General features: G+C 40.5%; 3 protein-coding genes across 6 annotated transcripts in view; all 3 read left to right on the forward strand.

The window, feature by feature from the left end:
* The first annotated feature begins 23,808 nt into the window (after nt 1–23,808).
* Nucleotides 23,809–101,076, forward strand: ngef (neuronal guanine nucleotide exchange factor). The gene is made up of 15 exons (XM_060833933.1): nt 23,809–24,001; nt 29,080–29,233; nt 40,259–40,562; nt 51,746–51,779; nt 53,147–53,427; nt 61,865–62,025; nt 62,917–63,069; nt 71,348–71,477; nt 77,078–77,152; nt 81,677–81,766; nt 82,948–83,111; nt 84,223–84,381; nt 88,762–88,841; nt 94,565–94,669; nt 100,877–101,076. The coding sequence occupies exons 1-15, from the start codon at nt 23,809–23,811 to the stop codon at nt 101,074–101,076; spliced, it is 2,283 nt and encodes a 760-aa protein (XP_060689916.1).
* A 17,823-nt stretch (nt 101,077–118,899) lies between these two features.
* Nucleotides 118,900–238,609, forward strand: efhd1 (EF-hand domain family, member D1). 4 transcript variants are annotated; one of them, XM_060834259.1, is made up of 4 exons: nt 118,900–119,232; nt 212,456–212,603; nt 234,056–234,190; nt 235,761–238,609. In XM_060834259.1, exons 1-4 carry the CDS (start codon nt 118,937–118,939, stop codon nt 235,890–235,892), a joined length of 711 nt encoding a protein of 236 aa, XP_060690242.1. In that variant the 5' UTR covers nt 118,900–118,936; the 3' UTR covers nt 235,893–238,609. The 4 variants fall into 4 exon arrangements, with proteins under 4 accessions (XP_060690242.1, XP_060690244.1, XP_060690245.1 ...); XM_060834262.1 differs by lacking the exon at nt 118,900–119,232 and adding an exon at nt 119,633–119,828; XM_060834263.1 differs by lacking the exon at nt 118,900–119,232 and adding an exon at nt 126,322–126,411.
* Nucleotides 238,610–278,351: 39,742 nt separating this feature from the next.
* The window catches only part of gigyf2 (GRB10 interacting GYF protein 2), a 220,117-nt gene continuing 210,110 nt past the window's right edge, over nt 278,352–288,358 (forward strand). The window contains exon 1 of the mRNA XM_060834883.1: nt 278,352–278,439. The gene's annotated coding sequence lies outside the window, so the exon portion shown is untranslated. The remainder of the gene's footprint in view (nt 278,440–288,358) is intronic.

A 288,358-nucleotide genomic window follows, 5' to 3' on the forward strand; every position in this document is an offset into this window, starting at 1 on the left:
TTTTGCAAAACATTGAATTAATGAGGTTTAAAATATAGCTTGAAGATGATTTTGTTTGCCATTACTGTAGTATGAGACTATGTGGTATGGTTATGAGATTAGTATTCATCATCATAGGAAGTAACGTCATAGGATCTTACTCTCATACCGCCTTGTGGCAAGATGAAGCGACTGTACGATGTTCCTTAAATAAAGTTAATGCTATTTGGAAATAATATTCTAAACAATGATAATGACCTGGTAATTATTATTATTGATTCGTGACAAAGTGGAAGTGTTTTATTTGTTCGTGTGACATGAAATCAACATATTGAATCACTCAAACTTGAATGAATTCTGGATCTTCAGCATCCACAGTTCCTCATTTTAGTTGTAGAACAAGAAGTTTACAATTGGTGCAAAGACCTAGCATACTGTGGGGTCTCAATTAGCTGTTACCAAAGGGAAAAAAACATAGTGAATAAAAATTGAAGGTAAAGTATTCCATCTAAAATAAGGATTCATGTTTGCCAGTGACATGTTCAGTGCTATTTTAAAGCCATCATATATGAGGCAGATTTGACTAAGGCAAGCAATCCATTCCTCTGTGACTTAAATGCTGCAAAAAAAGAAATCTGATGCAGTTATTGGTATGTAACTTTTGGCATTGAGCCTTGTGTACCAATTTCTGATGTGAAAGAGAGGGTAACCTAACAGGTTATTTTCATATCACATTTTGATGTGTGGACTAGTAAATGGAACAATTGCATGCTGCATTATGGGTAACTAAACTTCTTTAAAGGTCAAACTTCCCAGCTGGCATTTACACTTTCAGTAGTCATGGAGACAGCTATTTTTGTAGATATTGGCAGTACCAGCACCTAAAATGGAACAGACCTGAATGTACAGTTTACATGGGAAGATGCCACAGATTGCTTCAAATATCATCTCTGCCTTTCCTTTGCTTTTCAAATCCTCAAAAAAATAAAATTAATCTGGTAATGTTCAGATTTAAATTGTTGTGTTTTTAGGCTTAGTTTATGTCTTCCATTTGATGCTAAAGATGCAAGTCAATACTTTATTATCCTTGAGTTGCTTTTGAATTCAAGTATTTCAATGAGTTAACAGCATATCGGCAAAGCAAACAAACCATTCTGGACTTTAGTATTCAGAGGAGTTACACAGGTTTACAGAGCAACTGTTGAACCCAGGAAATGCTTGAAGACTGAAGTGCTTTCTGGAAATACTTGTCACCTTTAGCACTCAAGTTTAGTTAAAATGGCTGTCCATATTGGAAATGTTTTTGCACATGGAAAAGGTGACTTATTTAGAAAAAGGAGAATTTAAAAAAGTAAGTAACTTTCAAAACTATTCATTCTCTTACAAAGTCAGCATGACTTATTGAAATGTTGCCTGTAGTCAATTCTTTTGAATAACCCGATTTCCACAGGACTGAACTTTCGTATGATTTTTTCTTGAACTGTCATGCTAAAGGTCAACATACTGCTACTGCGCTACAGAGTGCAAGTTGGGACTGTAACTATATCTTAATTACTGCCTTTACTTTCTCAGAACTCAAACCTGAAAGCATGTTAAAGAAGTAGCTGTTAAACAGGTTTGAATATACGATAGGTGCTAATAAGGTGATAAATCACTACTCCTACTCTCGGTTTAATTGCATTTATCAAATGGAAACACAAAAATAGGTGTAAGCCATTCAGAACCTTGAAACTATTAAAACATTCAATTGAATCATGGTTCACCTTTCTTTAAGACATTTACCGCAGTTGGTTCGATGACCCTTAATACCAGTGCTGACTTTAAAAAAGAGATGATCAGTTTCTGTTTGAATTGATAGGGTAAAAGCAGCTTTTTGGAAGGAGAGAGTTTCAGATTTTGTTATCCTTTCATGGGTTCTGTGATTGTTTTTATGTTTTAAGTAAAATATTACTCTACTTCTGATTGCCTTTTCTACTTTTTTCTTTTGTTATCGTAATTGTTTTAAATGTTCAAGCAGCAATCTATTTAATTTACAATGTAGTGGAACATGTAAATTCAGCATTGATAGAGTAACAATAGCAGCTTTAAATTAATAGTGTCCCAAGGAACTTCGCAGCTGTAATTTAAAGTAAAATGTGGCTTGGAATTAGATAAGGAAATATTAGGCCAGATGACAAAAAACTTTATAAAAGAGAAAGGTTTTTGAGGATTGTTTTAAAGGAGGAAAGTGATATAAAGAGACGAAGTGAGGATACTTCAGAGTTTAGGGCCCTGACAGCTGACAATATGGCCAGAAACAGGAGTTGGTGTTATGGAAAGTTTCAAATAACATGTTTAATGGCTGCCATTGGCTAAAGTGAAAGTGACTTGCAGCACACGTAAAGATTACAGACAGCTAGCTTGTGCATTACGTGAAAATACATTTCCCTAAATATTCCCTATTTGATAAAAATAACAAAAGAAGAATTGAATTTACTCACATTCGGAGCCTCAAATTATCAAGTGCTTATGGTCAACAAAAAAACTTTATAATTCGTTAACAAAATTGTGAATTCTAGTCTGTCCTATTTCTTTTGTTGCTGCATGTCATAGAGTCATAGAGATGTACAGCATGGAAACAGACTCTTTGGGCCAACTCGTCCATGCTGACCAAATATCCTAATGTAATATAGTTCCATATGCCAGTACTTGGCCCATATCCCTCTAAACTCTTTCTATTCATATATCTGTCCAGATGCCTTTTAAATGCTGTAATTGTACCAGCCTCTACCACTTTCTCTGGCAGCACATTCCATACACACACCACCCTCTGTGTGAAAAAATTGTCCCTTCAGTCTCTTTTATTTCTTTCCCCTCTCATCCTAAACCTATGCCCTCTAGTTCTGGACTCCCATGCCTGAGGGAAAAGACCCTGTCTATTTATCCTATCCATGCCCATCATGATTTTATAAACCTTTACAAGGTCACCCCTTAGCCTCCGATGCACCAGAGAAAACAGCCCCAGACTATTCAGCCTCTCCCTGTGTGTTGGGGTATTAACTTAATTTGGCAGTGGGTTTGGATATAGCAGAAGAAGCACTGCAGAAGACAATGCACGTTTGGCCAAGACACAAGAGAGCATGGCAAGACTGGATGGTACAGAACAACATCAGTTATTCAAACATCAATTATCCAAATTTTGGACTATCCAAACAAGATCTCAAGGTCATGTAAAAGCATTATCCGTTATCCAAGCAATCAGTTATCCGAACAAAATACTCCCCACCTATCTCTTTTGGATAATTGAAGGTATTCTGTATTTAGAGCTGAAAATGTGTTGCTGGAAAAGTGCAGCAGGTCAGGCAGCATCCAAAGAGCAGGAGAATCGATGTTTCGGGCATGAGCCCTTCCTCAGGAATCATTCCTGAGTCAGTTACTGCAGTAAGGAAAATTGATATCTTAGAATCATTCCTGAGGAAGTGCTCATGCCCGAAACGTCGATTCTCCTGCTCTTTGGATGCTGCCTGACCTGCTGCGCTTTTCCAGCAACACATTTTCAGCTCTGATCTCCAGCATCTGCAGTCCTCACTTTCTCCTCGTTATTCTGTATTTAATTTACTACAAGGAATCTTAAGTCAGACCAGCTGGATTGAGGGTGTATCTTTGCTATCACAGACTTGAGGAAGGTACAGGATTGACAGTTTATAAATCCGGGCTATAGAACCATCCAGAAAGATGATGGGGGTCTGATGTAAAAAAGGAGGTGGTGTCCCAATATTGATCGAAGAGTCAGTTACTGCAGTAAGGAAAATTGATATCTTAGAAGCTTTCTCAAATGGCCAGTTTAAATATTATAACCCAGGATCTGGCTAAAGTGGACTGGGAGCAACTGCTTGTAGAAAAATACACATCACAGCAGTGAGCGTTATTCAAAGGGTTATTAATGAAAGTGAAGGGCCAACATGTTTCTGTAACGATGAAGGTTTCTCTGGGAACAAGAAGCCCAAAAAACCCTGGATGTAAAGAAACTTACAGTTTCGGACAAGGAAGAAGCTTGTGGCAGAAACACTGTGTTTAAAACACTGAATGCCCTCAAGAAATTTAGACAGTGCAAGGGATTACATGAATAAATTATAAAAGCGAAGAAGGGTCATAAAGAAACACTGACAGATAATACTAAGGAACATTCTGGAAGGAGTAGGATCCATTTGGGACCAAAGTAGCAATCTGTGTATGAAGCCTGAAGACATAGCTGATGTTTTAAATGAGTACTTTGCATCCATATTCACTGTAGAGAACAAAGGTTAAAAAATAATCAGGGGGGTTACTGTTGTATATTTGAATAAATCAGCATTGAGAAATAGCTGACCAAATATCCTAATGTAATATAGTTCCATATGCCAGTACTTGGCCCATATCCCTCTAAACTCTTTCTATTCATATATCTGTCCAGATGCCTTTTAAATGCTGTAATTGGGTGCTGTAACCACCCTATAGTGGTTTTAAAGGGCTTGAAAGTGAATAGATTCTCAGGCACAGGTAAGAAGTGTCCCAGGTTGCTGTGAATCACAAGAGATTGCAAGAATCTGACATTAATTTTCACTGACCCAGGATGGTCAGTCAAGCTGCCAACTCCTCTGACTTGTCTTTCAGGATGTACTTGAGGGTTGCCAGCTCCTAGGCAGATGCTGTATTGGTCTCAAACTCTTCACCAGGTCAACATTCAAGACTTGGTTGTAAAAAGAATTTTTGTAATCTTCTAGGAAATGAATGTCAAACAATGACTTTGTGTCCTTTAGAATGCTACAAATCTCTTCTGGTGCATGATAGATTATTAGCCCAAGCTTTAGCTGAGATCAGTGAATTTTGTTTAATGTCTACTATCTGTAACTCCATGTAGTCATTCTTCCCCTTGCATTGGGCTCTCACCTTCATTTGTCATAGAGTCATGGAGATGTACAGCACAGAAACAAACTCTTTGGTCCAACTGGTCCATGTCAACCAGATATCCGAACCTAATCTAGTCCCATTTGCAAGCACTTGGCCCATATCGTTCTAAACCCTTCCTATTCATATATCCATCCAGATGCCTTTTAGATGTTGCAATTGTACTAGCCTCCACCACTTCATTTGGCAGCTGTTTCCATACATGCACCACACTCTGTGTGAAAAAGTTGCCCTTAAAGTCCTTTTTAAAATCTTTCCCCTCTCATCTTAAATCTATGCCCTCAAGATCTGGGTTCCCTCATTCCAGGGAAAAGACCTTCTCTATTTACCCAACCATGCACTTCTTGATTTTATAAACCTCTATAAGGTCACGTCTCAGCCTCAAACAGTCCACAGAAAACAGCCTCAGCCTATTCAGCCTCTCCCTATAGTTCAAACCCTCCAATCCCAGCAAAATCCTTGTAAATCTTTTGAACCCTTTCAAGTTTCACAAAATCCTTCCAATAGGAGGGAGGCCAGAATTGCACACAATATTTCAAAAGTGGCCTAACCAATGTTGTGTACAGCCACAACATGACCTCTCAATTCCCATACACAATGTTTTGACCAATAAAGGAAAGCATACCAAACACCTTCTTTACTATTCTATCTACCTATGACTCCACTTTCAAGGAGCAATGAACCTTCACTCCAAGGTCTCTTTGTTCAGTAATGCTTGCCAGGACCTTACCATTAAGTATGTTATTCCTATCCTGATTTCCCTTTCCAAAATGCAGTACCTCACATTTATCTAAATTAAACTCCATTTGTCACTCTTCAGCCCATTGGCCCATCTGATCAAGATCCCATTGAACTCAGGTAACCTTCTTTGCTGTCCACTACACCTTTGTCCTGTTGGGTAGAGTACCATTCCATTGTTTGGCTCAATATTATTGTTGTGAGTTTCATTTTTGAGTTATAATCTTGAGCTACTTTACAGAGGCTTGCAAAGCTAATGTTGTTACATGTAACACTGCTATCTGGTCTGTCTAGCTGGTATTTCACATTCACTCAATACTCTCCTTCTACAATCTACATTCCATACGTCAGAATCCATTTATTGCCTTTAGGTTTGATGATGCCAACACATTTTGAGGTTATGAGTCATTCATTAGAATCACCATCTGGCCTCACTCCAACAGCCACCTTGATGGGTTTGCTTTGCTTATTTGCGGCTAAACGCTTGTGTACAAAGTGATGTGGCTTCCTGCAATTACAGCACTGCTTTTCCCCACTCGGGGCACTCTTTCTTTTCTTTTGTATGGTGTCCTCATAGTATTTACTGTGCATTCTAAACCCTGGATTTAACCTTTCTGTTGACCTTTTTTTTTTACAAATATTTCTTCCTTTTTATTCCAATATAATGTTCTCATTAGCTTCGGAATGTCTCTTGGCAGAATGTAAAATCTTGCCTGTTCTCCCATTAATATGCTATAACTGGTGATTGATAAGTGTTATGGTTTCTGAACATAGTGAAAGCTTTCTTCAGAGTACAAATCTCCTCTTTAAATGGATATATCCATGTAAAAGAATCTTTTATGTCTCAGTCAAATTTTATCTTTGATAAGAACATCTTACAATTATATTACAAAGCTTACAGGATTCAGTTAGATGTGTCACTCCTGTCGCATACTGATCAACATTTTCTCTCTGCTCTGATATTGTACATATTCCATTCAATATTAAATTTTGTGTTCAATTTATGTATACAAAGCTTTCAAAATTTCTCTCCTATTTAGGTTCTCTACTCCTAAGTGACATTTGTGCTGCATTAAAAGTTCCACCACATATTCCCCAGCACTAATAACAGGATTGCGAATCATATTTTCAAAGTTCCTTTATTTAGTTCTGTAGCTATTTCATAGTTTTACCACCGACAGTTAAAATAAAGTTCAATTCTGTACAATATCTCCTCCTTCCATTTGCAAAGCAGCCAAGTGTGGGAAATGCTGGCCTTTGTAATTCACTCAGCACCTCAAAGTTGCAAGGTGTATTGCAGTTTAATTCTTCATTTTACATTTTTAAAGTAGCCAGTTCTCTTATAAGTAAAAAGTGAGGTCTGCAGATGCTGGAGATCAGAGCTGAAAATGTGTTGCTGGTTAAAGCACAGCAGGTCAGGCCGCATCCAAGGAACAGGAAATTCGACGTTTCGGGCCAGAGCCCTTCATCAGGAATGTTCTCTTATAACACCATCAAGAAAGACAACCTCAGCTGCATTCTTTTGATATATTACGAATAGTGTTTAATGGCTGCAACAAAATGAAAACAATTTCCAGTTTGTGCATAATGAATATTTGCATTTCTTCAAACATAGATCAATTGTAATTGGTGAAGTTCAATAGTTCACTCATACAGTGCAACTATCTTGGAGGCTTGTGGGTTGGAGGAGATTATAGAGGTAGCAAAGTGCCAATAATTTGAAAAGATTTGAGAACAAATGAGAATGAGAATGTTAAAATCACGTAATTGCTTGACAGAGATTCAGTACAGAACAGCAGCAACAGTGCAGAAGGTCTTGGTAACTTCAAACATGAGCAGTAGAGTTTTGGACAAACCCAATTTTATGGAGAGTGGAATGTGGGAGAGCAGCCAGCAGTGCAGTGGAATAGTTAATAGAATCCCTACAGTCTGGAGCAGGCCATTTGGTTCATCAAGTCCCCTCCAAAAAGCATCCTACCCAGACCCACCCATGTAACCTATCCCCATAATCCTGCATATCCCCTAGCTAATCCACCTAGCCTGGACACAATGGGCAATTTAGCATGGCCAATTCACCTAATCTGTACATTTGTGGGAGGAAACCAGAGCACCCGGGGAAACCCATGCAGACATGGGGAGAATGTGCAAACTCCACACAGGCAGTCACCCAAGCATGGAATTGAACCTAGGTTCCTGGTGTTGGCAGGGAGCAGTGCTAACTACTGAGGCACTGTGCCACCTTATGTCACATTTAGAGGACAAAAATATGAATGAGTGTGTCAGCAGCAGATGCACAGAGATAGGCAAGGCGATCTTAATGATGGAATGAATATCATATTGTAAATTCATCTCAGGGTTAATGAGATATTGGGATAGAACTCAAAATGAGCGGGTACTGAATGCCTCAATAAACATTGGAGGATGTCAAGTGAGATTCAGAGGAAACAGCAGTCCTGATTAAGATGGAGTCCACCCTGTGCCAGGCAAAGAAGGAGAGAAGTTGAGGGGTACCAAATTTCTGGGGTAGGGAATTGGGAGGGAGAATTCCAAGAAGGAGAAGTGAAAGGAAATATGACAATCAAAATGAGGGTTTGAGCAGGAGCAAAGAAAAAAGTTAAAAAGAAAGAGTCACAGTGGAAATAAAGCGATGAGCATGGGTATGGAGCAGCAAGCAAATGATGCATGAGAATTAGCTTACAGAACTCTAGCTAAATTTAATTACTGCACATAAACAATAGGATACACAAAAACCAGAGGAAATAAGAAAAGAAGGGAATCTGGAGTTAAGGTCAGAGGTCCCATGGCAGGACAGAGACAAACTAGGCAGCACAAAGCATCCGCAAATTGTCGGTGAAACAATTGCAGTCCAGATGTAATTTGAGGGTGAAACATTGGAAAATGCACTGATGGAGGGATTTCTGTAGGAATGAAGATCCACTGGGTGTACAGAGCCAGTTACAGGACTAGAAATATGGTTGGGCAGTCTGCAGCCACCACAAGATACAAAAGCAACAAGAGGTTTGATCTTCAACTCAGGCAAGTATTGTCCAAAAAGAAAATGGAGGTTGAAATATCAGTATAATCAGTGGCCAGTCACAAACTCAGCAGGGGATTGAGTTCCTCAATCATGACAATAGTGGGTGAAACTGAGTAAAATGGTCAAAGTTATTTTAAATATCATAAAAGAACAACAAATCAGCAGCAGAAGTTGAACCTTAGCTAGTAGAAATATCTTTTTGATGTCTTTTGGACCATGATATGAAATAGACAGGAAGTGAAAATGGCCATGAAAATTTTTTAAAACGTAATTTACTGTTGGCCCAAGGAATTATATTTACAGGGCACTTTTAATCTTAATGTGCTTCATGTAAACATTTTTGAAAAAAAATTGACAGTCACTTGAGGAAAAGTCATGATGACCATAAGCTTGGAGATTTTAAGGAGTGTTTGACAGTAGAGAATGGAATAGATTAGCAGAGACAGGGTGAGTTTTCAAGAGCTTTGTAATTTCCGTCCTTCAAATTAAGGATAACTGTCAGGCTTTCAAGATATATGTGTCATCAGGTGACTCATGCCTTTGGGCAAAGAGGAAAATATACTGAAGAAGTTGGATGGGGTTCTCAAATCAGGGTTCTGCTCTCTCTCTCTCTCGCTCTCTCTCGCTCTCTCTCGCTCTCTCTCTCTCTCTCTCTCTCTCTCTCTTGCCACAAGTTGTTCCATGTGGCAGTGCTTCAACCAACAAACTACAACATAATATAGAGCTGAGAAAATAGGCATTTGCAAACATGGCCACCAGGAGGTCAGAACAAGAGAAATGGTGGCTATCGAAGAGGATATGGAGTTGGATGAAATTGTAAAGTTAGGGACTGGAGTGAGAAAATAAGGATGAGAATTTTAAATCCAAGAGATGACTTTACCAGTTGCCAGTGTAGTCAGTGGGCACAGTGAGGACTGGTGAACATGACTTGTTGCAAATTCAGACGTGGGCAGCAAAGGTTTGAGTGACCCCTGGTTTACAGAGGGTAGAATTTTGGAGACCAGCATGGAGTGTGCAGGGATAAGCAAGTCAATAAGTAACAAAGGCAAAATAAAAGTTTCAGCAGCAAATGAGCTGACACAGAATAAATCAGACAATGTTATGGAGGTGGATGTAAGTAATTGTGCAAATGTAAGGTTAGAAGTTTAAAGAGACAGAGTCATAGAGATCTACCGCATAGAAAAAAGACCCTTCAGACCATTACATCCACATCAATAAAATTAACCGCCTAACTGAGTAGAGTCGGTTGTTTCTTGATTATATGTTTTATTCAAATCTGCCTCTTGATTAAATTTTTAAAATTATAAGCCATAAGTACTAAGTTAGCCTGGAGCACTTTTTTTTAGAGCAAAAAGACAGTGCTATGTTTTTGGGTATGTAGATTGTTAAACTGCAAAGATTGCCTTTAGTAGCATGATGTGCTCTTCCTGTCAGGTGTGGGAGATTACAGACAGTTTCCATGTTACTGATGATTATGTCTGCAGGAAATGTCTTTGGTTGTGAATCCTATCAGATTGCATGGATCAGTTGGAGTGACAATTCGAGGCAATAAGGAATTTACAAGAGCTAGGGGGTGGATGGATATATGGCAGATATAGGAAAGGAGAAAAGCCGCAGATACAGACAGATGGATAGGTTAACTCCAGAAAGTGTAGGAGGGGTAGGCAAGTTCTGCAGGAGTGTCCTGTGGCTATCCCCATTTCAAACAAGCATGCTGTTTTGGAAAATGTAGGTGGGGATGGAGTCTTAGGGGAATATAGCATGAACAGCCAAGTTTCTGGTACTGAGAATGACTCTAATTTAATAAGGGGTACATCAAGTTCCAAGCGATCAATTGTGATGGGGGACTCTCTAGTCAGGGGCAGAGACAGACATTTCTGTAGCCAACAACAAGAAATCAGAAAGGTGTGTTACCTGCCTGGTGCTAAGATCAAAGATATCTCGGAGAGAGAATGGTTTAAAGAGGAGAGGGACCAGCAGGAGATTGTTGTACACATTAGAACTAAGGACATAGAAGGGGAAAAGGATGAGATTCTGAAGGGGGAATATAGAAAGTTAGGCAGGAATTTAAATATGAGGTCCTCGAGGGTAGTAATATTGTGAGTACTCCCAGTGCTACGAGCTTGTGAGGATAGGAAGAGGTGGATAAAACAGATGAATGCATGGTTGAAGAGCTGGTGCAAGGGTGAAGGGTTCACATTGTTAGATTATTGGAATCTCTTCTGGAGTACTAGTGACCGATACAAGAAGGACACATTGCACCTGAATTGGAAGGGGACTAATATTCTGGCAGGGAGATGTGCAAGAGCTGCTCAGGAGGATTTAAGCGGGGGATGGGGGGGGGGGGTGGGCGTGGCGGTGGGGGTGGCAGGGTACCCAGGAAGATAGTGAGGAAAGAGATTAATCTGAAACTATTACGGTTTGGAAAGAGAGCGAGTCAAACAGTCAAAGCAGAGAACTAAGGTAGGACTGATAAATAAAGCTGCATTTATTTCAATGCAAGGGGCCTAACAGGAAAGGCAGATGAACTCAGGGCATGGTTAGGAACATGGGACTGGGACATCATAGCAATTACAAAAACATGGCTCAGGGATGGGCAGGACAGGCAGTTTAATGCTTCAGGATACAAATGCTACAGGAAGGATAGAAAAGGATAGAAAGGTGGCGGGGGGGGGGGGGAGTGTGGGGGGGGGGAGTGGAAACAAGAGAGGAGGGGGAGTGGCGTTTTTGATAAGGGATAGCATTACAGCTGTGCTGAGGGAGGATATTCCTGGAAATACATCCAGGGAAGTTATTTGGGTGGAACTGAGAAATGAGAAAGGGATGATCACCTTATAGATTCCTGCCCCCACCCCTCTCCCTAAAAACAGTCAGTGGTAAATTGAGAAACAAATTTGTAATGATGTCTCAGTTATCGGTAAGAATAATAGGGCAGTTATGGTAGGGGATTTTAACTTTTCAAACATAGACTGGGACTGCCATAGTGTTAAATGGAGAGGAATTTGTTAAGTGCGTAAAGGAAAATATTCTGACTCAGTATGTGGATGTACCTACTAGAGAAGGTGCAAAACTTGACCCACTCTTGGGAAATAAGGCAGGGCAGATGACTGAGGTGTCAGTGGGAGGGCACATTGGGGCCAGCAACCATAATTCTATTTGTTTTCAAATAGTGATGGAAAAGGATAGACCCAATCTAAAAGTTGAAGTTCTAAATTGGAGGAAGGTCAATTTTGACAGTATAGGCAAGAACTTTCAAAACTTGATTGCGGGCAAATGTTTGCAGGTAAAGGGAAGGCAGGAAAATTGAACACCTTCAATAATGAGAGTCCAGAGACAGTATATTCCAGTTAGGCTGAAAGGCAAGGCTGATAGAGTCATAGTCATAGAGATGTACAGCACGGCAACAGACCCTTTGGTCCAACTCATCCATGCCACCCATATATCCCAACCCAATCTAGTCCCACCTGCCAGTACCCGGCTCATATCCCTCCAAACCCTTCCTATTCAAATACCCATCCAAATGCCACTTAAATGTTACAATTGTTACAATTATACCAGCCTCCACCACTTCCTCTGGCAGCTCATTCTATACACGTACCACCCTCTGCGTGAAAACGTTGCCCCTTAGGTCTCTTTTATATCTTTCCCCTTTCACCCTAAACCTATGCCTTCTAATTCTGGACTCACCGACCCCAGGGAAAAGACTTTGTCTATTTATCATATCCATGCCCCTCGTAATTTTGTAAACTTCTATATGGTCATCCCTCAGCCTCTGACACTCCAGGGAAAACAGCCTCAGTCTGTTCAGCTTCTCCCTATAGCTCAAATCCTCCAACTCTGGCAACATCCTTGTAAGTTTTTTCGGAACCCTTTCAGGTTTCACAACATCTTTCCGATAGGAAGGAGACCAGAATTACATGCAATATTCCAATAATGGCCTAATCAACATCCTAACAGCTGCAACATGACCTCCCAATTCCTATACTCAATATTTTGACCAATAAAGGAAAGCATACCAAATGTCTTCTTCACTATCCTATCTACCTGCGTCTCCACTTTCAAGGAGCTACGAACCTACACTCCAAGGTCTTTTTGTTCAGCAACACTCCATAGGACCTTACCATTAAGTGTATAAGTCCTGCTAAGATTTGCTTTCCGAAAATGCAGCACCTCGCATTTATCTGAATTAAACTCCATCTGCCACCTCTCAGCCCATTGGCCCATCTGGTCAAGATCCTGTTGTAATCTGAGGTCACACTCTTCGCTGTCCACTACACCTCCAATTTTGGTGTCAATTGCAAACTTACTAACTGTACCTCTTATGCCCGCATCCAAATCATTTACATAGATGACAAAAATAGAGGACACAACACCGATCCTGTGGCAGTCCACCACCTTTGAACCAGTTCTGTATCCAAATGGCTAGTTCTCCCTGTATTCCGTGTGTGAGACATGATTTCCCACACACAAAGCCATGTTGACTGTCCCTAATCAGTTCTTGCCTTTCCAAATACATGTAAATCCTGTCCCTCAGGATTCCCTCCAACAACTTGCCCACCACTGGTCTATAGTTCCCTGGCTTGTACTTACCCCCTTTCTTCAACAGTGGTACCACGTTAGCCAATCGCCAGTCGTTCGGCACCTCACCTGTGACTATCGATGACACAAATATCTCAGCGAGGGGCCCAGCAATCACTCCTCTAGCTTCCCACAGAGTTCTAGGGTACACCTGATCAGGTCCTGGGGACTTATCCACCTTTATGTGTTTCAAAACATCCAGCACTTCCTCCTCTGTAATATGGACATTTTGCAAGATGTCACTATCTATTTCCCTACGTCTATATCTTCCATATGCTTTTCCACAGTAAATACTGATGCAAAATGCTCGTTTAGTATCTCCCCCATTTTCTGCAGCTCCACACAAAAGCCGCCTTGCTGATCTTTGAGGGCCCTATTCTCTCCCTAGTTAGCCTTTTGTCCTTAACGTATTTGCAAAATCCCTTTGGATTCTCCTTAATTCTATTTGCCAAAGCTATCTCATGTCCCCGTTTGCCCTCCTTATTTCACTCTTAAGTATACTCCTATTGCCTTTGTACTCTTCTAAGGATTCACTCGATCTATCCTGTCTTTACCTTACATGTGCTTCCTTCTTTTTCTTAACCAATCCCTCAATTTCTTTAGCCATCAAGCATTCCCTACACCTACCAGCTTTTCCTTTCACCCTGACAGGAATATACTTTCTCTGGATTCTTGTTATCTCATTTCTGAAGACTCCCCATTTTCCAGCTGTCCCTTTACCTGTGAACATCTGCCTCCAATCAGTTTGCGAAAGCTCTTGCCTAATACAGTCATGATTGGCCTTTTTCCAATGTAGAACTTCAACTTTTAGACCTGGTCTATCCTTTTCCATCGTTATTTTAAATCTAATAGAATTATGGTCGCTGGCCCCAAAGTGCTCCCCCACTGACACCTCAGTCATCTGCCCTGCCTTATTTCCCAAGAGTAGGTCAAGTTTTGCACCTTCTCTAGTAGGTACATCCACATACTGAATCAGAAAATTTTCTTGTACACACTTAACAAATTCCTCTCCATCTAAACCTTTAACACTATGGCAGTCCCAGTCTATGTTTGGAAAGTTTAAATCCCATACCATAACTACTTATTATTCTTACCGATAGCTGAGATCTCCTTACAAATTTGTTTCTCAATTTCCCTCTGACTATTAGGGGGTCTATAACACAACCTCAATAAGGTGATCATCCCTTTCTTATTTCTCAATTCCACCCAAATAGCTTCCTTGGATGTATTTCTAGGAAAATCCTCCCTCAGCACAGCTTTAATGCTATCCCTTATCAAAAAAAGCCACTCCCCCTCCTCTCTTGCCTCCCTTTCTATCCTTCCTGTAGCATTTGTATCCTGGAACATTAAGCTGCCAGTCCTGCCCATCCCTGAGCCATGTTTCTGTAATTGCTATGATATCCCAGTCCTATGTTCCTAATCATGCCCTGAGTTCATCTGCCCACGTGAAAACATCCTGCACCCTCTCTGCGACATCCTTGATCCTGGCACCAGGGAAGGAACACACCATTCTGATATTTCGCTGCTGGCCACAGAAATGTCTGTCTGTACCTTGGACTGGAGAATCCCTAACACAATTGATCTCTTGGAAGCCGATGTACCCCTCGTTGCATTAGAGCCAGTCTCAAAATCAGAAACTTGGTTGTTTGTGCTACGTTCCCCTGAGAATCCATCGCCCCCTACATTTTCCAAAACAGCATATCTGTTTGAAATGGGTATAGCCACAAAAGACTCCTACACTAGCTGCCTACCTCTCCTCCTTTTCCTGGAGTTAATCCATCTCTGTGACTGTATCTGAGACTTTCCTCCCTTCCTATAGCTGCCATCCATCACACACTGTTGTTGTTGCAAATTCCTCATTGCTTCTAACTGTCTCTCCAACCGATCCATTCGATCTGATAAGATTTTCAACCAACAGCATTTTTGGCAGATATAATCTGCTGTAATCCTTAAACTCTCTTTAAACTCCCACATCTGACAAGAAGTACATACCACTGTACTAAAGGCCACTTTTTGCTCCTTCACAATCTACAGACCCAGAAAATAACACTGTATTATTCCTCTACAAAACACTGCCCCAGGTTAAATTAATAGTTATGACTTATATTTTAAGTTTAATCAAGAGTCTTTTCTCCAAAAACATCTAATCAAGAAAGAATCCACTCTATTCACTACTGCAGATTTTCTGTAGATCACACTTAAAACAACAATGCACATATCTGTTTCTGTGCTGTGAACTTCACCCAACAGTTCCTCCAAGATCAGTTGTGAATTTCACTGTTTGTTAATTTTCCCAGGCGCACTCCGATATCAGCAATACATGAATTCAAGCAGCAAAGGCAGTGTCAGTTCCTTTCTCTCTTTCTCTCCTGCACTGACCTGGTGTAGGGAATGCTGGATGACTAGAGAAATTGAGATTTTGGTTAAGTAAAGGTAGGAAGCATGTGTCAGGTATAGCCAGGAGAGATGAATCCTCAGAGAGTATAAAGGCAGCAAGAGTATACTTAAGATTGAAATCAGGAGGGCAAAAAGGAAACATGAGATAGATTTGGCAAATAGGGTTAAGGAGAATCCAAAGGAATTCAAAAAATACATTAACGACAAAAGGATAACTAAGGAGAGACCTTAGTTATCACCTCAAAGATCAGCAAGGCAGCCTATGTGTGGAACTGCAGGAGATGGGGCAGATACTAAATGAGTATTTTGCGTCAGTGTTTACCAGGGAGAAGGAATGAGATGTAGGGAATTAGATGGTGACATCTTGAAAAATATCCATTTTACAAAGGAAGAAGTGCTGGGTGTCTTAAAATGCATAAAAGTAGATAAATCTGCAGGACCTGATCAGGTGTACCCTCGAAATCTGAGGGAAGCTATGGAAGTGATTGCTGGGCCCCTTGCTGAGACATTTGTATCATCGATAGTCAAAGTTGAGTTGACAGAAGGTTAGCTAAAGTGGTGCCGCTATTTCAGAAAGCTGGTAAGGAAAAGCCTTTAATAAGGTGCCACACGGGAGGCTGCTGAGCAAGGTGAGGGCCCATGGTGTTCGAGGTGAGCTACTGGGATGGATTGAGGATTGGCTGACTGAGAGAAGGCAGAGAGTCGGGATAAAAGGTTCTTTTTTGGAATGGCAGCCGGTGACAAGCGGTGTCCCGCAGGGTTCAGTGTTGGGGCCGCAGCTGTTCACATTGTATATTAATGATCTGGATGAAGGGACTGGGGGCATTCTAGCGAAGTTTGCCGATGATACGAAGTTAGGTGGACAGGCAGGTAGTACTGAGGAAGTGGGGAGGCTGCAGAAGGATCTAGACAGTTTGGGAGAGTGGTCCAGGAAATGGCTGATGGAATTCAACATGAGCAAATGCGAGGTCTTGCACTTTGGCAAAAAGAATAAAAGCATAGACTACTTTCTAAACGGTGAGAAAATTCGTAAAGCCAAAGTACAAAGGGATCTGGGAGTGCTAGTCGAGGATTCTCTAAAGGTAAACATGCAGGTTGAGTCCGTGATTAAGAAAGCAAATGCAATGTTGTCACTTATCTCAAGAGGGTTGGAATATAAAAGCACTGTTGTGCTACTGCGACTTTATAAAGCCCTGGTTAGGCCCCATTTGGAGTACTGTGTCCAGTTTTGGTCCCCACACCTCAGGAAGGACATACTGGCACTGGAACGTGTCCAGTGGAGATTCACACGGATGATCCCTGGAATGGTTGGTCTAACATACGAGGAACGGCTGAGGATCCTGGGATTGTATTCATTGGAGTTTAGAAGATTAAGGGGAGATTTAATAGAAACTTACAAGATAATACATGGCTTGGAAAGGGTGGACGCTAGGAAATTTTTTCCGTTAGGCAAGGAGACTAGGACCCGTGGACAAGCCTTAAAATTAGAGGGGGTCAATTCAGAACAGAAATGTGGAGACATTTCTTCAGCCAGAGAGTGGTGGGCCTGTGGAATTCATTGCCGCAGAGTGCAGTGGAGGCCGGGACGCTAAATGTCTTCAAGGCAGAGATTGATAGATTCTTGATGTCACGAGGAATTAAGGGCTACGGGGAGAATGCGGGTAAGTGGAGTTGAAATGCCCATCAGCCATGATTGAATGGCGAAGTGGACTCGATGGGCCGAATGGCCTTACTTCCACTCCTATGTCTTATGGTCTTATGCTCTTATGGAGTGAATCCTTAGAAGAATATAAAGGCAGTAGGAGTATACTTAAGAGGGAAATCAGGAGGGTAAAAAAGGGACATGAGATAGCTTTAGCAATTAGAGTTAAGGAGAATCCAAAGGGTTTTTACAAACACATAAAGGAAAAATAGATAACTGGGAAGAGAATAGGGTCCCTCAAAGTTCAGCAAGGCGGCCTTTGTGTGGAGCCGCAGAAAATGGGGGAGATACTAAATGAGTATTTTGCATCAGTATTTACTGTGGAAAAGGATATGGAAAATATAGACTGTAGGGAAACAGATGGTGTCATCTTGCAAAATGTCCAGATTACAAAGGAGGAAGTGCTGGATGTCTTGAAACGGGTAAAGGTGGATAAATCCCGAGGACCTGATCAGGTGTATCATTGAACCCTGTGGGAAGCTAGAGAAGTGGTTGCTGGGCCTCTTGCTGAGATATTTGTATCATCGATAGTCACAGGTGATGTGCCGGAAGACTGGATGTTGGCTAACGTGGTGCCACTGTTTAAGAAGGGCGGTAAAGACCAGCCAGGGAACTATAGACCGGTGAGCCTGACGTCGGTGGTGGGCAAGTTGTTGGAGGGAACCCTGAGGGACAGGATTTACATGTATTTGGAATGGCAAGGACTGATTAAGGATAGTCAACATGACTTTGTGCTTGAGAAATCATGTCTAATGATCTTGATTGAGTTTTTTTAAGAAGTAACAAAGACGTTTGATGAAGGCAACACAGTGGATGTGATCTATATAGACACCAGTAAGGTATTTGACAAAGTTCTTCATGGTAGATTGCTTAGCAAGGTTAGATCACTTGGAATAGAGGGAGAACTAACTGTTTGGATACAGAACTGGCTCGAAGGTAGAAGACAGAGGGTGGTGTTGGAGGGTTGCTTTTTAGAGTGGAGGCCTGTGACCAGTGGGTGCCACAAGGATTGATGCTGAGTCCAATGCTTTTTGTCATTTATATAAATGATTCAGATGTGAACACAGGAGGTATAGTTTGTAAGTTTGCAGATGACACCAAAATTGGAGGTGTAGTAGACAGCGAAGAAGGTTACCTCAGAGTACAACAGGTTCTTGATCAGATGTCCCAATGGGCTGAGGATTGGCTGATGGAGTTTAATTTAGATATATATGAGGTGCTACATTTTGGAAAGGCAAATCATGGCAGGACTTATACACTTAATGGTAAGGTCCTGTGGAGTATTGCTGAATAAAGAGACCTTGGAGTGAAGGTTCATTGTTCCTGGAAAGTGGAGTTGCAGGTAGATAGGATAGTGAGGTAGGCATTTGGTTTTCTTTCCTTTATTGGTGAGAGCATTGAATGTGGGAGTTGGGAGGACATGTTGCAACTGTATAAGACATTGGTTAGGCCACTTTTGGAATATTATATGCAGTTCTGGTCTCTCGCCTATCAGAAGGATGTTGTGAACCTTGAAATGGTTCAGAAAAGATTTCAGCTGCAAATGTGAAGGGCTTATGCTCGAAACGTCGAATTCTCTATTCCTGAGATGCTGCCTAACCTGCTGTGCTTTGACCAGCAACACATTTGCAGCTGTGATCTCCAGCATCTGCAGACCTCATTTTTTACTTCAGAAAAGATTTATAAGGATGTCGCCAGAGTTGGAAGATTTGTGCTATAGGGATAGGCTAAATAGGCTGGGGTTGTTTTTCTTGGAGCGTCAGAGGCTGAGAGGTGATTTTATAGAGGTTTTCAAAATTATAAGGGGCATGGATAAGATAAATAGACAAGGTTTTTTCCCTGTGATGGGGGAATCCAGAACTAGAGGGCATCAGTTTAAGGTGGGAGGGGAAAAATTTAAAAGAGACCTAAGGGGAAACTTTTCCATGCAAAAGGCGGTACGTGTATGGAATGAGCTGCCAGAGGAACTGGTGGAGGCTGGTACAGTTACAGCATTTAATAGGCATCTGGAATGGTATATGAATAGGAAGGGTTTAGAGGGATATGGGCCAATTGCCGGCAAATGGGTGTAGGTTAGGATATCTGGTCGGCATGGATGAGTTGGACCCAAGTGTCTGTTTCTGTGCTGTACATCTCTATGAGTTTATGACTCTGTACCTATTCTAATCCCATTTTCGGCACTTGGCATTTAGCCTTGCATTCTTTGGCATTGCATGTGCACATATAAGTACGTCTTAAATGTTCTGAGAATTTCTGCCTCTAGCATCCTTACCAGCAGTGAGTTCCAGATTTCCACCACCCTCTGAGTGAAATTGTTTTTCCCACGTCTTCCTTTAAGTTAAACCTATTTCTCCTGCCCCCTTGTCTTGGAATCATATTTGACATTAAGATTGCAAGTGAGCTAGCTATTCTCAGACTGTTGCCATAGAGAGCTTCCAGTGGCTTAGAAAAGGAATTAAGAATGAGGACGGAAAACAATAGTCAGTCTTCCCAGCATTTAGCTGGAGGAAATTTCTGTTTATTGAGGACCCAGTGTCAGATGAACAGTCCGATATTTTGGAAACTGTAGTGGAATTAGGAGAGCTCCTGGTGAGGCAGGGAAAATTTACTCCATGCTTTGAGTGTTTCCAAGGGCAGTAAGTGGATACACTTGAAAGATGTACAAATAGCTCCTTGGAGGACACCAAAATCACCTCTCAGCCTCTGACGCTGCAAGAAAAACAACCCCAGCCTATTTAGCCTATCCCTATAGCACAAATCTTCCAACTCTGGCGACATCCTTATAAATCTTTTCTGAACCATTTCAAGGTTCACAACATCCTTCTGATAGGCGAGAGACCAGAACTGCATACAATATTCCAAAAGTGGCCTAACCAATGTCTTATACAGTTGCAACATGTCCTCCCAACTCCCACATTCAATGGTCTATAAAACTTGAACCAGAGTGGTTTCACTGTTGGACAACAAGGAATAGTCATTTGGAGGAAGATGGTGTGATGAACAAAGGCAGACCGGTCAAGAAGGATGAGGAGCTAAAAATGATCTTTGTCAGAGGATGTAATATGGGACTTTGTGAGCTGTTTCATACTGTGGCAGAGGCAGAAACCTAATTGGAAGGCTTGAAAGATTGAGTTCTGGGAAAGACGGGAATAAATTCAAGAGGTAATAATACACTCAAACACTTTGAAGACAAAAGTAACCAAGCAAGGATGCTGGGGTCAAGGATTGGTTTCTTGAGAGAAATGACGGTGGCAGATTAAAGAACAAAGGGGCTCATGAAAGGAGAGAACCGTTAACAATATTTGCTGATAGGGTTTCGGGTTGGGCAATAAGCAGTTTATTAGAAATAGGTTTGGGGGAACAGGATGTGGGTGTCTTGGACAAGATGATGTTTGAGGGCCTGTGGGGAGATAACAGAGAAATTAGAGAAAGTTTCAAGTTGGGGTCTAGAGGAGAGGGAGCTTTAGCTGAAGGGATATGGCAGGAGCAGTTAATTGGCTGGCCTTAGTCATAGTGCTAAAGAAGTTGTTGAGCCATAAATCTCTCACATCTATTGTTGGAGGTAAGGATGGAAGGGAAAGGACCTAAAGAAAATAGTTTGCACCCTGTTCTACTTGTTTCCCTGACCTCTCAGTTATCTGCTTATGCTCTCACAAGATCTATCAAAGCGGCTGGCTGTGCAACCTGTCTTTTAAGTCACAGAATAACGCAGCTACTGCTATGAAAAAAGAGGCATGGTTTGACTTCCCCTCCATTATACTGCATAATGAGGAATCTGTTGGATTTAAAGTACACTGTGCATTTCTGAAAGAGGTGCATTTGGAATTTCCTGCCAGAAATGTGAGTTCTTCCTTAATAATAAAATAAAGAGTGGAATAGCAATTTGCCTGTAATTGCCATTCCTTAGAAAAATCCAGCCTAATATGTCATGTGAAAGTCTGCATCTCTCTTAATTATCAGTTTTATTTTTAGTTTCCCAAATTATCTGTCACAACAGCAGTGCTGTGACCGTATTCATAAATAGGCCAAGGTGGCATCTAAAGCCCAAAGTAAATTGGATTTAGGAAAATAGGTTTTGATTTACTTAACTGAGATTCAGTCACATTTAAAACATGTTATCATTGCCACCACACAGCTAGGAGATTCCTGTGATTCTATATACCCCTTACACCACTCCTTTTCTTTACTTCATTTTTCTCTTAAAACATAATTGTTGAAATCTACCTCATTAAGCAAGGCTTTGGTCATCTTGCCTAATATTCCCTTATGCTGTTCAGGATCAGATGTTGTTTTACAATGTACCAGTGAAATATCTTGGAATATTTAATTATATTAGAGTTGCTAAGTATAACTTGTCAAATTGCTTACAAAATGCTAAAAGGGATAAGGAATTAGCAGAGAATTTGGGATTAGCCAAGGGTTATCAGGTCATTTTTCTTTCACCATTTTAATGAAAAATAGGCAGAGCAGAGGTAGAAGGTAGAAACTTGCCTGCCTTTCATTTCCTGTAATTATACTCAGAATAACTCTCTTGTCCTACTGCTGCAGCATGCCCGTTGATTCCTGCGAAGATTTGTCCTTAGGCCCTCTCCTCTTCATTATGTTCATGTTGCATTTGGTGACACTTCTGTATACATTTGGGCAGTTTTCATTAATGACCATTCAGCTCTCACTACTTACAGTCTCTTTACTGCTTCGGTGTTTAGCTCGAGGTGAATGTGGTTTCTAGCAGCATTAGGAAAACTCATCACGTTTGATCACTATCTGAACATTCATAACTTCGACACCAGTTTCATTTCCCTTTACCAAGGCACTGCCAGAAACCAAATTGTCCTTTCAGACTCCGTGTCCTTTCTGACATCAAATTCCCTTCATCCCAAAATACTTTTGCTTCCACCTTTGTAACACTGACCACCTTAATCACTGAAACCCTCATCCATATCTTCCTCAACTTTGACCCATTTTACATCCCTCTGCTTAATTGATGTCAACCCGATTTGCTTTCTTCCCACTGCTTCCAAATGTTAACCTGCATTTTTGAGCAGGTGAGCGGGACATCTACAGAAAGGAGATTGGAGCCTTGCTTGAAATATGTGGATTGGACTTGATCCATGATTTTAGCTGGAGGCCTGAATGGAGAAGTAAATGGCTTCTTCTTCAATTGTGGGCTAAAAAAAGACCCCAAGAGTAAAATTGCTAAGTGTAACTTTAAGGTAGTTCTTGTAAATAAGCTTTGAACCTTTGTGTCCTGAGCTGTAACTTTCCATCCTGAGAGTGACCACCTTACCACCACATTCAGGTGCTTTGGATTCATCTCCATTGGACCCACCCCTCTTTAAAATGCTAACCAGTTTATCCAATGTTTTTCTTGCCATTCTGCTATCCAATATTTTCAACAAATTGTAGCTGATCTAAAACACTGCTCCCTGTATTTTGTCCATCCAGGTCCATTTTTCCATCAACCCTATTCCCATTGACTTAAATATCGCCCTTTTAATTATAACATAGCTTCATTCCATCTTTGCATCCTCTTGCAGCCCTAAAAACAAACTTTTGCTTCCTGTTCCTTCCACTTCTTTGAAACTATTCTCACAAATCCCTCTTCAAGTAAGGCTTTTAGACACATAAGCCCCATATCCAGACATCAGTTTGTTGTCACCTCTGCCTGCCCATATGGAATTGGAAAACTTGGGCTCTTGGTTTTATTTTGGGTAATTAAATATCATCAGAATCTTTAACACAAACTCTGTATTTTGGTTAATCTATCATGATCAGGAGTGGGTGCAAGCAACAAACTTTCAATTTTGCACATTTCTTTCAGCATGGAAATCCTGAAAGAAGAACTGATCATACTGTTCTTAAATTTAAAAACTATGTATTTTTTAAACTGTATCATCTTTCCAGTCATTTATCAGAAGACCAGCAATGAGGCATGGTTTTAGCACATTAATTTGTGGTAAATTAGCTGATCATCTTAAATATATTGTAATAAATGGAGGCTGTTATAGCATTGCATTACATTGCTTGGCAAATGAACATGGCATGTAGAAAGAGAAGTTTTCTTAAAGGGACAGGCTAACTTAAATAAATCATTTCTGCCAAAGTTCTGTTATTTCAGAATGTTATCTGAAATGGACCAAAACAAGATAGAACCAGGTCTCTTGTTTGGTTTGGAACACATTCCCACCCACTGTACCCTCCTTTAGTAACAGTGCTATTAGTTGTCATGGTAACAAAGATGAATTCATGCCTGGTTACTGACAATATTTCAATAGCTCTCTCTTCATTTCAACAAAGATTAACTAACTACAGTACAGATGCCCTTGGAGTAGACGATTCAGAGATGCATGTTGGATTATAAATATAATCTTTCATTTCTCCCATTTACCAAGATTTCCCAGCATGGATTCAACAGGAATAATACAACAAGGAAGAATATCAGCATGAAGGGATGAAAGCAAGCAGTATAAACAGTGTGAAGCAGATTGGTGCAGTGAAAATGGATGATGCTCCTAGTGATAACAGGGAACTTGAACTCACTCAACATGACACTGACGACTCAGAACGAGAAGGAAAGAAGCATGTACCCATTCGCAGGAATTCTTTGTTTTACCGTTCCATGAGGAGGAAACGACATACCAAGGGTCAGTCTGAATCAGCACCAAGACAAACAGACAGTAAGTTACAATCAATAGAATGTACAGGGTCACAAAATAGTCAAATGACTTCACTGATGAAAAGCAATATTTAATGATTTCCACATTGTTACAAATGATTGTAACAATGTTGTTTTAAAAGAGAAATTCCCTCGATTTTCTTTCTATCTCTCCTGACTGATGTTGGGATAAGGATCCATGTAAAACCAGGTTGCCTTCTGCCACTTTGTCCAATTGCTTACTTCCCACATGTAAGTTTGGCAATGTATGTGCCAACAGGTAACTTATTACAGAGGACTCTACCAAGGAATTGGGGTTTTGAACCTCTTCTCTTTAGGCACCCATATATGCACAGATTTGTTTGAATGATACTAAAGAATGAGAACCCTCCCTGGTTTAAAGGTAGTATGTTCAATCAACTATTCCCCCAGTTGAGATTATGCAACCCAATGCCGACCAAGGATTGAATCTGGAATCTTTCTGGTCAATGGATGGCTAATTTGGCGGTTCTGACCAAATATCTGAGACACTAATGAACGATGATACAAATTATACTGTATCATCATTCATCAGTTTATGTCTTGGTATTTATATTGTTAAAGAGGCAGTCTCTCAGTGATTGATGAGTGATAATAACAGAAAGATCACTATCATTATTTTAGTTTTGATAAAATCCTGTGCAAATGGCAGTATGCAAGTAAGGTTTGTGAAAAGATTTGCTCCATTGCAATGCTGCACTGAGTAAACAAAAAAGACTTGACGATTTTTTTTATAATCATGGTGCCCCCTTAAGAATAATGAATGATCCAAAGTGCTCTTGCTTACAGTGAAATACTGTAAGCGCGCAGAGCTAGCAGTCAGTTTGCCCAGGCAACATCTCCAAAGCTTGTCATTCAGAATACAGAGTTCAGATCCTGTTACTCAGGTAGGAAGAGGGATTTACACAGTTTCTGTTTGTGTAACATATAAATAATGTTTTTGAGTCTTGATGCTTGGAATATTTAAAACAATTTGGCTCTTGAAGATTGATTGTTTTTTCGTTCAAAATCATTCACAGATTTGAGACTGATCTCTGATATGAAAATGCTACAATATAGTAAGAGTAATTTTTCAAAAGCTGCAGATAACTGCCAGTATAAATTGGTTAGATCAAATAAACTGTTCATGTGCTGTATGTCTTATATAATTTAACATCACATACAAAACAGTAATATGTAGGAGGAGTTTATACAATGCCCCAGTGATTTCACTAGCATCAGTGAATGTCCGGCACTATCTCACTCAAGTGACCATTCTATTTTTGGAACATGTTGTTAGCAGTTTGAGTACATGATGCATCAAGTCAGGTACCCCTTTGTTGACAAGCCTTAAGAAAGGGAGTCAACTACAGGTGAGGTCGGCTCACCAAGCAGAGATCAGTAATTCAAAACAGTCTGAGATTAATCTGGGACTCCCTGGTCAATAACAACAATGCAATAAATGTGCATTTACTTACTGAACAATTAGGAGAGCTAACTCATTCATTTAATAATGAGTAACTGATTTGTCTTATTTAGAAGATATTTGTAAATGTAACAGCGTAGCAGTGTGTTATGTGGGATTGAATTGATGGCATCGGCAAAGTGGAGATCAGTCTAAAAAAATTATGTAACACATTTTGCTTTACAATTTAAGCATCCACAAAATCATTGGACTTAAGGATTAAATTATTGTTCCTAAACTGTCAAGCTTCTTTTGTTCCCAAACAGCAAATTTTCAATGCCATATCCTTAGTTTCACACATCGTTCACCGAAGCAGAGATGTGATTATTGTTGGTGAGAATGTAATTGATGACAAGTTGTATTTCATATGCAGATTTTTAAAAATGTAATCATTACACAATGACTAAATAATAACATTCAAGTTAAATCTTTAAAAAAGGGAAATGATTCATTGAAATGATGATAGTAAGTAAAGTATAAAACTGAATAAACTATTATATGTCTGAGAAAATGTAACAGTTCTGTAGCTGTGTTGTTGTGAAATGGTGAGGTAATAAAGTGCATCTGTGAATAAAAGGCTAAATAATGGAGAAGGATGATGACAGGAAATAATACCAGTTTTGGGGAAAAAAAGCAAATGAAAACTTCTGAATGAAAAAAATCTCTAAAGGACTAAGTGCAAGCATTAGCTATTTATTACCAGCGCATCAATAACTTCTCTACTATTCTCTGCAATCCCTGGCTAACACTTACAAGCTCAAACTCAACTAATTGGTTTACAGACGATGAATTACAAAACTCAGAAGATTTGGGAAGATTCATTCTTTCTGCATTTTACCCCTGATTCAAAGCATTCTGCTTTGAACAAAGGAATGAAAAACAATCATGGGTGTTTCAGTTTGACATCCTGACTACAACCCCATCTATCCTATTGATCAGTGAAAAATCTTTATTGGGTTATTGCAACTCACTATTTCTAATGATTTCTTTTAAGGATTTCATTACATTATTGAAGAAAGTGTGTTCAGAGCTTTTCAGGAAATCATTGTTGATATCTCTTATTTTTAAGATAATAGTAATGGAAGGATTCCATACCACTAAGTCTTGGTACTAGAATTGGAGCAAATATATTTTGGTTTCAGTTGAGTTCAGCATGTGATAATAAATTGAAAGAGATATTTTCAGTGTTTGGATTTGTACAGGAAGCAAAAAGATTCCACAGTTTCATGACTCACCAGAAATAAAATTAACTTTGAGACTGATTGGTTATCACTGCAGAAAGCTGGAGGTGGACTTAAGTTGTGAGGAATGTGGTAATAATAGGAATGCAATCTGAGCTCTTGCAAATGAATAATCTTTGCATTATTAACATTGATTTATGTAAATAGGAAATTATTTCTATCACTTAAATTTCACAAATGGAAATATATTTCAAAACGTGTTTTCTCCCAGCAACAAGGGATTCAGTGGGTTTAAACCTGAATATATTTTTCCTTCCTTTTGCACATGCTCACACAAATCATTTTCCAGTCCACACTAATATAATGTATTGGTTCCATACTGGAACGCAATACTGTGTATGTCAATCACCATCCAGTATTTGACTTGAGTGCCCCACTATTACTGACATATGCCTTAACAGAGAGGCTATTTGATGAAGATAGCACATTCTGCTTAGGCTCAGGCCTACACTTATCTGGTATTTACAGATGGCCAAAAATGTTAATCATTAAAATATTTCTAAATTTTTGTAAATTATACAGATTCTGTATTTATTTCCTACATAAGACTATCGTTTTCAAATACCGTGTTGGGTATTGTCCACAAGAAGATGGTATCTATATGACAGAACATAGATTAATAACAGATCAATACAATATCAGATCATTTATTAATAATCTATCAATAGAAATTAGACTGTTGAGGGGTCTTATGGTACAATAGTAGTGTCCATAACTCTGGACCAGGAGGTCTAGGTTCAAGTCCTACCTACTTCAGAGATGTGTAGTAATATGTCTGAACTGATTGATTAGACACTATCAATAAATGGGAGTAAAGCAGAAAATCCAAATGAAAAGTTTAAGTCTTTAGGTCAGAAAAATCAATACTGAATTTGCATAAAATTGATTTATGGCACGCGCTCAAAAAAAATTTTAAAAAATGCAGTTTGAAAGACTTAGAACAGGTAGCTCTGGCATAATCTGAAAAGATGAGATAAACTAATCTATTCAAGTGCCCCATGGAACGTGAAAAAAATTATGAAAAGGTGAATGAGAATCAAACAGTCTGGAAAAGTCTATCATAGGAGAATGGGAATGGAAATGATAAATCCTTTTTTGTACCAGCACAATATTGAGACCAAAAAGCATGATCAATCTACTAAGTGCTGCCAGCATTTTATGTATTTGGCACAGTAACAAGATCACAGCTTTGGAAGGGCATAGGAAGAAAACAAGAAGGACTGGAAACTGAGAACATGAAAAGCCACACTAGGAAGATGAAGTCAATATTCTATGAGCATGAGAATGCACCACTACAGAATTGTGAAATGGAGGGAAAGATAAAAGCCTCGATAGAATGGAGAAGCAGTCATGATGTTGAACAGAAGAATTAAGAGGGCCAGAATGTGAGGTAGAATCAAGGCCTGAGGAAATGTTTAAACTGGTATCAGAACAGAACAATTTGGAAGCTTCTGTAGAATTTGCACTTCTAAAATGAGATTATACTCTGGGGGCTAAGAAGCATAAGTGACATTCTATTATGAATGCAAATGTTAAAGCATTAGTTGCAATGCAAGTTAATCTTGGTTATTTATCAAATTAGGATTTTATCATGTTTTGTAAGCTTTTGGCTAAATTATTTACAATTCAAGTGACCTTACAGGTGATCTTCTGAAAAGTGACAATTTCTATGTTATTATCAGATGGATATGCTTGATAATATATTACAGAAATATTAATAATGTATAATGTCTGAAGTTAACACTGGTACATGTATTTATTACATGTAATGCAGCATTCATGATTTTGAATCTTGAAGTCACTAAACTGAAGTCTAAATTTTTCAGTGGCATGAAACTGGATGCATTTTCTTCATATGTCAGTAAATAGAACAGTAACTTTTTAATTGCCCTTGCTACAAGTATGAACAAAATAATCACATTTAGTTGTGAATGTGTCCATATGGTAAAAATCAGAAACGAGTCACTGGATAACACATTCATAATGTGTTACACCAATTTCAAGTTACCTTTGATAAACCCTGAATTATAATTTAGAAAGATGTGATTTTAGAAATATCTATTGAAAGCATATATTTATCATTATTTATTTTTTGATGGATTCTAATGAATCTAAAAAATTACAAAGTTCTTAAAATTATCCAAATCTAATCCATTGTAAATATAAATTGATAATTTTCAACCAACTGTCTTGTCGCAATATAAAGTAAGCAAATTCCTTGGGTGGATGCCCTGATTGAAACTGCACATGTAACAGAAAATTTAGTCACCTAGCCTTGTGTTTTTGGATGGTGACTTATGTAATTTTTTTATGTTAAACTTTTTCTGTGTGTCATTTGCTTAGATAGCCACAAGACCATGAAAAGAGATGGCCTACAGGAAAGACCAAAAGAACTAGGACTTGCCCCCAAACTTTCTGATTCACTGCCTTGCTGGAAAATTCCCACTATCACCCCGCAGCATATGCAGAGATCTCCACTATTCAGCAACAACCTTGGGTAAGAGTATGAGTATACAACTCTAATCTGATATTTTTATGGAGCAAATGTAGGGAATTTCTGAAGTGGTTTTGACTTGTTTCAATTGATCGATTCTCCAGCAAGTCTTCCAACAGAAATTTTAACCTGAATTTAACTCAAGGTAGATATCAGACATGCAGCAGGAAGCCATCTTGCTTGTGAGAGACTTAGGCCTCCAGTCAGCTCCCAATAATGCTTGATAGGAACAGCTCTTTGCTGACGAGTAGGAAAAGAGTATTACATAGAACATAGAACAGTACAGCACAGAACAGGCCCTTCAGCCCACAATGTTGTGCTGACCATTGATCCTCATGTATGCACCCTCAAATTTCTGTGACCATATACATGTCCAACAGTCTCTTAAATGTCCCCAATGACCTTGCTTCCACAACTGCTGCTGGCAACGCATTCCATGCTCTCACAACTCTCTGTGTAAAGAACCCACCTCTGACATCCCCTCTATACTTTCCTCCAACCAGTTTAAAACTATGACCCCTCGTGTTAACAATTTCTGCCCAGGGAAATAGTCTCTGGCTATCGACTCTACTTATGCCTCTCATTATCTTGAATACCTCAATTCGATCCCCTCTCCTCCTCCTTTTCTCCAATGAAAGAATTCCAAACTCAGTCAACCTCTCTTCATAAGATAAGCCCTCCAGTCCAGGCAGCATCCTGGTAAACCTCCTCTGAACCCTCTCCAAAGCATCCACATTTTTCCTATAATAGGGCAACCAGAACTGGACGCAGTATTCCAAGTGCGGTCTAACCAAAGTTTTATAGAGCTGCAACAGGATCTCACGGCTCTTAAACTCAATCCCCCTGTTAGTGAAAACCAAAACACCATATGCTTTCTTAACAACCCTGTCCACTTGGGTGGGCATTTTAAGGGATTTATGTACCTGCACACCAAGATCCCTCTGTTCCTCCACACTGCCAAGATTCCTATCCTTAATCCTGTACTCAGCTTTCAAATTCAACCTTCTAAAATGCATCACCTCGCATTTATCCAGGTTGAACTCCATCTGCCACCTCTCAGCCCATCTCTGCATCCTGTCAATGTCCCACTGCAGCCTACAACAGCCCTCTATACTGTCAACGACACCTCCAACCTTTGTGTCGTCTGCAAACTTGCTGACCCATCCTTCAATCCCCTCATCCAAGTCATTACTAAAATTCAAAACAGTAGAGGCCCAAGGACAAAGCCCTGTGGAACACCATTCACCACTGACTTCCAGGCAAAATATTTTCCTTCTACTACCACTCACTGTCTTCTATTGGCCAGCCAATTCTGTATCCAGACAGCTAGGTTCCCCTGTATCCCATTCCTCCTGACATTCTGAATGAGCCTACCATGGGGAACTTTATCAAATGCCTTGCTAAAGTCCACATACACCACATCCACAGCTCGACCCTCATCAACTTTTCTAGTTACGTCCTTTGTGAGGCATGATCTGCCCCTCACAAAGCCGTGTTGACTGCATTTAATCAAGCCATGCACTTCCAGATGGTCATAAATCCTATCCCTCAGAATCCTTTCTAACACCTTTCAGATGACAGACGTGAGACTGACTATCTGTAATCGCCGGGGATTTCCCTATTTCCTTTCTTGAAGAGAGGAATTACACTTGCCTCTCTCCAGTCCACAGGTACGACTCCAGTGGAGAGCGAGGATGCAAAGATCTTCGCAAGTGGCGAAGCAATTGCAATTCTCGTTTCCCAAAGCAGCCGAGGACAAATCTGTCAAGCTATTAGGAAAAGAGTAAGAGTTGAATTGATTCTACAAGTTGTACAGCAGGGATTACAGTAATTTCGTAAATATATGTTGATGCAAATATTTTGTTTGAATATTCATACTAATATACCTGCCAATGATTGTGAGTTTTTGCTATCCAGTCTTGAGAAGGGCATTGTCTTAAAGGTTGAACTGATAAAAGAAACAAAGGTGGTTCTTGAGAGATTTTGTATTTTGTAAATTTTTTGAAACATTTATCTCATCTAGGTGAATCCATCTCATTTTATCTCAGGTACCAGTGAAAGTATTACCACTACAGGTGGGATTAAGGCTCCATTTCCTTGATGTCAGCCCAGACACCAGAAAAGCACTTACAATGGGGCAACGTTTCTATTGTCCTATAACTCTCTGGGTCAGACTGGCAATCAGGACCAAATTAAGGAAAACTTTTGTACCACAGCATCACACCCACTAGAAATTAAATTTAGATTGTCTAAACTCATTTTACATAAAGTTGCATCAAACGTACAGAAATAGACCACTTAACACAAAATATTCATGCTCATGTTAGTTTTCCACTGCAACCTCTACCCTCATTGAATCATATCAGCAAGCCCTTAATTTCAGTGCTTTCCAAACCTTTTCATGCCAGGACTCCATTTTGAGGCTTGGAATTGTTCTGACTCCCAAGCGGCAACTAAGAGTGAAGGGTTTGGGGCTGGTGAGAATGGGGGCCTGTTAGAGCAGACATACAAATTCGTCAGAGTCCACAGTGGCCATTACAGCCTCAGAACTCATGATCCCAAAATTTCAACTTGTTATCCCCACCTGGATTCCAAAACCCCAATTTGGGAAACCCTATCTCAATTTGCTGTCACTTATACTAGCTTAGCTTAAATGCCTCCAGCAACTTTTGTTTCTGTTTCTGACTTATAGCATTCGCAGTTCTTTCAGTTTTTTATAACACATCAGCAGTGTTGGTCTTAAATATTCTTTATGGTAGAGTTCTGCACCACAACATTGTCTCAAATTAAAAAATAAAGTTACTTCTGAATTTACTGTTTGATTTTTTTGGTGATGACCTTGAATGTGGTTCCCTCTAGATTTGCCCTTCCCCATAAGTGGATACACTCTTTGTTTACTCGATCAAAATCTTTCATAACTTTAATGATTTCCATTAGATAACCCTTCACCCTTCTCTGCACAAAAGAAGAAAGCCAGTCTGTTTATCCTGATAAATATAAGCTCACAGTTTTAGTACTGCCTTAACTATAAATCTTTATGCACTCTCCATAGTGCCCTTTTTTCAATATGATGACCAAAACTTTGCACAGTACTCCTAGTACAGTCTATGTAAAATTCAAGTTTAGCCTAACTTCTTTATTTTTCAATTCTATCTGTCTAGAAATAACTCCGAGTGATTGGTTTGCTTTTTAAAATAGCTTCATTGACCAAAGCTGCAATGTTTAGAAATTTGTGAGCTTCTGCATTCATTTTCATTTGCTCCTCTAATTTATTTGGATAATTATTTTCCAAGTAAAATGAGACCTTGATTTTTTTTAACCAGTGTGTAACCTCACACTTAGCTGTGTTGACGTTAGTTTGCCAATTGTCTGTCCATTCTACAAGTTTATTAATGTCATTCGTAATCTGTTCCAGCCCTCCTTAGTGTTGACTACCTTTCTCTATATGGAGCAATCTATGGGGTCATTTACCCTCCATATGGGATAAATTTAGGAATTGTACTTTTGATTGCAAATTCTATGTTGTTAATATAAATTGTGAAGAAGAGTACTGATGTTTTTGTGACCATGGTTACCATCTGTTATCACTTGATTTGCAACAATCCTTTCCCGACTCCCACTCTTTCTTTTTGTGGAGCAGCATTTAGCCATTCATTGTACAGGTTGTCCCTCATTCCAAATGTTCTGAGCTTTTTTATTGGTCTACTATTACGGAGCTTTATTGAAGATTGCTGGAAATCCATATTGACTCCATAATTGTTTTCTACCCTCACTTTTACCTCTTTAAAGAGTTCAATGGGTTTTCTCAAGCAGGCTTGCCCTTTCGAAACCCATGCTGACTGTTAATTGTTACAGTTTTGGTTTTGAGATGTTTCTGTACTTTCTCCATTCATGGTTGTTCTATTATCTTTCATACCATCAACGTTTAAGTGACTGATCTATAGTTTCTCATAGACATGTTCTAACTCCCTTCTCAAATATAGAAATTACATTACCTATCCGCCAGTCTTCTGACAGTACACTTTTTTTTCTAACGAATCATTAGGCATGTGTTATAGTGCCTCTGCTACGTCTACATTAGATTCTTTGAAAATTTATAAATGCAGTCTGTCCACTTTTCTCCTCTTTGAGATTGGTCATAGAGTAATAGAGATGTACAGCATGGAAACAGACCCTTCAGTTCAACCTGTCCACACCAACCAGATATCCCAACCCAATCTAGTCCCACCTGCCAGCTCCCGGCCCATATCCCTCCAAACCCTTCCTATGCATTTACCCATCCAAATGCCTCTTAAATGTGGCAATTGTATCAGCCTCCACCACTTCCTCCGGCATTTCATTCCATACATGTGCCACGCTCTGCGTGAAAACGTTGGCCCTTAGGTCTCTTATATCTTTCCCCTCTCACCCTAAAACTATGCCCTCTAGTTCTGGAGTCCCTGATCCCAGGGAAAAGACTTTGCCTATTTACCCTATCCATGTCCCTCAGAACTTTGTAAACCTCTATAAGGTCACCCTCAGCCTTCAATGCTCCAAGGAAAACAGCCCCAGCCTGTTCAGCCTCTCCTTATAGCTCAAATTCTCCAACCCTGACAACATCCTTGTAAATCTTTTCTGAACCCTTTCAAGTTTCACAACATCTTTCTGATAGGAAGGTGACCAGAATTGCATGCAATATTCCAACAGTGGCCTAACCAATGTCCTATACAGCCATAACATGACCTCCCAACTCCTATACTCAATACTCTAACCAATAAAGGAAAGCATACCAAATGTCTTCTTCACTATCCTATCTACCTGCGACTCCATTTTCAAGGAGCTATGAACCTGCACTTCTAGGTTTCTTTGTTCAGCAACACTCCCTAGGACTGTTCCATTGAGTGTATACGTCCTGCTAAGATTTGCTTTCCCAAAATGCAGCACCTCGCATTTATCTGAATTAAATTCTATCTGCCACTTCTCAGCCCATTGGCCCATCTGGTCCAGATCCTGTTGTAATCTGAGGTCACACTCTTCACTGCCCAATACACCTCCAATTTTGGTGTCATCTGCAAAGTTACTAACTATACATCTTACGCTCGCACCCAAATCATTTATGTAAATGACAAAAAGAAGAGGAACCAGCACCGATCCTTGTGGCACTCCACTGGTCACAGGCCTCCAGTCTGACAAACAACCCACCACCACCACACTTTGTCTTCTACCTTTGAGCCAGTTCTGTATCCAAATGGCTAGTTCTCCCTGTATTCCATGAGATCTAACCTTGCTAATCTCCCTTGGGGAACCTTGCCGAACGCCTTACTGAAGTCCATAAAGATCACATCTACTGCTTTGCCCTCATCAATCTTCTTTGTTACTTTCTCAAAATACTTAATCAAGTTTGTGAGACATGATTTCCCTCGTACAAAGCCACGTTGACTATCCTGAATCAGTCCTTGCCTTTCCAAATACATGTACATTCTGTCCCTCAGGATTCCCTCCAACAACTTGTCCATCACTGAGATCAGGCTCACTGGTCTATAGTTAGTTCCCTGGCTTGTCTTTACCGCCCTTCTTAAACAGTGGCACCACGTTTGCCAACCTCAAGTTTTCCGGCACCTCACCTGTGACTATTGATGAAACAAATATCTCAGCAAGAGGCTCAGCAATCACTTCTCTAGCTTCCCATAGGATTTTCGGGTACACCTGATCAGGTCTTGGGGATTTAACCACCTTTAACCGTTTCAAGTCATCCAGCACTTCCTCCTCTGTAGTTTGGACATTTTGCAAGATGTCACAATCTATTTCCCTACAGTCTATATCTTCCAAATCCTTTTCCACATTAAAGACTGATGCAAAATATTCATTTAGTATCTCCCCCATTTTCTGTGGCTCCACACAAAGGCCGCCTTTCTGATCTTTGAGGGGCCCTGTTCTCTCCCTAGTTACCCTTTTGTCCTTAATATATTTCCAAAAACCCTTTGGATTCTCCTTAATTCTATTTGCCAATGCTATCTCATGTCCCCTTTTTTCCCTCCTGATTTCCCTCTTAAGTATACTCCTACTGCCTTTATACTCTTCTAAGGATTCACTTGATCTATGCTGTCTATACCTGACATATGCTTCCTTCTTTTTCTTAACCAAACCCTCAATTTCTTTAGCCATCCAGCATTCCCTATACCTACCAGCCTTCCCTTTCATCCTGACAGGAATATACTTTCTCTGGATTCTTGTTATCTCATTTCTGAAGGCTTCCCATTTTCCAGCCATCCCTTTATCTGCGAACATCTGCCTCCAATCAGCTTTCGAAAGTTCTTCCTAATACCGTCAAAATTGGCCTTTCTCCAATTTAGAACTTCCACTTTTAGATCTGGTCCATCCTTTTCTATCACTATTTTAAAACGAATAGAATTGTGGTTGCTGGCTCCAAAGTGCTCCCCCACTGACACCTCAGTCACCTGCCCTGCCTTATTTCCCAAGAATGTTTTGCACCTTCTCTAGTAGGTACATACTGAATCAGAAAATTGTCTTGTACACACTTAACAAATTCCTCTCCATCTAAACCTTTAACATTGTGGCAGTCCCAGTCTATGTTTTGAAACTTAAAATCCCTGACCATAACTACCCTATTATTCTTACAGATAACTGAGATCTCCTTACAAGTTTGTTTCTCAATTTCCCTCTGACTATTAGGGGGTCTATAATACAGTCCCAATAAGGCGATCATCCCTTTCTTATTTCTCAGTTCCACCCAAATAACTTCCCAGGGTGTATTTCCAGGAATATCCTCCCTCAGCACAGCTGTAATGCTATCCCTTATCAAAAATGCCACTCCCCCTCCTCTCTTGCCTCCCTTTCTTTCCTTCCTGTAGCATTTGTATCCTGGAACATTCACCTGCCAGTCCTGCCCATTCCTGAGTGATGTTTCTGTAATTGCTATGATATCCCAGTCCCATGTTCCTAACCATGCTCTGAGTTCATCTGTCTTTCCTGTTAGGCCCCTTGCATTGAAATAAATGCAGTTTAATTTATTAGTCCTACCTTGTCCCTGCCTGCCCTGACTGTTTGACTCACTTCTGTTCTCACCTGTACCCATCTCAGATCGATCTCTTTCCTCACTATCTTCCTGAGTCCCACTCCCCCACCCCCACCATACTAGTTTAAATCCTCCCAAGCAGTTTTCCCAGCCAGAATATTAGTCCCCTTCCAATTTAGGTCCAATCCGTCCTTCTTGTACAGGTCACTTCTACCCCAAAAGAGATTCCAATGATCAGTTGATATGACCTGAATTTAATGGTGGTTATGATGATAAGACTGTCAACATTTGACATTTTTACCCTCTTGAAGCTAACCACAAATAAAGGAGTTTAGAGAATAATGTAGAAATCCAAAACTTGTCAGTGATTCCACACTTCTCAGGTTGAGGCCAACCCACCGTGCTCCCCCCAATCCCCTCCTTACAAGTTTTGTGAATTGCCAGATTTCACTATTGTGATAGAATACTAATATTTGATTAAAGTTTGTTTATATTGGTATCTTAATCTTGTATCTCCTTCAATTATATTCATTCATTTTGTTATTGAACAATTTAAATTAGAAATGAAGGCTCGCGTGCTTTTAGATTCTTGGTTTGCTATCTGTGAGAATACTTCAATTTGATTTGCTGGTTGTCCATTTTGTTGACATCATGACTGCAGTGTGCCACCAGATCCCCTTGACCTGGCCACAGATTAAAACTCATGTCATGAAAAGGGAAATCCATGCTACAGAGATCACTAAACTTTGGTGTGTAATTCTCCTTTAGGATGATAGTGAGCATCTTTGCATTGACCACCAAACCTATCACATAATCCTTCAATTTATATTTTGTATGCTGTAGTATAATTTTTCATCTCACCTTTCAATGTCATATTCAGCTTATCCACTTTCCTGGTAAATAATGAAGCAAAATAATGGTTTAATATTTCAATATTGCTGTTCAAATTATACATCTTGTACCAAAAGTGACAGCTTTAGGACTGTTCGTGAGTTTGCAAAATGTATAGCAAGACCATCCTTCTGGCCCTGAAAGTGTCTGGTCAACCTTAGATTATTCTGAAAAGGTGAGGCACTTTAAGTGTTTGAGCAGCAGGTGAAGTTAGCTGTTTCACCATAGTACAATGAAGGAACAACACAAGTGATGCATGCCACTAACAGAATGCTGCCATCTAACCTGGAAATCTATGAGGTGCTGAGAGCCATCAGCAACAGCAGAATAGTATTCAACTACAAACTGTTACCCCCATGGCCTGGTATCTCCATCACTCTACTATTGCCATTAAGTCAGGGTTCAACTCTGGTTTAAGGAAGAGTATTGGAATGATTGCCAGAAACAGCACCCGACATCCCTAAAAATGAGGTGTCCTGATGAAACTACGAAACAGGATTACTTGCATGTCAAACAGCATAAGCAGGAAGTAATAGGCAGAGCTAAATGACTTCACAACCAAAAGATCAGATCTAAACTCTGCAATCCTGCCACATCCAGTCATGAATGATGGTGGACAATTAAACAACTCACTGGAGCTGGAAGCCCAACAAGCATTGACATCATCAATAATAGGGAAGCCTAACTCTGTGCAAAAGATAAGACAAAAGCATTTTCAACAGTCTTTAGCCAGAAGTTTCTGAGTGGGTGATTCATCTTGTCCTCCTCCGGATGTCCTCAGTATCACAGATGTCAGTCTTCAGCCAAAGTGATTCACTCAAGAAACGGTGAAGGCACAGGATACGGCAAATATTGCGGGATATTGCCATGACAACATTCCAGCAATGGTAATGAAGACTTGCTGTGCCTTAAATCAAGCTGCTCTTGTATTGCTACAAACTGGCATCTATCTAAAAATATGGAAAACTGCCCAGTTATGTCCTTCAACAAAAAAAAGCAACAAATCCACCTCAACCAATTACCACCCCATTAGTCTGTTTTTGATCACTAGAAACGCAATGGAAAGGGTCGTCGACAGTGTCATCAAGCACCATTTGCTCAGCAACAACCTGCTCATTGACACTCAGTTTAGTTTCCATCAAGGTCACTCAGCTACTCATCTCACTACAGCCTTGCTTCAAACATAGATGAAAGAGCTGAATTTGAGAGATGAGGTAAGAGTGACAGCTCTTGACATCATGGCTACATTTAACTGAGCACCATGGAGCCTTGCAAAACAGGAATCAGAGGTAAACCTTTTTGCTGGTTGGAGTTCTACCTGACACATAGGAATATAGTTGTACTGGTTGGAGGTCGGTCATCTCTGTTCCACGGTAGTGTATTAGACCTAAAACTTCTTCAACAGTTTCATCAATGAATGTCCCTCCAACTTAAGGGGTAGGTATGGCACAATTATCCTGAACCCCAAGCTCTAATCTTCTGGGGATATTGATTCAACTTCCACATAGCAGATGGTGAAATTTAAATTCAATTTTTTAAAAAAGTTTAGAATTAAAACCTAGTCTAAAGGCAATTTTAATTGGAGTAAAACCTCATCTGGTTCATTAATGTCTGTTTGATAAAGAAACCTGCCATCCTTATCCAGTCTGACAAACATGTAATTCCAGTCCTACAACGATGTGGTTAAGGTGTAATTGCCCTCTGAAAGAGTCTAGCAAGCCATTTGTTTTCAGGGTAATTTGTGATGAGAAATAAAAACTGGTTTAGACAGCAATGCTCACATCCCATGAATGAATAATAAAACTAAAGATCAAAATTGAGATGGTTCTTGGCAATTGCACAATTTCAGTATCATTAGTCACTTCTCTGTCACTAAAGCAGTCTATTCCTAAATGCAACAAGACCTGAACAATATCCACATTTGACCTTATAATTGGTGAGTAACATTGTCCCAACACAAGTACCAAGCAGTAACCACCTCCCTGATGTTTGATGACGTTACTATCACTGAATTCTCCATTGTCAATAGGAGTTACCATTGACCACAATCTGAACTGAACTAGCAACATAAATACTGTGGCAATAGAAATGGCATAGAGGCTCAGATTTCTGTGGTGAGAAAAGCAGCCCATTTGATCAGTGCCATATCTGGAAGCATCCACTTCCTTTGCCACCAGTGCTCTGTTACAGCAATACGTAATATTTGTAGCATCTTTCAAACCTACAACCACTGCCACCTAGAAGGACACAATCAGCAAATTCATGGGGAAGCCCATCTCCTGCAAGTTCCCCGCCAATCTGCTTACCATCGAGACTAGGACACATATCGCTGGAGAATCCTACACAAAAGGGACTGCAGTGTTTCAGGAAGGCAGCTCACCACCACCACCACCTCAAGGAATGAGCAAAAAATGCTGGTCCGGCCAACACTGTTGATGACACTTTATATAATTTTACTGATTTTATTTAAAAAACACTTGATTTGCAGAACCATGAACACAGCCTATGGTTCTTGAAGTAACTGTTGCTCTGAATTGTCAAGATTCCATGTCCTTTAGTACTGTCTTGTACGGGTTGCCTCCTAATTGTTTGTAAGAATCACATTCTGTACCAATAATATCACTGCACTAAGATATTAATCTGTATATTAGGTTGTTAAAGCAGGCACTTATACCAGTCTCAGTGTCATTGCTAAATGTGAGGATGTGGTTGTAGGCTTGGCATGCTCTTACATCCTCTCACAGGTTTTAAAATCAGCCCATCATATCTGATGATATTGACTGCATAGTTATTGAACACAATCTACAATTTGTTCTCTCAACATTGGCCATAATGAGCTAACCTTCATATTGGAGAAGAATACATACTGTATAAGAACATGTGACTTAGGCTAATAGTGTGTGACACCTTTGGCAATAACCTGAATGGCTGGTAATGGTCTTCAGATATGGCCAAGTGAGTCTCTTTTGACATTGTTTTGACATCTACAGTTGCCATTTATTTTGGGTGTACTTAATGGTCCTGAATTTTAAACAGGAAACTGCTAGCTGGACTTATTAAAAACAAACTACTATTGTATTTTGCATATTGATGTGTAAAGAACACAAATCTTTTTGGCCTAGGTCATCGGTATCAAAGAACCTTGGACCTAAGCATTGGAATAGTGGTGAAATGACAATGTTGCCCAGTTACCATGGGTGTTTGCCAGTTTTGGAACTGCATGAGGTGCAAAAGGAAAATCACGTACAAAGACCTTATGACAATCAAAGTTGTAATTTGACATCAAGCCCTGAAAATTCTCGAAAGAAGGCATCTGGTTCCATTCCAACTCAGGGTAAAGTCACTGGTACAGAGACTCTGGCCAATGACCTTGGATCCTGTACTCTTGGCGAAGAAGTCCAGTCTCCAGAAAACACAGGGTTGAAGGTAACTTCAGTAATGAATACTTCAGAGGACAGCTCAAACAGGTAAGATATCTGCGAAACTAAGTAAACAATAATTTGGAGATGCCGATGTTGGACAGGGGTATACAAAGTTAAAAATCACGTAACACTTGGTTATAGTCCAACAGGTTTAATTGGCAGCAGTAGCTGCATGGTGGCTCAGTGGTTAGCACTGCTGCCTCACAGCACCAGGGTCCCAGGTTCAACTCAGGCAACTGTCTGTGTGGAGTTTGCACATTCTCCCTGTGCCTGCATGGGTTTCCTCCAGGTGCTCTGGTTTCCTCCCACAATACAAAGATGTGTAGGTCAGGTGAATTGGCCATGCGAAATTGCCCATAGTGTTTAGTGCATTAGTCAGATGGAAATGGGTCTGGGTGGGTTATTCTTCAGAGGGTCGGCTTCCACACTGTAGGGAATATAATCTAAACAATGCAATACTTTGGAAATATTTAACAGATTGAGCCTAACATAGCAAAATGCTGTCAGGAGTTGGGTTCAAATCCAGTTGAACATTAGGTTTAATGTGTTCTAAATACAGTTTACTTAGGTGGGTTCAACTCAATTTCTATTGAATGTGAAATCCACATGTGGAACTGTAAATATTTTTCTAAGTTTTCCATTTTATCCTAAAAATGGCAATCTCACTGGAAAATGCCACACAAATGACCTGGCAAGGTACACAAACATCTTCCATGGAAATGCAGAATTACATCTTATTCATGATGAATAAAAGGAAATGAATTTTAAAAACTCGAAGCATATTTTACAGGTGGCATTTTAAATAGGAAAAAATAATGTGTTAGAATACTATCCTTTCAAGTCTGGGAGATAAGAATTGGCCTTAAAAAGAAGATTGGATTCCCTGTTTGGGCACATTCAGTGATATTTGGCACTGGCTACAAATGCTGGTGAAGAGTTCAATCATTTCGCTTGAAGAAATTCAGGGCTGTAAGGTTCTTGAACTGAAGGGAACTCTGGGAATGGCATGCTTGTTGCCAGTGCCCAATGGGAGATCAACCCTCTGGACTTCCTTGTCTAATACCATAAGACACAGAAGTGAAATGGTATGGATGGTATCTACTCAATTCCCATCTAAGCATAGGTTGAGATCAATTTAACAATATAATAGTTCCAAACTGGATCTCTCTCGATGGCAGGCCCCGAAGCAGGTTTGTTTTGAAAACTGTGAAATGCACATTGATGCATTAAAGGTGTTCTTATGAAATCAAGGATAAAGAATTTGAAAAGAAAGATGAAATGGAAGGTTTGCTTTACGTTTGCCCATGCCAAATGTGTTTTAAAAGGAACATCTTGATATGGGGAGGGGGCAGCAGTGGGTAGGTATAGTGGGATGCTCTTCGGAGGGTCTGTATAGACTGGAATGGGCCGAAAGGCATCTTTCCAGACTGTGGGTATTCTATGATTCTATGATATTATATAAAAATTGTTAAATACACCAGAGTTGGCTTTTCTTAATTTAATGAGATATAATTTGTTATTTAACTAATGACGAGGTTAATGTTACCATTATTTGTGAGTAAATGGTACAGCAGCTTTCAGGCAAAGAGCATATGAATGGTTAAACATGAATGTCCAAAGTTACTAAAAAAGGTTGCATGGTTTGGCTGTTATCTTTTGTGAGAATTACATATTTCTGTCAGCCTTATTACTAATATGTGTTGACCAGTATGAAGCCACAATGAACTGACATACATAACAATGTAGCAATTGGTACTTGCAACCTAATCAATTTCTCTGGCACTTCAAATTGACCATTATAAAGTGTGAAATCTTGTTTGTTCTAGTTCTAATTATTGGAGATTTTAAAAAATGTCAGATTTAAAATTTCTTTTTTAAACTTTTTCCTTTAATTCACTTAATCTTAACCTTTTCCTTTCATTTCACTTTCCAGTTTGACATTAAGTTCACCCACTCTATTTTATACCTGCATCTTCATCTTTGCCCTTTTAATCTCACAATCCTTCAATCTGGTTGTTTAAAGAGATTGCCCTGTTTACTCGAGTCTCAAATGCCCTGATTTCCTTACTGTGACCTCAATACAGCAAATTCTGGCCTGGTGAGGAAAACTGTCAATTACAATGAAGAATGAGTATCTGTCGCTCTGACCATTTTAATTCTGTTCCAAAATTACAATATTCAGTTACTTGCTTTTACAAAGCAGTTGAACTAAACTTTTTGTTTAATCTCGAGATATACACAGAATATTGTGCGGACAGAGTAAACTATTCCTCCATGTGCAGGTCCAAATTCATTTTATTAATGTATGAACTCAAAGCAGAGTGAAATACCATACAAATTTCAATAATTTCTCATAATGCTGCTTTCTTTGTTAATGTTTGTAGGCAAGAATCAGCTGAGGAGACTTATATATGACTGAAGAATCTTTTGGTAAAATCATGAGGATGCTACTTTGATGCTACAAAGTAAATGAATGGGAATGAAGGGCACTAAGCACTGAAAGAGCAAAATAAATAGAAAACTAATCCATATGTGTACTTGCTGTTAATGGGTCACAAGTATTTGTTCAATGTAGGGAGATGAAATACTTCATAAATGTATCAATATGACAATGAAACTATTCCTGTGTAACTTAATCAATCATCTCTTCCTGTACCATTTTAGATTTCTTCTGGCAAGCTCACAGCAAAATGGAAATTCTCCAGCAAATGCTTCCATAACCAGATTTAAGAATGTGTGGCATTTCATTGAAAACATAGGTACTATGTTGTGAATGATTAATATATTTGAATGTTTAAAACTATTACTTCTAATATGATTTAAAGAGAAACATTTGTCATTAGTATCCTCTCAAAAATGAAAAGGTTCAAAATTATGATGAACCTGCACATCCCACTTGTTTTTTTTGCCTCATTGGTGTTGATCTTATGTGCATGTTTGTGAAACAGTTGCTGTCAGCTTGGGGGAGTTACTGAGCCTGACAACATGTGGGAGGTGAATTAACATTAGTACATAGTTATTAATCCAAGGTGCATCAGAAAGCTTCACTTCAACATTTTCTTTACGTTATTTGCTCAGTAATTGCATCAATATAATATTATTAAGACAATATTATTTCCATAAATATTTCTAGACTCAGGCCAGAAGATAAAAAGGCATGAAAACAATCAATGGCAACTGTTGTTTAATATTTTGGTTTATCCAATAGTGTCCTTTTTGAGGACATTTTGGGTCAATGTTAGTATTGTCAGTCTGAATTGGAAGGTCATGGGATATAAATAAATGCCTGGAAGTGCGGAACTTCAACATTGCTAAAAAGGAGACTAGAAGTTGAAGCTTTTTGTCTTACAATCTTTACATTATAATGAGTACTCTTTTTTTTATCTTTCTGTTGTTTTAATTGTGGACTGAAATGAGAAAATAATGGTTATATAAGAAGATTGCTGCTAGTTTTGAAAGCAAGTAATTTGACTCTCATTGCAAGCATGGTTTATACAGCTGTTTGTTCAAGCAGTAGTTCAAGTATAGTTTGCAGACAAACTGGTGCCATATGGTGTGTACAAATGGAGATTTGGTAGGCAAAATCAAGCAGATTGATTCTCTGGAATAATGATCAGCTATCGATGACAAAGGCCTTCTGCCTGCCAACAACTATGTGATCGGTTCTCATGTGACTGAACAGCTTGGGACTGTGAACAGAATATAGAGAAACTTATCAGATCTCCATCAGTTCAGGGACACATGCTGTACTCTGTAGTAAAAGCCACTTTAAGCCTGAACTAAACCAGATTTTCTTCCATTCAAGACTTGATGTAAGCTGTGATTATAATTAATATATCACAGACCTTTCATAAGTGAACCAGCCACCCTGTGTGTCTTGCAAACCAGTTGAAGTCTCTACAGAACTAGCACCATGAGGGCGCATTCTGACCAGTGCAACAGTCTCAGCAATTTTGCAAACAGGAACCATTGAATTGTCTTCCCTGTCTTTCCCTCCATTCATAATACCTAACTTTTTTTTTTCTGTGTGGGTTATAAGTCTTTCTAACATTCTTATTTATAAGGGTTTTAAAGTATTAAGTAGTTCAGTTATGTGATGATGGTTCATTGTAGTTTACCTGTAACTAGAATCTAATTGTCTGTAATAAATTGTAATTTTTGTCAAGTACAGAAACCTGGTCTCTGCTTTCTGTCAACCTGGGTCTAAACAAAACAGATAAATTGAGGAATTTTGTGAACTTTGTTCAAAAGTTTAAATCTTGTGATGACTCCAGGAATAGCAGGGCTTTGATTCCAGTGCATTCCCCCAGTGAGAACCCACAACGAGAGCTAGGGTGATGCAAAAACAGACTGTCTAGTCTGAATATTAAAATGAACGGTGAACTGTTCTGGTTGCATCTCCGTACAAATTATGGCACAACCAATCATCACCCTCTTCTCACTCCATATAAAATGGTGTCTGTTTTTTTTAATCAAATCTGTCTCTTGCATTCTAGTTCTGTATAAGAGGAAAATCTTCAACATTTAGTCACCTTTCAGCGATGTTTAAGGTCATGATTTCAAGTCCCATCCCAAATACTTGAGTACATAATCTAGGCTGACAGTCAAGTATAGTCACTAAAAAATAGATTATCAGGTCATTACCTATTTTTTCTTTATGACATATTATGCCTCACTGGGGTTCCACACTGAAGATCAAGCCTTGCTGTTCTTGGACTTGTCATAAAAATGAAAGATTTTAAATGTGTGCAGAGCTCCCCTGTCTTTTAGACCTGGGTGGACAGAAAGCACAGATATGTTTTCTTTGCCTGACAAGAATCAAGTTACTATTATTACAAAATTTAGACTTAAGCTGAGGATAAATAATTACGAACTGCAGGCATATAACTGCCAATTAAAACTATAACATCCTTATAAACTCTCCCTTACACATACAGACAGCCACAGGAAAAATACATGGCGATTATAGACAGTTGACAGGTTGGGAAAGCGGTTCTCAGTGGGCTCTGATCACAGGGTCTGCCAAGACTATTCTTATGTTGATCAGAACATTGCTTCTTGGTCTTCCTTCTGTGGATGCTTTCATTGGTTTGCAGGCTGACTGGCTTTCATACTTATAAAAGGTTTCTGACTTTTTGGTTAAAAAAAATAAGTCACAGATTAAAGCAACTGCTGGAGGGGAAATAATTGGTTTTCATTAGGCTTAAAGTGTTTGTTTTAACTGAGAGAACAGAGATAGTTCCTGAACCTGCCGAGATCAGATGGCTTCTCACTCTCTTGCCCACAGCCCGAAACTATTTGACTACCTGGAAACTGATCACATAGTTTTTGGAAGCTGAAAAGCCTTTGTCAATGATACCTGATCATTAACCCACAAACCAATTAGCTACTTGCTGCCGGCTGAATCTTCAAATGTACACAGCCCCTCAGATCTGGCTCGTTTGCAAACCATGTATTACTGTTTCCACCAGCAGATGTGTAAACAACATTTGCAGTCTGTGTCAGGTTACTTCCTCTCACAAAACAAAACTATTCTTTTCGTTTTTCAGTCCATGGTGAAAACTACAAGAAAATAAAAAGTCACCAGTCTTTACAGAGATCTTGCTGAACACCGATTGGTCTATGTATTTCCGAAAAAAGTGACTATGTATCAGACCTCCATTAATAGTTGTTGTGTACTTTGGGATGTCTTGAAATCATAAAAGGTGCAATAGAATTGCCAAGTCCTTGTTTTACTAGGCTAAATCATTTAAATGTTAAATTATTGCTTTGGTGCAGCCTACCCAGTCTGAGTTTCATATGGCTTTGTATTACATTGTACAGAGAAAAAGGCTTCCATTTCCATACATATAGTGCCCCAGATTTTATGATTGCATTGTGGCAAAACTGTCAGCATTTACCATCACTGCTCTGTGAAACTGCTTACAATCCCAAGGGGTGGCACAGTGGCTCAGCAGTTAGCACTGCTATCCTAATTGCACCAGGGACCTGGGCTTGAATCCTGCCTTGGGCGACTGTCTGTGCAGAGTTTGCATATTCTCCCTGTGTTTGTGTGGGTTTCCTCCCACAGTCCAAAAATGTGTAGGTATTCTGGTGAATTGGCAATGCTAAATTGCCCATAGTCTTAGGTGCATTAGTCAGGGTAAATATCGGGTAGAGGAATGAGTCTGGGTGGGTTACTCTTTGGAGGGTTGGTGTGGACTTGTTGAGCCAAAGAGCTTGTTTCCATAGGGAATCTAATCATAACCGTTGCTTCTGAACCTCCATAACTATATGTGGAAATCTCGAAATTAGCTTCTAGGAGACCAGAGGTTGTGCTTTTGCAGATGCAAGAAACACAGAATTCATTGATTTGATCTGAGATTCAACTTTTTGTGCAGTATTCATTCTGTAAATAAAGTTGAACCATTATGCCTGTTGAATGAGTCATAGCTGAGTTGTAAGGTACTAAGTTGTAATTACTTATTAACAACCTTTTGGCCTTGAAAAGCTAATTTTAGAAGTTTGAAGTGTCATGCCCTGCATTGTGTTTTTTTAAACCCATTGATGTTTAAAATGTGTTTTATTAAAAAAAACAGTGTTTTATGATATTTCAGTTTCTACATTAAACTCATGCTTGTTAACATTTTATGGTTCATGTACAACAACTCCCGATCCCTCTTCACAGCACCTTTTTTTGAATCACTCTCCATTTAAGTAATAACTAAAAAGCGAACAGTAATTGATGTTGTTTGCTGTCTGGAAATAAAAATGTAAGAGCTTAAGAAATAGGAGCAGGCGTAGGCCAAACAGCACTTCAAGCTTGCTGTGTCATTCAATGAGTTCCTGGCTGATCTGCTCAACTTTGAGATTGCCCACTAGTAAATGATCTTCTAAATACCTACCTTGACAAATCCCCTCGGAATCTTGCATGTACTCTTCTAAATTCTAGTGACTAATGGTCTAATCTCTTTAGCTGCTCTTGATAAGTCAATCCCTCTATCCCAGGAATCAGCCCAGGAAATCTCTTCTAAATGCCATCAATGCCAGTATAACATAGAGGGGGAATAGAGGAACCCCTACAGTGTGGAAATAAGCCATTTGGCCCAACAAGTCTACACTGGCCCATTCCCCTACCCTATTGCACTGCATTTCCCCTGACTAATACACCTGACCTACACATCCCTGAATACTATGGGCAATTTAGCATGGCCAATTCACCTACATTGCACATCTTCGGACTGTGGGAGGAAACCAGAGCACCTAGAGGAAATCCATGCAGACACAGTGAGAATGTGCAAACTCCGTGCAAACACCACACAAACAGTCACCCGAGCCTGGAATTGAACCCGGATCCCTGGTGCTGTGAGGCAGCTGTGCTAACCACTGAGCAACCATGCCGCCCATATCCTTTTTAAAATATGGAAACAAACTATACATAATGCTCCAGGTACTGTCTCACCAACATCGTATGTAGTTGTAACAAGACATTCCTAGTTTTAAACTCCAATCCTCTAGCAATAGAAGCTAAAATTTGATTTGCCTACTTAATTGCTTACAGCAACTGCATGCTTATACTTTCTACTTTATGCAGAAGAACATCCCGGTCCTTCTGCACAGCACCTTTATTTGAATCACTCTCCATTTAAATAATAGGCTGCCTTTTGTTTATTGCTACTGTCGGAGAAATTTGCCCAATAGGTTAGAGATCACAAAACACAGCTCGAAGTGAAATTGACAGTTTATTGCAAGTGGTAGATGAAGGGCTCTGGCCCGAAACGTCGAATTTCCTGTTCCTTGGATGCTGCCTAACCTGCTGTGCTTTAACCAGCAACACATTTTCAGCTATTGCAAGTGGTATCACTGGAGGAGAAAACAGACTGGCTGACACCAAACTGACAGTCTGCACAGAGAATTTGATTTCTCCTCCCAGAGCTGAAAATGTGTTGCTGGTTAAAGCACAGCAGGTTAGGCAGCATCTCAGGAATAGGGAATTCGGCGTTTTGAGCATAAGCCCTTCATCAGGAAGGGCTTATGCTCGAAACGCTGAATTCCCTATTCCTGAGATGCTGCCTAACCTGCTGTGCTTTAACCAGCAACACATTTTCAGCTCTGATCTCCAGCATCTGCAGACCTCATTTTTTACTCGAAGATTTCTCCTCCCAGAGTCTAGATTAGAATGGTGCTGGAAAAGCCCAGCAGTTCAGGCAGCATCCGAGGAGCAGTAAAATTGTCATTTCGGGCAAAAGCCCTTCATCAAGAATACAGGCAGAGAGCCTAAAGGGTGGAGTGATAAATGAGAGGTGGGTGGGGATGGGGAGAAATAAACATAGAGTACAATAGGTGAGTGGGGGAGGGGATGAAGGTGATAGGTCAGGGGGAGGGTGGAGTGGATAGGCGGAAAAGAAGATAGCCAGGTAGGACAAGTCATGGAGACAGTGCTGAGCTGCAAGTTTGGAACTGGGGTGAGGTGGGGGCAGGGGAAATGAGGAAACTGTTGAAGTCCACATTGATGCCCTGGGGTTGAAGTGTTCCGAGGTGGAAGATGAGGCGTTCTTCCTCCAGGCGTCTGGTGGTGAGGGAGTGGCAGTGAAGGAGGCCCAGGACCTCCATGCCCTCGGCAGAGTGGGAGGGGGAGTTGAAACGTTGGGCCACAGGGCGGTGTGGTTGATTGGTGCGGGTGCCCCGGAGATGTTCCCTAAAGTGCTCTGCTAGGAGGTGTTCAGTCTCCCCAATGTAGAAGAGACTGTATCGGGAGCAACGGATACAATAAATGATATTGGTGGATGTGCAGGTAAAACTTTGATGGATGTAGAAGGCTCCTTTAGGGCTTTGGATGGAGGTGAGGGAGGAGGTGTGGGTGCAGGTTTTGCAATTCCCGCGATGGCATCTTCCGCCTCGGAACACTTCAACCCCAGGGCATCAATGTGGACTTCAACAGTTTCCTCATTTCCCCTTCCCCCACCTCACCCCAGTTCCAAACTTCCAGCTCAGCACTGTCCCCATGACTTGTCTTACCTACCTGTCTTCTTTTCCACCTATCCACTCCACCCTCCTCCCTGACCTCTCACCTTCATCCCCTCCCTCACTCACCTATTATACTCTATACAACTTTCTCCCCACCCCTACCCTCCTCTTATTTATCTCTCCACCCTTCAGGCTCTCTGCCTGTATTCCTGATGATGGGCTTTTGCCCGAAACGTTGATCTTACTGCTCCTCGGATGCTGCCTGAACTGCTGTGCTTTTCCAGCACCACTCTAATCTAGACTCTGGTTTCCAGCATCTGTAGCCATTGTTTTTACCTCGTTGATTTTCTCCTCCCAGGGCTGAGGATGAGACCAGTTTTATATTAATGCTGCACAATGACACTGATTAAGAAATGGGAAAATACAATGTTTCTGAAAATAGAGTAATTTAGTTGCAAGGGTGCTAATTAGAAAACAGTTTATCGGATGAGTGTCCTGGTCCTTCCCACAATGCAACATCCTGACAGTATCATGGTTCCATTCATCTTCCCAGGTAGGTGTTAAAGTCTTTTCTGGGGTGACGAGGTGCTTCCATTATCCTGTGGTACCTATCTGTCTGTCCCACCCTTTGTGTGGCTTTGCTGTTGCTGGGTTGTGAAACTGCCCTGAGGGCTTTGAGTCTCTGTCATGTCCGTGGGAGTTTGAAAGCGTATTCCATTGTCTGCGTATCATCTGACCCAGTTCGTGAGCTGCTCGGGAATTCTGAGTGTCCTCGTACAATTTGGCCAATTTGCTTTTGTGGGCCAATCGTGGGTTAGCAAATCTTTTTCCACAGTTGCCAAAATATATGATCTAACACTTTCCTACATTAATCTCTATCATTGAAGGTGTTGCCCACTCATTAATCCTATCTATATCCTTTTGCTGATTCCTTTTGTCACCATCACAACATGCCTTCCCATCTATTTTTGTATCATTGGCAAATTTGAAGGAAATCTGATGTCCTCATCTGTCTGGACTACATGAAACTCCAGATCTGTAGCAATAGATCTTAGCTACGATGGTCCCTAATAAGTCAATCAGATCAAGAATAATATGGATGGTCCACAAATGCCAGCCTTGCTGGTGACATCCACATCTTAGGAATGAGGAAAGAAGGAACATAGATTTTATCTTTCGCCCCACACTAAGAAATTGAAAGCTAGACTTTGAAACCAATCAATTCTTATATAGGCTGACTCAGATGAAGACGTTTTGAGAATGTCTCACAATCACCTTACCCAGCTCCTCTGAAGGACATTCTCAGAGTAAAAAATGAGGTCTGCAGATGCTGGAGATCACAGCTGCAAATGTGTTGCTGGTCAAAGCACAGCAGGTTAGGCAGCATCTCAGGAATAGAGAATTCGACGTTTCGAGCATAAGCCCTTCATCAGGAATAAGAGAGAGAGAGCCAAGCCGGCTGAGATAAAAGGTAGGGAGGAGGGACTAGGGGGAGGGGCGATGGAGGTGGGATAGGTGGAAGGAGGTCAAGGTGAGGGTGATAGGCCGGAGTGGGGTGGGGGCGGAGAGGTCAGGAAGAGGATTGCAGGTTAGGAGGGCGGTGCTGAGTTGAGGGAACCGACTGAGACAAGGTGGGGGGAGGGGAAATGAGGAAGCTGGAGAAATCTGAATTCATACCTTGTGGTTGGAGGGTTCCCAGGCGGAAGATGAGGTGCTCCTCCTCCAGCCGTCGTGTAGTTGTGTTCTGCCGGTGGAGGAGTCCAAGGACCTGCATGTCCTCGGTGGAGTGGGAGGGGGAGTTAAAGTGTTGAGCCACGGGGTGATTGGGTTGGTTGGTTCGGGCGGCCCAGAGGTGTTCTCTGAAGCGTTCGCCCTGCCTGTTTTGCAAGATGTCAGTGCTTTGGTATTCAAAGGCAAAACTGTTGACCATTTCAGTATCTTACAACTTGAATATCCAAACCTACAGAGCACCGTTTGGTAACGCTGTCTACTTTGATTGGGAAGATTATGAGAGACCTCATCGCACGACCTAAGTTGAATGTAACTTTAAAGTGACAGAGGACTGACTTAACATTCTGCAATTACATCAGTAAGACGATGTGTTGACTTTGCATTTCATTATCGATTGGACTATAGAGTTTCCAGGGATGAATGAAATACTCCAAACACATCTTTGGGGAAATTTCTCAAAGTTATTTTCACAATGTTTATAAATTGATCTTTAATTCCTGGGAATTCAAGGACAACCCAGGATGGTGGAAAACCCTGATCAAAAGTTAGATTTCAGGCCTGAAGGCCCATAGATTGTGGGACCTAACAATAACCTGCTGGAGCCATCTGCTCCATCTTCAGTCAGAGCATTCAGTGTCAGAAAGAGGTTACACAATTTACATTTTCCCACAGATACCTACATGACTAGAAAAAGGTATTGGATGCCAGAGGGAACAAGCAGTTTCAAAAAAAAACCCTGTAATACTTGGAAGTGACAGTGGTAGTCACATCTGAGCTCGGTTTGGACCAATGTGTGGTATTTGGAAGTTTTACTGTTTTTATCCTTCTGGGTGCTGGTTTAGTTGGCAGCACCTCCTTGCCCCAGAAATCTTTTGACTATACCTGCGCTGAAATTGGTAATAAAAATTGTTTAATCTTCTTCAATGCGGGTACAGTGCATGACCTAAGCACAGATGGGCAATGTGGATTCCACATCTACCTCTCCTGTTAATCACCAAGCTAAAGTCACACTAATGTTTAGATTCAGATGTTCATGTCATAGTCCTATCTACTACAACAGTTGTACGATCCCACATCCAGCCCCGCCAAAAAAACTCCACTTCTCCAAGCAGAATGTCCACCCTAACTGTGCTCCATTACAAAGATATGTCCAGAGCAAAATCAGCACCCACCAAGTCTGGGTTACAGTCAGTTTGCATGGCACTGCCCCTGAGGTTGGAACAAATTATATTTGAAGACCTGAGAAGTTTTGGCTGTTCTTTGTTTGGAAACTAATTACTTGACCTCTCCTTTCTCCTTTGCCGGACATTCCACTAAATATATATCATAAATCATGGATGACCTACTTCAAAGTGTTTGCTAATGAGTCTGTGAAGTTGGATGCTGGGAATGACCTTAATGTCTGTTTGATTCTCATTCTTTGTGAGAACTAACTTGGAAGTCATTGATTCCATTCTTATGAAGGCAAAGGGTAACTGAGTCACTCTGCTTAGACAGATCTCAGCAGTTTGAAAACACATTCTCTCTAATCTGTCATTTAAATAGGTTTTTGTGTTCCAATATTGTCTTTGCTGTGCCTTTGTGGATTATGTTGCAAGAAAATTCAACCTTTGAAAATTGTCAGAATTATCTGGATAACTGTGCTGCTAATGAATATTGCAGAGTGTTTTAAGTTGAAGGAAGGATTAGGATGCTGATAGTACCACAGGCTGGCTCTGTTCATCTTGAAATGTTCATTATAACCATTTGTAGATAAAACAATCACAAGCTAATAACATAGATCTAAGAATTCTCCAACTGTTTCTCGTGATCTGATAAACTGCCTTGAACTGCAGGCTATTACCACATAGTGCTTGTACGCTTAGTTAATCTGATTCATCAACTGAAATATACCAATTTGTATTACCCTAGAACTTCTGTACCAGGAATATCGGGAAAAGAGCACCATTCAAGAAATTGAGACAAGACGGATGCAAGATTGCACTGAAAAAGACACGCCAGAGTTCACAAACAAAGCTGAGCCTCAGGAAGGAAAGACTGATGCTAATGCACCTGCTCAAATGATAACGCAGCCAGTAAAACTTAGTCAGAGAACAAATAATCTGGGCATGAAATTATGGCAGAATTTAGAAAAAGTGAGGAACAGCACAGTGCTGAGTACTCTCAGTCGCAAGGAAATTAAACTCCAGGAGGTAAGGCAGGAATAAAGGCAACGTCTGTGCAGTTTTACGTTTTATGTATTATTCATCCTAAAACCTTTGATTCTTCAAAATCAATGTCACTCATTCTGCAAACTGTTTCCATCAGTTAACTGTAACCACTTTTGCTCTCACAAGATTGCAAATGACAAGGAATAAAATCAGCCATTTAAAATTTTTCTTTCCCGCAATAACATCGGATTTCTGTGTTCACTAGAATTCCCAAAAACCAAAGAGAATTTGCTGGAATTCAACAAGAAGGAGATTAGGTTTTTGTTATGCCTGAAATGCAATCTATTGCTGATTAAAATGGTTCGAATTAGGAATTCAATAAGATTCTATCTTCTAGTGTTCTAAATTTTGAATGTTAATAGAGATAATGAGCCCAGTTTAGTTAAGTTCTAATTTTATACATGGTTTATGTTATACTCCTTGAAATTGCCATAGTGAATTTTAAGTATTTTATGAACTGAAGTTGTTTTGATACCCTAATGCACCATTCATTCATTATTGTAACATTGATCTTAATTTAAAATTACAAGAAATCTTTAATAATTTAAGCTAAGTTTTAATTTTATTTGCATACAATGAATTCTCACTTTAGTTTGTCAGCTAACATAGAGGAGAAATTCCTGCAGTTTTCTGTTTGTAATGAAGTTACAAACACATTCTTCAAGAATGAGTTTGCAATCTTGATGTCGATAGGAACTATTGTAAATCATCCTTCACATGACAGATAATAATAATCAGAAAGTAAATTTCTGTGGGGGTCTTGTGACTCTGTAGATACTGCTCCTGCTTCTGAGTCAGACTCTCCGTGTTTAAGCCCCTCTCTATGTTGTTGGTAATGAGAGGAGCACTCAGAAACAGTCTGATAAACAGCCTTCTAAACCTTCCAGCACTTTTGCACTATTCCCCAAAGGGAGATTTTTCAAAAATGCTTGCGTGACAACATCAAACAGACAGTTCAGTGGAGATTTTGACCACACTGTCCAGTTGCAGGGATTTCTAAACATTTGCCACTTTTTAATGTAGCAAAAAAAATTTAACATGCATGACAATAATTGAAAAATGTTACTATGAAAGAGCAGTATAACATAAAAGAGGAATTGACTTCCAAGCATGTCAAGTGTTCATGTTTTATGAAGATAGTTAATATTCACAACAGGTAGCTGAGGTGTGTTTGTTTTTCCAGATGATCAAAGAGGAATTAATATTTCTCAGTCTGTACATGGCTCACCAGGATAAGCCAATGTAAACCTGAGTGTAATCTTCCCATCCACTACCAGTTCACACCTCACAGATGATATCTTGTGCAGCAGATTTTTTTTTCTCAGCAGACTGGAGGTCTTGCTGTTAATACTGTGTGACTGGAAAACCCCAGCCATGGAGTGCAGCATAGTGGAATCTTCAAACGAAGCAACAACGTTAAGGAGACTTTCAAAGTGGTAATAAGGGCAATTTGGGAGAAGATGTGAGTACTTTCATTTACTGAATAGGGGAGAGAAGAAGAGGGTACACCTTTGAAATCAAGACAACAGAGGAAGCAGAAAATGTGCCTTTGTGAACTGGAGGTGAAAGAAAACTATTTTTAAAAATTGAACTAAAAATAAACTGCCTACTGTATCGCATTGTTCAAATTATGAAAACTTCCACAAACTGTTCTGACAATTAATATTTTGTAAAATTAATGTCCTTACTCATTGTTTAATTGAATATTCAGTGCAGCACTCAGGGGAGCAAGTCAGAAGCAGTGTCAGGGATATTACAAAATATGGTCAACATGCTGAAGCTACTAATGGGATCTACTTGCATGTGCCAAGCAGCAGATATGGTATGAAATGGGCAGAGCTAAGTGGTCACACTATCAACCAATACAACCTAAGCTTTGCAGTTCAGCCACATCCATTAGTGAATGGTAGCTAAGAACTGAACACCTAACAGTAGATTTGTCCCTTCCAAACAATATTGTTAGTGGACCAACTCCACATGGACTGCAACGGTTCACCAACACCTTCTCCAAGGCAAATTGAGATGGGCAATATATGTTAGACCAGTCAGTGAAACCCACACCCTACAAAGACATTTTGAAAAATAACCTTTTAGACTGCTGAAACTACAGGATCCAGATACACATTGAAGGTAAAATCACAGACATTTACTCAGTGAAGTATGTTATGACGATATGGATATACTTTAAGAGCGTTGAAAGCAGCAGAACTACTGGACACAGCACCAAATGTTCTCACTAAGGCAACAATGTAAAACTGGATCAAACGACTTGATTGATTCATTGCCTGGAGACGAAAATAAATTTGAATTCAGCCAATCAGTTTGAATTATACCCTGAAAAAAATACCAATTTCCAATCAAGTTTGAATTGAGTGTATTGACAATCTTAAAAGCCAATGGCACAATCCGATGCTATGGGGTATCAGAGCAGGGGAAAATTGAACAGTTTAGAGGAGAATTGCCAATACAACCTAAGCTTTGCAGTTCAGCCACATCCATTAGTGAATGGTAGCTAAGAACTGAACACCTAACAGTAGACTTGTCCCTTCCAAACAATATTGTTAGTGGACCAACTCCACATGGACTGCAACGGTTCACCAACACCTTCTCCAAGGCAAATTGAGATGGGCAATACATGTTAGCCAAGTCCAAGCATATAATAGACTGCTTAAAAAAAACTCTCTTAAAAGTGCCTTTTCGATCAGTAACCTGTGATGCAGAATTTCTTAACAAGGAGAAAAGAAAACAGGAAGATCCGAAGACAAGAACCTACAGCAGCCTGGTTTTGAGATAAGAAATGTTGTTTTGTAAATCTTAATTGGGAGTTTGATCAGACTAGTATTATAGAAGCGAAGGTAAAAGATAAGTTGGTGAAAGAAATTTCTGCATTTGTAACCATAAATGGGCAATATTAGTTTGAAGTGATGCCCTTTGGACTGAAGAATGCACCCACCACATTCCAATAACTCATGAACAGAGTTGTGGCTGGGTTAACAAACTGTGCAGTCTATTTGGACAATGTAGTGATCTTTAGTAAATTCTGGAAGGATCACCTGGTACAGTTGGCAGAGCTCTTTGAACAACTGCGAAAAGCAAAACTGGTGATAAACTTAAAACAAAACCGAATCCTCAAAAGCAGAAGTGATGTTCTTGGGAAGGTTGACCCCACAGAACGCAAAGACGAAGGCCATTGAGGACTTTCCATGACCAACCTTGAAGAAAGAGGTGCTTTGACTCTTAGGACTCAGCAGATTCTGTCAGAGGCCTGTTACAAACTTCAGCAATATAGTGGCACTGTTAACCGATTTGCTGAAGAAGAACACAAAGTTTCGGTGGACAGAACCACTCCAGGTGCATTCGACCATTTGAAATTGATATTAGCCACCAAACCAGGTTAAGCTATATCAAACTTTTCAAAACCTTTTAAAGTCGCCATCGGTGTTAATGGCATTGGAGTTGGAGCTGTACTCCTATAGGAAAATGAGGATGGCATTGAACTGCCAAATGGTTATTTTTCAAAGAAAATTAACATCCACCAGAGGAAATACTCCACAATCGAAAAGGAACTGTTGAGCTTGGTACTGGCCTTACAGCATTTTAATGTGTATGTTATGAACAAAGTGTCGGAGATGATTGTGTACACTGACCACAATCCGCTAACATTCTTAGAATGTTTTAAAGAGAAGAATATGAGACTATTTTGTTGGAGTCTTTTGTTACAGACTTTTAATTTTAAAATCATATATTGCAGGTTGGAAGAATGTAATTGCAGATGTGTTATCGCAGATTTAACTGAGAGAGATTAGATGAGATTTGCTTTTATTTAATGTTTTATGTATATATAGAGGTATACGGGAAGAAGTTCAGGGGAACTTATATGAAAGTTATCAGGATGTTAGGGTAATGTGTTTAAAAGGTAAAATAAAAATGAAGCCATCTTTTAGAGTCATAGAGTCATAGAGGTGTACAGCATGGAAACAGACCCTTTGGTCCAACCTGTCCATGCCGACCAGATATCCCAACCCAATCTAGTCCCACCTGCCAGCACCTGGCCCATATCCCTCCAAACCCTTCCTATTCATATACCCATCCAAATGCCTCTTAAATGTTGCAATTGTACCAGCCTCCACCACTTCCTGTGGCAGCTCATTCCATACACGTACCACTTTCTGCGTGAAAAAGTTGCCCCTGAGATCTCTTTTATATCTTTCCCCTCTCACCATAAACATATGCCCTCTAGTTCTGGACTCCCCAACTACAGGAAAAAGCATTTGCCTATTTACCCTATCCATGCCCCTCATAATTTTGTTAACCTCTATAATGTCACCCCTCAGCCTCTGTTGCTCCAGGGAAAACAATCCCAGCCTGTTCAGCCTTTCCCTATAGCTCAAATCCTCCAACCCTGGCAACGTCCTTGTAAATCTTTTCTGAACCCTTTCAAGTTTCACAACATCTTTCCAATAGGAAGGAGGCCAGAGTTGCACACAATATTCCAACAGTGACCGAACCAATGTCCTGTACAGCCGCAACATGACTTCCCAACTCCTGTACTCTGACCAATACTCTAACTAATAAAGGAAAGCATACCAAATGCCTTCTTAACTATCCTATCTACCTGCGACTCCACTTTCAAGGAGCTATGAACCTGCACTCCAATGTCTCTTTGTTCCGCAATACACCCTAGGACCTTACCATTAAATGTATAAGTCCTGCTAAGATTTGCTTTCCCAAAATGCAGCACCTCACATTTATCTGAATTAAACTCCATCTGCCACTTCTCAACCCATTGGCCCATCTGGTCAAGATCCTATTGTAATCTGAGGTAACCCTCTTTGCTGTCCACTACACCTTCAATTTTGATGTCATCTGCAAACTTACTAACTGTATCTCTTATACTCGCATCTAAATCATTTATGTAAATGACATAAAGTAGAGGACACAACACCAATCCTTGTGGCACTCCACTGGTCACAGGCCTCCATCTGAAAAACAACCCACCACCACCACCCTCTGTCTTCTACCTTTGAGCTAGTTCTGTATCCAAATGGCTAGTTCTTCCTGTATTCCATGAGATCTAACCTTGCTAATCAGTCTTCCATGGGGAACCTTGTCGAACACCTTACTGAAGTCCATATAGATCACATCTGCTGCTCTGCCCTCATCAGTCCTCTTTGTTACTTCTTCAAAAAACTCAATGAAATTTGTGAGACATGATTTCCCACGCACAAAGTCATGTTGACTATCCCTAATCAGTCCTTGCCTTTCTAAATACATGTACATCCTGTCCCTCAGGATTCCCTCCAACAACTTGCCCACCACCGACGTCAGGCTCACTGGTCTATAGTTCTCTGGCTTGTCTTTACCGCCCTCCTTAAACAGTGGCACCACGTTAGCTAACATCCAGTCTTCCGGCACATCACCTGTGACTATCGATGATCCAAATATCTCAGCAAGAGGCCCAGTAATCACTTCTCTAGCTTCCCACAGGGTCCAATGATACACCTGATCAGGTCCTGGGCATTTATCCACCTTTACCCATTTCAAGACATCCAGCACTTCCTCCTCTGTAATATGGACATTTTGCAAGATGACACCATCTGTTTCCCTACAGTCTATATCTTCCAAATCCTTTTCCACAGTAAATACTGATGCAAAATACTCATTTAGTATCTCCCCCATTTTCTGCGGTTCCACACAAAGGCCGCCTTGCTGATCTTTGAGGGCCCCATTCTCTTCCCAGTTACCTTTTTGTCCTTTATGTATTTGTAAAAACCCTTTGGATTCTCCTTAACTCTAATTGTTAAATCTATCTCATGTCCCTTTTTTGCCCTCCTGATTTCACTCTTAAGTATACTCCTACTGCCTTTATACTCTTCTAAGGATTCACTCGATCTATCCTGTCTATGCCTTACATATGCTTCCTTCTATTTCTTAACCAAACCCTCAATTTCTTTAGTCCTCCAGCATTCCCTATACCTACCAGCCTTTCCTTTCACCCTGACAGGAATATACTTTCTCTGGATTCTCGTTATCTCATTTCTGAAGGCTTCCCATTTTCCAGCTGTCCCTTTACCTGTGAACATCTGCCTCCAATCAGCTTTCGAAAGTTCTTGCCTAATACCGTCAAAATTGGCCTTTTAAATCTGGTCTATCCTTTTCCATCACTATTTTAAAATTAGTAGAATTATGGTCGCTGGCCCCAAAGTGCTCCCCCACTGACACCTCAGTCACCTGCCCTGCCTTATTTCCCAAGATTAGGTCATGTTTTGCACCTTCTCTAGTAGGTACATCCACATACTGAATCAGAAAATATTCTTGTTAGCATTTAACAAAATCCTCTCCATCTAAACCTTTAACTCTATGGCAGTCCCAGTCTATGTTTTGAAAGTTAAAATCCCCTACCATAACTACCCTATTATTCTTACAGATAACTGAGATCTCCTTACAAGTTTGTTTCTCAATTTCCCTCTGACTATTAGGGGGTCTATAATACAATCCCAATAAGGTGATCATCCCTTTCTTATTTCTCAGTTCCACCCAAATAACTTCCCTGGATGTATTTCTAGGAATATCCTCCCTCAGCACAGCTGTAATGCTATCCCCTATCAAAAATGCCACTCCGCCTCCTCCCTTGTATCCCTTTCTATCCTTCCTGTAGCATTTGTATCCTGGAACATTAAGCTGCCTGTCATGCCCATCCCTGAGCCATGTATCTGTAATTGCTATGACATCCTAGTCCTATGTTCCTAACCATGCCCTGAGGTTATCTGCCCTCCCTGTTAGGTCCCTTGCCTGGAAATAAATGCACTTTAATTTATTAGTCCTCCGTCGTACCTGCCTGCCCTGACTGTTTGACTCACTTCTGTTCTCAACTGTACCAATCTCAGATTGATCTCTTACCTCACTATCTCCCTGGGTCACCCCCACGCCCCCCGCACCACCCCCCCCTACACCCACCCCCACCCCCTCCACCCACCTTACTAGTTTAAATCCTCCCAAGTAGTTCTCGCAAATTTCCCTGCCAGTATATTAGTCCCCTTCCAATTTAGGTGCAAACCATCCTTCTTGTACAGGTCACTTCTATCCCAAAAGTGATTCCATTGATCCAAAAATGTGAATCCTTCTCCCATACACCAACTCCTCAGCCATGCATTCATCTGCTCTATCCTCCTATTCTTGCCCTCACTAGCTCGTAGCACTGAGAGTAATCCAGATATTACAACCCTTGAGGACCTCCTTTTTAAATTTCTGCCTAACTCTTTGTAATCTCCCTTCAGAATCTCAACCTTTTCCCTTCCTATATCATTGGTTCCAATGTGGACAATGACCTCTTGCTGGCCCCTCTCCTCCATGAGAACATTCTGCACCCTATCTGAGACACCTTTAATCCTGGCACAAGGGAAGCAACACACCATTCTGCTTTTTAACTGCTGGCCTCAGAAACTTCTGTTTGTACCTCTGACTACAGAATCCCCTAATACAACTGATTTCTTCGAAGCCAATGTACCCCTCATTACATTGGAGCCAGTCTCATGATGATTCATTTTTTCTTAAGGGGGGAGGTGTTGTGAAGATGTGGGTTTACTTTCAGAAAGTTAAAAGCAGCAGAACTTCCAGGCATGCACCAAGGGTTTTCAATAAGGCAACATTGTAACGCTGGGTCAAAAAAACTCGATTAGTTCGTTGCCTGGAGACAAAAACAAATTCGAATTCAGCCAATCAGTTTAAATTATACCCTCAAAAAAAAACAATTTCCAATCAAGTTTGAATTGAGTATATTGACAATCTTAAAAGCCAATGAAACAATCTGATGCTCATAAGACTGGGGGAAAACTGAACGATTGAGATGAGAACTGCCAAGTCCTAGCACGTAACAGATGGCTTAAAAATAACTCTCTTAAAAGTACCCTTTCGATCAATAATCTGTGACACAGAAATTCCTAACAAGGAGAAAAGAAGACACAGGAAGATCTGAAGACAAGAATCTATAGCAGCCTGGTTTTGAGATAAGAAGTGTTGTTTTGGAAATCTTAATTGGGAGTTTTATTGGACTATTATTATGGAAGGGAAGGTAAAAGATAGGTTAGAGAAAGAAATTGTAAATAGTGGTTAGTTAATTATTCTCTGTTACTCTTTAAGAAATAAAGGTTTTAATTTTTACTTTACATAGTTCTTGCCCACTCAAATACATACAGATTACTGCAAGAGATAAATCTTTTCTGTGTTGCTGGTTTTAAATTAAGTGGGAGAGTTTACCCCGTGTCATAACAAGTATTTTTGAAGTCAGTAAATGAGTGCAAGGTCGAAGCATTAAAAGGAGGGGTTGAGGCATGCTAAAGATTCATGTGACATACATATAAATCTCAAATGCTTTAAGGATATTGAAGTGTGAATTTTATTATTGAACATTTTTCTTCAGGCAATGTTTGAACTAGTCACCTCTGAAGCTTCTTATTACAAGAGTCTGGAGATCCTAGTTTTCCACTTCATGAAATCTGAACAGCTTAGTGAAGCACTCAGTCCTATTGAAAAGCATCACATTTTCTCCAACATCCTAGACATCAAAGCAGCCAGTGAAAGGTAAGCAAAAGAATGTGCATAAAACTGTAGATAATTGTTGCACCTTGAAAAAGTATCATGATTTCACCTTTTGGAAATCTTTCATTGTGCTTGGATTGATTTTTTAAATAGTTAATCCTGTTTAATTTTCAAACAATGTCAAAGTGAAGCAAAGAAGCTCTCCCTGTCATGTCTAATATTAATCTGTCACTGAAACGGATTATCTGGTGATTATCACAATGCTGCTGGTGGGAGATTGCTGTGCATAAATTAGTTTCAGTGTCTGCAACATTCCCAATAATGACTACACTTAAAAACATTTAATTGCTTGTAGAGCACTTTGGGATGTTCTGAGGTCATGAAAAGAGCTCAATGAGTCCTTATGTAAAGAGAACTAAATCTGAAATCGGAAACAGAACAAATATTGCTGGTGGAATTCAGAGGAGTCTGCTAGCATCCATGGAGAGAAAACAGAGTTAACATTTCAGGTCCAGTAGCCCTGCTTCAGAACATTCTGATAAAGGGCCACTGCATTCAACGCTAACTCTTTTCTCTCCACAGATGGTTCCAGACATGCTGAGCTTCTCCAGCAATTTCTGTTTTTGTTTCGGACTTCCAGTATCCATAGCCTTTCTGTTTCAGTTTAGATCTGTAATCTTACTGGTGTCTGCATTTTGTTTTATTTTTGTATTTTGCATACTTGTAGCAGGTGTGACTGCAGAAAAAAATTCTATGTAAACTGTTTGTTGACAGGCTTCTCCATCCTGCTGTTCTGAAGTATCACATATTAGAACAAAATAAAACCGACAAGTACCTGTAAACATTCAGTTTCTCCCTTTATGAGTCTTAACAGACTACACTGATCATTTTATCAATCAGTAGCAGTAATGTGTACATAACTTTTACTTTCAGATTCTTTCGGGACCTGGAACACCGCATAGAAGAAGACATTGTTATCTCAGATGTCTGTGACATTGTGTATGAACATACTGTTAACCACTTCAATGTCTACATTCCGTATGTGACAAACCAGAGCTATCAAGAGGCTGCCTACCGACGAGCAATGTATGTTTCATTAGCATTTCTGACCAGGACGGTAAAACCATCCTTGTTACAGTGTGTGCATGTTTGCCTATCACATGCTTGGGTAATTGTAAAACTGAACCTAATAATAGAAGCTGGGTCTCACCTTGATTCATAAAATGTACTGGTGTTAGCGATGTGGTAACATCGAGTGGGTAAATTTTGAAGAAACCTGCTTTTCTAAACACTCAAATGGTCCATCAGCATCTGTGAAGAGACAAAGGTAGGGTTGACATTTCAGGTATGATGACTCTGAACAAAAAGTAATAAGATCTAAAGCATTAAATCGTCCTTCCTCTCTTTGTGGATGTTATCTGTAGTGCATTTGGTAGTACACTTGCCTCTAAATGATAACATTCTGTGTTCAAAACCCACGCTAGGATTTGAGCACAAAATACAATGCTGATACTCCACTGCTGTGCTGAGAGAGTTGGAGGTGCTGTCTTGTGGATGCGATACTGAACTGAAGACCCTCTGCCATCTGAGGCAGATATAAAAGATCCCATGGCACTATTTCAGAGAGGGGAATTCTCCCTTGCCAATGTTCATCCCTCAATCAACATGATGACGAGAAAAAAATATGTCTAGTCACTATCACATTTTCTGTTTGTGGGAGCTAGCATTGTGCAAGTAGACTGATATACTTCCTGCAATTAAAGCAGTGACTACACTATGAGACTGTTCAACTGTAAGGCATTTAAGATGTTTGGAGATTATGTTGTGTGATATAAATACAAGTCTTTCTTTTCTTTGATAGGTACAAACAGATCTGCTGAATGTTTCCAACATTTTCTGTTTTTACTTCAAATTTCCAGCATCTGCAGTACTTTATTCCCCTTATTTTGTTGGATTTTTTGAACCATATTTCACATTCCTGTTGCACCTCGCGAAGAATGCATAATTTGTGAGAGTATTGATGGTGCTTCTTAGAGTGTGTACATTTCCATTTCCTTTAAATATTTTAAATTTTTTTATTGTTGGGACATTAATGTTGTTGACAGCACCAATATTTATTGCCTATCTCAGATTGTTGAGAAAAGTAACTGTGAGCTGCCTACTTGAAATAGCTTGTTCATTTTTGATAAGAGAGTTTCAGGATTTTGACACAGTAAGGATAAAGGAATGACAATATATTTTCATAGAATTATCATAGAATAGTTATAGTTTCAAGGCTGCCCATTCAGCCCATCATGTCCATGCCGACCCTCTAAGAGTATTCCACCCAGGCCCACCTACCTACCTAAAACCCTGCATTTCCCACGGCTAATTCACTTAGCCTGCACATCCCTGGTCACTACTGGCAACTTAGCATGGCCAATCCACCTAACCTCCACATCTTTGAACTGTGCGAAGTAACTGGACGACCTGTAGGAAACCCACGCAGAGGCAGGGAGAATGTGCAAACTCCACAAAGTCACCCAAGGGTGGAATTGAACTTCGGTCCCTGGCACTGTCAGGCAGCAGTGCTAACCACTGAGCCACCGTTTCAAGTGTTGATTCCGTGGGGATCTTGCAGATAATGGTGGTCCAAGTGCTTGCAGTCCAGTTCTTCTATGGAGATTCTGAATTTGGGTCATGGTGTTGAATGTGTTTTGAGTTCCTGAAATGCAGTTTTTAGATGGTAAATGCTGAAACCATGGTATGCCATTGCTATAGGGCGTGAAGGTTTAAGGTAGCCCATTTGATATTAATCAAGGCGTCTGATTTGTCATGGATGGTGTTGTGGTTCATGAAAGTTATTGGATCTGAACTTATCCAGACAAGTAGAGAGTAAACTACATACAAAAATTAAAATAAAGAACTCCAGATACTGAAAATGTAAAGCAAAACCAAGTGCTGGAGAAGCACAGCGCGTCTGGCAATATCTGTCAAGAGAAAACAGAACTAATGTTTTGATTACATGTTCATCAGTGTTCTGACTTGAAATGTTAACTCTGTTTTCTGACAGACCTGCGGTACTTTTCCAGAACTCTCTGCTTTTGTTTCAGTAAACTATATACTCATGACTTTTGCCTTAGAACAGAGAACATAGAACATTACAGGGCAGTAATGCCTTCAGCCCTCGATGTTGCAACAACCTGTGGAACCAATCTGAAGGCCATCTAACCTACACTATTCTATTTTCATCCATATGTTTATCCAATGAGCATTAAAATGCCCATAAAGTTGGCAAGTCTACTACTGTTGGAGGCAGGGCATTCCACACCCTTACTACTCTCTGAGTAAAGAAACTATCTCTGACATCTGTCCTATACCTATCATCCCTCAATTTAAAACTATGACCTCTCATGTTAGCCATCACCATCCAAGGAAAAAGGCTCTCACTGTCACCATATCTAACCCTCTGTTTATTTTATATGTCACAATTAAGTCACCTCTCAACCTTCTTCTCTCTAACGAAAACAGCCTCAAATCCCTCAGCCTTTCCTCATAAGACCTTCCCTCTATACCAGGCAACATCCTAGTAAATCTCCTCTGAACCCTTTCCAAAGCTTCAACATCCTTCCTAGAATGTTGTTGACTGTGAAAAGGCTTTGGGAAGTCAGGATCTAAATCACTTCCCACAAAATTGCCAATCTCTGACCGGCTCTTGTAAACATTGTTTATGTATGTCTGATCCTTAGCCCTAGTTTCTGGTCACTGATTACAACCAACAGTGGTGGTTCAGCAACAATAACGTAACTAAATATCAAGAAGTGGTGGTTAGATTCTGTCTCGTTGGAGATGGTTATTGCTTGGCACAATTGTTACTTGCCACTTATCAGTTCAAACTCAAATGTTTGTTTTCTCATTCATGGAATGTGGACACTGCTGGCTAGGCCAACGTTTATTGTGCAAGTCTTGCTGTATACCAACATCTGAGGAATTTTGAATGAAATCATCAATGAACAGCTTCATTTCTGTTCTTACGAAAGGAGAAGATCATGAACAAAGGACTGGATGGAGATGGTTAGATCTAGGATACTGCGCTGTGAGACTCCTGCAATAACATTTTGGGCTAAAAAGATTGACCAACAACAGCCATCTTCCTTTGTACTGGATATGAATCCACTGAGTGGAAAGCCTTTGCCCAGCTCCTGACTTTAGTTTTGGTAGGGCTATTATGTCTTGGAACCAAAAAGGATTGGTGGTCGTGAACTATCTCAATCAATCCTTACCCAGTACAATATACTGGCAGTGATGACGAATATCACAAGGTGCCAAAAGTTTTTATCTGGGAAAACAAGACATGATTGCCGTGGTGTGGATCTGATTTCTACCAGGACGCTAAAAAATAGAATAAAACAAAATTAGAAAGAAGTGAGTTTACTACTTTATGAGTATTACCACTTTGAGAAGACATAGACATCCAGTCAGCAGCTAAAGCACGATTATAAAGAGGAAGAGACAGCACCTGCCATGAAATCTGCAAAAAGACAAACTCAGCCCTCAAAAAGCAAAACTTAATTCAAAAGCCGGTAAGAAGCCTCAGAGACAAGAGTCTGGGCTCGATTAAGGGCAGCAAGTCAGTAATGAGGCCTGAGCAATGGAGGCTCTTTAAGGAGCAACTGAGAGTTCCAAGAGATAATGTCAGAGATCTTCAAAGAGAAAAGGAATGGGTTTAATGAAAAAGTGAAGGCTAAAGAGTGTGAAAGACAGTTCTCACTTCTCATAACAAAAGTGTTGTTATTAATCTGCACAAAGTACAGTGCAAAAAGCAGTGAAATGGCCAGGAAAGATGTTATGGAATCAGGAAAGCTTTCAGATTTATTTAAGTGGAAAACAAGCATATTGAAAGAAATCTATTAAGAGTCTAGTGGAAGAAGTAACATTGAGATCAATTAAGGATTTGAAAGCACTGGGATTCAGTAATTAAGTTGGAATTTTAGTAGCAAGATTTAAAAATGCTGCAGCCAGACATCTTTATTAAATTTGTGAAGAGAAAAGTGGCATTTGTATTACACAGTGAAAGGCAGGGAAGTATCCATTTTACCAGATAAGAAACAGAAAAACTCAATTTTAGTTGCAGATCATGGGAAACCCTGAAAAGAAGTGGGTAGCTATCATTTTAACCATTAGCAAGCCTGAAAACCCTGATTCATGTGGGACAACTACTCCGCACTACAAAGGTATAGATTTTTAAAAACTTGGCACCCTTAGATAACTGCAGAACAGCTGGCAATACAATTTAAATCTCTACTGAGGAATACAATACTGCATTACAGAAACACAGGGTTAAAAACCCTGGTATATAAAGGAAATATGACAACATTGCTGTGGTACAGAATCTAGCAATCTCTACAGTCTTTCAATTTAAAACAGAATCGGTGAATACAAGAATAGTAAGTTTAAAGCAACATCGAAATATCTTGACAGTAATCAGGTTAATCATCTAATTGAGAAAAAAATAGGAATGGGTATAATATTCCCTAGCAGATTGAAAGTCAGAGAATCACTATGCAGAACATAAGATTGAACTTCATGAATGTGACAGATATTAAAGTACAGCATTGCCTCAAAATTGAATTCTGAGACTGAAGCTGAGCACATTAATACTTTATTTCAGCGAGTTTGATTCCTGATGTTAGTAACAGGCAAAACATCAGAAATGACAGATACTTTTAAATGACAGAGATTAAAAGCTCCTAAACTCTTAAAAGCAATTTGATAATTACAAGAATTTAAGATCAAATAAATTCATGAACAAGTGAGTTTCATCAGAAGATTCTGTTGACAATTTAATTAAGGGCCTCTGCAGATTAATGGAAATATGTGAATATACAGCTTTGAAAGCAGAATTTATAAGAAAAGAAAACTTGTTCTTAGAACACCTGATGAAAGTTTGTCAAAATTCAAGGAAGATTTAACTTTGGAGAAAACTGTTCAAATTGTGCTGGAATCAGAAAGACTCATAGATAATTCCTGAGAGGACGGACAACACTATCTCAAGATGGAAACAAAATCTGTTCACATTATAAGATGTGGACAGTCTGAAGAGACATATGAAAAACTTTCACAGAGGACAAGCCAAACATCTGAATCTAAGAACCAGTGGCTGCATTGCCTCACAGGTATAAATAATATCCAGCATCACTGAGAAATGTTATATTTGTAAAACCATAGATCACCATCCTATTTCTGCATGTCCTCTGTAACAGTTTCAGAACAACAGAGTGGATGATGGTCCCAGACATAAAGGATCTACATGGTAGAACACCCATCATTGTTAGAAACAATACCAGCATTTGGTGAAATACCTTCATTGAAGAATATGCCCGAGGAAATGAGCTGATCCAGATGACTCAGAAACGGTAGAACATGTCTACGTCACTGGACGTCCTGTTGATTTTATGCTTGATACAGGAGCAAATATTGGTGTTCTATTAGACCTGTTATGCAGGTGGATGCAGAAGCAGACACTATAGCCTGTAGAGATGAAACTACCATAACAGAGGTGAAGTAGAAATGTAAGAAAGCTACAGGTTACTCTGTAACACAACATGTGTGAGAGTTGAAAATGTGTTCATTGTCTCCCATCAGCCAATTTGACTTTGAAGCCTGCACATGTCTTTACCTTAACTTCATCAGAAGAGATTAACAACCTCCAGACAACAACTGCTCCAGAATCAAACAGCTGTCAAAACACTGATCCAGGAACAATACTGTTATTGGCAACCATTCAAGTGGCTACCTGTAGAAGACTTCATTGGACTTTCCACCTTCATGGCAGAACCCAGACAGAAGAAAGAATGAAGTGCACTCAATTATCTTGGTATAAGACTGTTGTTTAACATTATCGATATAGAGAAAGTCACTGACTTCATAGCACTTATGGAAACATTCAATCTTCTTTCTTCTAAAACAGAGAGGTCAATGCCAGTGACCGAGATGGTACAGTGTGAGCAGCAATCTTTCAGAAACATGAATAAGAGTCTCTAAAATATTACTTCACCAGACAAACAACCACAACTAACAACTGAAAACATCCAGCCAGATCAATAACTCAAGAGAAATGAAGCATTTGGGACTTGGAATCAATTGAATCAATGTCCACAGTTCAGGACCACTATCAACAGGAAGAAGTTACCTGATTTGCACATCCAACATACTGGAATAAAATAAAGCCACCTCTATCAATTTAAAAGTAATTGCCTGATCCCAAAATCCAGAATGCTATAAGAAAGAAAGTGCTTTTTCAACAGAACACCATACTTCCTAAAAACAAATTGAGGAGATTCAAGGATCATCCAGATCAGTTAATTGACTGACAATATCTACATCATCCTCCAGAAATGATGTACAAGAGATAAAATATCCTCCAGTGGAGAAATGATCCACAGACCTGAACCATGGATAGCCTTCCTCAAGCAGGAGAAATGCCATTCTTCCCAACCCTAAAGAGAGTGTATTCTGAGAAAAGAGTGACATGTCCAGACTGCCCACATTTATGAAGTCAGAGACTTGGGAGGGAGATAACATAGTGGTAGATACAAAATAGTTGCATACACAATTTTTTAAATTAATTCATAGGCTGTGGGTGTCACTAGCTGGGTTGCCATTTTTTGCCCATCCCTAATTGTCCTTGAGAAGGTGTGATGAGTTGCCTTGTATGCATAACAGGTTAACAATAGGGGATTGGCCAGGGTGGCAGCGATGGTGGGGTTAACAAAGTAATAGTTCTGAGGGGATAATGTTCATGTTAAGTTGGCTCCATCCATATTACTGTTATTAGTGTTGCAAATAAGAAATACTACTCTTGTTTACGACATGAGCAGATGTATCTGCCCAGCTCCCCAGGGTCCTAGTAATTATGACTGACCAAATGTAGTTGTACTGACTGCTAGCATGCAATAAACCTTGGTATTTAATGAGAATGTCTCTTCTGTAGATACTCTATGGTGATGTGTCCTCTACAACTAACCATTAGGTCTAAGACAAGGCAAAGTGAAATGAGGCTTGGTGGCAGTGAACTACCTCAGACAACCTTTACTCAGTATGGTGGTAGAGAACTGGTACATACAACACTGGGAGAAGTGGCAAATACTATAAAGTACCAACGATGATCATTGAGTAACTATCACAGCACTCACTTAAAGTTGTAGTTCCATTCCTGAAACTCACTACTTTAAGTGAAATGACTTTAAATGAATTGTGTGTTCCCATAGTAATCAATGTTAAAGCTGGAGATAAGTTTTGCAGACCCTCCCTCTTCAGGGAAATAAGGTATTATAATCTGTAAGTTGAAATATATTATGTTTCTAATAATAGCTTTTAAACTAACATAAAATAAACAACTGTGTTTTGAACTAAGATGCATTTAAAAATATAGAAGAAAAATGTAACTTTTCACTTACGGGATAGGTATATCCTGCTTGCACTTTCAAAAACTTGAGATCCAGGGAAGTAAATTGAAGGAGAAAATGACCTCCTGTTCTGGTGGTTTTATTGGTGAGAATTCTAACACAAGAAATGTATCCAACAGAAATCACCTCCATCCCTCAGAAACAGCACCTTATTGCTTTGATGTGAGAGATGGGAGTTCGACTTTCGTACTACAAACAGCCATTTCGCAATACCTAGTTCCATTAGTCACAGTCCTAACTCCCCTGTTTTCCCAGTGGTAGCCATTTTTATATGATCTGCGCACACTTGTTTCTAGCTGCAAACACTGGACAGTGCTCAGATTCCTGATTCCTATTTGTTCTGTATCTGCCTAAGATCACAGAGGCTTTAATTGTTCTGCAGACCAGGTGTGAGAGAATTGCCACCGAGTCAAAGCTACTTCTGAGGCTGAATAGGGTGCCCTGTTTGTAATTCCATCCTTTATGACTTTGCAGAAAGGTAGGGGTATGAAATAGATGTCAGTGATATTACAGGGAACAATTCCAAATATTTTGTATATCTTCTGCTCACTCACAAAGAAGTTCAAATTCTTGATTCACATATTGCTCCTTATTGGGATGATGACCAAAGCTGCTATTGCTGGTGTTACCTATCTCCAAAATTCCCACTCTCACATTGGAATTCCAGCATTGGATTGGATTGGAGTGAGGACGCAAATCAGACAGTGGAGATAGGGAGATGTTAATGGGAAAAAGTGAATTTCCTGATACTTGATGAGGTTACAGGCTCCATTAATTGAACAATAATAAAGTCAAGCAATATTAAACAGGGATAACCTTAACTGAAGTCTACTGATATTGATGAGCAATTTTAGGTAATTGTTAAGAACTCTTGTGAAGAACTTTTGCCTTAAACAGTGGTCTTTTATTTCTCAAAGGGAAAATAATCTCCAGTTCCGTAACGTTATGGCTGAACTCGAGAAAGATCCCAAATGTAGAGGACTGCCATTTCCTTCATTTCTTATCCTGCCTTTTCAAAGGATAACGCGACTGAAACTCCTGGTACAGGTAACTACCTGAGATCACTTTGAATATCAGGCTAGCTATAATTTTCAGGAGACTGTTTCAACATCCATTTGTGTAATGATTATTATTTCATGCAATGAACATCATTGTGTGTGTATCTTGTGGTACATCAATAACACTTTACACCAAATTGCTGAGCTGTGTCAAGTATCTCAATGTCACCATACTAACCAGTTAAATGGAATTCCAGTTTATTTCACAGCCTTATTGAGCACTCCAAAAATTACTCAATAATGTGGGTGATGTTTATCTTGAACTTGTTCGTTGGAATTTTCTTTTCCAGTTGCAACTTCATGAGTCATAAGATATGGACAATATGTTGCTTGAGGTATTTTGTTTGGGTGACAGGTCTCAAGAGATATGAGCTAGATTTGCTAAGATCAAGTTTAAGAATGTAATTTGAAGGGGTAAATGTAGGGGAATGGGTCTGGGTGGATTGCGCTTCGGCGGGTCGGTGTGGACTTGTTGGGTCGAAGCGCCTGTTTCCACACTGTAAGGATGTATGTAAGTATCACAGAGGGTTTCACAGAGGCTTTGCCTCCAAGAGGTTTAGTGAAATCCATCACATAATTCGACGCTACTCACCTCATTGTGAGTGCAACATGTCTTTGTGATGTTGGCTTTGCAATATCTTGTACTTACCAGCAGCAGATGTTGTTGCCACTGTCAGGTTTTTTTTGGGTTTTCCTTTGCTGCTTCCAATTTTTATGCACAGCTGTACATTAGGTCAAACAGTTCCAGCCAGCAACAACCATTTACTGTCTGTGTAGTGGGAAGAAAAAAATAGAAAAGCTTCGAAGAGGTCATAGGTGACACAATAACATTTTGTTGTCAGTAGAATATGACATTCATTAACACATTAGCAGTTTAAATCAGCAACTCTCTGATCTACTGTTATTGTAAATGCAGCTACAAGAAAGAAGCTGCAGAGGCTATCCAGCTTTAGCATCTAGTCTACTAATGTTTCTACTGAACCCTTTCCCTAATGGCTATCATAGCAGAACATTTTGTCTTTGCTGAATGTGGAAGCAGGGCATGTTATAAAGCCGTCAAACAGTTGTTTAACCTATGGAGTACGGAAGAAAGAACAAACAAAAATCTTGCATTTGTTTCTGGGACTAATCAGAGCTTGATTGCCTTTGAAACAACAACAAATTTATCACAGCACCCAGTATCCCATCCACTGGGTGTGGACGTCAATTAAGTCTTGTCTCCTTTTTCAGCCTGATATTGCATCAATCTGTCATGGTGACCTTGATGTTCCTTCTGCTCAATGTCCTCATCTTCCTCCTCAGAACACTGCTGTCACTCTCCCAGCTCTATAGAGCCATCATATCCCTTTGGGCTGCTCCAGTTGTGTAAAGCAGAGCATAGATTGAGCATACTCTAGCTGGACTGTACTGCAAAGCCCCTCCATACTGATCCAAGCATTGGAATTTCATTTTCAGAAGGCCCATCCTCTGCTCCATCATGGCCCAGGTTGAAGAATGCATTGTATTGTATTTATGCTTGATTTCACTCAGAGCTTACATAAGGGTTGCAAACGGTAACTCTTGTTTCCTGAAGAAGGGCTTATGCCCAAAACATTGATTCCCCTGCTTCTTGGATGCTGTCTGACCTGCTGCGCTTTTCCAGCAACACATTTTTCAGCTCTGATCTCCAGCATCTGCAGTCCTCGCTTTCTCCTAGGTAACTCTTGTGCCCCAGTAACAATCCTTGAAAGGAATCCAGCTCTTTGAAGTGAAACAGGAGCCTGAGAGTTATCATGGCTGTAATCAACATGGCAGTTTCCAAGGTACCTGACTAAGACTACTGGCTGCAATGGTCACAGATGACTGGTAGATTGAGCAAAAGGAAACAATTTCTATGGATGAAGTAGGCCATGTTATGATATGGCACTCTCAACACAACATGCTTCTATTCTATAACATCCTGCTACTGGTGAAAGCCAGCTATGTTGACAAGGCCTACTGTCTGGGTTGAAACACTGACCTCGTCATAGAGAAATGAGATGTAGTTGAGTGCTCTATCACTGATCAGCTTTGATACGTTTGTGAGTTAAGGATTGAGAGATTGCACACAGGTTCCCAATGGATCCTTGAAAACAGCCATAAAAAATAAATGAGAGGAAAGATTTACAAGAATGTTTCCAGGGTTGAAGGGTTTGAGCTATAGGGAGAGGCTGAATAGATTGGGACTATTTTTCCTGGAGCATGAAGGGTGACCTTGTACAGGTTTATAAAATCATGAGGTTCACGGATAGGGTAAATAGACAAGGTCTTTTCCCCAGGGTAGCATAGTCCAAGACTAGAGGGCATAGGGTTAAGTCAAGAGGGCAAAGATTTAAAAGGGACACGTTTCACTCAGAGGGTGGTATGTGAATGGAATGAGATGCCACAGGAAGTGGTGGAGGCTGGTACAATTACAACATTTTAAATGCATCAGGATAGGTATATGAATAGGAAGGGTTTAGATAGATATAAGCCAAATGCTGGCAAATGGGACTAGATTTAATTCGGTTATCTGGTCAGCATGGACGAGTTGAACTGAAGGGTCTGTTTCCATGTTGTATAAGTCTACAAGTCTATGTCAGCTTGATGGCTATAGGGATTGAATGGTCAGCCATTTCTTGGCATCACAGGTCCATTTTAAGTAGGTGAGTTCTGTTGCAGTATCCTGGTAATGCTGTGCCTGGAGAAATGGCTTCTTGTACCTCCTTTACATCCTGAGGGGACCTGCAATGACTTTTTTACATGGGGACTGTTCAGCAGCTGCTGGTCCTGGGCTTACTGAAGCATCTGTTCTTACTCAGATTTTCTATGCATTTGTAACACGACTAACGCAGCAATGTTAACCTTTACTGTGACTAGTGGCCAGTGGTCGTGGTTCCAATCAACTTGTGTGTGGGAATATCAGCCACAAAACAGTAATGCAAGTACTTGCATTGCAGGCATATGACAAGTTAGCATTGTCCTCCATACAATGGGACATGGAAGGCTCTAACAAGGAGGTCCTTGACATGATAAACCCTATTCCATTGCTTGTGCACAAGCTATGTTGTACATTTAAGGGCAGTACGGTGGCTCAGTGGTTAGCGCTGCTGCCTCACAGTGCCAGGGACCCAGGTTTGATTCCTGCCTTGGCCTCTCTCTGTGTGGAGTTTGCATATTCTCCCCGTGTCTGCATGCCTGGGTGCTCCTATTCCCTGTCACAATCCAAAGGTATGCAATTTAGGTGAATTGGCTATGCTAAATTGCCCATAGTGTTAGGTGCACTAGTCAGGGATAAATATAGGGTAGGGGAATGGGTCTGGGTGGGTTACTCTTCGGAGGGTCGATATGGACTTGTTGGGCCGAAGGGCCTGTTGCTACACTGTAGGGAATCTAAAAGAAATGCAGTAGGAGATTGAAATTGTGGTGGGGTGCTCCCTGTTGACTCCATCAGGTTTGGGCTTCTACATACTCTCCATCTCATCTCTCCACTTTACCTTATAGGCTTCAGTCCCATTACACCAAACATCATGATGAAGTGCCCTCCCACCCTCATGAAGCCAGACTGTTGTTGATAGTCAATGACATACCACTTATTTTATAGTAATCAGTGCCCTCCAATGCTGTATCATCTTCCACACTTGTATGTAGAGTGTTCCCCTCCACATCCAGCAGTCCTCACAATTAACTGTTCTGATTTCACCAGCACAGCAGCAGATGTTGTTAAACCCTGCAGACTTTCAGTGAACAGAACCCCAGGACTATCTGTGGCCCACCCCGACTGACTTGGACCGACACCCTTGAATGACGAATGGCTTGACCACTAACTTCAACTCAGCAGCACCCCCAAACTGACTTAGTGCAACTGCCCGGACTGATTGCACTAAACCTGCAGGACTGATGATGGCCTTTTCCTCAAACTATAATGAGATAGAAGTCCTGGTCCTGAATGACTCAAACAACTGAATGAACTTGTTCAAGCCCCTGAACTGATTTGGACCAGGCCCTTGCTTGACTGTAGTGGGGTGCTCTGGCTGATGACACACCCTCTTGACTTCACTGAAGACCACCCTCCTTAGTCCTTTTGGGAAATGGCTATTTCAGGTTTTAATGAAGATCTGTAGCTCGGGTTGTGGTAGATGTTGTTGGCCGGTTTGCTGAGCTGGTTGATTTTCTTACAAACATTTTGTGTCCCTTCAGTGCTGTTTAGCTTCTGGATGAAACACTGTTGTTGGGATCTGCCCCGAATTCTGTCTGTTGTGACAGGTGATTCTACTTCTGGTTTTGCATTGTAGTAGTCTATAGATGGGGTCTATTTCAACTTGTTTGTTTATGGAACCAAGGATGAATACCAGACCTCCAGGAATTACCCAGCTTGGTTTTATTTAGCCGGTCCCAGTATCATGACACCATCCCAGTTGAACTGGTGTCCTTCAAGGACTTCATCTGGAGGCTATACAGCACTAAAGATGTCACCCAGAAGGGAGACGAAATATTTGCAAGAAAATCAACCAGCTCGGTGAACCAACCAGTGACTTCAACATGGTTATTTGATTGAAACATATTCAAGGTGTTTGCCATGTATGCTGCTGGCACACAGTGCAGCTGCGACGTTGACATAGCATGGTGCCGATTGGCAACATGTCCACCCACTCAACTGTTCAGCTCTGGCAAACGTGAGATTCTCTGGTTTTGTGTCTGCACTAAATGATAAGGCCTGACCAAAGTACCATGAGCCTGTAGTTCTGAATGAGATAGCAAAAAGGCAAGGCAAAGCAGAAATACTGTGAGCATCTAAGTAGGCACACAGTGAGTGAGCTGAGTAAGCTCAGAGAGCAAGCCCTGAGTCCTGAAATGCACCTTGTCCTGATGCCTGACCAGAGATGGCCTGGCAACATTATTGCACTGAAAGGAGTCAGTGAATTCCAAAGTACAGCATTAACACGGTGAAAAGTATTCTAACTGATTTGAAGATTTATTGTGATGAAGCCATGAGGCTGGCACATGTCTGATGCCACGCCCATGGACAGCAGATGGCAGGCATTCACCACCCATGGAGCATGCCCTGGGTTGTTGGAGATTACTGGACCACACGGAGGCCTGCAGAAAGTGTTTTGTTTTTTTCTGACAAAAACTCCATTTTTCCAATTTTGCCAATTGACTTACAATTTCCCGCGTCATTTGGGAGTGGGGAAATTCCACTCATTGTATCACATTTTGAAATGTGCCAAGCCACAGAATAAATTGCAATGTTTTTATTTGTTATGTAATTGAGATCATGCACTTAAACAGCCAAAATTTGATTCTCAGTTCACTCCACAATCACATTACATTACAAATTTTGCTTGAAGTAATCTCAGTCTTTCATGGTAGGTACCATGCTGTGTTGTGAGGTAATCAGTTCCCCTAGAATGCAAGGCTGATATGAGGATTCTTTAGTTAGTTTTTCCTGGCTCATCACTCTCACAGAGACCTGATAATCAAAGTGACTTCGGGTTAAGTAAAATACAAGGCAACCAAATGACTGTAGCTTATATTTATAAGAGATCCCTGCTATGTGAATTAAGACTTTCAATTCAATTCTGTCCACAGAATATCTTGAAAACAGCAGAAGAAGAGTCAAAGAGAGAAAGCACAGCTGTGAAGGCACATAAAGAACTTGAAAAGGTACAAGAGCAACATTCCCTTTGCCTATTTTTATTCCTTTCTGACATTTTGCCAATGTTTTGACTTTGGACAACTATACAGCATCAACTTGGCCACCCATTGTGCATTGTTTCTGCTTTTTATTTATATGGAATACAGCCCTTCTCTTTCCATTCCTTTTATCATGCATTTTTGCTATGCCTCCTATGCAAGGATTTAAAATTCTCAACTTTTACATTCTATATGTATGTTAAAAAAACAGATTAGCACAGATAAAAGTAAGAGAAGGAAATTACACTGCAATCAAAAACAATATCTGTCTTCACAGAAGAAGATGCAATAATTCCTTAGAAATGCTAGGGAAGCAAGAATGAAGGTATTTCACCAAATGCTGGGAAGTGAAAAAATAAATGCTGGAGAAATTAATGGGAAACAAAGCTAATAAATCCCGAGGACATCCCACTTTACTAAAAGGGGTGGACCATGGAAATAATTCATTCATTGGTTGTCATCTTCCAAAATTCTATAGATTCAGGAAGAGTCCTGGAGGGTGTCAAGTGTAGACCCTCTATTTAAAAAAGGGGGGAGAGAGAAAACTTAGTGTTACAGACAGATTAACCTGACATTTCCTTTTATTCATTGTGTGGATGTGAGTATCACTGGCTGGCCAGCATTTATTGCCCATCCCTAGTTGCCCTTGAGAAGGTGGTGCTGAGCTGCCTCTTGAACCACTGCAGTCCACCTGCTGTGGGTTGACTGACCCACAATGCTATGGTGGGGTAGGGTGGAGCAGGGAGTCCCAGGATTTTGACCCAGTGATAGCGAAGGCAATATATTTCCAAGTCAGGATGGAGTGGACATCTGTGCAGTGGAGGAAATGTTGGAGTCTATTATGTGTATTAACAAGATACTGAGAAAATGCCAAAAGGATCACACAAAGTTAATACTAATTTATGAAAAGGAAATGGTGTTTGATAAACACATAGTGACTTTGTAAGGGTATATTTAGTTGAATCGATAGGGGGGACAAGCAGAAGTGAGATACTTCAATTTCCTGAAAGTTTTTAGTAAAGTCCAACATTGAACCAAAGCACAAGGGATTGGTGATAATATACTGGCATGCATTGAGAATTGGTTAGCAGCCAGGAAATAAGAGTAAATGGGTCATTATCAGAGTGGAAGGCAGTGATGAGTTTTGGTACCACATGAATCCGTGCTTGGGCTTTAGCAGTTTACAAAATATACCATATATACTCAGTAATAATCAAAATTTTTGACTACTTTCTAAGGTTAAATTTATGGGGTTGACTATTACATAGATACTACTGTTAAGGGGCTGAAATTCATGCTCATTAAATTTAACGCCGTATCATTAGCAGAAGTCCAATTGATCTCTAACAAATAAAGAACAAAAGCACAACGAATTATAGTACTTCTGAAGACCTGGAGCGGACTGCAATGGCCAGCAAACTGGAAGGCCCAGAGTGGAGCGGGTTGATCGGCAGACTTACTCATAAATGTTAATCTGTTAACTGTGAAGAACCAGGGTTGACGTTTACATGGGATTATATGGAAAGTTTGAGATTTTTTGGCCAAAAATAAAAGGTTGACTTTTACATGAGATTGACTATTACTGGAGTAAATATAAATCACACAACACCAGGTTATGGTCCAACAGGTTTAATTGAAAGCACACTAGCTTTTGGAGTGATGCTCCTTCATCAGGTGAAGGAACGTCGCTCTGAAAGCTAGTGTGCTTCCAATTAAAGCTGTTGGACTATAACCTGGTGTTGTGTGATTTTTAACTTTGTACACCCCAGTCCAACACCGGCATCTCCAAATCATAGAGTAAATATGGTATTAACAATTTAGTTGAGGGAATCAACTGTAAGGTTTAAAGTTTTCTGATGATGGAAAACTAGGTGGGATTGTGAGTGACAAAGAGTATGTAACAGATTCATAAGGTGATTTAGACATGTTGAGTGAGTGGGCAAATGTGCAGCAGATGCAATGTGAGATTGCCCACTTAGGAAAATAAAATGGCAGAATATTATTTAAATGGTGATAGATGGGAAATGTTGATGTATGCAAAGACCTTGGTGTCCTTACATATCAAAGCAAGTAAGCAGATGCAGCAAGCAGGTAGGAAGGCAAATGAAATGTTGGCCTTCATTGCAAGAAGGTTTCAGTCCAGGTGCAAAGAAATGTATTGAACTTGGTGAGACCACACCTGAAACATTGTGTGCAGTTTTGCTGTCGTTACCTGTGAAGAGGTGTACTTGCCATCGAGAGAGTGTAGCAAGGGTTCACCAGACTAATTTCTGGGATGACAGATTTGTTGTATGGAGAGGAACTGGGTGAACTGGGCCTGTAGTCACTGGAGTTTAGAATAATGAGAGGCCATCTTCTTGAAACATAAAACATTCTAACAGATTGTATGCAGGGATGATATATCCTCTGGACAGAGATATAGAGAACAAGGGGTCCGTGTTCTCCGAGTATGTGGTCTGACAGTTTGGATTGGGTTTAATAGAAATTTCTTTGCTTAGAAGGTGGTGAACCAATGAATTTGCAACTGCAGAAGGTGGTGGAAGCTAAGTCACAGAATATAATTATGAAACAAATAGATATATTTCCAGAGGTTAAACATGTCAAAAGGTATGAGAGGACAGCAGGAGTATGGCATCGAGATAGAAGATTAGCCTTGGGTATGATAAATTATGGAGGAGGCTTGATGGGCTGAATGGCCTACTGCTGCTCCTATTTTCTATGATTCTGTGTATTAAGGAATGTACATATACTATTGTGATACACTAATATACAACAAAAGACTGTGACAATATGCAGTATATTGATAGACTTTCAATCAGGCCATTTTTGGAATCCCTCAGCAATAATTTGTTAACCTGTCTGATTTTATACAGTCAGCTTTGGTTATAATTTGGAGGCTTCCTTCCCATATTTCAGTTTCATGCTGAAAGCTCCTGGGCATGAGGAATGGGGAAAAGGTCCAAGAAAAGAATGAGAGGGCACAGAAAATTATATGCAAACAATACTTGAAGAGTCATCGATAAATTTACAGAGATACAATCCTTAAATATAAATGGCCGCATAGGAAAATAGGAAGATTGATGACCTGTAAAAGATGGATTATATCTATAGTAGTCATTAAATAGTTCAGAAATTGAGTGATGCTGAAAAAAGTCATATATTGTTGAAGCTTCTCATCTTGCACTCATTTGGATAATTTGCAAGAATTATCAAAGTAATAACTGAATATTAATATTCTGGAGTCATAGAGATGCATAGCACGGAAATAGACCCTTTGATCCAACCTGTCCATGCCAATCCAATATCCTAAATCAATCTCCTTCCATTTTCTAGCACTTGCCCCATATCCCTCCAAATCCTTCCAATTCATATTATTATCCTGATGCCTTTTAAATGTTGTAATTGTTCCAGCCTCCACCACTTCCCCTGGCAGCTCATTCCATACATGCACCACCCTCTGTGTGAGAAAGTTGCCCTTTAGGTCCCTTTAAATCTTGTATTAGAATAAAGTGTTGATTAGTTAGTAAATTAATTCTAACTAGTAGAAAATGTTAGGAGAAATTGAGGACTGCAGATGCTGCAGATCAGAGTCAAAGAGTGTGGTGTTGGAAAAGCACAGCCGGTCTGGCAGCATCCGAGGAGCTGGAGAATTGATATTTTAGGCATAAGCCCTTCATCAGGAATCAGTAGAAAATGTTGCCATGGAGATTGCACCAGTTAATGATGACTGCTAAGCTTTGCTTAAATTTTAAACACAGCAGGTTGACTCTGACTTGCCAATGTGTCTTTTCCAGCAATATCTTTAATGCAAATTTTAGCAGGTACTGAGCTTGCTTGGGTGACAAACACGTCTGGCAAACCTGTTGGCTGACACTTTAAATGCTCAGGCAGGAGATTGGTTAAGTCACAACACACGAATCCCTTGTTTAATAGCTTAATCACTGTTGGTGCAGAATGAGACTTAAAGCCATATCGTATACAGTGGAACAAAGAAATCAAGAAAAAACTTGTCCAAGTCCCATTGTCTTCACTTTCCACAAAAGAAATGGTAGAAATGAGCTAAAGATATACTTCACAACACATTTCTAGAATGCTTTACTCATTCTACACAAATTTGAGAATACACATACAATTTGGGAAACAACTCTGCTTAATTTTACATATTGTCTATGATGCTGCCACTGACATATTTGAATTACATTGGAGGACCAGTTCTTACTGGGCCAGCCAGAAAATTCCATCTTAAGAAACTGAGATGGCAGCAACTATAAACCTCACACAGATTGTTAATCTCCGGTACTGGTGGTGATATTTTCCAAGTCAAGTTTAGCATTTTAATATTGATAGCTCCATTATAAATATTTTTCTACACGTTCACAAATTAAACCAAACGACAGCAAACATTTACTTGGTATTTTTTAAACACAGCCCAAAGAAGATGTATTAATTTAAAAAAATCTATCTGTTGTTAGTAGAAATTTCTTCTTGTTCAAGGTTATCAAAGAATGTAGTGAACGTGTGAAAAAAATGGGCAGAACTGAGCAGCTGATCAGCTTTGAGAAGAAACTGGATTTTAAAGTCAAGGTATGAATGGGAAATAGTCTCTTGTTGATAAAAAGATTGAATATGTCTTGATCAGTAAGCCAGTGTACATAATCTTCAGAACAGAGTGCAATGAGTGTATTGAAAGAATAAACAAATTAAAATTGTACATAAAATGGAGACAAAATTCTTCTTTGTTCTCTATAAAAGGGGCAATATAAAATGTATGTTAATGGAATTCTCTAGTTATAACAAGACAGATTAGTGTGGGACAATGGTTTGCAGATAATCTATCATGTTCAGTGTGTTTTGGATACATTTAGGGAGTGGGCAAATGAATGATAGATGAAGTATAATGTGGATAAATATAGGCTTTTTCACTTTGGTGGCAAACTAGGAAGAAAAATTATTGCCTCAATAGATTGGGAAAGGGAGGGGTGCAAGGAGACCTGGGAGTCTTCGTACACCAGTCACTGAACGTAAGCATGCGCCATGCAGCAGGCAGTGAAAAAAGCAAATGGTGTGTTGGCCTTTATAGTGAAAGAATTTGGGTACAGAAGCGGGGATGTTCTGCTGTAAATGTACAGGGCCTTGGTGAGGCTACATGTGAAATGTTATGTGTAGTTTTGGTCTCTTTATCTGAGGAAGGATGATATGGAGGGAATGCAATAAATGTTTACTAGTCTGATTGCTGGGGTGGCAGAATGCCATAAGGAAAGAGACTGATCGCTTAGGACTTTATTCACTGAAGTTTATAAGAATCTGCAGAGATCTCATAGAAACCTATGAATTGCAATAGGACTAGATAGGGTAATCATGGGAAGACTGTTCCTGATAACCAGGGAGTCCAGAACATGGGGCATAGTCTAAGAATACAGGATAGTTCATTTAGAACTGAGATGAGGAGAAATTTTTCACCCAGAGACTTTTGAGCCTATAGAACTCTCTGCCATAGAAAGTGGTTGAGCACAAAATATTGAAAGTTTTCAAACAGGAGTTTAGCACAGTTCTTAGGGCTAAAAAGAGCAAAGAATAGGGCAGAGAATGAGGGAACAGAGTACAGAGTTGGATGATAAGCTATGAATGGTGGAAGGGCTGATAATCTAATTCTGCTCCTATTTTCTATGTTTATAGTAAGTACTCCTGATCATAATGAGATCAATAGACCATTTCTTTTATTATTACCAAAATTTGCATTTAACCAAAACCTGTTGTCTCCCCAGGCTGTACCAATCATCTCCCAATCTCGGTGGCTACTGAAGGAAGGTGAATTGGAGCAAATGTCAGGACAGAAAGCAACACGAACCTTTAGGAAGAAGAAATTATTCAAGCCAGTCTACCTGATTCTGTTCAATGACCTTTTCCTAATAACCAAGAAACATTCCTAGTGAGTCCTTGCAAATGCATCAGAAATATTGGCTTTGTGGACGGCATCAATTTGAATTATTGTACAATTATATATACATAGATAGCTTTAGGAAATGTACTTGCTATAAGAGGTGAACTTCCTGAACAAGCTTTTGTCCAAGAGTATTGCTTCATGTTTGAACATTTTGAAATCTGATTTTTGGCTACTTCATCATCAAGTATTTCTAGTTTCTGAAGGAATAGGTATCTGAAATATATTGACACAAAGATATATATGTAAGTATAAAATGGTTTGTTTGCAAGGTTTTTTTGGATAGATTCAGTAGAAATGCTTTTACTAGGAAGGTGGATGTTCAATGATTCTGACACTGGCCATTCACCTCATGGGTTCAGTTAAAGTCTCCTCTGCCTGATAGTTGTAACAGTGTCATATGAGATGAGTTTTGGATACTCTCAGTCCAGTTCCTAATTAAATTGGCCTTACGTACAAGTCAACAAACAATTCTGACTTCATCGTTAACTACCAATTTCACTCAGAGATCACAGCGTAGCTAGTATGTGAAATAAAAAGGCAGTAATGCAGGACAGTGGATGGTAGTCTTGCTGTATATTTTCTTTTGCAAGGCAGCTTCATTCTGCATCTAGCAGTTCAATATTTGATCTGAGAGTCCTGACTGAGGTTTTCTGAAAATGGAGAACTCTCCCTTCCTCAATGCAAACAGCCTTTGTCTTATGACCACAGACACAAGAGTAACATTAAAAATATTATCCTTATAATAAATGCAGTTTACACACTCTGATTGCCATCAATGTTTGAACTTCCTCATTGATCTTGTAAAATATTAGGGCAGAAACAAAGCTAAAAGATACTTTTTTTTCTTTCCTGCATTCCAGCAAGTAGGAAATTCACCAGAAAGTATATCTAGTAGTTCTCGAGGAAGGATATCTAGTTGACCATGAAATATCAAATGATGCAACATTGTTCAGGCCTCTAAATCACGTTACACAGGGACAGAATAGCATTGGCTCATACTAACAGGTCTAGACTTGTTTTAACCCAGAAATCCGGTTGAAATTCTTCCCAAGATATTTCATTGTGGTTCCTAACAGTGATGTTATTTTCTCTGTAGTGGTGACAGATATGAAGTGTTTGACTATGCACTCCGAGGTCTCCTCCGGGTCCAAGAACTGGAGGACCAGGGTCAGGCACTTGCAAATATATTCATGTTGAGACTTTTAGAGAACAACAATGATCGTGAGGTCCAATATATGTTGAAAGCAAAAACACAGTAAGTATCTCAATAGAGCTTTGCAGGAAATAAAATAGAACATTGCTGGAAAAGTACATTAGGGTTCATCAATTTCTATTGAAACCTCCAAATCTCCTCAATAGCTTAGAAAATTGATTTCATCAACTTCTGACCAGAAAGCTCCCATGCATGTTCTTGGTGCAGGTCTGTTAGCGTATGAAAAAAAGTTATTTAATAATTTGAATCAGAACCTCAGTTCAAACTGTCCTAACAAAGAATCTCCAGCCTGTATTCCCAATATTTTTAATCTTATTTGAAATTGTCAATACAGTATATGTAATTTTTATTTTTAAAAATCTCTGCCATGAGGTCCTCTAATTATTGGCAAACTTATAGGGTATCTAAAGCAGTGTGTAAGAGATTCTGGGCTGTATATCTTATTGCCTACAAGGCTAAATATTCTGTAGCTATGATTCTTTAACACTTCAGCCTGTGGGATGTGACATCCATCTGGCAAAACTAGTCTCTTTGCATATTTTTCATCCCTGGTTCTTCTTTGTGAATGTGATAAATATCTCTGGGAACAGCAGGGCTGGCTTTCATCTGACTTGATCATGAAAGACACCAGGACGAAAATAAATCAGGAGACAGTTATTCAGTAAAGCATTATGCAAATGATATTCTAATAATATACAAGATGGAAGATATTTAAAAGCTTCAGCTGTCAAAGCCCTTCTGAAATCTGTTTGATTTGAAATCCCCCAGTGGCCCCAACATTTCTGCCGTCAGAACCAAAGCCGTCATGTTAAATAGTGCAATAATGAACATACCACAATTTTTCCAATAATTCTTTAACTAAAATGTCATTGTCTCTAATCCAAAGCTGTACCAAAGATGGCAATGTGCATGTGTCTTGTTACAATCAGGTTAGGAAGGGTGAATCGACTTTCCTCTTTTTAACCCACTTAGTTGAATTAAAAGATTTTTCATTCTTTGCAGCATGCAGCAATATCTCACTTCAACTAACTGCAGTTTGCAAGTTCAGAATGAAGGAGCCAATTACAAGGTTTTCTTGTGTTAAAGAACAATAATTTTGGTACCAACTAACACCAAGAAAAATATTTAGCCATAACAAACAAATGCATGCATACTTGTAGTTATCTTGGAGTTCTTGATGAATGGATGTTTCTCTGAATTGTTTTTTTGCTGAATGTAGTCTTTTAAGAGGCTGAGGGCAAGACAGGGAGAAAGAGAGAGGGATTGTGTATTCCTGTATCTGGCTTCATTGCTTTATACAAGCTGGATAATCTGCAGGTGACTCCCATCCTGATGTGTGAAAAGTTCAGAAAGGCGTAAATCAAACTAGAGACAAAGGTCTGAGTGACTGATTTCAGTCATTTTGATGGCATGCTCATTTCAGTTCAGACAGGATCTTATTATTTAAGATTTCATGAACTGGTTCAACTTGTGGACATATCAGTAATGTGGTCAACTTAAGTTTGCACGTTTCCCTTTGTAAAATGATTTTAGTTTATGAATGGTCTCAGGTATTACAATGAGACAACGAAAAAATAGGGCCCCTCAAAGATCAGCAAGGTGGCCTTTGTGTGGAGCCGCAGGAGATGGAAGAGATACTAAACAGATATTTTGCATTAGTGCTTACTGTAGAAAAAGACATGGAAAATATAGAATGTAGGGAAATAGATGGTGACATCTTGCAAAATGTCCATATTACAGAGGAGGAAGTGCTGGATGTCTTGAAATGCATAAAGGTGGATAAATCCCCAGGTCCTGATCAGGTGTATCCTAGAACTCTGTGGGAAGCGATTGCTGGGCCTCTTGCTGAGATATTTGTATCATCAATAATCACAGGTGAGGTGCTGGAAGACTGGAGGTTGGCAAACATGGTGCCACTATTTAAGAAAGATGGTAAGGACAAGCCAGGGAACTATAGACCAGTGAGCTTGATGTCGGTGGTGGGCAAGTTGTTGGAGGGAATCCTGAGGGACAGGATGTACATGTATTTGGAAAGGCAAGGACTGATTAGGGATAGTCAACATGGTTTTGTGGTGGGAAATTATGTCTCACAAACTTGATTGAGATTTTTGAAGAAGTAACAAAGAAGATTGATGAGGGCCGAATGATAGATGTGATCTATATGGATTTCAGAAATGCGTTCGACAAGGTTCCCCATGGGAGACTGGTTAGCAAGGTTATATCTCATGGACCACATGCGGAACTAGCCATTTGGATACAGAACTGGCTCAAAGGTAGAAGACAGAGGATGTTGGTGGAGGGTTGTTTTTCAGATTCGAGGTCTGTGACCAGTGGAGTGCCACAAGGATTGGTGCTGGATTCACTACTTTTCGTCATTTATGTAAATGATTTGGGTGTGAAGTTAAGAGGTATAGTTAGTAAGTTTGCAGATGACACCAAAACTGGAGGTGTAGTGGACAACAAAGAAGATTACCTTGGATTACACTGGGATCTTGATCAGATAGGCCAATGGGCTGAGGAGTGGCAGGTAGAGTTTAATTTAGATAAATGCAAGGTGCTGCATTTTGGAAAAGCTAATCTTAACAGCACTTGTACACTTAATGGTAAGGTCCTCGGGAGTGTTGCTGAACAAAGAGACCTTGGAGTGCAGGCTCATAGCTCCTTAAAAGTGGAGTCGCAGGTAGATAGGATGGTGAAGAAGGCTTTTGGTATGCTTTCCTTTATTGGTCAGAGTATTCAGTACAGGAGTTGGGAGGTCATATTGCGGCTGTACAGGATATTGGTTAGGCCACTGTTGGAATATTGCATGCAATTCTGGTCTCCTTCCTATTGGAAGGATGTTGTGAAACTTGAAAAGGTTCAGAAAAGATTTACAAGGATGTTGTCAGGATTGGAGGATTTAAGCTATAGGGAGAGGTTGAATAGGCTTGGGGTTGTTTTCCCTGGAACGTTGAGGGCTGACCTTAATGAGGTTTATAAAATCATGAGGGGTACGGATAGGGTAAATAGACAAAGTCTTTTCCCTGGGTTGGGGGAGTCCAGAACTAGAGGGCATAGGTTTAGAGTGAGTGGGGAAAGGTATAAAAGACACCTAAGGGGGCAACATTTTCATGCAGAGGGTGGTGCGTGTGTGGAATCAACTGCCAGAGGATGTGGTGGAGGCTGGTACAGTTGCAACATTTAAGAGGCATTTGGATGGGTATGTGAATAGGAAGGGTTTGGAGGGATATGGGCCAGGTGCTGGCAGATGGGACTAGATTGAGTTGGGATATCTGGTCAGCATGGACGAGTTGGACCGAAGGGTCTGTTTCTTTGCTCTATGACTCTAAGTCTAATAGTTTGTAATGGAATCACCAGCAGCTGGTGGCAACAGTGAGGGAGAGTAGTTGGAGCAGTTGAATGGTCCCTCTCTCGGGGGGGAAAAGAAAAGGTAGTCTTTGATGAAAAGATAAAAATCAGTCAATACCAGGTTGTAGACCAACAGGTTTATTTGTAAGTACTAGGTCTAAGAGCGCTGCTCCTTCATCAGGTAACTAGTGGCCTCGTGGAATGAATGAGCAGTCAAATGATTCCTCAACCCTATGTAAAACCACATGCATCATTCCATATAAATGCTGTAAATACATCAGTGATTAAACTTAATTTTGCTTCATATTTATAATGACCATATGCCACTCAAGCTGTGACATCCTGCCCAGAACTCTAAAAGTTTTCAAGTATCTGAGAATTAGGCTGGTCTTTTGCCATCACTGCTTCTGAAGACACAACTGGTCAACATCAGGCCTTGCCAGAGTGTCACAAAAGCAGAGTTCCTATTTGTTCTAATTCTGCTCTCAAAAAAACTAAAACGGTGTCCAGTTTTGAATGTCTCCTCGACTGTCAGCTGAAGATAAATATTGAAGAGAATGATCTTAAAACTAAAGAATTACTGTATTAGGTATAAAATACTATTGCATTGTGTAACTCTCCAATCATACGTGACATCTTAGAGTCCTAATACTCAAAGTATCTTTAAAATACCCCCAAATTACAACTCATCAAAACAAATTGAAAATGACTGTGAATTAACTGTGTTATTTCTTCTTTGCATTTTTAGAAATGTGACTCAAACAATAAGTCACAGGGCTACCATGCTGACAATAAACCAATTTGGTTATGAGCTAAACCTTTACCTCCACTAAATTTCACTTTGTAATAAAGAAGTGTTGATAATGTCACTTTAAAGTGTACTAAACCAAACATAGAACAATACTCCATCCATGACTGAAGGAACCTTTTGGATTTCTATGCAAAACTTTTCTGTTGTTCTGATGAACTTGGAAAACTGACAGCTTGCATCCCCTCTGTGTTCTCCTCTGTGTTTTCCTGTGTTTTTCATGATTTATTTCACTGATATTAATCATCCACAAATCTACATTGTAGGAGTGATAAGAAACGCTGGGTCCATGCACTTGTCCCAAACCGAAGAACAAAGTATGTTTCTCCCAGCTCATTGCATTGGGGTAAGACTTTATGTCATAATTTATTCCTACCCAGATATCTAACTAACCTTGCTTTGGTTTTTGATCAGGAGTGAGTTTTTCTCTCAATTCTTATACTAATGTTTGATGATCAGGTGAATGGTAGCTCCTGATGTCCAGCTAGAACCAACCAAAAAGTAGAAGGAGCTTTACTGCACCAAAATTACAGTATATCTGACCCAGAACTAAGTGCCTATCTCACCTAGGTTTTTACAAGAACTGGCAATGATTTCACAATCATCATTGGACGTTTAATTCCAAATGTTAAAAAAAATTCAAATTCCAGCATGTATTGCGGTAACCTTTGAGTCTGAGTAGCCAAAGCATTATCTGGATCTCTGAATTAATAGTCCAGCAACTCTGACAACTTTCTGACAATGGTACTGAAGACTTGTTTTCCAGACCATACCATACCATGCGCCTAGCCAAGCTGTTCTAGAATGGCTACAACACTGGCATTTACCCAGCAATGTGAAAAATTCTCCAGGTCTATCCTGGAAACAAAATGCAGGATAAAATCAATACAGCCTCATTATCTACTTTGGTCATCTGTAAAGCAATGAGCAAGTTCTTCAACAGTGCTATCAAGCTTGCTTAATGATAACGGGCTCACTAAAGTTCAGCATGAGTTCTGTCAGGAGCATTCATTGTCTGGGCTCATTGCAGTCTTGATTCAAACATAAACAAAAAGCTCAACTCCAGAATTAAGGTGAGAGTGACTGCCTTTGACATGGAATTTGACCAGGTATGACATCAAGGTACCTAATGAAACTAGAGTCAATGGGAATTAGGAGGAAAGTTGGACATGTACCAAAGGAAGATGGCTGTAATTGTTGGAGGTCAGTCATCTCAGCTTCAGGACATCACTACAATAATTATTCAGAGTAGTGTCATCTTCAGATGCTTCATCAATGACCTTCTTTCCATCATAAGGCCAGAAATAGGGATGTTGGCTGATGATTGTACAATGTTCAACACTTTCCATGACTTCATATACTGAACAGTCCAGATAATATCAAGCTCTGGCTGTTAAGTGACAAGTAACATTTATCCCACAAAAGTACAGGCAATGAACATCAACAAGGGAGAATCTGACCATTGACATTCAAAGATATTCCCAAAGCTAAATCCTCCACTATCAACAGCGTGGGTGTTACCATTGACAAGAAACTGAACTTGACTAACCACATAAATACCATGGCCTCAAGAGCAATCAGAAGCTATGAATTTGTAGCAAGTAATTTATCTCTTCATTACCCAAAACCTGTCCATCATCTACAATGCACATGTTTGGAGTATGACGAAATACTCTCTGCACACTTAGATGAGTGCAACTCCAACAATACATGAGAAACTTGAAACCATCCGGGACAAAGCAGCTTGCACAACCACAAACATTCATGTCTCCACAGTAGCAGCAGTCTATTCTAACTAAAAAATGCACTGTAAAAATTCCCCTCAGCTCCTTTGGTCTTCTTCCTATTGGAAGGAAACTTGAAAAGATTCAGAAAAGATTCACAAGGATGTTGCCAGGGTTGAAGAGTTTGAGCTATAGGGAGAGGCTAAACAGGCTGGGGTTGTTTTCCCTGGAGCATTGGAGGCTCAGGGGTGACCTAATAGAGGTTTACAAAATTATGCAGGCCATGAATAGGATAAATGAACAAAGTCTTTTTCCTGGGCTGGGGGAGTCCAGAATTAGAGAGCATTGGTTTAGGGTGAGAGGGTAAAGATATAAAAGAGACCAAAGGGGCAACTTTTTCATGCAGAGGGTGGTATGTATATGGAATGAGCTGCCAAAGAAAGTGTGGAGGCTGGTACAATTGCAACATTTAAAAGACATTTGGATGGGTATATGAATAGGAAGGGTTTAGAAGGATATGGGCCAAGTGCTGGCAGGTGTGACTAGATTGGGTTGGGATATCTGGTCAGCATGGACGGGTTGGACCGAAGGTTCTGTTTCCATGCTGTATATCTCTATGACTCTATGACCGCGACCAACTAGAGCCACAAGGGCAATAAATACATGGTAACATCACCACTTGCCAGTTCCCCACCAAGCTAATCATCACCCTGACTGGGAAATATATCACGCTTCCTTCAATGTTGCTGATTTAAAAAGCAGGAACTCCCTACCTAAAAGCACTATGATCGTACCTACCTCAAATGGACAGCAGCAGTTCAAGAAGGCAGTTAACTAGCCACCACTTTCTCAAGAACAACTATATATGGGCAACCAATGTTGGCCTAGCCAGCAAAATCCATATCCCATGAATGAATCGAACAAAAGGTGGTCTATAGCATATACTGCACAACTCCCTGTTGACATTAGCAACTTAAAACAACTCCAGAGATATTTACACACTTATCAGTGCATCAGGAGACAGTACAAATTAAACAGCAACTAACCTGAAAGTATTGGGATAGTCACAGTGACAAGAGTATAGAGGAGGTGGATTTCTCAAAATATATCCAAGGGAACTTTTTGTCAAACTAGGGATGATGCTGAGCTGGATCTGGTCCTGGGGAAAGAAGCCAGGCAAGTGTTCGATGTGGCAATGGGGGACCATTTCAGCGATAGCTACCATAACACAGTACAGTTCAAATTTGTTCTGAACACGGAGAAAGATGGCATGTAAAAGATGGTTTGGACTGAGGGAAGGCAGATTTTATTAAAATAGAGCAGAATCTGGCCACAGTAGATGGGGAACAGCTCCTTGCGAGTCAGTCTACAGCAGTGGAGGCTCAGAAAGGAGCTGGGGAGAGTGCTGGTTCAAACATGTACCCTTTAGAGGGAATTGTAGGAGCAATAAGTCCAGAGAACCTTGGATGTGTCAGAAAATTCTGGACTGGATGAGGAAGGAGAGTAGTGCTTTGAGCAAGTCCAAAGGGAGCAATTCAGTTGTGGCCCGAGAGGAATACAGGAAGTGCAGGAGGGAACTTAAGAAGGCAATTAGAAAAGCCAAAAGGAGATATGAGAAAGGACTTGCAAACAGGATTAATGAGAATTCTAAGTTATTTTATAAACACCTTAAAGGGAAGAGGTTAATCAGGGAAAGTGTAGAGCCTCTTAGGAACTAAGGGAACAGCATGTGCATGAAACTGCAGGATATTGGAAGAGTGTTAAATGAATATTTCCTTTCAATGTTCAAGCTGGTGAAGATGTAAACAGATTATGGAATTCAGGAAAAGGGACTGTGAGAAACTTGCATGGTTTAACATAGGAGATGGGGAGGTATTGGAGGCTCTGTCAAGCTTAATAACAGACAAATCCCGGATGAATTGCATCCCTATCTGCTGTGGGAGGCCAGGCAGGAAATCGCAGGCGTCGACACAAATTTGCAGTTCCCCTGTGGCCACGGGGGCAGACTCACAGGACTGGAGGACGGCTAATGTGGTTGTACTTTTTAGGAAGGATAATAGAGGTGAATTAGGAAATTACAGACTCGTCAGTTTCATGTTGGTGGTCGGAAAACTATTGCAGAAAATTCTGAAGGAGTGAATTAATACCCACTTGGAAAGGCATGGGTTAATTAGGGATAGTCAGCATGGCTTTGTCAGAGGGAGATCATCCTAACAAATTTGTTAGAATTTTTTTTAAATGTGATCAAGTGTATGTATAAGGGAAATGCAATTTATATGGATTTTCGCAAAGCTTTTGACAGGGCACAATTGGGAGATTGGTTAGAGCACATGGAATTGAGGGAAACTTGGCGGGATTGATCAGAAACTGCCTTAGTAATAGGACACAAAGGGTACTTGTGGAAGTCTGTTTGAGTAACTGAAGGCCAGTGTTTAGTGGTGTACCACAAGGATCTTTATGGGGTCCCTTGTTATTTGTTACATACACAAATGACCTGGATGAAAACGTGAGGGGAATGATAAGCAAATTTGCAGACAACACCAAGATTGGTGGAGTCATTAACAGCAAAGAAGATAGTTGTAGGTCAGAGGTAGATACAGATGGGTTGACAGATGGTATTTAACCCTGATAAGTGCGAGGTGATGCACTTTGGAAGAAGAAACAAGATTACAGCGTGTTTTATGAATGACAGGATACTGGGTAGCTTAAAGGAACAGAAAGATCTTGGGTAATTATTCGCATATCCCTGAAGTTGGCAGAGAATGGGAATAGGATATTTAAGAATGGACACTTGCTTTCATCAGTCGTGGCATAGAGTACAAGAGCAAGAAGGTAATGTTCGAATTGTACAGAGCACTGGTCAGGCCACAGCTGGAGCACTGTGCAGTTTTGATCACCTCACTCTGGAAAGGATGTGATACGGCTAGAGGGGGTTCACCAAGATATTGCCTGCGATGGAGAAATTGAGCTATAAGGATCTATGAGGCACCTGCTGTGTGGAGGTTGCACATTCTCCCCATGTCTGCATGGGTTTTCTCCGGGTGCTCTGGTTTCCCCCCACAGTCCAAAGATGTGCAGGTCAGTTGAATTGGCCATGCTAAATTGCCCATAGGTTAGATGCGTTAGTCAGAGAGAAATGGGTCTGGGCGGATTACTCGTCGGAGGGTCGGTGTGGGCTTGCTGGGCCGAAGGGTCTGTTTCCACACAGTAGGGAATCTAACAGAAGGAGAGACTAGATAGATTTGTATGAGGAATGTGAGGGGAACATGATTGAGGTGCGTAAGATTATGAAGAGGATGAATAGAGAGCAGCTGTTCCACTTGGTGGAGGGGTCAATCACAAGAGGGCATAGTTTGGTAAGGGGCAGGAGATTCAGAGGGGATTTGGGGAAAAAAACATTTTCACTTGGGGAGGTAGTGAGAATCTAGAAAGCACTACTTGGGAAGATAATGGAGACTGGAAAACTTACAACCTTTAAAAAAAAATTTGGATTAGCACTTCAAATATCATAACATTCAACGATATAGGAAAATGCAGGAAATTAGGATTAGCGCACCTTTAGTGGTGGTTATTGTCGGTGCAGACTTGATGGGCCGAAGGGCCTTTTCAGCACTGTATGAATCTGTAAATCTACTGAATGATCCTTTAGATGGTGTTGCTGAACCTTAGGAAGCTGGACTAGCTCACAGCTTTGAAATACCATAGAATCAACTTTTGCCAACAAAATGAAATGAAAAGAAACTTGTGACAAACCTTAATGTGGTTCCTCCGGTCAAACACCACTACTACTGCCACTATGATATTATGTGAGTATTTCCCATATGTTGTTAGTCCTTTAACATATACCATGAAGACTGCATTCTTCTTCAGGCAGATATCTTACAGTTTATGAACAACAGTACATATTTATATTATTATAGGTTTGGCGGAATATAGGCCGGGTGCTGGCAGGTGGGACTAGATTGGGTTGGAATATCTGGTCGGCATGGATAGGTTGGAGTGAATGATCTATGTCCATGCTGTACATCTCTATGACTCTATGACTCTGCTTTGCACAGAGTCATACTAATATTACATGCATGATACATAACTGTAACATTGCACAAAGCTGACTGACTACATACAGAATTGTACTGTGACAGCTGAAGATGAGACAAGGGCATTTATACTGGAATATCATATTATGATATGATCTAACTATCTTAAAAGTATACTGCCTTTCGGGGATCGATGCAATGATGTGAAAAAACTTTAGTTGCCCAACAGCAGACCATTATGTTCAGTTGTAGATAAACCATTGCCATCGTTTGTTATAATCTTACTGGTGTTCTGTGATCTCTACTAGATTGTCCCCAAGTACAGTGTATTCAGAGGTATTCTGCACAGGAACCTGATGAGCTCTCCTTAGAAGCTGCTGACATCCTCAATGTTGTGGATTGCTCACAAGATGGTAAACATCACTTTTTGTTGCAAAGTAAATTTATAAATTTATAAATTTAAATAAGCAACTCATCTTAATCTTGTTTTACACAATCATTGCAAGTTTTATTCCTGCAGTGACAGGTTCTCTTTGTTTTTAATGCTGCAGATCACTGGGGAATCAAAAGAAAAAGAATGAAATTAGGTATTAGAGCACATTGGTTGGATGTTCAGTGGCAAATATCAACAAAATGCACAGATTGTCTGGAAGGAAATGACATCTGGTCGCATTTCCTTTTCATTGCGCCTCCAGAATATTCTTGTAATGATATTGCACAATGAAAATTGAACTGAGAGGAACAGTCCCCGCCAGGGGCTCGGTTGGTAGTTCTCTTGCCTCTGGATCAGAAGGTTGAGGGTTCAATGCAAAAACAAAGGCAGACACTTCAATGGAGGACTGTTGCAGATTCTGCCTTTTGAGATGAGCTGACAAACTGAGGTCCCATCTGACCTCTCAGGTGGATGTGTACTCACATGTGGTGCAATTTCAAGGAAGAGCAAGGGTTAATATTTGATGTGAGACCCAAAATGCCCATGGAGCTATCAGTTTTTGCTCATGACGTGGATGAATTGCACAGCTTTTCTAACAGGTGGTGTGCAGAGTTTCCGCAACATGTCAGAGTGCACAAAAGAAGTCAAGAAAGACCATTTCCATCTTCAGGCCTTAGTGGAAACTTCATTCAATATGTGAGATTATTGTCAGAGCTTACTCAGAGTAGCTGTAGCTGACCATAAAGCGGGATAGTGGGATGGGGGGGGGGTTCGATGGTGGTTAGCATAGCTGTTTCATGGTGGCACACAGTTTGCATAGCAGGAGGCCTTACAGGACTTTGTATATTTTGGAAGCAAGGAGGTGGGGTGGTAGCTGTGTGGTTCACCAAATGATTTCACGATCTCAACAATGGCCACTGTCTTTCATTGGCATCTGATGTTTGGAATGGTGCCATGCTATGAATATTGGTAATAGATTTAATGGTCTGACCTGATCAATATCAGGGTGCTATCCATTTCCTTTCGCGTGGAGAGGTTTACCTCATGTGCAACATCAGACTCTTTGACTCACTATTTGTATTTGTCAGGTCTTTTCGCATGCTGCCCAGGTGTCGTCATCCGGGTCAAAAAGTGTGGTGCTGGAAAAACACAGCTGGTCAGGCAGCATGCGAGGAGCAGAAGAGTCAACATTTTGAGCATAAGCTCTTCATCAGGAATCCTCGAAGCATCGACTATCCCTGGTCCTCAGGATGCTGCCTGACCAGCTGTGCTTTTCCAGCACCACACTTTTTGACTCTGATCTCCAGCATCTGCAGTCCACACTTTCTCCCTGTCATTATCCAGGACTGAATTGAGTCAAATTGATCACCAAGGAGCCAAGCTCCCACTCAAACAATTGGTAAACAATGGATTCACCTAAAATAGTTGGGTTAAGACTATTGCCACAATCAAACGAAAGCATTTTGGGAGGTGTGAAGGCTCCATGGTTGTGAGCAGGAGCATCCAGCTTAACAATGTATAACAAAGAATTTCGGCAAGTATCACACTTGGGTAAAACTCCAGCCCTCTGCCTTCTCTGCCTGTGACTGGTTGTTTACCAGGAAAGCAAAGACATTGTTTGTGCTAGTAACCAGTTATCGGTCAGCTGTTTTTTTTCACTTGTCTGCCCTGCCAGTTGGGCGAAATTTCTGATGCTTTTCCCAACAGCTTAAAAAGATGTTAGGGATGGGGTAGAGAGCGAGAGAGATAGCAGGGACAAATGGCAAGGGAATACTCAATTTTACTGTCACAGGCAGTACACTGCACACCCTGGGAATAGGAGCTCTGATATCATATATTTTTCACTGTCTCCTTGGTAAAGCAGAATTCCTACATGCTTCGCGCTAGTGGCAAACACAAGAACATGAGCATTTGGCTGTGAGCAGGCAACAATTTTATTTAATTAGGACCTTTAATGTAGGAATTTGACCCATGTTGCATCCCTGAAGGCATTGAAAAGCAAAATGTAACATTGAGCAGTATTGTGATATTTGGACAGATGATCAATAGATTGGTCAGTTGGGTTTTAAACAAGGAGAAGAGGATAGACAGAGAAGTTTTGAGCAGGAATTCAAGAACTTACAACTAAGGCAACTGAAGTACAGCAACTAATAGTGGATTGTTTAGATCTGGTGATATTCAAAGAACCAAAATGAGGTGGGTGTGGATAACGTGGAAGCTTGTTAGGTTGTAGGAGATTGCACAGGTAGTGAAGGATAATTGAGGTAATTTGGAAGGAAGGAAGAGGATCTTCAAATCCAGATGTTACTTGACAGAGAGCCAGGGTACGTCAGCAAAACGAGTGCAGTGAGAGAACAAGATTTTGTGTCAGTTAGGACATGAACAGCAGATTTTGAAGTGACTTCAAGTTAATTGAGACTGGCTCAAAGATCAGATGAAAGGCAAGTGGTGATGATGACAGAGTCTGTAGAGGCATATAGACAGGTTAATGGATTGGGCAGAAACTTGACAGATGGAACATAATGTGGGAAAATATGACGTTATTCATTCTGACAGGAGGAATAGAGAAGGTATACTTTATCTAAAAGGAGAAATATATAGAACAGAGGGATCTGGGAGTTCCCAAGCATTAATCACAAAAAGCTAAATCCAAGTTCAGTGGGTAATCAGAAAGGCAAATGCAATATTGGCCTTTATTTCAAGGGGATTGTAGAACAAAACTAGGGAAGTTTTGTTAATAGCATACAAGAATCTAGCCAGACCAAAGCTGGAATGCTAAGAACTGATTTGGGCCCCTTATCTAAGGAAAGGTGTACTGGACACAATTCAGAGAAGATTCAAGGGGCTGATACCATGTGTGGAGGGTCTGCCTTATCTGGCAATGCTGAGTGGATTGCACTTCAACTGACTGGAATTTAGAAGAATGAGAGATGACCTTATTGAAACATAACAAGATTCTTAGCAGGACTGAAAGGACTCAGATGCTGTAAATCAGGAACACAAACCAGAAGTTGCTGGAAAAGGTCAGCAGGTCTGGCAGCATCTGTGAAGAAAAATCAGAGTTAATGTTTCAGAGCCAGTGACCCTTTGATGTCAGGTGTTGCGTTCTGAATGCAATCTGATTGGTGAAACTATTCAGCATTAAGCAAAACACACTTTATTTTTCATATTGCTGTCAAAATACAGACAAAATAAAAGAAAATAATTGGCTTAACTGTAACTCTATCGAAATGCTTAACAAGATAATGGATATATTAATTACTACTTATTAACCGTTCCAATATAGTAACATCCCATAAACAGAGTCTTAGCAAAGGCATATTCAATAAAACAGATTGTCTCACATGCATTCTAACAGCAGGAAGAGAACCTCAGCTTTTAGCTATAACAGAGCGAGGAATATCTAGCTTCAAGATCCAGCTTCAAGAACCCAGCAAATGCAGAAAGCTAAAGCTATGAATCCTGGTTTTGTTTGAGCTTGACTCCACCTATTCAGGCTGCTTCTATTGTTCCAACTTTAAAAAAACCCCTCAAGGCCTCACAATCTCTTTACTTTATTGGCTTTGAGCCGATTACTTGTCACCTCTGTCTCAATCTTACTTCAGAAAAGAAGGGAGAAAATATACCTCTTAAAGCCATCGTATTGTCACAAATCCAAAACAGCACAGTGGCTCAGTGGTTAGTACTGCTACCTCACAGCACCCGGGGCCTGAGTTCAATTCCAGCCTCAGGTGCCTGTCTGTGTGGAGTTTGCACATTCTCCCTGTTTCTGCATGGGTTTCCTCCCACATTCCAAGTGGTAAATTGCCCATTGTATTTTGGGATGTATAGGTTAGGTGCATTAGTCAGGGGTAAATGTGGGGAATGGGTCTGGGTGGGTTACTCTTCTGAGGATCAGTGTGGTCTTTATGGGCCAAATGGCCTGTTTCCACACTGTGGAGATTCTGTAATAACAATAAAAAAAAACCATATAATCAAAAATCTCACCTATATATCTCTGTCACAAATAACAAGGTTACATTGGACGACGAAGCCCCTTTCTTCCAGCTATTATAAGGCTTCAAATGATGGCATGTGGAGTATGCCAGATTCTAACCAGAAGTGCAGCACCTAACATTTTGGATAAGGATAAACAGCAGTGTTCTCCTGAATGACCATATAAGGATCTTCAGGCCTGCTTTGGGTTTCTACTCAGTGCCCAAAGAATCTGAGATTAGTTAATTTTCTCACATTTCTCAACAGGGAAAAGTGACATGGCAACTAAATAAATTAGGTTAAAAATTTCTGAAAATAGGAAACAATCAAATGACATTTAACTTATATGGAATTTAGTAATATAGTTTATGAAGTCTCTACTTGAAATCGGGTCAGATTGGATTGGATATGCTAGCTGAGATCTCCTGCCATTGCATTGTGTTATGATGTGGTATCAAAGATCTGGGAGTAATTTCTTAGCAACCAGCCATCGATAATAACCCAGACCTATTCTGCCCTCACAATCTGTCAGCGGGGGGCTCTTTACCTTCAGCAGTGTATTAGTACCTAATAAAGTGAAATCTATGTTAGCTCCTGTAAGAGGAGAACAAGATTGGCTAACATATACTGAAAGATTCAACAGACATTTGTTTGCAGCTTCTGCTGTCTATGTATATTGCAATCAGAGGACAGCATGCTTCCCTGCACACGTCATGCAGCAAGTGGACTCAGCAAGATCGAACTGAGAGTTTGCTAGCTGTGAGACATAACTCAACAGTGCAGATACATTCTAAGCTTCATCCTTTTGTAATAAAAGAGTTTTAAACAGCATGTCAATTGTTTATTAGAAAAGGTCAGTGCTTTGAAAATTCAGTCAGCGTTCGATAAAACTCATTAGAGAGGAACTTCCAATTTGCCTACTCTTGCTTCTCCCAATAATTAAAGAGATTCTTGTTCCTGCAAATCAAAGTGGGAAGTGTTGCACGTGAGGCATTTGCACATATGGTATTCCCACTGATGGTATGGTATTATTGTTAGAGATGAATCAATGACAATGAAGAGGAGAGAACAATGCACAAGAGCAAGTGTGATACTTGGGGAAAGAAAAGGAGTGACATTAGCTGCAACCATTTATGGTATAGGAAGAATGAGAATGCTGCTGCACAAAGGAAGATGCCACCTTGAACTGGTTTGGGGTTGGGAAGTATAACAGTATGAATTGAGGGTGAATGGTGTAGCAGCGTAGAAAGGGTAATGGTAGTGTGAAGTAAGGGAGAAAAGGGTGCCAGTTTTAAACATAGGATGCACCAAGAGTACCATGTTGAGTTAATTTGGAAGCAGACAAATTTCAAGTTCAGGTGAGGGGAGTGACAAGAAGAAAGCCAATCTGAATTACGGTAGGAGTGACAGTAGGAAAAAGGGCACGGGTCATCTTGAAATGATGAGCACTTGATAAGGTGCAATGTCTCCATGTATCAGTGATTGAAGAGATTGGATATCTGTATTCCTGATGAAGGGCTTTTGCCCGAAACGTCAATTTTACTGCTCCTCGGATGCTGCCTGAACTGCTATGCTTTTCCAGCACCACTCTAATCTAGATTCTGGTTTCCAGTATCTGCAGTCATTGTTTTTACTGAGATTGGATATCTACTCCATGCTAATTCATGTTCAAATAGTTCATATATAACAATGCATTGGACCCAAGGTCTTTCTTAGTATTTGTAAATTTGAATTATTTTCATGCATTATATGTTATATTCAATGACTGTGTTGTTAGGAAACCAAATGGTACAGTGATTGATGTCCTGAAATGTTGGTACCATATATAAATGCATTTGCCTGATATTTTTCCTTTGCTTTTTAATAGAAGATTTTCTTTTGGATTTGTGTATGTTAAATTTTATTCAAACACCATGTAAAAACAAAAGGAATGCATTCTTCATCTGTCTATACTTTATGATCTCTAAGTAATTGATCAAATATCAAAAGTGAGCAGAAATTAATTCTTTATCTGCCTCTCTGCTCTATAAGTCATCCAACAGATATCAAAAGTGGAAAGAGTCCACTGCCCAGGAATAACATTTCTGATTTGAAAGAAAATTACATTTATTAATACATAATTTAAAAGTAAATAAAATATTTATGAAGGGTGTATAATACAGTAGATGGTGATTACATGAGAGAGTCATGTTTGATAACTGTTATCTTTCAGGCTGGATATTAGGAGATCGTTTGCATGATGGAGAGAAAGGTTGGTTTCCCACCCCAGTAGTTGAGGAGATCAAAAATCCACAACTCCGAGCCCAAAACAGAAAAGAATGTTACCGAATCTATAAGGCAGAGGAAAGCCATGGAAGTAAGAACAAGGAAGGAAGAAAATTTACCAACAGGAATGTGATCCATCAGCGGTGATAGAATTTTGACCTGCTTGGATTTTTGACAGGTTTTGAAACTCCCATCGTTCTGCATGGCAGTGTTAACTGTGAAATTTTATCAGAAAATTGTGATATATCAACTTTTTATTTAATTCACAGAACACTACATTTTTAAAAGTTACTTCATTTGCACAATAAACACATGACTGAATTGAATGGTTTTTAACTGCAGAATGCACTAAATACACTGGCGGGAGATCATACTGACTTTTTTTTAACTGACAACAGTTCATTCCCAATAAAGTATATTGGCAGCTAGGTTAATAATATACTTGAATTGAACAAGTTTTGCTATACTTGGATAATGTTTGAATTGAAAGGGTTCAGAGGATGAATTCTAATATGAAGTATGAAAAGCTCCAAACAGAAACTCTATCTTGAAGAATCCAGGAAGAATTACACTCCATATTGTGGTTAAATGCTGTAAATCTCCATGTAAATGGTGTGGGGCTCCTGTGAAGATAAATAGATCTCCTCACCAGCACAATAGCTTTCTTGTAAAAGCCCACAACAATTGATCAATTACTTTTATAATATACTTAACCAAAAGGGTCTTGAGAAAAAAGTTCATATAAAAACATTGAAATATGTAGAATTCAGACAGCAATACTTAAAATTCCTAATCTTGACCCAGGGATTACTAGAGGTATTTTATCTCCTAAACAACAAATCAAGGCATTTTGCTATTCACAGCAAAGCATTTCTTGATGACCAAGATACATCAAAGACTCCTATCACATCAAAAATTAAATCTGAAACAAAATTTATAAAATTTCAGAGTAAACAGCTTTTTTTAAAGATGAAAAATGAAGGGAACTTGATGGTAAAAGATCTATTTTTATTAACTTTTAATTTGAAGTTAAAGCTTATTTTGTCAAAATGACCCATCTCAATTGATGAAATTTGGAAGTTTTTGTATAAAGCTACTCAACCGAAATGAACCATTAAAAGGCAAAAGTATTTTCTTCAGCCCATGCTACAGTTTCTTTTCCCTCATTAGCAATTCCATTCCCTCTCCTTGAACACTATCAGGTTGAACCACATTGATTGCAATCGTGAATATAGCTGATATCTCCTCCATGATCAAAACTATTTAATTCCACCCCTGTAACTTGGCCTGTCTCAACTTTGCCTCAGTCAGCCTCTTGCTGAAACCCCCGTCCAAGTCTTCAATATTAGACTCAACTTCTTTAAAAATAAAAACGTCAAAGTTAAATGTTTAAAAATATGCCCAAAGGTCTGCTGCCCTATCTTAACCCAAGTCCCGTTCGCCAATTACTTCTAATGTACATATATTTAAACTCCTTATTCTGATCCTTAAACTTTCTGACAGTTGATGTACTTTCCCTTTTCAAGGTAATTATTTGACAGGATTGATGTTGCTTATACTTAACCCGTAGCGTCAGTGAAACAGTGCATTAAGAAAAGGAGTTGTTACATCAATTTGTCAGTAAGTTGATTTCAGGATTTAAACTTTTTTCAGCATTAACTTAGCCATCAGAATTTTATTCGCACTAACTTAGGTTGGAGATGTACTTTCGCTCTTTCTTGTGTCAAAGTTATCAGCTGCATGGTAGTGTTATAAATATTTAGGGCAGATTTTCTGCTGGGTTTAACTAATAGCTTGAGTACCTAAAGGATTATCCACCCGTCAATGTTCTGTCTTACAAATGTGGACTTTATATTGTGCCATCACAGGCTGAGCTTTGAGAAAGTTTAAATGTGCAGCAGACCAGAAGGTTCTGAGTTAAGAAAAATTTGCATATATAAATATTGTGATTATGGATTAGTCATCAAGTGGCTCTTAAATATTCATGAGGCATATCAAAGAATGCTGAATAAAAGAACAGAAGTTAATGTTTTGCATTGTAAAACAGTTTCAGCAATTTGTGAAGAGTTTCATCCACCATGTGTTCCTTCATATTACACAAGGAATTTCTGTAATCTTATAAAGAGAACAATTAAAGTCACGTTATAATTGAGATGGTGTAGTTTTTATGGTTTTGCATTGATCAAATATGCAATTATATGTGTTCATTTGATATCCTGGTTTCTGCAGGATCTTATTATGCTTCACTGATAACCTGCCCATGATGTGCAGGATTATGCGCCTAATTTAAATGAAATCACACTGCAACTAGGCGCTATTTTAATGGTACAGTTCAGCCAGAAATCATCCTACATCCTCATTAATTTTCAAGAAGCTAGGATGGCATGTAAAGCATTTGAGGATGTGAATATTTATCAAGACCACCCCTGTCTTAGAGATTCATTTACAAGCAATGTTTCGATCATTGGTTGAGATAATTAAAACACATTTGGAAAGCTGACAGATACTTAGTCTCTCCAGTGGCTGCATGAACTTGTAGCAGGCACTGAGCAGGAAAAATTCCGGGAACATTAGCCAGTTGCCCTCAATCTCTGATGGCATGAAAATAGTAGCAGATGTGGATGGCAGATCAGTCATTGGTGAATATACTTTTCAAATCTACTTTCATGGAAAAGTATATATTTTAATCTGATTATTTAATTTTTAAATTTTTTAACCTGGAACAAGGAACATGTTCTCATCATTTTGTACAATTCCCACTCACAAATATAAAGCTAAATAAATTTCTTGAAATTAAAAATTTGCAGAAAACCTGGTAGGTTTAGTACTTGGAAGGGAAAAGTCAAGAGACAGTGAACACTTAGAATGGACCTGGGAATTTGGAACACTGCAAGATTTTACAAGAGCAGCTTCAGGTTCTGTGAGTACATAGGAGTCAGGGATATGGAAATAATTGGGGTATGGATGTGGAAGGAATAGGTAGAGTTCAGTGCTGGAATTTATCTGGAGTATGTGATACCTAAGTGATTATCAATCATGAATTTTTGATAACTTACAGAGGCTTGAGCTTGGAAGTACTTCAATGGATCTGCCACTGAAAACATTCAGATGATGTAAAGGGCTTTGAGAGCCTTTGTACCACATAAGAAGTCTTTAGGGGGCTGATAGTTGAAAGTTCTTAGTAGTGTTTGGGATATAAATAATAAAAGCTCTGTGATCTACAGCAGTGAGAAAGTGGGGTCCGGGAGCAATCGAAAATCCTGAGAACACTGGATGAGGGGAATTTAGGCAACACTGTTGGAAGGTAGAGATGGGATTTGGAAGCTCTTAGGAAGGAATGGGAAACCTTGAATAGGAGTAGAAGCAAACTGGTTTTCTTATTTTTCTTTATTCAATAATGGGTGCAGGTGTCAATAGCTAGACCAGAAGTTATTGTACATCCCTAGTATCCCTTGAATTGCTGTAGTGCATTTAGTCTAGGTACACCACAATGGTGTTAGGGAGAGAGTTATGGGACTTTGACCCAGCAACACTGAAAGAACTGTGATATATTTCCTAGTTAGGATGGTAAGTAGTTTCGAGGGGAATTTGCAGGTGAGATGTTCTCATGTATTTACGGCCCTTGTCCTTCTAGATGGTATTGGCTATGGGATTGACAGGTGCTGTTTAAAGAACATGGTGAATCTTTGCAGTCTATGCTTGTAAACTGCTGCTATAACTGAGTGTTGGTGATGGTGGGATTAAATGTTTGGAAAGGTAATGCCATTTGAATGAGCTACTTTTTCCTGAAAGGTGTCAAGTTTCTTGAGTGTTATAGCACTCATTCAGGCAAGTGTGGAGTATTCCATCACAATCCTGACTCATACCTTGTGGATGGTGGTCAGGCTTTGGGGCATCATGAGGTGAACTACTTACAGCAAAATTCATAGCCTCTGACCTGGTCAGAGTGTTTGTTTGGCTATAGTGTATATTTGGCTAGTCCAGTTCAGTTTCTGATCAATGGTAACCTCAAAAGTATTGATTATGGAGGATTCAGCAATGGTAATACCATTGAATATCAAAGGGTAACAGTTAGATCCTTTCTTGAAAATACTCACCATCTGGCAGTTGTGTGGCTCGAATGTTACTTGCCACTTATTCCTGCAATCCTGGCTTTTATCCAGACCTTGCTGCATTTGGATTTGGAATGCTTCAGTATCTGAGGAGATGTGATTGGTAACGAACATTGAACAATCACTAGCAAACATCCTCATTTCTGACTTTATGATGGAGGAAGGTCATTGATGAAGCAGCTGAAGAAGCTGTCCTGAATCTGAGATGATTGACCTCCAATAACCACAAACATCTCCTTATATGTTCGATATGACATCAACCAGTGGATAGTTTTCTCCCTGATTCCAGTTGCAAGATGTGGGAATTAAGAATAAAAAACTGCGACCCTTTGAAAATCAAAATCAGGAAGAACTAGCCAACTGGCTCAAAGGTAGAAGACAGAGGGTGGTGGTGGAGGGTTGTTTTTCAGACTGGAAGCCTGTGACCAGTGGAGTGCCACAAGGATCGGTGCTGGGCCCTCTACTTTTTGTCATTTATATAAATGATTTACATAAATTGTACAGGAGGTACAGTTAGTAAGTTTGCAGATGACACCAAAATTGGAGGTGTAGTGGACAGCGAAGAGGGTTACCTCAGATTACAACAGGATATTGACCAGATGGGCCAATGGACTGAGAAGTGGCAGATGAAGTTTAATTCAGATAAATGCGAGGTGCTGCATTTTGGGAAAGCAAATCTTAGCAGGACTTATACACTTAGTGATAAGATTTTAGGGAGTGTTGCTGAATAAAGAGACCTTGGAGCGCAGGTTCATAGCTCCTTGAAAGTGGAGTCGCAGGTAGATATGAAGAAGGCGTTTGGTGTGCTTTCCTTTATTGGTTAGAGTATTGAGTACAGGAGTTGGGAGGTCATATTGCGGCTATAAAGGACATTGGTTAGGCCACTGTTGGAATATTACATGCAATTCTGGTCTCCTTCCTATCGGAAAAATGTTGTGAAACTTGAAAGAGTTCAGAAAGGACTTACAAGGATGTTGCCAGGGTTGGAGGATCTGAGCTACAGGGAGAGGCTGAACAGGCTGGGGCTGTTTTCCCTGGACCGTCGGAGGCTGAGGTGTGACCTTATAGAGATTTACAAAATTATGAGGGGCATGGATAGGATAAATAGACAAAGTCTTTTCCCTGGGGTGGGGGAGTCCAGAACTAGAGGGCATAGGTTTAGGGTGAGAGGGAAAGATATAAAAGAGACCTAAGGGGCAACTTTTTCGTGCAGAGGGTGATACGTGTATGGATTGAGCTGCCAGAGGAAGTGGTGGAGGCTGGTATAATTGCAACATTTAAGAGGCGTTTGGATGGGTATATGAATAGGAAGGTTCGGAAGGATATGGGCCCGGTACTGGTAGGTGGGACTAGATTGGGTTGGGATATCTGGTTGGCATGGACGGGTTGGACTGAAGGGTTTGTTTCTGTGATGTACATCTCTATGACTCTTTGACTCTAAAAGGCTATGTGGTCGAATAAATGTCGGAATCTTAAATCTCAGTAAATACAACAGTTGAGTTTTTTTGATAAGATTAATGTTTTTCTTAAATGTTGTATTTATTTTATTTATAGGCTTACAGTGCAGTCAAATCAGGACCCTAGCAATATAGTCACAGCATTACATTACAATAGTAGTTGTTGCACTTAATAGTGGGAATGAAGACTTTATGAATGGTTAGTAATTGACTGATTTTCTGACAACTCACCAACTCCCAACTTCTTCACTAGTTGCTTGCCCAACATCCAGAGATTAAGTTAAATTGCCTCCAATTAAATATTGGAAAGACTCCTTCCTCCACGGTCACCTCTCACTCACTCCACCCAAAATTCCTCTTTCCTGGCCACAGCCCAAGTTTGAAACAGACAATTCACAGCTTTGCAGTCCTACTTGACTCCGAGCTGAGCTTCCAAAAACAATCGCTCCAAAAACAAGGTGTCACCGACCTGCGCCCCTGCTTCAATTCAGCTGATACAGTACTGGGGCTGCCATCCATGTTTTCTTTATGTCCAAATTTAATTATGCAAATGCTCTCCTGGCCTCCCACTTTTCACCCAGCACCTATTGTCACTGATCTCTACTGGTTTCAGGTCTAGAAATGAGAGCCAAGGGGATGGAGGCAGGGTTTTGGAGGGATCTTGTATGGATCACAGACCTATGTGGAAATCGGGCTGTAGAGGGAGCTGTTAGCTCCTTTCTGATCAAGGCCTGAGCAGCATGACCTGCTGACCCAATCATGTTACCATTGAGATAGCTTCAAAATCGAGGGCTGGAAGAAAGCAGCCCAGATGGCTCATAATGTGCTGTTTAAGGTCCTCAACTTTGAATTCTGAAGAGAGGCTGGATAGGCAGAGACTTTTTTCCCTGGAGCATAAGATGCTGAGGAATGGCCTTATAGAGGTTTATAAAATCGCAGAGGCATAGTTAAGGTGAATCGCCACAATCTTTTCCCTAGGGTAAGGGAGTCCTAAACCAGATGGCATAAGTTTAAGGTGATAGGGTAAAGATTTATAAGGGCTCTGAGAGGCAACTTTTTCACACAAAGGGTGATGCATCCATGGACCAAGCTGGCATGGGAAATGGTACAGGTCGGTACAATTACAACATTTAAAAGATATTTAGATTGCGACATGGACAGAGAAGGTTTAGAAGATTATGGGCCAAACAGACACAGATGGGATTGGTTCAACTTAAGAAACCTGATCAGCATGGATGCATCGGGCTGAAGGACCTGTCCCCATGCTGTATGACTGTATGACTATAACTCAGGTGATAGAGTGAAGGAGGGCTCCTCTAGCCCTCACCTCCTCTACATGAAATTGTTTACTGGTCAGGGCTTGGCTGATGGGTCATCGAAAGGCTACCTGGAAAATTTTATGGTTTTCCTTCCTTTGCCTGAAAAGCCATTGGCAGGGGACCGTCAGTTTCTTCCTCAAACTTTCCTGCCTGTCCATCTCTCTCTCTCTTCTCAAATCTTACCTCTTTGCCCTTGCTTTTGGTCAGCTATTCTGATATCTTCTTATGTGGCTCAGTCTATTGATTTCTGATTTTGCTCTTGTGAGGGATATTTTATTATATTAAAGAAGCTGTACAAATGCAAGTTGTTGTTGATTCAGTTCTCATTCTGCACTGTATTGGCCTTGTCTAGGTAGAAAAGGCATTATATTCAGCCCCAGCACCCCGGGATAGGGAATAAAAGGAGTAGTATTGTGGCCTTCCTAGGTCTATGATCCCTGTTGAAAGATGCAGCATTTACACGTTGGTTGTGGACAATACAAGGCACCACTCCTTGCACCATCTCATACAAAGCTGTTTCTGTCAGTTAAAAAATGCTGACCATTACTATATAAGTCAATAAGAAACACATAGAGTCATAGAGTCATACAGATGTACAGCATGGAAACAGACCCTTTGGTCCAACCCATTCATGCTGACCAGATATCCCAACCCAATCTAGTCCCACCTGCCAGCACCCGGCCCATATCCCTCCAAACCCTTCCTATTCATATGCCTATCCAGATGCCTCTTAAATGTTGCAATTGTATCAGCTTCCACCACAACCCTTGGCAGCTCATTCCATACACGTACCACCCTCTGCGTGAAAAAGTTGCCCCTTAGGTCTCTTTTGTATCTTTCCCCTCTCACCCTAAACCTATGCCCTCTAGTTCTGGACTCCCCCACCCCAGGGAAAAGACTTTGTCTACTTATCCTATCCATGCCTCTCATAATTTTGTAAATCTCTATAAGGTCACACCTCAGCCTCCGACGGTCCAGGGAAAACAGCCCCAGCCTGTTCAGCCTCTCCCTGTAGCTCAGATCCTCCAACCCTGGCAACAACCTTGTAAATAGTTTCTGAGCCCTTTCAAGTTTCACAACATCTTTCCGATAGGAAGGAGACCAGATTGCATGCAATATTCCAACAGTGGCCTAACCAATGTCCTGTACAGCCGCAACATGACCTCCCAACTCCTGTACTCTGACCAATAAAGGAAAGCACTCCAAACGCCTTCTTCACTATCCTATCTACCTGCGATTACACTTTCAAGGAGCTATGAACCTGCACTCCAAGGTCTATTTGTTCAGCAACAGTCCATAGGACATTACCATTAAGTGTACAAGTCCTGCTAAGGTTTGCTTTCCCAAAATGCAGCAACTCACATTTATCTGAATTAAACTCCATTTGCCACTTCTCAGCCCATTGGCCCATCTGGTCCAGATCCTGTTGTAATCTGAGGTAACCTTCTTCACTGTCCACTACACCTCCAATTTTTGTGTCATCTGCAAACTTACTAACTGTACCTCTTATGCTCGCATCCAAATCATTTATGTAAATGACAAAAAGTAGAGGGCCCAGCACCGATCCTTGTGGCACTCCACTGGTCATAGGCCTCTAGTCAGAAAAACAACCCTTCAACACCACCCACTGTCTTCTACCTTTAAGTCAGTTCTGTATCCAAATGGTTAGTTCTCCCTAGTATTCCATCAGATCTAACCTTGCTAATCAGTCTCCTATGGGGAACCTTGTAGAACACCTTACTGAAGTCCATATAGATCACATCTACTGCTCTGCCCCCGTCAATTTTCTTTGTTACTTCCTCAAAAACCTCAATCAAGTTTGTGAGGCATGATTTCCCATGAACAAAATCATGTTGACTATCCAGAATCAGTCCTTGCCTTTCCAAATACATATACATCCTGTCCCTTAGGATTCCCTCCAACAACTTGCCCACCATCGAGATCAGGCTCACCGGTCTATAGTTCCCTGGCTTGTCTTTACTGCCCTTCTTAAACAGTGGCACCATGTTTGCCAACATCCCGTCTCCCGGCACCTCACCTGTGACTATCAATGATACAAATATCTCAGCAAGCGGCCCAGCTATCACTTCTCCAGCTTCCCACAGAGTTATCGGGTACACCTGATCAGGTCCTGGGGAATTATCCACCTTTAATCGTTTCAAGACATCCAGCTCTTCCTCATCTGTAATCTTGTCATTTTGCAAGATGTCACCATCTATTTCCCTAATGTCTATATCTTCCATATGCTTTTCCACAGTAAATACTGATGCAAAATATTCATTTAGTATCTCCCCCATATCTATTAAACATGGGATATTCTACTGAGCAGTTGAAATCCTTGCTTGGGTTACAAGGGGAAAATGTAAGAAACAATCTAGAAAAGTGGGAATTGACCAAAATGTGGCACTTCCAAAATATTATCCCGATGAGTTATTTCCACGCTTTAAATATGTTCTTGTTGGTTGGGAAATTACAATAAAATCATTCTTTCAGTCTCCAAAAGAGGGCAACAGAACACCATTACAAAATATTTTAGCATTGTATTATCCATACGGAGAATGGTCACAGCAAAAGCTGACTGTTGCCAGTAAACCACATATAGATTTGCAGTTTTGCAACTGCAGTATTTCCTCTTACTTCAACCCTAAGTGGGCTTTGTACAGGTGTGACACTGAACTTGAAAATTTCACTTACTAAACGTAACATTAAAGGAAATTTACCCGCTAAGTAAGGTAATGTTTGGTGAAAAGCCTTTCTCTGGTATGAGAAGTCTTTATATCAGGTTTAATGGTGGAATATATAACACCAATCACAGAAACTGGTCACTGTCAGACTGAATTCGTCACAATTAAAAAGAAGTCAAAAGTCATCAAATATTAGCATGTCTTCTTCACTATCAAGAGTTTACAGATGAAGTATCCCTCTACATTGGCTGAAACATCAATATGGGACCTATTCAAGTTTGGATGCAGCTCAACAATGTGCCTCACTTGCACAAATAAATAAACAAATGCTTGCATTTCGATGGTATCTTTTCTGATTCCAGAATTCCAAAGTACTTCACATGTGATGAGGTGATTTTGAAGCTGAGTTAATGAATTTTACAATCCTCCTTTGGAAGTCCCCAGCATCACAGTTGCCAGTCTTCAGCCAATTCATTTGGCATTAAAAATGCCTGAAGGTTCTGGATACTGCAAAAGCTATGGGCCCTGAAAACATTCTGGCAATGGTACTGAAGACTTGTGCTCCAGAATTGGGCACACCTCTAACTAAACTGTTCTGGTCAGTAACTATGAAACCCATTACCTGTATTCCTGAGAAAGGTGGGCTTTAGATGCATGGGAGCATGACTATCTGCAAGTTCCCCTCCATTTGCACACTATCCTGACTTGGAAATATATGGGCAATCCTTCTCTATTGCTAAGTCAAAATCTTAGAACTCTCTCCTTAGCAGCACAGTGGGTGCAGCTACACCTCAAAGAATGTAGTGTTCAAGAAGGCAGGTCACGCACACCTTATATGGGGCAAATAAGGATGGTCAATAAATGCTGGACCCTGCAGTGACATCAATATCTCATGAATAAATAAAATGTATGAAATGAGGCTGGAATGTGGCACAGATAACAATTAAACAATTTAACCGAGGAATAAATATTAGTTAGAACTCAAGAGAGGTCCACTACTTTCCTTTAAGTAATGACATGGATTCCTTACATCCACTTGAGTGGGAAAATGGGGCCCCAGTTTTATATCTTACTTATATCATAATTCATGTGTTCGAGTCTCTAGAATAGTGGTGAAACCCAAGGCCTACAGACTCAGAGGCACAAATGGCATCACCGAGCCAATGCTGACAATGTTAATTGATTGACGCTCACTGTCAAAATTGTCCATTGAATAAGTTTTTGGCAGGAAATTAAGGTTTTCAGTGGAAGATAGAGAACAGTTCAACAGAAATTGTGAGATACAAAGTTTGGAATAAAAACTAGTGTCAAAGTATAGCACAGCTTGTGTCGGAGAAATCACACAGAGGTACCAGATTCCATTATCCAGATTTCCTATGGATCTGAAAGTGCTTACAATGGCAATGTTACAAAGTGGCAAGTAGTCTAGCTATTGCTGAATTACTTTGAGGAATCATGGCTAACTATAGCTAACTAATATGATGTGTCAGATATACAGTTAAAATTATAGATTTTTAGGGTTCAATAGTCCTTTGAATTCAAAATGTCACATGATCTCTGAAATGTCACTACTTAGAAAATACTCCTCAGAAAACACTCCTTATGTTCTTCGACTTTATCCACAAAATACTTTATGGATATTTTTAATCCCTTTCAATTTATTCACAGTGGCAGGAATTATAGACAGGGCTCATGATGAGCTCATTCTATCATTCTAATATGTGATGATATCTGCACTGAAGGATTGAAATTATGATCTAATCCCTACAAACCTATTAACAGATTGTCAGTAATGAACATAGATCAGCATAGATATTCTAAAAGGTGCAGAAAAAGTGCATTTGTGGGAGTGAATACAAAAAACATAATATCCTTGAGGGATTCAGAAGAGATTGAATTGTGAACACTCCAGTGACAGCTGATCCAGGTGATATTATTTTCAATTTTTTTGTAAATCATGGCACCATTCATTTTCTATAAAAGAAAAGTACTTTAAATGTTATTTGCATTAGATTGCTCTGTGTTATTGCATAGTGACATTCAATTTAATTGCATGATTTCACCCTTCCACTCATCTAATATTTGGAGTTTGTCTAAGCTCAGAGTAAAATCTAATACTCTAGCCTTCCAAGAATATAATAATATTCACAGGCAAAAGTAAACAGAATATAATATTAAAAAGCAGCAATTAATGAAAAGGGATTTTATGTGGATAGAAGACTGGTGGTTTATAATAATTTGACCTTAATGTTGTTTTTAGTGTGTAATGGAGTCAGTATAATCAGCAAAAAATAAAATTACAGGAATTAGCCTTTTGAATCTTTTGTCTTTTGCAATCAATGGTTTAAAGAGTTGGAATGTCTTAGATAACATGATACATGAAATCTTAAGTTTATTAAGGATGTTCACCTGTAGTTAGCTTTGACTTCAATAATTTGGGTAAGATCTAAAATATTTCACTACTAAGATGTCACTATCCAATGTTTTATGTATGAGCAATTTTTAAAATGTTCTCAAATAGTGTGTGTATTAAAGGGCAGATAGCTAGTATGGATTTCAATATTTGACAATCTGTCATTTTGTCCAACACAGAACTTTCATTGTCATTGATCCAATGTCCCAGTCCAGAAAGCATCTCCAGCAAGACTACACTCCCTAGGACCTTACCATTAAGTGTATAAGTCCTGCTCTGATTTGCTTTTCCAAAATGGAGCACCACACATTCATCTAAATTAAATTCCAGCTGCCACTCCACAACTCATTGGTCCATTTGATCAAGATCCTATTGCACTATGAGGTTCTTTGCTGTCCACCTCACCTCCAATTTTGGTGTCATCTGCAAACGTACTAACTATACCTCCTATGTTTACATGCAACTCATTTATACAAATGACAAAAAGCAGTGGACCCAACACCAATCTTTGTGGCACACCACTGGTCACAGGCCTCCATTCTGAAAAGCAACCCTCCACCACTACCCTCTGTCTTCTACCTTTGAGCCAGTTCTGTATCCAAATGGCTAGTTCTCCCTGTATTCCATGAAATCTAACCTTGCTAACCAGTTTACCATGAGGAACCTTCTCAAAGGTTTGTATAACTGAAGCCCATATAGATCACATCTACCACTCTGCCCTCACCAATCCTCTTCATTATTTCTTCAAAAAGCTCTATTAAGTTCATGAGACAGGATTTCCCACGCACAAAGCCATGTTGACTATGCCGAATCAGTCCCTGCTTTCCAAATACATGTAAATCCTGTCCCTTAGGATTCCTCCAACCTACTTGCTCACTACCAACGTCAGACCCACCGGTCTATAGTTCCCTGCCTTTTCCTTACCCTTTCTTAAGTAGTAACACCACATTAGCCAACCTCCAGTCTTCCTGCACCTCACCTGTGGCTATCTTGTTAAGCTTTGGAATGAAAGTAATATTTTTACAAGCTTTTAAAAAGGAATGTATGTTCAGAAACTAACGTTTGGTATTAACAATGCTACAGCTGTTGAAGTTTTAATTCCTTGTCCATGCCTGCATTAACTCTAGACTTGCTTATTTCCAGGAGCTGTAACTCCCGACTGCTATTCACCATAAAATATGGGGATGTGATGGTCTTGTAGTATTATCACTGAACTGTTAATCCAGATACCCAGTTAACATTCTGGGGATGATGGTTTGAATCCTGCCACAGCACATGGAATTTGAATTCAATGAAATAAAACATGGCATTAAAAGTCGAATGATGACCGTGAATCCCATTTTGATTGTTGAAAAACATTCTTTAGGGAGGGAAACTGCTGCCTTTAGTTTCAAAATTCAGTCCCACAGCTTAATCTTAACTGCTCTCTGGGCAATTAGGGATGGGCAATAAATGTTAACCTAGCCAGCAATGCCCTCATCCTGTGAATAAATTTAAAAAACTTACAATGTCTAAAATATACACAAAATAGATTAGAAGGATAACTCTACAATCTCACCCTGATAACAGAGAATTGTGCTCTAGGCAACATATGTTGCTGAAATAAAACTGTAATATTGTAGCCCTTATCCTCAGTCCATGTGATACATACACATTAGTCTCTGTTAGGATCATGGTGAGTAGAATTATGGCACAGAATACTGGCATTTAGATAAATGTTATAATCTTTCTCTGAGACATGCCACATACAATAATAGACAACATAGATAAATAGACAACCAAATCTGAGCATGCATGATACCAATCTTTTATGTGGCCAAGTCTGTTAGAAATGGATGATAAAAGATTGCGGTAAATGTATATCTATTTGCCTCAATTGATAGTACTCCTGTCTCTTTCCCCTGAAGATTAAGCCCTGTATGAAGTGTCAGCACGACTGTGACATTGGATGTACAACAGTCAATTTTTGCACAGTAAATTCCAAATGGGGGAAATGGTGACACAATGGTAATTTTCTTCACTCGGTAATCCCTTTATCTGCAGCATGTATTGCTCCTTCAAAGAATTCCAATGAATTGGTTCAATTGGAATTTCTTTTGTCTAAATCTTTCTGATTCTACCTGATTATTTTGGGTTTTCCCATGTGCCCAGTTACAACTTTCTTAATAATCAGTTCTAAACGTGAAAAACAACAAGCTAACTGGGCTGTAGTCTCCTATTTTCTGCTTCCCTCCCTACTTGAATGGAGTGATTATATTTCCTATTTTCCAACCTAATGGAACCGTTCCAAAATCTAATGTATTTTGGAAAATTGACACCAATGCATCTGCTACCTCATTAGCCAACTCTTTTGAGATCCTGGACCATCATGACTGGGACTTACTGAGCTGCAGTCTCGTTAAATTGTTCAGAGTAGATTCCCTAGTGATTATAATTTCACCAAATTCCTTTCTTCCTCCGACTTCCTGATTTATGGGTACACTACTGGGATTTTTGTTTTCTTTATTCATTCATAGCATGAGGGCATTGCTGGCTACGCAGTACTTGTTGCCCATCCCTAATTGCCCAGAGGGCAGTTAAGAGTGAAAACCATATTGCTGTGGGTCTGGAGTCACATGTAGGCCAGGTAAGGATGGCAGTTTCCTTCATTAAAGTATGCTGGTGGATTAGATGGATTTTTATAGAAATCATCAATGCATTTACGGTCACCATTAGACTCTTAATTCCAGATATTTATTGAATTCATATTCCACCATCCCCCATGGATGGATTTGAACCCAAGTCCCCAGAACATTATCTGGGTCTCTGGCTTAACAATCCAGTGACAATACCACTAGACCATTGCCTCATGTTTGAGGATCCTTTGGAGTGAAGTAAATACTAATCCAGATCCTGAGTTACTGTTCTCAGACAAGCAGCATGATGTCCCAGTTTTAAACATTTTATGGTAGCTTTATGTAGAGGTATAGCAATAATAAATACCATTAAATTCACTTTTCTAAGATCATGAAACAAGAATTGCCAGAAACTATCTTCTTGAAATAGTCTTCAAATTTCCACATAGATGTTATTAGCTGAGATCAATATACTCTTACATTATGAATGTGCAAGCTTACAAATCAGGAATAGAAGTAGGCTATTTGGCCTTTCGACTCTACTCTCCCATTCCATAAGACCATGGCTGGTCTGGCAGCACCTATGGAGAGTGAAACAAATTAAACGTTTTGAGTCCAATATTACTCCAAACAACTGTCATAAGCTCCAAAGTCCCACAACCCTCTGAAAGCAAAGTCTACCCCTTATCTCAGGCTTAAAAGGATGACTCTAATTTTAAAACAGTATTGCCTAATTCTACACTCACCCAAAACAGTAAACATTCTTTCCACATCCGTCTTGTCAAGCCTACTCAGAAACTTGCGACCTTTAACCAAAGCATCCCTCAATCTTCTGGGCTGTAGTGAAAACAAGGCGAATCTGTCCAGTCTTTCCCCAAGATACAAACTACAAGTATCAAGTAAATCTCCTCTGACCTGTCTCCATTGCATTTACATCCTTGCCTAAGTAAGGAGATCAAAATGCATACAGCAATCAAGACATGGGCATTGTGCACTATAACTGAAGCATATTACCCTGATTTTTATATTCAATTCCTGTCATCATAAAGATGAGCATCCCATTAGAAGTCCTGATTATGTGTTGTATTAATCTCTTGAGACTGAAGCACCAGAACACATACAGCCCTTTGTAACTTGGAATTCTGTAGTTGTTTTCTGTTTAAGAAATACTTTGATTTTTGTTTATTCTTCCCACCAAAGTGAACTACTCAACATTTTTCCATGTTGCACTCCATTTGGCCACACAACTAACCTAGCTAAATTGATCTGCATCTTTGTTATATCATCTTCAAAACATACTTTCCACCCTATTTTTGAGTAATCTGTGAATTTAGCCACCATGTCTTCAGTCCCCTCATTGAAGTCATTAATATAAATTGTAAAAAATTGAGGGACAAGCACAACCTCCTGTGGGCCTCCACTCATCAGATCCCATTAGCAATGAGATTGAAAGAAGTCCCATTTCAGCACAGTTGATTTTCTGTCGGAGAGCCAATGTTACTACATTATCCCTTATACCTTAAGGTCCTACGTTAGTGCAATAGTCTTTTATTTGGAAACTTATCAAATGCTTTCTTGAAATCCAAGTACAATACATCAATAGACTCCCCTTTATCCACAATACATGTTACTGCTCCAAAGATGTCAAGCTATTTGGAATACAGTTTCCTATTTTGTTTTTTTCTCCCTTATTAAGTAGAGGGATTATATTTCCTATCTTCCAGCATAATGGAAACTTTTCAGCATCGAGTTAATTTTCGAAAATTGACACCAATGCATCTAATTACCGCATTAGCCACCTCTGTCCAGACCCTTGGATGAGGAGACTTATCAACCCACAGGTCCAACCATTTTGTTCAATGCTACTATCCTCATGGTTATTATTTCACGAAATTCCTCCAATCTCCTGGTTTACAGTTACAACTGGGATGTTTTTAGTATCCTCTGTAGCAAACAGAAGTAAAACATTTATTTGCTGCAGCTCAAATAGTAGTGCCTCTAGTGTTGAGTTGGAAAGTTGTGGTTTCTAGTATCATCTGGGACAGGAACGCAAAACTCTGGACTGACAGTCTTGTGTAATTTTCAGTGAGAAGCTACCTTTTACATGATATTTTATGGGAAGGCACATCAGCACTGTTGGGTGGATTGCTCAATATTCATACTTCAATCAACATCATAAAACAAGTTATCCAGTCACTGCTATTGTGGGGCGTGCTGTGTTCCAATTGACTTTTGCATTTCCTGTTTTGCTGTAGTGACCACACATCAAAAGTAATTAATTGGCTGGAAGTTGCTTGGGGTTGTCTTGCCATTATGCAAGTTATTGATTGTTGTAAAAGCCTGCTGATTCAGTAAAGTCCTTTATGAAATGAACCATGCCAGTATGCCTGGTCTAGTTTACATGTGATCTAAACTCATAGCAATGCGGTCAGCTCTAAAATCCCTCTAACAAGACATTCAGTTCAAAGATAGCTAGTGACGGACAATGCATGCTGGCCTTCCAGTGACTCCCACATTCCATGAAAAAAATTAAGACAAAGTAGCTGGTTGGGAAGTTCACATTTTTTCTCCCTGATTAGCCCTGAAGAAGGAGTACACACTTTTCACCTCCTTATGTCTCTCCCCTTCTTAAAGCTATTGAGTTTTTCTTCACTTATGGTAAGGTCTTGTTATATGCTTTTGCTGGAATAACACCCTGAATTAAGCACGTTGGCTCCACTTAGCTCATTTAAAGCCTTTAATCCATTTAACTCATTAAAGTAAATTCATTTACTGTTGTTCTTGGGATCATGCTTTTCGAAAATGTGTTTTCTTTGCCTCACATATTGCCACAATCGTGACCCTTGAAAAGTGCTTTGAGATGGTTCCAAGACATAATATAAATGCTTCATTATCATGTAATTATTCCATTGTTTTGACACAAAAATGATTTACAACGGAAGTGTGTTTGTGTGGGGGGGGACCTTCTTGGAGGGGTTTCATGTTGTAGCTAAAATACCCACATGTTCTCACTTGAGGGGAGTCACCAGGTGTTTGGAACCCTGAGGGTGTGGGCCAATCCCTCAGGGGCGACTGAGAAGGTAAGCTGCCTTCTTGAGTCCATAACACCCCCTCATCGATCACAAAACAACTAAGTTCAGCGGAAATCCCTCACTCCTTCTTGAATACAACATCACATTTTCAACTTGCCCCCCACCTCCCCCTCAAAAAGAAAGGTCAAACTGACTGAGGACTGGGAGACTGAGGCGACTTCACATGAATCCTCTTACTGGTCTGTGAGCTGTCAATCAGAATGGTTCCACCCGCCCTAGCCCCAGGAGATAAAAAGGCAGCGGCGGCGGGCTGTTCAGCATCATTAAGTTTTGCAGCTTAGTGTTCTGTCACTTTTTAAACTCTCACGTGGAGACATGGCCACTGAGGAGCTAGCTAAGAAACTCCAGCGCCGGCTGATGCTGCAGATATCGGCAGAGGATGCAAACGGCGAAATGGTCGAGAACAACAATTATTTAGAGATTGGGGGAGGCACAGAAGGCCGACCGGTCAGAAGGAATACAGACACCGAGCTCTCCGTTATCCTGTCCAGGAGACTGGACATCAATGAAGGAACAAAGGAGCCCAAGCAGAATAAAGTGTTTAATCCTTACACCGAATTCAAGGAGTTCACCAGGAAACAGATCAAAGAGATGGAGAAGATGTTCAAGCTGTGAGTATGAGTGATCCCGTCAATTCTTATCTGATTTCTACAGCTAGTTCTGCCGTCAGTCCTCTCCTCTCTATACAGTGAGATCTGAAACTTCCTGATCAACACCCGGTCAAATTCTTCTAAGCGATTGTTTTAGAAATGATTATGTTTCTGGCTTTGGAAGTGTTGGTGAATTGAACATCGCCGATGTTTTATTTTGTTTTACGAAAGTGTTGCAAAATGATAACTTCTCCGAAAAGGGTGGCTGACGGTCCCGGTCCAGCGAGGCAGAGTATTCTGTTTACACAGGGAGACTGCAGGGGGCAATGCCCGTGTAATTGCGCTCAAACCCTCCAGAAGGGCGGAGAGATCAACACGGTTCGGACTCCCTCCCGTTCAGTTTGTATGTGTCACTCGGGGACAGTAGTGCGTTTGGGGCTGAGCGGATTGTCAGAAGGAAGCACCTGCCCTTTTCTGGGCAGGGATCAGGGAAGGACCTGGATCCGGATGGTACATAAAGGATCTGGAATTTTATCCGTTACGTGACCGGGATTCCTGGCCGAGAAGCTACTTTTGATCAGCTTTCTGCTCTGTTTTTATTAGTAGCGGCGTTCCTGGTGAGAAGCAAGGTGTTTAAGCCCGTTTTCTAGTGCTGCACTGAATTTCCCAGGGGTGAATGATGGAGAGTTGAAATCCTTTGAAAAGTAGGCAGCGAAACTCCTTCTGTCCCTGTGACATTTCGATTTTTAACAATCCCTCCGTAGTGCTACTTTTGCGATTCAGTGTAGGTAATCTAAAGTAGATCATAACAATAACGATTTTAAAAACTCTGGTCTCTCTGCACATCAGCATTTACACTGGGCGCACACAGCCCAGTCTCTCCTCTGTAAACTTAATGTTGTGAGAATTATAATTGCAGAAGTAACATTAATTTACCTATATCCCACAATGTTAATGCTGATCATACTTTATGTGAATCTATATTCTTGGGCATTATTTCAATCTACCAGCCCACATATAATAAAGTGAACACTATATTCAAAGTTGAGATAGGCAGGGTTATAAAAGTTTGCCTTCTCCGAATCTTATTTAGTCTAAATTATAGCATTTGGTCTCTGTCTGACAAATCTATCCGTTTCATGCTGGAGATTGTGTGTCTCTGCTTATGCAGAAAAGGTGAAGAGGAGATTTGATTGTGTTTGAAACCCTGTAGGTTTCCTATTCCCAATGGCTGGCAAGGTCAGTAACCTCAAGCTGAGATTTAAGCTGCTTGATCAATGACCAGAGGCATCATGAAGGACACTGGGTGGATTCTTATTGGTTGAAAATGTGTTGCTGGTTAAAGCACAGCAGGTCAGGCAGCATCCAAGGAATAGGAAATTCGACGTTTCGGGCATAAGCCTTTCATCAGGAGGGGCAGTCAGAACCATGTATGGATTGAGCTGCCAGAGGATGTGGTGGAGGCTAGTACAATTCAACATTTAAAAGGCATCTCGATGGGTATATGAATAGGAAGGGTTTGGAGGGATATGGGCCGGGTGCTGGCAGGTGAGACTAGATTGGGTTGAGATACCTGGTCGGCATGGACAGGTTGGACTGAAGCATCTGTTTCTGTGCTGTACATCTCTATGACTCTATGACCCTATAATATATTGCTGACAACATAGATATTATAGTCTAGTGAGAAGGGCTGAGGAACCGAATGTCAGGCAGGGCAACGCTCATCTTGTGTTTTTCTGCCCTATTAGAGGCTGTTTTGGCCCAGTCGAGAGGTAGGAATTAAAGGAGTTAAAAATGGGTGTTTACAGGGCGTTGAGATTGTGTTGGGCTTGGGGTGACTGACAGGAAATGAGTAAATTTGTGCAGGTAAAAGTAAAATTGGTAGAGCATGAGTCTCGGTAGGAGGTGGGTAAAGTAGAAAAAAATCTGAGGTATCTGAGAGAAGATGGTACGTTTGAGTTGGCAAAGTGGAGAAGGTAATGGACCTTAAACCTTAAATTTGAGAATTTAAAAGCAGTATTAACCATCACACCAGTTTTACCAACACCAGATTTTTTTGAAACCCTTCAAAGTTGCAATTGATGAAAGTGATTATAGGATTTAGAGAAGGTAATTGCTGTGCTTCCCTCCAAATGGCTGAGATGCAGTGACCCAAGTGGCAATTACATACCAGGCTGGCATGGTCTGGTGATGTGACCTCCACTGCTGGTCTTGGAGGGAAAGGGAGTGCTGCATCTGAACAAGATCACCAGATACGGTGGGGTGCCAGTCTGTTGTGCTATGTTTTTCCATAACGTATGCGGGTGCATTCTGGGATTCTGCTGAGTGACAATGTTCTGGGCATGGTGGATGGTAGTATCGGGCTGGAATCAGATATGACTGGATGGTGTAGGAGCTAATAAAATGAATAAGGTGAGAAAATGTGCTAGGACTCATGGCAGAAATCCTTCCAAAATCTCCCAGCAATTTGGACTTGGCCAAAAAAAATGTCAATTTGGATCATTGTTTTTACACAAGGAGTGGTACGGATTTGGAATCCACTATCTCTTATAGGAGGTGGTACAAATTCACTGGTATTGTTCACAATGAAAGGGGAGGGAATTTGCAGAAATTTTGGGAAAGATAGAAAGTCGCTCAATCGCTTTACAAAGAGTTTGTGCTGATTTGATTGACTACGAAGTCTTTTCCCTGGGTTGGGGGAGTCCAGATTTAGAGGCATATGTTTAGGGTGAGAAGGGAAAGATATAAAAGAGACCTAAGGGGCAATTTTTTCACACAGAGGGTGGTACGTGTATGGATTGAGCTGCCAGAGGAAGTGGTGGAGGCTAGTACTATTCAACATTTAAAAGGCATCTGGATGGGTATATGAATAGGAAGGGTTTGGAGGGATATGGGCCAGGTGCTGGCAGGTGAGACTAGATTGGGTTGAGATATCTGGTCGGCATGGACAGGTTGGACTGAAGCATCTGTTTCTGTGCTGTACATCTCTATGACTCTATGACCCTATAATATATTGCTGACAACATAGATATTATAGTCTAGTGATAATATTACTGGTAATCCTGAGTTGAGTTCAAAACTCAACAAAGTAGGGGCGTTTACATGCATCAGATAAATAAATAAAGATTGTTCATAAACACTTGTATTAATGACCATGTGGATTATCACAAAACCATCATTAACAGTTTTTCAGTGAAGGTAATCCGATATATATTTTTGATCTGGTGTAAGTGTGTGCTAAAAATGCAGATAATGTGTAAAACTCCAGACCCATAACAATGTAATTGACTGTTATATCCTTTCTGGAATGGCTCAGTGATATTATAGTCTAATAGCTTGTTCCCCGTTTATTGTTTGCTCAATAGCCATTAAAAATGATCAGTAACTGCTAGTCCTGCTAATGATGGCTACATCCTGGCAATGAATTTTTAAAAGAAAACTGCTGTTTTTTTAATGGGCCTGATTCATCTGATTACATTCTTCAGAAATGTTTTTTAATTCACTTGCAGGATGTGGCATTGCTGGTTGGCTAACACTTACTGCCTGTCCCTAATTGCCCTTGAAAAGGTGGGGGTGAGCTGCCTTATTGAACTACTGCAGTTCATTGGATGTGGGTTGACCCACAATGCCATGAGGGAGGGAATTCCAGGATTTTGACCCAGTAACAGTGAAGGAACGGCAATATATTTCCAAGTCAGCATGGTGAGTGGCTTGGAGGGGAACTTGAAGATGTTGGTGTTCCAATGTAGCAGCTAGTCTTGTCCGTCTGGATGAAGTGGATGTGGATTTGAAAAGTGCTCTCTGAGGATCTTTGGTAAATTTCTGAAGTGCCCACTGTTGTCACCGAGTGTTGGTGATGGAGGGAGAGGATGCTTGTGGACATAGGCATAAGCCGATGGGGAGGTGATGGCCAAGTAATATTATCACTAGACTATTAATCCAGAAATTTAGCTAACGTCCGGGGAACCTGGGTTCAAGTCCTGTTATGGCAGATGGTGGAATTTGAATTCAATATAAGAAATCTGCAGTTAAGAATCTACTGTTCAGGAAATCATTGTTGATTGTTAGTAAAAACCCACCTAGTTCACTAATGTCCTTCAGGGAAGGAAATCTGCCATCTTCACCTAGTCAGGCCTACATGTAACTCCAGACAGAGTTGTGGACTCTGAAATGGCCTAGCAAGCCTTTCAGTTGCACCTATTCTGACAAAATCTCAAAGAAATGCATGTTCGTAAACAAATATTTTGTTGGGGGACAAGTCGGGAGGGGGGTGGTACACAGGGTGGCAGGAGCAGTATGAAAGGAAAAAGCCAATCCATTTGTTTGATCAAATTAAAAACCTCCAACAATATTGTCTCTTTCTAATGGAATAACTAATATTCCAGTTCTGGAGAAACACTTCCTATTTTGAATCCAATCATGTATCCAAATGACAAATGTCTAGCTAGTAGGTAACTAATAGTAAATTTTTATATTTACAATATATGTATGCGAATCACTGAAACGTTAGCAACCTGCTTATTCTTTATGAAGATGTGAAGGCTCACATCTGGTGGGTGCTGGAAAATGGTACAATCAAATTGATTTTAACATCTTCTGATTCTTGATTTAACTGCATAAGGGATCGCCATTCACATTAGTTCAACGAGAAATGATATATAATGGAAGACCCCCTCATTGGTGCAAACTTTCAGTGTTTGATTTAGTGGATCTTGTCACAAATTGTAACTTGATGAGTTTTCCCTTATCTGTGGATTTTTCCAGATTTTCTCTTACATCCCAACACCCCCACCACCACCACTGCCCTCCCGAAATCTATTTTACTGCATCCTTGTGTCTATGTCCAGCCTTGTAAGTTCCTTATTATAAAGGGGATATCATGACTTCTGCAGTGAACAGCCCCAGCATCGGGATTTTGGCCTTCATTTTTGTTCTCTCAGTCCCCTTGGCCATGATGCCTTCCATTGACGACAACTCTCAGCACCCACATTCCACTTCCTCTATCTCTAGAAAAAGTTCTCCCAAGCCACCTATTTTGGCACTTCACTTTTTAAATCCCACTTCTAACCCTTAGCCCACCATTCTGCAGATAATCTTCGATCAACCCCATCTCTGCCTTTTTTGTCATTGAGAACAGATGTTTCCAGTTTCTCTTCAAGAATTATCAATAGGCATCTTAAACTCTTCAACCCATGCAGCAGGCAAGAGGAGCTCGTCATTCATTGCCACTTAAGATTGAGACCATTCATCCAAGTCTCTTTCTCACTTCACTTATTTTGTTGATGAGATGCTGTTGTTCCCTTGACATGTTTTTATTCTATTAAGCTGCTGACCATTGCAATTGGACCATTTTTCCTTTAATATTCTTGTCATTTCAAAAATAAAAGTTAGTCTTTTTAGATGGAAACTTATTTTCCATCTCTGACCTTGCAGCTTATTGCCCTGTGTCCAGTCTCATTCTTACTCACTTCATGTTTTAGCCTTTCAAAACCATGACATTTTAAATTTGTAACTCTTATTAGAATTTCGCCTCTGATTGTGTCCATGCCTTGAAACTGCACAGTTTTAGCAAAAGTCACAGCTCACTTTCTGTGACTCTGAGTGGCTACATTATCCCTTCTTGATCTCCACAATCTTTGATGTGGTCAATCACACCATCTCCCTCATACCTTGCCTCCATTTGTCCAGCTCAATGAAACTGTCCTGCTTAATTTCACTCTTCCTATTTCAATTAAATCCAAAGGATCTCTGGCAATGCCTTACTTTCCTCACTGGACATGAAGTTAGCTTCCTCGTATTAGAATGACATGGCTCTACCCCTCTGCACTACTTTGACTCCTCAATTGCCCTAACTGTATGTCTATTGTCTGATGGCACCATGAACCACAACTTTTTTCAGTGAAAAAGTAATTCCAAGAACTGGTAAAATTAAGAGCTTTGACGTAATTGAAATTTTGCAAGTTGCTGTGGCTTTAATGTAACTTAATTTGGAATTCCAACAGCATAGTCTTGATACTTGTGAAATTTATTTCATTTTATCTAATCTGGTTGTCTTCCACAAGATGTCTTTTTGCATCACAAAATTTCTTATCAGTATCTCTCTTGAAGGTTGAAGTCAGTGATTTTTCGAAATGTGCCTCATTGTTCTGGGCTTCACACGTCATGTCTGCTGAACAGTAATCTTGTTACCCATAGTAATCATGAATTGAACATTTGTACTTCAGTAACATGACTTGGTGTCATTTTCATATTAAACCAATGGGTATTCATAGGTTCACAAACGTCATATGGTAACAAGCAGTGATCTTCTTTTCAAGCAACCTAAATTCTTCAGTTTTTTAAATAGTTTTCCTACGGGAGGGAGCATAGCTACTTCTGAGACTTTCTTACAAAGAAAACCACAGCTCTCAACTCGTATTTAGCACATGAAATACGCTCTTGTAGCATGTTCCCAGCACCCTCTGTAAACATTCCATCTGCAACAGAAAACCAGTTTGAAGGTGAATTGTTTCCATTTGAGTGCAAAGTCTTTGTCTCTGCATCACAATGTCCTTGAAATGCATTCGGTAACCTATAAATATCACACAAAGATCCTCCGTTGTAAAACCAGTAACACTTGCTTCTTTCATTCAACCCATTTACTCTGATCTTATGCAAAGTTCCCTGGATTTATGTAATTTCACATATGGTTTTGATGATCTAAAGGGTGATCATTTTCTGATATTGTTTAAAAAGATATAAGCTACTGATGTTACTTTTCTAGTTTGTAGATGATTAAACTAATGAATTAATAAGAGATTTAGGTTGCTTTGAGACTGACGCATTATCCCATGCAAACCTTCTCACAATCATTTTCCAACCATTTTTTATACCATTTTCTATTTTTTTTTCTATCTTGTTGCAGTTTTATTAATTTCACCAAGTTCGTGCTGATAAAATCAGAAAAGAATTGCAGCATGCCAAATCAATGGGGACAGTACAGCTTTGAAAACCAGCACTTTATTTTTGAATTCATCAACTCTCCTGTTTTGTTTTATTTTCCTTGTGCTGTGCGAAAACAGTTCAATCAAAACATTATTACAGGGCGACCCTGTATCCCGTGGAATCGTGTTCTGTGGTTTCAGTTACTTGTGGTTTACCGCAGCCTGAACATATTACAGAGAACCTTCCAGAACCAGGAACCAGGGGGCCGCCGGGCAGGTAAATCTCCCATTTAAATGAATGGGTTTGCTCCTATCTGCAGTTTTGGGCTTCCGCGTCTTGGAATGTATCCCCTGTGGGTATAGGGTGGGAACTGCTGTACATTTTTATAAAAGAATCAGTGTGTTTTGCAATCTATCAGTTGTGGGAATTTGAATTGTACACAGTTCCCGCCTGTGACATTTTTTGTCTGTAACTTGGTATTCAACTATCTTGTGATAGTCCACAGCTAACTCACTGCCACTTGTAAAGCCTCATGTGAAAGGAAAAAGTATTGAAAATACACTGTATCCCAAAATTGGGTGTTTTGTTATTCATATATAAATGTTAATTCTTAGAATATATTAGATTTCTCTAGACTTAAAGTAGATAGGGAGTGGTTAATCCTGATAGTTAAAAAATAATGAAAGGGCATGAATTTAAAGAGATATGCAAATGAAACAAGGGTAATCTGAGAAACCTTTTACACAGCAAATAGCAAGGATATGGAACGCACTGCCTGGAAACGTGATGAAGGCAAGTTCGATTGAGGCTTTCAGGACGGTGTTGGATGATTATTGAGGTAGAAATGGTGGGCAGGATTATGGGGAAAAGGCAGAAAATTGACATGGTGTAATAGAACAACTAGTGCAAGCATGATGGGTCAAATGGCCACCACTTAGCCCTTAATGATTCGGTGATCTGACTTTGAAATGTCATTTTTGCGGAAGTGAGAAACTGCCTTGTATCTTGAGATCAAGGCATGCCATCTTGGGAGGGGATGTGGCATTGCCATATTCTGTGATACTAAAGGATGAAACCTGTGTTGTAAATTTTAGATTAGATTAGATTCCTTCCAGTGTGGAAACAGGCCCTTCGGCCCAACAAGTCCACACCGACCCTCTGAAGCGCAACTTACCCCTTACCTAACACTACGGGCAATTTAGCATGGCCAATTCACCTGACCTGCACATCTTTGGACTGTGGGAAACCGGAGCACCCGGAGGAAACCCACGCAGACACGGGGAGAACGTGCAAACTCCACACAGTCAGTCGCCTGAGTCGGGAATTGAACCCGGGTCTCTGGCGCTGTGAGGCAGCAGTGCTAAAAAGTGTATGATTGTTTGGTAATGAGGCTTGTTGTACTGTGCCTGCAATCAGGGTTGGGGAAAATTCTGTTTTTAATGTAAAAATTGATCAAACATGCATACAAATACTTGCAGCATCATATATTCTATCTCTAGATTCAACAAGTCTTTTGCTACCAGTCTTGTGACCCCAGCATTTTTTGATTTCTTCTTTTTTCAGGATTTTAACTTGAAACTGGCAGCTATATTGATTAATCTTGTTTAGCTCTTTCTTCAGTAATCAAGTAATGTAGAGCAAGGTCATGGAAAGGAGTTGGGAACAAACAATTCAAAAGCAATTCAAGCTTGTAAGATGGTATGCATGCTTTGGTTCATGGTATTTATATTTCTGGAGTCAGGTGTCCATGCCCTCCTGTTTACTAGGCTGCCACTCTTTATGGTACCTGGTGCATGACCCACCCTGTCTGACAGAGCTTTGTGTGGATACCCCTGTTTCCTACTAGTTGAATGTCACAAGACCAGAGGAGTGGCAGCGGAATGTGGAAGTTGATGTGAAACTGTGATCCCAGAAACCATTGAGGAACTCGAGGGGATTATGAAGGTTGGAGTACTTTAAAGCCCCTTGAGTCTCCATTGCACTGGTGGGAAGCAATCAAGCTGAGCAAGAGATTTCTCACCCTCAAAGGTGTTCAGGTGAGAGAAAGGCAAGTGGAATTGTCCCAACTACAGAAAAGCTTGCAGAAACTGCACTGTTGCTGATGATAGGGGTTTGTTCGCATGTGGATTTCCAATAGGTGAAGAACCTGCAAAGCTTCACAGAAAATAAACATCTCTATTGTGGATAAGAACCCAGTCATCTGTTGGAAGACCTCTCAGCATTGCTGTATGTGGCGCAAATCTCATCCTTGAGCCTATGCCACAGTGGTCATCTGAGCCATTATCTACATTATCTGGAGGTCAAAGGTGCAGGGATATCATGTTCAAGTCTGCGGATAGAGAGGCAAAGAATAAATCAAATGTCTCTCTATATGTGTAACCTAGAACTTTGTGGGAAGCTAGGGAAGGGATTACTGAGCCATTTGCTGAGGTATTTGTATCATTGCTAGCCACGGGTGTGGTGCCAGAAGACTGGAAGTTGACTAATGTGATGCTATTACATAAGGAAAAGCCAGGGAACTATAGACCGGTGAGCCTGACATCAGTGGTGGGCAAGCTGGTGGGGGTAATTCTGAAGGACAGGATTTACATATATATGGAAAGGCAAGGATTGATTAGGGATAGTCAACATGGCTTTGTGCATGGCAATTCATGTCTCACTAACTTGATTGATGTTTTTGAAGAAGTGACAAAGAGGATGGAAGAGGTCACAGCAGTAGACATCTGTATGGAATTCACGAAGGTGTTTGACAAGGTTCCACGTGGTAAATTGGTTATCAAGGTTAGATCGCATGGAACACAGAGAGAACTTGCTATTTGGATACAGAACAAGCTCGAAGGTACGAGACAGAAGGTGGTGGTGGAGGCTTGCTTTTTGGACTGGAGGCCTGTGACCAATGGTGAGCCACAAGGATCGGTGCTGGATCCTCTGCTTTTCATCATTTATATAAATGATTTGGATGTGAACATAGGAGGTATGGTTAGTAAGTTTGCAGGTGACACCTTGATGAGATGGACCAAAGAATTGCAGATGGAGTTTAATTTAGATAAATGGAAGGTGCTGCATTTTGGAAAGGCAAATAAGAACAGGATTTATATATTTAATGGTAAGGTCTTGGGGAGCGTTGCTGAACAAAAAGACCTTGGAGTGCAGATTCATAGTTCTTTGAAAGTGGAGTTGCAGATAAACAGGGTAGTGAAGAAGGTGTTTGGTATGCTTTTATTTTTTGGTCAGTACACTGAGTATGGGAGTTGGAAGGTCATGTTGCAGATGCACATTGGTTAGGCCAATTTTAGTATACTGTGTGCAATTCTGGTCTCCTTGCTTAAGGAAATATGTAATGAAACTTGAAAGGCTCAGAAAATATTTACAAAGATGTTGCTGGGTTTTGTGGATTTGGTCTATAGGGAGAGACTGAACAGGCTGGGGCTGTTTTCCCTGCTGTGTGAGAGGCTGATAGATGACCTTAAAAGTCTATAAAATCATAAGGGGCATGGGCAGGGTGAATAAGTCAAGGTCTATGTTCTATGTCTTTTGTCCAGGATAGAGGACTCCAAAAGTAGATGGCATAGGTTTAGGGTTGAGAGTGTAGTGCTGGAAAAGCACAGCAGATCAGGCAGCATCCGAGGAGCAGGAGAATTGATGTTGCGGGCATGAGCTTTCCATCAAGAAGGTTTATCATAGGTTATCATATCAACCTTCATCATACGTTTAGGGTGAGAGGGGAAAGATATAAAAGTAACTTAAGGGACAACTTTTTCCTGAAGATTGTGGTGTGTGTATGGAATGAGCTGCCAGAGGAAGTGGTGGAGGTTGGTACAATTACACCATTTAAAATGCATCTGGATGGGTATTTGAATAGGAAGGGTTTAGAGGGATATGGACCAAGTGTATGCAAATGGGACTAGATTTATTTAGGATATCTAGTTGGCATGCATACATTGGAGGAAGGATCTGTTTCCGTGCTGTACATTCTTATGACTCTATATCCTGATGTACATTTTTGTAGACATTTGGTACAGGAAAACCAACTGTCACCACATATTGAGGGTGTCTCTGCAGACTGGCAAATGACTTTGACAGAATGCCATCAGCAAAACTTTTAAACAGAAACCAAGATCTAGCTTGGCTTGTAGTGAGAAGAGCACTTCCTATCAGATCATTCATTCGTTCATGCTTCAACTCTCGGTGCCATTGTACACTGTCCTTGAGGTGGTTGTTGTGGTGAAGGGACACTTGCTTAGCTAGTCTGGAATGTGCCATTGCAAAGTAGGTTTGGACAGAGTCATCAGGTCATAGAGATATATAGCACTGAAACAGATCCTTCAGTCCAACTTGTCCATGCCAACAAGGTATCCTAAATTAATCTTGTCCCATCTGCTAGCATTCAGCCCATATCCCTCTAAACCCTTCATGCACCCATCCAGTTACCTTTTTAAATGTTGTAAATGTATCAGCCTCCACTACTTCCTCTGGCAACTTTTTTCGTTTATGCACTACCCAGAAAAAATTGCATCTTAGGTTCCTTTTTATATCTTTCCCCTCTGACCTTAAACCTACATCCTCTAATTTTGGACTCTCCCATCCCACGGAAAAGACCTTCCCTATTTAACCTATCCATGCCCCTCGTGATTTTATAAACCTGGATGAGGTCACCCCTCAGCCTCCAATGCTACAGGGAAAACAGCCCAGCCTATAGCTCCAACTCTGACAATGTCTTTGTAAATCTTTTCTGAACCCTTTCAAGTTTCACAACATCCTTCCCATACCAGGGAGACTAGAATTGCACACAGTATTCCATTAGATTGGTTACAGCCACAATATGACCTCCCAACTTCTCTACTTAATGCACTGAACAATAAAGGAAAGCATAACAATCGCCTTCTTCACTATCCTATCTACCTGTGACTCCACTATCAAGGATTTATGATCCTACATTCCAAGGCCTCTTGTTCAGCAACATTCCCCATGACCTTACCATTTAGTGTATAAGTCTCGCCCTGGTTTGCCTTTCCAGATGCAGTGATTTTTGTTTTGTTGTGAAGGTTAGTCCCGAGAAGCTCTAATGCATGCCTCTGCCCTGCAGGTGTTCCCAAATGGGGACACATTGAGACAATTAGCAACTAATGGCTGGAGGACATCCAACTTGGTGAAGGATGCTTGAAAGTCTTGCAGTGCTAAGAGTTGTTCTTGATTGTGTGTTGCAGACTGGCAACGTTTAGTGCAGCGGCTTTAAGGGCACAGTGGGAAAGGCTAGTGTTCAAGGTCTTTCAGCCATGTTCCAATTACACAATCTGAGGTGTGAGGCAATTTCCAGGAGCAAATTATGGAGGTAACTTCCCCCTCCCTGATATTGCACATTTTTTTATTGTAACCCCAGGGAGCAAGGTCCTTGTATAGGTTTTGATGGAAGAAGAAATACTGTTTCCAAAATAGTATATAAGTGAGATCTTCCATTTTGTTTCTGCAGATTGGACTCTAGCTCCTTAATTCAGATCCGAAGTTGCTTAAGCACTAATTACATGTGTGTTCACAGTCACTCATCTGGATGTCCTGCAGGGGCACCACATTATTCAAACAATTTTAATGTTTCATTTAGTTATTAAGCGATTCTGTATCTTATCATTACTCTTCTCATTTGAAGTCCCCCCACGTTTAACCATGGCTTGATATATTCCACTGTGTATCCTTAGTATTAGATGTCTACATGTTACACTATATTTGAGGCTGTTCCTGTTTTTGCTAGGTTGCTAATGTCTTGGGTTTTGGCATCCCTAATCTTCCTTCTCTTATAGTAAGTCTCTTTCAATCTATTCAGTTTTACAGACTTCTACTTGTATATTTTTGAGTTACTGTCTAGCTTCATGCTGAAATCCTGTTACATTACATCTCTCTCTCTGATTTGTTCTCTCATTACTGTGTTGATGTCACAGAGTAACATCATCTGTTACAACAGCATTATTTGCATACTCCATTATCCTACAGATGTGGGTGTCAGAGTTGCCTGGGTGTCAGAGAGGCAGCATGTGTTCATCTTTTTACCTTCTCCATTCTCCCAAAAAAACCCATCACATTCTTCTTGCTGTAATGCTGTGTCCAATATGCTGTGGGGTAAGACAATAAATTAAATGCATTACATGGAGAATTTTGGATCTCCATCATACCAGTAGTGGGTTGCACATCCTGAAGGGATTTTAACATTAATTATAGCTAGCTACCGAAGCTATATTATCCCCTTAATGTTGGCTTCAGTTTTTTTCCCTCATTGTGAGCCCAGGGTGCATGTTAAATATACAGGCTTCAGTAGAACAAGAAATATTATTTCCAAAAAAGATACGAATGGGATCTTCCATTTCATTAGAAGTCTTAAGTAAACAAATTTGGAAAAAATGATGCTGAGCACTACTTCCTTAAATGTGAGGCAATTACCCTTCACTTAAGACTATCTCGAAATATTCAATGATTTCCACCAGGCCAATGTCTGATTTACCACAGTGCAAGTAGGCTCTATTTCTGTCTCCAGTTTGGCCAATATCACCTGGAATCTAGCTCAATAATTCTTGAAATAGAATCTGAGTTACAATATTGACTGTAATTAGTAACTTTACTAATATATAAAGATCCTGAAATCAGTGTCGACTGACATTTATTGCCTCATCTTTGTTGGTAAAGGAGTAGCAAATGATTACTGTGCCTTTTATACAAATTCCATTTAATTTCGAGTCATAGAGTCAGGGATGTACAGCATGGAAACAGACCCTTCTGTCCAACCTGTCCATGCTGGCCAGATATCCCAACCCAATCTAGTCCCATCTGACAGCACCCGGCCCATATCCCTCCAAACACTTCCTATTCATATGCCCATCCAAATGCCTCTTAAATGTTGCAATTGTACCAGCCTCCAGCACTTGCTCTGGCAGCTCATTCCATACACGTACCATCCTCTGTGTGAAAAGGTTTCCCCTTAGGTGTCTTTTATATCTTTCCACCCTCACCCTAAACCTATGCCGTCTAGTTCTGGACTCCCCCACCCCAGGGAAAAGACTTTGCCTATTCACCCTATCCATGCCCCTCATAATTTTGTAAACCTCTACAAGGTCACTCCTCAGCCTCCGACGCTCCAGGGAAAACAGCCCCAGCCTGTTCAGCCTCTCCCGATAGCTCAAATCCTCCAACCCTGTCAACATCCATGGAAATCTTTTCTGAACCCTTTCAAGTTTCACAACATTTTTCTGATAGGAAGGAGACCAGAATTGCATGTAATATTCTAACAGTGGCCTAACCAATGTCTTGTACAGCTGCAACATGACCTCCCAACTCCTGTACTCAATACTCTGACCTTAAAGGAAAGCATACCAAACGCCTTCTTTGCTATCCTATCTACCTGTGACCTCCACTTTAAAGGAGCTATGAACCTGCACTCCAAGGTCTCTTTGTTCAGCAACACTCCCTAGGACCTTACTATTAAGTGTATAAGTCCTGCTAAGATTTGCTTTCCCAAAATGCAGCACCTCACATTTAACGAATTTAAATTTCATTTGTCACTTCTCAGCCCAATGGCCCATCTGGTCAAGATCCTGTTGTAATCTGAGATAACTTTCTTCGCTATCCACTACACCTCTAATTTTGGTGTCATCTGCAAACTTACTAACCGTTCCTCAGATGCACACATCCAAATCATTTATATAAATGGTGAAAGGTAAAGGACACAGCACTGATCCTTGTGGCACTCCACTCGTCACAGGCCTCCAGTCTGAAGAACAACCCTCTGTCTTCTACCTTTGAGCCAGTTCTGTGTCCAAATGGCTAGTTCTCCCTGTATTCCGTGAGATCTAGCCTTGCAAATCAGTCTCCCATGGGGAACCTTGTCGAACCCCTTACTGAAGTCCATGTAGATCACATCCAACCCTCTGCCCTCATCAATCCTCTTTGTTACTTCCTCAAAAAGCTCAATCAAGTTTGTGAGTCATGATTTCCCAAACACAAAGCCATGTTGACTAACCCTAATCAGTCCTTGCCTTTCCAAATGCATATACATCCTGTCTCTCAGGATTCCCTCCAACAACTTGCCCACCACCGACGTCAGGCTCACTGGTCTATAGTTCCCTGGCTCCAGTCTTCCGGCACCTCACGTGTGATTACTGATGATACAAATATCTCAGCAAGAGGCCCAGAAATCACTTCTCTAGCTTCTCAGAGTTCTAGGGTACACCTGATCAGGTCCTGGGGATATATCCACCTTTACAGGTTTCAAGACATCCAGAACTTCCTTCTCTGTCATGTGGACATTTTGCAAGGTGTCACCATTGATTTCCCTACAGTCTATATCTTCCATATCCTTTTCCACAGTAAATACTGATGCAAAATGCTCATTTAGTATCTCCCCCATTCTCTGTGGCTCCACACAAAGGCTGCCTTGCTGATCTTTGAGGGGCCCAATTCTCTCCCTAGTTATCCTTTTGTCCTTTATATATTTGTAAAAACTCTTTGGATTCTCCTTAACTCTATTTGCCAAAGCTATCTCGTGTCCCCTTTTTGCACTCCTGATTTCCCTCTTAAGTATACTCGTACTGCCTTTATACTCTTCTAAGGATTCACTCGATCTCTCCTCTCTATACCTGACTTATGCTTTCTTCTTTTTCTTAACCAAACCCTCAATTTCATTAGTCATCCAGCATTCCCTATACCTACCAGTCTTTCCTTTCACTCTGACAGGAATATACTTCCTTTGTATTCTTGTCATCTCATTTCTGAAGGCTTCCCATTTTCCAGCCATCCCATTACCTGTGAACATCTGCCCCCAATCAGCTTTCGAAAGTTCTTGCTTAATACTGTCAAAATTGGCCTTTCCCCAATTTACAACTTCAACTTTTAGATCTGGTCTATCCTTTTCCATCATTATTTTAAATCTAATAGAATTATGGTCGCTGGCCCCAAAATGCTCCCCCACTGACACGTCAGTCACCTGCCCTGCCTTACTTCCCAAGAGTAGATCAAGTTTTGCACCTTCTCTAGTAGGTACATCCACATACTGAATCAGAAAATTGTCTTGTACACACTTAACAAATCCCTCTCCATCTAAACCTTTAACACTATGGCAGTCCCAGTCTATGTTTGGAAAGTTAAAATCCCTGACCATAACCACCCTATTTTTCTCACAGATAACTGAAATCTCCTTACAAACTTGTTTCTCAATTTCCCTCTTACTATTAGGGGTCTATAATATAATCCCAGTAAGGTTATCATTCCTTTCTTATTTCTCAGTTCCATCCAAATAACTTCCCTGGATATATTTCTGGGAATATCCTCCCTCAGCACAGCTGTAATGCTATCTCATATCAAAAATGCCACCCACCCTCCTGTCTTGCCTCCCTTTCTATTCTTCTTGTAGCATTTGTATCCTGGAACATTACGTTGCCAGTCCTGCCATCCCTGAGCCATGTTTCTGTAATTGCTATGATATCCCAGTCCCATGTTCCTAACCATGCCCTGAGTTCATCTGCCTTCCCTGTTAGGCCCCTTGCATTGAAATAAATACAGTTTAATTAATTAAACCTACCTTGTCCCTGCCTGCCCTAACTGTTTGTTTGACTCACTTCTGTTCTCAACTGTTCCAGTCTCAGATTGATTGATCTCTTTCCTCACTATCTCCCTGTGTCCCACTCCCCCACCCCAAACTTACGAGTTTAAATTCTCCTGAGCAGCTCCAGCAAAATTTCCCCGCCAGTATGTTCGTCCCCTTCCAATTTTGGTGCAATCTGTCCTTCTTGTACAGGTCACAGCTACCTCAAAAGAGATTCCAATGATCGAAAAATCTGAATCATTCTCCCATACACCAGCTCCTCAGCCATGCATTCATCTGCTCTATCCTCCTATTCCAGCTCTCACTAGCTCGTAGCACCGGGAATAATCCAAATATTAGTACTCTTGAGGACCTCCTTTTTAAATTTCTGCCTAATTCTCTCTAATCTCCCTTCAGAATCTCAACCTTTTCCCCTTCATATGTCGTTGGTTCCAATGTGTACAATGACCTCTTGCTGGCCCCTCTCCCCCGTGAGAACATTCTGCACCCTCTCGGAGACATCCTTGATCTGGCACCATGGAAACAACACACCATTCTGCTTTTTCATTGCTGGCCACAGAAACATCTGTCTGTACCTCGGACTACAGAATTCCCTAACACAATTGATCTCTTGGAGCCCAATGTTTCCCTTGTTGCATATTAGCCAGTCTCAATACCAGAAACTTGGCTGTTCGTGCTACATTCCCCTGGGAATCCATCAGCCCCTACATTTTCCAAAACAGCATACCAGTTTGAAATGCAGAAACCCACTTTCACATGTGTGTGTGTGACAAGCTGGGGTCACTCAGCCTGATCAGTGTTCATACTCCAGTCAATCCTGCATTCATCATTCCCCTCTAAATCAATCATACCCATCTAGTCGCTTCATCCCCACTTTTCTGGTCCAGTTTCCCCTTTAAACGTATCTACATTATTCACTCCAATCACTTCCTGTAATAGCAATTTCACATAGAGACATAGAGTCATAGAGATGTACAGCACGGAAACAGACCCATAGGTCCAAACCGTTCATGCCGATCAGTTAACCCAATCCAATCTAGTCCCACCTGCCAGCACCTGGCCCATATCCCTCCAAACCCTTCCTATTCATATACCCATCCAGATGCCTCTTAAATGTTGCAATTGTACTAGCCTCCAGCACATCCTCTGGCAGCTCATTCCATACACGTACCACCCTCTGCATAAAAAAAGTTGCCCCGTAGGTCTCTTTTATATCTTTCCCCTCTCAACCTAAACCTATGCCTTCTAGTTCTGGACTCTCCCCACCCCAAGGAAAAGACTTTGTCTATTTACCCTATCCATGCCCCACATAATTTTGTAAACCTCTATAAGGTCACCCCTCAGCCTCCGACGCTCCAGGGAAAACAGCCCCAGCCTATTCAACTTCTTCCTTTGGTTCAAATCCTCCAACCCTGGCAACATCCTTGTAAATCTTTTCTGAACCCTTTCAAGTTTCACAACATCTTTCCAATACGAAGGAGACCAGAATTGCTCGCAATGTTCCAACAGTGGCCTAACCAATGTCCTGTACAGCCGCAATATGACCTCCCAACTCCTATACTCAATACTTTGACCAATAAAGGAAAGCATACCAAACGCCTTCTTCACTATCTGATCTACCTGTGACTCTACGTTCAAGGAGCTATGAACCTGTACTCCAAGGTCTCTTTGTTCAGCAACACTCCCTAGGATCTTACCATTAAGTGTACAAGTCCTGCTAAGATTTGCTTTCCCAAAATGCAGCACCTCGCATTTATCTGTATTAAACTCCATCTGCTACTTCTCAGCCCATTGGCCCATCTGATCAAGATCCTGCTGTAACCTGAGATAACCCTCTTTGCTGTCCACTACACCTCCAATTTTGGTGTCATTTGCAAACTTACCAACTATACATCTTATGGTCGCATCCAAATCATTTATGTAAATGACAAAAAGTAGTGGACCCAGCTCCTATCCTTGTGGCACTCCATTGGTCACAACCCTCCACCACCACAAAGTCTTCTACCTTTGAGCCAGTTCTATATCCAAATTGCTAGTTCTCTCTGTATTCCATAAGGTCTAACCTTGCAAATCAGTCTCCCACGGGGAACCTTGTGAAATTCCTTCCTGAAGTCCATATAGATCACGTCCACCGTTCTGCCCTCATCAATCCTCTTTGTTACTTCTTTAAAAAAACTCAAGTTTGTGAGACATGATTTCCCACACACAAAGCCATGTTGATTATCCCTAATCAGTCCTTGCCTTTCCAAATACATGTACATCCTGTCCCTCAGGATTCCCTCCAACAACTCGCCCACCATTGATGTTAGGCTCACCGGTCTATAGTTCCCTGGCTTGTCCTTACCACCTTTCTTAAACATCTCTGTTTCCGTTAGGTAACAAGATTTCTCCTGAATTCCCCACTGGGATTTCATGATTACTACCTTCTATTGATGATTTGTGGTTATGATCTTGCCCATAAAAGAAAATGTTCTCTTTCTATCCTCAATCATTAGCTTTTATTTTGAAAACCTTTCGGTCACTCCTTAGCTTTATTTTTTCAAGAGAAAAGGGACACAACCTGCCAATCCTTTACTGATACATATGCCCCGCATTTCTGGTTTCATCCTTGAGTGTTATTTGCATCCACTGTAATGCCTCTCTGCACTTGTTATCATAGATATGGTGACGAGAGCTTCACATTCTATTGTATCCAATGTTGATTTTGCTTTAGCGTAATGTGCCTCCTTTTGAATTCTAATTCCCCTCAAAACAAAGCCTAGTGATTGGTTTACTTTTTTTTGTGTGTGTAAATGATTCAAGGTATTGCATTGATCCATTTATTCCTTCACCCTCCCCCGCCTTAGACTTGCAACTTCAAAAAAGTTCAAAGTCTACCACGCTACATTTTTATCAAATGTACAACAACTGGAGAGAGACTGGTCTCCCTGCTGTACGAAGGATGTTGTGAAACTTGAAAGGGTTCAGAAAAGATTTACAAGGATGTTGCCAGGTTGGAGCGATTGAGCCAAAGGGAGAGCCTGAATAGACTGGGGCTGTTTTCCCTGGAGCGTCAAAGGCTGAGGGGTGACCTTATAGAGGTTTATAAGATCACACAGGGCATGGATAGGATCAATAGCCAAGGTCTTTTCCCTGGGGAGGGAGAGTCCAAAACTAGAGGGCATAGGTTTAAGGCGAGAGGGAAAAGATTTAATAAGGGACTTAAGGGGCAACCTTTTCACACAGAGTGGTGCATGTATGGAATGAGGTGCCAGAGGAAATGATGGAGGCTGGTACAATTAAAACATTTACAAGGCATCTGGATGGGTATATGAATAGGAAGGATCGAGAAGGATATGGACCAAACGCTGGCAAATGAGACTAGATTAGTTGAGAATATCTGGTTGGCATGGATGAATTGGACCAAAGGGACTGTTTTGTGATGTATAGTTGACTTTAGTTGTCTTACCCTGCAAGTATATTCAGGTTCTCCTGTAATTTGTTGTTGTTGCACTCCATATTGACTCCGTAAATAGTGGGGTGTGATTTCAAGGTGTTAACCAAGTGAGGTATCTCAAATTTCCAGGTAAATAACATCATCTTCATATCCAGCATTTACTTTACCTCCTAATTAAGCAAGATTTTCCTTCTTGAAGTTCATTTTGTTTATTTAGTATTCATTTTGCACTAGTACATGATCTTCTGTTTTGACCTGTATATTTTTACCAGTTGTGTTAAGCTGATTGGTCTATAATTCTGTGAGCATTTTCCATTTTTCTTCCTAACTATATCAATCTCTTTCACTACATGACCTCTTTCTAATGAATGATTAAATAGGAGTAGTAATACCTTTGATCGCTTCCAAAGATTCCTTTTAAAATGGTGATGCAATCTATTCAGTTCAAGACTTAATCTTGTTTGAGTTTAGACATTCAGTACATTCCTTTTATTAAAATTTAAATGCACTTACCTCATTACATCATTCAATATCATGTCTACTTGTTCCATTGTTCTGATAAGTGTTGAAGCAAAATTTAATATTTTTACCATGTCTCTTAGCTGCAGTATTACTCTCTCTCTCTTAATGGTGCTATACCCATTATATCCTACCCCTTTAACTGATATGCCTTTTAACTCATTTTATTTTGTATTATATTTCTTGATAATTTAATTGCTCCTCTTTGCCTTCTTAACTGTTCTATTGTCTAATCACATTCAATTCTTTCTTGTCTTGCACTCTGCGTATTTAATGACTGCTTTTCTAACCCTCAATTGCCCAGTGATGTCTTTGTTCATCTAGGGAGTCTGACTCAAGTTTAATCTGTTCTTTCCTTTTTAACTGAATATATTTTGCTAAATTTTTCTCATTAGCATTTTAGAATATTAGCATAAAACATCAATGTCATTTTTGTTTTCTCAAATTTACTCTCCACTCTTTTCTAATCAATAATTTTTGTTTGGTCATATTGGTATCCTTCTCTACAAAATCATTATGTGAGAGTGGGGATTAGAGGCATACAAGATTATCACTTTACCTTCTCAGCTGGTGTACCAATCTCCGTTAACATCTCACCCCCAAAGCTATTTTGGGGAATGCTGCGTCCAGATGGAAAGTCTTCCCATCTACAAGCAGTGGGTAGATAGTTAAGGCCAGGGTTCGGACATTGGCTGGAATTTTCCAACGGCTTGTGGGTCTCTCATCTTCAGATGCACAATAATTGCCTGGAGACGAAAATGGGGCACAGCCCCCCCCCCCCCCCCCGCATTGTGATTGAAGGTTGCTTCATCCTACTTGAGGATATTCCTCAACACAACAGTAGTCCAGCAACTGGGAACACATTTTGTTTTTCAGTGCAAATCTCTACAAAGTATCTCAAGCGACCACCCCTTGCTTGCAAAACCTCCTTCCACACTCATGAACCTCTGATGGCAAGTATGCCCTTTCAGCACAAATTCAAGGCAAATCAATTGTTGTTTGACTGATCCGAACATATTGCAAGGTTGTGGTCTACATTTAGACATCAAGATGTAGGGACCCAACTTAATATACATAATGCTAACCCTTTCTATCTACCTTTAAATTGCTGGCAGAGCTAGCCCCCATACTCCTGAGTTACTGATGGCTGTCTCTTTTCCATAAACCTAAACTCAAGTGAAAATTCATTACACTTCTTTGATCTGCTACAGTAGTCACAACATACGCAATTTTTAAGCAGAATCCATCTATGTCAGTCTTCCTAATGGACTGGAATCAATGGTAATCTCCAGTACAATGTTTTCTCCTTTTCAGCATCTCAGCCACTCAGGATAGATAATAGATCAGTATTCCTGCTTATTCACCAAATTGAAATCACAGCTGTTTAATGTAATGTTCTACTGATTTATGTTCATCTTGTATTTTAAACTAGTGTTGCCAGGAACATCATTTAATATTGAGGCAAATTTCCAGCCTTTTGGTAGAAGTTTGTTTTAATTTGAAATGCTTTTTCAAATTCAAATAATGATCAATATATTCTTTTTTGTCTACTGCTGTTCCTGTACTAATGCAATCTACTCATTTGCATTTATCTGACCATTTTTATTACAAATTCACAGGAAATCTGTTCATTCTAGGCAATGAGGATATGATCTTTTTAAAAGCTCTGAAGGAATGAGCCCAGTGACCTTTGTACTCTGTTCTTTCTGGTTAGAATACATCTTGCCTTTTACTGAAAATAAAGATGGCAGCACACAACCAAAGGCACATTTTCTCTTTCCACAAAGAAACTGTTTTGGTTCCTGCTGTTGCTGCTTGTGGAACTAATGCAACCAAAACCTTTTTGTCCCATGCCTGTAGTTGGGCCCTGGGGATATGCCATGGCATTAATTCTGCAAATGCTGTTTCATTTTGAATGCGCGCATTGATTTCCACATTTTCTTAAAAATCGCAGCTTCTGGGCAAGGCCGACTTGTGATGAAAGTAAAATTGAATGAAGGTTTCCTAAAACACCTTACAGCAGTCAGCAGTATATTGTGCATCAGTATTACTGCAAAGCATTGCTTTATGGTTGCTGAATATGATTAGCTATTAGATACTAATGCTGCTAAATTTAACAATGTATTATCTAGCCCGTTTTTGTCTCTCCTAAAAGCACTAATTCACTTAAAATTGCACATGTAACCACTTCCGTTCTCCACAATTAGCTGTATAATGCTTTTGAGAAAGAAGATAGAGTTCAGTCTAGTTGGTTTTTATTGAGATTTTTTGGAAGCATTTCTGCTACAAGGACCAGCAGGTCATCTTGCTGTACCTTACCAAACTCACCTTCTTAACTCCCTATTCCCCCCTTTTGGTGTTGCTCATGTTGGATTATCATTTTTTCCAGAACAATTTTCCAGTCAGTAGACATCCCAGGATTCACTGGCATCTCTTGTACCTGTTATTTTCTAAAACGCATTCTGCCTGAAGGTGAGCACTGTCAGTCTCAAGCAGTCCTGCTGACATTACCCCAAGATATAGCTGACAAGGGCAAATTGGTGCCCCTTTTCGTAGGCAGGAACCTGGTGGTGGGAATTCCTCTTCACACTGATACACCAGTGAAGGCCACGACTTGCTGGTCTGGTCCGATGTTGACACTAGAGCTAAAGCAATTTCAGTTGTAAGGGAGATATGCACAACACTGTAGGAAGAACGTCAATGATCTTCTCCACTGTCCAGTGCAAGTGCTACCGTATTACCTTCCGTATTACCGTATTACCTTCCTCTCTGCTACTCTACTCACCTCCTTCCGAGACGTGTGGTCTTTCGCTGTTACGATTACCTTCAATATCTTCTCTCTCTCTCTCTCGTGCTCTCTCTGTCTCACTGTTATTCCAACCCCCCAAAAGCACCAAACCTGCATACCCTCTGGGCTTCCTAGTAACTCACTCGGATCACCGTTCAGCTTGTGCCAGCCACTCTCATACCCCATAATACTGGCCCCTCTCATCCCAGCAGAAAAGCAGCCACTGTAGGGCAGAAAGACTCAAGAGAGGTGGGAGGCTGTCCTATCATGGACTCCTGGCCCCTTATGTGGAGAGCAGCTGACTGACTATTTCCTCACACCTTGACTGATATTCTAGGCTGCCCTTGTCGTACTGTAGCCAGGGCTTCGGGAGCTAAGGCTAGTGTCTTTACTTGACTGTCCCCTGCTGAACACTGTGACAAGCTTCCTGGTATCTGTGCCTGGTATCATTGGCTGAGTGGAGAAAGTGTAAAATGACATGGCAAGGATACTATGCACATCCAGGTCGGTTCCCAGTGAGTGAACTCTATGGCAGTAAGTGAAGAGCTTGGAGAAGCTGGCTGCTCCAGTCCCTGTCACTGAGCTCCCTGAATCCTTGCTGCAGCATTACAGTGATGGTTGCTGGTACAGTATTGAGGTCCAGAAGCATCTTCTAAGTGTTCAGAGATTTGCCACAGGGGTTCTTCCAGTGTCTGTGGACACATAGCTCCGATGACCATGGAGTGTGCCTCATAATGTTGGTACATTGTCCAACAAGGAGGTCCTCCAGAGCCAACGTTGAGCTGAATTTTCTAGGTACCTATTCTGAATTCCATACTTAGGCTTCTCAGTGCAAAGTTTGCTTGGCCAGGTTTGATGAGGTAGGATGCAAAATATTAATTAAATTCCCTACAGTGTGGAAACAGAACCTCCGGCCCAACCAGTCCTCCAAAAGGCCAATTCACCTGACCAGCACATTGTTGGACTGTGGGAGGAAACCAGAGCACCTGGAGGAAACCCATAAAGACACAGGGAGAATGTGTAAACTCCACACAGACAGTCATCCAAGGCTGGAATCGAACCTGGGACCCTGGTGCTGTGAGGCAGCTGAGCTAACCCCTGCGCCACTGTGTCGCCCCTGACAAGTCCACATTGACCTTCCGAAGAGTAACCCACCCAGACCCATTTCCCTCTGACTAATGCACCTAACACTATTGGCAATTTAGCAAGGCCAATTCACCTGACCTGCACATCTTTGTGACTGTGGGAGGAAACCAGAGCACCCGGAGGAAACCCACACAGACATGGGGACAATGTACAAACTCCACACAGACAGTTGCCCAAGACCAGAATTAAACCTAGGTCTCTGGTGTTGTGAGGTAGCCATGCTCACCACTGAGCCACCATGCCACTTAATGAGGTGAGTTGGGACATTGACAAGATGTATAAGAAGCAATGTCCCCCTAAATTGATGACTCACCATTTTTCAGTGAGAAATGTGCCATGCCACTTGTCAAAAGCATTAAAAAAATGCAATGAGATGTTCCTGGCATCAGTGTTCACTTGATTGGAGTTCACATCTGATTCTGCCACAAATCTTAAATCACCCATGTCATTCAGATCCCCAAAAGGTTCAATCTCAAACCATAATTGTGTGTTTAATCCATTGATGCCCATAAACAAATGCAAATGTATTATGAATCACTTCCCTTCTGTTTGGGCACAGCTTCATCTTCCTCCATTTTTTTCCCTGTTCTTGAATCCTATTTCATATGATAGCCATCTGATCCTTGAAATGACATTTGTAGTTCATGGAATTTGGCAGAGCTGAAAATGTGTTGCTGGAAAAGTGCAGCAGGTCAGGCAGCATCCAAGGCACAGGAAATTCGACGTTTCGGGCACAAGCCCTTCAACAGGAATCAGGCTTCGCTTATGCCCGAAACGTCGAATTTCCTGTGCCTTTGGATGCTGCCTGACCTGCTGCACTTTTCCAGCAACACATTTTCAGCTCTGATACTCCAGCATTTGCAGACCTCACTTTCTCCTCGATGGAATTTGGCATTCAACTCATCACACCCTAAGGCAATGATCTTTTCTCATAAAAGGGAGCCTTCCAATCCCAAAGGTGATGTTTTGTCAAATTGTGAATAATTCAGAGACTATTACATTTCAAAACTAATTTGTCATGTTTGAAGTGAGAAGGTTTTTCTGGATTATGTACAAAGTATTAATGTTTATGATGGAGAGCTTATTATTGTGTCTTTATGGAATAATTTTGTCCCATTCTGCAGAACATCCTGCAAATTAATTCTAAGGTGGGCAGTTTATTTTGATTGGTAAGCTACTCTCGGGTAATTCTGTGTATGTATTTATAATTGTATTGTACTTACTAAGTCCACATTTCAGTGCCATCTTCAGAATGGTGAATGTGGCACCTCAGACAAGTTCTATGTCATAAAAGCTAACTGTTAGATACAAGTCATGCATTAAGCAAAACTTTGATTATATTTAAAATTTTAAAAATCATAATAGTATCATTTAACATTTGAAAAATCTGAGATTACCATAATTTTGATTATTGATATAATCAACGGAATTCCTAATTTGCAAAATTCAGTTGTGATGTGATAAAGTCTAGCTCCTTCACTGAAGGATGCTAATTAATCCTTGTGATTTGTTTTTGTTCCAAAAATACCAGTAAAGCTGAATTGGCCAAATGCTGTCAAAGATTTTTTTGATGGGAAAGGAATTATGTGAGAGTGCAAGCCAATCATTTCGTAAAGGGAGAAGTGAGGTCATTTTATGTTGCACTCTTCAACACAGAAACACAAGAAACCAACTTTCAGAAGAAAAGACAAATTTTATTAAGCATAAGATCAGGATGCTGATTGGCACCTCCATGGCAACCAATCTTTTATCATCATTCCTCTTTGCTCCTTCTGTTTGCTTTTATTATACCTTGCCTGTGCCGAAATCATCTCTTCTTTAGAGGCAGCCCATTGTTCAGCTACTGTTTTTTTCCCAACAACCTATCACTGTCTCTTTATCACTCTTGCACGGTGCGCAAATTTCTAGGGCATTATTTAAGAGGCTAGTAACAGAGTGCTGTATTGCTATTTGGATTTTTGAGACTATTGCTAAATAATAAGAAGCACTCACTTTTTAAAAAGCTTTGTGATCCAGGGTATATTATCGCTAGGGGACTAACGCCAGACTTGTAACACACAGTTAAACTTAAGCTGTGTTGCAAAAACATTGGTATAGTTGAAGCTGGCAGTAGTGTCCATGCATTGGGCCAACGTGGAATTGTATGACTTGTTTCCTACAATGCATGGCAATGTAAACTCTTGGTCTCTGCATGTTAACACAATATTACTGCAGTCTGACCTGAACTCTGCCCACCACATTTAGTTGAACCATTTGTTTCTTGTCTGCTATGTTTTATTTCTGTGGATGAAATCTTTCAAGGCCCCATGTGACTGAACTAGATGAAGCATTCAGTTAGTGAAACAATCCCATCATTGTCCATTCTTTCTCCGGAAGGAGAAGAGCCTGGTACACTGGTGTTGACACTCAATGATATCAGTGGCTGCCACAAATCAAGTTTTCTTTCTCCTGAGTTAATAACTCATACAAGTATTTTGATCTTGTGAAACGATTCGCTGGGGATAGAGACATGTCCTAGATTTCTGAATTACTCGAGTGCTACAATCAAAATATTTTAGATATGATGACCTGATTGAAAAACCAATATTGTGAAAGTCCTATAACACCTAACTAGAACAAGTTGTCCTTGATGTATAATTGACAATTTACTATTGAATGTCCACTTTTTAAAAAGTCTAGCAAATGGTTTGGTTAAATACCAATATTCAACTCCTGTCCTTGGACCTCCTGTCTGAAATTGAAATGCACCTTAATACTAGGTAAAACAACTCTCACAAGAGGCCAAAGTAAATATGGTAGGCTTGATCTTGTGACTCTAAAGACCAGAAATCTTTTTATTTTTGTGTTTATTATCATGAACTGAATTGAGAAAGGGACTGTTTTTAAGAACAGGTATTGGGGGTATGGTTTGAAAGCAAGTAATTTGATACTAATTGTGCCCACTCTTTGTACAGTTGGGGGTTACAGCTATGTTTGCAGACCAACTGGACCTGAGGGACTGTGTGTTCGAGCTTTGCTTAACACTAAGAAGCTGATTGGTTTGTGGACTGTGGCCAGTTACTGAGTGACAGACGCCATCAGATCTCCACCAATCTCCCTCTTCTCTGCAGGAAGTCATTTGAATGTGAAGAAAACCAGTTTCTTTCCTTTTCTGGGGACTGTGACCTTTTCAATTAATAAGCCAGAGATCCTGTAAATGAACCAGCCACCTTGTGCCTCTTGTAACCTGGTGGAAACATCTGGAGAATAATAACCTGACCAGCATAAGGATCATCAGAATCTTTTCAACAGTTCCTATTAGCAATGTGCGTGTGTGTGTACACGGGGAATCTTTGAGTACCTTTAAAAACCTTTAATTTTGATATGACTCTAGGAAACGTGGGACTTGCTTTCCACACATTATCCCAATGAGTTATGCTGTTCCATATGTCCATAATTAAAATGTAACTAAACACATTAAAACTGAAGCTGAGAAGAGCAATTTTTAATAACTATCAAAAAACATTTGCTCAGATTTTGACCTTTGTTATTTGAGTTCCATTGACATTTCATGATGATTAAACGTTCGTAAAAGGGCTTTTATTGAAATCAGCAACACTTGCATATTTTCTTGGCTTGTAATGCATTTTGGTGTTTGCAAACCCATTCAGTGAAAATCTTGCATTATACTGCAACATTACATGTTCCATTAATGAGACCTTTAGTATCCAGTGTTGTTGAAGTGTTCAAGTGCATTCAAGTACCCGTCCTCATTTTTGAATAGTGCTCTTATATATTCAGAACAGAAAAAAAAACACTGGGAAATCTGTTCACAATTTTAAATAATAGTTTTCAAGGTGTTCTAAAGATACTGTCTCTATATCTGGAATGAGTATTATTACAACACATTGACCACGTCCAAGGGATTTCTAGAGTCATAGAGTCATACAGATGTACAACACGGAAACAGACCCTTTGATCCAATTTGTCCATGCCATTGAGATATCCCAACCCAATCTAGTCCCACCTGCCAGCACCCGGCCCATATCCCTCCAAACCCTTCCTATTCATATATCCATCCAAATGCCTCTTAAGTGTTACAATTGTACCAGCCTCCACCACTTCCTCTGGCAGCTCATTCCATACACGTACCACCCTCTTGGTTAAGAAAAAAAGGAAGCATATGTAAGGTATAGACAGGAGAGATTGAGTGAATCCTTATGAAGGAAGTAGGAGCACACTTAAGAGGGAAATCAGGAGGACAAAAAGGAGATATGAGATAGCTTTGGCAATTAGAATTAAGGAGAGTTCAAAGGGTTTTTGCAAATATGTTAAGGACAAAAGGGTAACTAGAGAGAAAATAAGGCCCCTCAAAGATCAGCAAGGCAGCCTTTGTGTGCAGCCACAGAAAATTGGGGAGATACTAAATGAGTATTTTGCATCAGTATTTACTGTGGAAAAGTACATGGAAGATATAGATTGTAGGGAAATAGATGGTGACACCTTGCAAAGTGTTCACGTTACAAAGGAGGAAGTGCTGGATGTCTTGAAATGCATAAAGGCAGATAAATCCCCAGGACCTGATCAGGTGTACCCCAGAACTCTGTGGGAAGCTAGAGAAGTGATTGCTGGGCCTCTTGCTGAAATATTTCTATCATTGATAGTCACAGGTGAGGTGCTGGAAGACTGGAGGTTGGCTAATGTGGTGCCAATGTTTAAGAAGGGTGGTAAAGACAAGCCAGGGAACTATAGACCAGTGAACCTGACTTCAGTGGTGGGCAAGTTATCGGAGAGAATCCTGAGGGACAGGATATACATGTATTTGGAAAGGCAAGGACTGATTAGGGATAGTCAATATGGCTTTGTGCGTGGGAAATCATGTCTCACAAACTTGATTGAGTTTTTTGAAGAAGTAACAAAAGGATTGAGGGCAGAGCAGTAGATGTGATCTATATGGACTTCAGTAAGGTGTTCGCCAAGGTTCCCCATGGGAGATTGGTTAGCAAGGTTAGATTTCACGGAATACAGGGAGAACTAGCCATTTGGATACAGACTGGCTCAAATGTAGAAGACAGAGGGTGGTTGTTTTTAGACTGGAGGCCTGTGACCGGTGGAGTGCCACAAGGATCAGTGCTGGGTCCTCTACTTTTTGTCATTTACATAAATGATTTGGATGTGAGCATAAGAGGTACAGTTAGTATGTTTGCAGATGACACCAAAATTGGAGGTGTACTGGACAGTGAAGAGGTTTACCTCAGATTACAACAGGATCTGGACCAGATGGGCTAATGGGCTGAGAAGTGGCAGATGGAGTTTAATTCAGATAAATGCGAGGTGCTGCATTTTGGGAAAGCAAATCTTAGCAGGACTTACACACTTCATGGTAAGGTCCTAGGGAGTGTTGGTGAACTAAGAGACCTTGGAGTGCAGGTTCATAGCTCCTTGAAAGTGGAGTCGCTGGTAGATAGGATAGTGAAGAAGGTGTTTGGTATGCTTTCGTTTATTGGTCAGAGTGCTGAGTACAGGAGTTGGGAGGTCATGTTGCAGCTGTACAGGACATTGGTTAGGCCACTGTTGGAATCCTGTTCTCCTTCCTATCGGAAAGATGTTGTGAAACCTGAAAGGATTCAGAAAAGAAACTGAGTGGTGACCTTATAGAAGTTTACAAAATTATGAGGAGCATGGTTAGGGTACATGGACAAAGTCTTTTCCCTCAGGTTGGGGAGTCCAGAATTAGAGGGCATAGGTTTAGGGTGAGAGGAGGAAGATATAAAAGAGACCCTTCTATTTTGTTTCTAATCATTTTTATGAATGAGGTTTTTTTTTCTCCTGTGTGAACCATGTTCAGATAGCTGCCATATTAGATTGCCAGACGTTTATTCTTAATATGAATTTCAAAGAGTGGTTATAGAGGGGGTGAGGCACAAAAATGATGTCAGGATATAGGCTGATCTCCCCAGCAACTAAGGCAAGTTTTCTCACCAACCTGCCTCTTCATCCACAATCTTCCCACACCACACCATGCCATGTAAAATCTGAGTGTTCCACAGCCACATCGGAAATAATGTGTTGGCGTTAGTGTTTTGGAGGTGGGCTCGTATTTTGGAAGCCAGCATGTTATTGTTTTCCCATTTTAAGTATGGCTCAAATAGAACAAACAGATTGATTTGGTCGACCCTTCTTTCCAGGACACAAATCACCATAGTCAACTGTGGTGAAACAACCTGGAGCAGAGTTGCAATTTTCATGTTGAGATGGTATGATGATGTATTATTGTCATTGCAACAGATTTTGGTTAAGACCTGAGGAGTGTCATACAAAAGCAAGGTGGAAGGGTTCAAGCTGTGGTTTTCTATCATCTGTCACTTTACAACTGTGCATTGCTCAACAAAGGTTGTGCAAGTTGAACATTGTAGCACTATTTGTGACGATTGCATTTGCAATCTAATTAATCTCTTTTTAGAGCAGATTGGCATTGTTTACTCTATAAATCTTCTGTCACTGTACTGCTGCCAACATGACCTAGTTACAAGTTTCAAGTGACTCAGCTCTTTGTATTGCATAGTAGCCAGCTGGGCAGCAGTGGTACGAGATGTTGGTTCACTGGAAGGTTTCCACAGTCATAACATTTGAATCAAACCCTGCGCAAGTTTGATGTTGTGTATATTAGTATTACAAGTGGTAGCAAGGTTTTGGCAGAGCATGTTTCCCTTGACTAACAACTGAATTAAAATGATTTATTATCTATAATGTTCAGATATTCCCAAATCGTTTGGTAGCTTTCAGACCTAAATTCTTCCACTTCCATTAAAACTGATGCCTCACCCGCATATAACTTTAGAAATATTAAAAGCTCTCTTGTTGATACTTGATACTTTGTCAGTGAAACCATGAACCTACTTGAAATACACCATCTCAAAAATACCTGGAACTGAAATCCTAAGCTTCTGTCAGAATTTTGTGAATCTTTGTGCATTCCTTATCTGATCCATAATCTCTAAACAGTGCTGACTTGTGTCATCATGATTGAATTAGGCTGGTGAATGAAGGATTGCTATTTGAGCATTGACACTTAACCACGTTAGTTGCACATCATGAAGTGAGACTTTGATATTTGAAATACAATAATGGTGATTTTTGAAATAGTGCCTCAAGTCTACACAAGAACCTTTTTGTTTCAGAATTGTTTTCTTGCTAGCAGCAAAAGATGTTTATAAAGTTGCTTGCATAATTGGGAGCTTTTCATCTTATAGATTTAATCTGAATATTTGCCTACAATCCAGAAGCACCATTTCTAATGAAAAGGAAGTAGAATGTAGCTATCTTGGACAAACTCATTATTTTGGTGGAAGGGGAGATGTGGGCAAGGAAGAAAGGAAGGTGATGTGAAAAAGATATCAAAATTGCATAATGGAATCTAAGATTTTTTTTGGACTCTTGTATATTTTAATTATTGGTCAACCACCATGTTTGGTAACCCAGGAGCTCAGTATTTGCAAACAATTCATATTTCAATTTTTACACCTTTCCTCAAACCTACATTCTATTTAGGGATGAGTTGAAATTGAATTAGACTTCTCTTTTATATATCTAGAAAACACACTTCCTTTTTATTAACGACCATTTGAATTCTGCATGACCACAAATTCTGCCTTCGAATTTGCTTATTACTTTGTTGATGTAGGTTACTGGAGATTTATAACCTAATATGTAGCTGTTACCACTTACCGTATTGCACTTTAGAATGCTATAAAAATTTTAAAAATAACTTCCTATGAATTATTGGGTTGCCAATGTCATGTTGCATTAATTGATCCGACTCTGTAAGCAATCCCTCTGTCTCCATGTGAGGCCACATTTGCATTAATTATTATACTCAGCTATGCAACTTTCCAGTAAATTACTATTATTGCGGTGTTTTCAATTTATGCTAAAACTTATTTAAAAATCTATTCCTATAAGAGTCACAATCAAATGTTGCTTTCCCATTTGAGCAACATTAAAGGAGATCGCCATTTTGCTTTAAGGATTTAGGGACAGGAGCAGGAATGTCTTGCCACCATTATACAAACAGTTGGTAAGGCCATACCTGGAATATCATGTACAGTTTTGGTCTCCGTATCTGAGGAAAGATGTTTTGCAGTAGAGGGAATGCAGCAATGTTTTACCAAGTTGATTTCTGGGATGGCAGGATTGACATATGAGGAGAGATTGAGTTAGTTAGGATTCTGTTTACTGGACTTTAGAAGAATGAGGGGGAGATCTCATTAAAAACCCACAAAATTCTAACATGGCTATATGGGGTGGATGTGGGAAGGTTGTTCCCAGTGATGGGGGAGTCCAAATCTAGTGTCATAGTTTACAGATAAGGGGCAAACCTTGTGGGACTGAGATGATTAATTTCTTCAGCAAAGAGTAGTTCGCCTATGGTTATTCACTACCACAGAAAGAGGTTAAGGTGAAAGAGTTAGATATAGTTTGTGTGAATAAAGGGGTCAAGGGATACAGGGGAGGGGAGACTGGGATTTGGATATTGAGCTTGATGATCAGCCATGATCATATTGAGTGGTGAAGCAGGCTCAAGGGGTAGAATGGCCTACTCTTGTATGCTTCTTCTGTGTTTCCATGATCTAACTGGTTATACTGCATGTCTCCTGATAGGATAGAATTGCAGTGATCATGCAGGTGATTCCGGTAGTTGTAGGAGGAGGTGTACATTGTTTTTATTTTAAAGGAGTCTGAAGTTTTCACTCCATAAATATCTTAAATATCTCTTGAGGCAGGTGTGGGGTGATGCAAGGCAAATTCCTGTGTGCTGCAGCAGGCCCATCACTGCCTGGAAGCAGAATGGCAGATTACACTCCAGCAGGTTGTTTCAAAGTCCACATTAATGCTCTGGGACTTCATCTCATTTGTAATAAAACAACAAAGCCCTCCAGTTCATGTTCCTCATGCTCCATCCATGTCAACTCTTACCACCTGATGGCACATCACACATGTCAATGAATGTCCTTCACACGGTCACTTCCAACCCCTATGCTAACTTTGTTTTGACTCCTGTCTACCAATTACCCCATCCCTATCCCACATGATCCTAAACAATGAATATTTTTAAAGGTCTTTGACTTTTTTTAAGATTTAGATTCTAGATTAACAAGTGAGGCTGGAGGGATAGAGAAGAAAGGAGAGTTGAGGCCATGATTTTTTCAAATGGCACAGCATACATCATCTCAACCTAACTCCCAAGATGTGCCCATGGTGGGTACTGGGTGAATTGACATGTGGAGTATATGGGCAAAGAGTGATGAGTTTGCGCTATATAGAAGTTGACTTCCAAGTTGATGGAGGAGCTATAGAGATCATGAAGATAGTGAGTGATTATGGAAGGGTGAGGGTCACAGGCCATTAGATTCAAGGAGCCAACAGGTGACCTTACAAACAACAAGCCATATCACTCAGCAGCTCCTGTGACTTCCTTCAGCCTGTTTTGGGGGATTTATCGGTGAAGGTTGAGAAATAAATGCTGGCCAATAAATCAGGAAAGCTCCAATATTCTTCACCTGTACAAAGGTATTAGAGTCATAGAGCCATAGAGATATACAGCATGGAAACAGACTCTTCAGTCCAACCCGTCCATGCTGACCAGATATCCCAATCTAGTCCACTTGCCAGCACCCAACCCATATCCCTCCAAACCCTTCCTATTCATATACCCATCCAAATGTCTTTTAAATGTTGCAATTGTACCAGCCTCCATCACTTCCTCTGGCAGTTCACTCCATACACATACCACCCTCTGCGTGAAAAAGTTGCTCCTTTGATCTTTTTTATATCTTTCCCCTCTCACCCTAAACCTATGCCCTCTAGTTCTGGACTCCCCGACCCCAGGGAAAAGACTTTGCCTATTTACCCTATCCATGCCCCTCAGAATTTTGTAAACCCCTATAAGGTCACCCCTCAGCCTCCGATGCTCCAGGGAAAACAGCCCCAGCTTGTTCAGCCTCTCCCTGTAGCTCAAATCCTCCAACCCTGGCAACATCCTTGTAAATCTTATCTTAACCCTTTCAAGTTTCACAACATCTTTCTGATAGGAAGGAGACCAGAATTGCACGCAATATTCCAAAAGTGGCCTAACCAGCGTCCTGTACAGCCACAACATGACCTCCCAACTCCTGTACTCAATACTCTGACTAATAAATGAAAGCATATCAAACACCTTCTTCACCATCCTATCTACCTGTGACTCCACTTTCAAGGAGCTATGAACCTGCACTCCAAGGTCTCTTTGTTCAGCAACATTCCCTAGGACCTTCCCATTAATTGTATACGTCCTGCTAAGATTTGCTTTCTCAAAATGCAGCACCTTGTATTCTCTTGTCGCAGCTACTTTCAGAGATGTACCATGCTGTTTGATATGTCATCTGTCAAATTCTCCTCTGCATTTTACTGAAGTTCCCAGCCTGGATTATATGCTCCACTCATTTTCAAATTAACCTTGAACCTACGGCTTTATGATAGGGAGGCAAGAGCATTCCCGTGAAGTTAAAGCTTCTGCTAAATACTTCTGCATATTGAGCTAAAAAAAAGTTGAACATTCTGATGTAACAAAGCAAATGGATGTACTCATCCTTCAACAAAACGTTGAGTATTATTTAACACTGTCCTCTTCGATCATGCTCGTCTTAGTATGAGGCCACTCTGGATACAATTGTGTTGAGGTAAGGTTTACCAATTCATTAGATCATCAAAACAAGGACAACAGACTGACACTTAACCAGACAGTAGCTGTTCCACTATTGAATATCCATCCCTCATTAGCTGGAGTGCTGTCTTCTCTTCTTTCTTCTCCTCTTCCAGCTTCCTCAACTGCTGAAAAGTAGCTCTTATTAACACTTTCCAAACCATAACCCATTGCATGAACTGGTTAGGTGTTGCCAGATTAGATTCTTAATATTTGCCCAGTTTTTGATCGGTTTCTTTAAAAGTAATGATCATCTACTGACGTCACCACTCACTACCCACAGATTAGCCTTAAGATACCTTTCATTAGAAGGGTTGTCCTTGCTCACATTAACTAACTTCACCCTATCATTTCATCGCATATTATAATTTGCCACTGAGATACCAAACATTTTATGACACGTTCCTTGCCTGTTTGTTTAGAAAGGGAATGTATGCTGTCATATTATCATGAATTATAGCTTGAGTTCATCGTCTCAGATCTTATTTAAATGATACAAATCCCTAATTAAATCAAACTCTGATCAAACCTGTAACTAGAATGGCACAGTGGTTAGTACTGCTGCCTCACAGCACCAGGGACCTGGCTCAATTCTAGCCTCAGGCAACTGTCTGTGTGGAGTTTGTATGTTCTCCATATGTCTGTGTGGGTTTCCTCTGGGTGCTCTGGTTTCCTCCCAAAGATGTGCAAGCTACGTAGATTGGCCATGCTAAATTGCCCATAGCGTCCAAGGATGTGTCGCCTAGGTGGATTAGCCATGAGAATGCAGGGTAATAGGGAAATGGTGGGTCTGGGTGGGATGTTCTTTGGAGGATTGGTGTGGATTCAATGGGCTGAATAGTCTGCTTCTGTGCTGGTGGGACTCTATGATTGTAAATGACTTGTTTGTTTTAGAGGCCACCTGCTTGATATGTTTTCTTCTGCCTAACTGTGGGGTTTGGAACATGTTACTTTGAAATAAAGAGTATAGTTGAAAAGTTACTAATAACTATACAACATAAAGCTAACACAGAATATTATTTAATTAATAATATCTCAAAATTGGTATGAAAGTTGTACAAGTACACAATAAACAATGTATAAGAGGTGAGATTCTCATACAATCGATATATAATTTTGATAGTAATGCTTACAAAATTAACCACACTTTATTACAAAAGTTAATTAGCACAAGTTTTTTTTCTAATTAAAACATTACAAACCTTTTTTAAAAAAGACGCAGCTGTTGCCTTTCCTTCCGCTGATACTAGATTCTTGATAATGACTTAAGAATATGAAAGAATCTAGCTCACCCATTTATCCCTAAGAGTTTGTCACTTCTTTTCAGTCTGTTTAATACCCTGTGACACATTCCTCTGTCAAGTGACACTAAATAATCACATGAAATTTTAACCAGTGCAGAACTTTAAAAAAAACAATTGCATCATATTTGGTTAATCAATTTAATATATTCCAAACTGAACAAATCATGAAATATTCTTTCTCCACAATACTACCCTTCCATTAAAATTTATGATCTCCCATCTATAATGAGATGAATGTCCTTGCCCTTAGAAGGAACACGATGGCCCTGAACTCTCACTGTATAATTTTCAAACGTTCCCACTTTCCAAATGCCTGTAAGACTTGCCTGCAAGGTCCTGCACCCAGCACATCCTCTCTAATGATATTGAAGTCAGCCTTTCCAGGTTTAGATACTTAACTTCTGCACTCTCTTTATCCCTTTCTATAAAGACTTAGAAACTTAGTGTTTTAGTCACTATCCCTAGGATGCTCACCCATTGAAACTTCAAACATTTGACCAGCTTCATTCCCTAGGATTAGGTCTAGCACTGTCCTACCTCTCATAGGACTATCTACACACTGGCACAAACAGGTCTCCTGATGCACTTTAAAAATTCAACCCTCGCTACTCTTTTCACACTAAGGTGATCCCAGTTAATGTTAGTAACGTCAATGTCCATACAACTACGACCCCATTTCTCTCACTCCATCTTCTGTACAAAAAAAAAATCGATTTCCTAGCTCCCATCAGTTTTGAAGAAGGGTCACTGGATCCAAAGTGCTAACTCTGACTTCTCTCCACAGATGCTGTCAGACCTGTGAAGATTTTCTTGCAATTTTTGTTTTTGTTCCTGTTTCTCTAACAGCTTTCTGTGAATTGTCTACCTATCTGCTCTTCTATCTCCCTCTGACTGTTGGGGGCCTGTTGTATAATCTCAGCAAAGTAAATACCACATTTTCAAAAAGAAAATCCCAGCTACATCCAAATGGCTTTGTTTTTAAGACCATTCGACAAGATCCTCCCTCATTGCTGCAGTGATGGTTTCCTTTAACAATAATGCAATGCCTCACCTCTCTTTCTTGCCCCACTCTCCATCGCACCTGAAACTTCTATACCCTGGAATGCTGAGCTGGCAGTCCTGTCCCTCCTTCAACCATGTCTGAGCAACAACAACATATTCGCCATTAATGTTGATCAGTGCTCTGATTTCATCTGCCTTACCAGTCAAGCTTGTTGCAATAAAATGGATACAATTTAACTTTTTAAATGTCCCATGTGCCTTATCATACCCATGTCTTCCTTGCCTACCGGACTGTCTTAACATTCCTTGTAAAGTTAGGACATCGTCCAGATCAAGATTTACTGTGTCTCCTCCCCTTGTCAGATCAGTCAAAACCTTCCATCCAAGCAAGCCTCCCAGCAAGGATATTGGACCCATTCTGGTTTAGGTGCATTCAGTCCAGCTGTACAGGTCCTGCCTACTTCAGAAGCTGCTCCAATCTAAAGCTTTCCCTCCTTCCCCATTCCTTTAGCCACACGTTCATCTGACCTATCTTCCTATCTCTATACTCAGTAGTACATGACGCTGAATGTAATCTGGACTTTACAATCATAATAGTTTTCCTGTCTAATCTACTACCAAACTCTCAACTTCTGCTGCAGGACTTTGTTTCTTTCTTTACCCATGTATATGCTCTTCATGTAACTTCCTTTAATTGTTTCACCTAAGGCATGTGAAGATGCCCCTATTCATTTAAATGTATAAATGTAAATTACAAAATAATTTTTTTTGAAAGGAAAGAAAGTATGAGCGTACAGACAGAACATTACAAATGAAAAATTGAATTAAGATTTACAGTGTAAAATATACTTCATGAATAATACAGTGGTTGATTTTATATTAGCAAGTTTCATGCAATGATTTTGAAGCACAATGAATTTTGTTGGGTGGGGGAGTTGTAAGGTTACAGAATGGAATAGAATTCATTTGAGGAAACTTTGAATACAATTAACAGTGATCTCATAAGATATTATTTTTCTTTTAAATGCTAATTTATTGGGATCAATAACAAGTTTGAAGTCCGCCAAAGGTGATAAGGCTATATAATGCACAAATTAAATCCACAGTGGAAGCATTGTACATTTATATTTGCCAGCACTGGAGCAAGTGTAGAGAGCCAACAGCAAAGGGAGTAAGCAATACATTAATTCCCTATTACCTTGAGACTGCTGATGGATATCACATGGAAGTATATAGAATGCTAAGTAGGTAGTTAAGAGAAACCCAACATGATGTTGTTTAAACTAGGATAGATTAAAACAGATTCTAAGTGCAAAATAATGAAAAGTAAAATTAAATTAATCAAAGGATAATCAGTTCCTAGAATAATATGCTAAGGAGAAAAGTTTGTGAAGTTTAGGGGACATTGAAAAACCAATTAGGTTTCATGCTGACACAGTTGATGTGCTTGCTGTTGAATTAGATTAGTCTCATACCTTCGCTCTTACTAAAAGCAGTGCTGAGTGTTTTGTCTATTTGCAATTGGTGGAATTTCTCACTATACTTAGCTGGCTACAATAAGAGGTGGTTTTATTAGCTTGTTAACATGGGGAAGGCAGGTTGCTGCAGAAATTGTAAACCAGACCCTGTTTCAGACTGGTTGGAATCCAAAAATGACTTTTAATTAATGTTCAGTGTTAGGTGGGGTGAAATGAAGTAGGTAATTGATTCAGTTCTGCTAGAAGAAGCATGAATATTTTGGCAATTGTACTAACGTTTGGATTCCTGTACATGTCTGTAAATCATATAGTTGGATTTAAAGAGATTTTACAGATTACTGCATGTAAAATGAGAAGCGTTGTGATTCAGCAATAACAAGCTATCAACTGTGCCACAGCTGATGAGAGTCCAGCTAACATTCCCAATATCTGGTGCAGAGCGATGTCTACAGCTTGGATTCAACTCACAACTGAGGTGTTCCTCAAGTAGTAGACATTTACTGCAAAAGTGGTCTGGAATTTCACTAGCCTCTACTAACCCCTACATATTGCTATTGTGACACCACCGGGCCTGTCATCCCTATTCAACTTTGTTTTAAGCTTTGCTGTTTTTTAGTTTTGTTAATCAAATAGCTTAGCTAGTTAAAATGTTGGATGTAATAAAGGTAATAATACTTTAATAATGATGATTGCCCCTTAGTTTACACTGTTGCCTTAAAACAGAAAAAGATCATTTTTACTTGCCAACTAACTTGTCTGGTTATGTAATTTCTTAGTTATTGTTTACTTTGGGCCATGGCTGCTCATATTTATCCCAGCCCCATTCTAGTTCCATTTGCCTTAATAACTGTTTCTTAACCATCAAGATACTGAGGCAATTTTTGCTGTTAGTGCAAGATTTTACCTGGCTGCTTTGCATGAGAATAAGTTGGCGTGGTTATTGCATGAAATGGGGATTGGACCATCAAGACTGCTCATTCCACTAACCAAATATATTTTATCTATGAGCATGTCTTTATCCAAAGCAGCTGCAAAACTTTGTTTGGTGCGAATGCTTATTTACAAAGAGTTTAATGTAAAATCAAAGTGCTCACAGGTTACTGAGGAATACTTTCAAATCTCTCTCTTCTATCCAAATAATTAGACTGAACAGTGTCCTGTAAGGACTGCAGAAAGATGTCATGAATATTGATATAATGTAAATGTTGCTGAAAGCTCGTGTGTACGTAGCATACTCCTTAAAAGAAGATGGAACGCTTACCCTGGGAGTAGACATATGCAGAGTGGGAGTCTAGGCATATGTTCTTCCCTCCATAGTTTTAAGGCCGTCATTTGCTGTGATGTAGTTTTCAAAATACCAAATGCATTTGAATGCTGAGGTAATAAAGAATAGAGAACAGTACTTCAATGATCTTGTAATGTGGGGGTGGAGTACATGTGGTGATAAGTATACATTTGCACAAATTAATCATGAGTTCTGTTGGTTACTCATCTATTTATCAATCTGCTTTGAATGTTCACTTTTGTCACATATCTTTGAGCTTCCAAACTGCTGACTAAATCGGTATAGTTGGCATAATAAATGTCATGGCACAGGATTTCCAGATTAATGTATTAATCTTTGAAAACTGAGTAAATTTACACTAGTTCCAGAGCTGAACTTTGCCCATTTTTTCACGAAAACAGTAAGTTGCAAGTTATGAATGCATTGTTTTTTTTCTCTTACCTTTGTGTTTGGGCACATGCTTTGATCATGTCAGTGGGCTTGCCCATTTGTTTTTGTAACTGAGGTAGGAATCCCACAATCTATTTAAAAACTATATATATATATTATATACATAAATTGTTCAAGCTATTAAAATGGGAGTCAAACTGGCATGGAGTTATTATATTGTCTTTTAATTTTCTTAAAGCTGCCCTGGGCTACAGGCTAATAAAACAATAAGGGCACTATTCAAAATCCCTCCTCCATAAGCAGATATGTGCATGACTTCCTTTGGATGTGAGCTCAATGAAACTGTGAACTATAGGCTTCCGTTCTTAACAGCATCTATAACAAAACCTGATACTCCTTTTTTTATGCCAGATACAAGCATTTCTGAACAGCTATGCTTTCCATCAGTGAGTTAAATTTGAGTTCAATATTTCATGCAGATATTTCAAAATGGGAAGACTTTGTACGTGGAGTATATTCTGAGAAATTCAGAACTCTGAAATGCATAAAATGTATCTACCTCCAATTGATTTTACAAAAAACAATACTATTGTGAAATGTGGCCATTGCTGGCAAGACCTGATGGACCTGTTGTCCATCCCTCATTGCCCTTGAGTATGTTGTAGTGTGTTATCTTCCTGCATCACTGTAGTTCAGCTGGTATAGGAATAGTCTCAGTGCTAATCGGGAAGGAGTTCCAGGATTTTGATGGAGTGACATGGGAGAAACAGCAATCTAGCTCCAAGTTAGGTTGGTTTGTGGCTTGGAGGAGATCTTACAGGCACTCACATGTTTTTGCTATCCGTGTCCTTCAGGCTATATAGGGGATATACATTTGGAAAATGTTATCAAAGGAGGCTTGCTGCAATGCATCTTGCTTCAGTACACACAGCTCAAAGACCATTTGTGGTGGAGAGGGTGAATGTTTGTCGTGATAAAAAGGATGCTGATCAAGTGGGTTGTTTTGTCCTGAGTGGTGTCAAGTTTCTTGAATGTTATTGAAGCTGCAGTTGTCCAAGCAACTTGCACATTTCTAGCACATTGCTGACTTAGGCTCTTACTTGATAGACAGGTTTGGAGCTGATATGATTTATTCATTGCAGAATCCCGGCTCCAACTTCCACTTGTAACCAGGTATTTATGTTGCTGGTCCAATTTTACAAGCGTGTCATAACCTAAACTTACAGACAAGTGTATTCTGCAACAGTGGTCAGTGTAGCTGAGCCAAAAATCTACTACCGTAAGCTTTTATAAATAAACCCCCTGATGGTGTACATAATAATTCATGAGTACAATTTATTGATTCTTATTAATGTGATTTAGGACTCTGTACTGGCTGAAAGTACTACTTGGTCTCTAAATTCAGCCTTGGACATGTGGGAACTGAAGCCCTAATTTTAAGTGTTAAATCTGAGAGCTCTAAATATCTCAATAAATAGTGTGCGCAAAAACCAAGGTACAGATTCTAAATTGAGGTGAGTATTTTAGGTCAGCTGTATCTTCAAGTACTGGCAGTCCATAAAATCATAAGACCATAGATATAGGAGAGAATTAGGCCAGTGTAGTTTGTCCATGTGATGCAAGTCAAAATCTGATATTCAATGACTGCTGTGGTTAGTGTCCCATACACTCCTAGATGGCTTCAAAAGAAGGTGTAGTGCCACTGAACATCAATGTAACACATTAAGACCTTGTAATGCAAAAGGATTGGGCTGAATTTCACTAGAAATTGACTAACTGTCAATTTTAGCAAGATTTCATGGAGGGTTTCTCTGTGAGCCCGAACAAGTTTTCTTCTGCTACTCTTCACTACTCACCTCCTTAGCTATCCACCATGCCTTCTGTGGGACAATGCTCACACCATTACTTCTCACTAATGGCAAAAATATTTGCCACTGCTACGACCTCCTCAGGATACTTGTAATGCAGTTATGCAACAGGCCAAATGCTCTCACTGTGGTGCTGCCCCACAAGGTTCCTATGAAATAACCCAGAGATGGCAGCAGAGGCTAGTTAGCTCCATGCTTTGCTGTCAAGGACATAGATGTTCCAATGGACAGGGTGGTACGGAGGAGGTCCTCTTCCCTCAGGACCAGCAAAGGAGACCAGACTCACCCCAGGCAGGGTTCGGTGTAGTGGTGCTCAAGGTCCAGAGGAACACCCAACAATGCCACAAGAAGATCCATAACTTTTGTTTACTTGCGAGAGTAAGTTCCAACATCATCCCTCCCTCTCCCTCCCTGTCCCTCATTCTCCCCCTTCCCTCTCCCTCCTTCTTCCCCCTCCCTGCCTCTCCCTCATTCTCCCTCCCTCGTTCTCCCTCCACACTTTGATATTACAGTGGAAAAATTGAGTTCTCTGAAGTTACCCTATTGGATTTTCTTGAACCATTTTTAATGTTCTTTGTTACATTTTCCACTATCTTCCTTATTTTAAGGGAATAAATCCAGGTGTATATAACTTGACTGGATTTTGCTTTTGAAGCCCCATTATTCTGATGTGTGCTGTAATCACTTTGTGGCAACGCAGCTTTCCTGCAGTAGAGTGCTCAAAACTGAACATGATGCTGCTGGTGGGATCTACACAAGGACCTATGGAATCAAAAGAAACTGAATAAATGTTTGCATTCAAAATCCCTTTAAATTAAGGAGAACATAGGGTAGACCATTGACTTTTTTTATTTTGTTTGTAACTGGGCACTGGCTTTCTGTTTTATTTAAGATAGGGACTTAAATGCCTATTTTTCACTAATGCTCTGTTTTCACTATTCTTAGTGTCTCCTATTAAGAAAATATTTGGATTTTTCTTTCCTCCCATTAATAGTGCAATCCCTTGCACGAACTCTATTTGTTGTATTGCTGAGTCTGTCCCTTTTTGTAACTTCCTGCTCCTTTCTACACAATTTATTGTGCTACCTAGCTAGGTGTACATTTATAAACTCCAATACACGACTGTCCATTCATCCAAACAATCTGTATGATCAAAAGCTGCAAACTGGACATTTCTTTAAAGAATCAACAACCGATAATTCTCAATGCAAATGGGTGAGAATAAGCACCGAAGACATTTTGAGCAAATTTATTTTACTGTGGGGTCTACACAAAAACAAAATCAGGAATTACAGGAAAAGCTCATCAGGTCTGGCAGCATCTGTGGAGAGAAAGCAGAGTTAATGTTTCAGGTCCAGAATCGTTACAAAGTTTCAGTTCTGGAGAAAGATCACTGGACTTGAACTATACACTCTGCTTTATGTCCACAGCTGCTGCCGGATTTGCTGAGTTTTTCCAGTAATTTCTCATTTCCAGCATCCATGATGCTTTGGTTTTCTGGTCTACAGAGGAATCTTGCTACTATATTGTAGGTTTAGTTTCTGGAAAACTCTCCAAAAAGCCTTTTGTAAATTTATTGAAAAAAATCCTTAAGTATGTATGTGAAAGACATTTACTGAAGTTTGCAGTAAAGCACTTTCCCATCTGTAGCACAATTTATTCTTTAGTATCTTGAGTCCTTTGGAATGAATTCATAAACAGCTTTAGTTGTGCTGTCACTAATGTATGGAATAGTCCATGGATTTGGCAACATTTGCAATAAGGGTGAAAAAGAAAAGAACTAGAAAAATAGTATATAAAAGCATTTTCGTAACTCTAGTAAATGTAACTGAATTGAATTAGCTTTATTGTCACATGTACTCAAATGCATACAGTGAAAAGTTTGTAAGTCACTATTTATAGTGCCATCTTAGGTACAAATGTACCAAGGTACAATCCTTTGTTACAGAATAGAGAAATGAAGAAAACAAGTACACAGTATGACACAGGGCAGAAAAAAGCAAGAAGCAATTAGCCTTTACATATATTAGAAAGGCAAGGACTAATTAGGGATATCAGCATTGCTTTGTGCATGGGAAATCATATCCCACAAGCTTGGTTGAGTTGGTTGAAGAGGTAACAAAGAGGATTGAGGGCAGAGCGGTAGATGTGATCTGTATGGACTTCAGTCGAGTGTTTGACAAAGTTCTTCATGGTAGACTGGTTAGCAAGGTTAGATCTCATGGAATACAGGGAGAACCAGCCATTTAGAAAGAGAACTGGCTCGAAGATAGAAGACCGAGGGTGGTGGTGGAGGGTTGTTTTTCAGACTGGAGGCCTGTGACCTGTAGTGTTCCACAAAGATCAGTGCTGGGTACACTGCTTTTTGTCATTTAAATAAATTATTTGGATGTGAACATAGGAAATATAGTTAGTAAGTTTGCATTGGCACTAAAATGGGAGGTGTAGTGGACAATGAAGAAGGTTACCTCAGATTACAACGGGATCTTGATCAGATAGGCCAATGAGCTGAGAAGTGACAGAGTTTAATTCAGATAAATGTGAGGTGCTGATTTTGGGAAAGCAAATCTTAGTAGGACTTATGCACTTAATGGTAAGGTCCTGGTGAGTGTTACTAAACAAAGAGACCTTGGAGCGCAGGTTCATAGTTCCTTGAAAGTGTTGATGCAGGTATATGGGATAGTAAAGGCTGCGTTTGGTACGCTTGCCTTTATTGGTCAGAGCATTGAGTATAGGAGTTGGGAGGTCATGTTGCAGCTGTACAGGACATTGGTTAGACCATTTTTGGGATATTGTGTGCAGTTCTGGTCTCTTTCCTATCGGAAGGATGTTGTGAAACTTGAAAGGGTTCTGAAAAAATCTACAAGGATGTTGCCAGGATTGGAGGATTTGAGCTACAGGGAGAGGCTGAAAAGGCTGGGGCTGTTTTCCCTGGAGCATCGGAGGCTGAGGGGTGACCTTATAGAGATTTATAAAATTGTGAGGGACATGGATAGGTTAAATAGACAAGGTTTTTTTCCCTACGATGGGGGAGTCTAGAACCAGAAGGCATAGGTTTAGAATGAGAAGGGAAAGATATAAAAGAGACCTAAGTGGCAGCTTTTCCACATAGAGGGTGGTGGGTGTATGGAATGAGCTACCAGAGGAGATGGAGGCTGGTACAATTATAGCACTTAGAAGGCATCTGGATGGGTATATGAATTGGAAGGGTTTCGAGGCCTAGATTTGGTTGGGATATCTGGTGGGCATGGACGGGTTGGAGTGAAGGGTCTGATTCCTTGCTGTACAGCTCTGACTCTAAAACGACAAACATTGCAGACTCTCTCTCTGAGAGCTCTCAGCAGCAGACTGGTGCAGGGGGCCTCCATGTGGTCTGACAGCTGGCTGCCGCCATGCTCCACACTGGACCGCTGGCATCTCTGCTGACCGCCAACCCACCTGGAGGCCATCCAGGTGACTGAGGCTGAGACAAGGGAGAAGAGAGGAAAACAGGAAAAAGGAGAGCGGACCAGAGGAACTGTGGCTGGGTCTGTTACTGTGAGATGATGTAAATAGCATTGCAAGAACAGGATCAGACTAATGGAGTAGATTGCCTGCTGTGACAACTTTTTGTGAGAAAAGATGAGTTGGGTGTTTGGCTCCAGGCTTGATCATATGAAAGGGTAGATTATTTTTGAGTTGGGGAACCATTATCCATGTGTAGACTTCTAACAGGAATTTCACTCTTTGAAAGATGTAGGGACAATCCAATAAGAAAACATTCACTGCAGTAAAAATGGTTAACAATCTGTGGGTGGGATTCTGAAGCTAGGAAAAATATACAGGTTAACCTTTCCTGGAGACATTTAGTAGTAGAATTCCCTGCCTCATTTTCATGTTAACATTTTTCTTCAGTGAACTGTGAATAGTAGCCAATCCTGTGTAATGTTAACAGACAACCTTCAAGCTACTATGGGTACCAGTTCTGTCAAAGAAAATTATGGTAATTCTACCTGATTTTTGTCTTAATAACAGGGCAGTTCACTGGGAGAAGTTCTAAAAGCAATAGATTTGAATTTGCCATATGTATAAACAGTATGCGTATTTGATTAATTGAAAAATGACAGAAAAGATGTCTGCTTTAATATTATTTCTGCAAGGAACAATTTTACTCTGTGATATTATATATTGATCTGTGGGGTTACGTAGCACTTCTGACAGAAAGCTGAAATACTTCTTCCAGAAATGGGTCACACTGCAGTGCTCTTGGGTTATTTTCCTAAAACAGAATAATTGAAGTGGCAGCATAACCTATATATTATAGACCAGTTTGCAACAATCCATGCAGTTCACCTTTTCACATCCTTATATAGGTGACAGAGACCTTTTGTTTTAAAGCTAATGTTCTGATGAGGGTGGATGGAGGGAGTCAGGGTGTGTCCCAAAGAGTTCACTAATGTTTAATTTTACATGTAATTCAGTTAGCTAATTTATGTTTTGATGTTCAAAGAGATGCTGAAATCTTATATCTAATCATAACTACTGTATTCCCATCCAAGTCTTTTATGTAAATGACAAACTATAATGGACTCATCACCAATCGAGCAGCAGATAGCTACTCAATGTCAGAATTGATGTTGACTGCACTCCTGTTCGCCCACTTCCATCACAAAGACAATTTTCATTTCTCTTTTTCCTAAAAGTAAGTGGGGCACCGCGAGTCAATGGCTAGGTAACTTTCATAACCATTATCTTCAACTTATCTTCGGTGGAATAATGACCATAAGCAAATTGTCTGAGGGTAGAATACATCAGCTGGCAATAACGCCTGGCAAAATGAAGGAAACTTCCAATGGGGAAACATCAAGTAATGATACACTGCCAAACAATGCTGCAAGATTTTGAAAGTTCAAACGTTATGGCTCTGATATTGGGAAACAACAAGTATGGAAGTACGAGTGAAGCAAGTTTTTCTACCTCTTAGTTTTCATCAGATCATTCCACCATTCTTAAAAAAAATCTAAATCTTTGTTATTCTCTGGCAAGGCTTATTGAACTTGATTAAATATTTTGTGTTCCAGCATAATTGTCACAGTCATACAGCACAGAAACAGACCCTTCGGTCCAACATAATCCTAAACTAAACTAGTCCCACCTGCCTGCTCCTGTCTCATATTCCTCCAAACCTTTCCTGTTCATGCACTTATCCAAATGTCTTTGAAGCATTCCAATTGTACCCATATCCACCACTTCCTCAGCAGGTTCATTCCACACGCGAGCCATCCAATTTGTAAAATATTTGCCCCTCAAGTCTTTTTTAAATGACTTTCCCCTCACCTTACAAATGTGCCCCCTAGTCTTGAAGTCTCCCATCCTAGAGAAAAGACACCTTCCATAAACCCTACACTTGGGAATGTGACATAATTTTTATCCCATCAAATGTGTGTCAATAATAAACAAACATTCTTAACAATGGATATTTTAAGTATGAATGTTGAGTAATTGTGATTGTTATGATATTGGTTTAGCAACATGGAAAATATTTTGAGGCCTTGTATACGAGCAGACCAGTCATCTGATATAGGATCCGACCTTCCTCCAAAAATGGTTTGAAGTGTAGGAGAGATCCTGAGTGATAGCAAAAGACTTTGTGATCAGGAAGACAATTATGAATGAACACTTTTTTCATCTACTGTTTGACAGTATAATTCGGTTCTTCATTGCGGTGATGACCTTAGACTTTCCAGCGTATTGTACAAAAGTGTAAGCATCTGAAATGATTAATGCTGAGGAATGCCTTCCTCACCATCAATTTGGATGGTGTGGTATTAATTTGGTAGGAGAACAGCTTAAGATCTTTGGTGTTGGAATTTGGAGCCCCTTTTAAAACTTTTTTCTAGGCCTTCCTGTACAGTACAAGGCCAAATGTAATGGGTGCAATGGCAGTTACATCCCTCCTGTTTTCCCAACCCCCGCCCCCAAAGAAATTCAAACAATTTATTAAACCAGGTCAGAAGATAGGTTGAAGGTAAGGATTATGGAAGTTACCAGGCCACTGACTCCAGATGCCCCAAGTATTTTCAGGACAAACAAAGGGTTTCCTTGAGGAGAAATGAAAACGTCCTTGCGATCAAGGTGGGCAGGCGGGGAGGTGGTCAACATCAATTCTGATATTGTGTAATTGTCTGCTGCTCAATCAGTGCTGGGTCCACTATTGTTTGTCATTTATATAAACCATTTGGATGAGAGTATAGGAGATATGTCACCAAAATTGTTGGCACAGTGGATAGTGATGAAGGTTAATTAAGACTACAGCGGGATCTTGATCAGCTGGGCCAATGGGCTGAGAAGTGACAGACAGATGGAGTTTAATTTAGATAAACGTGAGGTGTTGCAACTGGATTAGACAAACCAGGGCAGGATGTACACAATTAATGGTAGGGCCCTGGGGAGTGTTGTTGAATAGAGACCTCGAGGTGCAGACACATAGTTTCTTGAAAGTTGGCGCCACAGGTAGACAGAGTGGTGAAGAAGGCATTTAGCATGCTTGTCTTTATTGGTAAATGCATTGAGTATAGGAGTTGGGACATCATATTGCAGCTGTACAGGACATTGAGGTCAGTTTTGGAATACTGTGTACAATTCTGGTCGCCTTGCTGTAGGAATGATGTTTTTAAACTGGAGAGGATGTAGAAAAAATTTATAAAGACGTAGCCGGAACTGGAAGATGTTGAGCTATAAGAAGAAACTGAATAGGCTGGGATTTGTTTCCCTGGGGCATCATGACTGGCAAAGATAAAATGAATAGCCGAGGTCTTTTTACCAGGGTAGGGGAGTGTGAAACTAGAGGGCATAGGTTTGAGGTAAGAGGGGAAAAGTTTTAAAGGGATCTGAGGAGCAATTTTTTCACACAGGGTGGTGACTATATGGAACAAGCTGCCAGACAAAGTTTTACAACATTTAAAAGACATTTGGATAGTTACATGAATGGGCCAAAAGTAGGCAAATAGGACTTGTCCAGTTTGGGGAAACCTGGTCGACGTGGACAAGTTGGACTGAATGGCCTGATTCCACACCACATGCCTCTTTGACTCCGAAAGTTAATAGGATTCTGAGGTGTATTGACACAGCTTGAATTCCCAGCCGGAAAGATCAGGATTATTAGCAAGTGTTCAAAGTCAGGACATTCCTTGTCAGGCAGCTATTATCTTTTAATGAGAGAGGATCCAGAAAAGATTGAGGGAATACTCTGGGGAGAATTCAGTAACATTTCAGCCAGAGAACATGAGGCTTCGTTCACAGCTTTACTAAGATCACTCTCTGTGCCAACTGCTTGTTCATGCTCCACTATCACACATCACTTTTTTTTTGGTCTAATTAACTAATATATCATAACATCTTAATTGCTGTTAGTTTAAGAAACTGGAATGAGCTATCTGAAAATACTTTATGAATGCTTGATTGCCTATATTAAGTAACTGTGGTCATGAACCACAAAACATCAAATAGGGTAAAACCTGAGTCTTCCTCTTTGACAGTGGGCAGAAACTTCGAGGCCTGAGTGACATGGGCTCTGACGAGATTTGTGGTTGAATCTTGTGATAAGTCCAGTGAGGCCTATCTCTAACTTGAGAGCAACTTGCTACATTGTTGACACATGTGCTGAGTGGTGATTTGAATTTCTCATTAGGCAACAGTGAGTTGACAGTTAAAGGGGTTTATAGCTGGTTAAATACATTGTTAATGCCACAACACACCTCATTAATATTTAGTTTCTTACTTTACCAAATGCACTGAATAAACTAAATGTTGATATCGAGGTGGAAGTCAGAGTGCACACCTGGCAACTCCAACTTGCTGCTTGCTCCGAAGGACCTCCATGTTGGAAATCAGGTACCAGTGTTTCAGGGCACATCTCAGGCCACTTGCTGCACAGCTCTCACAAACATGAACATTGGCATTTGATATGTGCCAGCATCTAAGAACCCTCAAGGCACATCTCCACTTACAGTACACTTCTGCACTTTATACACACAGCTTCTAGTATGGACCAGGCTGCATCTCCTGTAGTCCACTTGCTGTAATGGTGCTCACTCACTCTGAGCCTACCTGAATGCTCACAGCACCCCGAACTGGCACTGCCATTTGCACCTTTGCCCCTCAGCCAGTGATACGAAGTTTACACATTCCTGTTTGCCTTGCCGTTCAGCGCAGAGGCAAAACTAGAAAACCTTTATTGTGGTTGTCAGCAGGCCTGAGTCAAGTCAAGGAAGATGGCCTTTGGTTGGGAGGTCCTGGCACAGTAGGTGAAGGGCAGTTCCTGATGCCAGTCCAGGGACTAGGATATGGTCAGCTGTATACTTGGGCACAGTCAGAATGGGGATAAAAGTAAAATACTGTGAATATTAGAAATCTGTAATGAAAATAGAAAATGCAGGAGAAGTTCAATCAGTCTGGCAGTCTCTGTGGAAAGAGAAGCCATTAACATTGAGTCAGATATGACTTCTTCAGAAGTGAGTTATGATAGCAGTGAGGGTTTCGATGTCAGGCAATCTTCCAATCTTCCCTCTTTCTGTCTTTTATTGTGGGCTGCTTTCCTCCTGAAAGGAGCAAGAGGGGTAAATAGTTAGGATGATGAAGGTGGGTGGCGTAGTGGCCAGGTTTGGTGTAGTTGGGAGATGTTCTGAGTGAGTGAGCATACAGGGTTAGTGGTACCAGGGATCTGGAGTGGGAGACAGCAAGTGAGGAAGATGTTGCAGGCAGCAATGACTGTTTTAGAGCATGAGCCTTGACTGGAGGTGGATACAGTAGGGGAGACTGTGTGAGTGAAGCATCAGAGTGAAGATGGTGACACTTGCACCGACAGAGTAGAGAAAGTCATTTACCTTTTCTCCCTATATTACATTTTCCTCATGACAGCTGGCATGGCAAACCTGGACCAACCTGGCCTGGTCTGGTGTCGCAGTCTTCACCGCTGGTCCAGCGAGAAAGGGCACCCCACTTTCGAACCACCCCAGGTCCTGCCCACAAAAATGGGTGCCAATTTTTCTTGGTGTGCACATGTCGGGATGAATGTCTGGAACAGTATGAGGCAGCTCTGGACTGACCATGCTTGTCTGGGTCAACGACAGGCTTTTAAAGATGGTACAGGCTCCAGGGATCCCAGTCAATTTCAGGATATTCAGTGAGTAGGGAGCTGTTCCAGAATAAGGCTGAGATGTGTCAAGAGGGATGCCATGGGGCATGGTAGACAGTTAAGGAGCAGAGTTTGGGAAGATACAAGAGGACTTACTATGCCTCAAAGCGAAGAATTCTTCCAACATACATGACACTCACACTTAAAGTCTGAGCTGAATCTTTGTTTATTTTTAAGTTATGTAGCAGTCACACATTCATAACTTGTGCTGAGTTACCATCGAGCACTTAGCTACATTTAAGACCAGACCCCCCCTCTTTGTTAGAATGCTAAGTTGTTTTCCTCGACCACACTAGACCAAGCAGTCCTATAGATCCCTAGTGGGAAAAACAATGGCAAATCTACCCGACAGCTCACAAAACCCAATTAAACAGTGGTGAAGAACCTCCCCTCCCATCCCTCTTGGTCAGCATGTTCATTGTATTTTTTTTTGTTTCCAGTTCAAGGCCTGGAAATCTTTTCCTTAATGAAGCAAACATGCTAGAAGTACTGACCTGACAACTTTCTCTCCAGATTCTAACTTTTCAGGTTGAGATGACCCTTCTTGTGATGAGCCTTCACTACCTGAAATATTAACAGGTCAGGCAGTCTCTGTACAGCGAAAGGACATTTAATATTCCCAGCATTTCTGTGTTTTTTTATTTTAGGTTTCATACATTCTGTATTTCTGCTTGTGGATTAAATACTTGCATTGTTTTCTGTACCTGTTCGCTGATAAATATATTTGGGCATAGAAATCTACAGAAACAGCCAAATGACCAATGAATATTTTCCACTTGCGTTACATTTCACCTTCTAGTTATTAGACACCAGTCACAATGAAATAAGCAACAGGATTCACAGGATGAGGAAACAGTTTGCGCCTTAAAATAGCAAAGATAATTTTGTCTTTCTCACCTCTTGTCTGAAATATAGGTTAGAGATACTTAAGTCTTTCTGCATTTTACTTACTGATGCAGCATAAATTGACGTCAGGCCTAATATCAGCACAAGTGCCTAGAAATGCTCTAGATATTAATATTAGTTTGATTTTCTTCACATTTGTTAGCTCTTTAATGCAACCAGCTTTAACGATGTGTAGGTAAGAGTTCTGCCTGTTTTTGCCCCTTTTAAAGTTAGGATATGATGGCATAGACTAGGCAGTCAGTTAGTTTTGGCTTGCTTCGATTCATTATTTTCTGTGACAAGAACACTTGACTAAAGCATAGTTTTGATGCTAAATGCTGGCTGCTAGAACATGTTACTTAAAGTGAAATCTACTATTTCTAAAAAAATAAACATGTAATATCAAGAGGGACTATGTTCAATAGTCCCTGAAAACAAGCATGAGTTTTGATGCAACATAAACCTGCTCCTGTTCAATGCAATACAGGCAGAGCACCAACATTGAGCTGCCTGCTGATTAAAATGACAACAGTGTGGAGCAGCACTAACAATACTGAGTGGCTGCATGCCTCAGCAGGGAGCCAATTCATTAAAGGCAAGCCCAAGTTAAACCTATACTGCACCAGTTAAAGCCAGCATGTACCTCTCCCTTTTTTTTCGAAAGGAGACATACATTTGTGGCTGAAGTAGGTGCTGGAAGTCATTCCATGATTGGTGCAGCTCCAACAACATTCGAAGGTTAACACCATCCAGGAAAATGTAGCCCACTTGAATTGCACACTATCTAACACCTTCAGCATCCACTCCGTCCACCGTCAGTGCAGAGTGGGAGCACTGTGCACTATCTCCAAGATGAACTACAACTCACCAACACCCCTTAGACAGTCACAATGAAAAGCAGCAAGAAATGGCTTAAAAATAAAACAGGAAAAAGCAAGACTTTCTTTAGATATATTAAGGGCAGAAGAGAGGCAAAAATAGACATTGGGTCGCTGGAAAAATGATGCTGGAGAATTAGTAAAGGGGAACAAAGAAATAGCTGAGGAACTGAATAAGTACTTTGCATCAGTCTTCACGGTGTAATTAGGTGAATTGGCCATGCTAAATTGCCCGTAGTATTAGGTGAAGGGGTAAATGTAGGGGAATGGGTCTGGGTGAGTTATGCTTCGGCGGATCGGTGTGGACTTGTTGGGCCAAAGGGCCTGTTTCCACACTGTAAGTAATCTAATCTAAACGTGGGAAAGTGTGAGGCCATGCACTTTGATAGGATGAATAGAGGCATGGACTATTAATCTAAATTTAGTAATCTAAATGGGGACAAAACTCAGAAATCTGAAAAGCAAAGGAACTTGGGAGTTGTAGTCCAAGAGTCTTTTAAGGTAAACTTGCAGGTTGAGTCAGTCGTTATCTCAAGAGGACTAGAACATAAAAACAGGGGTGTACTTCTGAGGCCTGATAAAACTCTGGTCACACCACATTTGGAGTGTTGTGAGCAATTTTGAGCCCTTACCTCAGGAAGGATGTATTGGCTCTGGACCGTGTCCAGAGGAGGTTTATAAGAATGATCCCAGGAATGAAAGGCTTAACATAGGAGGAACGTTTGAAGACTCTGGATCTATCCTCGGAGTTTAGAAGAATGAGGGGGAAATCTAATTGAAAATAATATAATACTGAACAACCTGACAGAGCAAATGTTAGGAAGATGTTTCCATTGGCAGGAGAGACCAGGGCCTGAGGGCACAGCCTTGGAGTAAAGGGAAGATCCTTTAGAATGAAGATAAAGAGAAACTTCTCCAGGTAGAGAGTGGTGAATCTATGGAATTCACTACCACAGAAGGCTATGGAGGCCAGGTCATTGAGTATATTTAAGACAGAGATAGGTTCTTGATTGTTAAGGGGATCAAGGGTTACAGGGAGAATGCAGGAGAATGGAGGTTGAGAAACTTATCAGCCATGGCAGATCAGACTCGACAGGCCAAATGGCTTAATTTCTGCTTTTGTGGCTTATGATCTTATGGAAAAAGCATGACAACAGAAAGACCATTTAGCCTATTGAGTTTATCCACCAATCTAGATCACAGTTGACCATCTTGTTCAATTTTCCTGCACGGTCTCCATATCACTTCACGTCATTAATCTTCAGAAGTCTATCCTGTTCTCCCTTGAACCTGCTTGATGATTGTGCTTCCTGTGATATAGAGAATTTCAAAGATTCACCATTCTCTAAATGAAGAAGTTCTTCCTTGAGTGGTGTTAAAAGGCCTACCCCTTACACTGAGATTGTCTCCTGGTTCTAGAATCACAGCCAGGGGGGAGCATTCTATCGATACCCACCTTTTCATGAACTGTAAGAATTTTGCAAGGTTCAGTTATATCCTCTCTATCTCTCTCTCTCTCTCTCTCATTCACTCTTCTCACAAGACAATGGCACCGTCTCTGGAATTAATCCATTGAATCTCTATTGAAGTCTCTCTGTGTAGTAAGTGTGTCATTCTTTCCATATGGAAACAAAAAAATGGACGCAACTCCAGGTAAAGTCTCACCAAGACTTTATATAATACCAGCTGAATATTGTTACTTCTATTCTCCAAACGTTCCTAAAAAGAAATCCTGCATGCTTTATCTGTTTTTCTAATTCATTGTTGCATTGGCATGTTACATTTTAGAGATTCATGGACATAGACCCCCGATTCGTTTGCAAATTTGTTTGTCCCAATCTCTCAACATTAAGGAATTAGTCTACTTTTCTGTGTTTCTTTTTAACCAAAGTGAATAACATCAAACTATTTCCATTCCAATCCACTGCTGTGGCCCAAAGTAGACAAGCAGGAGGCTGGAAGAACACAGCAAGCCAGGACTGAAGAAAGGTTATACCTGAACCATTAACTTTTTCACTTCCTGGGGCTGCCTGGCTTACTGTTGTCATCCAGCCTCCTGCTTGTCTACTTTGGATTCCAGCATCTACAGTTTTGTTTCCTCTCTGACCCAGCTGTATATCATCAGCAAATGTGAAAACATTTATAAGGAGAGAAAAACTTGTTGACTTGGAAAGTGATTGTGAAGACAGCACAGTGTGACAAACAAACTTTCCTGCTCTTAGAACCCCAAGAGCATGTACATCCCAAACCAGCTGAGAAATGGCAAAACTGGTGCAAATGGAACAGGAATAGGAATGCATTGTGGTTAGCAGCTAAACTAAATGATGACCAGGTTTAGGGTGGAGGTTTGCTTGCTGAGCTGTAGGTTTGATATCCAGACGTTTCATTACCTGGCTAGGTAACATCATCAGTGGCGACCTCCAAGTGAAGCCAAGCTGTTGTCTCCTGCTTTCTATTTATTTATTTTTCCTGGATGGGGTTCCTGGGGTTTGTGGTGATGTCATTTCCTGTTCGTTTTCTGAGGGGTTGAGAGATGGCATCTAGATCTATGTGTTCGTTTATGGTGTCGTGGTTGTAGTGCCAGGCCTCTAGGAATTCTCTGGCATGTCTTTGCTTAGCCTGTCCCAGGATAGATGTGTTGTCCCAGTCGAAATGGTGGTTTATTTCATCCGTGTGTAGGGCCATGAGGGAGAGAGGGTCGTGTCATTTTGTGGCTAGCTGGTGTTCGTGTATCCTGGTGGCTAACTTTCTTCCTGTTTGTCCTCCATAGTGTTTGTGGCAGTCCTTGCATGGAATTTTGTAGATGACGTTGGTTTTGTTCATGTTGTAGATCTAGATCTTCCAGTGGCCAGTCAGTCATTATTCCAGGGAATGCAGGAGTTTGGCATCAGGAACTAACTGTGTTGGTCTGGAAGATTTGTCATAGAAACTGCAAAGAGCTCTTAAAAAGTGAGCCAGCAGAAATGGAGCAAAGCAGAAAGACTGATCCATCTCGACATAATTGGGGTTTGATGTTGGTGTTGTTGCAGACAAGTCACAGTGGATATGTGAAGGTGGTGCTAGACAGATGAATGTGGCATACCATGAAACCAGGTCACCTGGTAGGGTCATCTACCAGCTATAGGGACGGGCAATAAAAGCTGGCCCAGCCAGAGAAGCCCACATTCCCAAGAGTGCTGTTGCTGTTTTGTTTTTAAAAGAAAAATCAGCAGTATCAACAAGAACCGGTCAGAAGCTAGGAATTCTGTGGCAATCCTGACTTTCATACCTATCCAATATCCACAGGCACAACTCAACAGAGATGGAATACACTCCATTCATTTGCAGTTCTGAGGAGAAAGTGAGATCTGCAGATGCTGGAGATCAGAGCTGAAAATGTGTTGTTGGAAAAGCGCAGCAGGTCAGGCAGCATCCAAGGAACAGGAAATTCGATGTTTCGGGCATAAGCCCTTCATCAGTAATGAGGAAAGTGTGTCCAGCCTGCTGGAATTTCCTGTTCCTTGGATGCTGCCTGACCTGCTGCGCTTTTCCAACAACACATTTTCAGATTTACAGTTCTGAGGAAGGGTCACTCGACCCAAAATGTTAACTCTGATTTCTCTCCACAGATGCTGCCAGACCTGCTCAGCTTTTCCAGAAATTTCTGTTTTTGTTTCCCATTTACCTGAGATTTGAGGAACTCCAGCTCAGCATCAGCAACCACAAAGCAGCTCATTAATTGTGGTAATGGATGTCAATCTAAACATTCATTCCCCTTCCCCACCAATGCACAGTGGCAGCAGTGTGTACCATCTACATGATGCAGTGCAGCACCTCACTGAGGTTCCTTTTGATAGCACCTTCCAAACCCATAATCTCAAACATTGAGAAGGACAGTGGTAACAGATTTACGGGAGCAACACCACTTGCAAGATCTTCAAGTCCCACACCACCTTGACTTAGAAATTGGCTGTTCCTTCAGTAAGTAACTCAAAGTTCTGGAACTCCCTTCCTAACAGCACTCTGGGTGTAATTACATCACATGGACTGCAACAGTTCAAGACTGGGGCTCATCAGCACCTTCTGAATGGCATTTCGGCATGAGTAATAAAAGTTGGCACATCCAGTAACATTCACATCCTGTGAGTGGTTTTTAATGTGACTGACTGAAGATAAATCACAGGATTTAACATGCCACTTGCTTTCAAACCCTTCAGGAGAAGGGTTTCTAACTTCAGTTGATCAAAGTGGGAATTTTAGTGTTTTTGCGAGTGGACCTAAGCATTGCTTGTAGGAAAAGTGGATTGCATTTCCCACTTGTTCCAGAGAAGTCTGGAGACTTCTCTGCTCAAAGAGAGAAGTGAACAAATGGAGTAAGCACACAGATTTGCTTTCCTTACATCATAGCAGCTGGTTGGAGAGGAGCCTTGGAGTGGCTCATTTGTCTGTGTTGGCGAATGGTTCATGGGGTGTTATTATGTGAAGGAAAAATAGCTTGCAAAGTTGCCAACTTCAGGCTTTATTGGGTCATTATGTTAGCCTGAATTGTAGTAAAAAGGGCTGCTTATGTCTTTGTGTTAAAGTTGGCTACTAACTGCAAATATATGCTGATTGGAATGCAGGTTCCTGATCACTAATGTTATAATAGTAGCCATCATTCTACTTTCCACATAAAGCTTATTCTAAGACTGAAGAAATGTAATTTCCTTCACAGTTAGTAATTAAAAAACTGTGAGTGCAATATTTAAGGTTCTTCCATCTGTAACAGAACCAAGTGTCCTGAGTGGTCACATTTATCAAGTGAACACATGTAGTAAGGAAAAAGACTGAGCTTAGTTACTATTTCTCTTTCTGCGTTACAGCCTATTGACACTATTTTAAAGCTCATTTATCCATGGATGTAGTGCCAGAGTCTCCCCACCAGTCAGGAACCAATACTTCAATGAGAAATTGAATGTGAAGTGTGTCATTAGAGAAAGTGGCAAGAGGTAGTGCCTGAAGAAAGAGAATACCATCGACTCTTTTCTAACTAGCTCGATTTGAGTTTGTTCTAAAATGGAAATAAAACCATGGATTAGCTGGCAATGTGAATGTCAGGAAAAGGGTGGAAATACTTCTAGTTTCCTGATGCCAGATTAGTCTTGAAAGTAAAAATAAAAAATATCTATTGTCAAGATTTCATGATGAATGTCATCTGTGAAAGAGAAAATCTCTTGCCATTGAAAATGTGACTAGAATTATGAAAGGGTTTTAATTGTTCTGTACAACACGAAGTGAGGAAATGAAGCCCAGTCTTTCCTGTTCACATTTCATTGGAGGAAACATTAAATACAGGTGAGTCTCAATGATCCCCTTGAATTAAAGTTCTTCACCCAACATTTTTAAAAATTTCAGAATGTTTATGTTGCTCGTAGGCTCTGTGGAGCTTTTACATAATGTATGAATACAATTTCAACTCAGACAAAGCATACTGACTTGCATTTAGTTAGATCAAGGGAATTAGAGCACTCATCTATCAGAATCTAAAGTCTGAAATATTTTTAACTTGGGGTGCAGACTTTATAAGTGAACTAAATATAAGTGGGCGGCACGGTGGCACAGTGGTTAGCACTGCTGCCTCACAGCGCCAGAGATCCGGGTTCAATTCCTGCCTCAGGCGACTGACTGTGCGGAGTTTGCACGTTCTCCCCATGTCTGTGTGGGTTTCCTCCGGGTGCTCCGGTTTCCTCCCACATTCCAAAGATGTGCAGGCCAGGTGAATTGGCCATGCTAAATTGCCCGTAGTGTTAGGTAAGGGGTAAATGTAAGTGTATGGGTGGGTTGCGCTTCGGCGGGTCGGTGTGGACTTGTTGGGCCGAAGGGCCTGTTTCCACACTGTAAGTAATCTCAAAAAAAAAAGGTTCTCTGTAAGTATGTGGAATTCCCTTCAAGTAATGATTGCTAGCATTCTGATTTTTGTCAGTGGTCAGAGACAGAAGGAAATGACAGAACGAAGGAGGCATAGGGTTACCAAAAGATCCTGCACTTGTCTAACAAAATCCAGGTTTTAATAACTTGTGTATGTGAGTGAAGGAGGCAGGAATGAATAAGAAAACTGACCAGGGCACTGTGGTAAACAAAACCATTTCAGTTAAAAAGGACTATCATTCTATAGAGGGTAGTATAGTTAAGGGAAACAATACTGTTTGCTGCAGCAGAGAACGTGCCTCTGTGGGCTGTGTTGCCCACCCAATGCCAGAACTATGGAATTTGAAGTGGGAGGAGAAGGAACTGGTGTTGCAAGTGGTTAACAATTGGGCGGCACAGTGGTTAGTACTGCTGCCTCACAGCGCCTGAGACCCGGGTTCAATTCCCGACTCAGGCGACCGACTGTGTGGAGTTTGCACGTTCTCCCCGTGTCTGCGTGGGTTTCCTCCGGGTGCTCCGGTTTCCTCCCACAGTCCAAAGATGTGTGGGCCAGGTGAATTGGCCATGCTAAATTGTCTGTAGTGTTAGGTAAGGGGTAAATGTAGGGGTGGGTTGCGCTTCGGCGGGTTGGTGTGGACTTGTTGGGCCGAAGGGCCTGTTTCCACACTGTAAATAATCTAATCTAATCAATGACATAAGCAGAACGTCAGAAAAGAGATTCAGCTGAGGGAATATGAGATCATAGAGGCTAAATTAAAATGCATAAATCTCTGAACCATGAAGCAAATTCAGAGCAGGGTAACTAAGGTCAAAGAATTGATTCAGTCTTCAGAGGTTAATGGGGGAGTATAGAGTTTTGATTAATGGGATAATAGTACCAGTGATAGATTAAATGTATCATTGGGATGGTCTACCTGAACAGCACTGGACAGTTGAAGTGTTAAGATGCGTAGCTGAGATTGTAGAGAGCACTATAAATATTGGGTATGGCTGTTGAGAGTACACATGAGGTGAGATGTTGAAATATTGATAAGAATAGGCAAGTATCAGGTAAAGGTTTGGATAACAACTGAGTGTGACCAGAAGAGGCAGAGCAAATTATAGATTTCACTAGCAAAAGTGTGAAAGTGGCCTTGAATTGTCAGGGGGAAGCAGTTTGGGTGAACAGAGATTTAGAAATGCAACAATAAAAGTTGAAGTGATAGCTAAGTATATTGATGTGTATAAAGATGAGCTGAGCGGGACTGGAAGGAACACGTGATACTCTGGTATAATGATACCATCTATCCTTCAGTCACTTCATCGATGTAATGGAATCAGTGTGATCATTTCAGTCAGTTAGATGTGTGTAACTGGAAAACATGTCTGATTTCTGAATACCATTTTAGTATTTGAATTTTAAAATAGTGAAATGAAGTCGGTTACTTTTCTGAAAGATGATAAAAGAAGTAACAAAGTCAAACAATCTTTCTAAACAGTGACCTAATCCAGTATGCGTGACTTAATCCAGTGAACCTAATCTAGTATGCACCTTCTGGAGTATTAATGGAAGATTTTGTTTCTTTATAATGTGCTGATCTACAGTAGGGAATGTAACAATTGAGGGCCATTAGCTTGTTTTTGGCCAGAATAATTGAGGAATTGTTTTAGATTGTAAAACTCAGACGTTAAATGTTTTAGAGCAGTTTGAAGGAGACTTAACTGGGGCTGAAGCAAAAATAGCCTTTCTCCTTTTATATTAAAGAAAAGAGCATTGAACAGTTCAGGAAAAGTATAGTTATCTCAATCAAAAGGTTTTTTGTTTGTGCAATTTCCATACCATGAGTGTTTGGTTAGATATCAGCAGGTTATTAAGAAGCTAAGCAAGTCTAACCTCAGTTTTTTGAGTGTTAATGTAAGAGGAAAGGAAAGAACTTGGGGATATTTGAAGATTTGATGGAGGGATAATTTCTATGAATTAGAATCACTTGGAGATTTAAACTTTGATCTTCTAGATGTTTTGAGATTGATTTTATATTTGATTATCTTGAATATCTTCTTGTTTTTGTCTTTCATGAAATAAATTTATGTTAAGGAAAGTTCTGCAGTTGTATGTGACTGCTTCAGTGTATAGTCACTATGTTAACTAAACTATTTAAAATGGTCTATTAGGCCAGATTTCATTTCAGAATCTGACTTGTCCAGTAGCACCATCAACTGTGATCATAACAATAATAAGTGTAGATATCAGACTGTGCACATCTGTGATGTTGTAAGCTTGTGAATAGTTTAGTGTTGTGGCTCACCTTTAAATAGCTTACTGAGGAACATTTATGGTGTCATGTAGGCTAATGTATGTGGACTACCCTCACGGCATCAGAACTAATAGTACAATAGGGGTAAATAGTTACAAAGTGACCAATGTTGCAAATACATATTCCAGGTGCACAATATTTTCAAAAAGGCAGACAGAATAGCACGTTGAGAAACACTAGTGAGAAAAGTTTAGAGGTCCCCTGAATAGTAGCTGTGCTATTGTATTGAGAAATCACTGGAAATTGTAATAGAATAGCTGAAGGGAACTTTTATAAACTAGATGAATCAAATTGACATTGTTTCATATGTGTTTGTAGAATGCTTTTCTGACAGTTTCCTGGAGCAATATGTTCCCAAGTAGGGAACAAGCTATTTTGGATCTAGTATTGTGAAATGAGGCAACGTTAACTACTAATGTTATGGTAGAAGTGCCACTTGGAAACAATGAACAATATGATTGAATGTTATATTGAAGTTTGAAACTGACATAAGCTCAGTTGGCTGGAAGGCTGGTTTGTGATGTAGAATGATACCAACATCTTGGGTTCAATTCCTGCAGCAGCCATGGTTACTATGAGAAACTGTACTTCTCAAGCTCTCCGCTCACCTGAGGTGTGGTGACCCTCAGGTTAAACCACCAACAGATGTCTGTCTGTCATGAGACAACAGGTTAAGTTAGTATATTTGATATGAGGATTAAATCTCGGCACAACATTGTGGGCCAAGGGGCCTGTTCTGTGCTGTACTTTTCTATGTTCTATGAACAGCCATATGGTCTGTGAAGAACCATAATGACTTTACCTTTTACTACTGTCACCAAAAGGAATCTTTAAACTTGCTTGTATGCTTTGTTTAAGCGATGTGCTGATTGAATAAATAGACTGAGAGGTATGGTGTATACTAAACAGGGGGAAATATGTAAACAAAGGAATTAAAATGTCACCCACTTTGGGTTTTTCTGTTCTAACTTGAGCTCATACTGACAGAGGTCCTGAGAATATATAATTCTGTAAAGTTCTGCTTCATGGTTTTGAGCACAAGATGTCTGGAATTTGTTTATGGATCCATCTGTTGGTATGTGCAGCTGTATTTCTCATTTTGCAGCTGGAATCTTTGTAGACAATTGTAAGGAAATCTTAGTGAGTGCTGTCTGGCTTTGTCCTATTTAGGACTTCGCCTCAAAATAGTTTACGCTGCCTGTGAACATTCTCGAAGACATTGGATCTGGATTCCACTTCTTGCCTTAAAACATAGTTTAATTAACTAAAGAATGCATCTGTTGGAGAAGTTGGTGAGACAGGTAACTTAATATATGCTTAAGACAAAGCTGTGGATATTTAAAACTTTTATTAACTTTTTTTGTTTATTTGGTGATGAATAATCTGAAGAAACTTGGCAAAGACCTTCTTTGAAGAACTGAGGATTTGATTGAAGCTGGATTCAGGGCATGTTTTTTTTTCAAGTGCCAATTTGGTCTGTACACCAAATTTCATTTGTGCCAAATACTTGATAAGCTGAGGAATTTGCATCATGGCCAATGATCCAACACTGAGATCATACTATTTTTGGCAGAAAAGTCCTGCTGCAAATTATAGTTTTTTTCTGCATGTAGATTGATCACTAGGACACATCTTTGTATGTATACTCCAAATATTTATGCTATTCTGAGAATCATACACAGTGTATTGCAATTAAACTATGATCTAAGGCTTTGGTAAGAGATATAGGGCAACAAATATTTTAGCAAGTTATTTTATAGTGCATCCAAGCTTCAATACAAGATAACAAATACAAAATCAAGTAGCACACTGCTGTACTTTATACAGACTCAAAATGGTGGAGTTTGCACATGCACTTGTCGGATGAGAGCCAAAATGAATAGCATTTTGGGTAGGTTGTCATGATGGGGTTGGGAAGATGTACCAGAAGTATACAGAATAGGCAGCTTGACATCAGTCAGTGTGTAACAACGATTTGACTCTAGTAGTGCCATTTTGACCATAATGCTCCAGCGGCACGGTGGCACAGTGGTTAGCACTGCTGCCTCACAGCACCAGAGACCCGGATTCAATTCCCGCCTCAGGCGACTGACTGTGTGGAGTTTGCACATTCTCCGTGTGTCTGCGTGGGTTTCCTCCGGGTGCTCCGGTTTCCTCCCACAGTCACAAAGATGTGCAGGTTAGGTGAATTGGCCATGCTAAATTGCCTGTAGTGTTAGGTGAAGGGGTAAGTGTAGGGGTATGGGTGGGTTGCGCTTTGGCGGGTTGGTGTGGACTTGTTGGGCCAAAGGGCCTGTTTCCACACTGTAGGTAATCTAATTTAACCTTGCACAACTGAATATGTAGTCAGCAGCAGGAAAGACATCACTAGTGCTATTTTCAAAGGGCTCATCAAGCAACGTACTGGTAAGTTACTGAATGATTTTCTACTGGCTATTGTCAAGTTTAGAAGTATTGAGATTGGGACTGCCACTAAAAGGTGCTAAACCCCATAGGAAATGATGTGGCAAGGAGTGAAAGCCTTATTTCTCATTTCAAGAGGTCTGCTAGGACGATTAATATCTGACTCTCGTAGGTTCTATCCACTTGTAACAGTGGTTTGAAGAGGACAGGCTTCTTGAGGAGAGCAGACAGGGCTTTCCATAGTCATACAACCTCTATCTTTGCTGTAACTAGCTGTCACTCTGTGGGAATTGTTAAACAGTACTTGAAGTGGGGATGGATGTTTGGTCTTGCTGCCTTCAAAGTTTGCTTGTGTGGAGGTACAGGTCTGGGGAGGAAGTCTCATGCAATACGGCTGCAACTATCCAAGACAGCATACTTTCTGAAATTCCTGTGTCTTTCCCAGGACAAACTCTCCTTTTTTTAGAATTGCTGTTGAAATGCACCTCCTTCAAGGGTTTCAGGCTGGCTTTAAATAGCAGAGAATAGCTTGACCATATGTTAGCTACTTGACTACTGTTCTCCTGTTGAAGCATGCTCAACAGTGTGTTTAGCACTGTCTGACTGTCAGGAGCTGGGAGGCACCAAGTCTGCTACCTGCATTAGAATGACCAGCCTGAGAGTATGCCGTGACCCCTATGTCAGAGTTCAGGGATTGTCCAATTTTATCCCAGTCTCAAAATTGTTGAAAGAATCCGATTTTTTTTTTTAAAAAGTATCAAATAAAATCAACAATTTCCATGAAAATTTCTACGATGTAGAAATATACTTTCAGCAGTCAATCATGTTAAACTTTAAAATTCTTCTGCATGATTTCCTCTAAGATGTGGATTGTCACCACACAATTCATAAAATGTAACTTGCACCCCTTACCTTTTGTGGAAGTGGACATGTTTTTCTTTTAATTTACTGTATTTGTTAGAGAGTTTTTTTTTAATCTGATAGTGATCTTTTCCAGTTAATTCCCTTCACAGAAAATTTGGAGATCAAACAGAATTGCTCCTACAGAGAGCAGACTGACATGCCTAATGACCACTTTCCATGCTGCAATGACTCCTTACTCAACCTCTCCTCATAAGACCAGTCTTCCTGCACCAATCAATCTAGTAAACTTTCCTTGGACAGCCTTCAATGCCAGAATATCTTTCCTTTGAAAAGAACATATGAACTTAAATAGCAGGAGTAGATGACTTGGCACTTCGAGCCTGCCCTGCTAATCAATAAGGTCATTGCTGATGTCTGCCAGCTCATCCTAGCCCTCACTCCTCCAATATTTCAAAAATGTATCTGACCCCTCTTTCCATGATCTAGCCTCCACAACTCCATGGGGTAGAAAATTCCAGACATTCACTGCCTTCTGGGAGAAGAAATACCTTTTGCTTCTCAGTTTAAATGATTGTCCCTTTATTCTGTACCAATATTCTCCACTATCTTAACATGTGGAATCATTTTAAACATGTACCCTGTAAAGTCCCATCAAAGTCTTCGATAAGCTCACTCCTCATTCTGCCAAACCCAGTTAACCAGGCTGTATTTGCTGAGTGCAGGGACCATGGGTGTACACGAGCAATGATTTCTGTCATAAATGTAATTGAATAGAAAGTAACAAATATCTAATTATAGAATGTTAATGGAGTATAACAAGTAAGAAAAATAAGAAAGAAACTTATTTTAATTTTTAAAAATTGCCTTAGTATTGTGTGCAGGCACTGTCAGACATAATTGGTAGTGAGAATGGGCAGTCGGCCATCATCGGAGTGTTGGTGACAGCAAACATCTTGAATTAATGAAGGCCTATCCTTTATTAGTTTAGCTGGTTTTGATTAAATCAACCCCTTCATCCCAGGATTCAACCTTGTGAATCCCTCTAACAACCCCTAATTCCAATGCATCCTTTCTTAAATATGAGGCCCCAAACTGTGCACAATGTTCCAGATGCATCCTCACTAATACCGTATACAGTTGTAACAAGACTTCTCTGTTTTTTTAAACTCCAATCTTCTCGCAATAAAGGCCAAAATTCCATTCGGCTTCTTAATTACTTGCTCCACCTATGTGCTAACCCTCTGTGCTTCATGTACAAGTACATCCAGATCCCTCTGCACTGCACTTTTCTTGTTTCGTTCTCTATTTAAATAATCTACTGCCTTTTGATTCTTCGACCAAAGTGCATGACCTCACACTTTCCAATATTACATTCCATCTGTCAAGTTTTTGTCTACCGACTCATCCTCTTTATATACTGTTGCAGGCTCCTTATATATTCATCACTACAAAAATAGGTAATTTATAGCAAATTTTGACACAGTATACTCTTCTCTCTTCTCCAAGTCATTCACATGAATAATGGATTACTGAGGCCTTATATGTACCTTCCTTTTCGTGCTCCACCATTTAAGTCTTTCCAAACTGAAAAAGGTCTATTAATCCTGACACAGTCCTCTGTGTGATTAACTAATCCTTAATCCATACTAACACTTTGCCCCAGCATTTGTGAGCTCCTATCTTGCGCAATAACCTTTTTATATTGCACCTTTATGTTGAAATCCAAATACGCTACATCTACTGTTCCCCTTTATCAACTCTGCTCACTATATCCTCAGAGCTCTAGTAAGTTTGTAAAACATGAATTCCTTTTCTCAAAACTGTGTTGACAAATTTTTTCATTCCAAATATCTTGCCATTTCTTCCTTTTAATAATGGATGGTAGAATTTTCACAATGACAGGTGTTAGGCTAAGTGGCCTATGGTCTTCTGCTTTCTGTTTCCCTTTGTGAACAGGGGGTATTACATTAACGGTTTTCAAATCTGCTGGAACACTTCTGGAATGCCTCCATTTCGGAATGGCAGGCAGTGACCAGCGAGGTACTGCAGGGATCAGTGCTGGGACCGCAGTTTTTTACAATATATATTAATGACATAGAAGATGATATTAGTAATAACAACATTAGCAAATTTGCTGATGATACTAAGCTGGGTGGCAGAGTGAAAGGTGGGGAGGATGTTAGGAGATTACAGGGTGACCTGGACAGGTTAAGTGAGTGGTCAGATGCATGGCAGACGCAGTTTAATGTGGATAAATGTATGGTTATCCACTTTGGTGGCAAGAACAGGAAGGCAGATTACTACCTAAATGGAATCAATTTAGGTAAAGGGGCAGTAAAAAGAGATCTGGGTGTTCTTGTACACCAGTCAATGAAGGTAAGCATGCAGGTACAGCAGGTAGTGAAGAAGGATAATAGCATACTGAAAATGTGTTGCTGGAAAAGCACAGCAGGTCAGGCAGCATCCAAGGAACAGGAGAGTCGACGTTTCGGGCATGAGCCCTTCTTCAGGAATGAGGAAAGTGTGTCCAGCAGGCTAAGATAAAAGGTAGGGAGGAGGGACTTGGGGGAGAGGTGTTGGAAATGCGATAGGTGGAAGGAGGTCAAGGTGAGGGTGATAGGTCGGAGTGGGGTGGGGGTGGAGAGGTCAGGAAGAAGATTGCAGGTTAGGAAAGCGGTGCTGAGTTCGAGGGATTAGACTGAGACAAAGTGGGGGGAGGGGAAATGAGGAAACTGGAGAAATATGAGTTCATCCCTTGTGGTTGGAGGGTTCGTAGGCGGAACCTGCCTAGGAACCCTCCAACCACAAGGGATGAACTCAGATTTCTCCAGTTTCCTCATTTCCCCTCCCCCCACCTTGTCTCAGTCTAATCCCTCGAACTCAGCACCGCCCTCCTAACCTGCAATCTTCTTCCTGACCTCTCCGCCCCCCACCCCCACTCTGGCCTAACACCCTCACCTTGACCTCCTTCCACCTATCGCATTTCCAACGCCCCTCCCCCCAAGTCCTTCCTCCCTACCTTTTATCTTAGCCTGCTGGACACACTTTACTCATTCCTGAAGAAGGGCTCATGCCTGAAACGTCGACTCTCCTGCTCCTTGGATGCTGCCTGACCTGCTGCGCTTTTCCAGCAACACATTTTCAGCTCTGATCTCCAGCATCTGCAGTCCTCCTTTTCTCCTAATAGCATACTGGCCTTCATAAAAAGAGGGATTGAGTATAGAAGCAAAAAGGTTCTTCTGCAGCCAAACAGGGCCCTGGTGAGACCACACCTAGAATATTGTGTGCCGTTCTGGTCTCCAAATTTGAGGAAAGACATTCTGGCTATTGAGAGAGTGCAGCGTAGGTTCACGAGGTCAATTCCTGGAATGGCAGGACTACCTTACGCTGAAAGACTGGAGCGATTGGGCTTGTATACCCTTGAGTTTAGAAAACTGAGAGGGGATCTGATCGAGACATATAAAATTATTAAAGGATTGGACACTCTGGAGGCAGAAAACATGTTTCCACTGATGGTTGAGTGCCGAACCAGAGGATACAGCTTAAAAATACGCGGTAGATCATTTAGGACAGAGATGAGGAGAAACCTCTTCACCCAGAGAGTGGTGGGTGTATAGAATGCTCTGCCCCAGAGGGCAGTGGAGGCCCAGTCTCTGGATTCATTTAAGAAAGAGTTGGATCGAGCTCAAGGAAAGTGGAATCAAGGGTTATGGAGATAAGGCAGGAACAGGATACTGATTTAGGATGATCAGCCATGATCATATTGAAGGGCTTGAAGGGCAGAATGGCCTACTCCTGCACCTATTCTCTATTGTCTGTTGAATCCAGTGAGTTTTGGAATAGTTTGAACAATACCTTCATTAATCCCACAATCATATCCTTTAAAATCATTGGAAGCAGGCCCTGGCAACATGTCTGTCTGTTAATTTGTCAAGTATATGCAGTTCATGATAAAGACTGTTGCAAGATCGTTCCTTCTATAAGCATCAAGCTTATCTGATATCTTTTGGGATGCCTATACTGTCCATCACATGAAGATCAATGCAAAATATTAGTTCAAATTATCTGCAATTTCTCTGTCCTACATGACAACTTCACCAGGTGTATCCTCCAAGAGTCCCACCATTACTAAAGCTATGTTTTCTTTTCGTACCCTGTAGAAGTTCTTGTTGTTTCTTTTTATCTCTTTTGCCAATTTACTTTCGTAATAAATAGATCAGGGAACCAGACCTGTTCATCGTACTTTACGGGTGGTGTAACCTACTTGTTAGTATGAGCATGACTCTCCTATTTTACACTTTTTTTTAAACAAAAGTTCCAGAGCATGGCAGTAGGCCTTCTTTTAACCAGGCCACCTCACACATTTAATAGCCCGATGGCTACCTCCAAACTCTTTCTGTGTACGGCAAGCACAAACCCTTCACATAACCCCCTTTCTCAACTTCTACTCTCCAAACTGCAAAAAGGTGAAATCTGCCTTTTACTGATATTTTCTCCGGAGGATAGTTGTGTCGAGCAAGCAAATTTCCTGACTCCCCCTATCAACTTCTCGGATGAAAATCGGGCCCAAAATGCAGAATACCACAATCAGTTGGTTTCCTGGATGTTCTATTGTGAAATTGTCTCTTTGTTTGGCTGGTTGATTTCGTTTTTTTAATATTCAGTTTTCATAAGATTCAATTGCAAATTGTAGAAAACAGCACCGAAGAAGATGACTGAGCAGATTAAATCCATACCATGTTTTAAAAATAATGCAATGTAGCTTATACTTTCACTCCTTATGTTCCTAAACTTTACCTCCTCTCCTTTTTTTTGCATTGAATTTCAGCTCCATGTTTCTGCACATTCCATCAGACTGTCTATATCCTTGATGTATATTATAATCTATGTCACTGACATGAAACCTTTTAAAGTACAGCAATCTGTGAATTTAAAAATGTGTCGTGCATCCCCCAAATCCACATCATTAGTGGATATTGAAAATAGCAATGGGAACGACTGACTGTTGAACTCCATTCCAAATAACACCCATTTTTAATTACTTCGCTAATTTTGTATGAAAGGCCTTTTTGAAAGCTCATGTTCACAATGTCAAATGTACTGGCTTCATCCACCTTCTCCATTAGCCCATTAAAAAGTTCACTGCAGTTAGCCAAACAAGATTTGTCCTTTAAATCTGAGCTGGCTCTCCCTTGACCAAATCGCTGGTAATTTTCCTCCAGGTTAATGTTTCGAAAAGCTTCCCTACTGCTGGTGTTAAACTGGCAGCTCTGTAATTACCAAATTTATCATTCTTGACTCTTGATCAAAGGCAAAACGTGCAATCCTCCAGGCTTCTGGCCCCACCCATGTATCTAGGGAGGGAAAAGTGATTCATCACTACAGATGTTGAGCCTTTTGAGGATTCTCATTGAGGATTGGCAATAACTGTTGTGGTAACTAAATCAGAGTGGAATAAATCTTTACTGAATGTTCACAGATGAACATCAGTATCAAAATACATTCTCATATTTTGGTGCCTCCTTTAAAATCTTGGTACTCATAATCAGGGGAGTAATGTCAATAGGCCCTTAATGTCAACAGGAGTTAGTTTACTGCCAGACTGTAAGAGGAATACATGACCAAAACTATTGTATGATTTGACTTTGCACCTTGATGTGCAGTTGGAGTTGTTCCACTACATGGTCGTGAGCCAAATATGATTTAGTTTCTTTCCATAACTTGACCAATGCTAACAGTTCTCAGTAGCACCTCTCCCTCATGTGTTCATGTTTTGACCCCTAATACTCAGTTGAGTTATCTCAGGCCACACCTCTTTGCTGAAATCATATCTTTCAAGACATTCAAGCAAAAACCCCACCTTCTCAGGTGGCTGCAAAAGATTGCGTAGCATTTTCGAAGTGGGAATCAGGAGTTCTCCTATCCTGTCAGCATTATTCCGGTCACCATCATGATGTGATTTTGGAAATGATTTGCCTTATTGCTGTTTGTGGAATCATGCTTTGTGCAAATTGCCAGCAGTCTTCTTCATGTTACTGGTGACTACACTTCAAAAGGACCTTGAGTCATCTTGTGGGCGTTGGAAGCACTAAAAACACAATTTGCATTTTAGCACATCTTCCGCCTGAAGGATTATAATTCTTATCACAATAATGTCTGAGGGAGGAATGCTGTACATTCCTGTGTCTGGATATATCAATCAACCAAGTGAAGCTAATTTTAGGGGGTTGCGGGGAAGCGGGAAAAGTGACTAGTTGTAAGAAGATACCTGCATTTTCGGGAACAGACAGGGGAGTTCTGCTGAGGCCTGGGTCTGCAGTTTTAGTCTCATTGAATCTTGGAGGAAGCTTGAGGAAACCATATGGCCACCAACTGCTTGCGTTTCTCAAGTTCATAACAGACTGCTGTGGCATGTTCATTAACTCTGCCACTGAAGCTACAAACAGTTGCTTACAAATAGCTCAATAATTGTGTAAGGTTTTTTTAATGTTTAGCTTAAAACCTCTGGGCAAATGAAATGATTGACAATTAAATCAAGCTGTACTAGCATTACTTGAGCTAAGATTTTCTCTTTCCCTCCTCTCCTGTCCCACCTCCTATTCTTTCAATTTAATTGCCATTTTATATATCCTTGGAAATGTAGCTTCAGTCATGTCATACCCTTCATTTGTCTGTTAATTGATCAGAAGTTTAGATCAGAAGATCAGAAATAGAATAAGTTCATGTACTTATTTGAACAGACAAACATTCACTTTACGAATAGTAGTCAATTATTGATCTCTCAAAGCATGTACCCATTTTTCTTTCAATTACTGACAGACTTGCACCATTTTCCCTGCCTTGTTTTCTTTGCAAGTCTCCAGCATTTTGAAGCTTTTCGTTTGTGCTCATTCTAAAGCAGGGTGACTAAATTTATAAACTCAAGGGTCTTAAGTCTGTTCCCTTCCTACCTTTTAAATATAAAATTCAGAAGTAAGGCTATGGACAAATTTCCCACAAAAGGCAGATTTGGGGATGGTGGGTCTAATTAATGTATCAAAATGATGGCTTCTGACATCACTGTGACTTAAATTTTTAACCAGGTCAAATTTCTCTTTCCTTTGCTGTGGGATTCGCAGCAGCTCGTCTGAGGTAGGAGCTTCTTGCAGTCATGAAGATGTGAACATTCCTCAGGTGGACTAGAGAGCAAGACAGTTTCCTCTGATGTTCCTGAGAAGCTCTAGCCTTCAAGTCACACTGTGGAATTAAGGTTCTCTTTCCAATGCTGAGGACGAGCTTGAGATTCTGTGTTTGCCGTCTCTTGTTGGCTCAGCTAACTTTACAGGCTGTTGTCCAGCTTAAGGAAACTTATGAAGAATTTAATGAGGTCCTTCCACTGGCATAAGCAGTGTCTCCATATCCCCAGCCTGCCGAGATCTTTAATCATCATCATCATCATTGGTGGTCCCTTAGAGATGAGGATGACTCTCTTCCACTCTCAGATGAGTTTGTAAGTGGCTGCAGAGACCAATGAAGCTTCTGCTGACTCTGTTACACTTGGGGCAGAAGGGGTGGGTGGGGCATTGATGTTGCAGCACACACATTATGCTGTGTTCCTGCAACTTCCGCTTTTACCCAATGGCAAGTCTCGAGGTGCTCGACACCTTCCTAGATGCTGCTCCTTAACTTTGGATGGTCACGGCCCAGTGATTCCCAGGTATCTGTGAGAATGCTGTATTTCACCAGAGAGGCCTTGAGGTTATCCCTGAAGCACATCCTCTGTCCAGCTGGTGCTCGCATGCCATTTCAGAGTCGGGAGTAGAGGATCCGCTTAGGGAGTCTCATGTCAGTCATGTGGCTATTGCAGATGATCAAAGGTGGTCAGTACCATGCTACTGGAAATGTTGGCCTTTTTGAGGATGCTGGTGTTGGTGTGTCTTTCTTCCCAGTGGATTCGCAGGATCATGCCCAGGCAGTGTTGGTGGTACTGCTGCAGCACCTTGAGGTGGCTGTTGTAGACAGTCCATGTCTCAGAGCCATAGAGGAGGACAGGAACCATCACAGCTCTGTAGACCATGATCCTGGTGTCAGATCTGATGTTGGTCTCAAACACCTTTTTCCTCAGGCAGCGGAAGGTTGCTTTAGCATACTGGAGGTGATGCTGGATCTCTTCATCAATAGCTGCTTTGGCCGACAGGACACTCCTAAGGTACTGGAAGTGGCCAACATTCTCTAAGGCCTTCCATAGACCTTGATGAGCAGGGTTTGCTCCACAAAGCCAGGCCTGGTTGATGGAGGACCTTTGTCTTACAGAGGATCAAGGTGAGACCCATGCTCTCATGTGCCTCCGTAAAGGTGCTGACGATGGTCTGGAGTACATTTTCAGAGATCGCACACACACACACACAAGCACCATCTGCACACTGCAGCTTGATGACATTGGTCTGGATGATGTTGGTTTTGGCTTGAAGGCAGCAGAGGTTGAATAATTTCTTGCTAGTTCTATAAATTAACTCAAATCCAGCAGGGAGTTCTTTAGCTTCTTCTTGACTTCCCTAATAATTGTATTATGGGGAGGGGAGGGGAGGGGACGGTGGTGTGATGGCTGAATGGCCTGTTAATCCAGGACCCAGATAATGTTCAAGCATGCTGGGTTCGAATACTCATGTGGCAGGTCAGGGAGTTTGAACTTAGGAAAAAAACTTTGAAATTAGTCTAGAACATAGAACAATACAGCACAGAACAGGCCCTTCAGCCCTCAATGTTGTGCTGACCTGTGAACTAATCTAAGTCCATTCCCCGACACTATCCCATCATCATCCATGTGCTTATCCAAGTTTTGTTTAAATCTCCCTAATGTGGCTGAGTTAACTACATTGGCAGGCAGGGCATTTCATGCCCTTACCACTCTCTGAGTAAAGAATCTGACTCTGACATCTATCTTAAATCTATCACTCCTCAATTTGCAGCTATGCCCCCTCATACAAGCCTCACCTTGGAAAAAGACTCTCACTGTCCATTCTATCTGATCATGTGATCATCTTGTATGTCTCTATTAAATCCCCTCTTAGTCATCATCTCTCCAATGAGAACAGACTCAAGTCCCTCAGTCTTTCCTCATAAGACCTTCGTTCCAGACCAGGCAACATCCTGGTAAATCTCCTCTGCACCTTTTCCAATGCTTCCACATCCTTCCAGTAAAAGGGTAACCAGAACTGTACACAACATTCCAAGTGAGGCCACACTATCATTTTGTACGGTTGCAGCATGACATCACAGCTCCGGATTTCAATCTCTATACCAATGAAAACTAACCCACCGTATGCCTTCATAACAGCACTATAAACCTGGGTGGCAACTTTCAGGGATTTAGGTACATGGACTCCAAGATCCCTCTGCACATCCACACTACCAACAATCTTTCCATTGACCCAGTATTCTGCCTTCCTGTTATTCTTCCCAAAGTGAAATACTACACATTTATCTGCACTGAACCCCATTTGCCACCTCTCAGCCCAATTCTGCAGTTGGTCCAAGTCCCCCTGCAACCTGCAACATTCTGCCATACTGTCCACCAATCCACCACCTTTAGTGTCATCTGCAAATTTACAACCCATCCACCTATGCATGCATCCAAATTATTTATAAAAATGACAAACAGCAGTAGTACCAAAACAGATCCTTGCGGCACACTACTTGTAACTGGACTCCAGGCTGAATAATTTCCATCAACCACCACTTAGAGAAAGCCAGTTTCTAATCCCAACTGCTGAATTACCCTCAATCCCATGCCTCTGCATTTTCTGCAATAGCCTACCAAGTAGAACCTTATCAAAGGCTTTACTGAAGTCCATGTAACCCATGTCAACTGTCCTACCCTCATCCACATTCTTCGTCACCTTCTCAAAAAACTCAGTGAGGTTTGTGAGATACGACTTGCCCTTGACAAAACCATGTTGACTATCTCCAATCAAATTGCTGCTTGCTAGATGAATCCTATCTCTTATAATCCTTTCCAAACTTTTCCTACAACAGAAGTAAAGCTCACTGGCCTATAATTTCCTGGGTCATCTCTGCTGCCCTTCTTGAACAAGGACACAACATTTGCAATCCTCCAGTCCTCTGGTATCAAACCTGTAAACAATGACGAATCAAAGATCAAGGTCAAAGGCTTGGCCATCTCTTCCCTAGCTTCCCAGAGAATCCTCGGATAAATCCCATCTGGCCCAGGGGACTTATCTACTTTCACAGGTTGTAGAATTGATAACACTTCCTTCTTACTTGCCTCAATCCCTTCAAGTCTAATAATCCGTATCTCATTCTTCTCCTCTGTAATGTTCTCCTTTTCCTGAGTGAAAACAGATAAGAAATATTCGTTTAGCACCTCTCCGCTCTCCACAGGGTCCACACACAACTTCCCACTTCTGTCTTTGATTGGCCCTATTCCTACCTTAGTCATCCTTTTATTCCTCACATACCTAGAGAAAACATAGAGCATAGAAAAGTACAGCACAGAACAGGTCCTTTGGCCCACGATATTGTGCCAAGGTTTAATCCTAATGTAAAATATATTAACTTAACCTACGCACCTCTCAACTCACTGCTATCCAGGTGCATGTCCAGCAGTCGCTTAAATGTCCCCAATGACTATGCTTCCACCACCACAGCTGGCAACTCATTCCATGCATTCACAACTCTCTGCGTAAAGAACCTACCTCTGACGTCTCCTTTATACCTTCCTCCAAATATCTCCAAACTATGACTTCTCGTACCAGTCAATCCTGCCCTGGGGAAAAGACTCTGGCTATTGACTCTGTCTATTCCTCTCGTTATTTTGTACACCTCGATCAGGTCTCCTCTCTTCCTCCTTCTTTCCAGAGAGAAAAGTCTGAGCTTATTCAACCTTTCTTCATAAGGCAAGCCCTCCAGTCCAGGCAGCCTCCTGGTAAACCTTCTTTGCACCCTCTCCAAAGTCTGTGTCTTTCCTATAGTAGGGCGACCAGAAAGGGATACAATATTCCAAGTGTGGTCTCACCGGGGCCTTGTAGAACTGTAGCAAAACCTCGTGGCTCTTAAACTCGATCCCCCTGTTAATGAAAGCCAAAACACCATTTGCTTTCGATAATCTTGCCTTTAATCACACTATGCTTTGCCAAATGAAACTTTAGGATTCTCCTTTATTCACTTGGGCGGCAACTTTGAGGGATCTATGTACTTGCAAACCCAGATCCCTCTATTCCTCCACACTGCCGAGAATCCTGTCTTTAATCCTATATTCAGCATTCAAGTTCGATCTTCCAAAATGCATCACTTTGCATTTATCCAGGTTGAACTCCATCTGTCATTGCTCAGCCCAGCTCTGCATCCTGTCTATGTTGTGCTGCAGCCTGCAGTAGCCCTGTATACTATTGATGACACCTCCAACCTCTGTGTCATCTGCAAATTTACTAACCCACCCCTCAACCTCCTTAGAGGAGAAAGTGAGGACTGCAGAGGCTGGAAGTCAGAGCTGAAAATGTGTTGCTGGAAAAGCGCAGCAGGTCAGGCAGCATCCAAGGAGCAGGAGAATCGACGTTTCGGGCATGAGCCCTTCTTCAGGAACACATTCCTGAAGAAGGGCTCATGCCCGAAACGTCGATTCTCCTGCTCTTTGGATGCTGCCTGACCTGCTGCGCTTTTCCAGGAACACATTTTCACCTTAACCTCCTTATCCAAGTCATTTATAAAAACTACAAAGAATAGAGGCCCAAGAACAGAGCCGTGCAAGACCCCAGCCAATGCTGTCCTCCAGGCAGAATACTTTTCATCGACAATCACTCTCTGCCTTCTGTCAGCCAGCCAAGTCTGAATCCAAATAGCCAAATCCCCCTGTATCCCATACTTCCTGACTTTATGAATGAGCCTACCATGGGGAACATTTTCAAATACCTTGCTGAAGTCCATATACACTACTCGACCATCGTTGATCTGTCTTGACACCTCCTCAAAGAATTCAGTAAGATTTGTGAGGCATGACCTGCCCCTCGCAAAGCCATGCTGATTGCCTTTAATCACACTATGCTTTGCCAAATGAAACTTTAGGGTTCTCCTTTATTCTACCTGCTAAAGACTGCTCATGTCCCCTCTTTGCTCTTCTTAACTTTCTTTAAATCCTTCCTAGCTTATCTGTAACTCTCCATTGTCTTATCTGAACCATCTTGTCTCAACGTCACAAAAGCTTCCTTCTTCCACTTAACAAAGATACAATTTCTTTATTAAAACACGGTTCCCTTACCTTAGCACTTCCTCCCTTCCTGACAGGGACATACCTATCGAGAACACGCAATATCTCTGTTCCTTAAACCAGCTCCACATTTCGATTGTCCCCATCCTCTACATTTTGCCACCCCATTCTTGCCCAATCACATTATAATTGTCCTTCCTCCATCTATAAAACTTGTCCTGTGGCATGTACCTATCCCTTTTCATCACTAAACTAAATGTAACTGAATTTCGATCACTCTCTCCGAAATGCTCTCCTCCTATTAAATCAAACACCTGGCCTGGTTCATTACCAAGCACCAGATCCAGTGTGGCCTCCCCTCTTGACGGCCCTGAATTGTTTTGCCAAACGTCTCCTCCATATCCCTGGAACTTTGTGGAGGCCTATAAAAAGCCCACAGCAGTGTGACCTCTCCTCTCCTCTTTCTAACCTCAACCCATACCACCTTAGAGGACAAGTCCTCATCAAAAGTTCTTTCAGCCACCATTATACTGTCCTTGACTAACAAAGTTGTATCTCCCCCTCTATTACCACCTTCCCTGATCTTAATGAAAGATCTAGACCCTGGAACCTGCAACATCTATTCCTGACCCTTAATGATGACCATTGTCAATCATTAGAAAGACCCATCTGGTTCCTTTAGGGTAGGAAACCGCCATCCTTACCTGGTCTGGGCTACATGTGAATCCAGACCCACAGCAATGTGGTTGACTTCAAACTGCCCTTTGGATAGTTGGGGTATAGAATAAAATAGCCTTTATTCTCACGTGCACTCGAATGAGTGCAGGGAAAGGTTTCTAATATTACCTCTCAGCACCACCTTAGGTATGGGGTGCCTAGGTACAGATATTTTAAGTACTGTCACAGGACTGAAATAGTTTAAAAACAAACAGACTAGCATGAGAATACGGAGTCTAAAAGAAAATGAGAATAAAAAGTGATTTGAAATCTTCCAAGTTATTTCCTTTTCTCCTGAGTCTGTGCACATTGGGCTTCAGAACATGAGGCCTCCCCTCTGTTCCGGACTAGGGCACGTACCACCAGGTCAGCCCATGCTTGCTCTAGACTCCAATTGAGACTTGCTTCTGGGAGTCAGCCTGCACCTCCTCCGCTGACCGCTGTGGGACTCATTCTGCAAATTTCTTCACTCCCCACTCTGGGACTAGGCCCGTGACTCGCCCTGCTCCCTGCTCCAGGACTAGGCCCGTGACTCGCCCTGCTCCGGGACTAGGCCCTTGACTCGCTCTGCTCCCCGCTCCGGGACTAGGCCCATGACTCACCCTGCTCCCCGCTCCGGGACTAGGCCCATGACTCGTCCTGCTTCCCGCTCCGGGTCTGGGCCCTCAAGTTGCCCTGCCCCCGGGACTGGGTCTCGGCCTGTGCTTGCCCTGCTCCCCACTCTGGAACAGGGCCCACGACACGCCCTGCTCCCCGCTCCAGAACTGGGCCCACAACTCACTCTGCTCCCTGGTCTGGGTCTCGGACTGCGCTTGCCCAGCTCCCTGCTCCCTGCTCCAGGACTGAGCCCGCGACTCACCCCACTCCCCAGTCCAAGACTCAGCATGCATACGCCCTGCTCCCTGCTTTGGGACCCGGCCTACGACCCACCTTGCTCCCCGCTTTGGCACTGGCTCCACAACTTGCCATGCTCCCTGCTGCGGGACTGGGCCTGTGACTCGCCCTGCTCATCATCTGGGACTTGGCCTGCGTTTGTCCTGCTCCCCACTCTGCGACTCAGTGTGCAAATCTCCCTGCTCCCTCCTCTGGGACTGGGCCCGTGACTCGCCCTGCTCCTTGCTTCTACTCCCCACTCTGGGACCCTGCCCACACTTACTCTGCTTCTTGCTCTGGGTTTTGCTGTGCTCCCCGCTCCGGGATTGTCTGCTCCCTGCTCCACATCTCAGCCTGTGCCTGTTTTGCTCCCCAGTCTGGAACATGGCACACACTCTCTCTGCTCCCCAATCTGCACCATGGCTCCCTTTGTCTCACCTCCATTCTCCAGGTAGAGTAGTTTAAGATGTTAAAATATAGGTTGATGCGAGAAAACCTGCTGCAAGGTAAGAAAAAGGGAAAGGAACGAACAGATGGAGGAACTCTGGCTGGAGTGTCTTACTCTGCCAGATGGGTAATAAATGTTGCTTTGTCCAGTGATGTCATATCCTGCAAATGAAAATACAAAAAAAAACTGCCAATCATCATACTGATACTAAATTTTAACTCCAATCCTAGTATAATGCACAAAATGAAATATTGCTGCAGTGCTCAATTTATGATCTACAATGCAGTATTCAGGGAAGGGAGTCCTCTTTTCAAGTGAATAAAGCGTTAAAAATGCAGCAATTGCTTAATAAACAAACTACATCTGGAGTTAATTTACATCAATATGGTGGATTTATTGAAGCCAAAGCAATTCTTTGGGTGGATCCAACATTCCTGATGCTTCCTGTGACAACTAAACTTCATATATCAGAATTCTTGGAGCAATGGGAGCAAAATTACAGCAAAATGCTTGCAATGCTACATCCCAACAGTAAATTCATTACTTTGTGTGCAGGTTTGTGCCATTCCAAATGATAAATTTCTTTTGGATTTAGAGAGATAAGGGGAAGAGTAAGGAGACTGTGTCTGGGACAGGGAGGTATGTTTACCGTCTGTCAATTTTGAGGCTTATGGAGTAAAAAACGCATTGGTCCAATTGGATAAGAAAAGAATGAACTTACAGTCAGGAAAAAGCGAGTTGCTGTAAATGGTTATTATTCAGACAGGAGGATGATAGATAGTCGTGTTCTCAGACTTCTGCTTTTTATTGCTATATTTGAATGATTTGGATCTTGATGTACCAGTGTACAATTTCAATATTCCTCAATAATTAATCTACTTTGAGGTGTAAAGTGAGGAGGATACAAATTGCCTGGAACTCGACCATACAGACTGAGAGGCAATCCTTGATTGATTGTTGGCAATCCCTTGGGATTGAAGATGACTTGCCGCCATTCTCATGTCTTGGGATTTCTGATGGCTGAGTCCAACGCATGACCTGCAGATTCTGTCTCATACAGGGCGGGTGCTTCTTAGAGTCATAGAGTGTTAGAAATGTACAGCATGGAAACAGACCTTTCAGTCCAACTTATCAATGCTGAACAGCATTTGGCTTATATCCCTCCAAACCGTTCCTATTCATATATCCAATCAAGTGCCTTTTAAATGTTGCAATTGTACCAGCCTCCTCCACTTCCTCAGGCAACTCATTCAATACACGCACCATCCTCTGCATGAAAAAGTTGCCCCTTCGCTCCCTTTTAAATCTGCCCCTCTCACCTTTAAACTTATGCCACTAGTTTTGGACTCCCCTACCCCAGGGAAAAGACTTTATCTATTTACTCAATCCATGCCCCTCATGATTTTATAAACCTCTATATGGTTACCCCTCAACCTCTGACACTCCAGGGAAAACAGCCCCAGCCTATTCAGCCTCTTCCTGTAGCTCAAACCCTTCAAACCTGGCAACATCCTTGTAAATCGTTTTTGAACCCTTTCAAGTTTAACAATATCCTTCCTATCGCAAGAAGACCAGAACTGAAAGCAGCATTCCAAAAGTAGCCAACCAATGTCCTGTACAGCTGCAACATGACCTCCCAACTCCTATACTCAATGCACTTACTTGGGAGAATTGGGGGAAGTCTTGTTGGAAGTAATGTGCCTGTCTCCTAACACCATGACGTTGCCTTCAAGTGTCCCTGACAAAGTTTCTCAATTTGTTCAGTGCCATCCTGAACTAGCCTTCTCAATTTAATGTTGCCACATGCCAGGGACACTCATGAGTCAATAGGGATGTTTTGTTTGGAGGGATGCTTTAAGGACAGTGCTTTAGCAATGTAGTAGTATAGTTCTAAATGTGCAGCATCTGAGAGACCTGGGGATGTGGGTACCTTTCTCTTTGAGGGGTTGGTTAACAAAGCACATGCAATCTTGGGCTTCATAAATAGAGGCATTGAGTGCGAAGGGAAATCACACTGAACCATTTGTAAATCACTGGCTGGGCTCCAACGACCATATCATATCCAGTTCTCTCTTAGCATTTTAGCAAGGAAATGGAGTCCTTGCCAACCTGAAGAAGAAATTTAACAGACTGGCTGCAAGAATGAGGGATTTTAGTTACAGAGCAAGGTTGGAAAGCTGGGATTTCTCCTCTTGCTGCAAAGGTAGAGTGACGTGAGATTGGAAAGATGACGAACTGTTCACATTTGTTCATGGCACAACGGCGAGGTGAGGCTAACCTAAGGTATTGTGCAAGACATAGAAAGGAATGTGAGGAAGAGCTATTTTACACAACAAGTGGTAATAATCTGGATGTTGGTTCCTACAAGGCTGGTGGAAATGGAAAACTTGAATGGGCATTTGAAGAAACTAAATCTGCAGAGTCATGTCGATCAAACAGGAAAGTAGAACTGACTAGTTTGCCCCAGAGAGATCTGGCATGAACTCATGGGCTGAATGGCCATCTCCTGTTAAGTAAGTGAATTTATGACCATGATTCATCAGGTACTTTCGCAAAGAATATTATGTAGGAGAGATGAAAAACGATATTCCCTTTCTCATTGCTCTCAAGCTAAGTTGTATCACTAGAAATGCACACAATACTGTCATGCCACTTATTATGTGAATTACCTTTGAACTGAGCCATTGGAAGGCTGTTGGAGTAACTTAGTGGCATCAGTACAAAAGGATCTACACCAAATGTGTAACTATATTGCACATGTGCAGAATATTCACACACAGACAAAATAAAGTAAGCTCATAACTGGTTTCTTCCTATTGATATTGCAGTTGGCATTCTGTAGTGCCTAGCAGTTGTAGAAGGGCTGGAATATAGCCGTGTGCAAATCTCCTCCAGAGACACCAGGTCACAGAGGAGAGGCAAATACAGGAAGCCACCATTGCTATGGATATGACACATTCTGAGTGATGAATGGCCATTTCAGCCAATCTCAAACAGACCATTGTAAAGGTTCTCCAACCTACTAAATGACAGAATAGAGCCACAAGATATTGACTTTATAGAATTGGTAATTTTGCTCCTGTTGGCACTGATGTAACTTCAGCAAGGTCATTTGCATATGTCCGACTTAGACAGCCAGTGGTACCAGTCAGCTTGTGTCATACATGCTGGAAAAGCACAGCTTGTCAGGCATCGATTCTCCTGGTCCTTGGATGCTGCCTGACTGACTTTGCTTTTTCAGCATCACACTTTTCGACTCTCTTGATCTCCAGCATCTGCAGTCCTCACTTTCTCCTAGCTTGTTAACAGGGCCAGGTGACCTGATCAGGGTCAGAAATAGCATTTCTGACCTTGATTGCATTGAAAAATAGTTCCTCTGTTAGATGTTCTCTACACTGAAGATTCCTGGAAAGGTGCCTCCATTTACAAACCTGTCTAGGAATTCACAAATCCAGCAGCAACGATGAGCTACATAGAATCCACATCCTTTTTTTTGTCGCAGAGTGTCATGCACTTACACACTTACGCACTTGCACACTTACACAGGACTGTTAAAGCTAGGTGTGGGGTTAGGGTGGTAGTTGAGGGTGAATGAGGTCAGTAGATGGCGAGGTCTTTAGGGTGCCAGGTGACTGAGGTCAGCCACAAGTCAGGTGGGTATGGTGCCAGGAAAGGGAATGAGTACCTGGGAGTAGGATGGAGTGTCTACAATGTTGTGGAGAAGGGTTTAGGGCATTGGGTCTGAGAGGTGTCAGGATCAAGTGAATCAGGCTAGGGGAGGGAGAGAGGAGAGTCTAACTAGACTGCAGCCATCAGATCAGCATGGGGTTTGGTTTATAGTTTTGAAAGGGGTGAGGATGTTGTCAGGATGGTGGGAAGAGCCTGGGTGTATTTTGTTCCAAGTTTTGGAACTGAAGGGGGAATGGTTATTTGGTTTTCGGGGTGGGGATGGCATCCAGTTGGAAGTGAAGGGTGTCATTTCAAAAGGTGAGAGAGTGTCCGTTCCAGGTGAGGAGGGTACCTCTTGCCTCTAGAGTTGTGTGGACTTCAGGTTGGCTGTGAGGGAAGGTAGGGAGTTATTGATCAAGCTGCAGCAGAGGGCAGAGCTGAATCTGGGCCTGTCTGGTCAGGGCTCTGGAGTGTTGTAAGGGGATGGGGAAGATGTTTGGGGTGGGAGGATGGGAAGGTGGTTTTAGTGGTAAGTCAGAATCACTTCAATATTTACCCAGGTGTTACCCTAGATTTTTAATCCTCTAACTTTTGCTGGGCAACTATTCAGTTTAAGTGAGTTAGAACTGACACACACACAAACACAGACACATATGTGCACACACACATACACAAGTGTATACATGCACAGACACATACACATACACAAGTATATACACACACACACGTACACACACGCACACAAGTGTATATACACATATGTATACACACACACACAAATTTCCAATTGGAAATGCTATTTTCTGACCTGTATTATAGATAGTTCCTATGTGTAACTGCACTTTACACTGCATCAATAACTCTTGCCATTGGGATATCTGAGCCACAGACTGCATGCCAGCCCACCCACTTTTAACATTGTTGCTCCACCTCACACTCTCTCTTGTTTGTTCTTGCACTCGGTTGGACAAAGTGTTCATCAGCAGAAAGGATACATTCCCTAATGCTATTTCAAGGGAACATTAGCAACTATTAGTCTAGTTGCTAATTGATTTCTACTCGGTAGAAATCTGAGTCTGTGTGAGCTCAGTTAATTTTAGTTTGTTCGTACTGTTTCACATTGTGAAGGCCATGTCTGTAATTTCAGTGTCTGGTCGCTGGTGCTGCAATTCCCATTGCCCTTGAATTGTAGCATGAAAGGGAGCTGGGGCAGAGGCAAACAAACTGTTCAGAGAAGGAGGTGGAGGAGAAGGGGTCGCAGCCTGAAAATGGGAGGACTTACCGCAGGTGTTCAGGGAACATGTTCCTTCAGCATTACGAAAGAGGTTTCCACAAAAAATCTGTCTCCTCTTTGCAGCCTGAGAACAAGTTGAAGGCGTGTTACATGTGATTGTTGAGGTCAAGGCAGCCATGAATTTCCTTTGTGGTTGGATCCTTCCAGTCTGGAGCAGGTGACCTCTGTAACACCTTGCAGCTTTCTATCCACTGATGTACAGGGGTGTTCACGGATGCACATTAAATTGTTTCGCCTGGAGGAGTGTGCATTTGGCTTCACCAGGACAGCAGGCAGAATGCAGAGTGCCATTGACTGTGCACATCTTTTGTGGGCACTCCATGTAAATGAAAAGATGTACTGTAACCACAAAGGTTTCTATTCACTATGAACTAATGTGCCACATTATGCAGATCAATTCCTATATGTTGGCAGCGGATTTGCTGCCTGTGCTAGTCTACTTTACCACCAGTAGTGGAGCCACTGCAAGAGACTAGAGGGTAGCTGCTAGGTGATGAGGCAGTCGGCTGTCCATGTGTCCCAATGTGTAATCCAAACCTGTAAGTAACACATACAGAACATCAGTGAACAGTCCTTTGGGGTTCTCCAGCAATGTCTCTCCTGACTGAAATGCTCTGAAGGAGTTCTGTGGTAAACACTGAAATGTGTACTACAACATGATGTGGCCTGCTGTATCTTGTCCATCATGAGGACACACCCTTTCCATTTAGGGTACATAGCAAGCTTGTAATGAAGAGGAGGAGCAGGAGGGAAGTAAGAAGGCAACCAGCACCAATATCTATTTTTCTGCTTGAGCTTTGCACATTTTCCTTGTCAGACTATAGTACCATCAAACACTATCAATTCTCATTCTCCCCTCTACAACAATCTTAAACCTTACCTTCTCTCTATTACTGACCAGCCCAGCATCCTTTAGGCCACAATGCTGGGTTAAGTGACAACAAAAAAGGTTAATATCTCAATCAAATAAACTATCCAACATTCCATATCAAAGTCAACTCATTATTCTGGTTTATTCTTTAGCACTGGAGTTCCAGGTGCCTTTATCAAGCCTATTGCTCCTACAGTAATGAGTTTAGACCGTGCTTATTGGTATGCAGCCATTCAACTGCAAGCACCTATCCTTTTAATTAGAAGGGAGGACAAACCTGCCAGAAAGAACTGGTGCAGTTTAACTGTACATCATGTGCCCGTTTTTCAAGCCTCACTGAGTCTTTCCACCCAATCTGTTTTAAAAAATGAAGTAAGAAGCGGCCTCCCGTGCACTACGTATGAAATGTTCTTGTGCATGCTACTGTTGTACAAAAGGCCTGCGTATCTGTAACATGTGTAATATGATCTTCCTAATCACTGCTCTGTGTAAAACTCTCCACCCAAGTGGTAATTTTCCAGTTATTTCTGCAATGTTAATTTGTTTGAATCTCTTTGGTTTCGCAAATTCGTACTTAGTGAGCATCTAATTCATAACCTAGCCGAACCATTCTAAAGCTTGCTGGGATTTCATTATACTTGCTTTTTTTTATAAAATAGTTCACATTTTGAGCAACATTGCACTTGTCCTTGAAAATACTGATTGTCGTTTCTTTCCAAAACAAAACTCTTCCCCCCTCTCATGCAGAAAATTGCTCGGAAATTTAAAAATAAACCCTTTCTTTTTCTTGCAGCTGAACTGGGGGAGGTTCATGGAGGTTCACCTGCCTCTCTTTCTGAATAGGTTTCAACTTTGGTGTGCTTTTCTAGTCTCCTCACCAATGAATTAACTAGAATGACAAGTCTTTGTACTTTTTTTTAATTATCAGGCACTCAAGTCACTACAGTTAGTGCAAATTATTATGCACTGACTAGTTGTAAAGGAATAAGGATACAAAGCAATATCTGTATTTCTGAGACTCTTAAACAATCATTGAAAGCCATTAATCTTGGCATATTGAAGTAGGTGGGGAATGTAATAGTTGAGGGCTTAGATGGATAAAACGTCCTTTTATTTTTGTTAGTATTTGCTACCACTTTCTGCTAATGGCAGATGAAGCAGCTGCATTGTTCTAAGTGAATTCCGCTTAGATTACAGCTAAAAAAGCTGACGACAGTATGTGGGAATGGGGGAACAGAAATGCTGAGCGCAGTTGTGCACATTACTTTAGATGCAGGTCGTTTTTTGTAGAAGAGCCAGTTGCTCCCCTGACAGGGCCCCTCGCAAGACATGAAAGAATCTATTTATAAATGTTAGGGCTGGAGTGAAAAACTTGTGTATGAATGAAGAATGAACGTTTTAATGCTTTCTTCAGTCTGTGAATAAATCTTTACTTTTATACTTCTGTTCAACAGAACATATGAATTCATTAACACACTCAGCATCTTGGTATTTTCTGCAGGGTTACAGTAATGCAAATATATCAACAGGAACTTGGTTTGTTTGGGCCTTGGGAATATAGTAATGCAATCCCATCAAATTGTATAAGTGTCCAAATTGTAGTGTCCTTTAAAATAATCATCGTTGCCAACTATTAGGAGGCAAAACGAAGATGATTCTGAATATCCATTTTTATTTAAAAATCGTGATTCACAGAATTTTTAAAAATATAACTGCGGTGTTCCCTTGAGCTTAAAAACTGGTGGAACTTTTATGCGTGGTGCAGATACCAGGACAAATTACACTGGAGCCCCAGCAGAGGAATGAAGGATATATTGATATTGTTGTTAGTTACAGGACTCTATCTCCTTGGATTGGGACAATTCTGTAGAATCATTAAGAGAACTGATGTCACTTTAGCAAGCACCAAATCTCATTTATTTTGCATGTTCCTTTGTATATCTGGGATACAAGTAAAACCTCAGTGCCATGCAGGTAACTACTGTTCTAAAGGCTTATAGCTTGCAGGTTGCTTATGACTTTATAACCTTTAATTATTTGTACTCTAAAAGATACAGAATAAGGTGCTGAATATGATATCCCCCTTTAGTGACGCAAGATTGATTATCAGATTGATCTGACCTGATCTGTTCTAATAATAGTTTGCTTTAGTCATCCAATTCATTCAGCATTTTTAATGAAGAATATTTAGTTATTTATAACCTTTGCTTATTCCTGGTATCTTGCCAGTCTCCCAGATTCTCAAGTTATTTTTAAACACTGATTAATGCCTTTTCTTATGTGAGAACAGGACTGATGACAGGACTGATGACAGGACTGGTGACAAACTGTTTACTTCCTGGTCCTTGAAAGGGCTCTAGCTGTGTCAAGATTAGTCAGGTCCTTAAATTGCATTGTGCTGTAATTGTGGATCTTTTTAAACAATGGCATTCCCTAAATCTCACTTGCTGTTAATTTTTTGCCTAAATGCAGGTCCACATTTCCTCCCTGTATAAAACGTTTCTGAATTTATATATTTTGTGCATAGTTTGCATTGAAATTTCCGCTGCTGACCCTCTGTTCTATATCCTCCATTTTTCATTCTTATGCGTTAAAACTAGTCCTGGGGTTAGATGGTGGTCATTGATTTAAGTATAAATCTGGAAACTTGATTCTTGCAAAAGTTTAGATTGACTTTGTACTGTCCAATAGCCTTAAAATATTAGTCAACAGATGGAATGTATCAGTAATAGAGTAAGTTTATTTAATGGGCTAAGTGCTAAAAGTTGTCAGCTGTCTGACAGTGTGTGTAATGGCATACAATTCACTGCAATACTGACATTGGACACAAACTACATAAATTGTTGTACACCCAAACTCTCAATTGGAGAAGTCATACCACAATATTGCTGTACAAATAATTAAATACATTGCAGTGTGCACAATAGTAGATTAGGAACAGTACAACCACTGTTTAAATACATACCCAAGTCATTAGTCTAACAATGATCACAACAAAAAAATTATCCGCCTGTCTCAGATTTAAATGTTACATTTCACAACATCATCAATAACTATTTAAGCCTGAAGGAATGAGAATATTACTCATAATGATGTATTGCCAGTGTAACAGAAAGTACACTTGCTTAACTACTGATCAGCTTGATTGAAGTGGATAACTTTCTGTGATGAGTTTAGATCATATCTTTTGCAACAATTTTATAACTTTTTTTTAATGGTGAGCCAGACCACAAAGTTGATAGAGTGATTGAATCGAAATATTGAGGACTAACCTTTCCGCAAACCAAGAATGTCTCTTTCTTCATGTAAATGGCACCAGACCCCAAATTGGAAATCTTGCTTCCTGCCATTTTTTTGCAGAGATCTGGGGGAGATCATGATAGGTTGTAATTTGGACATCTGTAACCTGTGGAAGCAACTGCACATGTTAGAATGCAGCTACCTTCAGTCATATCTGATTTTTACAAACGCATGTCTGGTGGACATTAGACCTGGTAGGAGAAAACCAACCTTACAAGAGTTCTTTGGTAAGATACCCATTTAGATATGGTCCAGAGACCATAGAAGAGGTAATGTGCCCCTTTGAATTATTAATAGCAGACACAAACAAATTGGATAAACTAAATGGACTTGCCAAAAGGAGCTATAAGGTATTTAAATCTCCTGCCTTTTAAAAATTTGGAACTTTGTATTGAGTTTTACAAAAATCATTGCTTAGTATTTCACTTTGACAGGAATCTGAATGATATAATTATGTTATTAGTCCTGCATGACTAATTTTACAAACTATCGTTATCACACTGGGTCCCTGTAATTTTACAGTTTGAGTAAGAGCTCCAAGTGCTTGAGGTCTTTGAGTGAGACTCTGAACACAAATGTTTATTTTTATGAGGATTGAAATATTTGAAGGAATGTTATTGTCTTGAATGAGTTTTTAGTCAGTGCGAATATTTGTGTTTTTTGAAATACTGAATTAATCGACAGACACGTGTGGCTAAATTGAACCACTAATCAGCTAATTATCAACTTCAAGTTTCTAAGGCCTAGCACATTTTCTCATACTGTCTTCCCAAACTCACTTCATTACTAATGCATTGTACTCCTGTGGTTTCCTGCATGAGTAGGCAGGGAGGGTGTAAGAGTGTGAATAATTGACATCAGCTGGTATTAAATTGGCATAAAGGACTACGAGGGAGTGGTTTGGTCAAATATGTTGTCATGGAGTGTGGGTAAAGAGTCGTAGGTCAGTGTGAAGGGTATGAGGGCTATGGGGGTAGAGCAAGTCATAAATCAGCATGGAGGATATGAGGAGGCTTGGGAAATGGATGGGGTGTTCATGAGATTTTATATGTTGGCATGGATGTTGTTTGTGGAGTGTGTGAGAGCTAGCATGCATTTTATGTTGCAGGAGCATACCGTGCCCTAAAACTTTGTTTCATTCTTCAGACATAAACCTTTCACCCACATCAGCAACCCTCGAATATTTTCCAGAGTCATAGAATCATGGAGATGTACAGCATGGAAACAGACCCTTTGGTCGAACTTATACATGCCAGCCAGATATCCTAAATTAATCTTGTCCCATCTGCCGGCATTTGGCTCATATCTCTCTTAACCCTTCCTATTCATATACCCATCCAGATGTCTTTTAAATGTTGCAATTATACAAGCCTCCATCACTCCCTCTGGCAGCTCATTCCATACGCACACCACCCTCTGCATGAAAAGGTTGTCCCTCAAGTCCTTTTTTAAAAGTTTCCCTTCTCACTTTAAAGTTATGTCCTCTAGCACCTAATAAAGCATTCCCCCACCAGTTCACACAACTCAAAATGCAACACAGAGCTGAGAATTGACTCAGTGTTCCTGATGTGGGAGCAAACCTTTTGTGTCTCAGCATACCTGCACAACTGCTGTTTATGTGTAATCACTGAAAACGTTAGGCGTGCATCATAGCAAGTGCTATCGGTCTGTTACGTTGACAGGAAAACCTGGGCTAGTGCTTCCATGAAAGTAAGAGCTAAACAAGTTATACAAAATTCCCAGTTGTATATTTATATAAATTGATTAATATAAGTAGTTTGCTTTCCCCTTCCCCACCAACTCTACTCTTGTTACTAATTCTCATTGCTTATAAAAAGGAATGGTGCAAATACCCCCAGTGTCATAAAGAAGAGTAATTCATTGCTCTTGCAATTCTTGGCATCTGGTTAACTTCACTCCTGGCAACCTGTCTAAGTGGTGGGTTGCTTTATTTTAAACAATGCTATGCATTAGTAACAGCGAAGCTGTTACTTATTCACACACTAAACCCACCTTCTTATGATTCCAGGTTTTTTTTCACTCCTGTTCTATCTCTAAACGGCAATGTTGTATCAACCTAGTTTGCTGAGAAACCTTATTGAAAACTGGGGGCATGAACTATTTACAAATTACAATTTGAACAAAGATCGAACATATTTGGTGACATGTTAATTTCCTTCCCTGATCAGATTAACTAGCATGAATGGAGACTCCTCTAACTTTCTCACTGAGCAGTATGGCTAGGTTGATGCTGAGTGTTTAGTACCTGAAATGTTCAATGAGGTAGAGACAGCTGCATTATCAGTTAAACTAGGGGAACAACTGCTTTTTTTACTTTTTAAGAGTTAGTTAATAATGCTGTCAATGAACAATCGTCCGTTATCATTAATATTATATTCTGTTTCTGTGTAGGCATGGTGTTTTGACACCTTTTATTATATGTTGGTTCACAACATTTCATTGAAAATTTTGCTTTGATAAAAATTGCCACCTTAGTCATTGATACATTTTTCTATTGGTAAATGAAATAAATTCTTTGGTAAAATTTGCAGGAAACTTGCTGGGTTTTTTTTTGTCTGACTTTTAAGCATTTATGTGCTTCTGTTGCACATAGAATGAAAGGGAATTTTGCAACTTTTGACTTTTCACCCTTGTGAACAAAAATGTAGCATTTGGTTGCTATTTAAGAATTAAATAAATGTATACCAAATTTTGTTTTGATGTTCTTTTATCTAGAAAATTTGATTTCAAGTCACTCAGTAATGCTAATGATTTGGAGGGTACCAGTGTTGGACTGGGGTGGACAAAGTTAAAAAAAATCACACAACAACAGGTTATAGTCCAACAGGTTTGTTTGGAAGCACTAGCTTTTGAAGGTGCTGCCTCTTCATTAGGTGGTTGTGAAATATGACCATACTACACAGAATTTATAGCAAAAAGGTTACAGTGTCATGCAAGTTGGAATGATATATGTTTAATATATCATTACAACTCTATGACACTAACCTTTTTGCTATAAATTCGATGTGGTATAGTCATATTTCACAACCACCTAATGAAGAGGCAGTGCCTTGAAAGCTAGTGCTTCCAACTAATGCTAATGACTGACTGCTCAAATAATCATTGAAAGAAAAATAGTCATTGGTCATAATAGCCTTAAATCTAATTCATGGCACACCTATCCTGGGATTACATTTAGGTATCACTTCTCTAGATAAGTTGATGTGTTCTACTGATCTGCAAAAGATGCTCTGAAGTTCAACAGTCCTACTCCAAAATGATTTTGCTATAAATTATGTATATGTTGAACAACTGTATATCAGTTAGCAGAGATTGGATGACTTCACATCCTGGGGCTGACAATTAAGTATTTTACATCTGATATTCTAGGTTCTAATGGCATAGAACTTTACAATACAGAGATAAAGCATATTAAGTTAATGTAGCATGACACAGCAATTGTGATTTAAACTTTGTTCTAAACCAATATAAGGTGCAGATAGTTGGAAAGTTCAAATAGATTCCTTTCATCCAATTTTCAGTACTTTCTTAAACTGACTTTGGAAAGTTCTGCAGATTAAAAAATTTGAAAATGTCAGTAGTTCTCATAACATTCCATTCGTGCAACATATGAACTGTATGTAGGTTTGCCTGTTGTTGTTCTTCAGTTTATCATTATGGTTAAAGATCACACAACACCAGATTATAGTCCAACAGGTTTCATAACCTGGTGTTGTGTGATCTTTAACTTTGTCCACCCTAGTCCAGCACCGGTTCCTCCAAATCATATCATTATGGTGTTTTAATGCTGTTTACCAGTCTTTCATCAAGGAAACAAAACGAGATTTTCCATCACAACCAAAATAAGTCATCATCTAAAAGATTGAGATCACTTTCCAAGAAACGTGGAATGGACCATGGGAAGACACTCAGCCCAATATGTCCTCATTGAATATTAACTATATCTCAGCTCATAACAGCTATGGCTCACCATTGCTTCTGTTAGGTTGAGTTCAAGGTCCCATCATGACTCAAACAAAAAAAAATCAAGGTTAACACACTTGTGTAGTAGTTTTCATAGCACTCTTTTGAAGGCAAGGGGAGTTATCCCTTGTGTGCTGCCCAATGTTTAGTCCTCAGCCAGCAACAAAACAGATTGTGTTTATTATCAAATTGCTGTTGGGGGAGTTTTTTTTGTGTGCAAATTGGCTGTCCATTTCCTAGGTTACAGTCACAATTTGAAAAAAAACATTCACTGCCTGCTGAACTTTTTGGGACATTATTTGGTCAGGAAAAAATACTTTTTGCAATGTGATTTTCTGTATTTCTTTGCTGGAAAAGTCCATGCTGCTAGGCTGTCTCTCACAATATCTTTTTGTTTCAAACATTTTTTTTCTCTTTAATATGTATTGCCCTGTAATTCAGTCTGAAAGCACAGCCTGATGCTCCAGCAATCCTGCGTAAAGAAATTTCTCCTAACCTGTCTTCTGAAATATTTTTAAATTGTTCCTTCATCACTGAAGTCATCAAAAGAAATGGAGTGAGTAAGGAAAGATGATTGAAATGATTCACATTTCTAAAGACTCTCTATATCTCCTCCACTTTCTCTTTTCCAATGGAAATGGTTCCAGTACCGCGAGTCTTTTCACATAATGCTAGTTGATCATATATTCAGGACTTCCTTTTCCTTGTTAATATACTTATTTGTATCTATTAAATATGTTCATTTTATATTCTGTTTGCAAGCATTTTCAATAAAATTAAATTCTTAAAGTACTTTTTTTTGTTTATATAAATGAAGGGTGCACTGGATGGGTAACTGAGTGTTCTTTGGTATAAAGTGATAGTGTTTGAAATCCAAACTTGATGAAAAGAACTTTAAGTGTTGAAGTAGTAATTTGATTCAAACAAAATTCTAATTTGTTTCTATTTCAATTTAATTTCATAAGTCTCTTCCCTTCTGCAGCCTCACCTCCCCTCCCAAACGTTCCCCAGCCAAACATGAGGTTGTCTTATGTCTAACTCATTGCATTCTTCTGCAGCTATGACTCTGGAAAGGATGGCTTCATTGACTTGATGGAACTAAAGTTGATGATGGAGAAACTTGGAGCTCCTCAGACTCACATTGGCTTGAAAAAAATGATCAAAGAAGTAGATGAGGATTTTGATGGAAAGCTGAATTTCAGAGAGGTGAGAATATAGAGAATATGTAAATTAATGCAATAAATACATTGTTCACAAATGTGCTTTGAATTGCTTATAGCAGTGTGTAATGAGCATTTGTCCTGCAGGAATGTAAGTATTTCATCATAGTGCATGTATGCAATCCATTTATATCATAGCATACTGTTACCTTTATACATGTTTGCCAAGCAGAGAAGTTAATCTAATTAAAGTTACATTGAATGTCAGTGGAGGGAGATCCAGTTTCTCAACTTTGAAGGAGAAAGTTTCTGTTTGTGATAGAGGACACAGTAAATGGAGGAGGAGGGGAATAATAACTTTGCCCACTCATATGTTACTAACAAGGTGGATAGAGCAAACTTTGCTAGGTGTTCACTGAAAACTCGAGTTTGTATTGCAAACCACAATGAAAATGTAGCAAAATATTTGTGTGCCAAAATGCATCTGTACTGAAACTATAGCAGAAGATTGTACCACTCTTACCCCACTCCCACCCACCCACCCACCAACCACCTACCTTATCGGTTATAATTGCCCTCATATGTTTATCGTATTTCTTATAATGTGTTCTAAATTCTTTGAATGGTAACATTTTGAATTAATTAGGAGGCAGTAAGCACTGATTTTTATCAAAGCTTGCAAAATGCACATTAATTTTATCAAGTCTGACTGAAGGGAAGTAATTATGTATGAAGTGAATATCTTGTAACTTGTCTGGGCACACTTTGATGTGTTTACATGACCAAATTGATGTAAAAATATACAGCTGCTCAGTCAACAATGTTAAAGCTCAAATCAGTCGAGAATAAGGATAAACAGTTTATCTTAAAAGACAAGAAATCTGTTTGTTATGAAGATTCTAAATTCCTGTGTTTCTTGTTCAGCTGTTTAGGGAAGGAATTGAGCAAGTTTTATACCTTATTGTATTACACCATGAACACTTACCCCACTAATTCTGAAAAGATCTAAACAGCACCATCATTGGAATTTTTACAGATGTATTTGACATGGTAATGTCTGTTTGTAATATTCATGCAATATTGGAATCCTTTCTTAAAATTACACTGTCTGCCTACATAATGTTCAAGCCAGTAATTGCAATCCAGATTTGAGATAGTCTCCTTCAATGACAGAGTTTATGTGCTTTGGCAAATAGCTCTTCAAAACTATGAATTGTAAATTCTCATTGTTTATCCCAATAAGATGTATTTGCCTTCATTTGGAGTCCTAAACCTCTAACATAGTATCGGTGAGTGTATAGACTAAACTATATGTACCCAAGTTGTGCTTTTTTCGCATCTTTTAAGCATATCAGCAGTGGAGAAATTTTTAAGTCCTTTTTTTAACCCTCTGGAGCTAGTCTGTTCTATGAGTAATGAAAGGGTTTATTTACGTGGACTCCTGAACTGGCAATGCAGTATTTGATTTCTTGGGAGAGGGCAGGCATATAACTATTTGTTCACCCAATAAAAAGGAGAGATTATTGGTTTGTGATCATTTCTTATCCTACAGTAGCTAATTTAGAGTCACAGCATAGAAACAGACCCTTTCGTCCAACTTGTCCATGCCGTCCAGAAATCCTAAATCAATCAAGTCCCATTTGCCAGCATTTGGCCCATATCCATCTACAGAACAACCTGATTATCTGAATGATATGCGTGGGGAGCATTTTGTTCAGATAACTGATTGTTCAGATAATGGATAACATTTTTACGGGACCTTGAGATCCTGTTCAGGTAATCTGAAATTCAGATAATTGACATTTCAATAACTGAAGTTGTTCTGTAAACACTTCCTATTCATGTAGTCATCCAGATGCCTTTTAAATGCAATTATACCAGTCTCCAGCACTACTTCTGATGGCTCAGTCCATACACACACCAGCTACAGTGTGAAAAAGTTGCCCTTTAAGCCCCTTTTTACATCTTTCCCCCTCCTCTTACCTTAACCTTATGCCCTATGGGAAAAGCACCTTGACTATTCACCATATCCAGGCTCCTCATGATTTTATAAAGCTCAATAAGGTCACCCCACAACTTCTGATGCTCCACAGAAAATAGCCCAAGCCTATCCTGCCTCTCCCTCTAGCTCAAATCCTCCAACCCCAGCAACATCCTTGTAAATCTTTTCTGAGCCCTTGCAGGTTTAACATCTTTTCTGCAGCAAGGAGACCAGAATGGAATACAGTGAAGCTAATGAAAATAGAAGATCCTTTTTCCGAACATCCAGAAACCGAAAAGCTCCAAAATCCGAAAGGTTTTTGTGAAGTTTTTTTTCTCATTAACAAGGTTGTTTTGCAAACAAACAGCTAACCCAAGTCAACACCCACTTGATGCGTGTCACTCAGAGGCAGTGGGGGGGCATGGCCAAGCATCGACAGGCCTGGTGTTTCTCTGTGAACGCCCCCAAGTCGATACCCATTCGATGCATGTCACTCAGATGTGGCATCGGGGGGGTGTGCTTGGCCAAGCACGTTCTTACTTAGAAGTCTGCTCCTACAGTAAGAATTTTTAAAATTTCACCACTAAACTGTCACTATTCTGAAAAATAAAAAATTCTGAATTCCGAAAAACAGCTGGTCCTGAGCGTTTCGGATAAAAGATCTTCTACCAGTAGAACAAAGTGGGCTGAATTTAATGAGGATAACCTTGAAAGTTGATCTTGTTACATAATTTGTTTTATATGAACATTTGCCATTATCACTTATTTATATTATAAATGTTAAACATGCAGTTCTTGAATCTGTCACCAAGCTAACCTTTAAGTTTTTTTATGCACTGTCATTTGCCTTCATAGGTCCCTCCTCCAGTACTACGATACTACTGTTATCCCTAAGTCTGCTGTTTCTAATTTGTTAATTACAGTACATAGTTCAGCAAATGGTCTCGCTTTAGCAGATCCATTATGACTTGTTTTTCTATTTATTTTTTCCAAATATAACTCTTGCCCAATTTGTATTTTCAATGTCAGTAATAAAGTGGCAATTGGTTAATTATAATAAAGGAATACACAAACAGAAATATAAATGTTTGTTTGTTAAGAAAAACTCAAAAACTTCATATTGCCAAGTGACCTTGACTAAGAATGATTTAACCCTTGCTGGAAAGCTTCTCTAAACATGGCTGTCATGGGAAAATCCAGCTAGATGTTCAGAATGATGAAAAATGCTGATCACTCATATCAGATTTTGACTTGATAAAACTGGTTTATGCAAGATATTCTGAATAACATCTTTTTCTTGTACTTTATCTATTTCCTTGGATGACGCTTCAACTGCTGATGTCTGGTGTCTTCAGAAATTAAACATCAATTATCTTTATGCTCCTGTGAGTAATGCAGAGAAAAACACATTACAGTATTTAGAATAATCCTTTTCTTAAGAATGTAGGAATCTGGAAGGTGGCAGAATAGGGGAAGGGTACTTGGTAAGGCAACTCGACTATTAAGTGAACTGGCATGGGAGAACTTGAGAGTAGAGATGTTGGAAGAGAATAGGAGCAAGGCTGTTGTCTAGTGAATAGAGTGGGGTCATGTGATTTTTAAAACTTCCACAATATGCTGAACAAGAATTGGTAAATATAGCAATGACATCCGCACATAACACAACAGATATCTCATACAGTTTTGAACCGCAGATCTCCAGGAATATTTCTGTTGGCGTCTCATCCATGACTTTAGTTGGTTTGTTAATGAGCTTAACTCCTTTCTTTTGACTGTGGGTTACTGTTCTCCCCCAATTTCCTAAATTGGATGATACTGGACATCAGTGTGACATATAGAAAATAAGGAATAGACTATTTAGCCCTTCGAGCCCTGTTCTCTATCTAGCAACTTGAAGATTTGATTTTTGGTAACTAATAGAAAACTAACCCATCTGTGCACCATTGCATTGTGAAACAACAAACAGCTGTAATTTAGACATTACTGGGAGCCTGGGCAGTCAAATGTCTTTTGTGTTGGCAGTCTTAATTATGGTTGCAGTAAAGCTGCTGAGGTCACCTCTCAAAGCCAACACCCTAATTGACATAACTCTAAGCTTAGAATAGCTTCACAGTGTTGAATCCTGCTTAACATGCACTTCAATGTCAACCTGAGCTGGTTCGGACTCAAATTTCCTTTTTAACTTCCTTTTGTGGAAACAAAGATATTTTTGTTTTCCCTCTGCTCTAAATTGACTTGTACAAGTTGGCACCTGCAGTTACACACAATCCAACATGACCTCAAGAACAGTTGTATAAACAACTGGCAACCAAAATCTTCATGCCAACTGGGAAAGAACTGTAACCATGTGTGTGCTGCGCTCTCTTCTTTTCTTTATCTCTCTGTCTATCATTGTCTCTCAGTCTGTTTTTTTTTCGTCTTTCTGTCTCAGTCTCTTTCATTGAATTGTGTGTTCTTGTTGGCGTGCTTTCTCTCTTACACAATCTCTTGAACTCTAAATGCATCAAAACCACTTTGTATCAACTGTGATTAAAAAATTTGCATTTTTATAACACTTTCATGACTGAGCTCTAAAGGATATCATTGCTAAAAGATTACTCTGTATTCAGAGTTATATTATCAGATCATCTACTCTGGTAATGTTAACGAAGGAATCAGGAGAAATCCTAGTGCTCTTCTTTAAATAATGCCATTGAATTGAGTTTACACACACTTTTATAGAATATTGATTGCTCAACATCTCATCCTTGAGGTGACATGGCCCAAAATAAGAGCCCAAGAAATTGAAAGGGGCTGTTTGTCCCATGAGCCTCCTACACAATTCAATCAGCTCATGGCTGATCTAATTATGGCTTAAAGTTCACTTTCCTATTTGCCTTCCTCCATATTCTTTGCTTGGTTTTATTTTCTTACATCAATAAAGTATATAACTCAACTTTTCACTCTTTATTGTTTTCTTGGGTAGTAAAGTCCAAAGACTTAATGCCTCCCTGAGAAGAGATTTCTCTTCAGTCCTGCTCCTCATTCTGACACTCTGTGCCACTTGGCTCTGGATTCCTCACAAATGCAAATATCCTCTCCAGCTTGATAGGTTGGATGCTGAATTTAACAGCTGAGGCTTTTTCCATGGGACAAGCATGTCAAATGGTGACTAACATGGCACCTCTAATGACGAGATAACACAACTAATGACCTGCCAATCAGCTCGATAAGAGCTGACAGTGTAAGGGTGAGTTTCTCACCCAAGTTGCTAGCCAGTTAGAGGCCTGTAGTTTCTAAACTGAAGTCTGCCAATCAAGGCCTGCTCAGGAGATCCGCTGGTAAGAAGGTGAGTGATCTTTGTCATCTTGGCATGGAGAGGCATGGATTGGAGGCAAGGAGTGGGCGTTGGCTGTCAGAAGTCACCCTTTGTCTGCCACCCATATATCCAATTGTGTCCCCATCTTAACTTGGTCGATTGGTCACCCTGATTTCCCAGTAGGAAATTTCCTCACCAACCAGGAAGACAAATACTTGGGGAGGAAGCAATTTGTAATTCTTAATGACCTATTAATTAATCATCTCAGCGTCTTAATTACTGGTGACTCCATAAACTCTTTCTCCCAGCAGTTAATTGCAGATTTGGTGAGGGGGTGTACATTTCTCCCCACAGCCAACCCACTCAATTATTTCCCCTTCTCACCACCTCCAGGGAGTGGAAAATTGCTTCCCGTGTCTTTACATAAGGATCAGTTCAAATAGCTTAACCCTGCCTCAAAAGACAATTCCAACATCTGAGAAATCCACTTAGTACATACCTACATACAAAAAGACCATATACAAGAGTGGGTGTGTTTCTGTTGAAATCGCCATGATGAGGATTACATGGTGGGGATCCACATTACAGAATACTCCACTGGTTAGAATTTGCCAACCTGAAATGACCCATTTGATCCCATTCTTTCTTTCCTGTTAGGTGGGCAGCCCTTTATACATGTTAATATATTACCCACCACAGGAAGGGCTCTCCTCTTGTGCACCTTTTCAAATATCTTTTGGACCTCCAAATGCTCCACATGCAGTGGTTCCCCATATCCACCCTGTTTTTTTTTATAGTCTCAAGGAACTCAAATACATTTTTCTGATCTGGTATTATAATAAAGCAATGCCTCAAGTGTCAACCTGGTTTATGAACTGGAGTCACTAGGATTGGGGCTTGACCCCATGATCTTCAATCAGAGATGTGCCAAGCCTCACTTAGGATCTCATGCAGTCTGCAGCGATTTTGTGGTTTTCTGAAAATTTTATTTTTTAAAAACACTTATTAGAAAATACTGTTTTTTAAAAAAATCCACATACACATTATGCTTCAATGTATCTACATCATTATTTATCTATAGCTACAATAAAGCAGGCTTCAATACACATCTTGAACGTATTATTTATCAATGTTCCAGATTATCAGTTCTGGTGCTGTTTAATTTTCAAATAAATTTGACAAATGGTTGTCATTCAGCCCACTTCCGTGTCTTGGGTGTCTTCAGCTATTGTATATCCTCATGTATCCAACCTCAAGTCTCTGTTTATTCAGCTAGTTATTACTTACACTCCACTGGAGATTACATGACTGGCTTATTCAAAGCATTTGTTTTCCATTTTCTAGCTAAGATTGTATTGCCTGGAAAACTTGTGCAACCCACATGTTTCCACGGCACTAAATGTTAAACTGTTTGAGAAAGACGATTCCTCTGTACATAAGGTAGAACGATTGCAAATCCATTTGTTACAGACTAGTTCAATTTTACTACAGTTTCTTATCTAGAATATATAAAAATCACAAACTCATCTTGAATATGACGAGGAGAAAGAATAGAAGTCAAAGAATTTGTGATGCTTTGAACGATCTGAAGGATTGATTGATGCATTTATAGGCCAGGAATTGTGAAGGGCTGTAGGATATATGTGGGCGTCACTGTTGGCATTGGAAACCCTAAAGAGCCAGGGAAGCTGCATGAAGAGGAATGACATTAGACCACAAGAGATAGGAGCAGAATCAGACCATTCTGCCCATCAGGTCTGTTACTCCATTCAATCCTGGCTGTTATATTTCTCAACCCCATTCTCCTGTCTTCTACTTGTAATTTTTGATTGCCTTACTTATCAGGAACCTATCTATCTCTGTCTTAAGTATATTCAATGACTTGGCCTCCACAGCCTTCTGCAGCAATGAGTTCCACTGAGTCACCACTCTCTGGCTAAAGAAATTCCTCCTCATCTCAGTTCTAAATATGGGGCCCAAAACTGCTCACAATATTCCAAATGTGGTCTGACCAGAGCTTCATACAGCTTCAGCAGTACATTTCTGCTCTTGTATTCTAGCCCTTTTGAAATGAATGCTAACATTGCATTTGCATTTCCGTCAATTGAACCTGTGTGTTAACCTTAAAAGAATCCTGAGCTAGGAATCCTAAGTTCCTTTGCGTTTCATATTTCTGAAGCCTTTCCCATTTATAAAATAATCTACGTCTTGATTCTCCCCATTAAAGTGCATAACCTCATTCTTTCCCACATTGTATTCCATCTGCCACTTCTTTGCCCACTTGCCATCCTGTCTAAGTCCTTTTGCAGCATCCCTGCTTTCTCAACACTATCTGTCTTTCCATCTATCTTTGTGTCATCTGCAAACTTAGCAACAATGCCTCTGTTCTTAATTCAGAATGTTAATATATAACGTGATAGTTGTAGTCTCCATACTGATCCCTGCAGAACTCTATATGTCACCGGCTGCCGTCCTAAGAAAGTCCATTTATCCCCATTCTCTGCCTTGTTCCAGGTAGCCAATCCTCTATCCATGCCAGTACCTTAACCCTAACACAATGGCTCTTATTTTATTCAGCAGCCTCCTGTGAAATCCCTTCTGGAAATTCAAGTGGATCATGTCTAACTTACTCAAAGAATTATAACAGATTTCCCAGACATGACCTTCCCTCAGCGATGCCATGCTGACTCAGCCCTATTTTAGCAGGTACTTCCATGTACTTCGCAATCTCATCATTAATAATGGCTTCTAAAGTCTTACCAATGACTGAGGTCAGGCTAACCAGCCTATTGGCATGAATGGGGTGTGAGTATTGTAAACTGGGGAGAGCTAGAGGGCTTGACCTTTTTTTAATTCTAACTGGGTAAATATCCTTACTTGCATCCTCTGTGAATCGTTTTTTGGGAAAACAGTACATACTCTGGAACAAAAATTTTGCCTTTGCATACACTTTCTCCAAAGGTATGTAGGCCAAGTTGTGAATTTTCCTGACTCCTGCTACCCACCTGGAGGATGGTTTTGGAAGTCACTTTACTTTTGAGTTCTGAAATCTGGATCCTGTTCACAATACTTTTTGGAACTTTGCCTATCAATACCATTCTCACCATTAGAAATTTGGATATAGAAACAGTGCACACTTTAATTCAGTTTTAAACAAGACTCAGCTTTCAAGTTAATCTTTTTCTTTAGATGTAACTTTTAATCTTTGTTGAAGTTTGTGTAAAGGTTCTCTCATTGGCAGTACTAGCAAAAATGTATTTTCATGTTAACGGATTGTACACAGCATATGTAACAGCTGAAGCTGCCTACAATCTTGATAATGATTCATTTTGAAACAGATGTATATTAACCCCTGGGACACAGGCCTTTTGGCCCATATTTAATGTTAAAGAATGCAGTGAGCAATTGTGTTGTCACTATTAGTTGTAAGTTGTGCCAAAGGAAATGAGCCACCATTTTCTCTATAAAGAATTAACATGGGAGTATGCTTAATCATTGCATTAAGTGGTATCAAATTAATCAGCCATGGAACAACATGGAAACTTTGAGTTGTAGTGACTGCTTGTTTAAATAATTTGTAGCCTTCATCCAAAGAGAAAAACTTTAAAAACAATGTCTCTACACCAAAATGACAGATTTTGGCATGTTAAAAAGTTGCTTTTTCATTGTAAGCACTTTCAGTTCCAGAGTGAATCTGCTGCAGACTGTCCTGTTCCTCTATGTTGGCACATTTTGGAAACTGCTGTTGGCAAATCAGAATATTCACCTGTTTTAATCCTTTTTTTTGCTTATTATGCAGGAGATTTCCTCTATTGACTGCAATACATTACACTTACAATGAATAAAATGCATACTGAAAACTCCACGAAGACAGGAATCCCATCACCAAGTCACCCTTTATTTATATATGCATAGTGCATGACACTGCCCCAGCGAGCACAGAGCCAGTTCCTAGAGTGAGCAGAACCTCTGACACTCCTGTTGATATCTGTCAGCTAGGGCTCACTGACTGGACCAGATTAATGGCCCCAATTAGGGAATTCATATTCTGAGGTCCATCTGGCTGACCTTGTTCCAATCACTACATCCTTTCTTTCTTAAGTCCTGGGATGTAGGCCCATTCTTTATCCTGTAGTTTCTCCTAGGGCATTTTAGCACTCGGTCTGGTTCCTCCAACTCTGCCTTGGATACTGGCAGGATGTACCAGACCGTAGCCCTTAGTTTGCACCTGGAGTGTCTTGGCTAAGGCTCATCTTCCTCTTCAGGCAGTAATGGCATCGAGGCTGCGACATCTGCTGTGTCCATCTCTTCTTCAGAAGTTTATTTTACACTGCGTGGGATGGGGAGAACCCAAGGGTTCTCAAAGTCTGGTCGGATGTTCTTAGGGTCCGGGTACATGTTTGTTCCTGGCCTGTTTGAGGTTGCAGCTTTCAAATGGTCCACGTGCTTATTCAGGACCGCCTCTCCTACACAATCTTCACGTCAATCATCCCTCTAACCCATGCAGGGCCTTTTCCGTGGTTTCAGCACCAAATTTAGTCCGCTGAGGTAAATTACCACTCTCACTTAGAGGAGTCTTGTGCCAGGCACTGGCATCCTTGATGCTGTTTCACCCTCCCGCCAGGTTCAGGAAGGTCAGGTTTAACCTGGTGTGGAGTCTTCTCCCCATCAGCAACCCTGCTGCAGCTATCCTTGTAGTTACATGAGAGGTGGTCAAACAGGAACCGGAACAGTTGGGTTTTGAGCAAAGCCGTAGGCTGTTTCTTTATACCTGCTTCAAAGTTTGGACTGCTCTTTCTGGCAGACCATTGGATGATGGGTGGTATGGAGCTACCATCTCATGCCGGTTGCCGTTGACTTTAGGAAACACTCGAATTCCGTGCTGGTAAATGATGGCCTGGTGTCTGTGAGCAGCACTTCCAGGAGTCTGTGTATTGCAAAGGATGCTCTCAGCTTTTCAATTGCCCTCCCCGTGTTTAATAAATGAACTCCATGCATGTCCAACCACTTTGAATGGATGTCCACAATTACTAAAAACATACATCGGTCTTGTGACCAGCTCTAAGTCCAAGGTTTACACAGCCATTCCCATTAATGTGGGAGAGCTGCTGACAGTAATTTTTGTCCTTGTTGGCACTCTGGGTACTGCCTCACCAAATATGTTGGCACCCAATCCCTTCCTGGCTGTCACTGAACTAACTCCACGAAGGCCAGTATTTTGTAACCAAGTCTCCCTTTATTTACATGTGCATAATGCATGACACTGACCCAGCTAACTCCGAGCCGGCTCCTAGACTGAACAGAACCCCTGACACCCCTGTTTGACTGTCAGCCAGGGCTCCCTGATTGGACCAAGTCAACAGCCGCAATGAAGGAGCACCTATTTTGTGATGTTTACCTGGCTGACCTTGTTTCAATCACTCCACATACTTTAGAATTAGCTGGCAAATATCTAAGGTTAAGATTTAACCACTCACTTGGGGTTTGCAGCTTATCCGACTCGGGCAGCTAGGGGGGAGTTTTGATGGTTAGTCCTGCTGATAGTAAGGAATCTGGCAGAGGCCCGAGGGGGTGGGTTTCTACAGTATTAGAATGTTGCTTCCAAACTTGCTGTAGAAACATCTATTTAATGAGACCTCCATGAATGCCAGATGGAACTGGTCAACAATTGACAAACGAACAACTGAAGTGATATCAGTGTAACAAGAGAAGGCTGACCCACCAGTTCAAAGGCATCTTCTGTGATGCTTTGGTATAAGCAACAGCAGGGGAATTTTATTCTCAACAAACAGGAGGAAACAGTCTACATCAGAAATACACTGAGATATGGCTGGGAGTCACTGAAGAGGTGAGCAACCTGTGTATTATTCCTTGTGAGTGCATTCTTAAGCTTATCAAGTCAGTAAAGATAAGCTACATGTATAAGTGAGATACTTGAATGCTACATTCAAGTGCCAAGCCTTCCCAGCCTTTCCTGCACGGCATTCCTCAGACCAGCATATCTTTTAGATCGCTCACAATTCTCTCTTTTGAGCAATCTTCTCATCCTATCTGAAAAGCCAGTACTTACACTTGCCCTCATCATATTGCAATCTATCACTCATTCCTCTCCATTTCCCTGCATAAATCTGTTATTCCATCCTCTGAACCTATTCCATTTCTCACACTTGTAGCTTTCTTTAATCTCTTCATACAGAAGAAGAATGGGCAGCAGAACAGAAGACCTCCAGGGAGAGATGGTGAACTTCTCTTGAAATGAAACTACCCTGACTGTTGTGAAGGATGGCACACTGAAGATAGATGGAGTCTCGGAACACATGGTTATGTGGAGACAGAATTGAGTATCATGTGGCATTCAACACCCACTCCTGTTGAATTGATGTCAGCAGCTTCTGAAATATGATGATCTGTATGATGTGCTTCCTGAACCCTTTCACTTTGCCAGCTCTAATTCATAACTTACATCTCTCTCCCAGATCCTTCAACATCATATAGGAACTGATACCAGAGGAGAAGCAAGGTGATCTCTCATTGAGAAAACCCATCACACAACCCACTCACTAGCTCAGATTCATATACCTTGGTGGGACCTGCAAGGCAGGTCATTACAATATCACATGGTGAGCAACACATCCATGGAACATAAGAAAAAGAAAGAATAGTAAGCAATTTGAATGTGTTGTGCTATTAAATATAACCAGAGTTGACCTGGTCATGGTCTTCACTCCACCTTCCTCCTTTACCACCAGCCACCACCACATACCAGGGGATGTTAACATCCTTTCAGTTCCTTCTCAGAATCTTCAATGTTTCAATAATATTACCGTCATTCCACTAAGCTCCAATGAGTAAAGGTCTAAGCTGTTCAACCTTTCACCATAAGCCTTCTTTGGCTAGGTCCAATTCTGGTAAAACCAGCTTAAGTGGAAAAACTATATGAACAGTATAGTATGTGTGGCCCTAGTAATGTTTAAACTGTAGCAGCAAGACTTCTGTACCTCATTATCATTGTAATAATGAAAATATTTCATTTGCCTTCCTGATTATTTGCATTTGTATGCTAAACTTCTGTGATTCATCTATGAGGACACCCAGGTCTCATTATATTGCAGCATTCTGCAGTCTCTCTTCATTTAAGTAATATTCTGTTTTCCTACCCTTCCTGCCAATGTGAGTAACTTCACATTTTCCCACATGGTTTTCCATCTGCCAAATTTTAACCAGTCCGTTTACCTGTATATCTCTTTGCAGATTCTTTGGATGCCACTTTTGAGGAATTGGAAGGATGTGCAATCTGATCAGTAGTTTGCAAACGTTATGCCCCATTTCTAACAAATTCCATTTTATCCTGTAGGAGATAAATGTGGATTTGATGCTCAAAGAAGAGAAACTTAAGCTCAGCCCTTGAACTCAAATTCAACCAGACCCCATTTTGGCTGTGGTAAAAGGCTTAATCTGCAATTTACTAAACACAAATCCATAAACTAGATGCAACTACTATTGAAGGGAGGATATCATCTCAATAACTGTCACAATTTTACATTTTAAAATCCTCCATTCAAACTTGATGAACATCGAGCAGTAGTAGATTTTCTTAAAAAATAGATTAGCAAGATGATTTAGATTGACTTGCTGTTGTAGAATCTGTTCATGCAATTTCAGTGAAACTCTTTCTTGACATTTCCATAAGGGCTATTGATTGACTGTGCTTGACTGAGTTATCTTAGAGGAGTTCAGAGTTCATAATTTGACTGCTTAAACAAAAATTTAAATGTATGACCAGAGGTCTGCTTTTATAAGTAATTAGCCACTTGTCATTTAAAAGTTTTGGCACTTTCATGAATGCAAGATTTTCTTTTTACAATCAAGTCTATCGATTGGTTTCATTCTTCCAAATTTCCTAGATTCTGGAAAGATACTAGTAGATTGAAAGACAACAGATGCAATGTTCCTCTGTAAGAAAAGCAGGAGACAGAACAGGAAGCTAATTACCAATTAGTATAACATCAGTCATTGTGAAATGCTACAATCCTGTCTTGAGGAAGTCATGGCAGAATATTTAGAAAATCATAATACAGTCAGGTAGAATCAACATTGATTTAACAAAGGAAAATCATGATTAATATATTTCTCAAAACTCTTTGAAGATATAATAAGGAAGATGGGTTAGTAGGAACCTGTGGTTTTATTAGTTTTTTAAAAAAATTTGTTTATATCATCTCCATCTGACTACTAAGATCTATCCATATGAGTACTGAGGAATGAGGCTTTGGAGTTGGCATAGGAGTTTTGAAGTATCCTGGAGGTATGACCAGTGGACATGAATTGGCTCTGTCTTTGCATGCTGTGTATAAAGGACAGTGGAAGGGTGGTCATTAAGGATGAGAGCCAACTTGACTCCAGAACTTGGAGTACGTTTTTACACCAACATATATCAGGTGGGTCATGAAATTTCCTGAGTTGAGCTGCACTCCACAACAGCCGAAATTTGGACCTTTGTATGCTATTGAACTTGTCCTCCCTTTTTTTCATATCAGCAAATTTAGAGACATTACACTCTGCCCCTTCATCTAAGTCATTAACATCAATTGTAAATAGTTGAAGCCCCAGCAGTGAACCTTATGGCATCTTTCTAGTTAGTTTACCAAATGGAAATGACTAAATTTTGACCTGAATCTCTACCTCTCATAGATTTAATTAACACTAGATCCAAGTTATTACAGGAGCTCTTACCTTATGCAGCAACTTTCTTAATGTGCACCTTTATTGAATAACCTTTTGGAAATCCAAGTACGCTTCAACTCCTGGTTTCACTAATCCATCCATCCTCCTTGTTGAGCTTAAATAAGTTTATGAATCATGACTTTCCTTTCTTAAAATAATGTTGACTGTCTGAGTGTCCTATGATTTTCTAAATATCCTGCCATGGCTTCCACAATAGAGGACTATATCATTTCCCAATGACTGATGTTAGACTAATTAGTGTATGGTTTCCTTTTCTGTTTCTTTTGTTTTTGAGGAGGGGCCTTACATTTGTGTGTTTTTTTTCAATTTACTGGTGTCTGTCCAGAATCTAGGAAATTTTGGAAGTTTGCAACCAAAGCATCTGTAATGTCTACATCACACGCAACAGTGATGGCGTGTGTCAAAGTCAGGGACAGTGCTATAGAGTACCTATCAAAGGGAGCAGGTCCTGCTCACGGTGCAGAATCCCAAGGGCATTGACAAAGAGTTATATTCTAGAATAGGTTTTGAATAGCATTTTGCACAATTTGAGACATTTGTCACAACTGATGTCTCAGGTCTTTGTGATGATATCCACCTCTCTGCAAACAGCTTGGAGCATCAAAAGTAGTAAAAATAGAGTACAAGTTGACCCTTAGCCTGTCAACTTAAATAGGATGGAGGAAAACCATGCTTTGCACTTCAGTGCCTCATTGAAGTGTAACAAAGTGCTCTCCAACTGTTGCCTTGCAGGAAGGTATGAACCATAAGAAACCTGTATGCTGTTATCTGTTCTGATGGCTGAATCTGTCCCAACACAGTAGAAGATGAAACAACTTTTAAAAAGGACCTGGAAGTGCTTTCTTGCTCCTTATGACCCATGGGAAAACCGTTATTTATCTATGATATGCGCATGTAGTACTTTAATTTTCTGAATGTAATTTTCTCGCAAAATCAGTTTAAGAATGTAAGAAATGCTACTAATAGATTGGCTTTGGAGAAAGTGAGAATTGCAGATGGTGGAGAGCCAGATTCAAAAAGTGTGGCGCTGGAAAAGTACAGCAGATCACGCAACATCCGAGTCGACATTTGGGCAATAGCCTTTCATCAGGAATGTGGAGGGGGAAGGGGACTGAGAGATAAATGAAGGGGGTGGGGTGGGGGTGTGGGGCTGGTGTAAGGTAAGTGGAAAGGTGATAGGTTAATGCAGATGGGAAGTAATTGCGATAGGTCAGTGGGGAGAGTGGAGCAGATCGGTGGGAAGGAACATGGGCAGGTAGGTCAGGTCAAGATGGGCTGGCAGGAAAGCTGTCAGTGATTAAATTTGCGGTGGTGTCTAGGCCCCAGTGAATTGTCCAGAAGCTGCTGTGTGTATTAAAAACTTGAGCCTGCTCCATTCTGTACAGAGATATATATCTTGACTGTTAAAAAGACGCTTTCTCAAATGTCTGAGAAAACTGGCATGGCAGGAAAATAGTTAATGACTTTTCTTGTTCAAAGATAAGTTCATTGCAGTTCTTGGAGAATCCAACATGACATGAAAGTACACTTCATCATCATTCTTAGAGTGGTGAATGTGATTCCAGGATATGGAAGGGATATTCTTATGACTTGATTAAAAAATGTACAATTCTTTCTGTTATATTGAAACAGACATAGCAATTGTGTGGCAAGAAAAAGTTTTAACTTTGTTCAAGAAATACACAGAAAAATAATTCTGGTAAATATGCAACCTTGTCACCATGTACAATGACCTGACCTTGGCAAAACTGAGGAACAATAATGTTTTGTGTGTATAAGAAAACAGCTGTACATTCTTACTTAAAACGGCACACTTGGAGAATAGCTTTTGGAACAAAGTTTATAATATTCCTATGACTTGTTAGGATTTAATTTAACATGATTCACTCCAGGATTGACTTGTTTTGGACCGTCTACAAGTAATTAGTAATTACTTCAAAATAACTTGATGTACTTCATGCAGAATTTACATTTAGTAACTGAAGGGTGTAGTATTTTCACTTTGGCTTAGTTCAGCAGTTTTCACATTTGTACCAGTCATATATTCTTCAGGTGGATCCCAAAAATGTTATAGTGCCACCAACAGAAACCTTTTTAATAAAAAGGTTTTTCTGCTCAGTTTGTGGAACAAAATGGATTTAACAGAAAATAAAACTTTGGAGTGAAGAGATCCTGCCAGAAATAATTGAGAACATTATTGTGCTCTAATATGATAGATTGCATTAGGTATCAATGGCCATTAATTGATGTAATTTGGACCAAGTCCTGAGCACAGATGATCATGCTCGAGCAACCAAGCAGCCAAGCATTCGACAGTGGTCACAGTTCATTCATTTTATGGAGATGATTATACAGTGGTTTTCTGGTTTGTCTTTTATTGCAGATTTTGCCTCAGTGGAGTTGGGGATGAGGAAAAAGAGGCTGACAAACATCCAGTCTTGATATGCTTTATAAATAGTCAGGCATACAGTCAGTTTGGAAAAAAAAAATCTTTTTTGTAGTCATATGCTGCTGATTATTTTACCTCTTCTCATTGCTTCCTCATTCTGTGGTGTTTCTGCTCACCACCTCTTTGAGTTCTAACAAGACTTTGGTGGCTGCCTTTAGATTTCACAGGAAAGTGGTTGTAATTGGCAATCCGAAGCCAGTTAGAAGGAACTGAGATATTAACAGACCATTCTTTACATTGATCTCTCAAATAATGATTAGATCTTTTGCAGGATTTATAACTTTGGACAGGTGACCAAGTATAAAGATCTTTTTTCCAAATTAGTTAATCTGTCTGGGAATATCATAAATGTCAGATGGATACATTTTCAAATAAAAACGAAATCATACCCCAAAATCCAGTTCATAAAATAACTAGTTTGATTGATGTTGTGGCTTTTCATTTCAATTTCTGTTTTCTATTCCTCACTCCATATGAGTAGAGGATCATGACTCTGACCACCATGTGACCAATCAACTGACTGGGACCATGTCAGGCTGCCCTTGGCTGACTGTGGGACCCTTGACTGAGGGCTGTTCCTGTCAGACTTTGAGACATGGCCATTTAATTGATGCACATTGTGTTTTATTGTATGTTCCACTGGCGCATTATGCAGTTGTGAGATTGACATTGCAAGGTGCTGACAACTATGACAACTATTCCTGATGAAGGGCTCCTGCCCGAAACATTGATTTTCCTGCTTCTCGGATGCTGCCTGACCTGCTGTGCATTTCCAGCACCACTTTAATCTTAACTATGACAACTGCCTGCCTTAGGAGAAGCACAAAAGGGCAAAACAGAGCGATTGTGAGCTTTTAGGTTCTGGCTGAGGGGTCAAAGAACAAAACAGAAGGCATGATAAGGTAAGCCAAAGATGCTGTAAGCAGCAAAATAGAGTATGAAAAGAGCAAGGCAAGACCCATAAGATACACCCAGTCCAATCCTTAAATTGTGTGTTTGTTGTTGTGCACAAAGTATCATGGCAGCAGCATTGCAATGAAAAGTGCTGGTACACTAAGGCACAGCATGGAAGTGCAGAACTGTATTATATGTGAATAGGAGGAATGCCATGTAGGTGCAGTGAGGCTGGTGAATGTCTCATTGCCAATGTCTATGAATGGAGACTACAAGCGGATAGCTACCATGACGTATATCATGAGTTTGAGGATTGGTATCCAGAGATGGAGCCTGGAAAAGCAAACAGTGAGCTGGTGTCACCCAAGTTAACATCTCTCTGTCTTCCATGTTGGAAATTGTCATCTTCTAGTTTGTATATTGCATGTGGGTGAATAGGAAACATGCTTATCGATGAGGTAAGGTTAATGCATGTAAATGAGAATATCTCTTACTACTCAACAGCAAGAATCTCATCTTGCCATGCAACACTTTGTTGGAAAATGAGACCTTTAAGTCTCAATGTCAAGAAATCCCTCACTTCTGATCTTCTACAATTTTCTTATCAATGCCCATGTCCATCAATATCTGGGAAGATTTCACATGTTAAAGCTGACTGCTCTCCCAGATCAAAAAGAAAAGCAATGCACTATATAAAGAAGAACTTTGGTGTTCCTCAATATTTATCCCTGAATCAACATAATAGTATAGTGCTGTTTTTGGGATCTTGCTGTACATAAATTGGTTGTTGTATTCTCTACATTTCACATGACAATACTTCATTTATCTCCTGACTGTCCCTCCAATACCCAGCACAAAGCCATAATCCTAAGCAATTGATTGATCAAGAATCGTTCTTGGGGATACCAGAGCATGCAGCACCATGGAGTGGTGGAAAGTTGATATGTATTTTCAGGCGGGAATGGGGTTCCCCACACTCACTGATCTCCTGATTTTATTTTTCTTGTTTTATGGTAATTTCCAAATGGAGATCATGCATTACTCTCAACAAACAAGGCTGTGGCATGACTCTGACCACCATGTGACCAATCAACTGACTGGGACCATGTCCATATATTTTTATATGCCCATTGTTCATGCTGCTTGGGGATTTTGGGGGAGAGAAAAGTTACCTAATAGCCTCAAAGGCTTTCTTTTGCTAATGAAAGACTACAAGGGCATAGCATGGAATTTCAATGTAGTCAACAGGCTGGAAACTAAATCCAGTATTTTACCAAGAGGACAATGAATGAAGGCAGACCACAATTCTGCCTGTTTTTATTCAACATCATGTGCCAAGAGAGAACTAATTTAGATAAAATCACAGAAATTACTATATATACCTAAATAAGGGTCAATTTTGTTGATATCCAACTTTTGGCCAAAACATCCAAATACTTCATACATTCTAGCAACTTGCCTTTGAAGTCAAACTCAGTCTATTACAAACCTAACTATTCAAGGATAACTGTCTGTTTTGTGCAGAAGAAGAAAGATACTTATTCGGCTTCTTTTATGCTACTTTTGGGAATGTGGTTAGTGGGAACAGTCTCCAATCTGGCAACATTAGTTATGAAGTGATCAGAGAATTTCAACATCTTTAAAGAAAAGTTGTGCATAAGTAGAGTTCATACTCGTTTTAGCTAAAATTTTGTTTCGTAAATTTTAACTGAGGGGGTATGGTAACTCGCAAACCCAAATTTTTTGCACAGACAGAGTGACTCTCAAACTTAGAAAAAAGTGTAAAGTAGGGGAGGGAGACCTCAATTTCAAATTCCCACTTCTGTAAGTTTAAAAAAAATCATTGCTTGCTATTTCACACTGCTGACATTAAGCCAGAGCATTATCATTACATGATCAGTGCTGAATTGATTTCTCAACTTTTCATTATCACAGTGAATGCCTGCCAGTTCACAGTTTGAGAGCTTGAGGTGATTATAAAAAATTAAACTGGGACTATGAATTCCTGCGCTTGTTCTTTCTAAGTGATTTATGGATGTTCCATGCAACATTTTAAAAAATCAATAAGTGATATTTCTTAAAACACTGAATTCATCAGTAGTCACTTTAGAACTTTATTTGATCTTGGCATGGATCCTAAAGTCTACTTTTCTGGGTACTGGGTGACTTGGCATAATAGGTGTAAGACAGAAGGGAAGTGTGGTTGGATGAAATAGTTTGGCATTAGGTAAGTAAAAGGCCTTAAGGATGGGTCAAGGGCATAGGACTTTGAACGGCCAATGGGGATAACTGGAGGAGCATAGACTGGTAAGAAGAGTAAGGGGGTGGAGCATGATGTGACTTATGCAGGAGTGTGGGTGGAGGGATGCCCTGGAAATTGGTGGCAGGTGAGGAGGTAAGGGCTGGAGAGCTGGCTTTTTGTTTTATTCCTTTGTCCATATATTCAATGAAGTGCTAGAGCCCCAAAGCCAATCCCTAAAATGCAAGGTCTTGCACTTTGGAAAAAAGAATAAAAGCATAGACTACTTTCTAAACGGTGAGAAAATTCGTAAAGCCAAAGTACAAAGGGATCTGGGAGTGCTAGTCGAGGATTTTCTAAAGGTAAACATGCAGTTTGAGTCCGTGATTAAGAAAGCGAATGCAATTTTGTCATTTATCTCAAGAGGGTTGGAATATAAAAGCACCGTTGTGCTACTGAGACTTTATAAAGCTCTGGTTAGGCCCCATTTGGAGTACTGTGTCCAGTTTTGGTCCCCACACCTCAGGAAGGACATACTGGCACTGGAGCGTGTCCAGCGGAGATTCACACGGATGATCCCTGGAATGGTAGGTCTAACATATGAGGAACGGCTGAGGATCCTGGGATTGTATTCATTGGAGTTTAGAAGATTAAGGGGAGATTTAATAGAAACTTACAAGATAGTACATGGCTTGGAAAGGGTGGACGCTAGGAAATTGTTTCTGTTCGGCAAGGAGACTAGGACCCGTGGACACAGCCTTAGAATTAGAGGGGGTCAATTCAGAACAGAAATGCGGAGACATTTCTTCAGCCAAAGAGTGGTGGGCCTGTGGAATTCATTGCCGCAGAGTGCAGTGGAGGCCTGGACGCTAAATGTCTTCAAGGCAGAGATTGATAAATTCTTTATGTCACAAGGAATTAAGGGCTACAGGGAGAATGCCGGTAAGTGGAATTGAAATGCTCATCAGCCATGATTGAATGGCGGAGTGGACTCGATGGGCCGAATGGCCTTACTTCCACTCCTATGTCTTATGGTCTTATGCTTCCACCTGCAGCAGCGTCTGGGGTCACCTGCCACAACTCCATGAACATCAACTCACCTGGAACATCAACCTGAATTTCTGGTCCACTTTCCTCCAGGTCGGGTTTCCACACCTGGGAATTGTTTTAACTCCACTATTGGTTGACAAGCGAGAATTCAGCCCCAGAATTTGACGCTTTCACATTTTTGTGATCATTTTGCTGTTTTCTTTCGAACTAAGATCACAAATTGTTTCATGAAGATAATTGTCTTGAATTCCAACTAAAATCTAAAAAAATGCATGATTCATTATGGAGAGTTTGAGCTATTGTGAGAGGCTGAATAGGCTGAGGCTTTTTCCCCGGAGCATCAGAGGCTGAGGGGTGACCTTATAGAGGTTATAAAATCATGAGGGGCATGGATAGGGTGAATAGCAAAGGTCTTTTCCTAGGGTGGGGCAAGACTAGAGGGCATAGCTTGAAGGTGAGATGGAGCAGATTTAAAATGCACCTGAGAGGTAACTGTTTTGCACAGAAGATGATGCGCATATGGAACGAGCTGCCAGAGGAAGTGATGGAGGTGGGTACAATTACAATGTTTTGAAAAGCATCTGAATGGGTATAAGAATAGAAAGGGCTTAGAGGGTTATGAGTGAAATGCTGGCAAATAGGACTAGGTCTGATTGGGATATCTGGTTGGTGTCGATGAGTTGGACCGAAAGATCTGCTTCCATGTTGGGTATAACTGTATGACTTTATATCCCAGATGCACATCGAAATTTTTACACTGAGATTTGCTGTTGGAGCTTTCCTAAGGGTTATAGTTGATGACAGTTCACCAATTTGCTCAGTGTACCTGTACTTCCTTTTAGTTTCTTCTGATCTTCCACAAGGCGGCAGCAGGCGAGTTGGAGGAAGACAGTGGGTTGATGGCTCTCGCCAGGCTTTCAGAAATTGATGTCTCAACCGAGGGGGTTCAAGGTGCCAAGCATTTCTTTGAGGCAAAGGTAAAAACTAACTATCGGATCAAGACTGAAATATTTACAAGGCAAAAAAGTATATGAATATTTTGATTTTAACGCAGCCGACTCTTGGGAAAAGTGAGTTTCTAAAACTTGTGACCTGTTGGAACAATTTGATCTGAGGTCCAATTTTAACAGTAGTGAAAATGTTTCCAAGATAGGAAGAAAGGGTCATGGATTGCCATAAATGTAGCCAGAAGCCAAATGGTGCTCAGTGGATAACAGTCTTGCTTTTGAGACATAAGATTGTGTTCTCAAGAGCCACTCGAGAATGTAGCAAAAAAACATTTGCCTGACACTTCAATCCATGTTTGAGGGAATGCTGCACTCTGAGTGCCACCTTTTGGCTAAAATGTTAAACCAAGGCTCTGAATTCTCTCTTGAATGGATGTGAACATTTCCAAGATATTTTCCTGTCCTGACAATAAATGATCTCTCGATCAATATAAAAAAAACAAACTATCAGTTGTTTGTGAGAACTTTTTGTGTGCAAAATTGGCTGCTGCATTTCCTATTTTACAATCAGCATTACACTTAAAAGTATACAATTGGCTGTAACACACTTCAGAGCAATCTGAGATCATGAAGGCTGCTACATGAAGCCTGTATTTGAAGCTACCGAATGAATTTAATTGTAAGGTATTAGCGTCAAGTGCCCCATCCCAAGGAATAACTTTCTACGTGGACTATTCCAAATGTACAGTCTTGTGTACAGATCTTGTGCATTTAAACAGTTATGAACAAGACAATTGTTATATGTTTTATGCGGGTCGAACTTTTAACTTCAGCAAGGTCGCTCTGTCTTTATTGAGAGTTTCTTGCACATGCGAAGGTGTGTTTCGATCCTGGGATTTCTATTTGTCCATGGGATGTAGACATTGCAGGAAAGATGAACATTCATTGTTCACCTCAAATTGCCATCAAACATTTTTATGGCCAAATCCAACAGCAAATCAATGAATAATGTTACTTTAACAGCTTTCTTGTTGGCAGGAATGCTATTCCTTTTAGCTTCAACCCCATTACGGTTAATTTGAATATGGCTAGCCAAAATCACATCAGTTGAAAACTTTAAAATGCTATCATGGCTGAATATTTCAAACTTGAACTCCAAAGTTCTGAAGAAGAATCATACTGGACACAAAATGTTAACTCTCTTTCTCTCTCCACAGATGCTGCCAGATCTGCTGAGTTTTTCTAGCATTCTCTATTTGTTTCAGATTTTCTGCAGCCTCAGTATTTTGCTTTTATTCCAATCTTGAAGGTGCTTAAAGAGAAGGAGGCTGCTGTTTGGGCAATTGAGCCACAAGACTTACAGTTATTGCAGAAAGTTTCCCTTTCATCCAGATCACAAATGACAATCTCTGGTGATATCGTGAATAATGAAGTAGGCACTGATTGACCACTGACTGCAGTAAGGCTGGCAGTTATGCCAGTCGATGCCTTTCCTGTAGTTGGAGGGTAATTCAGTTCTTCAGGGAGAGGAAGGGGCATGCAATTGTTTCAAGTAATTCACAAAATCCAATTGCCTAAATTAATTTGCACTTGTTTCTAGGCTCAGGCTCTGACAACTGGCAGCAGGTTTGAAGCTGAAATCAAAGCCGAGAATGAGCGGCGCAAGCGTATAGAAGAGGACAGGAAGCAACGAAGAGCAGCCTTTAAAGAACTGAAGGCCGCATTTATGTAGAATTTCCTGTGTTTTACCCAGCACAACTACTTGTACAGATTTGTAAAACACAGAACTGAATACTAACAGTTGGATAACTAAAACTTGCACTAAATACTGTTTCTCGGTTGCCATTTTGTTTGAATTTAGCCTAAAGTTCTAGACTTGTAACCTTTTAGTTGTCTAACTGATTTGACTCCATACATAAAGCCTCTAAATTGCAAATGCATTATTGGCACAACAAAAGTAATCATTTCTGGTTTAGAGTAGTTTGCTTAACAATTCAGAGGATGATCATAATCACTTCTGTCCCTATTCATACTGTTCAAAATTAATGGCTCAGGACTGTGCTTTTGTAGAATTTAATGCCTCTTAGAAATGCTGCATTAAATTGTACACCATTTGAAGTATTTTTGAATTTATCTTCTGTAGTCTTATTTTTATATATATAAGGTATACGTATATATAATCTGTAGTTCATTTGGGCACAATTTTAGACCATAGATGCAGAACATGACTTTTTTCAACGGTATTCATGAAAACTGCTTTTTATCTTAAACAAGTATTTAATCCAAAGACCAATAATGATTTTAACAAATTAATCTGCAAAACTATAAAAGAATAGATGCTTAAAATTGTGTGGATAATAAGTTCAAAATGTTAATATTGTATCAATATTGAATTAAGTCTCTGTAACTAAACATTTTAGCTAAGTTTTGATAATAGTTGTAAATGAGTAATGTGTTGGTCACAAATTGTACATTTTCTAAATATATGTTGAATTTTAATTGTACAAATAAGGGAAACTTTGTGAAATAGCAGGGTATGTGTATTAACTTTTCATGGCACAAAGCACCGAGATTTAGAGTCTTGTTCATGTTTGCCCACAGTAATTCTCCAGCCGATGGAGTGGTCAGAGAATGGCCGAGTCTGATAGGTTTGAAAAACAGGAAGGACTTTGCCAGGCATTAGGACAACCTACTTTTTATGATTTTTAGAAGATTGTTAAAATAACTTGAAAGCTGGTTATTTTTCTGACTGCTCTCTTAGAGAGTGATGGGTGCTGCTTGGCTTGGCAAATGAAGGAGATGTGAATATTAAACACTGTGGCAGGGCTCAGGTCAAAAATGCCCTAATTTCATTCCATTACAATAAAGTATCACTTGTTTTTAACAATATGATCATCTGATAAATTACTGGTTGGTCTGTGTTTTGACTGTCCAGTTAATTATTTGCTGGAACAAAAAGATTCAACATTTTCTGTAGTCCTTTTTTAAACATGATTGTCACCTCATGTGTATGCTTTGTGGAGTTTCTTGGACAGGAACCATTTTGGAGCAGAAAACATTTATGTTGCAATCACTTCCCACCCTTTTGGCCATCTAACCAAGAACATTCTAATGAATATTTTGGCTAATATGTGTCCCCCTAATCAATGTGATGTTAGCCTAGGATCCCATGAGAATTTTTCATTTCTTATTTGAAGATGGACTTGTTAATGTCTCATAAAACTTCACCAAAATAAATATAATCCAAAAGGAAAACATGTTGAATGGCATTCCTAAATTATGTAAATTATGAATGAGTTTGGTTATGAATGAAATCATTTCATATCTGGCCTTGTTGCCATTATGTTTTCAATAGATGCTATATTGTCCAAAAGAACCTCAAAATGTTGCAGTCTACAGACCCTGTGTTGCCTCAATCTTACAGTCCACAAATGGTGAACAAAAGGAATTGTAAACCTCAAGTTTGGTTGACATACTGAAATGATTTTTTTCTCCAACCATGTGTCAATTACTTATTTTGTGTTAGGGATGGAAAGTTAGTTAGTGGAAAGAAATGAGAGGGAAAACACTGACGTTGTTTTACCAGGGTATATAAGGTACCAATTTTAACAGTACACCTGAGGCTTCTATTAGGTAGCAAGCACAATGATTACAGGGACCCTGATTTAGCACTGATATGAAATGACTAAATGATTATATAAGACTGGGGACACAGGGGTATATTTGTGAGGAAGGCAAAGGTGACTGTAGTGATTTTATGATAGTAATGTTAAAATATTTGAATTCTATAGGTGAAGTAAAACATGCAACATGCAAGTATTTAACGCAATTTACCTAATGTTTATAAGCAAACTTTTAAAAATGGATTGACTTGACGGTTTGCATTTTAAAGGATGATTTCTTCCGAGCTTTGTTACAACTCTTCCTCCATGACTCAAATGTCTGCAATATTTGTCCACTTGAATGAATCCTGAATTATTGCTCTTTTGCAATAATAACTCTTATGGTAATGTGCATCTGCTAGTCATGTGATAAAATCATGCCCCTAGCAAGCTGTGTTTTTTTTAAGAATGTCACCATTAAGGGTTGCTATAACATTTTCACAAAGCATGGGAAGATGGGGATAAATTATTAACAGTCCAGGTCACCTGGTGGTCAGCTGAAATTAAATGGAATAAAATCAGAAAAGATAAAGCCAGTTTTATCTGGATGTGATGCAGAAAAATGTTGTATATTTAAAAGCAGGAGTCTAGAAGCAGAAATTTTAAACATTAAAGCATTGCTATTAAATATGCTGGAAATGTTAATGCTTTAATTTGGGAATTATTTTGGGCAGGAGCCATCCTTTACGAAATCTGAGTTTCACAATTTTTTAAATGATATAATATACCTGCTGTGTTAATGCTATTTAAAATCATATTTTTGAAATAATAAAAGATACTAATGATCTTCCATTGTGAATGTGAACTTATTTTCTGCATGTTCGCACATTCATGTCTGCTGAACTCATGAGGAGAAAGTGAGGACTGCAGATGCTGGAGATCAGAGCTGAAAAATGTGTTGCTGGAAAAGCACAGCAGGTCAGGCAGCATCCAAAGAGCAGGAGAATCGACGTTTCAGACTTAAGCCCTTCTTCAGGAATGGGACTAGAGTGATTCAGGAATGATTCCTGAAGAAGGGCTTAGACCCGAAACGTCGATTCTCCTGCTCCTTGGATGCTGCCTGATTTGCTGCGCTTTTCCAGCAACATATTTTTCAGCTGCTGAATTCATGATGCTAAACTACAAATCCAATTCACATCTGACAATTGTATTTGATTCTGTAGAACAGATTGCTCCAGTTCTAGGACATGAAAGTACAGTTATTAAGTCCAGAAATGTAATTATAGTAAATAGTTTAGTCAAGCTTACTTCTCAACATTGTAAGCACAATGTCAACCTTGCAGGTATCCATTCAGTCATATCCTGTTGGACCTTTGACCCTGACGAGGTCAAATTCATCAGCCTTTGAAAATGGGACACTGAACACAATGCACAATTACCTGTACCAGTTGCTTCTGATGCAGGCATCATGCCAACTTACTGCTACTTGATAATTAACATGTTCTCAGCATCCAGCCAACACCAACTCAGTGTCTGCAAACTTCACAGGCTCCAAATCCTGATATGTTAGCAAGAGTTAAAGCTAGCCTGTACAAAAAAGCAACCTGTACTTCATAGTGAGGAGTTGCAATGTGGCTACAGTCTTGAAGATACAGTCGTTCTGCTATAATGCACGATTCTTCAATGCGAATAGAAGGATTTAGACCATTATTTGTAGAACACAAACTTTCCTAACCTGTATTAGCTATAATGTGATTCCAGCCCCATTGGTTTAAATGGTGTTGTTATTAGACATTTTTGAGAAGATTTGTAGCTCAGGTTGAGGTTCTGAGTGTACGTTTGCTTACAGCGAGCAAACTTACATCCAGTGGTGCTTTTATTACACAATATGCTTAATACAGGATCACATGGGAATGGAACTACCAGAACAGACTGTAATCCAAAATTATCAGCATCTGATTGGCCAATAGCTCATAGCCATTCAAGTGGACAATGATATTTCCACCCCCAGAGCCTTTAATCTTGAGGAAGGTCCAGTTATGGCCTTCCCTAACAAAGGTGAAGCTGGGCTGTTGTTAACCTTCCAACAGTTATGATAATCATTGTCTTCATCAAATACCTCTAACGTGATTTCTTGGGTCAAACTTCACTGCCATTATGATCTGGTCTGAGTGTTTCCCTGTATTTTAACCCTATAACACATAACACGAAGACTGGGTTCTTCTTTAGTCAGCTGTTTTGAAGCCTAATAACAACACTAAGTATTTAAATGTTATACAATCTCAGACTTGCACACAGTTTGGGTACTCTGCTGACTGATGTTACAGCCATATTGACCGTAAAGCACTGGACAGATGGCAAAGATAAGATGAGGACCTTTATACCAGAACATCGCATATTGTGATGGAGACATTTTCCCTGAAGGTTCGGAGGCAGAGGGGTGACTTTATAGAGGTTTATAAAATCATGAGGTGCATGGATAGGGTAAATAGAAAAGGTCTTTTCCCTGGGTTGGAGGAGTGCAGAACTAGAGGGCATAGGTTTAGGGTGAGAGGGGAAAGATATAAAAGGCACCTGAAGGGCAACCTTTTCACACAAGAAATGGTGTGTGTATGGAATGAGCTGCCAGAGGAAGGGTGAAGGCTGGTACAATTACAACATTTAAAAGGCATCTGGGTGGTATATGATTAGGAAGGGTAAATGGAAATGGAATGCTGGCAAATGGAACTACAATATCTGGTTGGCATGGATGAGTTGGACTGAAGGGTCTGTTTCCATTCTGTTTCCGTCTCTATGACTCTATATATCATCTCACTGTCTTAAAGGTACTCTGCCTATTTAGTGTGGAATGTATACAATAAGACAATAGCCTCTGCCCCCCACTCAAAGAATGGAATCCCTTTCCCACTAAATTTGATAAGGATTCATATCCACATTATTTACACACTAATGGTTTCCGGAAGGGAAAATCATGTTTGAAAAAATTATTCAAATTATTTTTTTAAGATAACAAGCAGGATCGATTAAAGGGGAAACAGTGGAAATAATATATTTGGATATCGAGAAAGGAATTGATAAGATACCACATGATAGGCTACTTAATAGGATAAAAGCACATGATTTTGGAGGTAGTGAAAAAACATGGATAGATGCAGGTCTAGTGGTACAGTAATAATGTTCTTACCACTGGGCCAGAAGGCCTGTGTTCAAGTCCCACCTGCTCCAGTGGTGTTGCATAACAATAAAAATGCATCAATTAAATTTGTTAAGGGGTTTTGCTTTTTGAATGACTTAGTGGTGGTTGATGCAAGGACCAGTCCTTTTAGTTAGTTTAGGTGAAACCACATTCGATACTTTTGTGTGAGATCTTCCTACAAACTGGCCAGTTGTTTCACCTAGCAGTTGTCAGTATGACACGAGCTCAGGCCTCAGTATACAGGAGCTGCCTCAAATTTGAAGCTGGTCTTCTAGAAGCTGCAAAGTTTTATCAGGGTCTTGGCTGGCATCATGGAAACACCAGAGGAATTGATTATTCTGAATCCTTCATTTCCCAAATCAGTAAGGAGTTAAACTGCCTGTCTTTTCCTTATCAGCCATTGTTGATCTATAAAATGACAATTAATTGTTTCTTTAAATAACTGAGATTCTGACAGCATGTGAGTGGAATGCCATTGCATACTTACGTTTATTTTGCTCATTTTACTTTGTAGCTCAATGCCCTTAAAAATGCCCGTGTAAAAAGCTTTGCATTACATTATGATCCTTCATCTGTTTTATTTTTGGTGACCTCTCTTTTCTTTACTTATTATTGCTGCTTTAACAGTAACAGCTCAGTGCACTAAAAGAGAGATGGGGGGCTGATGTGGTTTTTTTTTGTTTCCAGGACAATTCGCTATAACAGAGATGATTCTGCTTTTCATCCTTTTGCAAAATCTTGTTTCGAGCTCAATGAAATGGTCAGTGGACTCAGACTGTTAATTCTGCTTTTCTACCTGCAGAGAAGTGCAATTCCTAAAAACATGGAACCTTCCAAAAATATTAATTTAAATTCCCTGTGACCCACTACCCCAGGACTCAATATCATTGTCCTTGCCAGGGCCACTATCTCCCACTCATTTTGAACGACACTAAACCTTCCACTTAGCTGGCACCTTGCCACCTTGGTCCAAGCACATTATACCCTAGCCCCCGGCACTCTACTCCCCATGGCACTTTGCCCACTTGGCACCGTATCCTTTTGATATCCTGTCCACCTGATATGTAACCTATCTAGTGTCCTATCCTTCTGGCACCCTAACCTTAAAATTTGCCTGATGTCCTTTTCCTTTTACCACAGCAGTAGATTACAGTTAACGGCAACTGACCACTGTAAAAAAGGAGTGTGTGGTTTGCCTTTCTTGACTGATCTCTGCTTATCAGTGATTTTTCAAAACAGAAGTATGGCTCCACATTTCTGAAGGAGCCCTGAACAGAACCTGTTGTCGGGAATGCAGAGCACTTCATTCATAGCAAATAAGGTGTGGAGTGATAATCTGTATGAGATTACTAAGTTTCAGAAATTCTGGCCTCACGTTTAATTTTGCAGTTGGATGTCATGAGGCCTAGTCACTGAAACATATTTATATGAGGCTGCAGATGTTACAAGTCACAGTCATAGAGACGTACAGCATGGAAACAGACCCTTCGGTCCAACCCATCCATGCCGACCAGATATTCCAACCCAATCTAGTCCCACCTGCCAGCACCTAGTCCAGATCCCTCCAAACCCCTAACTCGTATACCCATCCAAATGCCTCTTAAATGTTGCAATTGTACCAGCCTTCACCACATCCTCTGGCAGCTCATTCCATACACATACCACCCTCTGTGTGAAAAAGTTGCCCCTAGGTCCCTTTTATATCATTCCCCTCTCACCCGAAACCTATGTCCTCTAGTTCTGGACTCCCCGACCCCAGGGAAAAATACTTTGCCTATTCACCCTATCCATGCCCCTCAGAATTTTGTAAACCTCTATAAGGTCACCCCTCAACCTCTGACGCTTCAGGGAAAACAGCCCCAGCCTGTTCAGCCTCTCCCTGTAGCTCAAATGCTCCAACCCTGTCAACATCATTGTAAACATTTTCTGAACCCTTTCAAGTTTCACAACATCTTTCCGATAGGAAGGAGACCAAAATTGCACACAATATTCCAATAGTGGCCTAACCAACGTCCTGCACAGCCGCAACATGATGTCCCAACTCCTGTACTCAAAACTCTGACCAATAAAGGAAAGCATACCAAAAGCCTTCTTCACTATCCTATCTACCTGCGACTCCACTTTAAAGGAGCTATGAACCTGCACTCCAAGGTCTTTTTGTTCAGAAAAACCCCATAGGACCTTACCATTAAGTGTATAAGTCCTGCTAAGATTTGCTTTCCCAAAATGCAGCACCTCACATTTGTCTGAATTAAACTCCGTCTGCCACTTCTCGGCCCATTGGCCCATCTGGTCAAGATTCTGTTGCAATCTGAGATAACCCTCTTTGCTGTCCACCTCCAATTTTGGTGTCATCTGCAAACTTACTAACTGTACCTCTTATGCTCGCATCCAAGTCATTTATGTAAATGACAAAAAGTACAGGACCCAGCACCGATCCTTATGGCATTCCACTGGTCATAGGCCTCCAGTCTGAAAAACAACCCTCCACCACCACCCTCTGTCTTCTACATTTGAGCCAGTTCTGTAACCAAATAGCTAGTTCCCGGTATTCTGTGAGATCTAACCTTGCTAACCAGTCTCCCATGGGGAACCTTGTAAAACGCCTTACTGAAGTCCACATAGATCACATCTACCACTCTGCCCTCATCAATCTTCTTTGTTATGTCTTCAAAAAATTCAAACAAGTTTGTGAGACATGATTTCCCATGCACAAAACCATGTTGACTATCCCGAATCGGTTCTTGCCTTTCCAAATACATGTACATCCTGTCCCTCAGGATTCTCTCCAACAATTTGCCCACTACCGAGGTCAGGCTCACCGGTCTATACTTCCCTGGCTTGTCTTTACCGCCCTTCTTAAACAGAGGCACCACATTAGTCAACCTCCAGTCTTCCGGCACCTCACCTGTGACTATCGATGATACAAATATCTCAGCAAGAGGTCCAGCAATCACTTCTCTGGCCTCCCACAGAGTTCTCGGATACACCTGATCAGGTCCTGGGGATTTATCCACTTTTATGCATTCCAAGACATCCAGTACTTTCTCCTCTGTAATATGGACATTTTGCAAGATGTCACCATCTATTTCCCTACAGTCTGTATCTTCCACATCCTTTTCCACAGTAAATACTCATTTAATATCTCCCCCATTTTCTGCAGCTGCACACAAATACCACCTTGCTCGTCTTTGAGGGGCCCTATTCTCTCCCCAGTTACCCTTTTGTCCTTAATGTATTTGTAAAAACTCTTTGGATTCTCCTTAATTCTATTTGCCAATGCTATCTCATGTCCCCTTTTTGCCCTCCTGATTGCCCTCTTAAGTATACTCCTACTTCCTTTATGCTCTTCGAAGGATTCACTCGATCTATCCTGTCTATACCTGATATATGCTTCCTTCTTTTTCTTAACCAAACCCTCAATTTCTTTAGTCATTCAGCATTCCTATATCTACCAGCCTTTCCTTTCATCTGAACAGGAATATACTTTCGCTGGATTCTCGTTATCTCATTTCTGAAGGCTTCCCAATTTCCAGCTGTCCCTTTACCTGCGAACATCTGCCTCAATCAGCTTTCGAAAGTTCTTGTGCAATGCCATCAAAATTGGCCTTTCTCCGATTTAGAACTTCAACTTTTAGATCCCGTCTATCCTTTTCCATCATTATTTTAAATCTAATAGAATTATGGTCGCTGGCCCCAAGGTACTCCCCCACTAACGCCTCAGTCACCTGCCCTGCCTTATTTCCCAAGAGTAGGTCAAGTTTTGCACCTTCTCTGGTAGGTACATCCACATACTGAATCAGAAAATTGCCTTGCGCACATTTAACAAATTCCTCTCGATCTAAACCTTTAACACTATGGCAGTCCCAGTCTATGTTTGGAAAGTTAAAATCCCCTACCATAACTACCCTATTATTCTTACGGATAGCTGAGATCTCCTTCCAAGTTGTTTCTCAATTTCCCTCTGACTATTAGGGGGTCTATAATACAATCCCAATAAGGGGATCATCCCTTTCTTAATTCTCAGTTCCACCCAAATAACTTCCCTCGATGTATTTCTGGGAATATCCTCCCTCAGCACAGCTGTAATGCTATCCATTATCAAAAATGCCCCCCCCCCCCCCCACTGCCTCCCTTTCTATCCTTCCTGTAGCATTGTATCCTGGAATATTAAGCTGCCAGTCCTGCCCATCCCTGAGCCATGTTTCTGTAATTGCTATGATATCCCAGTCCCATGTTCCTAACCATGCCCCGAGTTCATCTGCCTTCCCTGTTAGGCCCCTTGCATTGAAATAAATGCAGTTTAATTTATTAGTCCTACCTTGTCCCTGCCTGCCCTGGCTGTTTGACTCGCTTCTGTTCTCAGCTGTACCCGTCTCAGATCGATCTCTTTCCTCACCATCTCCCTGGGTCCCACTCCCCCACTTTACTGGTTTAAATCCTCCTGAGCAGCTCCAGCAAATCTCCCTGCCAGTATATTAGTCTCCTTCCAATTTAGGGGCAATCCGTCCTTCTTGTACAGGTCACTTCTACCCCAAAAGAGATTCCAATGATCCAAAAATGTGAATCCTTCGCCCATACAACAGCTCCTCAGCCATGCATTCATCTGCTCTATCCTCCTATTCCTGCCCTCACTAGCTCGTAGCACCAGGAGTAATCCAGATATTACTACTCTCGAGAACCTCTTTTTTAAATTTCTGCCTAACTCTCTGTAATCTACCTTCAGAATCCCAACCTTTACCCGTCCTACGTCATTGGTTCCAATGTGGACAAATGACCTCTTGCTGGCCCCTCTCCCCCGTGAGAACATTCTGCACCCTCTCTGAGACATCCTTGATCCTGGCACCAGGGAAGCAACACACCATTCTGCTTTTTCGCTGCTGGCCATAGAAACGTCTATCTGTACCTTGAATTAGAGAATCCCCTAACACAATTGACCTCTTGGAAGCCGACGTACCCCACGTTTCATTACAGCCAGTCTCAATACCAGAAACTTGGCTGTTCGTGCAATGTTCCTCTGAGAATCCATCATCCCCTACATTTTCCAAAACAGCATACCTGTTTGAAATGGGTATATCCACAAAAGACTCCTGCATTAGCTGCCTACCTCTCTTACCTTTCCTGGACTTAACCCATCTATGTGACTGTATCTGAGACTTCCCCCCTCCCCCCTTTCCTATAACTGCCATCCATCGCATACTGTTGCTGTTATAAATTCTTCTTTAACAACAGAACATCAGTTTAGCATACAGAAGAAAGAAAACAAATCAATTTATCTCACAGTTAGAAAGACCTTTAACACAAACTGCAAAACAAATTTTGAACCTGAATTCCCAACACCATCCTTTTGCAGTGACTTAATTCCAGGGAAATTTCACTTCTTTCTCAATTCTTTAAGCTTTTCTTAACTGACTACTCCATTTTTTTTCTTTGAACTGTGGAGACAATGCTACAATTCCTTTCCAAATTTGCTGGTTTGAGTCTTTCCCAATTCTTATGGCCTAACCCTTCTCAGTTCTAACAACGTGAAGACTTTTCTACCCAAACTCACCCAGTTTGGAAGCTTTACAAACTGAAACATTTCATCTGTTGTGACTGGTTCCCCTGATCTAAAAGCCTGATTCTCTGCTGGGCAAAAATTAAGTTTTGCTTCTGAATTGAATTCCTGACTCTCTGAACTTAGATGGTGAACATTTTGTTCTGAAGTCAAAGCTAAAGTAATGGGTTTGGTGTGTTTACTCTGTCTGTCATAAGCTGAACTCGTAAACATTTTATTCATTAACACCACAAGAGTTCCTGTCGGGCACTTGACAGGTGTCACAGTCAAAAAAGCGTGGTCCTGGAAAAGCACAGTTGGTCAGGCGGCATCCAAGGAACAGGAGCATCAACGTTTCAAGCATAAGGCCTTCATCAGGAATGTGGAGGGTGGGGGTGGGGAGCAAGGGCGCTGAGAGATAAATGGGAGGGAGTAGGGCTGGGGGAATGCGATAGATAGATGAAGGTGGAGGGTGATGGTGATAAGTCAGAGCGGAGGATGATGTTGATAGGTAGGAAGAAATGTGGACAGTTTAAGAGGGCGGTGCCGAGTTGGAGGGTGTTAATTGCTTTCTTGGAATTGATGCAGTTTGGTCATTGTTCCAAATTACTTTCTGACCCATTTGTAAAAGGTACTTTCAGAAATATGACTCAAATCGACCTGTCTTTTGAAATCCAATTTCCAAAATATATATACTCCACACCTTGCATCACATTCTAATATTAGGGTTGTGTCAACCCTTACTCTAGATAGAGTCATAGAGATGTACAGCATGGAAACGGACTCTTTGGTCCAACCCGTCCATGCCGACCAGATATCCCAACCAGATGCAGAGGAAACAAAAGGATTTCTTATCTACCCTATCACATTCATTCACTAATTTAAATGCCTCAGTTGTGTCATCTCTTAATTTTTCACCTAATTCAAACAACAGGTCCTTCAGTTCTGGAAATATTCCATTGAATCTGAACTCCAGTCATCCAAGGCTAATGTGTGGTCCGATATCCAAAACTGAACTCAGGATGCTAGATGTGGTAGAGACAAAGTTTGATACAACTCCAAAATTATCTTATCCCTTTTTGGTCTATTCTATTTGTGATGTATGCAAAATTATATTAGCTTTTTATCTTAATTTCTATCCCCATCTGACAAAGTTCTTTCATGTACATATTGCTCTGGTCTTAAGTGCAAAGTGGATAGTCTCATAATATCCCACATTGAAACCTCTCGACCAACCGACCATCCTCACTTATTCAACGATGTGAAAACAAAACTGCAGACAGATATCATGGACGATGTCAAAAATATTAAGAACATTGATAAGTAGAGAAAGACTAAATTTAACAACTGACATTACACAAAAGGCAGTGATAAATTTGATTAGCCCATGTCTATTGGTTTTGCATCAAAATTATCATTAAATAAAAAAATTCCCATAGTTTTGGGAGCACTGTCAGACTTAGAAATATTTAATTTACAAAGATGACTGTAAAAAGAAAGGAAAACCAAATCTACCCATAATGATTAACTAGATGGAGCCAATACATTTGTAGTACACAGGCTCCATCTAGTGTCTATTCCATGCAGCTTGCTTTCTTCATGGGTTGGATGTTCTGAATGCCTGAGTCATTTCTGCAATAGAGGTATGAGTTGTGTATCAGAATCCTACAGAATCCTGATGTAGCAGATCTGATGGAATTGCCTGGGAAATTGGAAGTTCCAATGGGTCCGGCATCTTTCAGAAATATCCATTTAAATCAGAGAATTCGGAGGGTTCTGTTTCAGTTAAATAAATAGTTACACAGGAAAAAGTTTAGACTATCTAATTCCTGGATAAATAATCAACTGACTCCCCAACATAGTGCTCACACCTCCAAACTACATCTCAACTGGCCCTTACACCACCTGGACCCTGACCTGAAGCAAATCCTGCATTGGACATGACAACACCAACCCAACATGAGCCCATCAACTCCCCACTGACCCTAACCCACAAGACCATAAAACCATAAGGTATAGGAGCAGAAATTAGGCCACTCAGCATATTGAGTCTGCTCTGCTGTTCAATCATGGCTGATAAGTTTCTTAACCCCATTCTCCCGCTTTCTCCTTGTAATCCTTGATCCCCTTGATACCTAAGAACCTATCTATCTCAGTCTTAAATATACTCAATAACCTGGTCTCCTTCTGTGACAATGAATTCCATAGATTCACCACTCTCTGGCTGAGATATGGCATCCTCCCACCTTCTAGTGGACCAAATATTTCCCACCTATCCCACACTACATGAAACTCACTATATCTGACTCCCCTTCCACCAGGCACCCGATCCCCTCCCCATTTCATATCTAATCCTCAAACTTGCCTTATGTACTTAAATCTTTCCAAGGAATTGACTGTCATGCCTCTACACCATCTCCCTCTGTTACTTCATGACTGGGATCAAGTTATGCCATTCACAGACTATTGAAAATTACACAAGTCTCTCACAACTCCTTCAAGAATGCAGTTCCTCCACTAGTACTGCAGCAGTGAGACAGTCAAAAGCACCTCGCCTGCAATTTGGGTGGTGAGGAATTTAAACAGCATTGGTAAGATCATGAAGAGGATCATTCAGCTGCACATGCTTAAAAGAGTATGTTAAAATGAACAGTGAGGTCCAAAAAAAGAGGTTTGGGCAGCAAGATGGTTCAGTGATTAGCACTACTGTCTCATAGCTCCAGGAACCTGGGTTTGATTCTACCCTCCGGTGTCTATCTGCTTGGAGTTTGCATATTCTCCCTGTGTCAGTCTGGGTTTCCTCTGGGTGGTTCAGGTTCTTTCCACAGTCCAAAGATGTGCACGTTAGGTGGATTGGCCATGCTAAATTGCACATAGTGTCCAGGGATGTGCGGGTTAGATGGGTTGGCCATGGGAAATGCAGGGTGATTGGATGGGATGCTCTTCAGAATGTCATGTGGACTCATTGGGCTGAATGGTGTGCTTCTGCACTGCAGGGATTTTATGATTCTATGAAAAGGAGTTGTGAAATCAGCATTACATTGGGACTGACAGTCATTATATAACCCTTCTGCCTAGTTCCAGCTTAAACACACAAGCCTTTCACTGTTGCTATATACAGGTTGTTGAATGGTGTGTGGCAAGCTTCTAATGGTCACCGGTGGTCCATGCACTACTCTTTTTTCTCAACTTCTCCCACAGTGCTGAGACAGGTAATACTATACAGGTACATTTTAGAGTCCAAATCTTTGATGAAAATAATAATATATACACTGGTAATCTTGGAGATTGCTCAGATCAGTGAAGTCTTTCGTCTAGAAGAAAAGTTGAGCAATGGATAAGAATTTTTTTACTTTGAAATGGTACTTTAAATAGGCATTTACAGGAAAACACTTATTTTATATTTATCCAATACCTGCTCATTCTGTAACTGGTGTTTCATATAGATGCCACATCTATGACTAATTTCATCATGGCTCACTGGTAAATTGTTTTGAACCAGATGTCACCCCATCACATGGTCTAGTTCAATGCTTCCCAAAGTGGGGGCCAGGATTCTAAGTGGGAATGCTAGATGAAAATTCTGAGTAAGGATTGGCTTCTACAGAGTTTTGACAAAGTTGTAAAAGCTGTACTCCCCCTCTCTTTGTTTCCATGCAGGGGTTACAAAAATGTTTAAGTCTTGAAATTGGGTCATAGAGGGAAAATCTTTCTGAGGAACTTATCTAGTTTAGAAGACCATTGTATTTCAGGAGGCACCATTCCTGTTTGAGATAGTAAAACCACATCTATCTGTCCTAGTAGTTTGCATGAATAGAAAGGATCATTTGGTACTATTTAAAGAGGTTAGTGGGTTGTTAATATTGCTCCATGACCAAAATATACCAAATAATTGACTTGCTAATGCCTTTTTAGCTAGATTTTGCTGTGTTTAAAATGGCTGCATACACTAACAAAAGATCAGTGTCTTGTCACGGCTCTAGGTATTCTGATAAAGTGCTATATAAAAGCAAACCTGTTCTTCCTTCCCAGAGCTGCTGACTCCAGGGTTGGAAGTAGAAAGGGTGGAGCAAAAAGTAAAACTGATGATGACTACCAAAGAGATTATAAATCTGTTGAAATTAATTCCTTTTAAGTGCAATGGACAAATGATGTGCAACGTATGGAAAGCCCAAATTCCAAACCCAGTTGCTTGTGGACTTCAATGGGTGACCCTCATTGTCAGGCACTCAGTACCTGATCAAGGTAGTCAACAATGGGGGAGGGGAATGAGGAACCCACTGAGAGTCCATCACTCGCCCTGGCTGCCTCAGATTAGCCAGTCGTTCTTACAGATTTTAATCATGCGGGGGCCAGTGGGAAAGGATCTCCATTTCAGGCTCTTTGATTTCAGGGAAGGCCCACTTCAGTTAAACCACTTAACTTATTGGGCATTCCCAAAAATAGACAAATTGGGCGTCTTGTTGGCTCACCAGTCAACAGACAAACCCTATTTGCCTATGTTAAATCCCACCATTTGTCTCTGTGGTATAATGCTACATCATGAATTATAATCAACTTTAAAGCCACAGATTAAAGGTTACAACAGAATGTAATTTTGAGTATTGCACAGCATTTTTGGGAGACTTACTTCACCCTATCTGTAAGAATAATAGGGTGGTTATGGTAGGGGATTTTAACTTTCCAAACATAGACTGGCTCTGCCATAGTGTTAAGGGTTTAGATGGAGAGAAATTTGTTAAGTGTGTATAAGACAACTTCCTGATTCAGTGCATGGATGTACCTACTAGAGAAGGTGCAAACCTTGACCTACTCTTGGGAAATAAGGCAGGGCAGGTGACTGAGGTGTCAGTGGGGAAGGACTTTGAGGCCAGCGACCATTATTCTATTAGATTTAAAATAGTGATGGAAAAGGATAGACGAGATCTAAAAGTTGAAGTTCCAAATTGGAGAAAGGCCAATTTTGATGATATTAGGCAAGAACTTTCGAAAGCTGATTGGTGGCAGATGTTCGCAGATAAAGGGACGGCTGGAAAATGGGAAGCTTTCAGGAACGCGATAATGAGAAACCAGAGAAAGTATATTCTTGTCAGGGTGAAATGGAAGGCTGGTAGGTATAGGGAATGCTGGATGACTAAAGAAATTGAGGGTTTGGTTAAGAAAAAGAAGGAAGCATATGTAAGGTATAGACAGGATAGATCAAGTGAATCCTTAGAAGAGTATAAAGGAAGTAGGAGTATACTTAACAGGGAAATCAGGAGGGCAAAAAGGAGACATGAGATAGCTTTGGCAAATAGAATTAAGGAAAATCCAAAGAGTTTTTACAAATACATTAAGGACTAAAGGGTAACTGGGGAGAGATTAGGGACCCTTAAAGATCCGTTGTCATTTCCGCCACCTCCAAACGGACCCCACCACCAAGGATATATTTCCCTCCCTTCCCCTATCAGCATTCCGAAAAGACCACTCCCTCCGTGACTCCCTGGTCAGGTCCACACCCCCCACCAACCCAACCTCCATTCCTGGAACCTTCCCCTGCAACCACAAGAAATGCAAGACTTGCGCCCACACCCCCCCCCCTTATTTCCCTCCAAGGTCCCAAGGGATCCTTCCATATCCACCACAAATTCACCTGCACCTCCACACACTTTATTTACTGCATCTGCTGCACCCGATATGGCCTCCTCTATATTGAGGAGACAGGCCGCCTACTTGCGGAACGTTTCAGAGAACACCTCTGGGACACCCGGACCAACCAACCCAACCACCCCATAGCTCAACACTTCAACTCCCCCTCCCACTCCACCAAGGACATGCAGGTCCTTGGACTCCTCCATCGCCAGAACATAACAACACGACGGCTGAAGAAAGAGCTACAAGGGATGAACTCAGATTTCTCCAGTTTCCTCATTTCCCCTCCCTTCACCTTGTCTCAGTCCAACCCTCAAACTCAGCACCACCTTCCTAACCTGCAATCTTCTTCCTGACCTCTCCACCCCCACCCCCACTCTGGCCTATCACCCTCATCTTATCACCCTCACCTTAACCTCCTTCCACCTATCGCATTTGCAACACCCCTCCCCCAAGTCCCTCCTCCCTACCTTTTATCTTAGCTTGCTTGGCACACTTTCCTCATTCCTGAAGAAGGGCTTATGCTCGAAACGTCGATTCTCCTGCTCCTTGGATGTTGCCTGACCTGCTGCGCTTTTCCAGCAACACATTTTCAGCCCCTCAAAGATCAGCAAGGCGGCCATTGTGTGGAGCTGCAGAAAATGGGGGAGATACTAAATGAATATTTTGCATCAGTATTTACTGTGGAAAATGATATAGAAGATATAGACTGTAGGGAACTAGATGATGACATCTTGCAAAATGTCCATATTATAGAGGAGGAAGTGCTGGATGTCTTGAAATGGGTAAAGGTGGATAAATCCCCAGGAACTGATCAGGTGTACCCAAGGACTCTGTGGGAAGCTAGAGAAGTGATTGCTCGGCCTCTTTCTGAGATATTTGTATCATCGATAGTCACAGGTGAGTGCTGGAAGACTGGAGGTTGGCAAACGTGGTGCCACTGTTTAAGAAGGGCGGTAAAGACAAGCCAGGGAACTATAGACCAGTGAGCTTGACCTCGGTGGTGGGCAAGTTGTTGGAGGGAATCCTGAGGGACAGGATGTACATGTATTTGGAAAGGCAAGGACTGATTAGGGATAGTCAACATGGGTTTGTGTGTGGGACATCATGTCTCACAAACTTGTTTGAGTGTTTTGAAGAAGTAACAAAGAGGATTGATGGGGCAGAGCAGTAGATGTGATCTATATGGACTTCAGTAAGGCGTTCAACAAGGTTCCCCATGGGAGACTGATTAGCAAGGTTAGATCTCATGGATACAGAACTGGCTCAAAGGTAGAGGAAAGGCGGTGATGGAGGATTGTTTTTCTGACTGGAGGCCTGTGACCAGAGTGCCACAAGGATCAGTGCTGGGGCCCTCTACTTTTTGTCATTTACATAAATTATTTGGATAAGAGCAACAGTTATTAAGTTTGCAGATGACATCAAAATTGGAGGTGTAGTGGACAGCAAAGAGGGTTACCGCAGATTACAGCAGGATCTTGATGGGCCAATGGGCTGAGAAATGGCAGATGGAGTTTAATTCAGATAAATGTGAGGTGCTGCATTTTGGGAAAGCAAATCTTAGCAGGACTTATACACTTACTGTTAAGGTCCTATGGAGTGTTGCTGAACAAAGAGACCTTGAAATGCAGGTTCATAGCTACTTGAAAGTGGATTTGCAGGTAGATAGGATAGTGAAGAAGACATTTGGTATGCTTTCCTTTATTGGTCAGAGTATTGAGTCCAGGAGTTGGGAGGTCATGTTGTGGCTGTACAGGACATTGGTTAGACCACTGTTGGAGTATTACATGCGATTCTAGTCTCCTTCCTATCGGAAAGATGTTGTGAAACTGAAAGGGTTCAGAAAAGATTTACAAGGATGTTGCCAGGATTGGAGGATTTGAGCTATAGGGAGAGGCTGAACAGGCTGGGGCTGTTTTCCCTGGAGCTTTGGAGGCTGAGGGGTGACCTTATAGAGGTTTACAAAATTCTGAGGGGCATGGATAGGGTAAATAGGCAAAGTCTTTTCCCTGGGGTCAGGGAGTCCAGAACTAGAGGGCATAGATTTAGGGTGAGAGAGCAAAGATATAAACGAGATCTAAGGGGCAACTTTTTCACGCAGAGGGTGGTACGTGTATGGAATGAGCTACCAGAGGAAGTGGTGGAGGCTGGTACAATTGCAACATTTAAGAGGCATTTGGATGGGTATATGAATGGGAAGGGTTTGGAGGGATATGGGCTGGGTTCTGGCAGTTGGGAATAGATTGGTTTGGGATATCTGGTCGACATGGACGGTTTGGGCTGAAGGGTCTGTTTCCATGCTGTACATTTCTATGACTCTATGAGAATTTTTAGATTACAAGTTTATTGTTAATTATATTGAATTGGAAATGAGTGCTTCTAGAAATAGGGGACGAATAATTTATGACAAATTGATCTCTGAACCCTATGAAGTTTGAACATTAAAACATATTGTCCCTGAAATTCTATTTTATCTTACAATGAAGCAGCTCTCCTTTCTTTGGCTTTATACTGTGAAACATTCATCATTTAACCTGTCTTTCCCTCCATCTTGGTCAAAGACATTCCTTTTTGTTCTCCTTTCCACCTTCCTTCTTGTCACTAACACAAGATGTATCACATTTCTCAACTTGCTTCATTCCAATGGAAGGTCACAGTCCTCCTGAAACATTGACTTTGTTTTTCTCTCCACAGTTCTGCTAGGCCTGCTGAGTATTTCCAACAGTTTCTGTTTTCATTTTGGATCTCCAGGATTTAACATAGTTTGCTACAGTTAGTCTACTTGATCACCAACTACCTAACAGATCTAACTAAATTAAAAACAGAAATTGCTGGAAATGCTCAGCAGGTCTGGCAGCATCTGTGGAGAGAAATCAGAGTTAACATTCTGGGTCGAATGACCCTGCAGAGCTTTTCCAGCAAATTCTGTTTTTGATTCACATTTGCAGTGTCCACAGTTCTTTAGGTTTTTATTTACGAATTAAATTAATTTAATACAGAATGTGGGCAGAGCTGACTTTGAGGAACTATGGAAATTTATCGTATTGGAGTTGGACCACTGTTGTCTGGCAGACACTCTGTGCAATGGCTTGATTTAGGCACTTACAGTTTACTCAACAAGCTGCTTTTTACTGGAGCTGCTCAGTCTCCATGCAATTACACAGCTCTAATGCTACTTTGTTCGGTACACTAATTAAAGCTGTGCAAAAAATGTACCCTGCAACTGAAAGATATCATGAATAATTTGGGGCAAATTCCCACTTTTGTACTCTGATTTTTTCAATCTTTGGTTCAACTGGAAAAATACAATTAGACAATATTCATTGATTGGATGTTGTTATAGTCTCAGTGGTCAGAATGAACTTAATGAATGATCCAACTTGTTCCTCCTGGGAGCACTTTCTCTTGGGTGTTTGATTTGCCTTCTCAGTCTGTATGCGTTTCGTCTCCTCAAGGTAGATGTTATCCTTATTTTCTTCTTCCTACAACTAAAAATTGCCTTCAAAATGGCCTTCTTTGCTTTCAAGGCCTTGGATTTAGCCTTGGCAGGGATAGCTTCGTTCTTCAGCTGTGGAGCCAATATAGAGACATGCTACATGATCTCCATAAAAGATAGTTACCTTTCTCAAAGGGATATCTGATGTCTCTAAAAAGGGTACCTCATCTTGCCACATAATTCCAGTGACTTTAGCATTTTCCTCAAATGTCTAAAGCCCATAAGCCATGATTTGGAAATGCCAGCAACTAAAATTGGAGGTGTTTGAAGACAGTTACGTATTTGTAAGTGCACAAAGTACAATAATCCCTGATCTATCCCCTGGCTGAAATGCTGAGTGCGGATTCAGGAATAGAACGTCTAGAATTGGGTCTCCAATCTCATTTTGACTAAGGAAAGGAACCCTTCCAGCTTGACAAGCACTCAGTTTTCTATTTTAGTTTCAATCTGGGCCATTAAGTACTTGTAACACTTCTTATTTTTAATTCAGATTTCCAGCATCTGGACTATCTTGCTTTTGAATGTTTAACGGTGTTGTTTTTAATCAGTTACCAATGGTCCAGTACATTTATCCCGTGAGTAACTAAGCTAGATTGAGCAAGAAAGTTTAAGTTTCAATCCTGAGTTGACAGATCTAAGGCAGAATAACTGTTAAGCATACTTGAGTTAAAGAAGGATTCAAATTTCTGATTTCTATCCTGTGACTCCTGCTAAATTGTGAGCTTTTGTGGACATCAGATGAAGACAGAATCAAACTTGCTTGTGTATGTACCCTGCCGAGGCTCATGAATGAATAAAGATAGATGAGGTACTGCAGAACAATACTCATGTAGTGGTAAACCTAGGACACAATCTTACATTTCTAACTCTGCATTTTACATAGAAAATGTCATAACTTGCTTCAGAGGTAGCATTAAGTGTGTGCATGAAACTTAGGAGAATTAATCAAACATTTGGTCAAAACAGTGAGTTTTGAAGATATTTTTAAAAGTGGGAATGGAGATGCAGAGTAAAGGAAGTTTCAGAGAATCAAAGGTAAGGTAAAGTCTGGTAAGATTAAAGGGCTGCTCTCTCTTATTATAGAGCGAGAGTAAAGTTGAGAGAAGGGAGTGCTTTGCCACCAGCAATGGAGTACAGGGAGGAATGGGTTCACAGGAGGCAAGTTTCAAACAACTGATGGGCATAGGAGGTCATAAGTCTTGAACAAGTTGTGAGATGAGGCCATGCGAGATATTATTTGTGAAAATTTTAATTTTGATGAACTGTAGAACAGGGAGCAAATGTAGATCCCCCCGTTGGTAGTCATGCCTTCAGGTTGTAAATTCTAGAAACTTCTTGCTAAACTTTCTGCCTCCTTACCAGTCTTTCTTCCTTTATGATTTTCCTTAAAAAGCTTTTGGCCATTTCTCCTCATATTACCTCACATCTGCAAGAGACACGTTTTTGTTTATAATGCTCTTTTGAAATACCTTGAAACATTTTCTTAATAAAAGTTCTCAAGAAAATGTTACATAAACACAAATCATTATTGTTGTGATCTTCAGCAAGAAGGAAGATAAACTTAAATTTGCTTCTCTTAATGACATTACATACATACACGTCTGACATCGGGAAAATGCTGGAACCTATAATTAAAGATGCTATAGAAGAGTGCCAGGAACAGTTTGCAGCAATCAGGGAGTATCGACATGGCTTTGTGATAGTGAAACCATGTTGAATTAACCCATTGACGTTATTTAAGGAATGTGCATTGGATAAAGGGGAACCAGTGAATGACACTTAGATTTCCAGAAGGCATTTGTTAAAATGTTATATCAAAGGTTATTGTGCAAAGTTCATGGTGTACTAACTAGCATATTGTCATGTTTGGCTGGCTACAGGGAGACAAAAATAGAAACAATGATCTTTTTTAGATTGGCAAATGTGATGTGTGATTTGTCATAGAGATCTACAATGCTGAAAAACACTACTTGACCCATAATGTCCACATTAGTCAAAAATAACAACCTAATTATTCTAATCCCATTTTCCAGCACTTGGTCCATAGCCTTTTAAGACTGATCATAGGGATCAGGTCATATGATCAGCGCTGGGACCTCAACGATGTACAACTTGTATGAATTATTTGGATGAAATGATCAAAGGGATAGTTGCTAAATTTGTTGATGACACAAAAACAGGTAGAAAATAAATTGTGAAGAGAACATAAGGAGGATACCCAAAGATATAGAGGGATGAAGTGATCTGGCAAATAAAAGTATAGCAGGAAAAAATGTGAAATTGAAGATCTTAGTAGGAAGAATAAAAAAGGTGCATTTTACCTAAATGGTAAGAAGTGGCAGAGCCCTGAGATGCAGATAGATCTGGGTAACCTACTACATGAAATGCAAAAGGCTGTTATGTATGTACAGCAAGTAATTAGGAAAGCTAATAGCCTCTGACAATTTATTATGAGGGAAAGTGAGTACAAGAGTAAGGAGGTTATACTTTAGTCATATAAAGAAATGGCATCTAGAATATTCTCTACAGCCTTGGTCACCTCATTTCTGGAAGAATGCATTGAAAGTAGTTCTGAGCAAATATAACAGATGAATAACTAGAACAGACAGTTTGTTTGATGGCAAAAGATTGGACAGGGTAAGCTTTTAATTGCTGGAGTTTATAAGAATAAGAAAGAACTTAATTGAAACTTGATATAAGATCCTGAGGGTCTTCAGAATGTAGATGTGGACAGGGATGTTTTTCCTAATGAAGAATTCAGAAAGCTGAATGGAGGGTCACCGATGTAAAACAAAGTTGAACATCCATCAACAGACACATCGACATGGACCCCACATACAAACTACTACAGCTGAAACTGACACCCGGAAGCGGCAAGAACAAACCACTATAAATACCGGAAGAAACATCAAAGCAGCGCTTCACAGGAGGCTCCAATAGCACTGATGATGTTCCCTAGCCAGAAAACGAAACATTTGCAGCAAAAACTTCCAGCTCGGCGAACAGAACCACAACAAAGTTGAGGTAATTTTCTTTCCTCCACAGAAGGTCTTCAATTTTTAGAACTCTTTCCTTGAAGAGGTCTTGGTAGGAGAGTCTTTAAATATTTTGAGGGAAAGGTGGATATTTTCTTTTAAGCAAGGGGCTGAAATGTTATCAGGATAGGTAAGAATGTGTATTTGAGGTCTCAATCAGATCAAAGAGACTTGATCCTATTGACTGGCGAAGCAGTTTGAGAAGCTGAATGGCCTCCTCCTATTACTGAATCTCATGTTCATCCATTGAACTCTGCTAGATTCAATCCAAAGATTTGGAGGTTGAAGAATAAAAATTGAATGTACTGCAACACCCAGTTCTTTTTCTTTAGTTTTTGACATACGTACTTCTAACTTCTAAATATCACTTTCTTTAAAAATTTGTGCCATAAATATTATTTTATCTTAGTAGGTATGTCCCATTTCATGTGACATAAAAGCATGAATCATTGAATGCTGATGATGTACAACTAAAACAAGTCACTTTGAATGCAAGCTGGAGGTTTTAATTCCAAATTGCTGACAAAATTAGAAGCCTACAGCATATATAACAATTACTGACTTACCAGCTCTGCAAGCAAACCTACATGCAAAACCTAAACCTGAGCTATAAATCTTCTCAAAACTCACTACTGACCTACCTCTCCAGCATGGGTATTCACCTGATTCCAAACCTATGATGGTTAGACTGTAGGTAAGTATGTTTATAGTGGGTTGTGGTGAATGTTTCCATTTTTAACATTTATCCTGACATTGTCCCGTCTGCCTGGGAAAGGAGGGGTAGTGTTGGGGGGTGGGGGGAGCCTGAAAACTTTCCCTATAATGTTCATCATATCTTACCTGATCAAATATGAGCAGGAAATTAGAAAGCAATGAAAGTGAAAAAGAGAAAAATAAAAAAAATGTAAATGATATCAGAGAGAAGGACAGAATATCTTCTGGATGGGCATTCTTGGAGAGGAAGTGGCAGTTATGTAAACTTAAGTCTAATATGAATGTAAAATACTGTAGGCATTAGAAATCTGAAATAACAACTGAAAAAAAAACTCGCAATTCAGCTTTTTAATTGTGTGTAGGAAAAGCAATGATACAATAATGTTATGACATGAGGTAAACCGCCCCCCCACCCCGCCCCACCACCACCACCACCACCACCACTATTTTGTACCAGCAACGCAGAACAGATTTACCCCGTATGGTAATCTGTGAAAATTCAAGAGGTCAAGAACTATCCCAAAGGTCACTATTTAAAGTAAAAATTAACAACTTTATTTCTTAAAGTATAATGAGAATAATTAACTAACAACTATTTACAACTCCTTTCTCTAACCTATCTTTTAACTTCCCCTTCAACAATATTAGTCCAATAAACCTCCCCCATTAAGATTTACCAAAAATTCAAATTTCAAAACCATCCAGCTGTCAAATCTTTTCTTGATATCTTCCTCTGTCTTCTTTTCTTCGTCTTAGGGATTTCTGTTTCACAAGTCATTGATTGGTAAAGGTCCTTTAAGAGAGCTAATTTTTCAGGCAGTCTGCAGATGTTGGAGGCTTGGCAGTTCTATTCCAACTATTCAATTTATCCCTGTCTTATAACCCAAAGCATTGGATTGTTTCATTGGTTTTTAATACTGTCAATATACTAAATTCAAACTTGATTAGAAATTGGTATTTTGGGGTATAACTGATTGGCTGAATTTGAATTTGGTTTGTCGTCTCCAGGCAGCCAGCTACACTAGCTGCTGGACCAAAAGTTTACATTATATCTTGTTCAGACCACTTGGTGCTGTATCAGGTAGTTCCGCTAGCTTTTAACTTTATTAACTATATAGTACACTTCTATACATTCATAACACCTCCCCCCCTTAAGAAAAGTTAACCATCATAATGAAAAGATAGCTCCTTTTTTTGTATTCTTTAAACTCATTACCCTAACATACCGCTATTTTTAAGATAAGTTCACCTTAACTTCTTCCCATATAACTGCATGTGTATAAAACATTAAATAAATACAAATCGCATCTAAACTTTATCAGTTAAATCCATTATAACGGATTTGTGATTACATTCTTACAACCCACAGCATGTACATTTTTTAAATTAAATGTAGGTAACATAATACTCCAATGAAATAGTCACATATTCTTGTCTTTATAGCATTTTAAAAATGAAAGTGGATTGTGATCTGTGTACACCACTGAATCTGACATATTGTTCGTGACATACACATTACAATATTGGAAGACCAGTACCAAACTCATTAATTGTTTCTTAACTGTGGAGTACTTCCTCTGGTGGATTTTGATCTTCTTCGAAAAGTACCCAACTGGCAGTTCAATCCCATTCTCATCTTCCTGTAGGAGTACCGCTCCAACTTCTTTGGAGCATCAATGGCAACTTTAAAAGGTTTTGAAAAGTTTGGTGTAGCTAAAACTGCTTTGGTGGTCAATATTGATTTCAAATGGTCAAATGCCTCTTGGCACTGTTCTGTCCACTGAAACTTTGTGTTCTTCTTCAGCAAATTGGTTAATGATTCCACTACACTGCTGAAGTTTGGAACAAACTTCTGATAGAATCAACTGAGTCCTAACACTCGAAGCACGGTGTCACGGTGGTTAGCACTACTGCCTCACAGTGCTAGAGATCCAGGTTTAATGTCTGTGTGGAGTTTGCACATTCTTCCTGTGTCTGTGTGGGTTTCCTCCCACAATCCAAAAATGTGCAGGTTAGGTGAATTGGCCATGCTAAATTGCCCATAGTGTTGGGGGAATGGGTCTGGGTAGGTTGCTCTTCGGAGGGTCGGTGTGGACTTGTTGGGCCGAAGGGCCTGTTTCCACCCTGTAAGTCAAACTAAAAAAAAACCTCTTTCTTCGAGGTTAATCATGAAAATTCCTCGATGGTTTTCATCTTTGCATTCCGTGGGGGTCAGTTTTCCATAATTGATGTTATATCCCAAGAATGTCACCTTTGCTTTCACACATTCTGTTTCATTTAAGTCTATCACCAGTTTTGCTTCTCATTGTCATTCAAAGAGCTCTGCCAGCTGTACCATGTGATCTTTCCAGGACTTGGTAAAAATCACAACATCATCCAAATATGCTGCACAGTTTGTTAACCCATCCAGAACTCTGTTCCTGAGTCTTTGGAATATGGTGGGTGTGTTCTTCATTCCAAAGGGCCTCACTTTAAACTGATATAGCCCATTTGGGGTTACAAACGCAGAAATTTCTTTCGCTGTCTCTGGTAAAGGTACCTGCCAGTAACCATGCATTAAGTCCAACTTGGTGATGTACCTGGCTTGCCCGACTTTCTTGATACAGTCTTCCAATCTAGGAATTGGATATGAGTCCGATTTTGTAACAGTGTTGACCTTACGATAATCCATGCAGAATCATTGAGTCCCGTCCAGTTTGGGAAGATGATCAGCAAACACCACTTGCTCTGGCTTGGTTCAATTATGTTCTCGTCGAGCATGGCCTCCACCTCCATCTGGACCTGTCTGGCTTTGAAAGGACTAAGTCGATAGGGGTGTTGTTTTTCAGAGCAGTATTCCCCACGTCTACTTCATGTACAACAGCATTAGTCCTCCCCATCTGATTCTTACAGATGTCGTAATACTGCAGTAACAAATCTTTAAACTACATTCTATGCTCCTGAGACAGATAGCTTACTAACCTCTCCCACTCCTCAAGGACTTCTTCATTTTTTAATCTATTTTGAGGTACATCAAAATCTGGATTTGATTCCTCACTCTGCGGGGCAGTATCTAACACCTGTTTCTCCAGTTCTTTTTCTCCAGTATAACATGGTTTCAACATGTTCACGTGATATACCCTTTACCTTTTGTTTTCTATCTGGCATGTCTACTAGATAAGTCACCTGAATCTACTTTTTCTCAATTTGACAGGGAACACTAAACCTGGCTTTGAAGGGATCTCCTACCACTGGTAACAGTACTAACACGTCATCCCCTCAGGAAAACATCCGAGTCTCAGAGCTTTTTTCTGTCACTTGCTTCATTCCATACTGTAGACTCTTTAGGTGCTGTTTAACTAACTCACTACTCAATTTAATCTCTCCCTCACTTCCAATACATAATCTAAGTGTGAGATCTCTGACTTTGGTCCTGTCAATTTTTCTTTAAATAATTTCAAAGGACCTCACACTTCATGCCCGAATATTCACTCAAAGGGAGTGAACTGAGTAGATTCATTTGGGGCATCTCTAATGGCAAACAATATGAATGAGATATTTGGGTTATCCGGACAGTATGCATTCAATATAGTCTTCAAAGTCTGATACCACCTATTTAGAGCTCCCTTGGATTCAGGATAATTTGCACTAGATTTAAAGTGCTGTATGCCTAAGCTATCCATGAGCTCCTTCAACAGTCTAGAAATAAAATTTGATCCTTGGTCTAACTGAATCTCCTTGGGTCGCCCATACCATGTGAAGAAAGCTAATAATTCCTCTACTATCCTTTTTGCTTTGATACTCCATAATGGAATTGCCTCCGGAAATCTGGTAGACACATCCACTATGGTTAAAAAGTACTGGTTCCCACTTTTTGTTCTCGGGAGGAGACCTACACAATCAATTATAACCGTGTGAAAGATCCTTCAATGTGGAAATTGGCAACAAAAATGCTGTTTTTATTACCACCTGTGGTTAGCCTACCATTTGGCATGTATGGCAAAAATAAACCACACTCTTGTGCGTTCCAGGCCAATAAAAATGTTTTTGTTCCTTAGCCTGAGTCTTTTGGACCCATAGGTGACCTCCTACAGGTAATTCATGAGCTACCAGATACATTTCCTGTCTGTATGCTACCAGCCACACAATCTGGTGCACTTTGGCCCATTTCTCCCCTGCACTGACCTGTTGTTGTCTCCATTTCCGTCTTAGGATTCTACCTTTCAGATAATAACCCTCTGAAATATTCTCTGCCTCCTTTTCGGAGTACGCATCCACATATATATCTTTTATCACCTTGTCTTGCTGTTGTAAGTCCCTTAGTCTTTCAGGACTAAACACTTCTGTCTGACCCTCTGCCTGTTTAGGTTTGTCCTGCACCATTACGTCAAACAGGTATCCACTAACTGAACCTCAACCTCTCTTTACTTTTTGCTTCATGCTATGACTTCTGATAGTGGGATCTGGTTACCACATAGTCTGGGAAAATACCAGGATATTTCTGTTTTAACGCCTCAGTTTCTTGGTCTTGCTTGGTCCTTTCCACAACAAGGGATGTCACTGCTACCTTGGATCCTGCTAAATCACCCCTAAGAACAAACTGAATTCCTGGAACTGACCCTCTGTCAATCACTCCCACTGTTACTTCCCCAGTCTTGAGTTGGCACATCAATCTTATCGTACATAGAGGAATGCTACATTTCTGTCCATCTATCTGATAAATTACTACACTCTCAGGTAACAGTTCAGAAAAAGTCCATGTTTGATAATCTCTTAAATTAGTGATTGGTTAGATCCTGTATCTCTCAAAATTATAACTTCTTGTCCTTCTCCCCCTGTTGCTTCTGAGTAAATGTAACCCACAGAGGTGAATTCTTTATGGAGATCAGGTACTTACTCCATATCTAGCCCCTGCTTAGGCTGTGCACTCTCCTGCAGCTCCTCAGCTCTTCTTGGAGTTTCCTTTACTATCTTCACTAATGCCACTGGCTTAGCTTCTTTTACCATATCTTTTCCCACAGTGCCTTCCTTTAATGACCAGCACTATGTTTTTACATGTCCCACCTTCTGGCAGTGAAACCACCTTTCCCAGTGCCTTTCTGAAACCACTGGCACTGTAATTTTCTGTGTTTCACTCCATTACAGGGAAAACACCTGAGGCCTTTCATCTCCTGTCCAGTCTCTTGGGCTTCTTTTTTATCTGGTGGTAAATTCTTACCAGTGTTTTCTACTCTTTCTTTTGTAGTGTAGGATCTCCCTTTTTCCCAACTTCTCTACCTGACAGGATGAAATTCTGGCCAGAAGCTTGTCTTATGCACCAACATATATTCATCTGCTAATTCTGTTGCCCTTCTCACTTCCTGAACTTTTTGTTCCTCCACATGAATTCTTACCATCTCTGGAAGTGAGTTTTTAAACTCCTCTAGCAGAATAATCTCTCACAGAACCTCAAAGGTCTTAGCTACTTTAAAGCACACACTCATCTATCAAAATGACTATGTTTAATTCTTTCAAACTCAACATTAGTCTGACCTGGTTCCTTCTTTGTGTTTCTGAATTGCTTGTCTATATGCTTCTGGTACCAATTCATTAACACTTAAAATAGCCTGTTTAACCTCTTCATAATCACTTGACACCTCATCTGACAAATACCTCAGTAGCTCTGCCTACCAGTTTAGTCTGAACCAGAAGTAAAAATTAACAACTTTATTTCTTAAATTGTAACAGAGAAGAATTAATCAGCAACTATTTACAACTGGGTTTCCTCCGGGTGCTCCGGTTTCCTCCCACAGTCCAAAGACGTACGGGTCAGGTGAATTGGCCAAGCTAAATTGCCCATAGTGTTAGGTAAGGGGTAAATGTAGGGGTATGGGTGGGTTGCGCTTCGGCGGGTCGGTGTGGACTTGTTGGGCCGAAGGGCCTGTTTCCACACTGTAAGTCTAATCTAAAAAACTCATTTCTCTAACCTATCTTTTACCTTCCCCTTCGACAATACTAGTCCAATAAACCTTTCCCTGATTAAGATTTACCAAAATTCTAATTTTAAAACCATCCAGCTGTCAAATCTTCTCTTTACATGTTCCTCTGTCTTCTTTTCTTTGTCTTAGAGATTTCTGTTTCACAGTTCACTGATTGATAAAGGTACCTTTAAGAGAGCTAATTTTCAGGACAGTCTGCAGATGTTGGAGGCTTGACAGTTCTCCGCTGACTGTTTAACTTTTCCTGGGGTTATGCACCAAATCATTGGATTGTTTCATTGGTTTTTAATATTGTCAATATACTAAATTCAAACTTGATTGGAAGTTGGTATTTTGGGGTATAATTTAAACTGATTGGCCGAATTCAAATTTGTTTTGTCATCTCCAGGCAACCAGCTACAGTAGCTGCTGGACCAAAAGATTACATTATACCTTGTTCAGAACACTTGGTGCTGTATTAGGTAGTTCTGCCAGCTTTTAACCCTCTTAAAGGTACAGTACCCCTTACACCTTCATAAAAATAAATAGAAACAAGAATAAAAAGAATAGGTTGTCAACACACATTAGCTTTCATTCAAGCATATTAAACACTAAATATGTACACCTCAACCTCCACACACATCCTCCAAGGCCCCAAGGGATCCTTCCATATCCGCCACAAGTTCACCTGTACCTCCACACACATCCTCCAAGGCCCCAAGGGATCCTTCCATATCCGCCACAAGTTCACCTGTACCTCCACACACATCAAATGGCGCACTGACGTGTATACCGCTGAAGCCAAACGCCAGCTCGCGGACACCTCCTCTTATCGCCCCCTTGACCACGACCCCACCTCCCACCACCAAACCATCATCTCCCAGACCATCCAGGACCTCATCACCTCAGGGGATCTCCCATCCACAGCCTCCAACCTCATAGTCCCACAACCCCGCACCGCCCGTTTCTACCTCCTGCCCAAAATCCACAAACCTGCCTGCCCTGGCCGACCCATTGTCTCAGCCTGCTCCTGCCCCACCGAACTCATCTCCCAATACCTCGACACGGTCCTATCCCCTTTAGTCCAAGAACTCCCCACCTACGTTCGGGACACCACCCACGCCCTCCACCTCCTCCAGAATTTTTGCTTCCCCGGTCCCCAACGCCTTATTTTCACTATGGACATCCAGTCCCTGTACACCTCCATCCCCCATCACGAAGGACTCAAAGCCCTCCGCTTCTTCCTTTCCCGCCGCACCAACCAGTACCCTTCCACTGACACCCTCCTTCGACTGACTGAACTGGTCCTCACCCTGAATAACTTCTCTTTTCAATCCTCCCATTTCCTCCAAACTAAAGGAGTTGCCATGGGCACCCGCATGGGCCCCAGCTATGCCTGCCTCTTCGTAGGATATGTGGAACAGTCCATCTTCCGCAACTACACTGGCACCACCCCCCACCTTTTCCTCCGCTACATCGATGACTGTATCGGCGCTGCCTCGTGCTCCCACGAGGAGGTTGAACAGTTCATCAACTTTACTAACACCTTCCATCCCGACCTGAAATTCACCTGGACTGTCTCAGACTCCTCCCTCCCCTTCCTAGACCTTTCCATCTCTATCTCGGGTGACCGACTCAACACAGACATCTATTATAAACCGACTGACTCCCACAGCTAACTGGACTACACCTCCTCCCACCCTGCCCCCAGTAAAAACGCCATCCCATATTCCCAATTCCTTCGTCTCCGCCGCATCTGCTCCCAGGAGGACCAGTTCCAACACCGCACAGCCCAAATGGCCTCCTTCTTCAAGGACCGCAGATTCCCCCCAGACGTGATCGACGATGCCCTCCACCGCATCTCCTCCACTTCCCGCTCCTCCGCCCTTGAGCCCCGCTCCTCCAACCGCCACCAAGACAGAACCCCACTGGTTCCCACCTACCACCCCACCAACCTCCGCATACAACGTATCATCCGCCGCCATTTCCGCCACCTCCAAACGGACCCCACCACCAAGGATATATTTCCCTCCCCTCCCCTATCAGCGTTCCGCAAGGACCACTCCCTTCGTGACTCCCTCGTCAGATCCACACCCCCCACTAACCCAACCTCCAGCCCCGGCACCTTCCCATGCAACCGCAGGAAATGTAAAACTTGCGCCCACACCTCCACACTCACTTCCCTCCAAGGCCCCAAGGGATCCTTCCATATCCGCCACAAGTTCACCTGTACCTCCACACACATCATCTATTGCATCCGCTGCACCTGATGTGGCCTCCTCTATATTGGTGAGACAGGCCGCTTACTTGCGGAACGCTTCAGAGAACACCTCCGGGCCGCCCGGACCAACCAACCCAATCACCCCGTGGCTCAACACTTTAACTCTCCCTCCCACTCCACCGAGGACATGCAGGTCCTTGGACTCCTCCACCGGCAGAACATAACAACACGATGGCTGGAGGAAGGAGCGCCTCATCTTCCGCCTGGGAACCCTCCAACCACAAGGTATGAATTCAGATTTCTCCAGTTTCCTCATTTCCCCTCCCCCCACCTTGTCTCAGTCGGCTCCCTCAACTCAGCACCGCCCTCCTAACCTGCAATCCTCTTCCTGACCTCTCCGCCCCCACCCCACTCCGGCCTATCACCCTCACCTTGACCTCCTTCCACCTATCCCACCTCCATCGCCCCTCCCCCAAGTCCCTCCTCCCTACCTTTTATCTTAGCCTGCTTGGCTACTCTCTCTCATTCCTGATGAAGGGCTTATGCTCGAAACGTCGAATTCTCTATTCCTGAGATGCTGCCTGGCCTGCTGTGCTTTGACCAGCAACACATTTGCAGCAGGATTAAACTTCACGTCTACCATAACTTCACTACTACAGAGAACCACTTCACAATAGTAGTGTGATCTTACATCCCTCCCCATAATGATTTAGACTGCAAGTTACATACCTCTACTAACCTCTCACACCACTGTAATCCACAGCAGTCTGGGAAAATTCATGGAAAGAGAAATAGAGTTAGAGTTTCAGGTCTGACATCTTTCACAGACTGCTGAGAAACTGAGTCTTGCTTTACTGGAATTTTAAAAAAATAGATTGCAAAGGAGAGAGCCCAAATTATTTCATGCACAAATGTTCTTCTTCTTTTAACTGTTGTTCAATGTTTGTGTAACTGTTTTAACTGTTGTAGCTACTCGAACACTACAGCAGGGTTGGAGTTCCATTCCCTGAATCCCTGAAAGTGTGCAGTGAGAACTCAATCAAAAATTTTATTAGAACTCATTGAGGAATCAGAGTTTGGAATGTCACACTGGGTGGGTGGAATTCTAGTTCCATTGTGGTTCTGGCAATAATCCATCAATGTTTCCAAATGAAAAAGGGCAAAAACATATGTTGGTAGCACGAACTATTCTATTTTGAGAAATGACAAAATTAAAAAGTAATAAAAATCTATACAGTGAATTAATGGAAGAGCTCAAGTCATCTGAGATAGAAACCTTGAAAACATTTCAACAGACAATAGACAATAGAACATAGAACATAGAACAATACAGCACAGAACAGGCCCTTCGGCCCACGATGTTGTGCCAAACATCTATCCTAGATTAAGCACCCATCCATGTACCTATCCAATTGCCGCTTAAAGGTCGTCAATGATTCTGACTCTACCACTGCCACGGGCAGCGCATTCCATGCCCCCACCACTCTCTGGGTAAAGAACCCACCCCTGACATCTCCCCTATACCTTCCACCCTTCACCTTAAATTTATGTCCCCTTGTAATACTCTGTTGTACCCGGGGAAAAAGTTTCTGACTGTCTACTCTATCTATTCCTCTGATCATCTTATAAACCTCTATCAAGTCACCCCTCATCCTTCGCCGTTCCAACGAGAAAAGGCCGAGAACTCTCAACCTGTCCTCGTACGACCTATTCTCCATTCCAGGCAACATCCTGGTAAATCTTCTCTGCACCCTCTCCAAAGCTTCCACATCTTTCCTAAAGTGAGGCGACCAGAACTGCACACAGTACTCCAAATGTGGCCTAACCAAAGTCCTGTACAGCTGCAACATCACTTCACGACTCTTGAATTCAATCCCTCTGCTAATGAACGCTAATACACCATAGGCCTTCTTACAAGCTCTATCCACCTGAGTGGCAACTTTCAAAGATCTATGTACATAGACCCCAAGATCCCTCTGTTCCTCCACCTGACTAAGAACGTGAATAGGTGCAGGAGTAGGCCATTCTGCCCTTCGAGCCTGCACCACCATTTATTATGATCATGGCTGATCATCTTCAATAAGTATCCTGTTCCTGCCTTATCTCCATAACCCTTGATTCCCACTATCCTTGAGAGCTCTATCCAACTCTTTCTTAAACGAATCCAGAGACTGGGCCTCCACTGCCCTCTGGGGCAGAGCATTCCACACAGCCACCACTCTCTGGGTGAAGATGTTTCTCCTCATCCCTGTTCTAAATGGCCTACCCCTTATTTTTAAGCTGTGTCTTCTGGTTCAGGACTCACCAATCAACGGAAACATGATTCCTGCCTCCAGAGTGTCCAATCCTTTAATAATCTTATACATCTCAATCAGATCCACTCTCAGTCTTCTAAACTCAAGGGTACACAAGCCCAGTCGGTCCAGTCTTTCAGCATATGATAATCCCGCCATTCCAGGAATTGACCTCATGAACCTACGCTGCACCCCCTCAATAGCCAGAATGTCTTTCCTCAGATTTGGAGACCAGAACTGCACACAATATTAGGTGCAGTCTCACCAGGGCCCTGTACAGCTGCAGAAGAACCTCTTCGCTTCTATTCTCAATCCCTCTTGTTATGAAGGCCAGCATGCTATTAGCTTTCTTCACTACCTGCTGTACCTGCATGCTTGCCTTCATTGACTGATGTACAAGAACACCCAGATCTCTTTGTACTGCCCCTTTACCTAACTTGACTCCATTTAGGTAGTAATCTGCCTTCCTGTTCTTGTCACCAAAGTGGATAGCCATACATTTATTGACATTAAACTGCATCTGCCACGCATCTGTCCATTCACCTAACCTGTCCAGGTCACCCTGTAATCTCCTAACATCCTCCTCACATTTCACTCTGCCACCCAGCTTTGTATCATCAGCAAATTTGCTAATGTTACACTTAATACCATCTTCTATATCATTAATATATATTGTAAAAAGCTGCAGTCCCAGCACTGATCTCTGCGGTACCCCACTGATCACCGCCTGTCATTCCGAAAGGGAGCCGTTTATCACTACTCTTTGTTTCCTCAGCCAACCAATTTTCAATCCAAGTCAGTACTTTGCCCCCAATACCATGCACCCTAAGTTTGCTCACTAATCTTCCTATGTGGGACTTTATCAAAGGCTTTCTGAAAGTCCAGGTACACTACATCCACTGGATCACCCTTGTACATCTTCAGAGTTGCATCCTCAAAAAAATCCAGATTAGTCAAGCATGATTTCCCCTTCATAAATCCATGCTGACTCTGACCTATCCTGTTACTGCTATCCAGATGTGTCGTAATTTCATCCTTTATAATTGACTCCAGCATCTTTTCCACCACTGACGTCAGACTAACTGGTGTATAATTTCCTGCTTTCTCTCTCCCACCTTTCTTAAAAGGTGGTACAACATTAGCCACCCTCCAATCCGCAGGAACTGATCCTGAATCTATCGAACTCTGGAAAATAATCACCAATGCATCCACGATTTCTAGAGCCACCTGCTTCAGTACCCTGGGATGTAGATCATCAGGTCCCGGGGACTTATCAGCCTTCAGACCTAACAGTCTCTCCAACACCAATTCCTGGCAAATATGCATTCACTTCAGTTCAGGTCCTTCAGCCACTGTTACCTCAGGGAGATTGCTTGTGTCTTCCCCAGTGAACACAGGTCTGAAGTACCAATTCAACTCTTCTGCCATTTCTTTGTTCCCGTAATATATTCCCCTGTTTCTGTCTTCAAGGGCCCAATTTTAGTCTTAACCATTTTTTTCCCTTTCACATACCTAAAAAAGCTTTTACTATCCTCCTTTATATTTTTGGCCAGTTTACCTTTGTACCTCATTTTTTCTCTGCGTATTTCCTTTTTAGTAATCTTCTGTTGTTCTTTAAAACCTTCCCAGCCCTCCGTTTTCCCACTCATCTTTTTTATGTTATACTTTCAAAACGTTATTGCTCTGCTGAAGAAAGAGCAATAAAATAATAAAACATTAAAGGCATTGAGCAAAATGAAATAGTAGTGACAAATTAAGAAACAGTAGAGAATGCTGAGATATTAATAGTGAAAATATTCATGTAGAGTCATAGAGGCGTACAACACGGAAACAGACTCTTTGCCCACTTCGTCCAAGCCAACCAAATATCTCAACCTAATCTAGACCCATTAGCCAGCATTTGACCCATATCCCTCTAAACCTTTCTTATTCCTATATCCACTCAGATGCCTTTTTAAATGTTGTAATTGTATCAGTTTCCACCACTTCCTGCGGCAGCTGATTCCATATATGCATCACCCTCTGTGTGAAAAAGTTGCCCCTTAGGCTCTGTTTAAATCTTTCCCCTCTCACCTTTAACCTTTGCCACCACCCCAGGGAAAAGACCTTGTCTATTCAAACCCACATGAATCTAATTAGCTAACTGTTAATTGCTGGTCTAAGATCTTCATTTGGAAATGGTTGCTTCAATGAAATTAATACATGATAAAAATAATTGCAAATGTTAGAAATCTGAAATAAACACAAAATTCAGGATATATGAGCCAGCTCCATCTGTAGTCAAAAAGAAAATGGACAGATTAATAGGATAAATTGTGGTTCTTTGTTAGGCTGCAGTTCAAACATAGCAATTGCAATAGGCTTATCTTGTCCTTTGTTTCTACACATGCTGAGGAGTCTGCCTGTAATAACTGAGTCTTTTTTTCTGTCTGCTAATAACCAGACTGAGCCCATTCCAAAATTCAAGAGAGTGTCAGATCTATTATGGATCGATAATAAACATTGGTTTTCTAGTCTTTATTCTCTGACTGTGCGAAAGACTGAATTCCACACTTGAACAAAAATGTGAATTGAAAGAATTGTTTCAACTATTAGCACTAATCAAAACATTCACAGCATATTATCTCATTTCATAGAAGATGATATCTCCAGGAATACAATTAACAGGGTTACATTTATTTTTATCTACACTAGAGTATTGCTTATGAACTTGGACAAAGTCATGTGTAATGTTCACTTTATGTTCATTTTAAGATGCAATATAATTTAGATGAGATATTTTTGCCCAAATAATGTTGCAAATGACCCTTTCTACAATAATTGTTCTCCTGTTGACTAGTTAAATGTTAAAATGTGCTAATTCTAAAATTCTTACACATTGACTAGAGCAAATACTCAACTCACAAACATATTTAAAAAATACAAAGCAAAAAAAAAGCACAAACTGCCTCTGAGAATCTCAGTTGCAATGACTTGTATTACCTAAACTTTAACATAATAAACATTCTGAAGTGCTTTGCTGCAGCATTATGAGTCAGAATTGGACACTGAAACATGTAAGGTTATATTCATGCCAATAACCAAAAAGTAGGTCAAAGAGATAAATTTTAAGAAGCAATCCTATAGTAAAAGATTTGTTGTGAAAAAATGGCCGTAGTACAATGGCTGATCTTTTATGACATTACATATGCAGAAGACTGCATGCAATAGTCCAACAATGGTTTAACCAAAGTCCTGTACAGCTTCAAAATGACTTTCCATCTCCTGCACTCAATGCTCTGATCAATAAAGGAGAGCATACCAAACACCTTCTTCACTATCCGATCTACTGGTAACTCCACTTTCAAGGATCTATGAACCTGCACTCCAAGGTCTGCTTATTCAATAACACTCCCTAGAACCTTACCATTAAGTGTATAAGTCCTGCTAAGATTTGCTTTCCCAAAGTGCAGCACCTCACATTTACCTATATTAAACTCCATCTGCCACTTCTCAGCCCATTGGCCCAACTGATCAAGATCTCATTGTAATCTGAGGTAACCGTCTTCGCTGTTCACTGCACCTGCAAATTTACTAACTGTACCTCTTATGCTCATATCCAAATCCTCTTTGTTACTTCTTCAAAAAACTCAATCAAGTTTGTGAGACATGATTTTCCATGCACAAAGCCATGTTGACTATCCCTAATCAGTCCTTGCCTTTCCAAATACATGTACATCCTGACCCTCAGGATTCCCTCCAACAACTTGCCCACCACCGATGTCAAGCTCACTGGTCTATTGTTTCCTGGCTTGTCCTTACCACCCTTCTTAAACAGTGGAAATACGTTAGCCAACCTTCAGTCTTCTGGCACTTCACCTGTGATTATCAATGCTACAAATCTCTCTGTAAGAGGCCCAGCAATCACTTCCTTAGCTTCCCACAGAACTCTAGGTTACACCTGATCATGTCCTGGGTAATTATCCACTTTATGCATTTCAAGATATCCAGCACTTCCTCCTCGGTAATATGGACATTTTTCAAGATGTCATTATCTATTTCCCTACATTCTATATCTTCCATGTCCTTTTCCACAGTAAATACTGATGCAAAATACTTGTTTAGTATCTCCCCCATCTCCTGTGGCTCCACACAAAGGCTGCCTTGCTGATCTTTGAGGGGCCCTATTCTCTCCCAAGTTAACCTTTTGTCCTTAATGAATTTGTAAAAACCCTTTGGATTCTCCTTAACTTTGTTTGCCAAAGCTGTCTTATGTCCTCTTTTTGCCCTCCTGATTTTTCCTACTGCCTTTATAATCTTCTAAGGATTCACTTGATCTATCCTGTCTATATCTGACATATGCTTCCTTCTTTTCACCAGCTTCTCTTTTCACCCTAACAGGAATATACATTTTCTGAACTCTCATTATCTAATTTCTGAAGGCTTCTCATTTTGCATCCGTCCCTTCGCTTGCTAACATCAGCTTTTGAAAGTTCTTGCCTAACGCTGTCAACATTTGCCTTTCTCCAATTGAGAACTTAAACTTTTAGCTCTGGTCTATCCTTTTCCATCACTATTTTAAAATAAATAGCATTATGGTTGCTGGCCCCAAAGTGCTCCTCCACTTACACCTCAGTCATTTGCCCTGCCTTCTTTCCCAAAAGTAGATCAATTTTTGCATCTTCTCTATTCAAGAGCAGAGTCAGGTAGACTTAGATGATGTGTTAACCCCTAAAAACATTCAGTCTATACATATCAGTTTGTGTTACAACTGAGGCTGGAAGAGTACAATGTCACTTTAGTCCACTGTTCCATGGTTTGCAATATTAAATAAGAACATTCTACCTAAGTCTCAATAAGGCTAATCACATGCTTTCTCTATATTATATTTAGAATGAAAAAAATCTATCAACTAGAATTATTTAATAAATGCAACATCATTGATTTAGTATAAAAGAAAACCTATTCGATGAAGAGACAGAACTGGTTAACATGCAGAATTTGAAATTTGAAGATAGAATTCTTTACTCCTCTAAATAATACCAAAACACACTCGCATACCACCCGCGTGCTCGTACGCGCGCGCGCGCGCACACACACACACACACACACACACACACGTAAAAAAGAGGAACTTCATTTTATCAAGTTTCAGTTAAAATAACTTTATGGGTAATGATGTCATTCTTGAAAACCAAAGAAAAGTAAATTGTAGAATTTTCTGACATCTCAATCTGATGTTTTTGCATATGTGTTTACGGAACTAATCATGCAAAATTATTTCTGGGCTCTTTGCAGACAGAGCTTGCTCAGGAGATACATCATTGAGAAGATTTTTCAGTTACTCTTTCCATTAGAATTTTACCCTGATTTCATAGCAAAGGTGTTGCAAAGTCAAGATGCTCAAGCTAAGCAGCTTGTTCTACCATGGGCTTTCCCCAACTGCAACATTCAAAAAACAATCTCAAAGCTTGCAATCACTGTTCAAAATTCAGTTCGAAAACAAATGGATATTTTCCTTGAAATGAAATTATCTGGAACTACGTAGTTTAAAAAAATACATATTTTTATAAAAACAGCGAAGAAGATTACCTCAGATTACAATGAGGTCTTGATCAGATGGACCAATGGGCTGAGAAGTGGCAGATGGAGTTTAATATAGGTAAATGTGAGGTGCTGCATTTTGAGAAAGCAAATCTTAGCAGGACTTATACACTTAATGGTAAGGTCCTAGGGAGTGTTGCTGAACAGAGACCTTGGAGTGCAGGTTCATAGCTCCTTGAAAGTGGAGCCGCAAGTAGATAGGATAGTGAAGATGGCATTTGGTATGCTTTCCTTTATTGGTCAGAGTATTGAGTACAGGAGTTGGGAGGTCATGTTGTAGTTCTACAGGGCATTGATTTGTCAACTTTTGTAATATTGTGTGCAATTCTGATCTCCTTCCTATTGTAAAGATAGAGTCATAGAGATATACAGCATGGAAACAGGCCCTTCAGTCCAACTTGTCCATGCCGACCAGATATCTCATCCCAATCTAGTCCCACCTGCCAAAAGGGTTCAGAAAAGATTTACAGGGATGTTGCCAGGTTTGGAGGATTTGAGCTATAGGGAGAGGATGAATATGTTGAGGCTGTTTTCCCTGGAGCGTCAGAGGCTGTGGGGTGACCTTATAGAGGTTTATCAAATCATGAGGCACATGAATAAGGTAAATAGACAAAGTCTAATCCCTGGGGTGGGGGAATCTAGAACTAGAGGGCATTAAGTTTAGGGTGAGAGGGAAAAGAGACCCAACGGGCAACTTTTTCACACGAGGGTAGTACGTGTATGGAATGAACTGCCGGAGGAGATGGTGGAGACTATTACAATTGCAACATTTAAAAGGCACCTGGATGGTTATATGAATAGGTAGGGTTTGGAGGGATATGGGTTGGGTGCTGGCAGGTGGGACTAGATTGGGTTGGGATATCTCAATGGCATGGACAAATTGGATCAAAGGGTCTGTTTCCGTGTTGTACATCTCTAAGACTCTATTTACTTTTTATTGATATTGCAAACCTTTTCTTCTCGAAACAATTAAAGGAAAGAGAGAGAGAGAGAGAGAGAGAGAAGGTGCTGTCAGCCTCTATGACCAAAGTAATTGGTTCATTCATTTTGGAAGCCATATGAAGCACTGCTGGCAGGGCCTCAGCAGCACAATGGTTTTGAGCCTTGCATAAAAAGGCAGTACAGCAATGGGTACACACTCCTCACATGAACAGGAAGAGCATGTATCCTCAGGCTTTGCAATTGCCTTTGTCTGCTGAATACCTAGACGTCTGACTCCAGGACCATCTGCTGCTGTTGGTCACAGCAGCCTCAATTCATGCCAGTTTTGTTTGCCTCACGGTCAGGAAAAAGGAACAACTTCATGTTGCAGTCTGGCATACATGTGACTCCAGACTCATTGCTATGTGGTTGACCCTGAATTGTCCTCTGGGCAATAGGCGATGGATAATAAGTGTTAGACTAGCCAAAGGCACCCACAGCCATTGAAACAGAATGGAAAAATAAATCTGATCAATCAGAACTTCGGGATGTGAACATGAATTGTGCAGTTCTATAATTCACTGAATTTGCAACCCATTCATAAAATAAACTGTCAATAACATTTGATGACATTAAAAAGTGTGAACAACAAGGTTCAAAATGAGCTTAAATGCTTAATGTTGCAATAAACTAACCCTGAAGGAATAATCAGTTCTGAATTTCTGAGACCAGGTAAAGACAGCGAACCAGATGGGCTTTTCTGACAATCAATAGCAGTTTTCATAGACTTCAAATTCCAAATTTTCATTGAAGTCAAATTCTGTCGGCTGCCACAGCGAGATTCAGACTAGGTCACCATCACATTACCTGTGTTTCTGGATTAATAGTCTACAGATAAGTGCTGTAGGCCATGTTTTTATGAAGCGAGAGTTGGTGCTGGAAAAGCATAGCAGGTCAGGCACCATCCGAGGAGCAGGAGAGTCGACGTTTTCGGCAAAAGGAATCCTGTGCTTTTCCAGTACCACACTCTCAACTCTAATCTCTAGCACATGCAGTCCTCACTTTCGCCATGTGTTTGAGACTTGAACTTAATTCAGTCACATATCCATTCCATCCCATGATCACCACTTGCCAGCAAGCCATGCCACCCACCTACAATGTCACTTGGCAGCTTTGTGTGTGATGATTGTAACCGATTGTGCCTCTGCAGCATTGATCTTCAGAGCCATGAGTTAAGGTGTGCCAAATTGAAACACCCAGCTCAAGGAATTGTTTGCTCTTTATCTAGTGCAGGTGAAAGGATGCTACCGACATGCAAAGCAATACGAGAAATTGCTGGAGAAACTCAGCATGAACACTAACACTGCTTTCTCTCCGCAGATGCTGCCAGAGTTTGTCCAGCAATTTCATGAAATTGGTGGAGAAACTCAGCTTGATCGCATGCCCTCTCCGCAGACGCTGCCAGGGTATTGTCCAGCAACTTTCGTTTTTGTTGCTGGACGTCCCAGCACCGGTTGAAATCCCCCGTGTTTTAGTTTTGGACGGAAACAATACGATTTTTGGTTTGATTTGGAAATTACTATAACGCAATGAGGTGGCGTGTACACTTGGAGGGAAAAAAGAAAGGGGACGACGCATTCAGGCAAAGATTGATCCTTCGAACAAAGTGATCGAGTCCCCGGATGAATGAATGAATGAAATATACATCACACAACACCAGGTTATAGTCCAACAGGTTTAATTGGAAGCACTAGCTTTCAGAGCGACGCTCCTTCATCAGGTGATTGTCAGGAGCGACGCTCCGAAAGCTAGTGCTTCCAAATCAAACCTGTTGGACTATAACCTGGTGTTGTGTGACTCTTAACTTTGTACACCCCAGTCCAACACCAGCATCTCCAAATGATGAATGAAACGTAGCCATCGCTGGTTGTTGGAGGGGGTGCCGCCTGGGCGCACGCGCAGAAGGGCACGCCGCGGGTGCCGTGCATCCGGGAACGTGGAGCTGGTGCCCGGGTCACGTGACGCCTATTATTCCGCCATCTTGTCACCGAGGAGAGTAGGAACGCTGCGAGTGAGACGGCGAGAAAAACCTTCCCTGTTCGCGATCCGTGCAGGTAAGGGAGTGAGCACCAACCGCCCGGACAGCCTGTGGGTGGGGGGGCAGTGGGAAGAAGGGGGGTTCGCGGACTGTGGTCCCGGATTAGGGACCCGATCTCTCATTCTCTATTCACCCCCCCCCTCCTCCTCCTCCTCGGCTCGGCCAGGCGAGGCAGGCAGGCGGCCGGCCCCTGTACTCTCGAGCCGGTCACAGGCCGTGCCGGAGGGGAGAGGACACAGGCACATGGCCCCGGCTGCTGAGCTCGCCCTCTTTCTCAAGGCCAGCCACATCAAACAGCTTCACTTCCCTCGGCAAGCTGTTTTATTTCCTCCTCCCTCTTCCTCCTCTGTCTCTCTCTCTCTTCCCCCCCCCATTCAGAGCTAGTCAATCAGCGGCCTCTTGAAGCAGGCTTTAGGAAGGGTAGGTGTTTGGGGCTGCCAGACTGTTTTGGTGATGCAGCTCTGTCTGTCTCTCTCTCTCTACCTACCACCTTCTTCGTAATCACGAAGGTGCAGCCCCTGCCTGGGTTAAGCTTCTGCCGCCCTCTGGATTACAGCAACGATCAGGGCTGACCATGTTAACTGTTAGGGAAGTTTTCCTTAAGGTATTCACACCTGCAGCAGTGAAAGTGCGGATTTTAAGAATGACCTTTCTATCTTTTTAAATTCTGAATGTACTTGAAACGACGGTGACTTGCTGTCGTGTGGGAACACCGATTCACTTATCGATGTTTTTAAAACATTAGACTTTTCGTACGGCTTTAATATCCATATGGAACATGGAGAAATGGCATTCTTGTTTTTGAAGTCTGATTTCTTGATGTCAAATGTATTCTGTTTCACTTATTGAATGTTGAATTCAACGCAATGCTCCAGATCTAGTTTGCACTTATGTAGTAATATGATGACCGTCATATTTTTGTGTTAAACGTTTTGATTTGCCATGATGTCACAATTGTTACCAGTCATCAGATTAGTGTCTGCACTGATGTAATAGCAATTCCAAGGTGCTTGTTTAAACCACTTCTGCATGTTGGTTAAAATCGTTTATTTCAGGTTCTTGGTTTAGTGTGTGACATTGTCTTTTGGTATGTTATTTTTCCTTCTGACAGTAATGTATGAAGTTAGTTATGTAGGTCTTTGCTGTCTGCATTTTGGATGTTTTGAAGTATCTGATTTATAGCACAATTTCTGTATACAGGGAAAAACATCACGCATTAAACAGTTCATTTGCTTTCAGTTGCAAAGCCGTTTGATTTATTTGAGGTGTTACAAGTGCATACTTTTGCAGTCATGCTTGTCTCAATATGTAGAGCATTGTAATTTAAACATTTACTGCAATAAAGTTATCATCAGATTTATTGGCAGTTCTTTCAAGTTACTTCAAAAATAATTGGAGAGTAGTTACCTTGAGACTACAATTTTGAAAGTTTGTTTCTCTATTCTTAGATTTTTTTCTAAATTAATCAAATCCATTTCTCCCTGCTACTGCAACATATTGGTTAAAAATGATGCAACGTTTTGCATAAAACTTGATAAAGGAGAACTTTTTTAAAACCAGGTTATTTTACTGATGTGTTGCAATTTCATGTTACTGATCTTTGTTTTCCTGAAGGCAGCCTAAGAAGTCCTTACAGTACCTCACTCTTTGCAGAAGTTTTATTTGAAATTCTGAATGGGGTGGTGAGCAGCAAAGTTGATTCATGATGTTACTGGAATAGAATTGTCCAGTTTCAGAGACTAGGTGCTGAATACATTCTCCGAGGCTCCCTTTTATACCTCTAAAACATGTAATGAGCAAATTTGGAGCGTCTGTATACGTCCTTGTAAATTTTTTTTAAGAAAAAGAATGACATTTGCACAGTGCTTCATCACCACCTTAGAACGTTATGAAGTATGTTGTACCTGATGAGTTGCTTTTTGGGCATAGTGTTGCATCTGTGAAATAACATTGGAGGCATCTTCTTCAAATCTTTGCTGTTTTTAAGTACAGTCACAGTTTCCCTAACATCACCCAATTGAAGTCCTTTATACTTGGAAAATTTCTACTTCCTGAGTGCTTGCTCAAGTTTAAATATTGGATTTTTTTTGTTCGTAGGCAAGTCTTAAGTTTTAAATTATACTGCTCATAATAAATCTAATTTGAGCAGCAAAATTAAATCTTAAGTTGTGAAAGATTTGAAATAAGTTTCACTTTTTATAGAAATAACATTTGGAGCACTTGTATCTACTTTTAAGCTCCAAGTTTAATTAAAATGTTTCATATCTAATTGAAGGCCTTGCATTCAGTATGGAGGGATGGCACATTTTAAAACTTTTTACTGCTGCACATTTAGTCACTGTTCTCTCGTTGTGTCGCAATAGTCTTACAGAGGCTGCTCTCTCATTAGAGGGAGAAGCGACTGGTGGTGCTTTAACCTGGTGGCCAACAAGGTTACATTAGTGGACACCAAACCTCAGGCGAGGGAAGAGGTTGAGATGGAGACCCCTTTGTGGCAACCTCAAACCAGTGATGGGAATTGAACCCGTGCTGTTGACATCACACTCAGTAAACCAATGATCCAGCCAATTGAGCTAAACCAATTCAGCAAAGCACCATGCTTTTGCTGCCAACAAGTTCAAAAGAAATCAACCATAATAAAAAGGCTTTTGTTTCCCATTGCTATTTCTACATCTGTGTGATATGTTGCCACTGGTAATATAAGTGCATGATGTATAAATAAGCTGCCTTAATTATAACTAATAACTTCATACTTTTCTTGATAGTCACTTCATTTACTGTTCCTTTTGAGGTCTATCTGTATCCATCTGCTTTTTACTTATTTTGAAAGCAGTTTGTGTTTTTATGGCATTTATGTAATAAAACATCTCAATGTTTACTGGTGTGTTTATAAATCACAATTTCATCTGGAGGTTCATAAAGCAATATTAGGGTCAGATGATGAAAGCTTGGCCAAATAGGTATGTTGTAAGTAGTAAGCAGCTCACTAAGGGCAGGTCCTCTAGTAATTTTTCCAATGCTGTGGTTTTGCATTTTGTTCATTTAGTTTTTGTTGGAGTCTTCCATTTTCAGTATTATATTATCTGCCATTATTTTGTTTTTACTTGATGTGCATCCTTCAAATGTTCAGTTATCCTGTTCCAAGTTCTCATGCCTCAACATATGACTAGTTCAACCTTGTTGCATTTTTCTTGATGTCCAGTATCTTACCTTTTTCCTCCATTGAGAATGTCTTCACTGCTGTGTCTCCATCTGAACCACTGCATTCTTATCCAAAACCATATCTCTCAATGTTCCACTATCTACTTTTGTCAATTTTATATTTCAGCTCTGTGTAACAATTCTTTCCAAATCACAGTTTTGATCAGTTTTTGGTAATTATGCTGCTGATTCCTATACTTAGCCGTTCTTTGTATTTGCGGAATGTTCTTTCCCATTGATCTTCCCACTCTGGTTTATGTATTTAGTGAAATTGAACCTAATATAGTTGGGGCAATTAGTGGGGTAAGGCTTTCTACTGGCATAGTAACAAAGATTGTGATGTTGAGGGTCATTTGAGTACAGTGGTCAGGCCAGAAACCTGATTGGAAGGATTAATCAAGGAATTGTGAGATGACCCTGGAGTTAGTAGATTCTTTTGACAACAAAGGGAAATTTGATGAATGTGTATATTTTGCCACATTAGAAAGGGTGAACTTTTTGAAGAATGAATTGATGGTGAATTTGAAGTTTTGGCAAGTGGGATGGGGGCGTATTGGGGAATGTAAAACCTGAGGAGAGGGAGCAGTTAACAAAACCAGCTAATCAGGAATCCAAGAAAAGGTCTTTGGTCATCCGTTTGCAAATACTTAAAGATACATGGGTGAATCTTATGTATTAGCATTCTAAGAAATCAGAATTGAAGACAAGCTAGAGTAGAAAGAAAGTTAAAGTTAGGGCTCGGATAGGGCAGTGACGATCTTTTGAGGGGTGTTGAGCTCAGAGAAGTGGGAGCGACACAGACCAGATCATCTCGCTTTTCGTGATTAAGAAATGTCCATGAGATTCTTGCACTTGTTGCTGCAGCTGGGTTTCTTGGCTGAATCTTTTACCTGGTCTTCACTTCAGGCAACACTGGCATTCATTATGTTTACTCTTGGAGAATATAAATTTAAATCTACCCTTGAACTATATGCAGCCTTCTCCGGGTATGGGCTTGAATTAATTATGTTACTCATTTTTGAACTATTCATTCTTGGGGTTAGGGTGACCCCCATCAAGCCAGCATTTGATGCCAATCTCTAGTATCCTTTGAGAAGATGGTGGTGAGGTTCTACCTTGAACCACTAGGTATGTCATAGTACTGTTCAGGTGAGTCCAGGAATTTGACCCAGCAGCAATGAAGGAGGATAATATACCTCCAACTCTGGATCATGTGTGACTTTGGGAGCCTACAAATGTTCCCAATGGTTTGTTCATCTAGCTGGTAGAGGTCATTAGTTTGGAATCTTATTTTTGAAACAGTAGTTTTAATATGGCTAGTCCATTTAAAGTCAGTGGTAACTTCCAGAATGTTCGTGGTCTGGAATTCTGGTAAATGTCATAAGATAATTGTTATTAGAGCAGGTATTTTCTCAACACCTACAAAATAAATGTTACTTGTAACTGATTAGCTCATGCCTGTATGCTGCCTGGGTTTTATTGAATGCGGGAGTGGATTCCTTCAGTATCTGAGGAGTCATAAATAGTATTGAGCACTGCAATCATCAGCAAACATCCCCACTTCTGACCAAATGATGGAGAGAAAATTAGTAAAACAACTGAAGATGGTTGGGCTTTGAGCCCCATCCTGATTGCCACAGTAGGAAATGTCTTGATACAGGTATATGGCTTCCAGATACCACAATAATCTTCCTTTGTGCTGGGACATAACAAGTGGGGTATTCCCCTCGATTTCCAATAACTTCAGTTTTACTGAACATCTTGATGCCATACTGTTAAATGCTTCCCTGATGATGTGGACAATTGTTCTGACCTAAAAGGTAAAGAGAAAATTCCTGAGTTTCGGACCTTATGCAGTGATTGAACAATTATGATGGTAGTGCTCAAGAGGCCAGAATTAGTGGTCAATGTAGATCAGTACCAGATTTAGTGAATATATGGATGCAGGCAATGAAGCTTTCTATTTCACATTTACAGATGCTTGAATGTGACTAGTCAATCAAGTATATTGAAATAACCAACTCATGAATTAGCAAATGTGTGGATTTGGTAGCTGAACTTCTGAGGTAGAAGTGTTGTAATTCAACCTGCTTTCATTACTTTGGCAGTTCATTCTGTGCACACACCACCTTTTGTATAAAAACATGACGACTCAGTTCCAGTTTTAAATTTTTCTCCTTTCACCTTAAACCTATATTCTCACTCTATCCATGACACTCATGATTACAATATCAGAAGTGAGAATCTGGTTTTGATCCATCTGCAGTCTTTGACCGTTGTCTATGCTGTAGTGCTCTATTATGTCTCAGCTGCTGGCTAGTTGGATGAGATAACATGCACCTTGTTATGCCTATTTTATTGTAGTCAGAGCATCGTTTGCATTGCTTCCAATTCCTTCGCAACTTGCTCCTCACGCCCCCACAGATTTATCTATGATCTCCTCAGGCAAGTAGGGATAGAGCAACAAATGCTGGCTTTGTCTGTGATGTCTAAATTGTGTGAAAATAAATAAGCAGCTCAGTGTTACTGAAGTCGCAATGCGAGAAAGTGGGTTTCATCAATGAAATGAGTTGTGGGTATTTAGGAAAAATGGGGACAGAGAAGAGTTCAGAGCTGGGTAAGTTGAGATCCAGTGAAGTAGTGAAAGAAACTTGTAGAGACATTGAGAATTTGGACTTAATTGCTTGTCACAACAGTCATGAATTATTGCACTTATTGTTGGAGCTAATCATGAAGGTGATGGACAAGAAGTTTAAGAACATGAATTTCGTTACCAGCATTTTTTTCATCAGGGTGTTCCTCAAAACCTAACACTTGAACAGACCTTTTGACCATGTCTTAATGTCTCCTCCTTTGACATGGTGTTAGGAACAGACAAGAAATAAAAACTGAGAAACAGCTGAATACATTTTTGCATCATGCAAAAGTGGTGTATGAATGGAATTTTTGTCTGCGCGCACATAGTTTATGGTAATGGCTTCTCTCTCCTCATCTTTTGACTCCTCTAAAGATGTTATCACTATACCATTACAGCTATGTCAACCTCTTCAAAACAAATGCATCTGACGCCAAGCTGTATCTTTCTGCTATCACTGCATTGCCTATATACAGCACAAAGTACTAGATTAGGCACAGTTTTCTGCACCTAATCTTTCAAAAGATGGTATCCATTTCCTTTTAGTCTATTCCCCAAGCTGTTCCCCTGGACTATTTGTCACCTCTAAATTCATTTCTAGTTCAAAGTTGACCAGCCCATTCTCCACTCTACCAATGAATCACCTTTGTCTTGTCTGACCTACATTTTTTTGTTGATTTGCTTCAATTTAACATTTAAATTTTTATTTCCATGCTTATTCCTTCATGTTCTTGACTCTCCATTTCTGTTACTCCTCATTAGCCCTACATATCGCAATGTTTTGCAGTGCAGAAAGAGGCCATTTGGCTTATTGTGTATGCATTGGATATTTAAAATGAATATAGTTATCTAATGCTAATCTCCTGTTCTTTTTCTATATCTTTATGGAATCAGACGTCTTCACTTATCGGGTTGTTCTTATCCTCTGTCCCTAAGTTTTGGTCACCACTGCTTCAGTCATCCAGGCCACATCATATTCAACTTCATCTGTCAGCCATGACTCAGTTGGTGGTGCATTCATCTCTGAATTGGGAGATTCTAGGTTCATGGCTCCAGGACTTTTGCACAAAGATTAAGACTGATATTCCTAAGTGCAGTACTAAGGGAGTGCTGTATAATTGGAGATCCTGTATTTCAGATGAGAGGTCAAACTACAGCTCATCTACTTGAATGATGTAAGAGGTCATGGCACTATTTTGAAGAAGAGCAGGGTGTTAACCCTGACCATGGCCAACATTTATCTCTAAATCATCGCCTCAAGCAACAGATTATCTGGTCATTGCATTATTGTTTGTGGGATTTTCTTATGTTCTAAATGGCCTCTGCATTTCCCAGAGTACAGTAATATCTGCACTTCACAATTAGTTAACTCGTAACAGAAGAAACTCGATTATCAGAATGATACAGCCGGGGAGTATTTTGTATGGATAATTTAATGCCGGATAATACAGTTTACCCAAGCATTGGGACCTTGCAGTTTTGTACGGATAATCCGAAATTCAGATAGGTAATGTTTGGACAATCAAGATTCCTTTCTATAAGGTGCTTTTCAGACTTGAGTGTGAAAAACACTTTATGAATAAATGCAAGACTTTAAAAAAAAATCTTCATTGTTCTGTCCCCTTTGCTTTTTAAATAAACCTTCTTGAAAACCTACCCTTCAACTATGGTTTAGTGATGTACTTTAGAGTGTTCTTGTTTATACTTGATTGTGTTTTATGTTGGTTTCCATAGAAATGTTAATTGAAATGTGGTGCAAGTGGCATGATCTTGGGTTTCAACATTATTGTCACTTGTGGCTAGATTTTTCATGCACTTCTGAGCTTTTATCTTTTGAAGTGCACTGTTTCAAATTAATCTGTAAATTAAGTAACCATAGGCAACTTTTTATTTAATATTACACAAGTTATGTCTGATGATAGATGACTTTATAGCAGTTGGGTATACTGGTAGAGATCACTAGGTTAAAAACAATGACTGCAGATGCTAGAAACTAGATTCTGGATTAGAGTGGTGCTGGAAAAGCACAGCAGTTCAGACAGCATCCAAGGAGCAGGAAAATCGACGTTTTGGGCAAAAGCCCTTCATCAGGAATACAGGCAAAATGCCTGAAGGACCTGTATTCCTGATGAGGGCTAATCCAGAATCTGGTTTCCAGCATCTGCAGCCATTGTTTTTACCTGGTAGAGATCACTGCTTGTTATTATATAAATGTTATTAATTTGTAATTGCACACAACTCATGATGTACTTTTGCCAGAGCTTCTAGTGTTCAATATAACTTTATACTGGGTTACTTCTCATAAATAAGCAATTATTTAGATTAATGTTATTTCAATAGTAAATTCTTTTTTACCTAAACTGATCCTTCAAATATTAATTCATGAAAATAATTCAATGCTAAGTAAGGGGATAACAGAATAGATTTCAAAAAGTCTAAGAGGTATATTTTAAGGAACATGTTAAGTGGAGAATGGGGTGTAGGGAGCAAACTCTAAAACCTGGGTTCAGACAACTGAAGTCACTGTCACTAATAGTATAATGATTAAATTAGTGACATTCCAGAGACCAGAATCAGACGAGCACCAATACTTTCCAATCTTGTAAGTCTGCAAGAGGTGAGACAAGGCCATGGTGGAGAAGTTTGAAAACGATGAGAAGTTGGAGGTCAAAACTTGCTTGACCAGCAGCTGATGTAGATCAGTGAGCAGGATTTAATGCAAGTTAGAACATGAAGTCATCCAAAACTCTCTTCCCCACGTTTACGGAGATAGAATATAGGAGATCAGCCAGGAGTACATTGTAATATTGAATTTTTGAGGTAATAAAGGCAGGAATAAGTGATTTAGCAGACAAATTGATAAGGGGCAAAATCAGGTGATATGATGGAAATGGAAGCAGATAGTCTTAATAATGGTATGGTATATGGCCTGACACTCATCTTCGATTCAGATGTAATGCAAAAAATTATGAACTGTCTGATTTCTGAACTTGATTAAGTATTTTTCTATACATTTCCATCTCAATGAGGGAAGAGGCACTGCCTGATCTGGTCTGGGAAATGTACAGGGTTAACTGGAAGGGGAACCTTTTAGGGAACAGTTATGGTACTTTGTATTATTTAGATTTTCTGTTGAAAAAGACAAGGAGAAATTGACTAAAGTATTTAACTGCAGGAGAGTTGAGACTTGAGTTGTCCTGGGCAATTTGGAATTAACAGCAAGCAAAACTGTAACAGAACAGTGGACTGTTTGAATAAATGATTCAGTTTCAGTTGAAATACCTACCACGAGGAGGAAAAGGTTGGGAGACCAAAATCCCAGTCTCCATGGTTGTTGACGACACTGAGAATAAAACAAAATTGTAAAAGGGGTATACTATACATATCAGATTGATAATACAAGTCAGACCTAGGCTGAATATTGAAAATTCAGTGGGGCAGTGAAAAGGAAATAGAAAAACATTAGAAGGAACTGAAGATTCATGGAAAGAAGGTTCTAAAAGTCCTCCATCAGCAAATAAATATGAAAAGGAAAATAGGAGTGGGTTGCTTTGGGATGAAGAAGGGATCTGCATACAGAAGCATCAGACATGTCTGAGGTGCTAAAGTGATTGTTTTGTATTACTTTGAAAGCATCTTCCTTGGTAAAGTTTTATATTGAAAATTAAAATGTGTATCACCAGGTGTATGTGCATGATAGGCCATCAGCAAAGGGTGGGATGCATCTGACAAGGTCGAGGAAAAGGGCGGTGAAAATTGCAGGGGCACTGACAATAATAATTAAGTATTAAGGAATGCCAGAGAACTGGAACATTGCAAATGTTCACACCATTGTTCAAAAAGGGTCATAAATATGTCAGATGTGGCTGCTTTGCCGATGGTTTGTATTTAGATTACAGAAAATGATTTTTTTAATGTGTTTGCATTTTGGCCTTTCTGTGATGAATGGAACATCTGCAATCTACATACTCCAGTATAAACAGTGTTCTTGTTCAGAGTGCACTTGTTATAGAGTCATAGAGATGTACAGCATGGAAACAGACCCTTCGGTCCAACCTGTCCATGCCCATCAGATATCCCAAACCAATCTAGTCCCACC

Source organism: Hemiscyllium ocellatum, chromosome 13 (assembly GCF_020745735.1).
Source record: "Hemiscyllium ocellatum isolate sHemOce1 chromosome 13, sHemOce1.pat.X.cur, whole genome shotgun sequence".
Classification (NCBI taxonomy): domain Eukaryota; kingdom Metazoa; phylum Chordata; class Chondrichthyes; order Orectolobiformes; family Hemiscylliidae; genus Hemiscyllium; species Hemiscyllium ocellatum.

Coding starts and splice junctions, on each gene's coding strand:
- ngef (XM_060833933.1), top strand. CDS start 23,809: ATGAAAGCAAGCAGTATAAACAGTGTGAAGCAGATTGGTGCAGTGAAA. Junction 63,070..71,347: donor GCTGCCTACCGACGAGCAAT/GTATGTTTCATT, acceptor TATTTCTCAAAG/GGAAAATAATCTCCAGTTCC. Junction 81,767..82,947: donor AACTGGATTTTAAAGTCAAG/GTATGAATGGGA, acceptor TTGTCTCCCCAG/GCTGTACCAATCATCTCCCA.
- efhd1 (XM_060834259.1), top strand. CDS start 118,937: ATGGCCACTGAGGAGCTAGCTAAGAAACTCCAGCGCCGGCTGATGCTG. Junction 212,604..234,055: donor GAAAGCTGAATTTCAGAGAG/GTGAGAATATAG, acceptor ACTTCCTTTTAG/TTTCTTCTGATCTTCCACAA. Junction 234,191..235,760: donor AGCATTTCTTTGAGGCAAAG/GTAAAAACTAAC, acceptor ACTTGTTTCTAG/GCTCAGGCTCTGACAACTGG.